Source organism: Fringilla coelebs (genome assembly GCF_963513975.1).
Source record: "Fringilla coelebs genome assembly, chromosome: 3".
Lineage (NCBI taxonomy): Eukaryota > Metazoa > Chordata > Aves > Passeriformes > Fringillidae > Fringilla > Fringilla coelebs.
In genome coordinates this window covers 90,229,295-90,460,381 of record NC_140030.1, presented here as the reverse complement: position 1 = coordinate 90,460,381, position 231,087 = coordinate 90,229,295, and the positions used below count along the sequence as shown (strand labels likewise).

The 231,087-nt window shown below is 38.6% G+C and overlaps 3 protein-coding genes across 5 annotated transcripts; 2 read left to right on the top strand and 1 right to left on the bottom strand.

The window, feature by feature from the left end:
- Positions 1-15,159: 15,159 nt before the first annotated feature.
- KCNG3 (potassium voltage-gated channel modifier subfamily G member 3) lies at positions 15,160-25,030 on the bottom strand (the record flags this gene model as incomplete). Its single annotated transcript, XM_084202763.1, has 2 exons — positions 15,160-15,805; positions 24,387-25,030. 2 exons carry the CDS (start codon positions 25,028-25,030, stop codon positions 15,160-15,162), a joined length of 1,290 nt encoding a protein of 429 aa, XP_084058889.1.
- A 19,621-nt stretch (positions 25,031-44,651) lies between these two features.
- LOC311151753 (metastasis-associated protein MTA3) lies at positions 44,652-122,501 on the top strand. 3 transcript variants are annotated; one of them, XM_084202387.1, is made up of 14 exons: positions 44,652-44,700; positions 46,809-46,876; positions 48,681-48,774; positions 67,386-67,512; positions 73,910-73,973; positions 74,980-75,097; positions 92,021-92,123; positions 102,130-102,229; positions 107,010-107,198; positions 112,379-112,453; positions 117,449-117,507; positions 120,059-120,183; positions 121,026-121,177; positions 122,181-122,501. In XM_084202387.1, exons 1-14 carry the CDS (start codon positions 44,673-44,675, stop codon positions 122,418-122,420), a joined length of 1,542 nt encoding a protein of 513 aa, XP_084058513.1. In that variant the 5' UTR covers positions 44,652-44,672; the 3' UTR covers positions 122,421-122,501. The 3 variants fall into 3 exon arrangements, 2 of the variants coding, with proteins under 2 accessions (XP_084058513.1, XP_084058512.1); XR_014616028.1 differs by lacking the exon at positions 44,652-44,700 and adding an exon at positions 45,462-45,589 and having other exon boundaries at positions 121,078-121,177; positions 122,181-122,319; XM_084202386.1 differs by lacking the exon at positions 44,652-44,700 and adding an exon at positions 45,462-45,589.
- Positions 122,502-125,405: 2,904 nt separating this feature from the next.
- LOC311151937 (metastasis-associated protein MTA1-like) lies at positions 125,406-171,415 on the top strand (the record flags this gene model as incomplete). The annotated part of the gene is made up of 6 exons (XM_084202649.1): positions 125,406-125,433; positions 129,949-130,035; positions 134,918-135,064; positions 146,544-146,575; positions 153,789-153,943; positions 171,226-171,415. 6 exons carry the CDS (start codon positions 125,406-125,408, stop codon positions 171,413-171,415), a joined length of 639 nt encoding a protein of 212 aa, XP_084058775.1.
- Positions 171,416-231,087: the final 59,672 nt, after the last annotated feature.

Here is a 231,087-nt window from a genome sequence, read left to right as displayed (position 1 = left end):
ATTTATTTCTTTTTGAGGATAAAATAAATAAAAAACAAGACCATAATCAGTTGCTTAATGAACAAAACCATCATATGCTGATCATTATTTCAGCACAGATGTCTGTAACTCAAATTCTGTCAATCTGCCCATGCAACTCTGTTCTTGAATTGCTGAGAACAACTGTGTGGGTGGATGTAGAACATAAAATTGCCATGTGCACTTATGTTTTGTTTATGCAGTACTCATTTTTAAGAGTACTAGATTGGATTTGCTTAATATTTGCTTTGTGTGTGCGTATACATAATATTTACAAGCCCCCAAAACTAGGAGATGATCACTAAGACAAGCTCTATTAATGCAAGAGGCTGATATTGCAAACACATTCCATTTGATTTATCAACTGAAAGAAATAAATTAAGTGTATACACGCACTAAGGTGGTAGTTACTTCTAAAACTTGTACCTGAATTTATTGGTGCTTTTTCACCCATATATACTCCATACAGCAGAGATGACTTAGAAATAGGCTTCTATTGACAACTGAGAGCTTTCTCTTTCATAGCTCTGTCATTAGTGAGAATTAATAAAAATTGTAGAGTATTTTAAAAGAGTAATAGATTTAAAATATTAATATAAATTTAGCCTAAGTTTTTAATTTGTAACTTTTGCATAAGAGAATTCTTGCCTTTTTTTTTGGAAGGAGATGGTATTAGGGAGGCAGCCATTTATATCTCTCTATAAATTTAGAAATAATTCTGTATTTCACTTCTGTTTTCTGGGTACTTTTTTGTCTTGAGATAAGGCTTCTACACGTGAAATACTTCATAGCAATAGTTACTTACTAGCAGTTTTGGCAATAAAGGCATTGTGTTCACTGTTGTATGATGGGGATCATGAATCATTTTTAAGGTGTTGAATCTTATCTGAGGGTATCTACCTCTTGTTACATATGTCTAGTATTATTTTCAGGTTCCCATGCAGAATTTGTCTGAGGAAGTAAATGAAGGACTTGAAAACTTTATGATGTCATTATTGTAAAGCCTAAAGAATGAATAACACTTCTGGGGCAATAGGTTATGGTTTTTATAGACTATTTCTTTGCAATTGTGTGTTACTTGAATAAAAGCAGAGTGGAAATTGTGAAAACAATGCTTTATTCCAGGTGAGAATTTCTTTTATTGTATATTCTTTTATGCTCCAGTTTCTAGATATGGAAAGCATTAGAGGAACCTATAGTAAATATTGCTTTCACTATTTTTCAGCTTTGTTGTCATTGCTTTTTTTTCCCCCTTGATTTTCAGAGTTGCAGAAGCAAAGTAATTTTTTCATCTGATTGAGACATCAGTGTTGGCTGTCATTAAAATAACAATCACATAAAAGCCCTGTTCATTCTAGTTTTGAGAGAGTAATTTCAAAATCTCCAGGCCCTATCGATGGCTTGTAACACTTCCCAATTTTGAAATGTTGCACTGTAAAGTTGGATATTTTGCCTCTGGCTACTGGCTTTGACACAGATAACCAGAGGTCAAAGTTGTGTGCATGCTTTCCATGCTTTCTGCTGCAACACAATTTCTTCTTTTATAACCAGAAGTGAAATCTTATGATTGCAGTACCTTACTGTTCCTGAACTTTTCCTTTTAAACACTGTATGTGTAGGGAAATAAGTTCCCAAATAAAATGAATGGTATCCTTGGACATTGAGAGGGAAAATGCATCTTCAAGGTTTTCTGTTTTCACAGAGCTACCAGTCTTCTTTCACCTCTTCCTTTTTCCTCCCGGGCTGTGAGCATTTCTCTCTCAAATAATCTCCAGCAAAAGTTGTTTCAGATATGTTGTAGATACCGGAGGAAGATTCATTGTCCTTGTATTTAATTCCTTCTTTTCAGCATTTTCATGTGTAAATTCACAGGTTGGAGTCCAGAGACAACCACATCCTGAGTGCAGTATTATAACAAAATTTCCTGAATAAGACAGTTTGTGTTATGAACAAAAAACCCAGGCCACCAAAAACCTCCCTTGCAGTTGTGTTAGAGGAAATGTTCTGTACAAATGTCTCATTTGAAAGAGATCAATAGTAGGGTGTTGTGATGGACTAGAGAAAGATGCCATGCAGTGTTTCTCAATATTAACAACTAAATTACAATTGTGTTGGAACCGAATAGGACAATTTATGCCAGGGGCTTGACTTGAATACCTAAGTCTTTTGCTTTCTTGGCCCAGTGCCCACTTGTCAGTCATGCATAATTTCAGTTGTTATGAGACACATTTCAGAACATTCTATACAGCTATATTTGGACTAAATCTATCCTTTGCCAACAATAACACTGCTCTGTATTTACTCTAGCAATTCCATGGAGAAGGCAATAATCAATGAACATGTAGGATTGTCAACACCAGCTGCTCAAAAATCATGAAATTTGGTTTAAAAAACTGTTAGTTTATTAATATTTTAGTACATGTCACATTTTACCACTTCTCTGTCATGCCTCAGGCTATAAGGAACATGCATAGATCGAAGTCTCCTTTCACTTGATGAGTTTTAGTAACAATCTTCCTAAGTAATAAATGCAAAAAGTTGGAAAATTCTGTGTTGCAATGTGCTGAAGATATAAACTCTTGGAGCTCCACCCTCATATTAGGGCAGAGTGATCTCTGGGTACATGTTGAGGCAATACTCTTTGATAGAATGCAATGAATTCATGCTGTTCAGGAAGAAGCAGGAATAACAGAAGTTTTTCCACCAGAGGATCCCTGTTTCCTACTAACTCACCAGCTGGTGCCTTCAAGTAGCAGTACTTTACACCTAAGCATCCTTGTGAGAGCACTAGACACATCTTGTAAAGTTTTTTGGTTGTGTTTTAGCTAAGGGTGTGTCTAAGATGCAGAGCCAAAGAGTCATCTCCTGGGTTGTTCCTAGACACAGTTTTCCATGGCAAGGAAAATCTTATAGCCTTTGGCTGAGTCTCTAGACTGAGTGAATAGGAAACCAGGATCTTGCAGTGTTTCTGCCATGGCCACTCAGACTGAGATACAGGCTAAGAAAACTCTGGACCTGCAACTCTGGTGAAATGTCTGCAGTTCTTTGGATCTATAAATGTAAAACAAAGTTGTCCAATGTGTTAGAGAAATTGAAATATAAGGAGCAAACCCAGACATTTTCTTATTCAGCAGAGAAGCTTTAATCAGGAATATGCTTTTGGAGTGAACCTCCAAGTCATGCCTGTGCTTAGGTTTGTATCCCTGAGCAGGCTTGGAGCTCACAAATGGGATAGCATTTTGGATGAATCTGGGCTTCATGGTTGATGAAGAGACGCACTTAAGTAACACTATATGCTTCAGATGGTGTGGGTATCAGATTCTCTGCATCATCTCTTTCATTCTGCACATCACTCCTCTTCTGTCCACTCCTTCCTGGAGTATTTTTGGAGTAGAGTTACTCCTATAAATACGGCCTAGTAAATTGTGGAAGTTGGGATGCGAGGATGGATTTTCTAGATCCTAATACGTGCCTAGAATCCCTTTCACAGCTACTACCTTCTTCCAAGGTAGAGCTACTAAGCTCTTCTTCCAAGTACTGCTGTGGGATAAAGCCATTCAGAGCTGGCTGAGCTCTCACTATACTCAGGCCAAAAGTCCTCAGATTGATCATCAGCAGGCTGTATTCTAAGGGTTTCTATTTGACTATTCACAACAACAACAACAAAAAAAGACATGCTTAAGTTGAGTAATACCAATGTCAGTTGTCTAGTTACTTGAGAAATCGTTCTGATAGAAAACATCCTTTATTTATGAATCATTTAGAATATCAGATATAACATAAAAATATATTTCTGCCATGAGATCAGTGTCTCCTGCATTGAAAATCGTGCACAGTTTTGATGACATTTATTTTTGAGGATTGTATTCTGCCAGCAGCAGGAACCTTGATATCTTTCAGCTGACAGTCTCCTAATTATCTTTCCTGCAGCATCCTGTAGTCTCAGTGACATTCTATAAGCATGTTCCATTTATGGATCAGTCTCTTCAGATGGTAGTGTAACTCCTGTTTCAGGAAGTCTTGAAGGTGTTTTGATGTATCTCCCCTTTGCCTTGCCACATGATCAGTGATGGCTTTCCTTTGTAAATACTGTCTGCTGTTGTATACCTGTCTGTGCTTTCTTACTGCCATCAGCAGGGGGATATTGTAAAACTGGGAGTACAAGCAGGTGAAAGAACTATCTAGCTCCTTATCACAGCATTTCCCTGCATAGGAGAAAGAAGTTCAGAAGATCAGGTTACAGCGTGGGAGAGCACTGGTGAAGTCCCTTGTGAGGGGAAGAGGGAAGCTCAGTAACAGCTCTGCTGGGAAGAGGACTGAAGTGTGCTGGAGTGAGTAGAGTAACAGCAGGGAAAGCTGAAAGGAACTGTTCCTGAGCCAAGTCCTTGCACACATTAAAGGGTTGAAGAAATAGGGAGCCCTCCAAGTAAATGCTGCTAGCAACATCTGCCTCTGCATTGTGCAGGAACTTTTCTTTGGCAGAACACACACAGCCTTACAGAGCCTATAGATAGATTGGGGTTCTTCATACTGTGTTTTGCATCTCTATTTATAGATTCCTCCCAAGGAAGGCATGACCTGTGTGAGTGCAGGTGTCTGTAGGTGGATGGAAGCGCTTGCTGACCACACAACATCTGAGTGAAAATTTTGTTGGAAATGTGTCTTTTGACAATATCCTCCTTCTTAAAGATTTTTCACAGTAAATTTTGCTGAACCATATCTGGCTCCCTTGTCTTGCGTAGGTTCTGTGATGGCAATTGCTCACAGAGAGTTTCATTTGGCTCAATATGTAGCAGCCTAGGCTTTTAAAATGGGAAAATCTGAGTTCTGTTTTCACAGGGAATATCAGAGCTTGCAGTATCATTGGTGGGGCAGGCATGTTCTTTTTAGAGTGCTGTATCCTATTCTACAGCCCGAGGGAGCTGAAAAGGAGTGGTGAGGAGGTGTAGAAATAGAGATTTGGCACCAGGATTTTACATGCTTTTTGCTTCACTTTGCTTTACATACTCTTGATTGTTTCCCCTTCTGACAGTTCTCTTTTGCAGATTTTGCAGTGTGGATCTGATGTGATTATGCTTTCCTGAAGGATTCCCCATCTCCTTTAGGCTACAGCTTGTTGCTCACTGTTCAAAGGCAGAAGGGAAACGCTTCTATGCATCCTCAGAATTGCTGGAGGCACCACTTTGACTCCATTAAACTGCTTGTCCCAGATCCAGTTGCCACCAAACAGACAGTGTGAGATTGTAATAAATTTGAACCTACAAGCTCAAGCTTCTTAGCACTTGCTAAACAACTTGCCTTGTAATGCAGAGATTACACTGACATAATAGGAACCCAATTGCTACAAATTCTCTCTTTGCTTTCACAGGTTATTAAATTAATAGAACCATGTTAGGAGAGCTTCAGGGAGAAATGAATTGAGATGAGCTCAGCTATTTGGAGCATGGTGCTAATAACCAAGATTGTGGGTTTGATCTCTGTGCAAGGCATTCACTTAGGAGTTGGACTTCATGATTGATGTGGGTCCCTTCCAACTCAGTATATTCTGTGATTTGGAGATCCCCATGCTTGGCTTACAGGAAAGTTTCCTGGGTAGAGACAAGGGAAACAGTCTCCAAATGCTATTTAAAAGCACTTTATTTAAGATCCCATATACTTTAAGTGTAATCTAAGAGCTGACATTGATTCATACATAAACCAGTTTGAACTACAGGACAATACATACGTTCCCTTTTGTTCATTTTTGGATGACTTCAGTCTTATAGTTTAAAAAACTTTCTTTAAATGAGTTAAAAAAAAAAAGAAGAAACCATAAAATATGATTTGCACATTTCATATATAAAGAGGAAACAAAAGACCTAGCCAAGTGTTTATGGATTACTAATGACTACTGGTAAACAAGAGCAGGTTTCTACAATGGACTTAATTTTTCCTCTGAACTGCAACATTCAAGCTGAATATCTTTTGATTCAGGAAAACTGTATCTCATTTGAGCAGAGAAAACTCCTGTGCTTATCTTCTTGCTTCAGTCTCCCAGAAAATTTACGTTGTTTTAGCTGAGCTTTTGTTTCATTCTCTTTTTGAAAAGCAAAATAGTCAGTATTGTTTGTAGTAAATTCTTCTTTAAAATAGTAGGAGAAAATTAATAAGGATGTCACTTAGGAAGCCAAACTAGAGATTTGAGCACAGGACCATTTGCTGCATATGTTACTGATAGCCTAGGAGCATGAGGAGTTGGCTGACATGGTGCTGGCCACAACTTCAGTCTATGTCAGCAGCAGAAGGTTGTGTTTAACTGTTACGATTAAAGGCAGTGTAGGGGCTCTCCATGCTGACATGGCACACTTTCATGGGAGTTTCCAGTGGCCATCTCTGAAAGGAAAGAATGTGATTTTTGGGGAGGTTTTAAGTCAAAGCTTTCTGTTGAATTTTGTGTGTATTTTGAATTGTTGCCTGCAGAATTCAGTCCCTGGGGCCCCTTAGTGTGGATGCCTCATGCTTTCTGGCAGTCATTAGCACTCCACAGAAACGGAAACAACTTCTGAGTGGCACGAGACAGTGCCAGAGTCTCTCTCATTGTCCTCATCTGAGAGACTTCATCTGCACAGAGACACATTCAGAAAACCTTTAGATGGAAATAATAAATTATAAATGTTGGTGATACAAGTTGTTGTCACAGTGTGTAATCCAAAGAAATAGGTGAAAGCTTTTTCCTTAGCAGAGAAGGTAGGTATTAGTTGGTTTATACTTGCCATGTGTGAGTGGTCTGGTGAACTGTTTTTTAGCATAGGTCCTTGAGGGGACAGGATGCTCAACTTAAATAAGAATATACTTACAGAAATGAAGGTAGGAGAGCAAAGAACAGTTAGGATGGGATGGCAGACATGTGGGCTGGCACTGTGCTTTACTAATACTTGGTGCCATCACAGAAGACTGCAAGTGTGACCAGCAGCAGAAAAACAATGGGGCAGCTAGGAAAAGGGTAAAAACCAACAGGTGAAGAAAAAGGGATGGAAAGTGAGTCACTTAGAAAGGACTTCATTGCATAGAGCCTTTTGCATTGTTTGGTTTAATATTTTTAACCTCTCTATCCACCTGCTTTATTTCCTTCTTATGTTAGTCTCCCACCAGCTCCCCATAATATTCCTGTAGTTGGCATGACAATCCTGAGCTCTTAATAAGGATAAGTCTCCAAACAGGGAACATAAATGTATTAGGTTGTCTTACCTATATTAAACTGGTTTCTTCAACACAGCAGTGAAAGCCTAGCTGTTTCCAAGGCTGATAGTTGCTTCGAGCATGACTATTACATGCTGGTGGAAGTGGATCAGCCACTGAAAGTGTTCTGTCCAAGCCTGGCCAGTTTTTTTATGGCTTCTTGCTAGAAACAGCAGTTCAGAGTAATCAACCAAAAAAAGCAAGGAAGTACAAATCTGCAGCTGCAACATCCCACTTGTAACGCAGCTCTCAAGTCCATCCTGTTTGCAGAAGCAGGTGGCCAAAGGCTCAGAGGTTATCATTACTGCAGTTGAGAAGGGATTTGAATGGCCTGTGGGATGTGAAGCAACAGGATAAGATTCTGGACCAAGGATGGAATGAGGATTATTTAGACTATTTTGTATTGCTTTGTAAAAGCCTTCCTTTACATGACTGTTTTTTCCTACTATACATGACATTTATTGTGGAGGAGGAGAGAGCTTTTTATCCTGCACTGAGACAGAGAAATGCATGGATATTTATTCTAAGCTATCTAATCTGAACTGCATTTCAAATGTGAATGGGACAGTCTGTATGAAGAGAAGGCAAAGGTAACAGCAGCCTTAGTCTCTGGATGTTAATGTTTAACCTTGATGCTTCTTGAGTGAGGATTAGGTGAAAGCAGAAAGAGAAAGGTATAAGAAATCAAGATAGAGATGCTGAAGATGAAGTCTGCCATAAAGAGGGGAGCAGATGTGTTCATGGTCCTTGGTCTTGTGTTGAGGGCAGCTTGGTATTTATATTCAAGACTTTGTCTTCCGTAACGCAGATGACAAATAGATTTTCTAAAATAAAACAAAATTCATCTTAACTAAATTTCATTCACTGCTGGTTACCTGGCTCCCTTGAAGAAGATTTTTCCTTTCAGACATACCTGGTTTTAAGCCTCTTGAGCCAATGGAGAACAAAAGGCTGCTGTGACCTATAGGCTGAGCTTCTATCAGAACCAAAGAGGTAGAGCTTAAAGACACTGCAGCCAAAGGCAGGGATACTCAAGGAATCTGTATAAGTTTGAGGGCTATAAGCAAGAATCTCTGGCAGGAGGCCAGATCTGTATTTATTTTAATTTAAGTAATTTTGTTAGTGATGCCTTTCTTTTCTGTTAGCCTCTGCATGACTGTACTTAGTGAATACACTGTTGGGATTGTTTTTCTCTTTTAATCTTTATTGGCATGTGTATAATAGAATCCTTTTATAGCATCGAGGATCCAAGATGCTATCTTAATAAATGGCCCCGATTTTACTAATTCATAACATCTCATCAAATGTCATCAAGTTCAAATATTAAACCCGAATGACAGAAACCCTCATTAGGCACTGTGCTGTCTTGGCACAGCCAGTGCAGCTGTCAAGGCCTTTAGCAACAGAGAGAGAGAAAACACTGTCTTCTAAGTGCTGCGTTCTCTGTGAGGCTCTCTAAATTGAGGAGAAAAAAATGTATGTCAACACTTAGTACTTAACAGTGTATCAGGCTCACTAGATAAGCTACACTTGTGCTACAGAGAAATGCCATCTCACTTGCTTGTGCTGTTACGTGCTTTGATTCGTGTTTCAGTATTGAATTGTAGGGGTTTTGGGAGCAGCACTGTAATTTCTGATCTGTAGCTGTCGAGATCTTAGTACAACTGGTCCTCTCTGTGGCTCCTACTTACTACAATATTGGTAAAAAAGCAGTGCAAAAATATAAAAGCAGAGTGCAGGATTTCTGGAGTGCATGGGTAAGAATTCCAATATTGAAGTTCTAGATTTCCTAGATTTTTATGATCTTCTTTAGTGTTTCCTTTTTTAAATTCTTATTGCAAAAAATGTATAAAATGTTCCCCAAGTCAGAAAGTATCAATCTTCTTTTGGAGGATTCTATGCATTTACAGTCGTATCACAAATTGATGGAAGGTGCAAGTTCTGAGCATATCTGCAAAACATAACTGTGTTTAAACATTTAAAAAATCCCTTCTGCTTCCAAATATTTTAGTAGTCCTTTTAGGAAAAACATTTCAAAACATAGTTCTATGAGTATGTGGACATCCGCTTTATTTCTTCTGTTTCTTCTCTGTCTGATTTTATGTAAAAAATTTAAAGCTAATAAATAACAGAACTAAAAATGCGCTTGATTTCCAAATGAAAAGTCTGTTAATTCTCATAATAATGCAGAGGATTGATACCAGAATAGTTTATAATTCAGTGATCTCTTAAAATATTCAATTTTTTTTTACAAGAACATTAGTTGTGAAATACTTTTTTTTAATTTTTGGAAGTACTTTTGAAATTAGTGCATTTAAAGCATCAACAGAGTATCTCAGATCCATTCACAATAATGCAAGGATTGCACTGCTGAAATTTCTGGTTGTGTTGACATTCCAGACTGAATACCATGTTGATGTTTGGGGTTGGTTTGGGGTTTTATTTTTTAATATTAAAAAAAAGCAGTGAACTTGAAGCCAAATTCAATCAATTTTTCCAGATTCATTTTTAAAAATAATCCCTGAGGAATAATATATGTGTTACATGGCTGCTTTTCATTTTGTTTTGACAGTCCATAATTATGATAGATCTTCAGTTGCTGAAAAATAATCCTGTGGATGTTTAACTTTAACTTTTTGCTTCAGACTTACTTCTGGATCAAATATTTAAATTTTATATTGATTAAAACTCCTGGGTTCTAAATGGCAAACTTCTCAATAGCCAAAAATTGTTAAAGAAAATGTTTTTGCAGAGGTACAGTACCAGTATGAATAGCCATAGAATTCACTTGTTTAGAAGAACACATTTTATAAACATTTGTGTTTTGACCACTAGTCCATTAAATATGGCAACAAGACCAGCAAATTTTATTACATTATTTTATCTAATTAATTCTGTATTCACATAAACCCTCCACATTCATTGTCTTTTCAAATTATAGAGTACATGTTTCTTTACAGATAATCAGACAATATATAAAATTAAGGATCTGTGAAATGATAAACCTTTGCATTTGTAAAGAATAAAGGACTCTAAAATGTGTAGTTGCAAACATTTGTATTTTATTAATTTGACCAAAGATTTATTTTTTTCTTCTGTGGCTCTTAACATTTGTTGTCAAGCAGATTGTCAGTCTTGATTGCTCACTGCAGCTTGTTGATGCTTAACCTGTCTGTTGTCTGAAACACACTCCCTAATTTGTGTTGCACTTTTTTACAGTGAAACAGTGTTTTGCTGTTCCTCCGTGTGGGCTGGGGCAGCTTTTCAGCTACTGGAAGCTGTTACAGCTCTAGCAAAGCTGGAAGACTTTTCATACTAAGTCTCTGTATTTTAAATAGGTATCTGTTTTATGTAGCAATTTTAATTATCATCACATATCCTGACCTGTGTATTTGCTTTTACAAACAAAGAACAAAAAAAAGAGTCAGTTTCCTTTTTTTAAAATCAGTGAAAACTGTTTTTATAAAGCAGTATCTTTTTTTTGCTATGCATAACTTATTTAACTTTCCAGCAAGTGTCTCCTTAGTAGCTCATCTGAAATAATAACTCTAAAAACTTCAAGTGATCCTGAACCTCTTAGGTGAGATAAAATTCAGAGTACAGCAGACCTTGTTCATTGTGCTGGTTCCCAGGAAACTGACAGGGTCTGGCTGCTGAATTGAGCTGGCTGGTGTGTGCATATGTCCACTTCCTGGAAGGGGTTCAGATCTGATAAGATTTTTATAGTTGTTACCCATAAGGGAAGGGACAAGTGTTTTGAATCCATGAGGACTTCAGTTTTACTTTGGAATAAGAACATAAATTTCTTTACAGGTATGGATGCATACGTTATATGAAAAAGCTGTGCCTTTTCTTTTAAATACATGGATATCAAAGATAGGAACCTTATATCACCAGGATTTTAATCTTTCTCAAACTTGCTGCTATGTACACCAGTATAAGCCGCTGTACAATAAGAATTAATATCACATTTTTATATGGCTCATCCCTATGCTGATAAGACTGTTTAATATCATCAGTCAACCAAACTAATTTTTTTTTTTTAGTGGGTACTCATCAAGACAATATTGTTTTCAAGCTTTACATCAAGGGAAAAGATAATCTTCCATTCATTGTGATATTTGGGATGATGGTTCATATACAACTTTAGAAGGAAAATACCCTAGAGAGCTTTCCATTTCAAGAACTTCATTAATGATCAGGTACTTTTAGGTGACACACAGTACCTTGAAGGATTACAGCCAATATATAGTTTCCAATAAATCAGTCCTAGGCTTTGAACCTAGTACATAATGTATGATTTACCTTGGCAGTTCAAAATTCATTGACAGTGGTTTCCATTTTAAATGAACCAAAATGCTGGATCACAATTATACACGCTGTCTTCATTTTTCTCCAGTTTTATTATATTTGTGTTTCATCTAATTTGTTGCAGATGTGAATGTTTCCAAGAGAAAACTGCCCATCAAGTCTTTTGTTGTATAGGGTTCAAACACAGAGAGATTAGAGATGAGCCAGCTTGCCTCCACTTGGCTTTTGGCTTTGAAATGCTGCACTTTGAAATAGAGTGCTGCACCCCATGTCTGCATAAACACAGTTTCCAGAAAATTTTATAAACCAGTTTCAACTGTTTTAAAATATGCTTATTTTTGATTACACATATAATTCATGTTTTGTAAAGTTTCACTAAAAAAAACACTGGTCTGTTGTAAATAAGATGACATACATTACTAGAAGTCAGGCATCCTAATTACCCTATAAAATTCTGATTTAAGGCTACCATGAAGATGACTTTATTTCAACTTGGTTTGTAAGGAAAATAAAGTCTACACACTGATAACCATACAACAATAAAAAGAGAAAAAAAACCTAACCCAAAAAACCCACAAACAAACACCAAAAAACCCACTGCAGGATCTCTCCTTTGTGGGCTAATATACAGCAGTTTGAAAATATTTTATTATAACTCAAATTAAAAAAGAACATTAGGTCATTCTGTTCACATTTTGCCATATAAAAATTGAACACAAACTGTTCAAAAAACATAGTGTGACTTAAGATAATCTCCACATACTTATTCCTTTACACAGTTATTTTCATTAGATTTATGTTTTTACACTGGGAAAGGATTCTTCATCTAAAAAACACTTCATAAAGGATGAAACATTTTGTTTGTATACCATATATAGCCTGGATCGTTGAAAACTTCCTGTCCTTAATTGCTTATGCAAAAATGATTCATGGTGCAAATTGGTATTCACAAGTTATTATGTGCATTAATTTGTGTTTTTCCTTTGCACAGGCATCTAAAGATTAGATTTATAGGTTGTGCTGAAACACATTTTATTTTGTCTTGAAATCAAGATTGCAACATACTTTATATTCACATTCTGTATGGATTTTAGGCTATTGTCATCATGATGATGGTTTGGGTGTTTTGTGGAGGAGGGTTGTATCTTAGAGTATTGGTTTGATTAAATACAATACATGGAAAAAAGACAAAGTAAGTTTTAAGGAATTTTGTGACAAACAGTATTTTTCCCAAGCATTCAAACAGCACACGAAAATCTGTAGGGCTAAGTTCTTAGGTGGGGTCTTTAACCTATTTTAGCTAAAAAAATAAATTTAAAAAAATTTTAAATTGGAGCAAAATAGGAAAAAAAAGGCATTTTTATACTTATAAATGGTTTTGATATTGTCAAAATAACTTTTCATTAGAAGATGAAAATGTCATTTTCTTCAATGTCTGTGTTTGGATTAAAGTCTGTAATTTTAATTTTGTCAAGGAAATTTTTTGCAAGGAATAAAAAACCCCCAAACATTTCAACTGACTATAATATATAATATATGCAGGATATATATAGGTACACATGCAGGAATACAGAGCCAGCAGCTCCACGGCTGTAAAACATCTAAGTGTCTCTGAAGTCACAACTTGCCTAACTAACATCAGCTGTGAATCTCACCTAAGAAAGAAATTTTGCTGATCTCATATTCACCTCTCTGTGGAATGCTGGAGCAGGTTTCTGAGCAACATGATTTTGATAGAAAAGGCATAAATATATAATAGTGTAGGGAACTACAGAGCTAACCTTTGAACACACTAGTGGCAAGAAACAGAGGTTGATGGCTGTAGCAGCACTCAACAATGGAGTCTTGAAGGGAAAGTCAAGCTTGTCTGTAAGAAGGCTACTAAAATTCTTTCAGAATTCTTCAGAAAAAGATTGCAATGTATTTCTTTAAGACTACTTAAGACTAAGACTACTTAAAATAATAATGACTCTTTGAGGTCTCAGGGAAGAACCTTCAGTATACTGGTTACTGATGTGAAAGGTTTATTTGAGTGAGCAATTCCAGGGATGTGTTTTCTAGGTGGTACTCATTTCACTTCTAAAGCCTTTCACAGTTACATATATAAAAGATAAAAGATGCCTCTACAGCACAGTAAGAGTAAACACAGTATTTTCAGGCAAGCACACAAATTCCAGCTGTGCTGATGACTCTGAACTTTCATGTTAGCATGAAAGCTCCCTGTTGATGTTTATTGGTACCCAAATTTATAAAGCTGTACCTTGATGTGTTTTAGTATCTAAATGCACATTTCTATATAGCAGCCTTTCAGAATTATACTGAACAATGCTATTAAGCAGTACTACACAAGAAATGTAGTGAACTATATTTCAGAACCTAACTTGATTCATTTTCATTTTCTAGTAACATTGGAGAATACACCATTTTGTCAAGTGCAACTCACACTTCTATATTTTACTTTCTTTGGTATGCTCTGGGCTTTTTACAGTTGTTTTTAAAACTTCCATTGAGGTATATCCTTCAGTAAGGATTGCAGAATTTAAGATGATGAAGAGTCCCATCTGACAGGGAGCAGGTACTCTTGTTTTCCAGCGCTTGCTCCAGGCCATTTCAAATGATGGAATCTTACAATTTGTCTTAAGAGAACTCTCACTATGATATCTGTGTTTAAGATATGTGGGGCAGGGAGGAGTTCAGGGAGCGAAAATCTGTGCTTATGAGAATGTAACTTCAGGTGGATGGAGTTGAGCTGAATGTATATCAAATTTGGAGAGCTCCCCCACTAACCTACCAGGAAATATATATGATATGTATCAATCCCTGATTTCTTATGCTGATCTTTGTAAAATACAATACTTGCTTCCACTTACAGTTTGGTTCCAGAGAAGAAATTAATTGTGACCTAAAGAAGTCTTGCTTACAACATTCAGAGGTTCACTTCTTGCACTTCTTTGTGAACTCTCAAATTCAGAGAAATGCCACTGACTTCACTGGGTTTACAGAAGATTTGTGTGCTTCCTCAAAGATCAGAATCAGGCCTCAAGGTTCTTTTTGTCCTACAGACCTATATTCTTCATCTTTCCTGAGTCACAGAACCAGCTCTACTTTGTTGCAAAGCGCAAAAGTAGCAGTGATTCTCCTTCAGCATATAATTTGATTATCTGAGTTAAAAGTGGACGTACTTCAGGCAAGAAGCTATCAATGCCTCTGTGAAGCATTTAGATTTTGGAATATTTGAAAAACTTCTGCTACACATTGCTTAGAACGGTTTAGGATATAATTACAGGAATGACAGATCTCAGTGTTACGCCCATTTTTTGTTCTGCTTTTTTTGTGGGAAGGCAAACTGAACACCAAACTGGTCTGGTTGAGGACTTCTGAATCCTCTTTGGTTAATTTTGTTCTCTCAAATTTGAAACGTCACTCCCTTTCCTTGCAAGGTGCTCAAGGCAGATGGACATCCTTCCTGTCTGAATGGTGACGGGCTTTCTCCGGGCTGGTGAGAATGTTGTTCCACAGGACCATCCAGTCAAGGAGGACACGCAAAGGGACCTTCCACCGTTCTCTTCTAAGACAAAGCTTAGCAAGTAAGTACAACAAATGCAAGTTGGGTCAATTTAAGAATTCAGCAGAGAGGCTTCTACTGTACCTAGCAGATCGGAACTTGAGCTCATGGTAGCATTGCACAAAGCTGTGATAAATGAAAGTGATTGGCAGGGCTAATAAAACGATGCCACTAACCACACAAATTCCTCCAAGAATCCTTCCTGGGACAGTGATGGGACACATGTCACCGTAACCAACTGTGGTCATCGAGATGATCACCCACCAACAAGCAGCAGGAATGCTGGCATAATCCTTATTCTTTGTTCCCAAGTCCAGCCCATTTTCAAGAAGCTGTGAAAGTGCACTGAAAATTGCCATAGCAACACAGATAAAGACAAGTAGCATCACCATCTCTCTGTAACAACGTTTCAGAGTCAGACCAAGTGTTTGAAGGCCAATGAAATGACGGGCCAGTTTAATCACCCAAAAGATTCTCATCATTCTTAAGACCCTCAAGGTGACTCCGGCCCTCTGAAGCTGTGAATTTTCCCCTGTGAAAACTGTCATTAGCACAGAGATGTAGTAAGGAGTAATTGCCAGCAAATCAATGATGTTGAGAGGTCTTCTGACAAACTCACACTTGTTTTTGGAGACGATGAACCTCACAATGCATTCTGCAGTGAACCAGCCTATGCAGATAGCTTCAATTATCCTGCCAAAAGAAACAAAGGACAGCATTTATGCTCCGTGCAAAGTCTTCAGGGGATGTTTGGTTTGTTCACAGATATTACCAGAGTGACACTTAGACTTTCACAAACAACAAACAGAAAGCCATGCCATCCTTATCCTGCAGTTGCACTGGATTTCAGCAATTACCCTGAGGATCTAGTGAAAGTTTAAACTGATAATTGCTAAGAACTCACTCACTGATCATTTTCTTTGAATTACGAATTGCTACTAGACATAGTATTGGGCAATTATGCCCACAAAAACTGGAATCCTACAGGAAATTATAGGATATCAATGCCAATGTGTAACCTGCCTGGGTTTGGATTTTTTTTTTTTGGTTGTTGTTGTTTTGGGGGATTTTTTTTTTTTAATTTTTCTAAGTCTGTGAGGCCTGATCCACTTGGGAATTCCAAGGGTTGTATTGTAGATCAGTGAACTGTCTGGTTATGAACAGTAATGTACAGAACCAGACTGCTAAACTAAAATGGAAGTGCAGATGGAACAGGCAGATATAAGTATTTGCATTGGATGATCCATGCATATTAGTTCTTTAGGAACCAACCTAAACCAGTCTATGTGATCTGCATCCCAAACAGGGGCTTACCTACATTCAGACTAAAATAGGTATTGCCATGATACAGATATTTTATTTTTCAGTATTGTATCCATAAACTACTAAGCTTGTGTTCTCCCATTTACCACTATGGTCTGCATTACTGAATTTTCTCTTTTGCTGTAAATGTAAGCCCACCTAAACTACATTGCAGCAAAAATGTCAAGGTAAACAGATGTTAAGGTAATAGGCAAGATCCTCTTCTTGCCAAATGGAGAAGAAATTCTGGGAGAGGATTTCAGTATGTTCTTAAATATTTTCAAGTCCCCCTGCATAGAATGAGACTTGAGAATATCTCAAACTGAAACCAGTGGAAGGTAGAAACAGAAGGTAAAAATGTCGCTCAAATATTATTTATTAACTGCTGTGCACATGGTCACAAATCTCCTTAAGACTTCAGACTGTGCTCACTTTTTTAATATCTGAGGGCATGGAAGCTAACCTTCCCCTCATTTCTCCATTTATCTTTTTAACCAACAGTTTAAGCAAAGAAAAAGCTCATCACTGATGCCTTCTCTTATCAACAGCTCTGAAACCAAACTGGTGTGAGATCAGAGATTCAAAAATACTGCCAGGAAAATACAACAGAGGTTTTAGCTACTGCAAGGACACTAACAAGATAGTGTCTGTCGAAACATTTCGATTTGCAAGTGAAAATCCAACTGTCATTTCAAACCTAAACTTTTTCTTCCCTAACACATCTGCATAATTTCTTACCAGTTCTGAAATATATTGTTATTAATAAGATAGTGGCCTGTTAGAAAGATTCTTCTCTAACTGATGTAATTATAGACTGTTTAAACTAACTTTTTCACAGATGTTTTACACACTAAAATTTTATTTATTTTTCATTAATTTTTAATTAATTCTTTTTAGTTTTAAGCTAAAATTGGAAGAAACAGTAACAGTCACATGGTGTAAAGCCATAAGGTACATTCTTATTTTAGCCACAGTAAATTTAAATGAACATAAATTAATTACTTATATATTTAGTCAGATAAAATTGGACCATATATTTATTTTTTTCTCACAAATAATAATGGAAGTTCTGAAAGCAAGTAGTCTTTCTTCATAAAGGGCTTTGAGAACACTAGCTCATGTTAGCACCTTTTGATGGAAAGACTTTTGAAATTCAAAATCAGTTTGCTCTTAAGAATTAGGTGTTCTCTTAAAAATTAAGCTTTTTGAAACTTCCTTTATGTTAGAAAAAAAAATCAAGGCAAAAAGCTTAATGGGTAAGTTCTCTTAAATCCTTTTTTAATTATGGTGAGGAAATCCCTAAGATTTCCCCAGTATAATCAAATAGCAAGATCATGGTAATGGACAAATTGATGATGTCTGAAAGTACTTATATGTTGTCTAGTTGAAATCTCATGTAACCATTAGCAGAGAATAGAAAGTTGCAGTCAGGAATAGTCAACAATTCCAACAGATTATTTCTTTGCATTTTATGAGATTTCTCTGGTAGTGTTGCCTGTCTCTTATGACATGAAACATCTAAATGAAAAAGAAATTTGTAATTATACAATTTAAAGCTTTATCACTTGTTATTTCCTCCTGATGCCCTGATACTGTCAGAAACGTGACTCTTCCATTTTGTCACCCCTTAGACAGGTTATCTCTGGGTTGAGATTTAAGGAAGGTAGGTCCTGATTGTTGTGATACAGTAGAAATTTTCTTCATGAATCAATATCAATTCAGTGGTCATGTAACTGTGGGGAATAGTTGTACAAGTAAAAGTCCATGAAATATGATCAATTCATTGCTTTACTCTGGCAGTCCCTGGGACAAGAAATACTGTAAATCAGATCTACTTCAGTAGGAAGGACTGAAGAAGTATTTTCTAGTAGAACAGATTTGAAGTGAGGTAAGGAACATCACTGGTGCAAAAATGACAAAGCAAGATCAAGGCAGTAGGGGATACATTAATGCCATTCCATTTTAGCTTGCACTTCCACTTCTCCATTTTGCATCCATCCTTCTTTCCCCTGGCTGGGGAGGAGATAATGTAAAGGGTGTCCTTTATTTTTTTCCTTCCTCTACTTACTTTTCAGCCATCAGTGAAACATTTTTCATTTTTCCTCTCTTGTCACTCCTTTTTTGCCTGTGTAGATGGATTTTGGCAGTACTGGTGAATCATACAAAAATGAGTGCTTTGGTGAGAAAAACTAGAAACCTCTGGCATGTTGGGAAATCTGGAGTGCTATATTCTACATTTCCACTTTCAGATCAAGTCTCCCTCTCTTTGCAGTGACTTATCTTTATAGTTAACCTTATCAGTGGATAAGGATAAATAACATCTAATAAGGAAAGCAATTTTAACAGTTAGTCCTTAAGAGAACTTAACAGAGTATGAAGTCAAAGCCAAATGAAAGGCATATACTCAGAAGGCCAAAGTACCTGTATTTTTCATAATGAGTTCCTAAAATATTTTCTGCATATTCACAGGATTTATTGCCTATGTTTGGAATAATGCTGTATTAAAATCTATAACTATATAATTAAATAGTGCCTTTATTTGGTAAAAATGTAGTACCTACTTTATAAACTACCATCCCAGTTTTTGGTTGGTTGGGTTTTTTCAGTTTTAAAATAGCTGATATCCAAAAAGGAGAGGGGGAATAAAAAACCAAGTCATGAAGTATTTCCTTGAAGATTCCCCACAAATTTTATGAATAATCACAGAAAATAATTTTTATTCAGTTACAGGCTATTCATGCTCAAATTTACTGTTCATTGTCCCAGACCAAAGCACATGAAAGAGTTTTTCTCACAAAATTTTAAGCTGCTTGGTACTTAGCAGTCTTTCAAGATTGCTCTAATGAATGTTTTGTCCATAAACAGAAAATCAAGCCTTTGTAAGCCTCATTCCTACTGTAATCCCATCACTTTTCAGTTTTCTGTTCCATATGATAACTTTCTCTCAGAATAAGCTACTTTATGTACAATGAGTTAAACCATTTCAGAAATCATCTTTTTCAATCACTAACAAGTTTAGTTTGTTTTTACTAAAAAAGAAAACTATGTTGTAACTATCTAAGAATTTCAACTTAGCAATATTCTTTGCCTCAGCTTACCAATTCAAATACTTTCAATATCCCCTGGTGAGTTGGTTGAAATCGAGCCAAAATATTCCTTAGTGGCATTATTATCTATTAAGCTTGTAAATAAAACATACACAGCAACAGGACACACGAGGAAAACAGATGATATGATTAAAGACAGTATATGACAGGTTTAAAGACTGTCAGCACTGATTTGTTAAATTGTTGCTAAAGCCTACTTCCATGTAAAGCACATTAAACCGGAAAAATGTCCAAGCAGTAGCTAGAATGATCAAATTCCTGCTCAGGAAGATTCCTAAGTGATTTCAGCAAATGTTCGGAGCTTTTTAATCCTTTTGAAATCAAGGGCTTCCTTCTCACTACAAACTGTGGAGTAAAGGCCACAGAACAGTTAGCTCCCCTGAACTGAAAACACTGCTGGCTTTTTTTTTTTCCCCATTCTGTCCCTGCTTTGGTAGAAATTATATGTTGTCATGCATTAAACTCTAGTGCTTTGTGTGGGAGGCTGTAATGACCTATCACTCCCCAGGGAAGGGGCAAATCCCTTTCACAGCTTGAAGAGGAGACCTGGATACAAACATCTTGAGCCCAGAGATCCTCAGCATCTTTATCCTCTATGTTGAACATGACTGGCACCTAGCCCTGGTCAGTTGAAGGCTTGGCTGTGCCCAGGCAGTGATATATATCTGTTCTTTGTTTCACCTCTAGTTTTCAAAGAACTGGTAAATTCAATAGAAGAATCCATGCCTGTGTTTTTAACCTTTAAACTTTAGGTTCCATTCTTTACCTTCAGCCCACTGTTTTAACCTAACCTAAAACCAGCAAAAATGTGATATTCAAGTTAGATCTTGTCCAGGAAAGGAGTTCTGTTTTTTGAAGAAGTGTTAAACATGGACATTCAGATGTTCTGAAATTCCACTACTATAAAGAAATAATATTTTTTGTATGTCTAAAATTCAGATACAGTTTTTTAGGCTGATATTTTGCAAAGATTAAAAAAAGCCCACAGGCTCTTGATGAGAGATGCTGTTTGGAGAAACTACCATGTTTATTTGCTTTTGCTTAAGAACACAGAAATCATGTAGGCTTGATAAGTCAGTGATTATTTCAGTACAAACCAAATCATGATTATCAAGTGGAAAGGGGACAACCATCTCTTCTTAGTGCTAACAAGCTGCTTGTATTCAGCACTAGAAAAATAGTTTTAAGGCAGGTAGATAGAACTGTGCTGGCAGTAAGTCAAGCAGCTTCAAATGATTTCCTATTACAGGCTTGAGAAGCTCTCCCTAAAAGATTACGCTCCCAATCAGTGTATGGACAGGTCCCTGAGCAGAGACTCACAGTATGCATCTGTTGGCACAGTTCAGAGGACGGCAAAGATGGCTTGAAATTGCCAGAAGCAACAGAAGGCTTTCCTGCTGTCTGCTCCTAAACTCTGCAAATCTAATGCAAATCTTTAGCTCTGATAAGTGGAACTTGCCAAGACAGGGAATGGAGCAAAAATCTTAGAATGAAATAAATTTAATAACTCATCCCTCATCCTGAGAACAGGCCTGGAAAAGGCAATTCCTCTGCAATCAGGGAATTGTATTTCAGCGTCTGTAATATCTGTGAAATTCTGAGGTCAGATTTCCCATCCCTCTCTCCTTGAATAAAGCTTACTCCTGGAGTTCTCTGTTGTCTTCTAAAGCATGTTATCCCAAAGGATCAGAAATAGCCATGGGCTGTTCATCCTTTGACAGTGTGGTCACCATGAAAAGGCATAACATCGTAGTGGTTTGTGAAAAAAAGTTTGGTGGATTTAACTCCTCTTCTGCTGAAAGGGTGTTCATACATGGAAAACAAATACATCTGGTGTCAGCTGGCAGCCCAGTAGCCCTCACTGCAAACCTCATTTTTTGTAGATGCCAGAATTAGTGACCCCTCACTTGCTGAGATGATGTCCAGGTAAGCTGAAAGCACACTGCTGGTCAGCTGCTTTTGGTACAGCTGTCCAGTTCAGTTCTGGGAATGGTTACCATGGGAGTCAGCCACAGAAAATGTCCATGTGGCACCTTTCTGACATAATGCACTGAGGGGCAAGGGCAGGGGGGCTTATTGTGAGAGACTGAAAAGATCAGAGTTGCTGAGTTTCCTGAGGTGTTCTCACCTCACCTCCGTGGCTTGTGCTGAGCTGAATAACCGACTACATTTAAGTCTACAGACTAAGGATTTCTAAATTAGCCCATTCAATTTTCACTGCTAAAACTTTTCAAAATATGTTTTTAGAATAACGTACAATTTTCGTACTAGTAATTACAGTGCCAGGTGAGCCAAAACTCACTTGTGTATGGCAGTAAGGTAACAATTTCTCTTGGGAAAAATATTTAAATTTTTGTATTACTATGTTAGAATTTCTTTATTTTGATGAGGAACACTGCTTAATAAACAAATGACAGAATTTGGTTTCAAACTTCTAAATGTGTCAGAAACAAGTGGATAGATTTTTAAAAACCTTCTCACCTAAGAGGGATTGCATTGCCAGAGTATGCAGTCCCAGAAACTTCCATAGGATTTCCGTGGTCAGGCTTTCAAATAAACCACTTAGCTACTTAAGTTTTGCAAACCAAACTATTTTTAAATGAAATAACTACAAAGTAATCGTAAACATATAAGGGCAAATAAAGTCAGATGACAGCTGGGCTTGTTAGGTCAAATCCTATGGCACATGTCAGTAGTGGTAACTAAACTGGACTGCTCCCTTTAAAGCAGCTGTAGCTAACACACTCTTTTCCAGCTATAACAGACTTCTTGGCAATGAAGCACCATGTGCAAAAGAGAGGAGTGGCTCCACCTTGGTGGTCACCTGTGGACAGAGAGGCACACATTTGTGTCTGTTTTCCAGGTGTTTGCCATCAGATTGGGACAGGCTCCTGTGCAGTCAGTGCATGGGTTAGATGACCCAGTCTGTAGTGATGTGACAGACTTTTGTGACATGGGTAGAAACTTTTCAGCTGGTAGAAACTTTTCTATTTTTTTGTTGCAATAACATGGAGTACTACAGCTGGTACAGAAGAAACTCAGCCCATCATTGGTAGTCGTCCTTCTGGTCTTAAAAGGAGCCTTCACTGCCCTGAGAACTGCTTGGCTATACTGCACCTTACAAGTACTCAGGACGTTATCCTTCTAAGACCTGGTATACAAGAGGCAATTGTTCAGAAGAGTAAATTAGGATCTTGAAGACAAAAGCACTATGAAAGAAAAATTACACATCCTATGCCATGTTCCTCTGCAAGTTGAACTCTTTCTTGCAAGAGAAAACTTGTGGTTGCTTCCCACATCGTGAAGACATGGACAAAGACATGACCGATGTGGTTAATGCTGTTGTAGTGTTGCATCTATTTTCCCATGCCTCTTGGGAGTTTCTCAGCAATTTGCTGCTGTACAGAGGTCACCCACGGCAGCTCCTCTTTGAAATAACCTTGCTAAGCTTTTTAACTGGAAGAACCTTTAGGACCCCCTTTTTACATATCTGAATCAAAGCAGGAATCAACAGCTTCTCACACTTCATCTGCTTTCTTTTTGTTCATACAATTAATTCTTTGGCTCAACTACAATGAGAAATACAGGTGCAGTTTTCCATTAAGCTAATGGAAACCATGAAAATACTTTCCAAGGAATTAATCTGGCTACTAAGATATAATATATCACATTCCAATTAACTCTATGGTAAAAGATGATGATTTCAGAATGACAAGGCTGCAATTTCACAGTAGTGCCCTTTTAGAAGAGCAGAAGCTGAAAACTTTTTGTTGAATATCCTGTCTGTTTTTAAAAAAGGGAGAAACTAGCAAATACCAGAAATGTTTACTTCTTTCTTTATATGTCAGTCTTATTTATGGGAGAAATTCTACCAGACTGGTCTCAATTTTGTTCTCTAGGGAACACGGAAGAGGAAGGAGAGAGAGAGGGAACAGAAGAGTGCAAGAGTTGCATCAAGGTAACTCTAATCTGAGGTCACAAGAAGATAGAAAAAGGTTTGTTCTTACTAGTAAGGCTCAGGATTGAGCCTTATACCCCGTGCCCTGTTTTCTGCACACTGTTTTGCAGTGTTTATTATGCTTAAAGGAAATGTAAACATCTGTTACATTTATACACTGAGGTGCATTTGCAAGAGCTTGAGGTACAGTTTGATCATCTCCTGTGTTCCCCACTTAGAGAATCTGAGATGTAAAGGGAGGAGCGGGGGTAAGGCTGTTCCCACATCCAGGATTTTCAGGACCACAATCCTAACAGGCACTGCATCTGCTCTAGCAGGCAGACCTGTATGAACACATGCAGAGTACTTACAGGATTTATCTTTTCTCAAAGGAAAAGACAAGGGAATTAAGGGAATTGCATTCTTTTGGGGGATTATTTTCCTTTTTTTTTTTTTCCCCACAATCGTAAGGCATAAATTGATTTCCGGAGTGTCTGAAGTTCTACGTGTGGTCCCGCGTCTCCTTTAAGGGGGCAATAAGAGCTCCAAGATCCTTCACGGAGGGAGGCACCCTCCCTGCGAATAGGAGCCGTATCCCGATGGCCCCGCTCCGCTGCCAGCCTGCCCAGAGCCGAGCTTGCCGCCGGCCCCAGCCCGCCTGCAGCGCGGCCGCTCCGGGCGTCCCCCGCCCGTCCCCTGCGCCCGGGGCCGCGGGTGCGCGGCAGAGCCCGGGGAGCCGGAGCTGCGGAGCAGCGCCACTCCCCCGACACCCCGACATCCCTCCCCGGGCCCCGGCTCAGCGCCGGGGTTTCAGACGATCTCCGCCGGTGGAGGCTACAGCCACGGACCGTCAAGACAAGGGGCAGGAAGGACACACTGGACGGGACACACGGGGACCGGACAGCGGGAAAATAAAGGATCCTCCTACCCTGAGGGCTCCCTCACTGACTCTGCTGTGTACCTGCTCTGCTCCTCCACGCTGCGATTCTCCGGCGCCCGCCACTCGGGCAGGGTGCTGGCGCACAGCACCACCATGGACACAATGACGAAGAGGATGGAGACGGTGGCCAGGACCTGGGCGGCCACGGAAGACGTGGGCTCCTCAAAAGTCCTCCTCATCCTCTCGAGCCACTTCCTGCCCTCGGGTCCCGGTGGCCGCCGGCCCTTGCCCTCGGGGCCGCCATTCGGCTCCTCGGCCGCGTAGTAGGTGCACGTCTCGGACATGCGGTCGTCGAGGCGGCGCTGGCAGCAGTAGTCGAGGTGGGAGCCCTCCAGCCCCCAGTAGATCATCTCGTTGTAGAAGGAGAGCTCGCACATGTGCGGCACGAAGCGCAGGTGGCCGTGCCGGACGTACAGCATGATGAAGCCGAAGGCCTCCGAGTGCCTGTCGAAAAAGTACTCGTTCCGCTCCCGGTCGTAGTCGTCGCACACCTCCAGAACGTCCTGCTCCGAGAGACAGCCGTGCAGGCGGCTCACCCGGCGCAGCGGAAAATCCTTCAGCACCTCCCGGGAGAAGGAGTACCGGGTGCCCCCGACGTTCAACACCACCGAGGGACCGCGGCCAAAGTTCATGGCTTGGGCGGGACGGAGGAGGGGAGCGGCGGGCAGGGCAGGGCGGCGAGGCGGGGGGCAGCGCGGGCGGCAGCGGCTGCCCCGGCTCCGGCTCTGCGCGCACCGCTGGCGGCTCCCGCTCGGCGACGGGGCGGGCAGCGGGCGGGGAGGGAGGCAGGGGGGGAGGGACAGCGGGAAAGACGCGGCCGCGGGCGCCCCAGCGGCCGCGCAGGAGCGGAGCGGGGCGATGCCGCTCGCAGGTGCGGGCGCGGCTCAGCGCCGGCGGGCGGACGCCTCCGCGGGGCCCCGCCGGGGCGGGAGCGGGGGCGCGGACGCGGGCATAGCGGGGCCGCGGAGCTCCGTGCCCGGCGCCGCTCCGCCGCGCTCCGCCGGTGCCGGCTGGCGGGCGAGCGAGCGAGGGGCGGTGCGGCGACGGCGGGGTGGGGACACGCCTCCTCCCCGCCCGCGCACACGGAGCGGAGCGGGACTCCCGCTGCCCCCCGCCCTCCGGGCACCCCTCCCGGCACTGGGGTTGGGCAGTGCGGGGGCCCGCCAGCCCCGCTGTCCGCCCCGCCAAGCGGCGCTGGCTCGAAGTCGTCCACTAAACGCAAGTAACACTTCGTGGGCGTTTTCCCCCCCTCAAGAAAAGCTCGAAGTGAAGTGTGTGAGCACGATGCAGCTCGCTCCTTGCTCGCGGCAGCCGACGGCCAGCTCCTGTCTTTCCCAGCTCGCTTGTTTGCCCGCCGGGGCGCCGGGCGGTCCCGATGCCCGGCAAGGCCAGAGCGGCGGCGGGCAGCGCTGGCCGCAGCGCCGGGCTTCCCTGCAACACTCATGGTTCTTGGCACAGCCCATCCGCCCCGGCCCTCCGCCGTGCACATCTGGAGAGCCAGACTCTTCTCTTTTTCCGCCTCAGATAGTGCACGGACACCAGGAAGAGCCAGGTGCGATAGGCAGTCCTCTTCCCTGCTTCTGCCCATCCTGGTCTCAGGTCTCTGCTCCCGCAGCTTCCTGTGTTCCAGTGTCCTGCACCTGTTCTCAAGATTAAATCAATTATGAGCTGCTCCGACCCTGTCTGCACTCTAAAGCTTCAATTTCATTTGGGCTGCGACAAATACAGGGAGTTAATTTCCCCTACTGACAGTTTTTTAAATTCATTTTTTTTATTCGAATATGACAGTTCTCCAAAGTGAGGCATTTTCTAGGCTCATTAACATCTGGAATATCTTGGGCTAAAAGCAGGCAAGACACAGCTCTCCCTTTCAATCAGATGCTTTCAAGTTATCAGGAGAAAGGGCAGGTAAGTGCGTCTTTTCCAAACCAATGCCAAAGATTTGTCACTCAGGTGTTGTGTTTAAAAGGGCATCCAGGTTAAACCAGTGTTTTCCTATCCCCGTTCTTTGTCGCTCTAGACATATGCACTTTATGGATTGTTCTTGCTGCCGAGTTACTTTATTAGCTGAAATTTCTAAGGCACGTTTAGGTGTATCAAAATAAATGAATAGTCGTCTAATTGTGTAGTAAAAATTGTTTGTTTGTTTTTTTAAATGAGAATGATATTAAGCGCTACTATTTTTAAGCCTATTTCTCATCTTCTAAAGTATACTTCTGGAGAGACGGTAATACAAGTCCCCGTTCCCAGCGGGAGAATCCCGCGATCTCCGGCTGTCCCGCAGTGTGACCACCAGAGGGCGCGGTTAGTCACTGTTCCCGGTTTGTTTCCCGGTTTTCACGGGAAACCCACCCAAACTCCGAAATGCTGTCAAGTACGCGCACCAGCGTGTTCTGGCACCGTAAGGTCTTTTATGATGTCTGCTTAGTCATGCTGATGTCTGTTTTCATAGAGCTGGAAAGGTTTTTCCTTCCAGCAGCTGCGTTCAATAGAACCATCAAATCATTTCACTTGGAAAAGACCTTTAAGACATCGAGTCCAACCATTAACCCCGCGCTGCCGAGTCCACCACTAAACCACGTCCCTAAGCACCACATCTACACATATTTTAAATGCCTCCAGGGATGGTGACTCAGCCACTTCCCCGGTACAGTTATAGTGTATTTTTCTATTTGTTAATTTTATAAGCAGCAAACACTAAACTTCTTCTCCCTTCTTTGATGTATACCTTCTGTATTTCGTTCTTTCAGGAACAATCACTAGAAAATTTGCTTAAAAAATTAAATAGCAAAACCTGACTAGAAGTCTGACAGTGCTAATGAGTTACCCAGGTGCTTTTGACTTTGCAATTTGTCAGGCTTCCTGCTCCATATGTTCTAACCATCCCTCACAGGGAGCTTGCAGAGGAAGAGAGCAGAGTACAAATAACACAGCTTGAAGACACATATTACTAACTCTATTGAAATATTGTGAGTGTATGTGCGAGAAATTATTTCAAGAGGGACAAAGCTTTGTGTGCTGTGTCTGGCAGAACAGGTAAAATGCTGGCCTGACAAGACTTTGTTTTTAAAGTGCATTGCTTGATGAGGCATTGTGAGTTGATTAATGGCTATTCCTATTTCTGGTTTTCAGTTTATTTTAAATATAGAATATATTTATTTCCTCCTTCAGAATTATGCCATCAAATATTCAATATAAGCAAAGCTAACCTGGAAAGAGTGATATTTTCTTTTCCTCCGTAGTTTGACATGTTCACTAGTTATTTTAGTTATAACTGCTGACTTCCAATTGAGATTTGTCCTGGTGGGCTGGTGCCAACAACTGTAAAGTACATCTTCTCAGAGCAGGAGCAGCAATTTATCAGGAACAAAACTCAGATTTTAGGCAGAATTTGCAGGTTTTGAGTAAAAAAAAATTGAGTTCCTGTTTCTTGACCTTGAGATTGGTTAGTCCTTTGGAGATTTGTTGTTGTACTAGAGCTGCCTAATTTTTGAGGAGACTTCACTGAATGTAAACTCTTTTCTTTTTTTTAGTGGTGGTGGTGTTTAATTTTGCAACTGAATGTCTGAAGAAATTTGAAGCAATAGGATGGAGACTCAAAACACTGGAGACTTTGTGTGACCATAAGCAAAACATTTAGTAATGTATTAAGAGAAAGATATTTTTTTAAGGCAATTCTGGTAATGAAATTTCAAATCCATCTGATTTGAAAAATGGTACATAATTGGTGGAGAAAAACTCAGGTGAGCAAATAAATTCATTGAGGTCAGCATAGAAATTAGTAAAGAGTATTCACCCTATATGCTAAAAAAGTATGAGGCATAGAGGCAAACTTTAGAAGGACTTAGCAGGCTAATGATCTAAAATATAATAAAGACCTCTTTCAAGTAGTTGTGTTCAGGTGGTTGTAGCGTTGGTTTGTTTTCGGTTTGGTTTGAATTTTTAGGTTCTGGATATACTGCTGGGATGCTGAATCAAAGCAATTAAGTTTTTCCTGGTGTTATAGTTGTTATCCTTTGCTGCCCAGGAGGAACTTCACAATTAATAGTAATTATGTAAAACTAGCTTTCTTTGTGTCAACATTTATTTTCATGGCTTGCACTGTGCTATTGCATCCTAGGGGTATTTAATGAACTTGAAATATTTTCTACAGATTCTAAATCCTTCTGGCTCCGTGCTGAGACCATTGCTCTGTGTTCTGAGTGCAGCTCAAAGCTTGCATTTAGAGAAGAGAGTCTTTACTTGCATTTTTTAATGTGAACAAAGTGGTATATTTTGATGGAAGGCATTTTTCATAACTTGGGATGAGATTCTGTTCCTACTGAGGTAGCTACTGAATGCTGTTGCCTTCAATGCAAGCAAAATTGGCTTTTAGTGGGCTGTCTTGTCAGGAATCTTGATTATTTTTATGACTACAACATGTAGCAACTCTAGTTGTGGAGCAGGTTGCCATGATGATAGACTTGTAAACACAGAACAAAAAATCTTCCTGGCTAGGGAGTGTATAGTACATATCATGTAAAATTGTGGGGGGAAAACCCCAATCTTTTTGGTAATAAACATATTGCCACATTTAGCCATCTCTCTTAATTATTTGGAAAAGCAATATATAAAGAACAGAACAAGTGCTTCAAAAGGTTCTGCATGCACAGATGGACTACGGTTTGCATTTATCTTTCATTTAGGGCTTGGGAAAAAATGGTTTCAAACAGATATTTTTTGGAATTTTTTTTTTTTTTTTAAATCTTGCCTCTCTGCACCAAAGCCCCTCTACTTCAGTCTGGTTTGTGGGCTCTGTAGAAAACCTTTCAGGAGATGAGCCTACTGCCACATATAATTACCAAACAAACCATCTAATGACAAGTGCAGGATTGTCAGTGGCACCTGACATAAGAGTACAAGTTCCCTTGTCACTGAGGTACTTATAAAAATCTGAATAATTTTGAATATAAGTGTTTCTAAAAATGGATGAATGACATTTAGTAGGGAACTGGGTATTCACATATATATACATGTGCTCAGAATACAATCTGGAGTTGACATTTATAATGAGACTAACTTACTTTGTGAAACGTGAGAACTGTTTGGGAAATTTGGCTATGAACAATTAAGATTTCATCCTAGAGACTTGATGTATTTGTGGGTCAGACTGTGAAATGTTTTTATGTGAGAGACAGCTGCCTTCTTTGCTTTCCTTTACCTCCATATTGAGACACTCCCAGCAAAACTTCTTGTCCCTGATCCTGGGCTAATTATGAAGACTTACATTTTCTATGATCATTGAATCAAACTTAGCCCTTTTGGGCAGAGATGGTTACTAACTGGGAGAATAAACCAGTTTGTTACATCTGAACTTCAGGCAGGCAGATACAAAGCCCAGAGAGGACATTTCTCGCCTGAGGAAGGTGATTAGAAGGAGACTTGCTAATGGATAATTCAAAGGCATGAACATATCTTCCCAGGAGAGTACAACATGGGAATGTGTTTTCACACCAGAGAGATTCTTTCCTGAATTTCTACCAAGGAGAAGGGAAACAGCCTGAAGAGAAGATGGAGAGAAATAACAGGATTTGGAGAAGCCATGTGGGTGAATCCTGAGTGTGCTTTCAGAATATGAAGAATAGGTCCAGCTAAATGTATATGAGCATTATTTTGTCAAAATCTTACCCCAACCCCTTTTTTTTTTTTTTTGGCACTAGCTAACATAAAAAGCTATTGTTGTGCTTTTTTATTTGTTTGTTTGGGGTTTTTTTGGGATTTTTTTTTTGGTGGTTGGGGAGGTTTTTTCCCACTTGCATCCTCAGCAAAGGCCATGAGTTCAGTTCAGTTACCTAAATGTACCACTTGAGGTGCCCTCCATTTTCTCCAGAGTAACTAGCTATAGGGCAAGAGAAAATGCCCCCAGCATTGCCCCCTAAAACCAGGGAAGGTTTAGGTTGGATATTAGGATACATTTATTCACCAGGAGGCATGCTAACTATTGGAAAGACTTTTTGGGGAAGTGGTTGAATCACCATCCATGGAGGAACTGAAAAGAGGAGTAGGTGTGGCACTTAGGGACATGGTTTAGTGATGGACTTGGCAGTGCTGGGGTAATGGTTGTGCTCAATCACCTGGGAGGTCTTTTCAAACCCAAGTGATTCCATGATTCTGTGGTTTACCCTATTCTCCATGGGCTGCTCCAGTAGTGCATGAGCCTTTTGAGTCCTGTCCAGCAGCCGCTGTGGATGTCCAGGATGCCACAGAGGGGACACTTCATGCTGCAGGTAGGGAACTGAAAGGAGCCCTCAGCATCTGTTAAGCTTCTTTGAATCACAGGATCAGAAGCTTGGAAGTTTTGTTGGTTGTGCCTCAGCTCAGGTGCCCTGGTGAGTCACTCATGGCCTTTGAGAAGGGAATTCAGGCAGCTGGGACACCAAAATCCCATTGCTGGAGATTTCTGCGGAGCCACTGAAAACAGCACACATTGCTCTGACTGCTTATTTAAAGGAGGTGATAAGCCTGGAGGTCTAATTAGGTGAGATGTAATCACAGTGAGTTAGTGTCTCACAAGTAGGGTTTTATTGGATCTGTGGAAAAAATATTCTAAAGTGGTTTCTGGAAATGCTGGTTAATTTCTTTTCTTCTTTGGTGAGAAATGCTGTAATTCTTCATTTTAGGTATCGAAAGTTCTAGGGGAAGGAGAGGAGAGTTAGAAACTCTGTCTTGCTATTATTCTCTCTAAACTTCACACTTCAGAGGAAATAAAGTTAAGCATTTTTTTATTTTTAAAACAGTTTTTTTTTTTCATTATGAATAGGGGAAATATTTCCTTCTCCTGCTCTTCACAAATGCAGCATTGTTAATTACTGTCCACTTGATTGTACCAGACTACGATAAGTGATGCACAGTTAGGTCTTACCTGATACTCAGGCATACAAAATTCAGTATTTCTAGCTGTGCAATGGAGATAATGGTGTGATCACTATAACTTCCAACTCTGGGACATAACCCAGTCTCTTGTATTATTTAGCAAAGATTTTACCCCTTACATGAAGACATTTATTTCTAAAAAGAATTATTCAGCTGTTTTTATCATACATGTTCTTTCAGAGGTCCCAGAAACTCTTCCTGTTGACTGTAGTAATTTATGAAAGTGATCAAGCTTGATAACTTAGATAAATATTTGGGTTACTATTTAGAACTCAAAGAGGATACTCAGGTTCTTAAAATACTAAATCTGCAGTCAAATACTCATCCACTTAAAATTAATAAACTCTTAGTGTAAATCTTTTGCTTCTTAGAGAAAATGAGATCAGATGTCTTTACAAAATACCTTTTTTTTCCTGAGCCTCTTGGAGCATTAGAGGGAGTGCAGGGGGCTGTTACCCTTTCTCAGGCCACAGGCAGACCGGGCTCTGCAGTGCAACGAGGTGTTAAAACCTTCCTGTTATCAGAGCTTGGGGAACAAGTGGAGCATGGCTCGATTACAGTTCCAGGAGAGCCAATAAAGCCGCTCTGTCCTGAGCTCGAAGCACAGGACATTAAATGGCAGCTTGCTCCTGGCGGCTGGGCAGGAATAGGCTTAAGATCCCTCGCTGCTTTCTGTGACTTCTCTGCAAAATATTGGAGAGGACTCTGGCCTCCAGCAAATAGGTTACCAAACTGGGTAATCGCAGGTAGGCAATTGTAGACAGGTCTCCCCGGGCGCTGACATAATCACCACCACCATCTGAGCAAATTACAGAGATGCTGCCCAAGTTCACTGGTGCGAGTTAGTGTCTGCTTTCAGGAGCAGTAACTTCCCAGCATTTGCATCGAGTGACTCTTTCCTAAATGATGCGAGAGACTGGGTTGTGTCCCGGAGTTGGGAGTTAAAGTGAGCACACCATTATCTCTGGTACACAGCTGGAAATGTCTCATAGCCAGAATGAGTCTGTTTTTCTCTGCCTTCATTGTAAGAAGAAATAGTGTCCCTCATAAGGGTGCTTTTCAATTATGACTTCAAGATGTAACCACTGATGGTCTGGACCAAGTACAAATCCTTGTGACAAAATCCTCCAGAATGATCTGGTACACTGAGCAACGCTTAGACAGAAGAGTTAGTGAAATACCTGAGAATCTGACTCTCAAGATTAAAACAACTGCATGAGAGGATATTTTTATTTATTTCACACTGTGAAAATATTCATTTGTGTACAGTTTTTATGCTGTATTGTTCTCTGGTATAAGTTACTGCAGCTTCATTTTTGGCAAGTACTGATTTCATGATTTTTTTTTAAAACATGTATTTTTGCCTGTTTCAGCACACTTTCATTTCTCTGCCGGGAACTTTAGATCGTATCTGCATGCAGACCTGCCTCCACATTTTAAGTGAAGTGTCACTAAAGTCACAGATTCTTAGTCGTTTTCTGGAAAGCTGCAACATGTTGACCAATTGTTCTTTTCCTGCTAATTACAGGAGAGGAAGGTAAATTCCACACCCTCTCTTTGGGGGTGGGATTTGGAGAAGGAGCAGTTTGCCTGCGGTATCCCTCTATAATATGTGCCAAATTTATAATGAAATTGCAGCTGGAAAAGAACTGTCCCACGGTGTGTTGGGAAGTGCTGCTGTTGGACTCTGCAGCGCTCGAAAGTGAGCAGCAAGCGGGCCACCTGCATTGCTCTGATGGCCACTACCTCTGACTCAGCTGCCGATGTACCTGCAGGATGTAAAGCTAATCAACCGGCATTAGCGATTTAGTCAGCCCCTAATTTCCCTGCTTCCCACGGCGATAAACCGAGAAACTGGGCTGCTGAGGCTGGAGGGACCTTGGCACATCTTTGCCATCTAGTTAGGGCTGACTCCAGCCTCGAGAGAGGGGAAACAAACATCACAACAGCGATGACAAAACAGATCTTTTCTGGAAATGATGGCTAGGAAACAAATTGGTCATACTGTCTGCAGAGCCATGCAAACTTATTCTGATAAAATTTTTTGGTAAATTTGGGTTTTTTCATGTTAAGCTGCCCAGGCAGGTTTATAGGCGTGCCTTTGCAGGAGCCAGAATAAAACAGATTGCTCATTGCAGATTATGAATTGTGGTTTCCTTTGATCCATGTGAGCTTGTTTTGTGTTTCTTCTTTTTTTTTTATTTATAGTTATTTGTGCAATAACTATTGCACAAACAAGGCAGGAGACATCATTAGTCTTATAATCATAGCAAGGAAAACTTTGTAGACGTCTCTAGAAAAACTTAGCAAGATTTAATGAGATGCACTACTCTGTGTTGCACTTCAGTGAATATGATATTGGCCTGACTCTCAAAAGTGGGAAATTATAGTAAAAAGCACAGAAACTTGTTTCAGAAGACTCCAACCCCTTTTCTGCAAGTCTCTGACCTGAAACTGCAGCATTCAGCTGTAGGAACTTCTTTCTTATTGGAGTTTTGGAGTTCTTATTTATTTATTTTTTTATTATGTTGTATTGTGGTATTATGCTGAATACTTCAAAACATGGCCTTAAGACCACGTTTCCTTATTTTTCTGAAGAGTATTGTTATCAAATCATTAACACATTTTTCCCTCACATTTAAATGTGACTCTTTCTCTCTTTTTTAGAAATTTCATCTGTTTAAACATTTGTGCTGCAAAGCAGACTTCAGACTGGGAACCAACATCTCATGTTTGCACTGAAGTTTGTTTGATTGCTTTCCTTCTATAGTTATATCTTTAATTTGGAGATCTGTCTTCACCAATTTATATCTCTGATTTTCTGTGTTTTCTTCCTAACTCATTTTGTAATTCATATATTAAAAACTATTTTTTTCTTCCAAAGAGAAGAATAGGGAAAATAAGCTTTTAAAAAAACCAAAACACAAAATAGAACTAAAAGTAAAAAAAAAACCAAAAAACCCCACGAATTAAAACCCCCAAACACTGATAAAAACACTGGACTGAAATCCTGTGCTTCTGTCTTCCAGAAGCTGTACTAGGAGCTATTTGTGAGTGTCCCTTTCATTAAGTCATACATTCAACCTCTCTTGTTCTCTCTTCTTAGCACCAAGCATCTTTTTCTAAAAAGAGGATGGTGAGGAGCTCCCCACTCAGCATGGGCTGTGGTCACCCATTCTAAGATGTGTGCAGAAATTGCTCTGGCAGAAATTAAGGATGTGCCAGAGCCTGGTGCTCTCATTATTTGCATAGATTATTTGGAAAATATTCCTTAAAACCTCCTCATCTGTCAAATTCGGCATTTCAGTGGCTTCATAGAACATGAAAAATATTCAGACAAATGTGTAGTTGGACTGTCTGCTCACACAGCTGATCTTTGCAGTCTCTTACAGTTCTGTTATTTCCTGAAGAGCAAACCTTGACAGCTGTGAGGAAGAGAAGCCTGTGGAGCTGTGATTCCTAGCCCTGCACCTCTCAGTGGCTTTGTGGGAGGGAGCAGGTTGAAGTGTCCCTGCATTCCTCATCCTCATCCCAGTGTGCCAGAGAGGCCTGGCAGACCAGTTCCCAATCTGAAGCTTGTGGTTTCCTATCCCATACGAGGGCAGAACAGAGATGCACAGTCCTCCTTTCGTGGGGCTGGGTCTTAAAGGACTCAACCTATTGCTGAATTTTGTAATTATGTAACCGAGTGCTTTTGCCTTCCCCAGGAGTGTGATTCCAGGGAATGAACTCAAGCGTACCAATAGAGTTATTCTGAACTTCCAGAGGTGTGACAGAGTTAATAATGGGTCCGTATTTCTGAGTCTCTGCAGGCAAATAAAGTAATACAGTTGCATTGCTAATAATGATGGTCTGTCTAGTATGCCAGTATTTGGTGTATTTAATGAATTTGGGAGATAAATTCCGTTGGAAGAAATCCATGTTGCAGAAATTGTGACCGTTTAGGTCAACTGGCCCAAGAGACAGATGTTGTGAGTAACAGAATAATTATTTCTCATGGACAAATTGCTTGATGCAAGTGCAGGCATTAGGTTCCCTGAGTATTTTCCTGATGTAAAAGCAATCCTCTCTGTCTCCTACAACAGAGAAGTGATTCTGTAGTAAACAATAAAATAGCTCTTGGGTTCCTTAAACCTCACAGGACAAATTTCAGCCTTGCGTGAACTTTTACTGCTGAGTTGTAGACCTTGGAACAGGGGCTGGTAATGGAAATAGCAATGGAGAATATTTTACAGTTGTGAATGGTGATGTGATGGATTCTCTGTGCCTTGAAATTTTGCACATGTGGGGAATTGCAAGATTGGTGTATCTGAAAAAGCAGCATTGCCTTTTGCTATTTAGAACAGCAGACTCCAACAGACAGTGAATACACAATTCCAGAAAGATCATAGAGAGCTATAGTTACTTTTGTCCTCTTTGCTGGGGAAATAATTTTGGTGCAAGAGTAACAGTGTTTCCAAATGTTTGTAGGGAATGGCTCATCCCTGAACAGCAAAGTTCTTGAACTGTGCACTCCATTCATAAAAGTTTTTGAATTTTTTAAGGATGAATACAGCAGCAAATATTGCTTTCAGTCCTTGTGATGCTTTCGTCAGAGAAATCTGTAGGTGAATAATAATGATACTCAGCAGCAGAGTTTGTTCTGTAAAGAAAAAGAGGGACTTAAACTACAAGTTGATACTTTGATTTTTACATTTTGATGTATGGGGAAATGTATAAAAGTACTTTCAAAAAGACTGGTCCCTTTTAAGTCATGATTACTATGGTAATCCTCTTGTGGCGTGCCTCTTCAAATTTTAAAGATAGAACTAACATGATTTTAATATATTCAGCGCTTTATAGATTACGTCAGGCTTGCTAAAGAGCTAGGTAAGAGCTCAGGTAAAACATCACATTAAGTAGTGCAAGGCCCATGGATTCCATCCTACACAAGGCAACACTCTGCCCCTGCCCAGACACCTTCTCCTCCTGCTTCCCCCACCATAACAGATCATTACACTCTGTTCAGTCATTTATTATTTTCTTTTCTAAACAGAAAGCAATCACAGCAAAACATGCAGTGACTCATGTTCAGAAGAAGATGGTCCTCAAACAATCATAAATAACCTTTCTCATCCCAAAATGTTGGGCAGCTGCTGAAGAGGACTCCAATCACAACATGAAATCTTCTTAAAATATTCATTTAAAATGTTATATCCAGAAAGGCTTGACAGCCACTGTGGCTGGGACGTCTGTATTGCAACTTTCCCCATCCCTGTCATCATGGTGTACTATTTTCAACTGGTTTAAGGGAGCAGTCCCTATGGAATTGATGTTATGGATAATTATTAGGAGAGCTTACACAGTGTGAGTACTTCCTGTATGACTGCTCTCCAGCATGGAAAAGTTGGAGGGCCTTCTGCCTGTATTGTGTGTTCTGTATCATCTGATTGATGTCCATGAAAGCAGATGGCATTCAGCATAGCTTAGAACTGCGCTCTCCAGGCATGGGCTTGGGTGTTGACCATGGTTTATTTATTCACCCAGCCAGGCCTCAAAGGGATGTGAGTATCCATTTGGGAAGATGTCCAGAACTCCTGAAAGCAGATCTGAGAAACATGGGTGAACAGGCTGCTTCTGTCCCAGTGTGTTTGTGATTTAGCAGTATGAGCTGTGTTTATTTTCTCTGTGATGTCTTCTGGGATTTCACATACCCATATGTTTGTACTTTTATTTGGTTGCTGGGGGTTGTTCTGGTGAAATTTAGGAACTGGTTTCAGTGAAAATATTCCTGGATATCTTGCTGACTAATTTTGGGGTGGGTTTTTTTGGTTGTGGTTTTTTTTTGGGTGGGATGGGTTGGTTGGTTGGTTGGTTGGTTGGTTGGTTGGTTGGTTGGTTGGTTTGTTTTTCAGGGGTTCTGGTGGTTTTGTTTTTGTTATTGCTGCACATATTCATTAGTTTAACAACTTTTACAGATCCCTAAAATGGAAGTAGCTGTAACAGTATAAAAAGGGGTTATTATAGTATAAATAATTCTGTTTAGAAGAAAAGGAAACCAAGCATACTGTATGCATGGGAGTCCATGACTTCTTCCTGCTATCACATGTCTCTTTTTGGGAAATTTTGAATTTTGTCCCAAAGCAGAACTTGCAGGATGGATCTTAAAATATTTTCACAGTTGTATGGCAGAACCACTGCCATGAAGGAATTTAATTTTTTCAAAGGGCATACTAAAAAAGATGCTTCTTTAGTCATATTCATCTTGAAGAGCAGGAATTTGTCTTTTCCTCTAACAGTTCTCTCCATTACTGATTCCCTATATCAGAGTGGTTCCTTGGATAGCTTTGAGGAAGACAGGGGAATGAAAACATGAACTTTTGGATCTGTGTTTGTTAGTCTCAGCTGTGTGTTATACCCTTGCATCCCAAAGACCCTTCATAAGGAGAAGAGAGCTGATGTGCCCTGTTTTTTGTTCATATTGAAATATGAACAATTTTCTTGCAAGGGTGTAAAGTATTCTTTTGTGTTATAGAAAATGTTGTAGAATATTAAAACTCAGGTACTTTCAGACTGTTAATCTTGGATGTCCAGATTTTGCAAGTTTTCATTTCTAGCTGTAACTGCAGAAGGGCTTAGTTGCAGAGGTTAAAAAATAGCAAAAGTTTCATCTGATAAATGGGTGTAAGGACTGTAGAGTCAAAAATCCTCAGTCTGCCAGAGAGAAGGTAAAACTTGTCAGACTGAGCATGGAAATGACAGATCTTCAGATAGCAGAGTTGGCATTTGCCTTTCTGACAAAAAAGAGACTCAATTGCAATAGTGGGGGGATTTTTACTGAACATGGATATTTCAGAAGCAGGTGATATGTTTAGGGTTCTTTTTTTTTGTTTGTGCCTATTTGGTACAATCAATCAAATTTGGCTCAAACAGCCATTATCAAAGAACATACTTGCAGGACATATCAGTTAGGCTTATTGCTATAGGAAATATGTAAAATCTCCTGTTCTCTTTCTGGAGCATTCTGAGTGCACAAGTATGCACTTCGCCCATTGTGTACTGTGGGGAAGGGGGTTTTCAAGCTGTTTGTTTCTTCTAGCCAAGCAAAACATAGTCGATTTAAAACAAACAAAATAATTCCAAGCAACAATAAAAACCATGCCAGCTTTGCAACTAGGAATCCTCTAGTTCTTGCAGTATTTCTTGTGTTAGCACCTATTGCCTGGTATACTAACTCAAATCTACCCATCTAAAGGTATGTTCCTTGTTCTTTCCACTCATCCTGAGAAAATACTTCATGAACTTCACTGGCTTGAGACGGGTATTTGATTGTCTCTAGGTAAAAGACTTAAATGCAATGCCAATACTTTTTGAAATACCAGCAGTGCTGCCGTGGTGCTGAGTGCTGCTGCTCTTTGTCACCATTCCCCAGAGTGGTTTTTGAAAGTAAGTCATCTAGTCAGACACCTGTTGATCATGCAGACAAGCTGACCTCCTCTGTCATACCACCTGTTGTTAGAAATAAAGGTCACCTGAACACAAAGTTAAATTCACCTAAAGCAGGAACGATGCCCTTGATTTAAGAGGAAGGGGTGTGCATTACAGCTCTGATGAATGTGTCCCTGAGAGTCACCCAGCCTGAATTCAGAAGTGAAGTTCCTCCTACCAACAGAACATCGAGTGATCATCTTCTCACTGTGCTGAGCTGGAGACCTGCATAAGGAAATTGTTCTGGTTTTCAAAACTAGAGGTAGAACTGATACCTGAAAATTTCAGGTCAAATGCATCTGTAATGGAAACACCAGGCAGTCTTTAGAGACACAGGAAGGCACTGAGGGTACATTTCAATAAGTCACACTTCGGTGTTGCTCGTCTGAGATCATTCAAGCTCCAGAAAAACTGAACTGAACAGATGCTGAGTCCTTGACTTAAATTAATTCTGCTCAGATGAATGTACTGTACTCTACTTAAATAGGTGTCATTAAGCACCTTTCACAGCTTTTTAGCAGGTGTTAAGCACAAAAAATAGATCAGTTGAAAGAAAGGGAGAGATAAAGAGTAAATTTGCTGTGGAGTGTTTAATATCTATCCAGTATTGTGTTGAAGCCCAAAATGGCTTCACTTCAGAGTGCTGCAGATGTCTGCAATGCTCCAGTGTGCTTCCAACTGCTCTCATTTGCAACCTTGCTTGTGTCAAAGATAAAGAAGTTATATAATGGTATTGCTTTAGCTCCACTGGAGTCAACCACAAAATTTGCATGGACTTGAACAGAAACTACACATAAACCTAAGGGTTGTCTAAAACTGGCAAACAGAATGGGGTACAAAACTGAATCCTAGAGCTGCAGGCTTTTTCTCCATGAAGATGGGGACTGGAAAGTAAATTGGTAGCTCTAACAAAAGCTCAAGATTCGTAAATCTTATTTTTTCTTTTTTTAATCTGATTAGAAATATAAGATTTTTACTTTGCTATTGAGATTATCATCAAAAAACTTCCACTCCAGAGTCATCAGTTATGACTCTGGAGTGGAAGAAATACATCTAGCCTCTAGTAGAAGATTAATAATAAACCCTACTTTACCATTCCTCCCTGAAACCTAAAGAATTTTTCCATTGCAATGGACTGGTTTTCATTAAAGCAAATTCAGTCATAACAAAAACACAGGTACATATAGATCCGGATCTGACTTATTTTGCACAAAAAACCCCACTCCAACCTCCCCCCCCCCTCCCCCCCCCCAAAAAAAAAAAAAGAAAACCTTGATTCAATTGTATGATTTATAGGAAATGAAATTATGTGTGTTGTCAAAGAAGTGCCATTTGGTAGGCTGTAGCACCAATCTGTATAACACTATGATACTTATTAAAATTACATTTTCTGAGATCTGTTTTTAACTATCCTCTCAATTAATAACTTGTTGCTAACCAAAAGCACCATTTTTATCTGAACATTGATTTAGCAGAATTCTTATGAGTTTAAGATTTGGATTCAACATCTAAATCTGCAGACTCCTAGTAATTCAGCAATTATCTTTAAGCTATTGTTTAAATCATATTTAATGAAAATAGTGACAAATTTAACTAAGAGCCTCTTGAGAGATCTGACTCAGAGTCAATAAAAAGACAACATTATTTCTGATGCCAAGAGCAGATGATTTTCTCTTGTGAGAGATTTGTGGGGTTTTTTCTGATTTATGGAAGTTGGTGTGAAAGCATCTCTTACAGATTGCACCTAGTTTCTGTTTTGTAGAGGCAGCTAAAAGTTTCTATTGCTTGTAATAACAAACACTGAATTTTTTATTTCTGTAAACAAAAAAAAAACCAACCCCACCTTATATAATGTTTGTTGCAAAATGGCAGTTATATAAGTTTTTTTATAAATATAATCATGAATATTGGTGTGGAAAAATATTTTTGGTTTGTGACTAATTAAAGTGACACCGATATGAATTCTGTCTCTGCTATAATTTCATTAATGAGGTTTTGCAAACTATGTTGCATATTTGTGTTGTTAAGAAAAAACAAAAGTGCCTGTATTGTTAGTTGCCTGTCAGTCACTCTGATCAATGTGTGACTGTGTTAGCTGGCATGTTTGTTCACACGTGAGCAAAGTGACTTTGTACAGACTACATTTTATTTTTGAGCTACAGGACAAGTCCATAAACTACCCAAGTCCTCGGTGGTGGTGATTTAAAAAGATAGCAGTTTAAGCTGATAAGAAATGATCATTTGTGAGGTCCTTAGTAATTTGTTTAACTCTTTGCATGGATAATGTACATGCAGCCAGTTTATTTGTTGTAGGAAACTTTTACTAGCAAGGGAGCTGGATTTCCTTTGTGTAAGCTCATACACTTGAATAGTTGAATGCTTCCTGTCCTTCAAAATTACCTGTGCAAATAAAACAAACCAACAAACCCTCTAGGGTCCCCATGGGTAAGGGCAAGGATGGAAAAGGTCTTTTCCTTTCTATTGCATTAGCACAAGGGTGAGTCTCTACGAAAGCTCTACAGGAAGATGAACATTTTTTATGAAGGTTCAAGCAACTCCTTCTTCAATGCTTTTGTCAATTTCACTAAGATGTTCCTACCTGTAAGATTCTGAAGTATTTCAATCTGAAATACACCCCTCAGTCAATATATCTTACTTTAGTCCTCTTGACTGTCAGTATAACCATTAACAATCAAATAATTTATGAACATTTGTATTCAGTTCTGGTATCTTTTGTGAGGAAGCTTATAAGTTGGATGTGTTTTGATGGTGAAGTTGGTATTGTTTAGATTCGGGCTTTTTGTAATTAAGAAACTTCTGAAATTGGGAAACCTTGGAATTTCATTCTATGGACACAAAATAGGATGCTGTATGACAGCTGCAATGGAAGTTCTCTTATTCTATGACTTCATGCAAGGATGAAATTGTCAGAACTTTTTAAAACTTTCATCTTGGCTCTGCAATAGTGGAAAATGAGAAAATTCAATTTGAAAAGTGAAAATTCAGGAATAAAATTCTCTGATAGCAGATTCCCATTACCTTTGTTCACATGTAACAAAGAAGCCTCGAATTGCCAATGAAGAAAAGGTGAAACTTTTTGTGCTATCTCTAATGGAAAAAAATTATTTCATAATAGCATTCTTTTAAATGCATTAAGAAAATTGTACAGCTCCAGTGAACCTAATAGGTATATAATAGGCATGATTTAGGTGCATCTGATGAGGCTAAAGAAAAAAAGCCAAGAAAGAGGGTGCAGCCTGGATAAGTCCATAGATACTGTGTTGGGAATACTGTGAAAGGTCCTCAGCCATCTCTTCTCTCAGTGCCTGATGTCCATCTCTTTCAGGACTGCTGATCTAGCTCACCATGGGGGCAGCTGGCCAGCCTGGACCATGGAACTAGGCTTTAAAATTATCCTTTTAACACTCCATTCTTTCTCTCTTGGCTTTTCTTTGGAGCACCAGAAGGAGGAATGATGGACTGCTCGGGGTGGCACAACAAAGAAAATTGTAAAATGAAGCTCTCAGGTAACCCGTGTCTCTAACAGGAATAATCTGTCCTGCATCTTAATTTAAGTTGCTTACAGAAATGTGGTTTCTTTCAACAGCACAAGTTATCTCAGTCTATAGCTAAACACAGTTCATATATCAGGTTAAGACAAGGCTCTTATCTGTTTTGGGATTTTTTTTCTTAACAGTCTTATGGTTGAAGCGAGAGTTTTCCATTCTATTAAATCTAGAAAAATGAAGGTGTTTTTACGTAACTTCAATTTTTCCCATTCGGTACACTGAGAGAGGACCGAAAATAAACTGTATCCAGGCTTCTGTAGATGTTACACCGAAGTAAAATGTTCTGCCAGTGCTGCAACTCTGTATCCACTAGCTGGCTGTGCCCACTCCCAGAGCAGCGACCTTGAGCTGCGGATGTACTGAGCCCCTCGGGCTGTGCCGGGGCTGGCTGTGCGAGCTGTGTCACTGTGAACAAGAGGGCCCCGTGATTCGGTACTGAGCTATAGAAATGTCTCTGTTTCTCTGTTTATCTGCTCTGTGATGCGGCCTCAGTCTGACAGCTGGAGGTAAGGGTGGTTTTCTAACTATTTTCAGGCTGTCCACCTGAAAGGACAGGCTGGGACCGTGGGCTTGCCTGGGCTGCTCTCTCACCCTCTGCATCTTCAGGAGCTGCCTTCCTCTTCCACAGGCCATGCCTTCAGCAAAAACCTGTTTCTGTCCCATTCCACTCCTTGTGGGATGAGAGGACATTGTAAACTTCCTAGTGAGGGCAATCCCCCTAATGTCCCAAGTGCAGACTTCAAATGAGGAAAAGAGCTCGGAGGCATTTTATTTAATTTGTAATGGCTGTGACAAACAAGCTGTTTGAATTAATTGTTCTCTTGCCTCGACGGTTTTACCTGTTTCATTTACCCAAGCAGTGGAACAGGAGAGTAAAAGTAACACCTCAGGTCTCTGCTAAGGTCATGTTATTGTGCCTCTGGAAATACCCAGCTGGACAGAGTTGGTATTTCCCAAGGATTTTCTGCTGACTTGTTTTCAGCTCCCACAGATGTTTAACAGAGGAAAATTCCCCATTTTTCCTTTCAAAGCTTGTGTTTAAAAGAAAAATAAATTACTGTATCATATACCTGTTACACGTCTTTCAGAAATTCGCTTCTCAGTTGCCGTTTTGACACAAAGTTGTAGTCACTTGAGAAATTAAAAGCGTCCTAGAAGTGGACAAAAACTTAATTTGATAGTCCCAGATTTGCTGAGAGGAGAAAGGAAAAACAGGATATAATAGTTTGAAACACCAGGGAAGATCATCCTCCTTCTAATCAACACATTTTCCTGTAGCTGAGGGTGAAGTGAAATTTTAAGTCGGTAACGCACGCATAAATATCCAGGACATAAAACAAATAATAAACCATCCCCTTCGTTGCAGGAAGATGATAACAAGCATTTCTTTTCCAAGGCAGCATGCCACAGCAGGATCAATTTGTTTGTAAAGTGTATGGATTGTTTCTTACGGTGTGAACTTTGTATAAACAGGGGGAAATGGCTTCATGTTACATCATATTGATGTTTTTGAAGCATCTCTCTCATCGGGTGATTTGGAAGCGTCTCTTTCGACGCTTCCTGCCTCCGAGACGAGCTGCTAGATTTATCTTTATTCTGTCGTAGCTGTTTTGTGCTGCCTGTTGCGAGCAAGCTGCGTCCTGCGGACGGCGGAGAGCTCGGAGAGGCACCGTGCCCGGGGCGGGCTGGGGGCGCCGGAGCCTCCCGTGGGACCGCGCTCCGGAGGCGAACAAAGGGGCCGCCAAACCCATCACCAACAGGTGCTGCACAAGAGACGAACTTTTTCTGGGATACTACTCAGAGTTGCCAAAGGGGAGCGATCCTTCGGCCGCTCCGGGGAAGAGGCAAACATCAAAAAATCCCCAGGTCCGCTGAGGGTCGGAGAGGAGCGGGACAAAGCGGCGGGAGCCCGCAAAACGTGGCGCGCTTCGGGCAGGGCGGGGAGCGTGGCCGCGCACCCGCAGCTTCCCCGGCACCGCCCGGCCGGGCCGCCCCACCCCACCTGCGGCCGGGCCCTGCCCGCGACCCGCCCCGGGGCCGGTGCGCGGGGGGAGCGCCGGGGGCGCCCGTTTAACCCCTTCCCCGCCGGCGGCTCCGGAAGCGGCGGCGGCGGCGGCCCCGTGGGGCGCTGTGTCCTGCGCCCGGGCGGGGAGGGGTGGCGGCGCGGGGTGGGGGCGAGCGCGGCGCGGGGGGGCGGCGGCGGGAGCCGCTCCCTCCTTGCCCAGCCCGGCCCGGCAGAGGCGGCAGGAGGAGGAGGAGGAGGAGGAGGAGGAGGAGGAGGAGGAGGAGGAGGAGGAGGAGGAGGAGGGCGGCGCAGAGCGCAGACATGGCGGCCAACATGTACCGAGTGGGAGGTATGTGGGGACGCGGCGGCGCCCGCCCGGAGCCCCCCGCGCACGGCCGGGGGCCCCGCCGGGCCGCGGGCCGTGCGCGCCGCGCCGGGGCCAAGAGCGGCGCCCCGGCCCCTCGGGCCGGCGCCGTCCCGAGCGGGGCGGCCGGGCCCGGGCGGGCGGCGAGAGGAGGCAGCCGGTCCGGCAAAGGGTCGCCGGGCCCTCGGCGGGGCGGAGGACGCAGGTTCCTCCCCCGCCAGCCCCGTGCGCCGGGTGGGAGCCCGGCCCCCGCCGCCGAGGAGGAGAAGGGCAGCGCCGCCCTCCGCGGGGAAGGGGGGAGCGGCGCCGCCGGCTTCCAGCCCCCGCACCGCACCGCAACGCGGGCCGGGCACGGCCGCCCTTTGCGCCTCGCCTCCTTCCCCGGAGAGCGGCGGAGGGGCCCCGCGGGGCGAGCGAGGGGCCGCCCGCCCGGCCGTGCGCCCCGGGGCCGGGCCGGCCCCGCCGCGGCCTGGCGGGCCCTGGCGGCGCGGAGCGGTGCGGGGCGGCGCGCACGGGCGGCCCGAGCCCACCCCGGGCTGCGCTCCCCTCCGCGCCGCTCCCCTGACCCCGCGCCCTCCCTCGCTCCCACGGCGGAGTTTCTCCGCGCCTTCCTCGGTCTGCCGGGGATAAATAATTAATCCGGCTGTGTAACCGGGGGATTTCTGTCAGCTTCCCTTGCTTGCCGCCGTGACCCCTGAGGAGCGCCCTGATACGTGACTGCTTGGCGAAGGGCGGGGGGGAGAGGGCATTTAGGCGGTGAAAAACACGGCAAACGTTTGTCTTCCCACCCCGAGCCTGTCGAAAATGACACGGATAACTTTCGCCCGCTCACGCAGGGAACGAACGTGGCAGCGTGCCCAGTGCTGTGGCTCAGGTGCGCAGCTCAAGTTAGGTGTGCAGTACTGGGTGCTCAAAAATCGCTCCGTCCTCCTGCTCTCTTAACAGCCAGAGCTGAGAGGGAGGATGCGGGGAAATGAGGGGTGATAATAGTTTGAATCGCTTTCTGCTAATGTTTTGAGATTTGCTGATAGAGCCACAAATCTTCCGTCTGCATGCTCCCTCATTAGGACATTTAGATTGTTGTCCCATCAGCCTTTACTCATGAAAGTAATCTATATCTGAGCAGGTAGCGGGTAGGGTTTACCTCTTAGGTCACCAATTTTCTTTTTTTTTGTTGTAATCTTAATGAGCAATCGTGAACACTACCCAGAGATCATATTCTTTCATTAGAACTACCTGAAGTTCCTTTTCATTGTATTGTAGAGTCAAAGCGTTGCAGAAGACTTTTATACATTGTTACAGTTTCTCATCCGATTTTTAAGAATAAAGTTGGCACGGTGCAGAAGTCCAACATCAAATTTAAAGTGTGATTGACATTTGATGGCTACTTTTTCATTGGACAAAACAAGTTTTCAGAAAACTATTGAAGGAAATGCGCTGCTTGTCAATTCTTTGTATGTTGCATGGGAGTAGCTTTCAGGATATGAGTAAATTTCCATTCACTCTATGAAAATATTTTTATATTAATGATGCTGAAAGACACATTGTCCTCCAAGATCCTCGCTAATTTCATGACAATTCCTGCTTAATATTGTTTGCATCTTACTGGACAGAGATAACAACAAGAGCAAGTATCATAAAACATACATTACTCGTTGGAACATTGCTCATTGCCACAGCACCTGATAATAAATATGACGTGTCATCTCTTACAGAAATGTTAATCTCCATAATATAGAAACTCACTGAAGTGCTCAGGTCTTAAATCTTCCCTAATTGATTGTGAGAAGTTGCTCCTTCCCTGCCAAGATTTATGAAATGTGTGGATTACTGGATTACAGCATGAGCTTCAACACAAACCATTTAACTTTTTTCCAGCATGGTTGTTAAAGCAGGTGTAGTGCAGTTAAAACCAGAATTTAGGAACAAATTATATTAAATCTCAGTGTAGAAATACTTCACAATCCCAACGTTTATGAAGAAATCTCAGCCCTTTGAAAACTTCTAGGTTTAGAGGAAAATTTTCACATTAATAATGATAGGTCTTTACATAACTTGTGGTATTTCAGTGACTTTTCCTTTTTTCCTTGCAGATTATGTTTATTTTGAAAATTCTTCCAGCAATCCATATCTCATTAGGAGAATTGAAGAACTTAACAAGGTACAAAGATTCTTTCTTAACCTTTGGCAACAATCAGTGTGCTTGTTAAAACCTGAGAATTATTTCTATCCCTTAAGATTTTTACTGTAGTAGGGGTTTCTGGTGGTTACTGAAAGCTTGCAATGTGATATCCTCTAATTCTGCCCTCTTACCTAAGGAAACACCCAATTCCTGGTGAACAGGATTACTCTGCTGCAAAAATTTTCTAACAAATTCTGTGAATTCTTGGAGAAATGAATGAATTTAATTCTCTGGCTGACGATGACGCTGGCAATCCATCTGGAATGACAGCCATCATGTAATGTGTCTGCTTTTAGATAGACATCTGAAGAGCTGGAAGGTACCAGCCAGACTTTGCAGTGATCAAATGACAGAATATGTGACTTGTGTGGCTGTTTATTGCTCTGCCTATTGGCAGCTGTGAATGAAGAATGGGCTTTTGAATAAAGTACAGACTCCGTTCTCTGTCTTTATCCTGAGTGTATTTTCCAAAAAAATGGAGGCTCTATCGACTGTCATTTTGGGGAAGGCATGATGATTTTTCTTCACTCTGACGCTCCTAAGAATAATGTGGATTTTCTATGGCTTTTTATTATTTTTAATTTTTTTTTTTTTACTTTTCCCTCAAGCAGTATTAAAATTGATTGATGCAATACATCAAAAGTTAATTGTTAAAATGCCTATTATGATGTAAGTAATGATAAAGATATTTTTTCCCCAGTGGTTAGAAAGTAAATGAAAAAATTGGTGACCTGCAAGTAGTTTTCTTATTAATGAAACACAACACTATGCCATAGCAGACATCAACCACATTAACTGTTAGTGCTGTCCAGCACAACATCCACTGAACTTGTGCATGGCAAATAAATTTTGACTTTTATTGGAGAAGAAAATTTTTTATTCACGGTAATTGACATGATTCCAATCATGTATTGAATGTAATGTTTATTATCTTTAAACTGCACTGCTATAATTTAATCTTGCTCGTGCAGGGTAAAACAGAGTCATGTATTGATTTTTTTTTTTCTTAAAGAGAGGTTGGAGGTTGTAGTCCAGACATCTTGAATGTGAATGGTTTGCTTTCATGTGTTAAAGGTATGGAGCAAATGTGGAGATGTTATATAAATATGTAATGACATGCTTTGATTATTGTTCCACCAGGGACAATATTTCTTTTTTGTAAGAAACTTTATCAAAACATTATACTTTTTAGTATTAAGTAAGTCACTCAAGGTAAAAAAGTACTTTTGTACCCTTCAAGGAGGAGGATGCAGTTCTTCAAATATTAGTAAATTCTTTATAGAACATTATGGTCCCCATAATGAGTCATGGAAACAACACTGAACTAAACAGATTTTTATTTTAGGAGCAGTTGTTACTTTTTCAAATAAACCTTTCAAAAAGACTTTTTCAATTAATGTTATATTAAATGAGAGTCTGAAAAAATGCTAAAGTACTTTGAAATATACATTTCTGTCTAAAGCTGAATTATAAAGAAATGCTCACAAGATTCTAACATTTCTGAAGGATTCTTATGTTAGCATGATGTCATTGCCCCTGTGAACACCTGAAAAAAATACAAATTCTGACTCAATGATTGTAGTTAATCCTCTTGTCTGGTCTGAAATTGGTACTGGCCTCTCTCTAGAAGATTTTATTTATTGGAGCAATTCTGTTGATTTCAGCTTGACTGATCATGTGAGAACTACTGACATGAGGGAGCACTCCAAGCAGAGACTGTTTAATTTGTAATACTCAGCTGGGAAGGGATACATCCTGACTTGATTTTCTCTTTCCTTTGTAGACTGCCAATGGGAACGTGGAAGCCAAAGTGGTGTGTTTTTACAGGCGAAGAGATATTTCTAACAGCCTCATAATGCTTGCAGACAAGCATGCTAGTAAGTAGATGGGGTAGGGCATTTTTCCTTACTAACACAGCCTGCTCAGTTTCTGCAACTGCTTAAAATTGCAGGGTTTTTGCCATGTGAAATATATATTTATGTTAAGCATTTATTAATATCCAGTTAGTTGCTTAGTATTGTCTGATACTCTCCTGCTCCTATCAGTTGCTTCAGGGAATTAAGTTAAGCTGTATCCATGTGATAGAGACTGTGCATCTGGAAAAAAAAAGAAGAATGTATCTTTTCATCTGGAAAATACAGCTGCATTTCTTTTTTTTATGTCAAAAGTAATTCTTAGTTGTAAGTCAATCTAAGCTTAAGAGCACTTGTGATTATTTGATATGACTTTTTTGAGTTAGACATAAACATGTATTGCTTAATGTAAAGAATGAAATGTATGTATCATTGGGGACTGAAAATCACTGGAGATTGTAAAAGGGCTGGTTTGTGCATTTATGCTCAATGTAGCTATTAGTAAAAAAATGGGGGGGTTGTTTTTTTTTTTTCTATTTTTTCCCTTTTTTTTCAGAAAAACAGCAAGTGGTAATAGGTGAAAAAAGCCCCATTTTTCAACATTTTTTTGGTATCTGCCATTTGGTATACAAGTGAAACATCATAATGTTCCATAATTTTTTGATGAGAAATATAATTCTCAAGAGACAAAATGCAATTCTGAAAATGTAATTCAGAACCTAAAAATCTGAGAGGAAGACGGTAATTTGCAAAATACTCCAGTCATATTTGTAAATAACTGAAATGTGAAGTGTGTCAGCATCCCATAAATTTCTTGCCATATGCTATTAAATACCATTTTGATTGTGTATGATGCTTGAGTTTTCAAAATGAATCTGTGAATAAGATATGTCGGGGTTATAAATCTCTAATTTATTGGGATGAATCTCTTGAAAGACATTAGATAATGCCAACTTTTTAATGCAGATATATGATGGTGTAATTAGGTGCTTTAAAAATACCCTGCAATTTGTTCAATGTCCAACTCTGGTAATTTTGCTCATCCAGGTATGGTGAGTGAAGAGAAACAGCCAGCCTTTGGCTTTTGTTTTATTGTTTTATTGGTCTTAGAGAAGTGGGGGTGATTTAAGCACATAGTATGAAGTACTAGCTTGGTTTTTATGGGAAGACAATACATCTTGCTTATGTACCAAGACAATGATTTAATGTTTTGTTACATAGTTGGGTACCCTCTATAGTTATTTGTGACCTATTTATGATCATGATCATCAGCCCCCACAATAATTAGTCTTTTGAGTTCTTCCAGATGAAATGTATAGAAACATAGAACTTTAGGTGAGCTTCACTAAACTTTCCAGCACTTTTTTTTGTTTTTCTTTTCTAATGGAGGGGCAAGAAAGTAATAAAATGATGACTTTACTCGAAATAGGTTTTTTTTATTATTTTTTAATTTGATTTTTAAAACATGAAGCTTGTAAATTATTTTTTTTTTAGTTGGCTTATTTTTTAGAAAAGGGTATGTTAGTCCTGTGGGTATCATTCAGTCTGGAAAAGTGAGTAAGATTTTTCTGTTTCCTTTTTGAGTTTTAGATTGCCATTTTGTCAGCACTTTGATAGAAAGGGTTTGTTGATGGTCTGTTGCTTTTCTCCTATAGCATACTAGGGGTTTGTTGGTGTCACTAGGAGTGCCATGGAGTCTTCCATCTTTTTTTGTCTTGGGATTCTCTTGTGGTTTTGTAGTGAGGAAACAGAAATGTGATTTCCAGCTGGTTCAACAAACATCTTTAGAATGCCTGTGTCTCACAGGTTATGAGCCTTCTAACCCAGTGCTCTTATGAGTTATGTTTCTCTATGAACATTTTCTCTGGACACAATGTCTCTGTTCTGACCAATCTGTGGAATCTGTAGTGCCAAGTTCTCTTAGGAGATGTTTGTTACACTTACAGGGGACAGCACATAGCAAAGGATTGCTCGCCTAGAGCTTCCTATAGCTCATAGAGCAGATGCAGTTAAATGTCAATTCAATTTAAAGGCTTTCATTCTGGGATAACACAGTGTTCTGTTTAAAAATATGGTGTGTATAAACAAAATATTTGTATATTTATGAATGGAATGTTTTGGAAATGTTTTACATAGCTAAACATGTTGACTCATCAACACATCTACCTGGTTTGGTATAAAATAAATGTTAAAAGATACAAATTTCTTAAGGAATGGAAGCTCCAGTTCAGCCGCTGATTTCTCCTGTGTGCCTGTTTGGAGAAGTCTTTTAAGTATAAGATCTGCTTGGTCTTTCCCAATGATATTTTGTATGCTAGCATTTTTTTTTTCTTTATGATTGAGAAAGCTGGTCTGAGTTATGAATTTCTCAGGATTTTGGTGGTTGGTTGGGGGTTTTTTGACTGAGACGTCAATTTCTGAAGGTTGCGTTTTGAGATGTAGATATGGTCCCATTTACTAAAAGAAGAAAAGAGCTTTGTCAGATGATATTTTGGAACTTCAAAAAGAAAATTTCAGCAACTTGAAAAAGTTTCAGAATTATTCTAAGGAATGTTTGGGAAACATGGAATAAAGTTGATCTGTGCCTTTGTCACTGGTAAGGAATTGGTATATTGTTTTCCTAGGGTGTTTTTTGTTGTTGCTGTTGGTTTTTTTTTTTTTTGGGTTGTTTTTTGTTTGCTTGTTTGTTTGTTGTTGTTTGTTTTTATTTTTAACTCTGGTTGGGATTTGTTTGTTTGCTTTTGTTTTGTCTTCCAAAATGTTTCAAGATATATGGGGGGGGGGGAAATCAAATTTTCCTTAGGCCATTCCAAAATACTCAGGTACAGAGTAGTTAGTTCCCTTGTTTTCAAAGAATGTCACTAATCTCTGAAGAAATTGTATTGCCAGCTTTCTTTCCCTGGTGTTTCAGGTGCAATTTAATCAAGGAAATTTTTGTCTACCAGCATCATGTATGACATCAGCTTAGGTCTGGGAATAGTTCTAGAAGCTGACTGTAGCCACTTAAATCCAGGGATTTGGAATGTTTTAGGGGCACTTGAGAACTTTCTATTTTTTCACTGTTGGTTTTTGTTACTATAAAATAGAGTTTGTGGTAAGGTCAGCTTGAAATACAAACCAAAATACAGTCCAGGATCATCTTTTTGGTCCTGTGCAGCCTCCTGAGCTTAGTAAGAGAGTTCTTTTGGGGTGTTAGCACTCACCAGGTTGTTGTTGTTGGGGTGTTAACTCACTTGGGTTGTAGTCATCACCACAGGGTCACTGTGAGGGGGCTGTTCCTTTCTTGGCATGAAAGAATTGACCAGCAGCAGAGTAGGCTTACTGTGAAGAGAGAAGAAGGAGGGCAGATGAGTGGAGGATGGCAGGCAGTACAAGAGACAGATATTGCAACAGATACGGAGAGTGAACTTGGAGAGGTGGGACAGAAGCACTCAGCTCATTAAAATGGGCGAAGCAAACATGAAGGGGTGGCATAGAGATGTTTCCTAACTAAATGGTGTGATTGAGAAATGGCCAGCTGAATCTATAAAATGTAGATGATTCTTTATCTTCAGTAGAATTAATGTAGGTATTTTAGGGCAAGGTTTTAATAGCTGTGGAGAGGAGACTGTGTCAGCACTTGTTTTGGGTTACAGCAAAGGGCTCAAGTTCTTATTTCCTTCTTTTGCAATAGATTGCAAAGAATCATAGAATATCCTGTTTCACAAGGGACACATGAAGATAGTTGTGTCCAACTCCTGGCCCTGCCCAGGGACCATTCCACGAACCATACCATATTTGAGGTTTATTCACTACTACTTTCTAGTGAGCTGAGTGGGGTGACCTGAGTGCATGATGCCATTTTTTGCAGTTCTTTGCACTTTAAATTCCTTATCTGATCATGTGTTATCATGTAATACTATGTCTGAAGTCATTCTCTTATTGCAACTCCTCAGCCAGCTTTTGCTTAGTCAACCATCTGGTGAGGATATAAAAAAAAATTACTGTTGTTGTAGTCCTTCATCTTCTGATTTATTAAAGAGGGTTTGCTTCATTTAGGTGTGCTGAGATGCTGACTAAATGCCAAGAATATTTCTGGGCTGTGATAAAGCCCATGCAGAACGTATTTTTTCTCATTAACAGAATTGATATTCTTTGTGAATGAGACAGTACTCAATTAAAAAAAACTCAGAGATATTTGTTTCATTGACTGAGATGAAAGGTAAAATGAAATTTTTCTAGATTACAGAAGCTAACAAAAAGTCATGTTCAATCTCAGTTGTTCTTTTAAGAGATCACTTACTGGCTTTACTTGTTGCGCATTTTTAAAACTTTTATTCTTTTGCTCTTATCAGTCATGTTTTATGTCACGTTGCTTTGTAAAATGGTGTTTCTGCTACAGAATTTTTGTATATGATAGATATCTAGGAGGAGAAGAGTCCTGCTAGGCATTTCTGGTTTGACAATCCAAGTTCCAGTCTTTAACTGAGTACTGAGTCATGCCCATTGAACTTTATAATCAGATGTTGGAGTCTGTACTCAGTTCTTATTTTTGCATGACTTTGATGTGTTGCAATCAGAAACAAATCCAGGATTCTCTCTGTACTTCAGTTTTTTCCTGTAAAGCAATGCTCCTATTAAAAGTTCTTATAAAAGTTGGTGAAAAATATTTAATATGCCAATATGTTTTTGTAGTTGCCATTAAAAGATCTCAAAGTGCCTTACAAGCACTTGTAGTTTATTTTCTATAGAATATCAAGAATGTTCCAGCATGGAAATGGCTTGATCTTGCAGAGCAGTTTAGCTGCTGCTGAGTCTTCTTACCTTCACTTAAAGGTGATTTGTATGTGAGGGGAGGAATATTTTGCATATTGTCTATGTTAACTGCCAACATTCCAGATGCATCCGGGAGAATGAAGCTGTTAATATTCCATCTGATTTTTGAGAAGCATTTTATTTCAGTAGAGCTGCAGGCTAGCAGGTATCATTGAAGATGTTAAGAAAATGAGCTTAACTTGAGCAGTGGTGTTTAGCAGATTACTCACTGATGTTCCCAAAGATACTCAAAACTGAAATGTGAATTCCTTTTTGTGTGTCATCAGGTTTTTCAACATATGGTTGCTGTTGCATAGCAATATTTTTAATACTCCAGGAAAAACACAAGAACTTTTCCTGCCCTCTACAACAATTAAAAAAAAAAATCAATTTAGAAAGTTGTATGAAAAAAGTTATGGGTGTGAGACCCTTGGGGTTGAGGAAAGAGCTCCAGAGTAAAATGTCTAAAGCACCTTGTGTTTTTCAGTGTTCTGTTATCTCAGTCACATATTTGACTCAGTAGAATTCAAAACATGTATAAAATAATATAGCTGGACTATTTTTGTCCAATCAGATTGTAACACAACCAGAAACTTGGTGGATTTTTTTTTTCTTTGGTTCTGGTTCTTTTTCATTGTAGTAGTTCTTGTACATCAAACTAAACAGGTTCTCATAAAGGATACAGCGTTTCTTTAACCACAATCCCTTTTCTGCAAAATCACTTTAAGATGACTTTTCCTGTTATCTGATTCAAGTCACATAATGTCTTAGCATAAAAAGTATGTTTTGACTAGAGATTTTATTTGAAATCCTAAATTGTCTTTTTTTTTTTTGGCTTCACTGCTTCCCTTGATACTTGTTGTCTTTGTAGCCTGTGTTCAGTTAGAATCATCCTTGGTGGAATAAACCCAAGAGACAAATATTAATTCTTCTACTGCATACAATCAATTTTCTCTGTCTTGATAATTTTAAATGTTGAAATAATTCATAGTTTCTCAAAAAAAAAAAATTCCAAACAACAGAAATCAGCTCCATGGTGAATACTTTTTTAGTCTTGCTTATGGTCATGTTGGTGAAAAAAACCAAAACAAAATAAGTCTTTAGAGCTTAAGAGCTCAATGTGTCTCTTACAATAGTGTAACAGTTCCATGGAATTTTGTGGCTTTTGGGAAGTTTTCTGTTAGGTTACAGTTGAGTTTTTCAACTGCCCTTGGGGAGCAGACCTCTCTTGCTTGCTGTTAAGAAAGGAGATGTGTTGATATCAGCCTGTGATGAAAGATAGCATTTTTCCGGTTGGATAGGAGAACAAGGAGCTAAGGCCTGGAAAGACAGGGCTGGGAATGAGAGGTAGGAGAGTCTCTTGAATTGTATATAAGGAGGAAGGCTTGGCTGCTAGATATGCCTGAGGAGTGGGTGAGCAGACTGGTGTAACTGGTTCAGTGAGATGCTGCCTTGTTCATCTCAAGGCTTCTGTAAATATAAACTAGTGTTTGTTTGCAGCTCAGTGTCCCTGGCTCTGTCTTCTCTGTCCACACACACACACACACACCCCAAGAATCAGGAGAAAATTAGTTTTGATCTCACATAATTGCCCTCTTCTCTTTGAGGACAAGGCATTTTTCAGAAGTCCCTGTCTGTGAGCAACTCCTCAGAAGGCTCTTGGGTTGGTGAATGGAGACAAAACCAAATATAATAAGCCAGGAAATTTGGGTGTATAGGTTCCAAAGTTGCTTTTGTTGGAATTTTACACGTTAATATTATTTACAGTCATCTGATAGAGACATGTAAATGAAGCAGTAGCGAATTCAGTTTTGTTGTGTTGCTTCTGGAAATCCTGGAGTCTGTGATGTGGGAGAGACACGCCCTAGGAGGGCCATTTAAGGATGGTACAGATAACAAATTCTTTAATCAGGGGCAGAGTAGCTTTTATGCTAAGGCACTTATATTAGTCTAACTATCATTTTCACTGAAAATGAGTTTGGGTTTTTTTGTGGGGAAGACATGATCTCTTTGATCTCCTGAGACAAGGGAATGTCAAGTTTTCCTTCATTTACCCAAGAGAATGCCATCAGTTGTAATTTATTTGAAAAGAGGGGAGAAAATTCAGAACTTGGTGAAATACAGAAAGCCCCGTTGAAAACTACTTCCTTGTCACCAAGGAAAAACTTGTCTCAAGGCTCCCAATGATTCTTTTCAAGGGTGCTTTGGGTAATGTCATAAATTATGTGTTTTCTTCATTTGATTTTTGTTCAAAAACTTGTGAATGTTTTCTCTCCTCAACAGGGAAAGCAATAAAGAAGCAGTAATGAGGAGTGTTTTTCTTCTGACAATATCTGAGTATTCTTTTTGTGACTGACATTTAGAATTAGTAGTTATATTGTCTCATTAACAAGTTTACTGTCAGCCCCAAGTATCTTGTAGAGTTATTAACTTCTGTGTCTGGTCAGGCTCCTCCTTTGCTGCAGAATGACTTGTTAGATTGTGAATGTTAATGATCTTCTCCTAATGGATGAATGGATTTACAACTAAGTTCATAATTTTAGGAGTTTCTAGCTCTTATGGAGAACTTGCATAAACACATTTTTTTTCACCTGTGTATGTGTGATCTGTGTTTGGATCATGCGTGGCTTCTTGGCATGTAAAAAATTGTCTGCTCTGTACAATTTGTACAACTACATCTGAATTTTTGCATGGACTGAATTTTTTGCTAGCTAGTAACTGCTAGCTTCATCTTTAGACCTCCGAAGTATAAACTTTTGGGCAAGCATGTGTGAGTTAATTTTCTTTCAAATTCAACAATCTTCTGAACACAGAATTTAAGAGGCTTGAATACATTGCTGGTAATTTCTCTGTAAAAACAAACTAAACCTAAAATCTGGATTAATTCTGTGAATTTGCTGTGAAGAGTGGAAAGCTATAAAATATCATTTCATGTTTATGCTTAAAACTGTTTATAAGATATATGAAGCTCAGTTTTTATTTTTATTACTTAAATACCAGAAGTATTTATTTAGTAAGTTTCCTTGGTAAAGAACCTAGTAGGGTACCAAAGGTGTCACTTTTTTGAGCTCTACTCCCAAAATAAATTCTTCACATTTGAGTCTGTAGAAGGAGAGAGAATTCACAGAAAATTGCCAAAGCGTTGTGCATTCCCCTATTTCCCTGTGTTCCTTAGGATTCATTTCCTCATGTCAAGTTTAAATACACATGCCGTTGTTACTGTACTTGTTCAGGGTTTCTTTTGGTTTGTGGAGAACATGTAACTGTTTTCTTTCAGTTTCCTGCCTCTTTCATGTTTCTTAATTGTGCGTGCGAGTGATGCTACACTGTTTTCTTGGTACCCTTAAAATACTTACGGTATTTAAATTCATATAATTGATCATAACTTTTTGTCTCATGAAGATAAGTAGATTTCCTTAATCTCAAATTGTTCTACTTCTTTTTGTTTTCCCTTGGCTCCTAATTTTAAGTGACTTTTCCCACTTTCTTCCCAGTGCACTCACACTGTACCAAAGCACCTGAGGCATACATTTTAGACTACAAAAATATTGCTAGGTTATTTCTATCTGTAAAGCTCCAATAAGAGATGCATTTCACATCTTCAAAGAGTTCTCTGATAGTCTAATTGAATCAGCAGTTTATATAATTTATAAATTTGAATGATGTAAACTCACTATTAATATAGAAAGACTTTCCCATCATGCAGTGGCAATTAAATGTGTGATGTGGGAATCAGGTCTGATGATTTAAAGGCTTACCAGCAGTAATTCCTGAATGTCTGTATTCTGCAGCGGAATGAAGTGTGCAATAGTTGCCCTTGGTAATACTCATGCATGCCTGTAGCTGCACACATGCTGGTGGAGGTGGAGCTTTTCAGCTTGGGCAAGGCTCTGTGTGAGAACGAGTGTAGTGCTTCCTACCCAAGCTGATTCATGCAGTGCTCTGTGTGTGTATATATATATATTTATATATTTGTGGTGCGAGGTATTGTGGACTAGGTAGAAGCAGCAGATATGATGAATGTGTCAAGTAGCCGTGTGATTTGTCTGTAAACTCTCTTTCTGTTAAAGGTAGTCTGCACAAGTAACAGGACTCAAAGTTAGCAAATATGTTGAGTTTGTCATGCCCCAAACCACATGGAGTGGGTGGCCAGAGTGGCTGTGCTATTTCACAGTGCAGTTTGTCTGTTTGATCAGTATTTTGGTTTTTACCTCGGGTACTGTTTGTAACCCTCTCTGAACAAGTGAAGATTTGTATTGTGAATTTGCTTTGCTTCTGGTTTTGATATGCAGCAAATGATTCTGTGATCCTTGCAGAGAGATTGTTTCGTACTGATGTAGAATATGTCACTCCCGTAAGCAAAAAAAGTTTGAGTGGTAAAAAGTGCAATGTTTTTTCAGTAAAAGCCTGTTCTACATTATCAAATTCCTAAAAGACTTCAGGAATCTGGGTAGTTCATTTTGACTGTCACCTACTGCCTGAATCCAAACCCTGTTTGAGGATTTATCAGAGTACATGGGATGTCTCTGTGCAGGTTGCAGAGTTGCTGGGCTATGCATAGAACACTATATATGCATATACCCAGGGGTTATGTGAGTGCATGTGCCTTTTCTACTTGTACAACAGGTTAAACATCTATCCAAAACCAGCACAACTAAATTAGCTATCTTCCCTTTTTTGATATGCTGAATGATAGAATTAATTTTTAATTTGTTTTTGTGTAGGATTGTGACAGTGATAAGCAATGATGAAGCGAGTCGGGTTTCAGTTTCCTGTATTAAAAGTGCAGCCTTGTTTTGGCTTAAACCAGAGCAGGAACAGTGTTGGCAGAGTTGGTGGCCTGTAACCCAGACCCTAAAGGGTGCTGTGTGGCAGTGCCTTTAGGCAGAGCCTTTGACTGATGCTGCTGTCAGGAGGGAAATCCTGATGCAGTTATTCTCAGTAGGCCCTCAAGAGGCCAAGGACTCATTTGCCAAGTATTATACAAGAAGAGAGGTTTTGATATATGGACAGCTTTTATATTTACATTTGCACTTAAATGGGGGCTAGCTTCTACTACCTTCATAATTTTCTTTCTTTTAATTTTTAATTTTTTTTTTTAATAAGAGGAAAAAAAGCCAGAATCAGAATACTAAACATGTACCATGTATGCAATGAATAAGTGAAGATTTTTGATATTTTACTTGCTGCAACAAAAATGGTATTTGGACATGTTGTCTTCAAAGCAAAGTACTGAGAGTAGAAGAAAAACTTTGTTGGTTTACTTGGGAATGGCATATGTATTAAAATTTGAATAGTGAATGATGATGTTATTCCTACACTTTTTTGTTTGTTTGTTTTTTTTTTCCTTCTGGCTTTAGAATGAATAAATCAAAGTAATATATGTATTCATATCTCTTTACACTTTTGTCAGTTCATATGTACAATTCCTGTAATTTATGATCTCATTATCTCTGTACAGGCATTAAGGAAATAATGTATCCTGGAAGGTAAATCTCTAACATAGTTGTTGGAAAAAAAAAAAGGGGAAAAAAATCATCCTTTAAATCTTGCACAGACCATCAGAGTGAATGAACTCTTCTTCCTGGTTGTCTTGTCAGGTCTACAGACAGAAAAGCTTTCTTACCATGTTGGCATGGAGCAGGCTTTCTCTTGGATAATATTCTTCTCATTTCCTGATCCCACACCTAGAGCCTTAATGTATCTTCACTGAGTTTATCCAAGAACAGGATATACAAATCTTTTTATTTTATTTCTCTTTTTTTGCCCCTTTTCTTTCCTTTTATTTTCTCCCTACTTTTCTTCCTGCAAAAAGTCCAACAAAATTCAGCCCTTCTGTAAGGAGATGCTGTAGAAGATAAATAATTTGTGTTTTATAAGCAGAATCATATGCCATTCTGAGTAGGGGTAGGAGAGTTCTTGTACAATCTGTGCCTTTTCATCTCTGCCAACAAATTTTGAAAAGTTGTTTATCAGCTTTTGAGGATGTGAACTGAATGTTAGAAAAGCAGTTTAGATCTCTGAAACTCTGTGGTAATTGTCACACAGTGCAAGAAAATGCCAGTGTAGATCTTAAACATGGACTTTGGATTCTTACAGAAAACATAAGAGCACATTTTTTGTGTGCTTTGTTCTTCTCAAGCTACATTTATTATTTTTTATATATTAACATTATATTTTCTGAAGGAGAGACAACCATGCAGCTTGTTAACCAACTAGATCAAACAGACCTGTTGCCTATGCTAAAGGAAAGACTATTCTGTTAGAACAAGATATGAGCAGGAGTTTAACATAAAAATGGTGGAAATCTTAGTGATGGAAAAAATTATTAATAGCAGCTGTCTCAGGAAAATGGAATATACAAATGTCTCTTTTCCTAAAATCAGGTGTTGCAGTTATTCATGCAGGTTACATGGCAGTGTTGCAGGTAGCCTTTGTATTTCTTGAGGCAGATGATGGGTTTAAAAATGATTTCTTGGGTGCTGTCAGATTAACCACGTACCCTTTTGCTCATGGTGGTCTGCCAGCCTGGATTTGAGGGTAGAACTGAAATTTCCTTTCTTTCCCACACAGCTCCAAACATATGTACACTTTGGAAAAACCACTAATTGACTTCTGATTCAGCTGATGAGCTGGATGTAACCAGTAATTGGATGTTCATCATGCTGCAAATACCAGGGTCCATGGCACAGTTTTGGCTCTGCTGCTTGCTGTTCCTAATGAGCTGCTCAAAGAGGCACCACCCAGGACTGTTGCTTCTCACATCCTGCAGCAGCTTGCTGTAGTTGATACAGAGGTACACGACCAAACACAGCCTGAGCCCTCTAACAGGATATTTTTCTCATTTGCTAGAGTTTGCATTTCAATAGGTGATACAGAAATCAAGAAAAAGGGAGAAAATCTAGTTGAAGTTTATGATACATAAACCAGGTTTTTCACCACTGCCAGCATGTTATTGATCTCAGGCTTCTGTAGGACCTTCTGTTCTGTAGTGTTGTTACAAACTAGCTTGCAGTGCTGAGAAATGGTTAAGGAACTATTGTGCTTGCTTTTGCATATATTCATGTTATATTTAATTTATTAGGATCTATTTATTAATGTAGCACATCATGATTCATAGTGCTTATGAAGGTAATCCTTCCTTGCTTTCTACCCACAAGCTCCTAACTCTCAAAAATCTCCAGAACCAATTATCAAATAACCCCCATCCATCGAGTTTGGAAAGGTGAACTTATGTGCTAATGAAAGGGGTGATGTTTTCCATAAAATATTTTCTCTACAGGCCTGTGATAAATGTGATATGGTTGTGCAATTGCTTATGACTGACTATTGTCCTGGAAATTATTATCATAACATGCTACTTGGAAGTATCCAAAAAACCATTTTGCATTCTTTTGGAAATAATTTTTATTATTGGAAAGTAGGTGTGGCATATTAGTTCTTAATGACTACACAGTGGTTATTTCTTTGTTTTGTGACCTTCTTTAGAAAAATAATGATGAGGTAGTGTGGGAAGATCACCTGGATAATCACCAGAAAAACTGGATAATCCCTTAGAGGCCATATGTATTTCCATGCTATCCAGCAGGAATTAAAAGTAGACCTGTTCCTTGTAAACACAGGTGATCACTTCTTTTTTTCCTACCTGCAAAATTGCTCAGATTCATGCTTTAGATAGCAATATGCTATTTACATGACTTGTAATGCATACAAACTGTTCTTTGGATTTCTTATCCTAGCTGAAAGAAACAGCAAATATCAAATTGATGTTAGACATTCTAAGTCATCTGAACACTGCAACAGACGTGATATATGTAAAGCTAATTAATTCAGCTTTGGGAAACGCTTCCTCACTCAAATTGAAAGTGTAACCATGCATAGTCTAGCTCACAAAGTTGATTAAACGGCCTTACTACAGCTTTAGGGGATTAAATATCACAACTAAGTTAGTACAATGAAACGTGGCAAGAAGCCTCATGCAGATGAGCAAATTGGCCTACTGCTAACCTAAGAGAGCTCTTCATTCACAGTCTGAATAAAGCTGTTCAGATGGTTAGACTTACTGTTTTTCTTTTGTATGAAATTTGGCAGTAATTAGATTTACTCTCTCTTCCCCAAAATCTATATTTATAATTGTTACTGCTGTAGCATCTAACTACCAAATGTGCTTTTGAAGTTTTTGCTACAACCATCTAAGCTTAAAGAGACTTATGCACAGCCACCTTTCCTTTGATGTGTGGTAAACTTGCTGCTCTTCAGCATTCCCAGCTTTTTTATCTGTAGGTTTGAAAATATGTTGTTGATACCAGCAATGTACATATGTTGTAGTCTGAGCATTGAAGAAAAAGGTATACAGGAAAGGAAGAAAGTTTGGAAAGTTTTCTGAAAGCGAGACTTTCTTTGAACATGAAATTCTGATCTCATGCTGATCTAATACAACTTCAAAAGTACTTTAACAAACAGCAAAATGGCTGTAACTCTGCAAAATTCCACAAATATTGTTGGTGGTGATTTGAATGCTCGCATAAACTGGGTACAGCTAAGCTGAGGTATGGGTTCAAGCAGTTAAGGTAGGAAGTTAATGCACTGTAGCTTTGGGTACTCTGCTGTTTTCATCTGTGCTACTGTTGAAAAGAGTCTTGTGTTTTCCCATTATGCCTTCCCAGTCTCCTATTTCTGTTTTTTTCTCCTTCCCTTTTTCTTTTTCTTCTTTTTCTTCTTTTTTTTTCCTTTTTTTTTCTTTTTTCTTTTTTTTTTTTTTTCTTTTTTTTTTTTTTGTAGCAGGCCAAGCAGTTGGAATTGACCTGGATTAAGGGACAACTAGGTGAATAAACTCAGGCATGGTCTGAGTCAGAGGGTGGTGGTGAAGTGTCCACACTGTGTGTGGAGTCTCATGGGAATCTCCATGGGGACCTTCTTTAGCAGCGACTGGAGCAGGCAATATGCTGCACTCTTATCATCTTTGCAGGTGACACAAGCATGAAGGGGGTGACTAGCTGATGGCTTGAGGGAAGGGCTGGTGTGCAGGGATTCCTAGAAAGCAGGAGGAGTGCTATGTCAAGAACATGAAGATGTTCAGTAGGGACAAATGCACCTAGGAGGGAAGAGCTCCTGGCAGGAGCATAAGCTGAGAACAGGGGGGCTTGGGGGAGCAGCTCTGCAGGAAAGGCCCTGGGGCTGCCCACAGACAACTCCCTGACAAGGAAGAGGGTTGGTCAAGAGCATCCTGGGCTGTATCACCAGGCACATAGCCAGTAGATCAAGGCAAGAGATTATTCTCCCTGAATATTCAGCACCCATTGCATTACATTGAATTATATTGCATCCAGTTTTAGGTTCCTGATAAAAGGAAAGTTGCTGATAAATTGGAATGCATTCAGCAAAAACCATCGTGATAGGCACTTGCCCTTCTAGGAGAGTCATCTGGAATTGACCTTTCTCAATTTGGAGAAGAGGTGGGCTCCCAGTGCCTATGGGGGTTATAGACCAGGAGATGGAGTTGAACTCTCGGCAGTGACTAGATTGAAACAGGAGTGATTCAGATTAATTAAATTCGTGTAGAAGCTTTTCTTCATTACTGGGGGATGGGGAGCTTATGTGGTCTTTTGTCTTCAGAGATTTTCAATTACTGAGTACCAGCCACTGACCTCACAGCTGAGCCTATTTTGAAGCATAGTTTTTGCAAGGGACCTCTTCCAGGCTGAGTTACTCTGTTTTCATGATTTTTGGTAGAATTTCCAGATTCCAACTCTATCTGGAAAGAATGCTGCCAGCATTTTGGTGGCAATAGAGGGATAACTTCCTCCTGTCTTTTAATACTGAAGATTTACTTCTCCTCCCTGAAGATAGTCTTCAATGTTTAAACTAATCTCTCTTACTCTCTTGCAGTACACAAGTAGAGCACATGGGGGATAATTTGATAAGGGAGAGTAGTATGTCCAAGGAATTGACCTTGCTTTGCTAGCTGATGGTTAACTATACAGTTGTTGGAGCTGCATTTAGACCTTTAAATAAATGTCTTTCAGGACCTTAAAAAAGTTATTTAAAAAGAAATCTTTATTAAATGGGAGTATTGTATTTCTAGAGACTTGCCCTCAGTTTCTTTGCCTTTTAGTTGCAGAAACAAGCAATTCTTCCTCATAGCAAGCTTGACTCATTACATAACTATAAACAGATACTGTATACTAAGTTTAGGTGGCATGGACAGTTTTCTCTTCTTCTCAGGCTCTCTAACACCACTATTTTCTAACAGCAAATCCCACAAATTAAATGGAAGGTGGAAAAAAAAGTGTTCATCATGTTTAAAAGTGGTGATGCATATGTAAAATGAGTGAGGGTTACAGTTTCTTTCTGGTATCCATTGCTTAAGTGAGTCACTTAAGTCTCATTTATATCAGATGGGAAAGCGAAAGTTGTAGTGCTGTCCTTGAAAGAATCACCACCAGATCACTCTGATTTTCAGGATCACAGTAATTATTTACCATTGATGATTAGAAAGCCCACATATAATAAATAGACCACAAGTTTTAAAAGCTGACTGGAGATGCCTGCTTTTTCTCACTAGGATTTTTCCTTTAAATAATGAATTATTTCTTCTAAGCCGGGAGAAGTGCCACAAAACAGCATTATCTTATATTTCGCCCAAGGCCTAAAGGAAAGTGTGTAATTTTCAAAACATAATTGTATGAAGTATTAATCTTTGGAGTCATACCTTAGAGCTTAAAAATTACATTTAGCTGAGCAGTTTTAAATTGATTTTTTGTCTCTCTAATCATGGAACAACGAGGTCCGTGTATGTCATCACCATATTGCTGCATAAAAATATTTGCTCACTCGGAGCTATTGCTTTCCTTCCCTGCCTGAGTGCTGAAATGTGCTTAACTTGGTGCTACTTTATGATTTCCTGTAGGTACCTTCTGTTTCACTCCTTTTGATAGAAATAATCTCTCCTTGGATAGCAAATGAAATTCACATGTGCTGTAAATCAAGTCAAAGATGTGAAGAGATCTCTAAAAGTTCTGCAAGGCTGTTACCACTTTCCTTCTAATGGGTATTAAGGCTTGGTAATTGCAAAAACCTGCTTCAAAAGCAGCACTCTGGAGGTTTCTTCAGATGCAGAATTCTTTGTATTGCCATCATGCAAGCTTAGCTTCCTCCCTTCTTTCTATCCAGTTTCCTTTCTTGGTACAGGTTTGTATAATTGCTGGGACAAATTATTGCTTGTTTTACTAAATCCTACTGTGAACATTGGTTTTATATTTTAATGCTGAAGCAGGAAATGGTAACATTTTCCCAATGGTAAATTGGATGGAAATGTTCTGTGTCTGGTCATGGTTTGTTCTACTTATTACCCAGCTTGTCAGATCATCCTGTGTAAAACATCTGTTTTATTTCTAAAAATACAACAGAAAAATTTACATTGTTTCATATTTAGGTTCAGAGTGTTTTAAGAGTTGCGTCTAAGAGACATTTGGTTTCAGCTTCAGGCTATTGGATCAGCATTTTCATGGCTTATATAAGATGAGGGAAATAAATTTGCTTAAAGGCGGTGGGTTTTCTTCGTAATTTTTTAAATTTAAATTCTTACTTGAGGAAGATATTGAGATGGCATAGGTGTCTAAAGCCGTTTTAAAGTCTGGAATATTATCTCTGGCTTCCTACAACTTTAAAATGGCCCATATTGTGCCTTATCTATAGTCAGATGTTTTTGATATGTTGACCAAACTTGTGTTTGGACGCCTAAATTACTCAGGAAAAAAGCCCCAAACCCAAGGTAACTGGAAGAAATATTAGTGCTTGAACCTGACAATCAAAATGTAGCTTGTAATGGTCACTTAATGTAATAAACAGTTGTAGAAATTAATTGCTGGAAACATTGGTGTGGTATAACCCCAACTAGCAACAAAACAACACACAGCTCACTACCCCAGGCGGGATAAGAATTGGAATTAACAAAACAAGGAATTAATTCACTGCTTCCCTTGGGTAGGCAGGTGTTCATCCATCCCCAGGACAGCCAGGGTCTGTTACACACAGTAACAGTGACTTGGGAAGGCAAAACATCATCACTCCAAATGTCCCCACGTCCCTCTTCTGTCCCCAGCTCTATATGGTGATCACGATGCCATGTGGCATCCCCTGGGTCAGTTGGGGTCAGCTGTCCTGGCTGTGTCCCTTCCCAGCTCCTTGTGCCTCCCCAGCCACCTCGTTGATGGGTGAGGAGCAGAAATGGCCTTGGCTCTGGGTAAGCTCTGCTCAACACCAACAAAAACATCCCTGTGTTATCAACAAATCCAAAACACAGCCCTATGCTAGCCACTGTGAAGAAAATGAACACTATCCCAGCCAAAACCAGCACAAACATAAACCTTTTACTATGAATTTCTATTTTTTAATTAACTATTCGCGTATTTTAAAAAATGCTTCACTTGGCATAGATTTCTTTTAAGGTTTATTTACTGTCAGTATTACAGATGTCAAAATAATTCTGAATTGAGTTATAGTTTGACTTGAACCTGTACATATGCCTGGTGACGCTGTGGGTTGTCAAGTGAGATGGGTGAAATTCTTGTTTTCTTGCTCTCTTTCTCCACAAAACATGCCAAAACAGGGAAGGGGATGGGGGTGTCTACAGCAAGATGACTTAAAGTGGAATTGGGTTTGAAGAAGTTGGTTATACCAGGGTATGTTGTTATATCACTTTTGTGAAAAGAACTATTAGAAGTGGAATGAACTACACACAGGCATGATAAAAAAAAGTAGTAGTGTTGCATTTGGAGACAACTGTGGTTGCTAAGAGGATGCAGGCAGGCTTCAATTTGAAATAGTCTTTGTAGGTTGGTTGTAAAAATGGTTATTATTAGTAGAGCGGGTGAGGTCCTCTGTTGTAGGTAGTTACATGAAATACTATCTCGTGCTGAGGTTCTGTTGTTGAGTTTCTGAGAAACATTTTGTAAACTACACTTTGTTTTGCAGATGATGGATAATTTACCAGGTAGAAAGTTGCCAAATTTTAAAGAAGTTTTTAAAGGGTCTGTATTTCTGCATCCATTATTCAGAGGGGCTTTTTGCCCTTTTTGGGAAGCTCGAGGAAGTACAGATTCAAGCTCAACATGTCCCAAAAATCCACAAGAAGTTCAGTCCTCAAGATGCCAGGGTAGCTCATTTGGAGAGCCCGCCATTGTGTGACATGTTAGCAAGCACTGGGAACGTTCCCCTTCAATTCTTTACATGACGCTTTCCAGGGTCTGCTTTTATTTTATCCTGTCTTGCTTAAAATAGAAACAACTTTGAATCTTATTTAAATATGCAAATTCACTGTGTTTGTTGTCAGTATGGAAGAAGGTTAACATAGTGGAAGACATAAGCCTTTTTCAGTTTTCTTAGACTGATTTTGAGGTCTTGAACTTCAATTATGTTTTGTAAATTTCAGTTCTTGGAAAGTGTGCTTTTCTCCAGGACTTCTGTAAAAGTTTTAGTACTAGTAATATTGGCAAGAGAAAGTCAAACCCAAAACTGGTCAGCAATCAAGAGAAAAAAACAGAGGAAAGAAGATGAAAAAAGAATGAGTAATGTTGACAGGATTGTTCTTAAACTGTGTGAAAGACATCAATGCGTAGTGCAGAGGAGAGGAGCATGATTTTTAAAGGGTTGAAGTAGAAGTGTATAATTCAAAATACTTAACATTCTGTCAAGTTACATAAACTGTAGTCTTGTTAAACTCATCTTTTCTTTGAAATACTAAAGGAGGTTGCTAAGGGGTGGGGGGGATGTCAAATGAAATGGCTGCAATGATGTTATGCAACACAGTTAATTTCGACCTACGCTCTGCTTCTCTGCAGAAGAAGTTGAAGAAGAGTCTGAAACTACAATTGAGGTTGATTTGACTGATAAACAGAAACATCAGTTGAAGCACAGAGAGCTTTTCCTTTCTCGCCAGTATGAGTCCCTACCAGCAACGCATATCAGGTAAGAAGTAGTAAATGCAATTTATCTGTGTGTTGTGCTGGGTGGATTGCCTGCCCGTAGCCCATCTGCTGGACTGCTACAGCCCTGCAAAAGGGTATCACTGATCTTAGCTCAGTTGGGCCAGGTTATCCCATCAACTGCTTTGGAAGCAACTTTGTTTTTGCCTTCTGTTACTTGATGTTTGAGCCTTAGAAGGGACAAGAGTCTCAGAGCTCTAGCTTGCCAATTGATAGCACCAGTTGATAACTCGGTGCAAAGTCAGTCTGGAAGGGCTAATTTTTTTTAGTTATTCTGCTGGCCAAAGGAAGCTTGACCATTTTGTCTGGCCTGGAAAACAGCAGATGGGTTTGGAAAGGAGGCAGTGGCTCATTGGTCAGATTTGCAGTTTAGGGCTGCATGCATCTAAAATTCAAATTACCCCAGCTTCACTAAATGTGAAGAAGTCATGACTGAGTTTGGTTAAACGTTGCAGAAGCATTTCAAGTATTCAAGTTTTAAATTGCCTTTAATGCTAATGTAGGAAGAGGCTTGCTAAAGCTCAAAGTGTTTGTCAACTTCTTTCTGTAAGTAATGTAGGTTCTCATGTCATCTTCTATTTAGCAGTCAGGAAAACTTTTTTTTTGTGTTGGAATGAGGGGATGATGAATCTAGAAATGGAAAAGAAATAGCACAGTGACGGAGGGAGTCTAATTTAGTGTGAAAAAAATGCATTCTTACATTGCGTTCTTAAAGAGTTTTCATTTTCCTATTACATCTAGCTGCCCCAAGCTATTTTAGACCACAAGTGTCTAGAAGTTGCCAAAAAAAAGGGTACATATTATCCAACAGGAGAAGCACATTTTATGTGTGTATTTATTTTCTCTCTTATTGGCAAATCACAAAATCATGGAATATTCTGTGTTGGAATGGACCCACAGACATCACTGAGTCCAGCTCCTGGCCCTGCACTGCACCATCTCCAAGAAGCACGCCATGTGCACGAGAGCATTGTCCAAACACTTCTTGAACCCTGTCAGGTTTGGTGCTGCGAGCACTACCCTGGGGAGCCTGTTCCAGTGCCCAAACACCCTCTGGGTAAAAAACCTTTTTCTAATATCCATCCTAAACCTCTCTTGACACAATTCAGGCCATTCCTTTGGGTCCTGTCACTGGGCACAACAGAGATGAGAGGTTGCTTATCTCTCTTGCTGACAACACAAAACCTGGAAGTTGGAAATTTTTGTATTAATTTCTTGTGCTTTATTCAGCTCCTTCTTCTGACTTTGAGAAAGTCATTTAACTGTCAATTTTCTGCTGCTCCAACTATAGCATGGAGATAATAATCCTGTGCAGTTTCTTTTACTTACTTTGACATTTAGATATTGAAATAAGGTATTCTCCTTGCAGAGGGAAGATTACATAGAAGAAGTATTGTAAATGTCTTCTCACCTCACAATTCAGGGAGCAAATACAATAGAGGTTCTCCAGTACATAGTTCACAAAGAAGGCAGAAAAACACGTGAATTCATAGTACATGCCACACAGCACAGCAGGCAAAAGCAGAGTGATGACTTGCATCTACTTTTCAGAGCAGATGAATGTTGTAGGACTGTACTGTCACATGTTACTAAGACCTTTAGCAGACAAATTCTGGAACAAGCTTGATGTTTCAACATTTTGAAACTGTTTTAAAAAGAAACAAGAAAGCAAATGCACTATAAAGTATTCCTGATGTTCCTTACTTAGGTCTTTAACTAACTTGTGTTCACATTCTGTGATTCTCAGTGGTTTTCTTAACTTTTAATAATTAGCTTGTCCTCTGAAGAGGATAGAAATATTGAGGAGGTGGCACTCCTCTAGGTTTCTTCCATGAGTACTCCAGAATACTCAAGGATGCAGATATCACAGCTTCTCTGGGTGTCTGTTTTGGTGTTTGATGTTTGTTACAGTGATTTTTTTCCTTGTCATCTGTTTGGGATTTTACTTATCGAAACTTTGTGTACTACTTTGTGTCCTATTGCTGCTTCTCTGAAAGGAGCCCGGTGCCATCTTAGTTATCTATCTTTTCATTAGCTAATTGAACAAAGAAGTAGAATTTCTCCCTTTAGTTGTCATACCTTAAGAGCGAACAAATCCAGTTAATATCATTTTCTGCATACATGTTGAAAGCGTATTTTTTCCCAGGGTCAGCAACTGAGGGACACCCCCAGTAACCAGCTGCCTGCTGGACTTTGTGTCACTCACCACAGCCTTTCCAGTCTGGTGGTTTTTTCCAGGCTTCTTGTCTACTTGTCCAGACCCTGTGTTTCCAGTCTGCTTGAAGGACACTGGACACTGCAGGCCTTGCTGAAGTCAGGTTCTGTGATGGTGTTTGCAGGGGTCCCAGGATGAGGGAAGAGATGAGAATGTTCACTCCATGTTTCAGAAGGCTTGATTTATTATTTTATGATATATATTATATTAAAACTGTACTAAAAGAATAGAAGAAAGGATTTCATCAGACAGCTTGCAAGAATAAAAAAGGAATGATAACAAAGGCTCAGACTGACCGAGACAATCCAGACAGGTGGACTGTGATTGACCATTAATTAGAAACAAGCACATGAGACCAATCACAGATCCACCTGTTGCATTCCACAGCAGCAGGTAAGAATACTTTACATTTTGTTCCTGAGGCCTCTCAGCTTCTCAGGAGGAAAAATCCTAAGGAAAGGAAAATATCATGGTTACAAGGTTCAATGACATTCTCTGCTGTCACTGGTCTGCCCAGTCAGTTGCCTCCATATAGAAAGCTGGGGGATATTTGTGCAATAAAAGCCAGGGTAGCTCCACCATGTTGGCCTTTGCTCTAGACACTTACAGTTTTAGCCCTTAGGAAAAACTGGATTTACAGGGGTAAATGGTTCAATGGTATAGAGTGGAGATCGGATGTTGGAAATCAGTTCTCTCCAGAGTAAGAACACAAAAACTCAACCCCTCTGTAAGGAAGAGGAGAAAGTTCAAGTTGATTTTAAGAGAATGGAGGAGATTTTTGACAGCTACAGATCTTGACCTTTTCCTGACATCTTCAGCCTAGAAAAGTATCTGAGACTAACTACATTTTTGTTGAAACTGAAGGAGTAAAAGAATTTTAGCTAGTATGTTTTTATTTAGTTTTTACTTGTGAGGTTTTACTGCTTTTGTTTTGTCTTTCTTCTTTTCTTAACTTTACCCTTTTTATGTTTTTCACACTGAATGGTAGAGGAAAGTACACCTCTCTCCCTCCAAAAAAACCCTATCACTAAGGTTACTTTTGTTGTAGCTCACAATTCCAAATACAGTGATGTCTCATTTATACACCTGTTGCCGTTACCTCATAGTTGAAGCTCCAGAGTAACTACCTTGCAGTAATTTATTGGGTTAGATTTCTTTGATGTGCATGTCTAATTCTGGAGCTTTTTGATCTGCAGCTCTGGGCTTTGAATAATTCTGTTGTAATCTGTTTGCTTTTGTATTAGTGAAATACAGTTTCATCCCTCATTCTGATATTTTTTGTAATTTCTACCTGAGTTCAGTTTAATGATGCATTTCAGGCAGGAGACTCCAACAGAACAATGAACGTATGACATTGTATGCCGCTAATCTAAGTAACACTTAAAATGTAAAACAGTAGGATTTCTGAAAGAAGAGAGTATAATTTTATTTTGGTGTGTAACTGATTTTATAATCTGCTAAATGCAGCATACACTCTCATTTGTTTTTGTAGGTAGCTAGCTCCCCCTTTCTTTTCTTTGTCTAGTTTGGAAGTGTCAGACTGTATGATGTTATGTTAATTTTTTTATTTGATATAGCTCTATCTTTCACAATTATCTTAAATAATTTAAAAACATTAAGAAATAAAGCTTCAGAATGCTCTAAGGAGGAAAATATTATTTTTAAATCCCGGGAAGCTATGGGTTCTCAGATACATCCCTTAAAAAACTAACTCCCAAGTTGTGTTGTAATGTGGTTTAAATTACATTAACTTTTTCTCTCGGGCATTTGATTTTCAGTATTGAAGAACGGGTGAAAAGTGCAGCGGTGGTTGGACAATATTAAGGGGCATATTATTGCAAATCAATATTCACTTAAGTTCTTACCTTAGCATCCATGATTGAGGGGTGCTCAGTGTTCATGCTGCAATGAACTAGATGCTCAGTTCAGTCCAGCAGAGCTCTTGCAACTATACAGAGAAGCTTTTCCTCTGATGGGAGAGGAAAGGAGGAGTTATATAAACAGTAGGCTTTATGAATTTGGTTAAGATTCTAAATCACTTATATTAAATATTGCAGGTTTCTAGATTACAGAAATGGGTAACTGTAATATAGAGAATCAAAAGTAGAAAGACTTCTGTAATTTACCTGTTTTCAGATTTTACCTGTTGTTTTTTTGTTGTTGTTGTTTTTATTTTAGTGTCTGCTGTAGCTCTAGTGCTGTTTACACTGAGACACAAGTCCATGCAAGAGGTCGTATATGCATACAAAATGTTACCTCTGTGTGGCTCCAGCCATTAGATGGTTAAAGTGCTGTACAAAGAAATCTAGCATCAAATGGAAATTCAGTCACTTAGAAGACATGCTGCAGGGACTAATCTTGTATCTTAATGAAACAAAATGAATTTTTTAGCGGACCAGCTCTAAAAGATGAGGTTGGTCAATAAAATACTTTTGCAGTCACAGTGGCAGTGGAGCAATGAATGCCTCTGTGGTAATTGAAGATAAATAAGGCCTGGGTCTAGTGGAGAGAGAGGGCACACTTGAGCTCTACGAAATAGAACCAGACTGGAAAGGTGAACTCCTGGTTAGCTTTTTACACTAAAAAAACCCAATAAAATATTAAAATAAAGTTGGAAAAGTGACTTCATGCTACAACACAATTAATTTTTAGAAGTGAATGCTCTGGAATTATCAAGGCCAAAAGCTTAAAGAAAACCTTCAAAGAAAGACATGATGGGGTGTCCAGAAGATTTCCTACTTCTCTACTGCAGGAGGATTTTCCTCAGCTCTTGTGTATTGTGGTCAGACTTTTCTTCCCCTTCTTCCCTTTTTTCTTGGGTGGTGTGGTTCCCCTGACAAGTATGACAATGAAGAGAAATTCAGGACAGTAATTGAAGAGAAATTCAGGACAGTAATGTGTGGCTTACCCCCTCTTTCCCAGGATGTGCAGTGGCAATGAATAAGACATTAGCTGGGTATGTTCACTTAATGATCGGCCATTAGCAATTGGCTTCTAATGCCTCTGGTTGAGCTTAGAGCCAGCACTCCCTGACAGAATAACGCTACAAAACCCATTTTGGTGTTATCTTAAAATCAAGAAGGTCTCTGCAAACAAGTACTCTTTCTCTGTTTGTGTTCTGTCTGATCCATGAGGGTAGGTGGGAGATGGGCATATTTCCTGTAGCTGGATGTATAAGGCCACAGGAACCTCCTGGCAAATACCAACTAAACTGAGTAAAACTTTGGTGCATGAAACACAAGGTGCTGTGTGTAAGGGATAATAAATATACCTTCATATATCTACACAAGCATTATATATATATGTAAAATGGTAGTTCAGTTGTAGATTATAATATAAAATGAGGGTTGCTAGCAAGGTGATTCAGCACACTTAATATTTTTTATCCACATCCATGAGTGCTTCTTTAAAATACCATTTGTTGAAAATAATTCTGCAGGTTACTTGCAGAGAAGTTGGAGACAGAGAAATTTGAGGCAAGACAATGCTGGGGGAGATGGGATGAAAAGGGGAGGAAGGTGGTGGGGTCCAAGTCCCATTGCATTGACTACTTATGCTACAGTGGGCAGGTCTGTACCACTACTGGGCAGCATGAGCCTGCACAGAAGTGTGGTCATCAGCATTTTAATGTGGGCATAGAAGAAACTGACAGAATTCCATGATTCATTATTAAAAATGCTTCCATTCAAAAGAGAAAAGTGCTTTGTTTTCACAGCCTTAAAAGTAAAGCCTTATATTTCCAGTTTGGGCTATCAGTTTTCAAATTATACACTGAATTTACTGGAGATAAGTTACTTGGAGGTGATGTTGCTATAATCCAGGCCTTTTTGTTAATTGTGTGTGTATTTATTGTTTGCCATTGTACCTCTTCTCTTTTTTTGACTTCCCATTACTGAAATTCTTTCCCAGTTTGATGGAATTCCAATGTATTCGAATGCTTAGAATAGTTGTACTTGAATGCTTGAATACTGCCATTTGTTTTGTTGCTTTTATGTTAATTTTGGTATTATTAAAGTATGGCAATGTTCATTTTTATATATTTTAATGTTTTTTATACTTTAAGTGTGGAAATTTAAAGTATATATAGATTGTTCTCTGGTAAGCAACACTTTACTTGAAATCTGAACTTTTTACAAAGTAACTATTCTTTCTTACGTTTGTGTAGGGGAAAATGCAGCGTTGCACTTCTCAACGAGACAGAATCTGTGCTGTCATACCTGGAGAAAGAGGTAATTGTGATTTCTCTTCTAGTAAATATTAGGATAAGTTTATTTTTCTTTCTGTATTTTTAACAAATGGGCAGACAATACTTTGAAAATCATATCTTGATGATAGGTTAGAAAAATTATGTTGTTCACAACATTGATTTGAACAATATTATTGGATAAAAATTTAATCGGCATACTCGTAGGTTTATTATGAATCTGTTTGTATTTAGAAAATAATTAATTTGAAGTAATTAATATGACATCTTACAGATGAAAATATAAAGATATTTTCCTGTAGCAGATACTGAAGGAGGAATTCACAGGGTGCTTTTTTTTTCCTCCTTATTTTTTCCTTTTATCGTATGGAAAGTAACTCCTCATCTTCCTCTGGAATGTACTTAGGATGCTTAGCTTTACCAGAGAATTTGAAAGATTGCAAAATACCTTTAAAATAAACATATTTTTCTTTGGAGTGTCTTAACAATACATCAGGAAGGCAATGTTTTCTAACTGAACTTAGCATGTCTTTATTTTTAAATTTCTATACCAAACCACTGATAACCATTAAAAATATTTTTGAAAGCAGGACTTGGCCTATACTTATGTGACAAATGTGATACCACATTTACCAATGCTGTTTTAGTGCCTGAGAAGGGTTTACACAGACAGTGTTTTATTTTTTTTGAGATTAATTTATAATGGAAAGTCAGTATGGTTGAGATACTTATGAGTGCAAACTTGTTAAATTCAGTAGGCATTTAACATCAATTATCTTCAAATCCATTGATATATATTTTTGTGTATGGATCTTTTCATTATTGCTCTGTTCTGACGTCCTAACAATGAGAGAAGTCTCAATTAGCCTTTTAAAAGCACTCATGAAACATCTGTATTATATAAAATAAAGATTCATGTACCAAACCTGTGTTCTGTGAAGTATGCAAATTTCCAAATGGAAGGTGTTACAAATTTGCAAACCTAATTTTAAAAATTATTATGCTGTTGCAAATATGTCTCTTTTTTTTAGGATACATTTTTTTATTCACTGGTGTATGATCCATCATTGAAAACACTTTTAGCAGACAAGGGAGAAATCAGAGTGGGGCCTAGATATCAAGCAGATGTGCCAGACATGCTTGTGGAAGGTAAATACTTGATCTCTGAGTAGTGAAAAAAATAAAAGTTCTCATATTGCTTTATTGCTTATGCTGACTTTCTGAACTAAGCTAATACATAGAGGCAGACAAAGTAAAATGGTAGGTCTAAGAAAATTTATGAACACCAGTAGATCTGATGGAAAAAGAAAGGATACTTGAATAGCTGTTGAAAATATGTTCATTTCCAGTCTGTGCATAGGCATTTAATATTTGTTTATTTAATTATATGCTCTGGTTAGTTATTTAATAGACGCTGCATGGAGAAAAGATGTTGAGGACCAACCCATTTGTAAAATATTGGCACTGTAGTAAAACAAGTGGAAAAGATATTTCTTCTTTCCCTTTCAAAGCAAACAATGCATAGAGAATTCAGGTCTTTGTGTCTTATTTCAAAATATTGCCTTTTTTAAAGCATCTTGTCTGTTTTGTAGCAGGGTTGAAACAACTCTTTCTAGCCTTGGCATATCTTTAAAATCACTGATGTTTTTAAAATTTTATTTATTTATTTATAACCTAGCACAACTACCTATGCCTCTTTTGCTACATAAAACTATTATTTTAAATAAAAATTCAAGTAAATGAGAATTATTTAATACTTGGATCATATTTAAGAAGCACAAGTAACTGTGTCTTGTCATGTTTACAACCGTATTTGCTAATTAAATTTAAAAAAAATAAAAATGTTTCTTTGGAAGTATCTAGATTTAGATACAGTTTTCAAGAGTCATGGTATTTGTTCTTGAAAAAGAAAGGATTATGTAAGAAGAGCATCTCTTGCAGTAAGTCCAAGGAGTTCTGAATGCCTCCAATATATGTATTTGTAACCTTAAATGTTGTATTTTCTAATCATCATGATCTACTTTTTTTTTTTTTTGCTGCTATACTTTTACTTGAACAAAACCCCCTATTATTTCTAATTTCTACAGACCTTATTAAATAAATGTATGAAACAAGAATAATTTGATTTCTGGCAAGCGGCAGATTTTTTACAGTGGATGCTATTTAATAGATCACCTGCATTATTATTCTGACTTTTCATTTAATAACCAGAAATAGACTATAGGAAGTCACTTCAGGTTTGTTTATAAAATGTACAGACTTGTTTCAGAACAGGTTTATGAATAGATTATGGTCTATTGCTATTCTTGCTGTAAAATGTACCTGCCATAGGGAAAAAATAGTCCTGTAGATGTTCATATGCTCAGGAGGAAAGCTTGCCAGAGGGCTCATGTGAAAATGGCTGTCTCCATGTGTGTGAGAGGCAACTGGGAAGTTCTGATCTGATGCCCAAGTACCTGGTTGAGCTGTAGGGTTTTTAGGATAAGCTGGGGTTGTTGTCTGCCAGGCAGGAGGTATTTTTCTACTAAATTCTTCTTTCTTAAATTTCTAAGGACAGAGGTTAGTTATGAAATAGTGAATATTAAATACAAAGGAATTTTTTTCCTGTTCAAGTTTTACTTATTGATTTTTTCTGAAGTTAAAATCCATATTAATTTAAACTAAAGTTACCAAGTTCTTCTGGAGCTTAATGTTGTAAGTCCTTGGTTTAGTTAAAATGAGTAGATCATCTCTCTTGTACATCTTGTACATCATGAAGATAGGATTTCACTGTGTGTTACTGTCTTTTCCTCACACCCCACTAACCCCCAAAATGCAATAAGTGGTGCAGTCTTCTTGCTGCCTTCAGTAGGAAATGATAATCCATCAGAGAGAGAAGCACGAGGCTGCCCAGCCAGGGATCTGTTAGTAGTGGAGCACTTGGGCAGCTTGGTTGGATTAATCTGCACCTATTTCAAGTGGCTGGTGGAAATAAGAGCTCGGTTTTGGGAGGATAAAAATATCTAAATTATGGTAGTTTGGACTGATTTTTTTCTAAGTGTTTCCATACCCCTCTGACCTCCGAGGAAAAACAAAAGATGATTCAGGTGTTGCTGTGTCTTTATGTAAGCTGACAGCCTGGAAGTTAATCCATTCACTGTCAAGCCTTTTCTTTCATAAAAACAAATCTAAACAGTGTTTAAAATTAATAGATTAGTAAAGTTATATTTGGAAACTATGGGATTCTGTAAAGATTTTTTTTATCTTTATGTACATTTTTCAGCCTGTTATATTAAAAGTGGATCTGTATCTCCAAATTGTTATGCTCTAACAGGTAACTCTTTAAAAGTGTAGAGCTGTCCCCTGAAGTTAATAAGAGAGAATTTAGTCAACATCTTTTCAGTTCAGGAAAATCAGAGTTTGTATCATCTAATAATAGTATTATTAGATGATATCAAATAAAAAGCATTCCTGAATTTGTTCACACATAAAACTTGTTCAGTAATCTAAAGAAAGAATGCCTTTCTGAAGGTGGTTGGTAGGCATATTTATATTTACAGAAAATCCCCAAAACAAGCAAAAAAAAATAAACACGTCAAAGATTCACACACCACCAGTTGTTTTATTTTCAAAGTTACTGGCAAATAAATCCAATTCAAATGACTAAAGACAGTTTAGATTAGCTTTCAGAAGGCCAGTTACAACAGGGCTGAAAAGTAAAAAGAAGTTTGACAAATATGAAATTAATTTGTTGTAAATACAGTGATGAATTCTAGCAGATTAAAAATTCAAATTGCTTGCACTTTCTCCATACTAGGATAACTTATGCTTTAGCTGAATAGACTATGGTGTTTTTGTTTTGAATTTTTTTTTTTTTGGTGGAAATTGGACAACTACGTGTGATTTTTGAAGGAATAGATTTTTTTTTTCCTTGCATTGCTATTGCCATTTTTGGATCCTTGACTAAAACATGCTGCCAGCCCAGGTGATTAGGTCAAACTTTGGATAATGCAGCATACCTGCTTCTCCCTGCCCACAGGTGTATTGGATAAATTTATATTGCTCTTTAGTTTTTGAAATAAAAAGAGCATCTATTTTCAAAAGGCTAAAAGGTTTATTAAAATCAAGATGCTTGATAAAATTTTCCAGATTCAGCTGTTCTTTTTTTTTCCACTTTAGGATATGTTGAATCATAAATCCTTTATACAATTGCAGTAAACAAATGTAAGCAAAGTGTAAATTTGGTTGAAAATGCATAAGCCTTGTAAATCCATGCCACTTTTGTTTGTAATGGTGTAGCTAAATCACTTAGATCACACATTTAGTGAAGACTGTAACTTTGGAGAAAGACCAGAGCAGATTTCTTTCCACAGTCTCTTCTGACTTTTGTTGACACCATTCTTGGGAGTAAAAGTTGTAAGATTTGAATGATTTTATGGTTGTGTGAAGTCTTTCGTCCCCCCAGTGCCAAGTGTTACAGTCTGTCTATACTCTAGTTTGGAGATTTTTAGAGTCTTTTTAGTTGTTTTAGATATGCTGATAGAGAGGAGACTGTTCTACAGCATTGACTGAAATTCTGGCTAGCAGGATACCGAAGAACCTCCTTTCTTTGTTTTAACAACACATTCTCCAGTGGCTTTTTCCGTGGATGTGGCAGTTTGTTTCTGCATCTGTTTCCAGCATGGGGTAACATTCTTCTCCTCTGTGCAGAGCAAGGGTTAAAAGGTTTATCTCTGAGAATCAAGAGCATGAATTTGGGCAAGGAGTGTCTTGTTTCTGTGGAGCATCCCTGCTACTCAGTACAGGAGCAAGGTGTCTGGTTCTCTGCCTGTGATGGCCAGAAGCTGCTGTGTGGTGCACTCACCTACAGTATTTGATCAACAACATGTAAAACCTGTGACTAGCAAATAAACAAAGCTAAAAGCCATAAAAAAAGCAAGAACAAAACCCTATACAGTGTTGCTTTAGGCAAGTCATTATTATTATTGTTACTTGGTTACAAGGCATACTTTTATAAATTGTTCTGAATATGATCAAATTGTTGTCACCTTTAACTAGCAGATCTTATTTAGTCATGTTTTGAGATTGCACCCAGGCAAACTAGTTTAGATTCTTGGTAGACTTTTATATAACATTGATTCTTTCTTGTCTCACAGCTTTAAAATCCAAATGTTTTTAAAATTCTGGCATTTCAACCAATGTCTCATGCAGTGGAATAACTGATGCAGTGGCAGGTTGTTTTACATGGTTGGCTAAAAAAGCAGAGAACGAGAGAGAAAAAGTGCTAGCATGGCATTAGGGATATAGTTTATAAAGTAGGATAATGTTTAAGAATGGGAGAAAAGGGAAGTTTTTTTGCTCTGTAGGAGTTCTTCTAATGCATTGTTTTTCCTGACACATGCCTGTGCTGCTCTTTCTGCCTCATGCATGCCATCATAGGCCTAACTGCAGCTGTCACACAATTTAAATGCATTTGCACAAAATAAAATGCATGACGGCTTAGTTAAACAAACACAATTGAAGTCATGTTGCAAATAAGGAAGCCAATTGTTTATAGCAACCTCGTTGGCCAAATCAGTAATTTCTTAAGTAATGCTTACTTTCATTCATTCATGGTGTTGTGAATCAAGTGGAAAGGCTGCACCCAAGTCAAAAAAAGGTCTCCTGTCTGTCAAATCTCTATTAAAACTTCCAAAGCAAAGGGTATTTTCTAAACAAATAATTTTATCATGACTGCATTATAGGCATGATATGTAAATCTAGTGAAACAGTCTGCAGTAATTCTCTGGCAAAAAAAATCCCACCAAACAATTGTATTTTTGAGAAAATTATTGCAATTTGGAATAACAGTTTCCTATGATTTTTTAAAAAAGTAATTTATCAAAATAAATTTTATGACATGGCATTTGATTTTGTATACCAGGATGTGGTAGAACAGTGTGGTGCTAGGCAATGTAAGATGTTTAAGTATTGAAAGCAGGATTTTCAAAAAACCAGCCCAGCAGTGAGGAAGGACCATGCTGAATCAGACCATCAGCTGTTTATCCCTGCAGGAAATCTTGTCACTTGGGGTTTGCTAGTTTTCTTAAAATTTGTTTGAAGCCTGTTAGAAATCCAGTAGGCTGTCACCTTGAGCTTCCTTGTGAACTTCTATGATCCTTTCTCAGTACTTCAGGATTTTTCTTTATAAAAATCCTGTTGACCACTGTGTCTTGGTTGCAATTTGGATTAATTTGGCTAGCATGGCTGTGAGCCTTGACTGTGCTTAGTTGCCCACATTTTTTCTTTAGCTCACATTCCCTCCTTCACACCCTAGGTATAACACAACTTGGTTTGAGCTCATGTATCTCGATTAGTACCTGTTGTATTCCTGAGATCCTGTAGAAATCTGGAGAGGATTCTTGTCCAAACTCAAGTAGCTCGTTAGTGTTCACAGTATAATTGTTCTCTAACCTCTCCTATAGATGCATCATTTGAAGGTGTATCTTTTAGATCTCTCATTATGCATGTGAACCCCTCCACGTCTGTCCAGTCATCACAAATGCAGAAAAGTAATTTGATTTCTCTTCCAACAATTAATTTGAATTTCTCTCGTTTGCTTCCTTTTTTAAATAGATTACATTGTCAATGTCTTGGACTCTTTATAGACCTTTTGACTCTATTGATGGTCTGAGAAGACTTTAGTCATTTTAATGCCCTCTGAAATGTGGACAATGTTGTAGCAAATAGAAGGATAAAAGAAAAGTGACAAGAAAAAATTAACCCCACATCTAGTAATGTGCCTCAATGACAAGGACAGTTTTTTCCCTCTGTGATGTGAGATGTCCCTAATTTTTTTTCTAGCTGAAGTGAAAATTACAGCATATGAAAGTACCTCCTTCATATCTTTGGTAAGTGGAGGAAATTTATTTGGGACTGAAGGGGCTGAGAGGAACAGCTCTGTGGGACAGCCCTGCCGTGCTGGCAGCCAGGGAGGGGATGTCAGCCAGCACCGCAGTCTTGCATTCCCCCAGGCAGCATCCCCAGCCAGCCCTGTGCACAGTTATCTGAGCAGGGAAAGTGTTTATTTTTAAAAGTTTTTTTTAATGATAGTGTGAGATTTAGTTAACTAAACAGATTATTTAACTATCTGTTTTTTTTTTTTGAGTTTGTTTATATTTTTTGTAATTGTTGTATGTCAATCTGCCACTAAATGTGATTTTTTTTTTTTTGTTAAGGTTGGGATTAAATGTGTGAGATGGTATTTTTGTTTGGACTTAGATGTTTATTAGTCTTTATTTATATTATAGTCTTAGAAGTTGTGAGTTCTGTACTATTCTATTAATTATAAAATGGAGTTGTATTTCTCTTTTTATAATGTTTTTAAGGATAAATTGTTTAATTAAGAAGGTATACTTAAATTATTTTAATTTTTAACTTAAACTATTTGTGACTTGTAATGTGGATTTTTAAATTTAATTATACAATATTACTTAAACTCATGAAAAAGAAGGCGAAGAAAGTGAAAAAGAAGGATTAGCTTCTGCTTTAAAATTTCTATCTTGTTTTATACATATTACTATATATCTTAAATTTTTAAACTCCAAGTTTTTTACTGTGATATTGCACACTTCTATTCAAACTACACTGTGACCGTGATTGCAGAGGTCTTAGGATGAGGGAAGAGATGAGAAAGTTGACTCCATGCTCAGAAGGCTTGGTTTTTTATTTTATGATATATATATATTATTAAAAACTATACTAAAAGAATAGAAGAAGGATTTTATCAGAAGGTTCAGCTAAGAATAGAAAAGGAATCAATAACAAAGGTTTGTCTCTGACTGAGACAGTCTGGACGGCTGGACTGGGATTGGCCATTAATTAGGAACAACCACATGAGACCTATCCCAGATCCACCTGTTGCATTCCACAGCAGCGCATAATCATTGTTTGCATTTTGTTCCTGAGGCCTCTCAGCTTCTCAGGAGGAAAAATCCTAAGGAAAGGATTTTTCAGAAAATATCATGGCTACATTGCACACTCATAATCTCAGTTTTATCATTCAATTTTGGAAGTTTTCTCTATGGCTTCAGGTTTTCTTGGGTTTTCTATCTAGTGTTTTCTTGGGTGTCAGTGTCTGTTAGCAGAGAAAGTTTACAATTCTCAGCAGCTACGGCTCCAAAGGTGAAGCATCTGCTGTGAATGATTCCTGAACTCGTGGCCTGGGAGCAGCAGCTCCTTTGGGGGCTCACGGTGCCTGCTCCGAGTGCACAGCGAGTCAGGCAGAGCCAGGCTGCCTGGGCAGGGTGGAGCCGTGCCAGAGAGGGACATGGGGTGATGGATGGATGCAGGAAGGGTCAGCGTGGATGTGGGAAATGAGTTTTCAGTTTCCCTGCGGAGGTGTGTGGCAGGAGCCAAGCGGCAAGGCATTGACAGGGATGATGTGGAATGATTCCCTTTAAAGGCTTATCTGGAGAACTGGCTGCTGGTTCTCATAGAGTGCCCAGTGCAGGGCTGTCTTCGTGTTCCTGTTTTAATAGCCTGGAGGGTGATCTTAGACTCACATGCTAATGCTCCCCTCCCAGCTGCAGTCCTGCTCCCAACCCCTGCTGCTTATCTCTTGCGTCTGGGTTTGAATGGAGACCGTAGGGAATTATTTATGGAGTGGGGATCCGACACAATTGGGTTATCTCTGGCCATTTAAAACAATACAAAGAGTGGGGAGTGGGCAAGGAAGAGGAGTACCCCCTGCTAAGACATACAGAAGAGGAATTAGAGTCTCTGAAATGGAGGAAGAAGCACCCTGTAGCAAAGTTGTTCTGTTCAAAGCATTTTTTTTTTTCTTCTAGTAAATAAAATTGTAAACTAAATGCTGGAGTCCCTCTTGCACACCTGAAAATACCCGCTGGGTGCCCAGAAATAGCGCTGGCTGTGCAGCTGATTTAATCTTTGAAGCCAAAGCATTTTAGAATTAAAGCAGTTCAATTAACTGAGTGCTTAATAGGAAGAAGGGGAGCAGTTAGACCAATTTAAGCAGCAAATTTTGGATGACACACAGAGAAACTTAAAAGTTTTTAAAATGCTTCTGTTTCAAAAAAGAATAAATTAATTTCTTTAAGGGTGGTTTCTAAAGTTTTCACTGTTTTTGTGCTTTTTACCAAAACTCCATTGTATGAATATGTTGTTTTTAATAGACCAGACCTACCAAAGGGAAACTATTTAACTCAAAGTTCAAGCCTTTCAATGTTTGGGAATATCGGAATTGCTGGATTTTAAGTTTAAACATGATTACAAGTAAAGAGGCAGATGAGAAACTCATTTACAATCTGTTTGGATTTTTAATATAATGAAAGTTCAGGGTTGCTTAGACTTGGAGTGTTGTGTTTTCCGCTTCTATAAATGCTTCCCATATAACGATTTTTTTTTTCTTTTATTTAATTGATAAAAATATACCTTAGAATAGTGAAACTCGACTGTAATCTCATGGGGAGGGATCTGTTCTGTTACTTTGTGGTACATAATTCTCCCATTTATTATTTGAACCATTGCTGAATTTGAAAGTCACTCATACAGCCAGAGACCTGCAGCAGTCATTTGAATGGTGCATCTGATTCTCTTGTCAAAAGTCTGTGTGCTGGCTTATTTCTGTTAGTGTTGATGTAGTTGCAATGCTTTCATGTTGTTGTGAGAAGATAATCAGTCCTTTTTAAAAAAAAATGTTGATATGAAATATTTTTAAAAAGTTCTTTATTCAGATATTTCAGTCAAAAATTGGACAGCCAGATACTCTGAGGACAGACTAATGTGTGTTTGTGAGGAATATCTGACAGGATAAGCAAATATTGTGTCTTCATGTCCTAGTGATTTCCAGAAAATATGGTCTGTAATTTGTGCTAAGTGATCACTTTTTTGACAGTTGCTGGATATTAACTGGACACATTACTACAGTAAGTAGTTCTTAAAAATAAAGTTCAGAAAATATTACCTTTTTATTCCTGAGTTCAGTGTTTCACAAATATATCTGTCTAACCTTTTGTATTTAACTGCCCATTAAAAAATCATGGGGCCTCATCATTTTGAGGCCATGTTAGAGTTTCCTTTGTGAGTGAAACAAAGTGCTGTTACAAGAATAAGTAAGTGGAATTAAGTAAACCCAGCTGCCTAGGTGTGATCAAAGGAAGAGCTGCTTCTCTTGTGCACCCACAGAAGGTGACAACAGCAGCACCTTTAGGCTCTTCCATCAGCAGTATGTGAGGGAATGGTTTTTGTGGAAAAAGCTGTCAACCATAAAGTTATTTTTGGATGGGGTTGAGGAACTAGTGAGTCTACTGGCTTGCATACCTCCCTTGTTCTACATACAGCAAACTGGGAGTTCACAGTCAGTGTCTGAAACCAGGGTTCTTGTCAATTCAAGATGACTTTATGGGATCCACAGAGCAGAAAGCTAAGCTCAAAGTCTGGAATAAAAAAATACCTTTAGGGCAAGTACAAAAGGAGATGGTTATGCCTAACTCAGGTTTGCTTCTAGATGCCTAGGAACCTGGTAGAAATTGATTTCACCAAGTTCGGTGTGAAATGCATTGGATTTTTATATTTGACTGAAAATCTGGTAAATCAGCAGCAAAATAAATGATAACTTCAAAATATTGGTTAGAATCTTGGTTCAACTATAAGATGATGGTTTTCTATTTCAATGCATTTTCAGAAGGAATGCACAGAACAAAAGATATAACAAGTAGATTTAGGAGTTCCTGTTTGGGGAAGCTGCAGTAGAACACGAAGCATAGCAGGTGTGATGGTGCTAACCCAGTAAGACTCACCTTTATGGTCAGAATAGAAAAAAAATGTTGCTGAGACTTATTAATCTGAGCTGAAAATGGATATTTAAAATTGATCAGATATTTAGGTGAGATTAATCTCAACAAACAATAAAATTCCTTGTTATATATGCTTAAATATATTTTGTTCTCAAATGGGATTTTTGTTGGTTGCGCTTTTGACTTTGAGTTAACATGAGCTTTTTTTCTATAGTACCTTTTAAAAGTAGGAGCTGTTTCTTGAGGGTTAGCCAATTTAAGTGTGGTAGTCCCTTGTCAGATTTGAAGAGTTTCTTTTAAGTTTGTACAGTAAATTTTTCATAATTAACTGTCAAATGCTTGATTATCACAATCAGTAAAATACACTTTACAATGTTGTTCATGTCAGATTTTAATAGGATTATAATATCCTTTACATCACTTCTGCCAATCTCACTTCTAGAAAGCTGAGTTATTGATTTTTGTGCTGGACAATTAAAAGCACGTTGATATAATTTTATCAATTTTATTAGAAATTAAACAAAACACATGTAAATGGCCTCTTGATTCCTGTTTTCAGGAAGGAATTTGCTTCAGCCCAATCATGCATTTGCAAGGAAAATCTGTAGTTTAGGGCTGCAGCCACATATACTACAGAAGCTCAATTAGGTGTTTGAAGCTTAGCATTATAAACCGTAGTGTTTTATGAAGTGTTTTCAGTAATGTTATTTAAAAATACTTGTTGCCTTCTGGTCCAATTTGTTGAGGTATTAAGTGCATGTATAATTTTGATCAAACAGAACAATGTGGTCATGGAAATTTCTGAGCTTCAGTTCTCAGGTCATTCACAACTCCTATGTTAGCAGTCGAGGATGAGATAGAAGAGTTGGAAATTGTGCTGTTTATCAATTGGGTTTTACAGAAGCTGCTCAAAAGTTGAGATGAGTTCTGTGGGTTGTCCTGTTTGGAATACTTGGAGTGGGTTTTTTCTGGTGTTGTTGGTTTCTTGTTCATTGGTTGCTTCGAATTGTAAAAGCAGGTCTGCCTTTCTCAACTTTGATTTATGCTTGAGGTCAGCCAAGTTTTTGGTCTTTGGAAAAAAAGAGCCATGGTGCCCTGCTGTCTGTAGCTCCTTGAGGAACCTTAGGCTTCTGTTACTGGTGTTCTGTTTGTTATGAAGCTCCTATTTCTCTACAGCTTGAAGGAAATGGTTCAAGTGGCCCTGTGGTTGCAGCGCAGCGTGAATGGTCTGTGCTGCCTGTTGGTGTGGCAGGTTGGGCATGATTGCTGTCAGAAAGATTTTGTTGCTAATAATAGCTGTAGAGCCTTGGCTGTGATTGTTCAAACACTAAATGAGTTCTGCCAGGTAGTCAGCCTTATGAAGGGTACAGTTATTTATTGTGTGCTGTGTATGTGCTTATTATCCCCATGGGCGCTCCAATCACTTTTCAGGCAGCAACATCTTAGTGTTTAATTGACTTTGCTGGTGTTTTCTACCCCAGTAACTTCACCTAAAAGGACTCACTGTAAGTTCAGATGTTTGTTTCTTTGCTGTTTTTACTGCAAGTCTGATTTTTCTTCTAAGTTTATTCTGTAGAAGATGAAAAAACAAATAGCAGATGCAGATGAAATGTGGTTTTTTTACATTTTAATAAGTCAAAATACATTTAATCATAAAAAAAAAGTTCTTGTCTAAATTGTTTTGTTTACATTTATTCACACAAAGTTGGGTTTTTTTTTTCTCTTTAGAATGCTTAAGTAACAGGGAATTTGCATATTTTTAACGTTAGGGTTTAAAAAAAAACAAAATCCACAACCCAAAACTGCAGGACCACAGATTTAATTTTAATTTAGTCAGGGTTTTGGTGTTGGGGTTTTTTTTTGATTGTTTGTTGGGATTTTTTTGTTTGGTATGTTTTTGGGGTTTTTTTTGGGTGTTTGTTGAGAATAATGTCTCTGCATTATAGTATCCCTTTTTCAAAAGCAAGTATTTTAAGTACTATTAATATTCATATGTAGTATTCTACTGTTATTTTATTTACACTCAGAATCATTTTTACCATGCTTTCCTGAAAACTATTGCCTCATCTGTTGTTGTTTCAGGAATTTCAGGAAAACTGAAAACTGTTCTGTAGGGTTTTGAGACAGAGGCAGCCTCATTTGTTCCTTCCTTCCAGCACTGGGCACTTCCATAAGCCAGGCATCCTTGATGCTGCATTATATAGAAGTTGGTCATTAATGTGTGTTTGCAGTTCAGTTTATTCTGAGCTCAAGTGCAATTCTTGCTGTTAATTTCTAGGAGTTTAGAACATGATGAATTTAAGCTCTGAGCATTTTGTGAGTGCTTGTCTTTTGATCATCAGTGATTAAATTACAAGTACTGTAAAAATGAGAGGGCTTTAAGGTCATAGGAGGCAGTTCTATTTCAAAAGGGATTTTTCAAGAGCAGAATGATGAAATGTTTTTATACATTCAAGCTCTAGAGGATAAGTAGTAACTGGACTGTGCATGTTTTATTGGCTTTAAAAATGCCCAATAGCAGTTTAAATGCTTGTAGACAAGTAACAGGCCTTTATCACATGATGTATTTAATTTATAGTCTCTATGCATAGCCTGCTTTTCATTTCTAGTCCTTATACATGTCTCACATTCATGAGTTTTTACCATGAGATTTGTGCAAACATAGAACTCCTTACCTGAATAATTGAAATCTGAATATACCTTTGTCAGGCAAGCTAAGGCAGAGGGGAGATTGGTTTGAAATTGAAAGGTAAACAAATTATTTTTCTTTTGCCTGCACTTATCATCTAAGCTTTCTCATGTTATTTTGATCAGAGGAGTTATTTGCACATAACTGCTTTATATTTTCTGAAGAATTAAGTGTAAATTTTTGAATTTTTCTTCTGATTTTTTTTTAATCTGCACTGGTGAGAATTTCAAATGATAAAAAAATTAAATAAAAATGAGTAATAAGAATTTTATGCAGGACGAATATGCTGACTCTTTTAGTGAGGAACTAATGTACTTTTCATCCAAGGAGAAAGCTAAGATTTTGCATTAGACAGGCTTAATGTCTGGAACTTTCTTCATATACAGTACAAGAAAATTCAATGTGATTCTACTTTCCTCCTCTGCAAGTTAGAGAAAATGTTTGCAGACTGTCTAAATAGCAGCCTGAGAATGTGATTCATGAACTGAAATTTCATTTTCACTGATTTGTTGCCTATTTTTACAACAATGGTGCACAAACAGCGCATGAAACTATGTTCAAAAAACCATTTAGGATTACCTGCAGGTAGTATACTCCCAAAGACTTCTGGCAACAACCTGCTAAATGCTTGATCTGCTAAATCCGTATTTCAGTGAAAAAAATTTCGTCGTGTTGCATGCTAAACTCATCTAGGAGAGGATAACAACCAACAAGTACCTCTCTTCCTCATCCTTGCAATGTTAACTGAGAGATATTCCTGTTCCACAAGTACAAAACTAAAGCACAGAGGTGAAGACTTCTCATACATGTGCTGAGCATTAAGAATATGAGCCTTCACAAATGCCTTCACATTTATCTGCTTAAGTGTCTGGTGAGTCTGAGGAATTGACGCACACATCAAAACTGGCTGATTTCAGGAGGTTGGATGGATAAATGAATTTGCTTACTAGGAGGAACTCTGTGGTTGGAACTCTTGGTCTGGCATCCAGTTCTGTCCATGGATAGATTTACTGCCTTACAATGACCTAAACCCCACAGCCACAGATTTTCTGTCCCGTGGAATTGAGGATCCGGCAGCTGGCACCTCTTGCTTTGCGTATCCTGAAAGCTGGACTCATTCAGCAAACTGGGCACTGCAGGTGTTTAGTATGCCTGTTTGAATTGAATTCACAGCTGAATTACTTTTTGAGAAGAAAAATAAAAAGGTTTTTTTTTGAAAAATAGTGCAAATCGTGCAAGATACAAAAATTAAACTTTATATATCAGAGGTGTCTTTAAAATCAGATACCTCATCAACTGTTTTTAATTAAAAACTAAATTTGTATTGTTTCATTGTCAATCATTTTTAAAATAAAACCTAACGTATAGATTCATATTTCAGTCAGTTACTTAATAATATATTAGATTGCATTATTGTTATGTTTAAATTCAAAGAATTTCACTCTAAGAAGCTGTTTATATTGAAAGTTATTTTCTTTTGGTTGGACAGAAGAAGAACATAGAGAATCATGCTGAATCTGATGTGCTAGTTGTCTTTGGGGTATTTATCTGCAGGAAGTGAAATCTAAAAGACTAGGTAGATCTTTAATTTCTTGAACTTCATTTTAAATACAATTGGTTTGCTTTTGTTTTGTAAATTTTTTCTTCCCTTTTTTTTTAGAGCGGCACATCATGCTCTCATTTGTCTAAAATGACTAACTGAAATACAAGACTTTTAAACTTTTTTTTCAAAAGAAAAATCTTACTTTTTACTAGAAGAGACCCATGAGAAATAAGGAATTGAATGATTGATGGAGAGTAAACAAGATGTATTTTTGACCATCTACTAAAGTTTTCCAATAAAACTAGTCATCAGGGTTAGGCTGTAATAAAATTATAAGCAGTGACTTGAATAAGTTGGATATACTGGTTTGTTATATCAGTTATTAAAAAAGTTTGCCTTCTCAGTACTTCTCAGAAGCTGTAATTGATATGCTGCTGGTGGTAAGGGAAGGTGACACCTTTAAAACTGAATTTCTCAGATGCCCTGAAAATAGTGAAAGGAAAACTCCCCTATTCCTTTGTGAGCTGGGTTTTGCAATATAACAAATTAATGTTATGACAAGCTTATAATCTGTTCAGTTTGAATGTCTTATGCTTTGGTGTCAAATTCAACAATGTATAAGATAAATGTTGATGTGCTAACAGAGAAATTGCATCTGAAAGTGGTTTGCTAAGTTAAAAATCCTATGGGATGTGGTACAGGCATGATCAGCTAAGGATTGACGGCTCAAGTAAAACACAGAGGGTTGATAATCATTATTTTGAAAGACCTGTTTATCTTATGTGATCCTCCCATACTAACACTTTCAGCACAGGCAAAGGAAGTCACCAAAATACTTACTCCTGAAATGAACCTTTCTAAGGTTTTTACAGCACTGCTTGACTGCCTCCATGGTGTGGTCTGTTTAAGTGACTTTCCTTGTTTAAGTGATTATATCCTGCCATGTAAGTGAAAAATCAGGAATGACGTAGCTGTTTAAAGTACAGCTGTTTAAAGCTGTTTAAAGTACACCTATTCTCTGGAAACCTCTGTCTACCATTGTTGCAGTGATATTTAATGTTGCAATCATTATATATGTTTAAATTATTTTGATATAGATATTCCATTGCTTGTATCCTATTTATGCCTACAAAATGCCTATGCATTAGAAAATGCTGCTTGGCAATATTTGAGATTCACCTTTATCAAGAGTTATAACCCTTTACAGTAGCACTTGTTTAATTTCATCTAATTGAAGTAAGAACTGTAGTATTGCAATTTTTTTATTCTTTTTGCAAACTTGATCCAGAAGACCATGCTTTGTTTGAATACTGGTGCTGTATTTGTGTGATGTTTTCTCTTTATGAGAAGTATAAACTACCTGAGTAATGTTTGATCCCCAGACTATGATGTCCTGAAATGGTTAACTAACATTAAAGGTACTTAAAAACGAAATATTAACAGATTGGAATGAAATGCTCAGAGAATATTTATAAAATGTAGAACATCACCCACAATGCGTCTGTCACAGATGGAAGAAATGAATGTATTGACAGGTGTGCAATCGATAGAATAAGTTTATAGATCTAAAATCCTTTCCAAGATGCCAGAAATTAACAGTTTGTCTTCAGTATTGGATGTGAATTAGCTTGAACAGAAGCTGAAGTCCCATTAGGCAGCCAATGCTTTATTGCCTGTGTATTGGAAAAAGTCATTTACTGTGTTTTTCTGAGAATGTGACTGTGAAATTTGTTCCTGAAACATTAGCCAGACAGCATGGTGCAGTTCTAACTTGTGTGTTTGCTAGGGATAAATATATACCACATTTTAATTTCTTTCCAGAATCAATGTGCTAGAAGTCATCATATATAATGTGATTTCAGAAGAGCCAGTGCTTGGTTTGCAGTCTGCTTCCAGTCTCTTAAGTGTACAGGTTATTTCATGTCTTGTCAAACTGTGCATGTTTAGGCTGGCTGTTTTCATCAAATCATAAGAAATAGCACAGGCTAAAGTGATCTTTTGTGTGATCAGAGAGGGACCTACACAGCCTAGATTTTCAAAGGGAGTGGAATGGCTGGGTCTGACAACAGGCTCTCATTCTTGCAGTAGATTGTAAAAGTCACTGGCAACCAGCTAAACATTAATGGTTTTCACATGTTGGCTTGGGGAAGAACACACTTCTATTCTAACACAGCAGGGAAAGGCAGTGATTCTGACTTGACTGTTATCTCTGGTGGCCACAAATGTGTTGGCTACATCCCACAGGAAAATCTCCTCATACTGGTAGCATAGGTGGTGCTTCCTCCATCAGCCTCTGAAATTTCTTATTTTACAGGAGAGGCTATTGGTGTAGTAGGCATGACAAGATCAAGACTTTCTTATGCATGTGAATCATTGTACCAAATTCACACTTCACTGTTGTTCCATGCAGTACAAATCGTATTCTTGTAACAATGTATATAGGGCAAAATAAATTTTGGAAACCACCCCCACTGTTTCAGCCATGTGCATATACACAAATTGTTTTGTTCACATAAATGAAGTTGGGAGATGATGATGCAGTATATAGTAACTGTCTTGTTTTTAACAATGCAGATAATGTAGTGGCTGAAGAGGTAAAAAATGCTTAAATACAGTAGACAGCATTTTTGCATAATGATTTATTTTTTCGGGGCATAGAATACAAATTGGATAGAATTTAATTGCTAAAGTTGATTAAGTGTAAAATTAAATTTAGTATGGCTTAAGTGCAACAGTAACTTTGATATACTAGACAAGCAATATAAAGAAGCCAATGGTTGGTTACTTAGGGTATGGTTTCAACTTTATAATAACATTTTATTAAGGTTCATTGGTATTTCACCTCCTAAGAATGTCTCCTTAGATTGAAATGCTGATGTTAAGGGAAGATATTTATTTTGGTGATGCTGCATTATGGAATTTAACTGGATAACTGCTGATAATTGTTAATCGTGTGTGTGTTTATGTTTACAAATGTACAATGTCTCTTTTAAACATGGTGCAAGAACTACACAAAGGAAAACATTGTGAGTAATGAGTGTTTTGTCCCATCTACCTTTTGACAGGAGAATTAGATGACAGAGAACAGGCAAAGCTGGAAGTAAAAGTATGGGATCCAGATAGCCCCCTTACTGACCGTCAGATTGACCAGTTTTTAGTTGTAGCACGGTAAGATTAAAATGCTCTCATAAAAAATCCTTTTCCTTTTTCTACTGACTATTTATTCCCCTGTATCGTGTTTGCCATCCTGTTTGCCATTTTGTGAGCCCTTCTCTTTCCCACAGTCAGCTCAAAGAGAAAATCAGACCATGACCCTTTGTATATTTATTGAAGCTACCAGCACAGGAGACAGAAAAAGAAAGTGATTTTTGGAATAATGATACACTCCCTGTATTTCAGGTTAAAGTAGAATTTGATACTTTGAATGTAGATATCAGTTTGCTTTCCCCTCAGAGTAAATTATTTCAGTGCTAATAATAATAATAATACAGTCTTGTGCTTTACAGTACTTGGAATTTCATGGTGTAAAATAGAGGTTAAGAGTAGAAATAAGGAAAATTTTAACAAATTAAATGGGTGCAGAACTTGGCACTTACGCATGTAAGCTGAATAATTATTTTGGATGAATATTGAAATCAAGTTCTGAAGTCATGCATTTCATTAGCAAAAAAAATCAAGTCAGCTAATTTTATAAATTAACATGATTATGCAGATTTATGAAGACAATATCAAAGTGCTTTGAATTAATAAATATCTTTAGAAATTATTTATCTACTTTTAAAAAAACCTTCCAAAATTTCTAGGTTTCTTACTGAAGGACAATTCTACATTCATAGGATACAGCAGGTTTTGCCTTTCCTCTAATTCCTAGTTACAAAGGTACTGTTCTAATGATAGCAGAGAACACAGTTCACATACAGATTTTATCCTGAAAAAAATCCATCTCCTCTATTTTCTGTAACTCTGCTTGCTGAGTATAATCTCAAATTTTTTTAGGCAAATAATCCTTTTGCATGAGTTCTAGGTTTTGGGATTTTTTTTCTCTCTCCCTTTTAAAAATAAATTTCAGGAAGAAAAAAAGAAAAGAAAGTTGCTCTATATTTTCCACCTTATGTGTATAGTGATATGGGACGCTGATTTACTCATTTACAGTTCATGTGCTGATTCACTTGATTTTGTTTTTCCTTACTCTTCCACTTGGAGTGTTGTATCCTTCCTATAAAGTACTAAAACTTTTTTTAACCCGCCCTTGTTGAATTTTCAAGCAAGACAGAAGCGTTTAGGTGTTAACAGGTGTTCAGAAAGTTACAAGGTCTGGTAGATGTTCCATGGAAACCAGGAATCTGAACTACTTTTTCACCAGCAATATAATACCTGGAGATGTATGGCCAGTTTATTATGGTGTGTCCTAAAGAAACACCTGTATGAAGACTGGGAATTTTGGAAGAGTTCATTCATTGCTTTAGAATTCCTCTACTTGCTGTTTCTCAGCCACTCTGGGGAGCTGAAGTAGTATTCTGTAGAGCCAAAAATGTTCCCAGAGGGATGTAGCTGTAAGCAGCCTACAGGGAAGTAACAGAGAATAATTAAATACATAAAGGAGAATATCCTTCTCTTCTCCTGTTTTTTAAGACATTCTTTGCAATGCTGTGCCCGGACCAGGACTGCATTTATTTTAAAGTTAACACATTTCTGTAAAGATGGTTTCTGTCAAAGTGGATCATGGCTGATTAATTGTTACTTTCCAAGGTCTTGGGGTACTTGGATACCACAAGAGTAGTACCTGATGTGTAGTCAGGTATTACTCAGGTGCAGCTTTGTGGATGCTGTTGCACAGAACTCCATTCATCTTTAGAAGCTGCATTTCAACTGACAGAAATGGTTTTCCAAGCTCCTATAATCTTGTATTCACAGGATGCTCTAAGTGGCTTCTGAGACAGATTTTTTTATGAATTTCTGGAGAAAGAGTTCTGTGATGATTTGGTGGCAGCTTTCAATTCAGGGTGTTGTGTGGTTACAGGATTTATACTGGGCCATTATACAGGACTGTTAAAAGCTGCTTGAGAAACAGTGGAGAGCTGGTATTATGATGTGGTGAACAGTGCTTACAGACACCTCTGCTAACTGCCAACCTCAGCCTAACTGTGGCTCACTGGGCATTGGCTGTGCCTGCTGGATTTCCAGTTGGAACAATCTTTCTCTGGTTATGTTTAGTTCTGCAAATTTGAAAATATGACACAAACAATTTTTTCTTAAGTACCTTCCCAGGTGTAGTTTTTGTTAAGTATGTTGTGGGAACTCAGCGCACTTCTCCTGAAGGCCAGAGCTACCGAGAGAACCCTTGAGGAGCTCAGGAGCCTTGAGATGTTGCAAAAAATACCTAGTAGCTCAACTTTGACCCTGCAAGAGATGTTCCACCTATATGTGAGGACATAAGAATCACTAGCGTGTAAAAGATATAGAAATAGAACATTTATAAGCTTAAGCACAGTTTTTAAGATTTAGTACAGAAAGGTTAGAAAAGAACAAGATGGAGGGAGTTAAGCCTGCCACATGGTTCTTCCTCCTTCTTCTTGTCTTCCATTTTCCAGGTGACGTAGGTATTTTTGATAAGTTTATAGTAAAAGTACACTTAGTAATAAAAATTATAAGTATTGGAGACAAAAGATAAATATAGTTTACGTAGACTTTGTTATAAAAAGATGTGACCGCCCTGTAGGCAGTCAGAGTGCCTTTGGCTGCCTTGCTGGTCAGACCCCGGCTAGGCAGAAAGAAAATTTTTGTAGATAAGAAATAATAAACAACCTTGAAGACCGAACCTGAGAGTCCAGCCTTGTTTTTTGGAGCCCGAAAAGCGAGCCCATCTCACCCTTGTCTAAGCAGAGACAAATAACAGCCCGAACCCGGACAGTATGTGTATGCTATTGTGCTTGACATTTTAAAAGTATTTTCAAGTGATCCTTTTTAGATGCTGATTCAAAGGAATTGAGTATTTCTTCTCATTTTTTTTCCAAGTCTGATCTGGTTGAAAGGAGAGTTGCTTTTGTCCTTAAATGCTTTAGCTTTTTCAATCTCACAGGCAGCTTTGTTGTTTTTTCAGAACGTGTTTAAATACTCTTTTTATTTGTGTTGCCCATTTACAAGTATATTTATATTTTTACCTTGGACAGGTAGCTTTCCCCGTCTTACAGGGTTTGTTGACTGCCTCAGGAAGGAGAGGCCTTTTTCTCTAGATCAGTCTGGGCTTCTCACTAACCTCTACTATTTAATTATTTCCTGGGTAGAAAGGAAGAATATGCCTATCCTGTGCAGAAATTAGAGGTAACAGTGCCCAAAAATGGTGGAGATTTGGAAAAAAGTGGAAGGATCCACAAACTTGGCCTCCCCAAGTAGTCTTGCCTGACACACAAATCTTGAAAGTACCTTATTGCTGTTACTGAAGCATAATTTGGGTAAAGACTCTTGCTTGAACTAGCAAAAGCATCTGCTAGGAGAAGCTTGAGGCCTCAGACTAATGTATTCTGGGTTTGAGTTGGCTTTTGGGCAATGTTTGTGCTGTGACAACGAAAAGTCCAACAGCACTTTCTACTGCATTCCAATAAGATACACCTGCACCAACCAGTTTGCCCTCTGTACTGCACATTGGCCATGTTGTGTGTCTGCCAGCTTCAGAGGACAGGAGTTTGAGAAGCTGAAACAGCCACTGAGGTCTGCTCACATCACCAAATAGTTCAGTGTACTAAAAATGGGTTTGTTGAATTGAAGTGTTTGGTGCTGAGGGCCTAGTGTCCCCACTGCACATTTTGAGAAGATTTTTTTTTAGTCATAACTCTAACCAAGTCCTGTGGACTAAATATCTGTGAGTGTGTGGAACTACTCCTGACAGGAACCCAGTTGGTACACTATGACATACTTCTTGTGGTGTTGGCTAAAATGAAGTAGGAGCTGATTTAGATACCCTCTGTTTCCTCCAGTCATCAGTCTCTTATAATTTCTAATATACAAGGAGTACTTAATTTCATTTCATTGCCAGATTTTCTGTTCTTTTTCTAATTCTGTCTCAAGCTGCACAGTGTTAGGAAATAGAAGCGTTCCTATTGTCTATAACGTAATAGTCCTGTCTTTTTTTGGTTTCTCAGAGTAAAAAAAATATCCTTCCCAGTCTCAAATGCAATAGGAGGTATGGACAGATGCTGATAGCTGAAGAAATTACCCCCTTTTTTGTTTTTTTGTTTTTTTTAAATTTTTTTTCTATCTGCTAATTTGGTCTACAATTCATTGCATGATACATTTTTGGTACATTCTGGTTCCATTTATGTGCTTTATGATTCAGTGAAACCATTAAGAATGTACTTCTTTTATTCTGCTTCATCTAACAACATTACCAACATAGTCTTCTGGAAGGAATATATTTCTAAATGAAGCTATTTAACAGACATTATTCCCAACAGCTTATTCCCAACTAAACCAGAGTTTTGAAATCTAATTAAAATAGCCTCGAAGCATTGCATCTCTACCTTAAAATTTTGTACTTCGATTTCTATGACATTAAAATGGCATTACATACCTCTATCTGACATATTTCTCTTCATTTGAATGCCTGCTTATTTTTTGATGTAAAACCATAGAAGAATGGAAAATTACTTGTTAGTCATGTTAAATTAGAGCTTGATCCTTCCTGTGTTGTTCCCACTTTTCCATTTGCTCTAGGACATTGATTATATTCATTTTCTGTTGGCTACTATGTTATAAGTGCTCACAGTATGTTGGTGTACTTGGAGATGCTCTATAATTGTTAATTTATCTTACAGTGGGAAGGGACCACAATGCAGCTTCAGCTGGCAAGGTGTCTTTCATTATACAGAGGAAAATAATGCATTCATTAACTGAGAACCATGAGTAAAAACATTTACAGGTGTGAACAAAAAGTAGTGCTCTGTTCTTGTGAAATAATGCATTGTAGTCAGTGGCAGTAGGCCAGATTCCCAAAGCTCATAAAAGAAAATAAATACATAAAAGATATTGGTTTGCAGTCTTCAGTGTTACAATGCTTCTGGATTCTCTGGAGGTGCTGAGAAGTAAAAGGAATTGAAGTTTATTAAAGAGGTAATTAAATTTAATGGCAGAATTGCAACATAAAATTATGCAGCAAAAATGGTGAAAAATCTTGATGCCAGTGCTGTGCTCACAAAACTGGATGTTTGCTAGCAAGGTGAATTACAGCCTATCTAATGGTAGGCAGATGGTTTGGCAGTAAAAAGGAAAAATATGTTCACATCAAGTTTATCAGGCATATCAAAAATTCTATGTTTCTGCCTATCTGTCATGCCTGGCAAATATATGTTTATTCCTTTGTGAGTTTTGTATTACTGCACTTCTTGACCCAAATTCACTTGAAAAAAATCTAATTCAGACCTGGAGCTGAATTTCTTTTTGTAGTTTTTTTTCATGACCTTTGATCTATTTCAGTATAAAGCATAAATTTCCATAGCAGACTTTTCATAGACCTGCTTTTAGGGGGCTGTACATCTCCTCCTCTGTGACTGTGAAATTGCAGGATGGCATAGAGATGATGCCTTAAATAACATCCTGTGAATTAAACTACTTTTATCTATTGGATTCTGTTTCTGTTGAATGAGAAAGATTTCACATATGTTTCATTTCTATTCATATAGCAATGAAATGTATGGTCGTACCATACATCTATAAATCATGCCATGCTTACTCTAACTTTGTGAGTCTTTCAACACAAGAACAGTGGCAGGTGACTTTTCATGTTTATAATGCCATCTCCTTTTGTGCTGTAAATATCTGAAGTGATAATAATGAAGCATAGCACTGTACAGGTAGTTGCTTAGAAATGCAAAGAAAACACCTTTTATAACAGCATCATTTTACTTTGAATATATTCTGTAGGTCAGACGTTGCAGAACTGAGTAGTAAAAATCTCATGTGTATTTTCAGTTTTAAATAACTCTTTTGTTGCTTGCATGTGTCTTCACTGAAGATGGGTTTTTTTTTTCTTCTTTCCAATACTTTAAGTATCACAATATTCTCTTAAAGAGCACTCAGATATGAATTTGTTGGTTTTTAAGTTCAGAGCCGTCTAAGATGTCATTTTTTTAGGACTGTTTCCAATTTAGTATGAAAAGGAACAGTGGAGTAAAGATGAGGAATACAAAAGATTTCCTTTCTCTATATGTAGAAAACCACCAAAGGTCACTTAATTTTTTTCCTCAAAAATATTAGCTCAGAGGTGAGGCATAGGTCTCACTGAATAGTTTGCAAGGATCTGTGGAGAATTGTGGATTTGCAGATTTCTGTATGCACAGATGTGGCTCACTTGCAACAGCTTTGTCCAGAGTACACCCACTACTTGTGAAACAGACAAGCAGTGTTAAAAAGTGGACAGTTTGGAAATAAACATCCTCAGATTGAGAAGGATGTATGTCTCGGCTGGATTTTCAAGAATACAAGGTAGAAGGAAATTGAGAGTTACTTGCCTGCATCCAGAACTTTCTGGATCTGATTTCATGCTGGACAACTGTTGCTATTGGAAGAAGCAGAGGGTTTTTTATCCTGATGTAGAATTGCAGTGGTTCCAGATTTTCTTTGGTAAATAATAACCCTTTTCAGAAACAGTTACTGATGAGCCACCACATCTTTGGAAGCTTGTTAGGACAGTGTCTTATGTTTGCTGCTTCTTAATTTCTTTGACAACTACTATTTAATCTTATGCAAAAATTTGAACAAATTCCTTTAAAGTCTTAGACTTGAGCTACAAGTAATTTGGAGCAATGTATTTTCTGTGTTCAAAATCTAATCTGAAAATTTGCCTAAATGTAGGGCACACAGGATAGCAACTGCAGCGATCTCTCAAGTGTTTTGGACATAGACCTTGTTGAGTTTTGCTGATTTTGTGGATTTATTCTAAAATCTCAGATCGTGGCACTAGACTATATCCATTTGTTTTGCTTGTATGGTTGTCATCTGCAATCTGTTATAAATCTTCTCGGTTCTTTTCTTTAAGATAATTAAGCCATGGAAAACCTAATTAAAGTAACACTGGATCATTTAACCCCTTAAAGCTCTTACAGCTGCTTGCTGATGCAGGCTGTGCAGAGAGGGATCTCCCTGCTGATTATACCAATTGTTTGTCTTGTCTATCTCTCTGCCACCTGTGTAAATCACTGTCTGTGTGACTTTTGGCTTTAGCTTAATTTGGAAAATGTGGGGAGTGTTGGTTTCTGTTTGAAGTTCGAGTATTTTAATTACACATTGAATAATTCATAAGTAGCTTGCTGAGCACAGTTTTTTGGGTTGTCAGTTTATTATTGTTATTATTGAATTAAATATAATTTCAGTTAACTATTTACAATTATTCTTTGAATTGTTCAAGCTTAACAAGGTATTAATATTGAAAGTTTGTTGAGAAAAGTGAGTGGTTAGGGTGTGACTATTTAGCTTGTATTGACTTAATACTGAGTTTTATTTTAGATGAAGACAATACTGTGTCTTCTGGAAATGGCATTGTCTAGTTATTTTGTTCCTTTTCTAAAACAATTGAATGGAGGAATTAAAAAAAATCATGCAAGGAAAAGTGTCAAATGTAGATTTTGATCTTTGCATCAATATATACCTCATATCTGTATTTTTAATTGAAAAACAAAAAATAAGGTATTTTAGTGATTTCTAAAATTAATATTGAATTTGGATGTGAATTGCATCACTAGATTATATAAAACACTGTATATATCACTATTTAGTTTTGAACCTAGTTACTATTTAACAGCCAATTGCTCTAGAATTTCTACACTTAGTTGGCAATTCACTGTTTTTCACAAGTTTCTGTGGAAAGGAGAACTAGAAGTTAGTTTGATTTCAAGACAGCCACAGACATGCACACACCTCACACCTTCAGACCCCCCAGTTTGTGTCCTGTACCATCCCCACTCCCTGTCACTACTGACACCCCAAATGGTGCACTGCCTGCATTTTTTAATGTAGTATTTATTTGTTTTGTTCTTATTATTATTATCATATTTGTTCTGTTATGTTTGATGCTGTATTTATTATTTTAGTCTATTGTTTTCATTATTTTATCTTGTCTTTGTGTGTTTTATTTATTATTAATTTGTTTTGCACTCACATACTCCAAAATCCCACACAGCATTCTTCTGACAATTGCAGTCTTCTACTCAGTGCAGCACTGGAAGCAATGTCCACTGATGCACCAGTTCTTACCTCTCTATCACTTATTCAGAATTATTATTATTAATAATAATAATATAAGTATATTATTATTTATATTGTCTCTTAATTTTGACTTTACATTCTGAGCAACAAACTAATATTGGTCTCTGAAGTCAGCCAGAGAGTGACTGTGACATTTTTTGTAGTGTTCATAGCATACTCAGACTTATTTTCTTTTGACCATATTTCTAAAATTAATTATGCAAAAGGAAGATAAGCTAGCAGGTAGCAGAAGAAGGGAAATGCAGTCATGCCACATTCACTGGTTTGAGCTGTAGGGACAGAAGGATCACAGGAAAGACTGCTTAGCTACAGCCCTTATCAATGCCAGCATGTTGAAAGGGGCTGACAGACTATTAGGAAATGTGTTCATAATAGAGCCTTATTCTTGGGAGTGATTTGTCCACAAATACTGTTTTATGTACTGCCAAACTTTGAGGGAAGAAAAAAAAAAGAAAGTAGAATATGTGTGTGTGTTCTTGTCTCATATTTGCCATCTCCACAAAGAGGGAGCAAAGGTTGTGGAAACACATTTGAATTTATTTATTTCACTGCCTTATTTATTTCACTGCCTTTAGAAAAGCAGTTAATATCAGGGTCTGAATCACTGCTGTTAAATCTTAACTTGTCAGACTGTGGCAGCAAGTACTGAAACATGCATTCACTAATAAATTTTTTGAGATTCAAGATAAAATTGCGGTAACGTACTTTACTGTCTGTTTCTCCATGATCATTTATAACTTCAGTGAGTTAAAGTCTTGGTGCACATTGCTTTACTGTTGAATATCAGATTTATAGGATACAACAAAGTGTGTTTATTTGTCAGTGACACTCACCATTGGTACAATTCTGCACTTGTAAGTGTGTGGGGCATAATTGCTGAGTGAGGCTTGAGTCCCTACGCCAGAGGATTGCCCTGTGTTACATCTGCAGCTGGGTCTTTGCATTTGGAAGGGCTTATGTCATAACTGCAATAAATAGTTTTTTTCTGAATGCACCTCAAGAGGCATTATACAAATCCAGGTACTGGAGAAACTTCTGATCTGTTTATTGATAAAATTTTGTGCTACTGCATCTTTGCTCATTTCCTGTATGATAGGCTGGGCCCAGTCAAATTCTCTACGCACTTTTTCCTTCACTGTGCATGATACATAGATTTACTTCCAGGAAACGTTTACCACTCTCCAAGAAATGTTTACAGTTTAGAACAGCCTAAATATAATAGATGCCATATGCAATTCATCAACCAAAGTGGAAAAGAAAGTAAAGTTTTGGAAAAAATATTTCCATTTCAATAATAGAATGCTTTAATTAAGTAGGTTGAGAGATCCATTTATTTCATTATTGCTTGAAGCCTTTGACACTACCAGGAATTTTCGGGGTACCTTAGATGAAGCTAATATGCTTTTTTTGGCTCACTGGCATGAAAAATAGAAGATGGGAGTAGAAGACATGTACTACTGAAGTGAATCAAATGTTTTTAATTTCCTCACAGGGACATGGTGAACCCTCTCTTTAATCTGAATTATAATTTTAAAGCATGGTTATAGCATTGGAATTTTAGAAATAATAGTCCTGACTGTAAACCTTAAACTATGGAGAACCTTTGACTTCATAATCAATTGAAAATTCTATACATTAAGAGGTTGGTACATGAGAATTCTCTGAGTGTCTTTTATTTCTCAGCTGCTGTTCTTATATGTATGTCGTTACTTTTGGGGGCAGAAGGTCAGAGTTTTGGCTTCAGTGTTTAGTGATTTGTCTTTATCAAGTTGTTCTTTGTTAGCAGAGATCTAAAAACTTAACAGTAACACTATGTGACTTCCATGTGGGAAAGGACATTTTATAGCTATGGCACAGTCTGATACTTGAGATGCCATCTTTCTGTGTATTTACTGTTGCTCCCGCTCCTCTGTTGCAGTGCGGTTGGCACGTTTGCTCGAGCCTTGGACTGCAGCAGTTCTGTCAGGCAACCCAGTTTACACATGAGTGCAGCTGCTGCTTCCCGAGACATCACACTGGTAGGTGGCTTCTTAAACATCCTACAACTTGTATATCCATGAATTCAGCTCTATCTGGTATGCCAAAGTCCCCATTTTGCACCTGTTGTCTTTAGATACCTGCAAGCAAGATGTGTGTGTGTATGTCTGTGTTAGAAAATCCTGTGGGTTTTCTTTAAGCTTCTCAGTGCTGCCCTTCTAATCACACTGTGCAACACTTGGCTTTACTTGTGGATCACCCACAGCTGTGGACACCCACAGCAGAATGGATAATACACATTGTATAGGGATTCATTTGGGGCAAGGTCATTTATGCGGTAATCAAGCTGACTGAAAATTGTGTGGATAATGCTTTGTACTTACTGGATGTATATGTCATCATATTTTCTAAAGGATCAGCAATCTGACTTTGTAAGCATATTTTTTAAGAACATTTCAATTAGCATATTTCTACTATGTTTCCTTAGTATGCTGTTCACTGTTAATGTAAGCACCTGCATCTTTTAGAGAAAGTGAAAAATATATTGATTGCAGGTTTGTTTCTCATACTAGCTGAGTTGAGAAGGTGTGCTGCAGTAAATAAAGTATGTCAGGAGCACTATGTGAGACCAAAAATATTACTGTTTCAGTGAATCAAGTTTGACTTAGATTTCCAAAGAAATCAACTGTTGTTTTATTATTTTAGGCTTTTTGTACCTAAACGCCATCACATAGTTTAGGCAAAAGAAGACCTGCAATTTACCAGATACTAGAGTATTAGAATTAGAGGAAACTCAATAAAACTAACAGATTAGTTCAAAATAGCTAAGGCACTGCCTTATAAAGGGAATAGAGAGCCCCTAAAATTCAGTTGCACAAAATTTTGTGGGAATGGGCAGTTACCAGCAGGTTAAAAAAGGGTTAGAAAAATTATGTAGCCATATAGGCCTACATAAATTCTCAAAATTCTCAAAATGAATTCTCCTTTCCATAAATGAGGAGAATAGGGAAAGGTGTACCTTCTAAATGTCCTCATTCTGAAGCTTTGTAGAAGCTGGTCAATGAAATGGGAATTGACTTCACACTGTAATTAGACTTACCTGAATATTTTAGCTAATATTCCTTGGTGCTACTGTAAGAGACTCAGTGCTTAGTTAAATGAGTGATTGGTCTGATTGAGTGGGACAATTCTTGTATTTCAGATAAAATAACTTTTTATTATAATGAGAAAAATTTTGGGTTGTAATGTTTTCAGTAATGCTCAAAATAAATTTTCTGTTTCACAGTTGCTAATATGACTTTTACCAGCACAATTCTGCTCACATTAAATACTTAATTTTGTTCATCAAAATAGTTCTTAACATTTTTCATTTTGTTAATATTTTGTTGGATTAAGAATTTCTAATAAATTTTACACATTGCATATCCCTTCTTTATTTGCATCCTGTATTCAGTATTTAATAGAGTGGATTTATCCTTATGGCAATTTCTCATTTGAAAGTACATGTGCAATGCTGCTAATAAAGGGGTACTTTGTTTGAGTGCCATGTTAATGTTTCTCCATTGCAAATGATCCATTAAGTTCCATTACACGTAATGAAAGGCATATCTTATAATGAGGCATCAAAGGAGCCACCCTAGGCTTAATTATTGTGTCTGTCTCTTCTCATTTTCCTACCCCCTCAGCTTTTTAAAACCCGACATTTTTAGCTTTTTGGCAACGTACTTCCTTCTAAATTAAGAAAAGACATATTTGTCATTATAATAGTTACTTTTTCAGATGTTTCCATGTTAATTGGGAGCGTATTTTCAGCAGCAGTTAAAGTTAGTAGAGACATTTGCAGAACTTGTGGTGCATCTCATTTATACTTTGCATATAGGTGCATAACACTAAGAAAATTATGCCATCTATCTTGTTAATGCAAGGCAGATAACCCTTGCACCTGGGGTGATATTAATGGGATTTCTGTATGCCACACCTGTGGCTTTCCAGTGTTCCTAATTAAGTTTTAATCCTATTTAGTTTTAATCAGAGATAACTGTAAACAGACTGATATTAAAAAATAAAAAAACCAAACCTGGATGATGAACATAGATAAGTTCAGAGCTGATATACACATTTCTTGCAGATGAATAACAACTGAGAGGCCACTTTCAGGCTCCTTTATTTTGAAAACATAGGGGAGGTAATGAGACACGATAGGAAACCCCCTGGTTTTAGAAAACTCTACAGAAGACATGAAACAATGTGTGGTTACCTTCTTAGAGGATAAGGTGAGAAGGTGCTTCTCTTACAATGGTAAAGAATTGTGAGACTAAACTAAAACTTGCATTTCTAGCCTTCTCAAAGGCAGTGTTTTATTTCATAATGAAAATTGATCTCTAAGAAGAGAAAGAGACTTGGAAGACCTTCTGTTTCATATTCCTAAATACTTTATAGTGCACATACTGACCATGAAAGCCATTTAATGCAAAGCAGGCTGATGGCATCACCTGCTCCTTGTGCTGGGTTTGTTCAGAAGAGCTTAAGTGACCTTACTGTAGGGACCTAAATCTGATATTGGATGTCTCTTGAAAATAAAAAGTATGAGCAGACTTTGCATTTTGGATAGTGTCTTTTTAATGATTTTTATTAGACTTCCGTATATGTGGCACCTAAGGTAAACATACTTAAAGTATGATTGAATTGGAGAATCCACACTCAGTTTCCAGTTTGAGTGCTTTGTTGGAGGCAGCTCACTCTGGAATGGCAGCTGCTTTGGGCGCTGTGTTGTGTGGCTGGCTGCAGGATTCCCTCTCATGCCCTTTCTTCCAGCTCCATGCAGCCCTTCCTTAGCTTTTGGTGGAAAGTTTCTTCCTCTGCCTGCTTATATTCGGACTTGAAGTTGCCTCTTGGCTGCATGGCTAACACTTTTCCTCTGATGTGCCCCCGTGGCTGTGCTGGACAGCATGCTCTGGGCAAGAGTTCTCTGGGAAGGGTGGCTCTTTCTCTGTCCTTCAGGCTTCTGTTTGGGAGAGGCAATGCCAGGTCTCCCAGCCTCCTGCTTCTTTAGGTGAAATAGATAAAAACAAGATATTCCTGGACTTTTTCTCTCAGCCTGTACTAATGCCTTCAGGCTTCTCATGCTTTTGCCACCACAATTTGCATTGCAGTTTGGAAATTTGATGCAGGTCAGGGCTGACAAGCCTGTAGAAGGCAGAGTTGTTATCCAAGAACTTGTCAGTGGTCTTCTGTCACAGGACAGCTCAGCAAACGCAACACTTATCCGCAGAGTTCAGTATAAATCTTTCCTTTAGTAATATCAAAAAGAGCATTCTGGAGTCAGATGAAAAATGTACATAAAGCAAGAGCAAGATTCTGATGTATTAACTTCTGTTGTCATTTTTATGAAAGTTGGTATCAGTGAATAGATCTGGATTCAGCAGCTGCTTGGAAAACACCATGTGTGTATTGCTGTTCTATGAGGGCTGCAATTTAAACAAAGATTTAAACCTCAGTAGCACATCTACTATAAGAGATCAATCTTTAGACCTGGCTTACTCATTGCCTGAATGGTAAACAATAAATCAGTGATTTCAATGTACATTCTCTAATATGAAGCTGATGGATTTTAGGCATTATGTTACATACTTTCCTATTAGAATATTTGATTTTAACAATGGCTTTTCTCCAGGCTGGTGAATTTGATTGAACCATAAATAAAATGATGTGTGGCAGGATAATAGTGACATTGCTTCTTGCAGACAAAACAGTTCCAGAATCTCATGCTTGATAGCACTCAAAGGCTTATAGTGAGCATTGGAGAAAGACAATAATCATTGATAGAAGATGGCAAAAAACAAGAAAAATCCATTATTTGCACTGGATTTATATGCAGAAGCTCAGCTGGAATTGCTGTAGTGGCACATAATGCAGTGCTCCTTCCTTGCAAGGTTTTCTCATAGCTGGGTTTGTGGCCTTGTGAGAGTTTGCATGCTACATGTGGAGCTCAGCACTGTGGTGAGACACATTGGGAGGGGACTGATAGAGAGTCACAGACATTATCACACTTATAGCTCTGATACCTCCTTCAGCACAGCCAGTTGGATTGTGCTGATGGGGTCTTTTGGGACCCTGAGTCAGAAATGCTTCTTGTGTGCTGCTCATTTTCCCCACAGGCAGATTTGTTTACTTTTTATATTCCCCATCATTGATTAGCAATGGGAGCATTCAGTGTTACCTACAGTGGGAAGATTGTTCTAATTTGTTTGTTTTCTGTTTTTCCCTTTTATAACAGAAAGGAAATCAACCAAAGAAATCTTATTTACCGGTCTGTGATAACAGTGTTTAGCAAGGGACAAAATCTTGCTGCTCTTGCAGCATGGTGATAATGAAAACAATAAATGTCTTCCTTCTCCAGCAATGAGAATATTGAGCTCAGAGATGTCTGAGCAGCTGTTTAGTTATTATTTAGAGCTTCTGTTAATTGAAAATGGCCCCACAGTCAATACATGCCACTGTCTTTATTGGGTTTCTTGGAACCAATTTCTGCCAACAAGAGATTCTTTAGAAATGTTTGCTAGTAATTCTCAGGAACTAATAAACTAATGTCATTTTTGGTAAACATTTTATCGAGGTATTTCCTTTCCCAGATGAAGTAATAAACCATTTATTTTCCTCATATTCCACAGCAGAAAAAGACGATATCAAGATAGATTCTAAATTTAGCATTAATTGAGGCTCCTTGCTTGGTTTATCGAGAGTAATGCATTGAATTTGCATTAACTGAGACGGACTAGTGTCTATTTAAACACGTCTTTATCGTCTCCTTGTCCCTGCCAGTTTCACGCGATGGACACACTGCACAAACACAACTATGATCTGAGCAGTGCCATCGGCGTCCTGGTGCCGCTGGGGGGGCCTGTCCTGTGCAGAGATGAAATGGAGGAGTGGTCAGCATCAGAAGCTAGCTTATTTGAAGAGGCTTTGGAAAAGTATGGCAAGGACTTCAATGACATTCGACAAGACTTTGTAAGTATGAAAGCGGCGCCCTTTCCTGTAGCTGTGTTTTGCCGTGGTTGAGCATAGCTGCTTTCTGTAGGTTTGGGAGGTTTAGCTAGGGGAGAAATCTGTGTAGCTGATACATGTGATTAACATATCTATACATTTTATCTGGCTGAAAGTCAATATGCTTTCTTGTTCAAAGGTGTTGTTTGGAAAGACGGTGACAGAAGACCATCTTTTTAGTGGTTTAATATCAGGTAGGATGTCTCACGCTGAGACACTCCAATAAGGATTTTTGCAAGGATCTTACAAGCATCTGAAAAAGGTCCAGGAACTTTGCAGAGTGTTTCCACAATTTCCAGTGAAATTCATTAGCAGCTACATGGCTGACTCCCCTGGGTGTTTTTAGAAAGCTGGGGTTTCCTACTATGATTAGCAGAGAGAAATTTGTATTCAGATAGGTTTTAAAATGTACCACAGGGAGTTATTTTGACATATTAGATGTTTTGGCAGTTCCGAAAAGTAAAAGAAATGTTTTCCAATATGTTCTAACTACAATCATTTTTGTACTGAAGTATCAGACTATAGGGCAGTAAACCTTTAATTTGCTAATTCTAACGCAGAGTAATGAAATTAAATGGATTCTAACACTGATTGCTAGAATTGCTAGTAATTTGCTGCATTTTTTTTCACATTTTATGGAGAGCCTTTTTCTTTCAAGGAAAAATATTTCCTCTGTTCTACCATGTTCAAGTCAGGCTTCCTGAACAAGTTGAGATTTGAACCAAAGGAATTCCATTATTTAAGACTGAAGTTGATTGAAACATTTTCACGTTCATCTCATGCTGCATGACTCTGAGAACTCAGATTTTTAAATTTTCTTTGCAGAAGTTTATTAATAGTCTTTGTGAGGGGGGATAAAAAGGTACTGTGTGGCAAATGCAGAAGTCCTTACAAGACAGAAGTCCTTACAGGACAGTGGGAGGAGGCTTGGCAATGAGCTGTCTTTCCTTCATTTTCGCGTTTTGAAATGGAACAGGTAATTGAATGAAGGTGGGAAGTGAAGGCTATTGTTTTTCTAAGGAACTGACATTTTAATAGGTGTATTACATCTGCATGTTTAATTTTGAGATTCCTAAGGGAGAAAATGTTCATTACATTGATGACATAAGGATGAACGTTGCATCATGGCTGAAACAGTTCTTTTAAGTTCAAGAAAATATTATTGAAAACCAATATTTATAGATATTTTTGAACAGAAATCTTAAGGTAAACTGCATTCCTTATTATCTCTTATACAGACAAATGAGTCTCATTTGTAAGGGTACAATGGTTCAGGAGCTATGTCTTCTAATTCAATGGTTCCTAATATATAATATTTGGCTTTTGAAAATTCCTTAAGCATATAACATGCTTTATTGGCTGTTTACAAGTTGTGTCCTAACACAATTTGTGATCAAGCATGCAGAAGTCTTGTCTCTGGTATTTACATGGCATTTTTATTTTCTGTATAATTTCTGTGTTACCCACTACTGCATTAAAGTGGTGCAGTGTAGAAACGTTTTGCAAGAATTGCTTCTGCATTTGTAATATTCAAATGCTAGATATTTGAATGACTTTACTAGAAGCTGTTTAGAATGTTAAAATTTTATTTTGGATACTCTGATAAAATTTTGTCCCAAAACCAACCCTCTTTCACTAAATCTTCCTTCCCAAAATGCAGCTATTTTGCCCTGGTCGCCTCCCAAAGCAGGAGACACACAGAGATCTGGTGACAACATTGCATAGTCTACTGAGGGCACCTTAGCCATGAGTCAGAGTGCAGCACAAATGGATGTGGGGCACTAATTAATTAGAGCTTATTTTCGTTAGAACAGGGATATTATCTGTTCTTAGTCCCTTTTTTTTTTCTTTTAATCTTTGGAAAAATGTCATTTTAAAAACATCCTTAGAAGAACATCTATTTTATATCTCAGTTTATATGGTACTAAGAACAGTGCACAGTCTTTATTTAATTCTGTGTAATTTGAAATCTTTCAATTATGTTAGCCATTGTCAGTCTTGGGATTTCTTAATTTCTCTAGTGTAAAATTTATGTGTTCTCACTTCCTATGTAGCAATCTAAAAGTGCAGGGATTTGAAAACACACATTTGCTTTTTAAGTAATCATCGAAAATAGTCCTTGGAGAGTTAGATCACGGATGTGTGAAAAGTTTCTGCAAGGTGAGGTAGGTATAACTATGTAGCATGTAAGCAGTGATTTTCCACGATAGTACTTTCATCTGTTATCCTCCCTCTCTTCAGTGGCAAACCATTGATAAGTTTACTTCTGATAAGTATCTTAAGTACCCTCAGATGTGTTGTAAGAGCAATGGCAAAGCAGATAATGGGCTGATAGCGTAGGTGTGAACTTGCTTGGGTCTCCAGGTAGGATCTATGATAAAATTAAATCTGCAGTGCCTGAGATTAAACTCCAACCTCAGCAGTCAGGCAGTGGTGCCACAGGACAGACAAGAAAGCCATGTTGCATGGCAGAAAGGGGCTGGTAGCAGTCTGCTGAAGCAGAAGGGTGATGCAGTACCTGCCTGAGTCATTACATCCCACAGGAGTTGCCTTTTCTGTGTTGGCCCAGATTTGCAAGGCACAGCTGCTGCAATTGCAGCCCTTACATGACAGTTCTGTAAAGGGCAGATTCATTTACTTTTCCAGGAGTTACTGGGAACTGTCACTGTTTGATGTGCAATGTGCAGCTCAAGTGTTAAGCTGCAAACACTAAATGTTAGTAAGCAAGATTGTTATAAATTAAATGGTGTAAAGGTCTTTACGGTTTTTTTCATAGGTAGGAGATGCTCAGTTGTAATCAAGTTACCAATCTAGCTTTTGAATAATAATTTTCATCAACTGTTGACTCATTGACTTTTGTAGGAGAGGTTCTTCTATCTTTAAGACTCTGTGTGAATCCTATTCAAGCTAAACCTTATAAGCTAATTCAATTTACTTATGTGCTTGAATTATTTCACATCCCAGAGTAGTAGAATGGAAAAAGAATGGATATTCTATGTACTCCAAATGTAACTATTTTCCTAACAGTAAGACAAAGATGTTATACCTGTTTATTCTTAGTTTTTCATTATCAACAGTTTTCACAAATTTATAACTATTGCATCTCAGATATGGCAGGAAAGGCCTTGGTAATCAAGAATAGGGACTGTTTATAGAAAGCAGGAACAACTGCTTTCCAGCTTTAGAAAATTTGTAAAAACATGCCTTAAAATTGCCATGTTCATTGTAGGATGCTTTATAATCCTAAATTTTTCTTGCTGATCTGATTTGATTGGTCTATTTTTAGCCTGGAGAAACTAAAGAAACTTAAAACTCTCCTCTCTCTGTTTTTGTAGAGCTGATAGCTTTTGCTAATTTTCTCCTTCAAAAGTGTTGTGCAGATGAGCATAATTACTTCTTTCAAGAACAGGATTTGGTAATGACAATGTATTAATCTATGGTGTTCACAGCTTCACTGGCAGTTCAGAGCATTAAGTGCATAGGTAAATGGAATACAGGTTATCCATACTCAGTTTGCCAAACAGCTTTTCCAAGTTTTGAATCAAAGTATAGAAGGATAACAGTTATTTGGTCCAAGCATCTTAATTAACTTCCCTTAATTGTAGATGCCTACTGAGTGAATGAACATAGTGGTGTCACAGCCATAGTTAAAACAGATTAAAGTATTTTCTAGAGAAATGGCAAACATTTGTAGCATGAACATGCTAATAAATATTCAGAAAGGAAAATAAATATGGATATGCTAAAATGTACTAACTGTCAATGGCAGGTAGTTGTGGTGACAGCATTTCACCTGGATGCCAGGGGGAATGTGGACCTGAAGACTCAGAATGATTTTATCTGTCACCTCACACCAAACACATCTTGTCACTGGCCTTTTTGAGGGAAGATTTCTCTCAAGGCATAATTTACCGGAGAAAGCAAAAGGGTTTTAGGAACCTGAATTGTGTTACCATTGAGACATCAGCATAAGCATTTCATACACTACTGCTTTTGGATCAAATGTAAATGTTCAGGGATTCACACTCTGTGGAACACTTCTGACCCTGAACCTGGATCAAGCAGCTTGACAAACTAGTGAGCTGTTGCATGCAGGGAGAGGCATTTTGAGAAGGTGCTCCTCTGGTGTTTCAGGAATTTAACTAAAGGCTCAGGAAACTATTTTTGGCTTAAAAGATGCAGAAAGCTGCCTAGTGGGGTCATTAAGGTTGGAAGGATCAGCTTCCACACCTGTATTTTCTGGAACCTCCTAAACATCATCCTCGTTTCTAGAAAGCAGACAATATTTGCATTAATGCATGCCTCTAGAAAATATAACACACAAATTAGTAACATTTCCAAGTTACAAAGAAAAATTGCATAAATTTTGGATGAGACATCCTAATTCAAATTATAGAAAGACCTTGTGGAGTTAAATAGATTATTTGGTGATAATTAAAAATGATTGCCTAATTTTCTCCCCTACACTGAGGTTAACACATTTTTATTTTACTGATGAACGTGGGCACCCAAAATAATTGTCATTATCAAAGGTACCTTGTTTGTACAGAGATTTGTGAAATATTTATTGTCAGTATCACTCGTGTTGCTCAGGGTAACATTTGTCCCTCGCATCCTTTTGTTTCTTGATAATAGTTGAGAGCATGTGGGAGTTTATGCAAAACTAGTGGTAATGTATGAGCAGCTGAGTTGTTATGGGACATGAAAAATCTGAGCTATGTATGGTATCCTTTGTATTTTTTAAGAGTAAAATTATCATGAGACTCGAGCGCAGTCTTGTCATGATGATTTCTTTTAGTCCTAACGTTTGTCTCCAATGGACACACTTTATAAAAGAGATATTACCTCTGTTTCCTGATGGAAATGTGCATTCTGTTTTGATCATTTTGTTTAGCTATATGGCTTAAACAGAATAAATTACATTTAGATTTGGATGTGTGACACCATAATTGTGCATACTTGTAAACGGTTGTGTATTATTAATTGCAATATGTGTTTTTTTGCATATGGATTCTAATGCAGTTATTTAACACATTCAGGTTTTAGTATTTGTCTCAACTGTACTTGATTTTAACATGTGTTTAATTAGAAGTGGACATTGCAATTTCTTGGAACCACTTTAACTTGTAACAAATGTCTTTCAGCTCCCTTGGAAGTCGCTGACTAGCATCATTGAGTATTACTACATGTGGAAAACCACTGACAGATATGTGCAGCAGGTAATTCAATGACTATTCCAGAATCAACCACTCTGAGACATTCTTTAAAAAAGTGATCTTGTTAAGCCATAAAAATCTGTTTGTGTTCTTGAAAAATTACATGATGGGAGGCCTAAGGTGATATTTTGGGGTATGGAGCAGTGGTGTTACAGGCTGCATTGTCACATCCTCTGCTGCCTGCTGTACACCCCATAGCTGTGAAGAGCTTTTTAACCTATTTGTATTCTATGCTGGTTTGAAGCAAAGGCATTCCTGGCTCCTCCTTCAGTAGGGGATCAGACAGAAATGGGCTGCAGAGCAAATGCTTTAGGCTGTGAAGCTCTGCCATGGGACTGAAGGAAGCACAAAAATCCATTGTGTTAGAGTGGCTGCTGGTGTTATGAACCCTTGATTGGTACTTCTGGACAAAGCATTACTTTGGCATTACCAGCATTTCAAAATTGAGACCATTCTGCACACAGTGGGTTTGTTCTTCCTTCTGATTGAATGGTCAACTGTTTGGGTTGCTCTGGAGCAAAAGCATGTTAAGATTTTGTTGGGTACCAATACTGGGATATTTTTAGCAGGTTTAGGCAAAATGTCAGTGTTGATGTTTTTTATATACTGTACTCTTTATATATTTACTCCTTGGTTTAGACCATAAAATACTTTAAAAGGCTCCATTTTAATTGCTGACTTAATGTTTAAGCTAGTACCTCCTTTATTTGACACAATTGATGGTGATGTTATGGACATTATATTGAAAATAATTTTCATGCTGTAATAACTACAGTTGTACTATTAGATGGATCTTTGGATTTGTTTCAAATTAAATGCAGCAGAGCAATGGTTACTTGTATATTTGAAATTGTTTCTACATCATCTTGTTAGGCCATGGAAAGTAAGGGAAAGGTGTTTTACTGCATGGTAGAGTCTTGGAGTATCACTAGGACATTTTAGTTCTATGGATAGTACAAATAGAATATAATATGTTCCATATAAAGGCATGTTTTTCTAGGTTTGTCACCATTCCTTTCACTTTAAACTCCTTTTTTTTCACTGTTGATTTTTATCTTAGAAAGGTGCTGTCAACAGAGATTTGGTGTTCATCTTGTCAGCTCTTAATGGCTGGGCAACAGATTATCTTTAAGAATCAGATAAAAATGGGGCTTTTTTTTTTCTGAAATACTTGCTCTGGAGTAGTTGGTGAAAGACTAAGATTCCTTTTGTAGTCCTCTAGAGCTCTTAATGTTTCTATTGCAACAATGATCAAGGTGTATGTGTTAGGATTGCATATCCTTTCACAGGATTAGGGTTTTTACAGTAAAATCACATAGGCTTTATGGTTATCTGCAACTCTAATGCTCTGGTAAATGCCCGTGTTTTACTTGTTACTAAATAAACTTCCAACATCCTACTCAGACCATGGCAATACTCTCAGGATGGAATCGTTTAAACGTGCTCTTTCAGGGTCATGTATGTGAGCATCAGTAATAAAACCAGTGTAGGACAAATGCTTAATTTTTATCCTGTTTAACATTTCTATAATCCTTCCTAAGAAGGGATCAGAACTTCATCATGCCCTTGTTTAGTTTTTTTTTTTTTTGAATGGTAAAAATTGATACAGTTCAGTCAAAACAATATCTGTTGGGTTTTTTTCCCAAAAAGAACAAGCCCTGATAATTGAATGTAGTTCAGGGAGAAAATGTATTCAGTAATAAAGTGGAAATTTCAGTCATTCTTCTCTAAATCTCATGCTTGAGAGGCAGGGGGACTTGTGGGAATGGGAAGATGAAGAAGGTCAGTGCACATACTTGAATCTTAAAATACAATCTCTGAGTTCTAGATTGGTGTGATTTAATATGAAAAGTTGGTTTTAATTATCTTTATTTCTTTGTGTGAATTGGATGTGTTGCATCAGGCATAAGAGGTTTCTTTATCATAATTTTTACTAAATGTTATTCTTGCTAGGTTGTAAATGTGGTGATTTAATGGCAGTGGAGGTATTGCTGCCACCTTGCTTTGAGAACATCTTCCCTTCAAATCAAAGCGGAGGCAAGATATGTGAAAGTTCTCTGAATTTGTCTAGCAAAACTAATTCAGCTTTGGGTAATCATTCCTGGTGATAGGGTACTTCTCATGACCACTCTGTTATATACAGTCTTTGAGGAAGGCCAGGTTTGACTGATTGATTCTACTGAATGAAAACTTATTTGTGTTGTTCTCCTTGAAAGTCTGATTCAATGGGAAAAGGCTTTATTGAGACTTCATAAGAGGAAAAGAATGAACATTAAATGGTAGCTAAATTGCTTCTGCTACAATATATTACATTTGCCTCTCATTTGTTTATTTCCACTGTTGAAAACAGTACTAATTTAGGGAAGTGGTCAGTTCTTGGGATATTTGTAAGTTGATATTTTTAACAGAAGTTCTTAAAACCCACTAACATTCATTTTCAATGCTAGCATTAGACCCCATGAAAAACTGGGTTAGTATAGTCTGTTCTCCCCTGCAATGCAATCTGTAAGACCTGTTTGAACTACTGTTTAAGATGCAAATTTTTTTTCCAGGTAAAGCATCAGCTCTCTTTGTTACATGGTTCCAGTTATTTATTACATTGCTCCGGGGATTTGTTACAAACTGGTGCTTTGTTTCTTGTCTAAATATTTTCAGTTTCAGCCTCCAGCTTTTACCAGTTCTGTCTCTAGATTTCAACAGACAGAGGTTTAATCTCAGAAACTGTAGCTATTGGTAGTTTTCTTTCTGCATCCTTTCCTCTCTCTCAGTATTTAGAAGTTGGTGTGTTAGTGAGAATTCAAGATGTTCTGCTGCTTTTAGAGACCAATGTTAGCCATGCTTTTATTGTATAAAAATATAGCTTTTACTGAAATGCTATTGCATGATTTGTTTTTTTAGAAGGCAGTATATCATTCCCTTTAGTAAATAAAGGAGAAAGGCAATTGTTAAATTGCATTCCTTACAACCCCCATGCCAGTACTAAAAGTATGCTAAAATTTAATCAATATCTATATAGTCACTTCTCATTGACACTGCCATCAGGGCTTAATACAGCTTCCTACTCCTGCCTTTACATTCTGACAGTGTTCAGGGCTACTTTCATCCTTTTTTGCCCATTATTGTATTTTCTCTTTTGCTCATGGTAGGTGTGCAGTGAGATTTACTCATTTTTGTAGAATGGACCGGTTTGTTAGGAAGCTCTGAGGAATGTGTGGTAACCCATTGCCTGGCAGTGTCACATGCTTCTGTCAGGCTGCAAACAAGTTCTATATTGTTGGATCTAATAAGAAAAGGAATGAGAGGCAGTTGTGGAAAACCTCTGTCGTGCTGTTTAGCAGAGGGAGCTCACCATTGGGAGCTCCTCTGCCGGAGCTGTGAATTGTTCTCAGATTAAAAACTACCAGTTTATGAGACTTGGAGCATGGTGCTGCTGCTGTTCTTTCTCCTTGCTCTTGTAAAAACTGACCCAAGCAGGCAGAACAGACCTGTTTGCATTTTTCTATGGGCCTGCTGAGGGTAGAGCAGCGTTGCCAAGTCTGGCACTAGGGAAAGATTGCAACTGTACCAGCAGAGTCAATGGGATTCACTTCTGTAACTGCAAACAACTGGGTATCTGTGAACAGCAAAATGCTGTAAGGAAAAAAACCCCAAATCTGTTTTGGAGATAAATGGAAAAGAGCTCTCATTGCACAGGAATTAATTAATGGTGGCATGGACTGATTACAAGTCTATTTGTTACACATTACTCCTTAAAGAGTAAGAGTTTTATAAATGGACAACACAGAGGCAACTTAATGAAATGGAGAAGAACAGCAATTTACACCAGGAGGTTTAGTCAGACTGCTGGGCCAGTAAATCTGAATAACCCTGTAACTCACCTCATGGCTCAGGCAAGGGACTCTCAGAGCAGAGTCATCCATCTCATGATAGTTTTCTCAAGGTGGGAAGTATTTTCCTGGATTATAAACCTTGCAAAAGTTGGATATCAAAAAATGAGAGTACAGCAGAGAGGAGAAGTGGCTATTGCAGGTGAAATGAAGGACTGAATTTTAATCACCTGATAAGGACAGGTGCTACTGATTTATTATTGCTGCCTCCTCCTATAAATGTGCCCCCTCCTTTTTTTTATCCTCTGTAATGAAATTGACCATGATTCAAATCCATTTCTCTCTTGCTTTTTCTGTTTTTCTCTCAAGTGAACAGAAGTAATGTCTTGAGTACAGGAAGTGCAGGGAAATAATGCTTGTTCTTCATCTTTTACATACAAATATTTTGGAAAACTTGTGGGCACCTGAACTCTGTATTTCTTGTGCCACTGCTGAAAAAACTGTTGTCTTAGTTATTGTATAATATATGGCAATTACTAACACTTCTCAACATTGTAGAAATGCAAAATGGTTTGAGTTTGTTGCAAGTAGGAAGAAAGTAATGATTTAACAAATTCACAGACTATCTTTATAGTAGTATAGCTGTGCTGTTACTGTGATGTTCCTGAGCCACAATTTTGATGGGATTTAATGCCAATAAGTGGTTTGTTATTGCTAAGACTCGGTGGGCTTTATTCTTACTAGTACTGTGTTATAAAAGCTCAGCCTCAGTCTGGACAGAGCAGCCAAGAAATTTTGTTACATGACTGATGGGGAACACAATTTCATTCATTTAGTTTCTACTTAATTCTGCAATGAGGTGTAGCCACAGTGTCATACATGTTTATATAGATGTGATTTATGTAAGCTGGCATTGTCATTTTTACAGTTTTGTTGTCATATGTAAGGCCTGTGAGTTTTACTGGCAAGGACAGCATATTATGATTTCAAACTAATACTAAAAATCAAGAGGTTGCTTTTCATGATTTTCATTGTGTAGATTTCTACACTTCTTTTGGAAGCTCTTCTGAAATTGCAAACCAGAAATAATTTGAAGATTTATTGTATGCAGTTTATGAAATGTCATACCTTAATGTAATAAAATATTTTAATGTGTTAATTTTTCAACTAGAAACGTCTGAAAGCAGCTGAAGCAGAAAGTAAATTGAAACAAGTGTACATCCCCACCTAGTGAGTATAACAACAAACTCATTTTTTGAATAATATGCAGGTAAAATTGAAACAGTAACATGCAGTTACATGCATGGTATTTTCCTAGTCATCTCTCTAATGGTTACTTTCACAGGATTTGTTATATGGAGAGCTATGATCCAAAAAATGCCAGAAACTCTTGTTTTAAGTGAAACCTTCTTAATTTACTGATCTTTGTTTTTGACCTGCAATCTTTTTGTCTGGAATAAGAAGTTTTACAAAGGCTCATCAAGTGCTACCTGTGGTCTGTTCACATGCAAGAAGAGCCTATTAATTCAAAAAAGCAGTTTTTCTAAAGCAATCTCTTCCAAATCCCTGTAGCACAACATTTTATATTTGTGTAAATGCAATATTTCAAAGTAGAAGCAGTTGTTAATGTAGTTACATAAAATAAAGTCAGATAATTTCCCATTACAGTATTATCTGGCTGATAAAATCTGTTCTTCATCTAGAGACAAGAGATGTTCTGGTTCTAATTTAAAGGTAGCACACAGCCCCAGATCTTCTATCTTTGACCACGTGCTGTTAATGCCATCTTGTTTTCTTCTGAGGGTTTTTTGATCTGTATTTCGTTTACATTTAAACTGGATGCTGTATCTGCTTCTGTTAACATGTGGTTTGTAGGAAAAAGATAAAATCCCTCCTACATATTCACAATTTCCTCAATATTATGACAAGAGAAAGGATTCCAAATCACTTTTTTCTAAGCTTTCTGTGGGTATATTCAGTTTACTTATATAGGAACTTCCCATTGTTGCGAGTGTTTGTATAACAGAAGAATGTAATAACAAAGGAAGTACTTCACAAAGATTTTTGATGGCTTGTATAAATTACACACAATAGAGTTTCATTTCCATATTTCATACTGGCTTTTCTCTCTTAAACAGATGTGACAATGAAAGCAGCAGACTGTTAAATTTATTTTAATCTTATCTCAGAACAAATTTTGTGAGTTTTGAAGCTCACATCTCTAATAAGTCACACTGTTTTAAGAAAGCTAAAAACTCTAGTATGAGTGTTCCCTAACCTTCTCAGGTGAGTGGCTGCTTTAGGAAAACCATAAGGTGCTCAGTCTTTACATTATGCTTTTTCAATTTAATTTCCTTGGTCCATGTGGACAATTATGGATTTTCAATAAGTTCACAGTAGGGACCAGCTGTATTGGATGACAAAATATGTTTCAAAAGGTGGGATTTTTGCATTTTTATCTTTCTGCCTGTCTTTTGCCTCCATTTCAAGACAAAATCCCTAGTCAACAGTAGGAGGATGGTAGGACTTCTCAAGTATCCGTGGTGGTCATGGGATTGCTAAATGCTCTGCTTCAAGACTCATTTATTACATTTGAAATCTGAGAAGAATTGATTCTCAGAGCTGAGTACCTTTTTGAACTTGATCATTAGGTGTTTCCTGTAATTGCAAGGTTCTGTCCTTAATTCCAGAGAGTCCCTTTCAATTCATGGCATTTCTGAAAGGTAACTAAGCAACAGATCATAATGTGGAAGTCTTAATTGTCTTTCAAGCTCTTCTCCTGTACCTTGAGCCCAGGATAAAGAATATGTGGAAATTGTAAAATTGTCTCTTGCTGATACAGTGAAAAAGGAAAAGGCACTAGACAGACTTATTGGTATTTGAAATAGAGACTTGATGCAGCAAAGGTTTCTTCAATTGTCATTTTAACTTTTCTTGAATATATTTTATGCCACATAAAATGACAAATAATTATCTTAGGAATCAATGTATCCAGCCTTGCATTGTATTGAGGGTAATTAAGACTCACAAAATTGAAACTCGGGAAATATTGCACCTAATCTAGTAAGGAGCTATATTCATGCTCTCTGAATTAATTGACCTGTAAAGTCCTACTTCACTGAAGTATTAAAAGTTAGAATAATTATTAGAATGATATAGTACAATAATACTAAAAAGCCAAACAGAAGTATCCAAAAAACAATTAGCCTTCTCAGAGAGGAAGTAATTTAGAAGAGAACTGAGACAGAACAACCTGATATATGGGTGAGTTTAGCCATGGTTATTAGACATGTGTATTACTGCGTGTACTTCTTTTTCAGACAGGAGGCTGTTTGACCCTGTCCTGGGATCCAAAACCTTGTAGTGTTACAGGCACTGTTGCTCCTCTTGTTATACTTCACTCTAAGTCCCTCCTCAACTCGTAAACCTTATCTGTTGACTAGAACCACCTTCTTAAATTCCGTGCTGTGTCAGACTTTTGTTAATGCTTTGACCCCCGAGAGTTGGTCTTTTATGAGCTTTCCAAGTAACTTAGACCATGTGAGCACAGTAAAAGCTGCAAATTGGAGTGTCAGAGCAGCTCCTAACATAGCAAGTGTCTGACAATGCTGAAAATAATAGGGGAGTACAAAAATTACTCTTGCTGTTTAGAGAAGATTTTATAGATGTTGTCAGCACACATGAGAATTACAGAGTTAGATTGTTTGTCTTCATGTTGACTAACCAGTTAATAAAACCACTTTTTTTTTTCTTTTCAACTTTTTAAAAAATTTATTTAAAGCAATAAACCAAATCCCAATCAAATATCCAGCAACAATGGGAAACCTGCTGCAGTCAACGGAGCCATGGGAGCTTCTTACCAGGCACAAGCCACAGTAATAGGTCGGGCTTGTGAAAGCTGCTACAGTAAGTAAATATTTTTTTTAATGACTCAAGTGTTTGGGTGAATCTTAATATGTGCTGTTAGAAAAAAAAGGTATGTACTTTAGTTAGGATGGGGCAGAGGATAATTTGCAACTGCTTTTATGGCAGAAATATCTTTAAAGTTAGAGCTGCCTTCAGTATATTAATTAAAGTAGTTAAATTTCTCTATGATTTATTTTTAAACAATTAATAAAACACAGAAAATTTAAGCAGTCTAGTATGGTGACATTGATCTATTATTCCTTTACCTTCACAAAGCTCGGTTCAAATTTATTTTTGGTTTTTCTTTAAGGCTGCAGGGTTTTTGAGTTTTTGGGTTTTTTTCTTTGAATGGTTTTGGAGTGTTTTTCCCCCTCTGTTGTTGTTGGGGAACATGGGGAGGACTATTCTTTTTTTATAGTATTTTGTGTGTTTCTGTTAATTTTTTTGTTGGACTTCTTGAAATAGCAGCCCTCAACAGAGGTTATATGAGAGCAGATATAACATACAACTTAATTAGCCTGTCTTCTAGGGTGAGATTAGAAATACAGGGTTTGTTGGTTTTTTTTCTGGTAGTCCTCTGGGAGAAAATCTCAGCAATACAAAGTCCCTGGTTTGAAATTAATTTTAGATGCATTTCCAAATGCTAGCGCTTTTGTAAAAAAATGAAGCAATAAACAATTCAAGTTCTTACTTTCAGTGTCAAATATATTAAATATTTATCCATGCAATGCTCTGCTATTGCCATGTGTTCTGGCTGTCTAGAGTCATCTATTACAGCCTTTGGATTGATTGTAGTGAATGTAGCATGCCCCAGTTCACCTGTGCTGCTTTCTCCTCCTTAGCTCCGCAGTCTCACCAATGGTATTCTTGGGGCCCTCCTAATATGCAATGTAGGTTGTGTGCATCTTGCTGGATTTATTGGAAGAAATATGGTGGCCTGAAAATGCCCACACAGACAGATGAAGATAAGCTGTCTTCCAGCCAACCTACAGAGGTAAGGTTGTGTAGACAAACTTTTCTAAACCAAAACATGGTGCTTTCACACGACTGCTGTGACTGGATTATTTAATGGAATGATTTTTATGTATGTATTCAACTTTGGTACTACAAAACTCAGTTTATTAATCCTTTTTCTGTGTTAAGTAGAACTGTACAGTGCTCAGGCCTTGCTATATCCTTATTTGACTACTTCTTGTATAAACAAGGATGTGCTTCCTGCATTTTTGGTGTACAAATGTCATTTTGTCTGTCAAATGGTGTGTTATCTCTGAAATGTTTAATCTACTATACAATATCTCATTTAGGATGGCATTATATATCCGTTCTCAATAGAGTTGTCTGCTCTGTGGCTTCCTGCACAGACCTGTTTTTTGTAAAGTGCTTAGACATGTTATTCACATATTCCTGTGAGTTCTACATCAGATTAACAGCAAGAGTAGAAAGACTTTTCTTTTTTTCCCCCTGTAGTGTCTGTCTTTTACAGACACTACATTCTTTTTGGTTAAGCAAATTTTGGACCTTGTGATTTTGTCTCTGAATTCTGATGCTTCCTGATTAGACCTCACATAGGATGAATAAAAAAAAAAGTCACAATTGTTAATGGTTTTGAGCATAGCATTAAAATAATGTTCTAGCAGTAGAAATGTAATTATACCTCAACTATTTTAAGTCACATTTCTTCGTATACATGCACATACCTGAAATCCTTGTTCTGTCTCTGGCAGTCTCTGTGCAATCATTACAGTGATCTTACCTGCATTGTCATTGTCATATTCTTGCTCTCGTAAAGGCAAAAAAGAAAAAGAATGTTAGTATTTTTTCATGTACTATCATCTGGTGACTTGATCTCAGTGCACTCTGTAGATGTTAATGTTATAACTAAGTGGTCTTTCTTTTCCTGCCAATGTCCTGAATCCCTTTCTGAGGCTGCGGTGATTTTGGGGCTGTCTGGGCGCTGCCCCAGCTGTGTGTCACGCTCTCTGTGTTCCGTCCCGCAGGAGCCGCACGTCCGGACCCACCTGTCGCGACAGGCCACGCAGGGCACCCCGGTGCGTAACACGGGCAGTCCCAAGTCGGCGGTGAAAACGCGGCAGGCTTTCTTTCTGCACACCACCTGTTGGACAAAACTGGCCCGGCAGGTCTGCAAAAACACCCTCCGGCTGCGGCAGGCAGCGCGACGTCCCTTTGTCCCTATTAACTGTGCTGCCATTAAGGCAGAATGTAAGATGTTTTTTTAATTCTTAGTTCTGTGTGCTGTGCTTCCCACCCATTTTTGTCTTTTAATTTTATTTTCTTTTTCAATAAACATTTCTTGTCTATGCGCTTTTGCTTTTCATTTTTTTATTTTTTTTTCATTTGTCCGGCATATACAGACACATTGGTTGCTTTGAACAGATCTTAAACTGTGGGAACATTTCAAATTAATTAAAAATTATTGCCTCATTCACTTTCAAAAATTGACATTAACAAAAACGGGGGGCAGGAAGGGAAAATCAGTGCCACAACATACATTGTTCCTACTAGGCAGCATGAAAGAAGTGTGCTTTTCTGTTGTTGGTTTTTTAGTTTGCTGAGCAGAACCTATAGATCTGTACATGTTGTACTTTTTTTTCACTGGGATTGGTCAAAGAATCAGGAGCTGGGGTTTCATAATAATTTAAATGTGGTGTGCAATACAGTCCTTTGTCACTGTGACAATCAGATGGTGGTGATAGCCACATTTATTCATCATAGTTGCATCATTTTGGTTTTTTTCTGTTCCAGTTTTAAATTTTAATTCTCAATAAAATTCTGTATTATGCTTGTTCTTTTTATAGCCAAAATATATAAAGACCTGATGAATTTCTAGTAATATGACAAAAGGCTATTAGTTTTGTAGGTAGCAACAGTAAGTCTCTCATGTGCATATGTGTGTAAATTCTGCTGCAAAGTCACTGAATATCTCAACAGCTTTTGTATCTGCACCGGGCACATTGTTTTACTGCTCACACTGTCTGGCTGTGATTCCCAGTCTTCCATAAATGCAGTTCTTGGAGCAGATGCTTGGTGCTCCAGGTTGAGGCACGCTGGTTCATTGTACTGTCAATTGTATTAGAATTGAAGAGAACTTTTAAGATCATTAGATGTAGGGTTTATAAGCATGTTCATTAGATTAACACTGAATGTTTTCCCAGCATACTTCTCTGGGATGCAGATGATGTCTGCACTGTTTATAAGAAATTTACTCCATGGAGGCTTAAAATCTGAATTTGAGTAATTATTTTCCCTTTATGTACTTCAAGACCAGCCGTTATGCATATGCAAACTTTTCACCTGCTTCTGCAGTACTCCAAAATTTCCTGAATATTCCTGTTCATTGTCCTTGTCTAATATTTTAGTTCTTTTGGCCATTTTCTTTCTTCTTTTAAATCTATGCAAGTCAGAAAGAACTTTCAGATTTCAGGAAACCATGTGTCAACTGTGAGAATAAAATGAGTTGTTCTTCATGGAAGAAGTATGTCTAAAGATGGGTTGAGATTATGTTTTTAATCCTCAATCCAAAATAAAGGTTACTTTCTGAGAGAAAGGTATGGTACCTTTAAATTTAATGTTTTTGCTGAATCATGGAGGAAAATTTAGAAGTTCACTTGAACCTCATACCTTTATATCCATATCTGTGTTTTTTATCACTCAGTGCAGTAAAAAATATTCAAAAGATGAAACTTTTGTTTAAGGAGAAGAAAAAACAGAAGAAAAAAATTCATCCAACAGTTGTTATACTAGAACATGTCTACAGCCTTTAAAGAGAGGAGTGAAAAGCTGAGCTTTTCAGCAGGAAATAGTCATTCTTGCTTCAACTGGGAGTGCTGGGGGTGTTTTCTCTTTGCTTTGAGTGAAAGAGTTCTACATCAGATTACCAGCAAGAGTAGAATGACTTTTTTTTTTTTCCCTGTAGTGTCTGTCTTTCATGATTCCTTTTGCTTAAGCAAATTTTGGACCTTGTGATTTTGTCTCTGAATTCTGATGCTTCCTGATTAGACCTCACATAGGATGAATAAAAAAAAAAATCACAATTGTTAATGGTTTTTGAATACAGCATTAAAATAATGGTCTAACAGTTGAAACCTAATTATACCTCAACTCATTTAAGTCACATTTCTTCATATATACACACATATCCACAATCCATATTCTGTTTCTGGCAGTCTCTCTTTCTGTGGAATCATTACAGTGCTCTTACCCGCATTGTCATGCTCTTGCTCTAGTAAAGGCAAAAAAGTAAAGAAAAAAACGTTTTCCATTTTTTTTCATGTACTATCATCTGGTGACCTGTTCTCAGTGCATGCTGTAGATTTTAACATTATAACTAAACAGTCTCTCTTTTTCTATGAGTGTTCTGCATCCTTTTCTAAGGTTATCTTGAATTTTTGGATTTTTGAATTTTTAAACATGATCCTTAATTAGCAGTAATGATTTCCTATGCTGGATCCACTGAGTAATTGCAGTATTGAATGGATATCTGTGTTAGTGTTAGAAATATTACAGTCATGCTTAACTAATAACCTGGCCAGAGTACCAAGTCACCCATGATGTGATATGGCATGAGATGGTTGCAATGCCCAAGAACTGATTTGGAATTTGTTTTCCATGTTGGTTTGCTGAAACTTGAATGTAATGGCTGCTTAGATGCTTTGTCAGACTCAGCTGACTCTGTGTGTGCCAAACCAGTTATGGAAAATGTAGCTGCATTTCCCAACTATAGTGCATTAGGCACCGTAACAGCACTCAGAAACCATAAAATCTGAAGACAGAGGATTGGTGGGGCACTAATCCCAGCTGCCTACCAGGTCTGATGCCTGCTTAGTCTTGTGCAATTTGTTGATGTGCCAGGTTGTAAATGAAACTGATTCCCAGATCTGAGAAGGATTGTCTGAACAAGCATGTCACAGCTCAGTCATAAAATAAATTGTTTTTTGCATTCCACCTGTGTACCTGAATGCATCTGCAGGTACTGCTCATGTCTTGGAGGAGGATGGAAGCTTCTGGGAATGATAACCTAAGGCCCAAGCATTTTTTAGCTGAAAACCAGGTTTTGACAGAATATTTTCTCTTATTGAAATCCACCCACATCCTCTCCCTCAGGCCATTATATCCACTGGCAGAAAACAAAGTCCTATTCTCTGTTCTTTATTCCTACAGATAGTGCAGAGAATTAGACTTGCCTCATTAATGAAGCCTGTAGCATGACCCCTGCTCAGATGCCAGCAGGAGGTAGCGGAGAGGATGCTTTTACATCCCAGTTCAATCTCAGGATGGCCACCAGGAGGTTGAGAAGGCACAGCACCTCCTGCTAGGAGCACAGCCCATCATGGAAAGCTCAAAGTTTGTTCTGTCTGAACTTAATAGACTCACTGTGGTTGGTGACAATAAACTTGTCTGATGGTTATTCCAGGACTAATTAGAATTGGTGAACTGCTTTGGTAAGATGAAATTGTTGTGGTCTAAATCTCATGCACTACCTCCTTTTTAGTTTGAATGTATTGCATGTTTTTTTAAAGAAAGTTAAGCTAGACCATCCTGTCTGGGGAAGGTCTCTTAATTAGAGAAAACAGCAAAGTGAGCATTCTTCTCAGCAGTCACTGACGAGACTGGATCTGTTTGCAGCTACAGGCAGGTTGATAAATGCCTGGCAGGGAGCCATGTGTCTGTAAACATTATTGCTTCAGTGCAGGGAGAATTTTGAGGGATTTTTTTTTTTCCCCCATTGCTTGGATATAGTTTTATCACTCTAACTATATGGATTAATTATAGTAATTTAGATCTGGATAACTACATGCTGTGTGTGTAGGCATGATTGTCAGAATGTTTTCAGTGCATGGTAATATATTACCTGTATAATATATGTATAGTTATCTGGAAATGAGTTTACTGATCATGATGAAACTTTGTTATACATTTAAATCCTCAGATTTATTAACAAATATGGTACATAGTACTTGCTAGTGATCTAGTTTGGTGCAACAAAGACAAGTGAAAATGGTAGAATATGCTAAATGTTACTGATTTGTCTTTGTAAGCATAAAGTTTGTATTTTATTGACATAAAGCTACCCATTCTTCTGAATTGAGTAACATTTATGGGTATTGATTCACAAACTGTTTTGCATCCTTGATTTTGATAGCGATGGAAGAGCTTTAAGCTGTATCTAGGATGGAAATATTTTCTCTGTTGTTATCTTTGAATACAATTTGTGCCAGATTTTAATAGCCAGCAAAATAATTGGCAGAGCATATTATTTTTTTTCCAAAGTTTGTAAGAATACAATTCAGGGAATACAGTACATTCATTAGATGATCTGCATTTTCACAGAGATATGATGGGATGTCAAAGAGAAATAACTTGCTAATGAGAGTCTCTCTAAGCTTAAGAGACCTACAAATGTAGTTTTTTAAAAAAGGAAATAATTAGAAAATACTTTAGAAGCACAGCCTCATTTGTTATCATCTTCTTGGCATTACTGATTTCATTCACCACTGTAATGCCCACATCAGTCATCATGCTTGGCAGCTTTAAAGCTTCATAAAAATATGTTTAACACTCTGGTTTGTAATATTATTTCCTAGAATTTTTCTGGTTGTACTGTATCCTCTTTAGGGTTATGGTGCCCCCATATTATGTGCACTTCCCATAATTTTAGAAAGTTGTGTTTTGTATTTTCCCATCATCATGTTTTCTAACATACTGATTTTGATTTCTTTTTAGTATTGCCTAGATATTTTTAGAAAGCTGTTGATGCTGACTCCGTGAATACTCTTCTGCTTTGTGATGGTGTAGGAGCTATCATTATATCTATATATTATTGTGATTTTACCCCTTCAGAATTCATTTACATGCATTGCTTGATGCTTCTCCTGCCCTTGCTATCAGTTTTAGCTTCGATTATGCTTAGAAATTTCTTATCAGGAAATTTTAACTCTCTAATCACGTCTTTTGCTGTCCTTTTATATGTTGAACAGCACAGATCAGTTGGGGATTACATAGGCAATTAATAAGGTTTTAATTCCTGAAAAAGCCTCTTTTACCGTGTAACAGCTGGACAGCAGTGCTCTTTGGTGACACAGTTTGGTAAAAGCTCTCTGAAATGCCAAATTGGATGCCACATCAGCTGCATAGGGGCAGGTCATGGTCCCCTCAGAGGATCCTGGTGGGTTTATGAGACTGGCACTTACTGGTTTATAGGACATGTAAGTAGGAAGGGACCCTGGAGGTCTCTAATCCCTGGAGGTCTCTAATCCCACCTCTTGCAGAAGGTTCACGTGCTCATGGGCCTTTTGGGCCAGATAAGCCTTTTGTGTCTCCACAGATGGAGACTGCATGACTTCTCTGGGCACCTGCTCCAGTGTTTGATCAGCCTCAGAGGAAATAATCTTATCCTTGTGTCCAACAATCCCCTGTCTCCTGTGTTCCTCTGAGAAGGGTCTGGCTCAGTGTCTCTGTGCTCTGTGCTGCCGGTGCAGGTGCCAGCCAGGCATCCCCTTGTCCTTCCCCTCCCAAGGCTGCCCAGACCAGTTTCCCCTGGCCCTGGAAGTGCTACACTCAAACACCCAATCCATCAGCTGGCCCTGCTCCTTGTGCCTGTATCTCTTCCCTGGTGGGGATCCCACGGGCTCTGGCTGTGTTTGCCATGGACTGAGGGGAGAGATGACCTCCCTGCCCTGCCCTGCCCTGCCCTGCCCTGCTGGGTGGTGTGCTGGTGGTGCCCAGCACGCCATCGTCCTCCCGCTGCAAGGACACACCGCGGCACCGGTCACGAGAGCGCGCTCAACTTGCTTTCCTTCCGAGGTCCTTGTTGGCTCCCTTGGTGTTTCCAAATTTAACCATGTGCCTCTATTAATAATGCAGCCTTCTGCCACTCTGTAGACCTACTTACTGGAGAATGTCATCACATTTGCCCTGGTTTTGTTCTCTTCAACCAGGAACATTTAAATTCGTTAAACACCAGCAGCGTGTCTGCTCAGCAGTTTGGATGAATTCCACCCATGGTCCTGGTAACTTGGTTCTACTGATTGACCAGTTTGTTTTGAAATATTTCCTATGGGCACTTCAGTGGGACACAGTTCTCATACTTTCCTCATAACAGTATTTTGAAGTGCTTCTGCAATGAACAGTGAATACAAGGAATGCATTCAGCTTTTCTGCAGTGCCTTTATCTTGTGTATTTTCCTCACACCTTCATAATCTATGCTACAGACACCAGCACACTTTCTGCTTTTGCTATGTTTGAAAAATATATTAAAAATATCAGATTCCTTCTTGTTATAAATGTATTTTTCTCCTCGCTTCCACTATTTCACTGGTCTTACTAGGATTTTCATTGCTCGTATAAAAGACCGCATTTGATTTTAGGACCTGCTTTAAATTTTGGGAGTTTTGGTAACTTCCTACCCAAATTTTATTCTCTGGTTTTACATTTGAGAATGATTCACAATACAACTTCTATGTTCTTCTCTGTTTTCTGCATAAAGATCATAAACTTTATTATACTTTTTATGGGAGCACCTTATTGTGGATCAAAGTTTGCCGCTGTTAAGCATACTTTACTGCTTCAGTAGATAGGTATGCTTTGGAATCCTCACCTTTGATGAACATGCTTTATCTCAAGCATGAAAATTGTGCTCTCCTTGCAGTATGTATTCCCAGTCAGCATATAAATACCATGACATGATTCAATATCTTTTTTTTGCAGTGAAGACACATAGAGGGAAAATTTTCTTGCTAATTACTTCTTAGGTTATGCTTTGCTGTTCTCAAAGTAGCTATAAAATACTGTATAGCCTCTGCTTATTTTACTGAGGGAGTCAGTGGAGACACATCATTCTGCTCCACCACTTAAATAATTCACTGTGTGAATGCAATTTTGTCCAGACCAGAATACCTGTATTCTAGGGATACTGGAAGCTCCCTATAGAGGTTTTTATGTGCTCTTGGGAGACAGGTAACCAAATCATTCTGAATAATTAAAAATAAAAAAAGAGATGGTCTATTTCCAGTCATCTTGAAATTATTTACTGAAACCTTGTGAATTTTGGCCTTAAGTTGACCGACTTCATTGTCTAAGCATGAACCTCTTTATGTTAACACTTTGTGTTTGGGACATGTGGATGGAGTCTCTGCTTGTGTATTCACAGTAGCAGCAGGAAATTTAAGGCAAGTGCTGCTCTGCTAGTTTTCATGTACTTAGCAGAAAATTCCAATCTTTGAGACCTTTGAGCTCTGTAGTACTTGGTTAAAACTGGGCATTTTGTTGAAAAGTTTACAGTGAAGAGTTGCATGACAACAAAGAGTAGTCTCAGCTTTAAATCCTTAACTCTGTATTGCCCCATTTAGAGACAGAGAAGTGTGTAGAAAACAAAAAAGAAGTCAATGTAAATCATTTTTAATAGCAAAACCTGCATTTTTTAGTGTTCATATTTTCATCTGTTTTCCATTTGCCTCGCTGACCATCTCCAGAAAGACTTTGCAAGCAAAGACTACAATCTAACTGGTGTTAAAACTTACATTAACTTAAAAAAATAATCATAAGATCACTGGCATGAAAGAAGACATGTCCTGCCTTTAAATATTCATGATTAGAAGTATTGATGATAAAAAGGAGAATCTAAAAGGTGGGCTAAAAAAAAAAAGAAATTTGTGTTAAAAATGCAAGTCAGAGACTGGTTGGTATGTCCTAAATCTGTTTGTAATAGTAAAATATTTAAACTGAGTTTTATTCTTTAAAATTCTCAGATGCAGATCGACATTGTGAACTTGCTGGGAATCCTCTGAAGATAAAAAGCACCAGGAAACCCCTGTCATGTATCATTGGGTATTTAGGTGCGTATCTGCCTCCGGAGAATAACAAACCAAACAAACACTCAGTGTGTACTGAAGCTTCATAACCTGGCATGCACAGAAAGAGAGATTTATGCTTTTAGTAATGTGAAAAAATTCTGAAGTTAAAAAGTTCTAAATTAATTCTGAAGTTTAAAATTCTGAAGTTAGTTAATAAATTAATAATAATGGTTGTCCACTATGAGTTGCAAAACTGCATGGTTGAACTTTCAGGACACAGGCAGAAGTCCTGATACTGGTTTAAAGGGTCAGAGTGAAACCTGGTGTAAGTTAGAATGTGAAAAATAGTCTGGCTCTCTAAATAAAAAGAAGAACTGCTCAAAGGAGAGATTCTCACTATGCTCAGGGCTGCTCTACTCTGGCCTTTGTATCCATTTGCAATACTACTTTTTACTTAAGAGCAGGGACCTCAGCCACACTAAGACACAGACCTTGTAATTTGATGACCTAAGTCTAAAAGGTGCAATGAAATGTGTACCGAGTTCACAACCAAGAGGACATGAACCATAAGTAAATGGGGAGAGGAAAAATTCTGGTAATAGTGACTCCTTGCAATGAGCCATCAGTGACTGTTAAATATTTGCACAGTCATATAAATACTGTGGTAACCCTGAGGCTGTTAATCATCAAATGAGGATAGAAATCGATCAGTTGATCAGAGATGCAGTGAATAATTCTGCTGTGTATTAATCCTGTTCTAGAGAAGTGAACTCTACAGCTGAGTGTAGAGCTTAGTCTAGAAGTTTTGCTCATAATTTCAGCCACCAGCAGGGTTTTTTTTTGTACTAGATCAAAGTAAACAGTAAGTCTCTTGGTTTATGAAATAGAAATCAGCTATTAATGCAGTTACAACTGTTCTTCCAGGACATCAATTTTGTCAAAATACTAACTTCAAGAATGTGGGCAATGAGGAATAATGCCATTGTCACTGAATTTTGATTCCTCCTGCCCTGGAGTTTAAGAATAAAGCCAGGGATAATTCCTTACAGGCATCCCAGCTGTGTGTGTGATGTGTCTTGAAGGGACTATTTTGGTTGACTTGGTGGAGTTGTGGTTGTGAGGGGGGAAGCTGGGCAGGGGATGGTTCATCCAGCTGACCTGTCTGTGCATCTAAAGAGGAAATGGTAACGTGGGCAAACTTAGAAGACACCACATGTTTTTAATGCCATGTTATATAGCCTTTGAGGAGTTGTCTTGACCCCTCTGGCAGTTGAAATCTGTAGGTTTAATGTGAGTAAATGGATGAATAGTGTCAGCCAGCATTTTGTGAACTTACATGAAGGTCTGGTAGAAGAGTAACAGTGCTAAAATATCTGTAGAGTCTGCTTAGAATTTGAGAAGTAAGTGTCTCACTACATCTGAGGAAAATAATGTATATTATGAGGATATGAAGTGAACCCAGTGCAGTTGATTACATTGATCTGAATTAGCTTTATTGGGATAGCTAGAAAATGGCTTTTTGTTTGCTGTGTAGCTTGGTGGAGTTTTTTTAGTTTAGTTTGTTTGTGATCTTTTTCTTTTATTTGGGATTTTTGCAGTTTCAGTAAATAAGTAAATCTTGCATTATTTTTGTCATAAAAGAATTCTTATTATATATCAATTCATAACTTATATAGGAGGCACTTGTTTTCTTTTTAAGATTCATGCTATGCCATTCTCACAGAAATTTTTGGGCATATGATTAACAATGTGTCAGGGCCCTACTGTTTTCAACCTTTCTGGTAAGGCAGGGAGGATTTCAGTGCCCTGCACATCCTGGGTCAGCACTTCCCTTTGCCCTTGTTCTGCATCTTGGCTGCAGGTTCCACAGGTGAGGTAGGACAAGCATGAAAATCAGGCCTTGTCCTCTCAAGAGCTGGGGCCAATCCCCTCAATCTCATCAGTCATCACTGCTTCCTAAAACAGAGCTGCTGTGGTGAACCCGTGGCTAATTAAATGTCCTATATTATCTCTTAGTTATGAGGAAACCAGGCTAACACTCCAGCTGGGATACATGTTGAGGAGATGAGGTGAGAGAAAGGTGCAGCTGCCTAAGCCCTTCTGGAATCCAGGATGTTTGTTGAGGTGATTTGATAAAAGACTTCAGCTTCTCTTTGTTTACTTTGGGTTTTTATTTTTGTGCCCTTCTGACGTAGTGGAAAAAGAGAAATTTTTAATGTTGTTATTGTTATTTACTTGTTTGAGGCTGAAATCTGGTCCTAAAAAATGGGTTCCTAATATGTTTTTGAAACATTATCTCTTATTCCTATTTATTTTTATTTCAGAATGTGGCTGACTGGTTATTTGCTACTGGTCATGAGATAATTTGAATGCTATAGTCAATTCTCTGAGTTAGAACAAGGTGCAGCTGGCTAAAAGATTTTCAGTGACGTGCTATGCAATAGAAAAAGCACAAGAGCAGCATGAATTAAAAGGTTTTGATTACTATTATTCCATAATACGATTATATGAACGGACAATAGACAAAACCCTTGAAATGCCTTGTTACTCTGCTTGGGTGTGATGAGGCAGCTGCTTATAAAGTGCTGAACTAAAGCATGAAAATACTTGAAGCAAGTCTATGTGTAGAGGAGGAGTGAAGTAAGATGTAAAGGGCTGCACAGGAAGGACTCAGTCCATTGGGAAGTGGTCCTGGCTGTTTAACTGAGTTCCTTTCCAGAACTTAGAATGTAGAGCTTGGTCTTGCTACTTTCCTCTACCACAGAAAGAGAAAAGACAGCCTTTGTGGTAAACTAATGGAGCATTAGTGACTCTGAACTGAATAGAAGTTGAAGGAAGGAAATGCTTCCTTCCTCAACTGTTTGCTCACCCTGAAAATATGAAATGGCCTCTCCTATAGGTTGCAGATGAAAGGAGATGAAGTTCTTATATGTTGATGCAACTGCTGGGATTACTGTGGTTGCTGCTGGAGCTCTTTGGCAAATAAAATATTTTAGTGTTGTTAGCCCTTGAAATCTACCATTCCCTTCAGAAAATTGGAAAAGATTGCTAAATGAACATTTTAGAATGCAAATTCCAATTACCTTCAGCAAACAGTGCAAGTGTATCTGTTTCAGTTTAGAGTTTTGCCTTAGCAATCAGTCGTGTTCATAACATTAAGCATGCCTCTGTTCCCATTTTAGTAAAAAAGCAAAGTATGAGATGCTTGTTCCCCACAGCAAGAAAAAAGGGACGTGCCATGAAATCTTTTCTGTGTGAAAAGCAGATGAATTCTGCAGTGAATGGCTGTAAAAAGCTTTTGTCTAATTAAGTGGTGGGCAATTTGGTGCCATCAAATCTTCAGCTCTGCCCTGAAGTGACTGGTTACCTGTGCCTCCCTTCTCTGCTGTTCTCTGTGTATTTCTCTGCCCTACTGTTTCATACCTGTCCCTCTTGAGGCTTCTCATGGGAGTGTGTTCATGCTTGGAGAGTGTGATTGCGAGCCCCAACCAAAGCAGTGGTGAACAATTAAGCAAAGCCTTTTCCAGTGTGAAAATTGTTGGCTGTTGTCTCCTTCTGGCACAGCCTGGCCAAGGCCATGAGAGTTCCAGGTAGAGCAGGTGAGCACTTGGGTGTCAGACTTTGGGCATTCCTGAAGGAGGAAAAACATGCTATTGCAGTGGGCTTTGACTTCATGCAGCGACTCCTCTTTCTCCTGAATGATAACCATGGATGGCAGAGGCTGGAGAGGCTCCTCCTTGGATACCTGGCCTTACTCGATTTTGCATCTTCCCAGCTTCTGCGCTCCATTTTAAAAACAGAAAAGCAGAAAGAAGCACTTTTCAGGAGGTGGGAGCTTGGGCTGCAAATGGGAAAGTACTCAATTTTGGTGTTCTGATCTCACCTGCCTGGGGCAGCTGACTCTGCTGATCTGACTCCCAGCCCCTCTGCCCTCACCTTCTCAGCCTCCTCTGCTGCAGGGGGTCATTGATCAGAGGGCTGCTGTAACTGGGCAGCTGGTGCCTCATCACCTGCACTGTGCTGGCAGCTGGTGCCCTGTGGCTGTGTCACAGGGACAGGACCTGCCCCTGGCTGCTGACTTCCCAGGGTGGTGGCATTTTGAACCCAAATATGTGATGGGAATCAGTTAATTGGTTCAGTAAATTCCTGGTGAGGGACCAGCAGACTCAGCCAAGGCTTCCTTTTGCCACTTTTATCTGGCAGAATTCAGAAATTTCCATGCAGCTGTGTCAGCTCCTGGCAAACATAGCAGGTGCCACCCTGAAATGTGCTGGCCAGATGTGCTTTGCTGCCTCTTACCCTCTTTATTCCTTTTTGTCCAAAATAATCTTGCTCCATGAAACAATACTCGAGGATGTTTGAAGCTCCCCAGTAAGGGGAAGTATGGGAGTGTTCCCACTGCAGTTTTGGGGTGGTTTTAGCTGCAGAGCCCTACAGTGTCTGGCCCTCTTACTCCTGCACCTTGTGACTTGTGTGTGGGAAGACTTGTGTGTGGAAACCTGTTATTGTGACAAAATACTGAATAGCTTGAGGTGTTGAGGTAGTTTCACTACAGTAAAATGCTTTTATTTGCTTGCTGAAACCTGTGGGTGTGTAGCTTCAATACAAATCTCAAAAGGGTATAAAAATATAAACACACCCATTTCAGACTGTTTTGTGTTTATTAGCTCCTCAACCTGAAATCCTTACATATCTGCACTGTGGAATTGAACTTGGGTAACCTAAAGTGAAATAGATCTTTCCTACTTGGAGGACCTGTGGGTAGGAGGACTCGTGTTGTTCCAAGTCTTGTAAACACACAAGTGCAGAAGGAACTTTCTTCATTCATTGAAAATCAAAAGTAAATTTCATATGTGGAATGGATTGTTTTATTTATCTTAAAATCAAGTCGATTTCATTTCTCTCTCTCTTTTGTCTCAAACAGAGATACATCCTGCTGTGAAACCCAGTGTAATCAGGTCAACACCAAGCCTTCAAAGTCCAAGTGCAAAACGACTGCTTGCACCCTCCAACCACTCTTCATTAAGTATTTTGGGGAAAAGAAACTACAGCCATCATAATGGGCTTGATGGTATGTGAAGGAATATAAATGAAATATTCTTTAACTCTCTGGATTGAAAAACCTGAGGGAACATTAAATGAGAGGGTGCAGGCTTAGAAAAATGTAAGATATGGATGGCATGTTTATGGCATCTGTGCAATGAATAGTGGTGCCTATTCATTGGATAAAGGTATATTAATACCATCTCTTACAAAAACTCCGTTTATTCCATTTATTTTTCTTACTGATCTTGATTTACCAGAAAAGGACAAGAAAAGAATAAAACAAATTTGGTGAAGGCAGAGATGCAGCATCTTTTATTTTAGCTTTTTGCATTGCACCTTAGAAAGCCACTGTCCCTGCAGAGGAGGAAGCAAAAGGTGTGTCACAGAGGTGCAGGAGAGGCTTCTTCTGTTCACTGTGCAGTGCCAGAGGTGACTTTTAGGCCTGATGTATCCAGGCACTTCATTACACCTCAGTGCAAACTGAGAGCAGGAATGAAGATGTGTGGAAAAACCAAAAAAAAACCACCAAAAAAAGCAAACAAAAAAAAAAAGATGGAAATTTTTGAGTAAGACTAACTTTTCTCAAATAATCTTTATTTTTCATCATGAAAAGTGACTGTACATTATTGATGATTTTTTTTTTCTTACTGAACAGAAAGATTTTTCAACTCTAACCACAAACAATTTTACCTTATCCAAATAAGAGGAGAATCCAGCAGAATATAAGGTTTACACTAAAAGAAAATCCATGCATGCCTTCCTGATATCTCTTTGTGAGATATAACTTCTGTAAACCATTACCTTATTTGTTCTGTAATTGAATAAGGTTATTGAGGGTAGGAATCTGTCAGACATTGGGCTCTCAAATAGACTGTTAAGGAGATGATGTTCACAAAAGGAGAAATTGTTCACAAAAATGTTCACAAAAGAGGTGACTGTCTGCTTTCATGCTTAACAGAATAGGTTGAGATAGAAAGGAGAGGAATTGTCTTTCAGACAAGCTCATAGAAATAGTATTCCAAATAAAAGGAGAAAAACTTGATTCATTATCCATCATCCTTCCCCATAATCTTTTTTTCTGCCACTGCAAACACTACTTGTATACTGCAGTGAAAACACCTACTGTACATTTAATAACACCTAGATTGGAATCATGACATCCTTTGAAGAAGGATGGTTACTGAGAAGTGGTTACTGAGAACACACAGAAGAGAGGATTGCTTGCTCTTCTGCTCAGCATGCAGCTATTACACCACAGACAAACAACGTTCATGGCAACACGGGCTCTTCGGAGGACCAAGGGAGAAATATTGCAGCTGGAAGAAAATATGGGATCTGCATGAGTAGGCAGAGCCATGAATGCTGCCTTTCCACTGCACCTTTGAAGGTGGAGTTCTGCATGGATGGTTTAGTAGTTGCTGCATGGGAATGTGAACAAAGGCCTCCCCCTCCACCAGTGCTGGCCCTTAGGCTGGGCTCTCCGTGAGAGCTTTGAGTGATGAATTAGCTTCCCTTGGATGTAAAGATGATCATTGAACACTTTCAGTTGGAAAAGACATCAAAGATGAAGTCCAGCCCTCAATGCAGCGCTGCTAAGCCCTAAACCCAACATGCCCCAAGTGTTAAATCCCTCCAGGGATGGTGGTGACTGAACCACTTTCCCTGAGCAGCCTGTTCCACTGCTCATCAATGCTTTCAGTGAAGTGGTTTTCCCCAATATCCAACCCAAACCTTCCCTGGCGTCACTTGAAGCTGTTTCCTCTTGTCCTGTCACTTCTCATCTGTGAGAAGACACTGACCCCCATCTTGCTGCAGCCTGCCCATTTCTCCAGCAGAGAAGGCTGTAGCAGCAAGTTCAAGGTAATTATTATGATTAAACTCCTCCTTATGTCTCTGTAAGGAGGCATGCTTGGAAATCTGTAAAATTTTTCTTCTACTTAGTATAGATGTTCTTCTAAAGTAAAGACTGTGTAAAACCAGTTAGTGTGGATCAGTCAGCTGCCTTAAAACAATTTGCACAAAATAACATCTAATTTGAAAAAGTAGTATTGAGAACTGCAAGCCATTGCTTTAGGAGCTATTTCTGCTTATGTCTTTCCTGTGAAAACAACGTACTGGAAAGCATATATCCTAAATAAGTGAAATCTGTATGTTTTTAGTGCAAAAATTACTATCTTAGTACAAAACAATGGCTATTTTTCTTATTATTCTTGCCACACTCTTTGGTAAAAGTATGGAGACGTGTAAATAAAATGCAATTAAAAAGTAACAAACAATACTCAACAGCACAGATTCCATTTCTTCTGCCTTAAAAGTGATTACCTTCAATATTCACCATTTACCTCCTCCCCAGGTTATTGGTAAATATAAAATATATCTTTCTTTTTGCTTGTGTTTTATCCAGCTTCTCTTCAATACCAGATCAGCTTGGGAAGTGGTGGTTTCTGTCATTTCCCTGACCACAGTGTGCTATTTGTGCAGTGAAAGGTTTTGCCAGCCTCCGGAGTTTTTGTGTTTCTATAAATACACTAAAAAGCTTTTTTGATTCCAAAATACTATTGTTTGCTGCAGGTTTGATTGTGTTGTATCAATTAACAGTATCCAGAAGGCCTGATATGGAGATGATGACAGATTCTGCCTTTCAGTGCTTGCTTTGGTGAAACGAGCAAACAAAAAGGAGCACAGGGAATTTACATTAAATCTCATTTGCTATTTTCATAATCTTAATATTATTGACATGTAAATGTCTGCATTTTCAAGTTTCCCTTTTTTCCAACAGCATTAGATATTTGTTGTGAGAAAGGCAAATAAATATATTTACTTAAGATATACAGTATTTCACAGCATTCAAATAAATGTTGCTTAGGCTTGTGCAAATATATATTTAGATTAGCATAATTTAAGTCAATCTTTCTGCCTAGATGAGTGCCTTATTTTGGCAGAATTTCTTTTTAAGCAAATTAATAATTATTTGCTTTGAATATAGCAGTACATTATGGAAATGGCACATTTTTATGCCTGTTTGGGGAAGTGGGGGAAGATTATGAGAAACGTCATTAATATTTAGTTAAATGCTTTTAAGAATAATAAACGAGAATACGATTAGCATTTCTTATACAAGTCTTACATTGTCTTGAGTTCTGCTTTGCCAATGCAGCACAACATTCCCTTTCAGTTTTCCATGGGTGCAGCTCCAGAAAGGTTTTGGTGCAATTGATAAATGAGCTCCCTCATTTATCTTTTCTTAATGGGGATGTTGTGCCCTGATATCTTGTTATTGTCAGTCGTGGACATGAGTGAAATTGCTTTGCTTAAGTGCTGTGTGTTGTAGCTAGAGAGAGGATCCTCTAGGTTTTTGTATCCCTTTTTGGGAGGAAGAGTTTTGCTGGATGGTCTTAGAAAAGTGTTTTTCATTTTATTTTCAAACAACAGCAGATTTTGCATTCTGTGAGATGTAATAAAAAATGCCAGTGAACTGGCAAAGTACTGTTCTGGAAAACTCACAGTACTTAGAGAAGTTTTTGTGTAATATACAAGCTGGAGCTTTTAACTACTCTGAGATGCAGCATTTCAATTGCTGCTGAAATTAAAGTCAGCATAAGATATTTAAGTGGTTCTCTGCCATGAAGATAGCCTCTTTCAAGTGGGAAAATTCCATCTTCAGAAAATCACGATGTTGCAGAGGGTTACATGTATCCAATTTTGTTACTGGAGTTGATGATGGGAAGATTTAGGTGTGACTGTAAAGTGCTTTAGATATTTTGAATCTGATCTTTAAATTACAGTGTCTGAAATTATTCCAAGCAATTTACTTTCTCCCACAAGCTGCTTAACTGTGAGCAACAGCGCATCCAAGTAGTCAAATTTTACGTCAGCCTATTGTTTTGGCAGGGTGAGTAATGATAATTTTGCTTATAGTATTTGGAAACATCAGGTTAGAGGTATTTTACACAAGAATAATTTCTGTCATCTGGCATGCATTTCCGTACCTTTCATGCATGAGAACCAGAATATCCGCAGGATGTCCAAGGAAGGCATCAGCGTCACTAATGAGGTACAGAAATCTCTCTGTGCCTGTTGATACCATTTTCATATTGTGGACAAAAAGAAAAGAACCAGCTTTTCATAGCTGAAGAGACTCAGATCAACAGCCCTGATCCTCCTTTCTTCCCTGCCATACCTTTAGTGCTGTATTTCAGTCAGAGATGTCCTGCTGCCTTCAAGAGGACGCTTTCCACAGTCACATTTCTGTTCTGGAATGTACTGAAGTGTGCAGCAGATACATGCAGTATCTGGGAATGAGGCAACAATTTTGGGGTCTGTTTTCCTAGGAACCCACACATCTCTGGCCTGGCAGGATGAGAAGGTGACATGAGAAATTGGCAAATGGAGAAACACCTCAGGAAGATGTTCCTTCTCTCTTAGATACTGTTTTGGTCTATCCTTCTCTATGTGCTTATGACTGATGCTATTGACTATTCAGGAGATGAGCAAGGTAGAAAGGCTTAGGTTTCACTCCTAGTTTTCCATGGGGAATTTATGACAAACAGATGAAAACATAAGCAGCCTGACAGACATACAGGGAGACTAAAACCTTTCCTGTCCCAAATTTTTTTGAAACAGAGAAAATAATAATAATATTATTATAATAAGGTTCATTATAATTAAGTTCACATAACATTATGTGAAAGTACATTAAAGGAAAGGAGGTTTGCTCTAGAATTTTTTTGCAGTGAGTGAGTTGTTTTTTCTTAAAGGTATCTGATTGTTTTTATTATAGTACTGTGTTTTGGTAGAGACAGAGATGTTCTGGTATGGTGGCACAGGAGCAGCATGGATTGCACATCAAAAAACATCTGGTGCTCAGTTACTTTGAAAAAGAAAACCATAAATTTTCTCTTACACATTAATAAACTGTAAACCTACCAAAATTGTTATAAACCTCCTTTAACATACTAGTGATTTCTGACTGAAAGAGTAGAAATGATTTGTGGCAAACAAGCTGCTATGTGAAAATTTGCCATTTCTTCCGTGCTAAAACACAAGGTATGATTAATGCTGGATTGTGTATACTCACTCTTCCCAAAAGTGAGAGACAAAAGCTATATATTGCTCCACAGGCAGTTTTCCCTCTGAAGTTTGCTTAGGACATGCGTGTTCTAGCTTTGGTCTTTGGTATAGCCAGAAAATGCTTTAAAATATTCAACTGCAGATTTCTCAGTCAAATGTGTGCACTGGTATTGATGGAAATGTGAACATGGAAAATAGATCTCTCAGGAAAAAATGATGCTGTGTTGCTGTCCTTTACTGAGGAAAGGGATATGAAAAGGTGTTTATGGCTCTTGGTTATTTCCTGAAATATATTGCTTTTATGCTTATATCATTATAGGAAATACTTAAGAGCTTAGTCCTGCCTTTCTATATAGAGTCATTAAAACCATCTCTGACCCTCAAGAGATTGACCTAAGAACCTTTTTACATTTAAATTTTGCAACTTGCACAAGAGTGGCCAATTTCTCTCTATTTTCACTGTGCAGTTGGAAGCAATAATTTTAAATATTTATAAGGAAACTAAAATGCTCTAAAGCTTACATTTCTGTGGTTAGTAAATTCACTTGTTTTTGCAGAGGTACAAATGATGATACTGAAGATGATGAACTACTGACAACTTCCAAAGCCCAAATAATGGGCCTGGAAAGTGACACAGGCCTTAATTACCCCGGGATGTTATTGCTGACATTGTCAATCATCTGTAGAACTAAGCCTCTGCATCTCATGTTTGCAAATATCAAGTAAATTTTTTTCCCTATTTAAATTTCTGTGTTATAAAACAGTGAGTTGATGATTCCCCACTTCCCTCTTCAGTCTTTACTTCTCCAAACCCAGTGATGCAAATGATATGGAGACTAAACATGACCAATAACCAAGTATGAGGAAAATACTTTTGTCCAAAAAAATAGAGGAGAAATATCTTTTCTCCCTAGAATTTCTTAAAATTGAGAAAGTTATTATTGTCTCACAATGTACGTTATCGCACATGCACATTGAATTTACATTACAGTTATCTTCCGATATTTGAGCTCCTTTGAGTACAAATAAAAGGACAGTCTTCCATTCTCTGATGACTGCTTAAACTGCAGGGTATTTTTCCTTGAGAAAAGGTAAGCAGTGTAATTTGCCCACAGGAGTGCTTGGGAGGAGCAAAAGCATTTCTGCAAACCCAGGTTGCCTTGGATTTCCTCTGAGGAAGAGCTGTTCCTAAGCACATTGTGTATTTTTTAAAATACAGACAGCGGTTACTTTTGTTATGCCAAAGTCAAAATACAATATCCATTCAACTGAAATGCTCAGGTTTATTGTGTCTTGAGAAATGTGAATTATTTCCCAGGGTGAAAGTACATTAGAAATTGAATAAGGCACTATTATTGATTCCTTTGGCATTTATTCCTTTCTTTCAAAAATCTATCTCTGGTTTTGTAAGGCTTCTTTACCTACAATTGATTCACAAGAAAAGCAAAACTCTGGAGTCACATTCATGCTTTAAAGCACTGCTTTGAGTCTGCCATAGATCGCTTTGCTTTTGCTGTGCCAAGGAAATGAATGCTTATGAAAGATTGGTGTGTTGCATCCCTGAACTCACCAGTGCAGCACGTTTCTGGTACCACTGGTGGCAGCAGGGATCAGAAGGAGCAAGGCATGTGGGATCCCAGGTGGAGGGAAGGGCACTTCATGGAAAAGTGCCCCATTTCTGCTGTTGAGTCAGTGTTTTGTGTTTTAATATACAGGTATTGTGCAGACATGAAACTGCAGTAACCTTGGCTTTTCTAATTGGCAGAATGAATCAGATCTTCAAACAGGAAACAACACTGTAATTAAGTTAACATTTAAACCACAATGCAAATAGCCAGAGCTTAATTCCTAGAATCACTACTTTCCCCTGGTATTATTTTAAAGAATTACAGTTGCAGAAAGAGAATCCTGTTTGTTTGATAACAGGATTAGCAGCATATTACCTCCTGAATTATGGGTTCTGGATTCAAGATCTGGAGTTCATACTCAGAGTGCTTCTGTGCATGATTACTGGCAAGTAGGTTGATTATTTTTTGGAAGCTGTGATTGCAGAGCAATAGTTCCTAACAATTTTAGTACATAATGCAATAGGGAAGGCATCTTTACAAAGTGCTTAGGCAGTGGAACTGGAAAGATCCTGTGTCTGGTCTGTGATATTTTGTGGGGGTTTTTTGGGGTTTTTTTGGTGGGGTTTTTTGTTTGGTTGGTTGTGGTTTTTTTCTTTTTTCTTTTTTTTTTTGTTTTTGATTGGTTTTTGTTGTTGTTGTTGTTGTTTTGTGTTTTGGGGTTTTTTCCAACTGTGTGTTCTTTCTCCAGGGTTTAAAATTTCTGTCTTGGGACAATAATGGTCTTCCTCAAAAATCATTCGTACTATCAGACATACATATGTATTTATATATTTTAGTAATACTTTTGAATTAAAAATGTCACTTGTTCAGTTGCTGCAAACTGGGAGGAAAAAAAACAATTATGTTTGGTTACTCAAAACATTCATAACCCAAATGGAGGAGAAATAATGAAGCAGTCTTCCTTTCTCAGTTTTTTTCATAAAGTGGTCCATCCTGAGTGAAATTAACGTTTAAAGTCTTACGCTGAGATGTTGCTAGGATTGAACAGTTCTGATATTGCCAGTCTGCCTTTATTTTCCACCTGTCAAAATCACATTATCTTCAAGCATATTTATTCTGGAAGTTTTAGAAATAGGACTAATATGTTTCACCTATTAGTATTGTCAATGATCTTCTTACACAAAAAAGAGAAATACCAGGAAACTCTGTTTTCTATCAGCAGAAATAAAGAATATCACGTATACAAGTAACACATGAACAGCTGGAAAAGGGTTCTAATATGTAATAAAATATTACATGTTGCTGGGAAATAATATGTGTACTTGAAATAATTATGTGGCTGACACCATCCCTAAGCAGTACATTGTTTCTGATTTGGCCTTAAATGGTTTTACACTGGGAAGTCTTATGGTGTCCTACTGCCTGGAAACTGGGAGAAACACTTGATTGATCAATATGGTTGGTTGGTGAAGCACATTCTAATGTGAGGAAATGTCTTCTGCAGCTTACTCATTTCTATTTGAGTTCAAATAAATATCTTGTAGAAAGGTCACAGGGGCATCTTAGGCAGTTTCTGTTGATGGTGCATCAATTTCTGCACAATAATGAACACATGAACATCTTGGCAGCGCTGAAGCTGCATTTACTGAAACTCCCCCACATCACAGCACTACAAATCCTTGTTAGTGGTGATGATGTCTGGTCACTTCTGCTTAAAATGGAGCAATCCACTTCCCTGGCACTCACTGGCCTCAAGGGGAGAACCAGCCTCCATCCTGGAGTTCCCTTCCTACTGCAGGGGTGCAAACACACATCACTGTCTCGCACAAAATCCCTTGCTGTAAGAACTCACTTATAAACCAAGTGTCCACTGGTGCCAGTTTCACTAAAATTCAAGGCAGATTATATAAATTCTCTAAGGCATTGTAGAACCTGGCAGATAAAAATGCAAATCCAAAGTTCTGTTTTCTGTTCTGTTCAACACCAAGAATGTTGTGGTTTTTAAATAACATCCGATGCCCTTAAGCTGCACTGGAGTTTGCATTGGTGTGCAGACCTTTTGTAAAGGTTTCTAATGCTGTGTGTCTGCCTTTTTAAGCAAGGGCTTTCTTCCTTAGTTGCCTTAGTTGAAAGTTTACCACAAAACTGGCTGGTGTGTCCATGCACAAGTGTTTTTCAAAGCCTGCCAAGTCAGGGTGTAATTATTTTCTGGAAGAAATCGGTGTCTGCTCACTTCTGAAGTCTGAATATTTGTGTGTCAGAGTATATAAGAGTTTAAATCTTGTAACAATGGCACCTTAATTAGTATTCTTTGCTAATCCTAGAATCTTTTGACTATATCTGCTTATTAAACAGTTCTTTTCCTACCTTTGTATTTATGGATATACTCAGGTCTGGTGTTTGGCAACTTAGATGATATTTCAGTACCTACAGCAAGAAAAATACGTGCAAAAAAAGAGAATGATTCTATTGCATGATATAACAGGGATATTTACAAATATAACATCTCTTTTCACTCCTTGGCTGGGTTTTATTATTAGGTTATCAATATGGTAATATCCTGGAGTTAACAGCTGCTGGCACTGCATTAACAGCATTTGTCAGGTTCTTTTCAGAAATACATTGTTTAACAATTTCCAGGAAAATTCAGTTGTTCCTCAGCTCATTTTAGGGAGCTCTTCTCAGTTTCACAGACAACTGAGTGAGAGCATGTCTGTGTATTTTGGGACAATCATGGCTAAGCACAGTTTTTATAGATTTGGCATATAGAGCTATGCCAAAAGCACAGCACCTCTGAGTAAGAGGGAAGGTTTCAAGTATCTCTGTATAAAAAAAGTGGATTTTTGTTTGTGGGCTTTGATCATTTTGGGAGTGACTGAAAACACTCTGTAATGTATCTCTTCTGGATTTCAAGAGACAAGAAGCCCCATTCTTTGTGTTTAACTTTGTGGATAATTCTGCCGACGTTCAGGATTCTTCAGGAAATATTGTGCTCTTGGAGATAAGGTGGTTGGGCATTTTTTCTGGATATTTATGCTTATAAATGGAATGAATATTCCTCTCAATTATATTTATTGTTCCATTAATGCAGTCTGTGTTTTCCCAGGAATATTCAGGTCCTGAAATGTTATTTTACTGGGATGCCAAAAAAAAAAAAAGTTTTAAAAACAAAAATTACTGTGAAGATAAAAATGTAACAGATTACAGAGTTCTTCACTCTGCTGTGATTTTCTCTTACTCTGTAAGAGTGCCAAATTTGTTCAAGTATCAGGAAGCAGTATACTATCACAGTATTTAGTTCTCATACTACCCATTTAAAAATTGCCTGGAGGACTGGTGACTTCAATATATATTTATATATAATGACTTTTGCATGAAAAAAGAGGGGGAAAGAGGGCTGGTAGAGGAGCTCACAACTAAGATATTGCTGGCTTCAGGTAATTATTCACATTACAGTACAGTCCATGTGACCTTAGTGGTATAAATATTTCTCATTTAAAACTGATTAAGGATGAAGACTTGTACAAATGTAAATGTAAGCTAGATACTGGAATTTCTGTTGAATGTTGGAGTTTAAAAATAGTTTGAGATGTTTAAAATGCCTTGCCTTTTTTCTATCAGCAATTGAACTGTACCTTCAGACTAAGGTGACTCCTCAAAATGAAAGGGAAATGCCATTTTAAGAGTGTAATTTTTTTTTTTTTTTGGAGATAGGCAGGTTTTGTTTTTTGAGATATGCTCATGTCCTTTTATTCTCTTTAATACAATTTTTAACATTAATAAAATCCCTCAAGAATTCTTTGTGTAAGTGATACTAGTCGGAAACCCTGTAAGTTGCAATTTGGAACCAAGGGAAGAATAAAAAAAAGTAATTATTTAGCATTTATCTTGCTTGCAGAACTGAGACTCTGCTGATTCAATTCATTCAGACTTGTGTGCATTTTATAAAAACATGTGGTTTTGATAAATATCCCTTCCTTAAGAACTCTCTATAGCCAACAAGGTGTCCTATCCAAATTTTTGAGCAAGTCTGTGAGACTGTTGGTAGTATCATCTTTCATCTTATAGACCAGCAGTGAGTTTTCCTGCAGGTTTTTTAACCATTTATGTTTTATTACTGAAGTTGCACTGCTTTGAAAAAGAACAAGGTCTCTAATATGTGAACTGTAACATTTTAAAGCCAAAGAGAATGTGATTTCTGTTCTTGGGGAAGCTAAAAAGCAAAAGTAATCTGAGTTAAACAGCAAGGTGAAATCTATGTTAATTATTGGCCTAGTAGTGATTGCTTTGCAATTTATATAAATATAACCATGAGCTCTGTTGATTGACTCCTGATTAATCATATAGGAGAGAATAGTTAACTTATGTGCATGTTGCATTTCACAAAAAACTTTGTCAGTTTCAAACTGAGCATCCACCTCAAAATTCTCAGGAAAAGGGTTGTCTAGTTTTATAAACCTTTTTTTTGAAATGGGAATAGTAATGGAATTATGTTGATACTATCTGTATTTTTGTCTGCAGAGCTAACCCTTCACGATACCATATGTTGAAAGCAAAATGAAAAAACCCTCACTTCTTCAAACATGAATTATGAATTAGTTCCATGTATATTTTCTTGCAGAAGAGGATAATTAAGCAAAGAGAACGAGTGCAGTTAAGAGCACATTATAGCATGCCATATATATTCAGGACCAATGATGAATCTCACGCTCATTTCATGAGAAATCTTTGCAGTCTCTGCATTTTTGATGTGTTCATTGGTGTAGCTGAGCAGTAGCATCTTAGCCTTCAGGGTGAGCATCAGAACACAGGGCTTTTGTGGATAAAGAAAACATTCTAATGTGCTATGGTTCTTTTATTTTCCAGAATCATCCAGCCATACAACAAGAACAATCATGGTAAGTATAGAGGAGATTATAGGTATTGATCTGCCTATAGCTATGATTTTTTCCTTTAAAACAAAGTGATACAGTAGTATCCTAAGCCATTGGCTTTTTTTTAATTTTAAATTCCAATATCATTGTAGACATAAAATGAGTCTGTCTTTATTTAATGAGAAATCTTGGGGAAAAATCAGAGATTAAAGAGCTTAAGAGGTAACAGTGCTGTCAGTTTGAATAGTTGAAAAATTCAACTACAATTCTATGTTCTATGTTTAAGTAATTTTTCATTATGTCAAATTAATGTCGATAAAATTTCTTGCATTCTATCTATATCACATGGGGCAGAGCACATTTAAATTTCAGAAGAATAGCTAAGTAATTTTTTGCATAACATTCCTCAGAGGCTGGTTTCTGACTTTGCCTTGAGTTTGATAATTTGAGTTCCAGAAATGGGAAATGTTTAAGAGGACAGATACACCTTCAAAAATGAGATTAGGAAGCTTTGTGTGAAAAAATGTCATGCACTTAGTGTCAATCTTGCATTTTTATAGGGTGAGAAATGTTGGTCTCTTTCAAACTCATAATAAAGTTAGGTAAGGGCTGAACAACAATTCACACAGAGAAAACCTTAATCTGACAGGGAATGATTGATGCCTGTCCTGTGGGTGTTTGAGGAGAGGGCTTTGTGCTTTTGGAAAATACCAGTTTTTGGGGTGAGTGTTGAAATTTTAGAGAAAGCCCCAGCAAATCATGACATGAGCTTGTTTATTTCCATTCCTACAGTTTTTAGGATGTCCCTTCAAGTTTACATCTTCCTTATGTATGGCATTTATGGGACAGGTAAATTCCCCCATGGATTTCATCATTCCACAGGGGATAAAGGGTTAATATAGTTCATTGCCTTTATCATCAATGGCCATTAATAATCCAGTGCAAATGAATTATAAATAGGTAAGGACTACAGAGCACAGCAGATTTCAAAATAGTAGAGATGTCTGGAAAAGTGATGTTTCTGTTTCCTGCTGGATGTGATGTAATCCTTCTTGGTCATGAATTTGTTTTAAGTACACCCATTTCCAGAGAAGCTGCTTAGTTATTCAAGTGTATTCCTCTGTTATAAAATTTTGGAAGGGATTGAAAAACTTTTCAATGTTTTTTCCATACTACATTGGTTTTGGGAAAAGAGCAGGGCAATTGTGTTGAAGCTGGTGAACCCTTTGCTCTCCTTTACCTTCACTCTTTTTTTGTCCTATTAATTGTACTCTGAAGATGCTCAGTCTCTCTTTTCCATTAATGTATCAGAACAGTTCTAAAAACTGAGCCAAAAGAGTGAGGGTTTTTCCTGCATAGATTTTTTTTCTCACACCAAAACATGTCCTAACTTTTAAAGAGAGAAGGAAAAGGCTTTCAAATAGCTTGAGTTCTTGAGGTTCCTGGGTTTTGAACCTCTCCAGACCACTCTGCTGATAGCTCAGATGGCTCAGACCTCAAGTGAATATTCTGCAGGAATATTGTTAAGTGAATAAGTGAATATTGTGCAGGAATTATTCATGGCACTTAAATAAAGATAGAAATAAAAGTATTCTTCTTAGTGAGAAATTCTTACAGCAATGTCTGCTCTACTCTGCATCTAAAGCATAACTGAATGTGTCAAAGAAAATTTCTTACTCCCCAGTGAGTAAGTAGAAACTGTCAGTAAAACCAGGAAATGTGGTATTCCTTGCATTAGGAACTGTATGAGATGATACATTCGATGCAGATGTAGTAAAGCAATGCTGCTGAGAGCCAATGTAAAATGCTACTGCAATAAATAATTACTCTGAAATGAAGTCCCCTTTTTCTGACTGATTACAGTTATATTGTAACATAACATGTGAAAGCATGACCTGTAGTCAGCAGAATGTGAGAGGTACCACAGCAAATTTGTATTAGTGCCTTGGCTGCTTTGATGTAAAAGAACTTTTGTCTTACCAAGGTGAAGTTTTTGCACTTCTTTAAAGTTGCATTTATAGGTGTTGAAATAATGTAAGGCATTAAATCTGATCCTGTCTCTGAAAATTCAGATTTATGTTGAAGTCAAAGCCAGCATGGTATAGTGTGCTCTGCTAAAAAAACAAAGTCTGTTTTTTCTGAGGACATTGCAAGAATTTTTCTTCTGTATTTAAATGCAGTGATAGCTGCCATTTTTTGTTTCAGATTCTTATTCATAAAAATAAAAACCCAGAAAATATTTTAAGCATCGGTGTGATGAGGGGAGAAGGAGAGCATGCTCTCTTTTAACTATAAAATAAATTTCCTTTTATTCTGTGCATAGTTGCCTAGCTTAATCTTCCATTATTAATTTACTGATTTCCATAAATAACAGTTTACTTCAAAATTATACCTTCTAAGACATGATTTATTCAGAGCTTATATAGCTTGTGTGTGCCATATATGACAAGCAGGGACTATAAACATTGCAGTATTTTGGCCCAGAGGCTTTGGCAAGTCAGCTGTCATCTTTTAGGAGGGTTGTTTCTTTTGGGGTTATTTGGTGGGCTTGTTTCCCTTGCACAGAAAAGTGATTGCAGCATTACATTTTCAGCATTTTCACACAAAACACGAAATTTTCAGCATTGCAACTATTGTAGGTGTTTGTGAAAGGTTTGGTAGCAAATCCAGAGGTTCCAAAGTTATACCTGTGTTGAGTACTTGATTATTTTCTTGTATATGATCTGTTGTTTGAACATCTTTCATTTTTAATAGCCTTTGGGTCTTTAAATTAAATTCTGTACCCAAAGTGGTTGTGTGCCTGCTTACTATTATCAACATTTGCAACTTCATGCTGTGTAGAGATTTTGAGTATTAATTTTTGCATTCATCTCACATTTCTATGAATAAGTAGACCAGCCCCAAGCCTTGATGCTTCCTGAAGGTATAATGCTAGTCCCTTTAGAAATAGGAATACTTCAGGCGTGGCAAAAGAGAATCAATACCTGATTTAAACTTAAGGTAATTCTAAACTTGTTTTAAATGATGTATTGTATAATTAGGTCAATGCAAAATATATGGAACCAATTAATATGGGTTATTGCCAGTCATCTGAGCATAGCTGATTTCTTCTAGTTATTTCTTTCTCCTTGTAGAGAGCTTCTTTTTCTCTGCTTGCTTTCAATTGATTTTTTTGTTGTTGTTGTTTTTGTTTAAAGATACAACAAAAAACCCCTAAAAATGTTAATTTAAGGCAAAAGGAATGTTTTCCTTTGAGAAACAATGGGGGAAAAAATAAGAAATCATAAATTGAAATCTGCTTAGGAATTTACGGTGGTCTAGTTAAACATTCCTTCAGCCATCGTACAAATGCTCACTGTTAATTTTTACACTTTGAATGACTCTGAGTGTTATGTATTTTATTTCAAAGCTGAATGTCTTTTCAGATCTGGGTGTCTTTTCAGAATTTTTAGTGGCTCTCAATGAATGAATGTTTGACCACTTATATAGCAGTACTGAGCAACTTATAGGCAGGAACCTTAGCTGGAATTTAGGATCTGGGTCCCATTTCTGAATTTGTAAGGATTCCTCTCTTGTCTTACCATCACACATCTCAGCGTCCTTGTGCTTCTCTGGGAGCCAGTGAGGACAGGATATGTACTCTTGATAATAAAAATGCTGTATTAATTTGCCACTTTAATTTAAGGTGCTTTTGGGATGGTATCCAGACTTCATTGGACTCATATCTGCCACTAGAGCAGATATCATGTGTGTAGTGGTCCCATACAGTCATTTCCTTAGTTTCCCTGCTGCAGCAAAGCCTTATGCCAGGTGTACCTTGTTTTGAAAGACCTGATTCAGAGTTGTAACTCAGTGCTGCTGCTCCCAGAAGATTTGACAGAGACAAAGACATGTAGCTTCTTTGTGAAGGGATCAGCTGCATTCCTTGGAAGTTGGAGGTGTCTCAGTTGTCCACTGTGAAATGAATGCAGATGGGAAATTCATGCCCCTGCCAGGTGAGTTTTGATGAGCAGCACTTGCAAGCAGCAGAGAAATGGATCAACAAGGGGCAGGTGAAGCTGCACAACAACCAGTCTTTATGTAAAGTCCTCCTTGTTGAAACCCTTGGAAGGATTGCCTTTGGTCTCTGAGGGTGCATTCACTCTGCACACACCACCTGTCTGACAGGTGAGGCTCTTCCCAGAGATTACCCCATGGTGACTGAAATATTTGTGCTCTTTAAGGGATGTAAGTTTGCCTGAATCAGAACTCCCTTTGTCTCGAGAAGTTTTTCTTCCAAGTGCACTCAAAGTTTTTGGTCCTGATGTCTTTTGAGCATGGAACAGTTTTGTCACAGAGGAACAAGAGATCTCAGTGAATGTGCTCAGACTGAGGTGAAGAACTAGGGGGAAAGGAGTCACTCATCACAGAGGAAGATTTGTCCACAATGCAAACTCCTGATGCTCAGGTGCTGCTGTGATGTGCCCCTGGCATGCAGACCCTTAACACCTGTGGCTGTGTTGCAAACTCAGAGCACAGCTCATCAGTGATGTACAGAGTCCAAATCAAAGCAGCAGCAGCTGATTGCACATGGTGGTGTTGTAAGGAAATTACTGAAGCTTTTTGCAAGAAGAGTTTTAAATGAGAAGGACTTGTGTGGTAGCAGAGAGAGTATTCTTGAGGCTTTCATAAACTTTCTGGCATAACTGTGTTCTAGGAGGGAAAATTTGACTTCATCATCATCATAAAAGAAAAGCATTTTACGAGCACTTTGTATGAAAGTTCATTTTGCTCTTGGTGTTGATATTAGTGTGACAGTGGCATTGAATGCTCATTTTCATATGCATTGGTGAATATATTTTTTTGAGAGGAACTAATGAGCTGATTTCCTGGTCAAGAGCTTCAATTGTTTTTATTAACATGAAATTAATGTGGTCCCTAGCACAGACTGGAGAACAATGGTCTTATTTTCTCTTGTCCTTCTGTGAAATGTAATTAATTTCTTCAAATAGCTTGAAAGGGCTGGGGTAGAAGGGAATAAAAGGGAAAATTCTAACCAATATGACGCAACAGAAATGAGATGGTATTGTAAGCCTTGTGTCATTTTCTATAACGTTATCTCTTGCCTGGAATGAGGGTTAGGGGCTAATAAAAGTAGAAAAAACAGAAGTTCAGAATTAGTTGCAATATCTGGCTCTGCCAGGGGAAAATGTGTCATGAAAAGACAGGTACTTTTTCCATCAGGCTTTATGGTTTTTCAGAGTTTATGCCACAGGAAAGACACCTTTTGTACCTTGAACCTTTTCTGAATTTTTTTGCCTGCACATCTTACCTTGACTAATACAGTGGTGTATTAGAAAGGAGCTTGGGGAGAGATCTGAATCATTACATGAGATATCTGAAAACCATTATAGAGCAGGGAAGCACAACAAAAATATAACATTGGAGCCCTTGAATGTTCCTCTGTAGTATGGCACAGGAAATTGCCAGATACAAATATTGAATGGGAAATCTGATGTGTGGCAATGTTTTCCATGCATGACTCCTTACTCTCTTTTTGAGCACCACCCACTGTGTACAAGAAGAGATCAGCTGTTAAAAACTTCCATGAATTTCTAATTTCATAGCACCTATGTACTTTTTCCTGAATTTATTCTAAATAACAGCTGAATTACTTCTAGTAATACGTATTTTATGTCTTTTTCCCCACCAGAGCCAATATGAAAAAATATGTGAAACCCGAACTGCAGTCTAGACACTGATTGAAAAAATGGAAAAAAATTAAGTAAATATTTTTAAAGGGCTACAAAGATAGATTAATGATCCTATGTGCAACAATTAAATTCACCCTAAATCTTCTTTGTTTTTAAGACAAAGGAAAATAGTTTAGCTCTAAGAAAGATTTATATGTGACTCACTCAAATATGATGTCTTGTTTCTCCTCTTCTTGTTTGGTTTTGTTACATGAGATCTAAGGAATCACAGAGGAGATGGCTCAGTTACTCACAGCAGCATAATGGATGGATGGAAATTTTCTGTCCAATGCATAAAATTTGTCCTACTTGTTTATATTTTCTGGCTTTTATGTTTTTATGACGTGATTTAAGAGATCAGTTCTGTGCTCTGTTCTGCTGGTTTTGTGGGTGCTAGTGGTCCCTCCTTACTCATGACTGTGATGCTGATCCCCTAATTAGGGGCTATTCCCATGAATGTGCAGCACTGGGTGCATTTGAGGAGTGTTACAAAAATGCTGTCAGTAATGTGGAATACTGGTGTTATTTCACCAAGAAAATAGTACTTCTTCCTAAGAAAACGTGATGTTGAATCCATGTGAGATAAAGTAAGCAAATTTTCATCTTTGTATAATGTCTTCTATAATAACTGGTTCTGTCCAATTGTTGTTAGTCCTGCTGCTAATCGATTACATGGGAAACAAGATTAAGATTTCCAAGATTAACGTTTTTGTCACGGTGTATTCCTCCACAACATTAGCTACAGATGACACAGAAAACATTTTTACTCTCTCCTCATGTGTAAGAAGACAGCTTCTCTTGTTAGATCTGAGTACTTGCTCACATTGCACAATTACTCCGGGTAAAGGTTGAGTGGAAAATCAATGTATCATTTTCAGTTTGATGTTATCAGCTGTGAAATGAATGCAGATGTATTGCAGGTAGCTCTAACTAGATAAAGACCAGTGAGTAAGCCTAAGAACTATGGCATCAACATGGTGATACAAACTTTTGTTTTCCTGCTTCCGTTCAGGTTAGCAGCAGGACCAAACCACTTATCTTATTCAGCGACTTCTATTTCAAAACAAAATCAGGCAGAGTAAGGACCTGCAAAGTGAGAAGTATGCATTTTTGAAATTAGTTTAATGCCATAGTTGGAGGAAAAAATAGGTCTTGTGTCTAATTGCTTGGGATGTTAGTTTTTTTGCTCAGAAAATATTAATTCTCTCCTAAAATCAATGGGTTTCTGTTTCTGAATTGCTTAGTTCATAGCATTGACTCATGCCTCAATATGTTTTTTGTATAAAATGGCATTAGCAATAGTTAATTTAGTTTTTAAAGAGCTTTTAAACCTATGCATAAAACATGTCAATGGGCACAGGCTGGTTGTTATCTTACCCCAGGTACTGATGGAGGCAGACGAGCCAGCTTTTGAGATGTGTGTAGGCTGCCCTTTGCAGCAGAATTTGTAAATGGAATTATGCTTATTCTCAGACAAACACCTTTCCCTTTTAATATGATTTCAGCATGCTGCTCCCCACATCCATATGACTAATGGGAAGGCCTTGCAAGCCAGTGCAAGTGCCATTAAGACAAGCACCATTCCAGTGATCAAGAGACAGAGGCAAAATTGGCTTGATGCTTCAGATGATGGTTTCTTTATAGCTACAGAAGAGACCAGGTAAGAAAAAATGAAATCTTAGAGGGAATGAGGCTTCACTGCATACGTGTTACTGATCCACTATTTCGATAACAGTTTTTGACATTATTATCTGAGGTTGCATTACAGCAAAGAGCCATGCTTGGCACATGCCAAACTTTTCATTTTCTATCTACTAATATTATCAGCATTTCATTAATAACACTTAGTGCTACTTCTCTGTGGCAAAGATTAGAACTTTTAAATTTCACTTGTTTTAGTTCGTATACAAGTTTAGGACACCTCTGATCATCCAGCAAAATATAAATGCATCTACAGTGTAGGTTATCCTCTGAAATTTTCAGAACTTGAAAAATAATGTACAGCAGAGAAATATACAGCTGATAGCATCTTTTCCAGGCTAGAAGTTGATTTCCTTTAAAAGAAACTGAGATGATAATCTCCTTCAACCTTTCATTTACAGATTAATTGATAAAATTTAATGAGCTTTTGCTTTCCCCAAAAGTTCTTGATAGCATGGAAGAGTTATTATTTTTCTGGAGGTTCCTCTATTCTGTGCTTGTCTTTCCCTGTCTGGCCCTTTCTTGATTTAATTCAGACTAAGTCAAGAAGTTACAGTTTGTTTTTTAAAAAAAAGGGCCTGTTATTTAAAAACCTTTAATATCTTGCTTAATTACAGCAAGTAACATCAGACTGTTCCTCACTTCTGTGATTATTTCACAAGCCTAGAAAATCTGGTAGTTGAAGAAAAATGTAAATAATAAAAAGAGGGAAGAGAAAGAACATATGCAAACATAGAGATAAGCATGGAAAATGTGCACATTTAATCCCATTAATGGCAGATTCAGCTAGGAAAGTTAACATACTAGCACATGATAATCTGGTGGTTATTTCAGCATAATTCATTATGGAATTTCTTGGGGTTTTTTTATGAGGCATGCAGCAATTCAGAGAGAGTGGTTAGAGGCTGCTGGGCTGATGAGCTCTTAGGCTGCTGATTCCAGCCCAGATTGATGGCATTTTGAGAGTTGTTTGATACAAAGATTTCAGTAATAGCAGACTAATCCCTAGCAATTGGATCCTGAAAGTGAGACTGACTACCTTTTGAAGTTTTAGAATTTTCAATTTAATTTTTCCCGGTGTTATAGAGAAATGCCTGTCAAAGGATGAGAAGTCTTACACGGGCAGTGATCTCTCCACTGATCTGGGAGGCAGCCCAGACAACTTACCTGGACTAGATGTTTAAATTGCAGGTGGTTGACATGTAGTGGGATGAGTCCTGGCTTTGCAAATCACTCATCTGTGATAGCTCTGCTTGTTCTCATCCTAGGAAATCCCCTCCCCACTCCCAGGGCTGCAGACCCCATACCCAGGCCAGGGAGAAAGCAGAGCTGTTCCTGGCTCTGCAGGCAGGGTGGGGCACAAACAAGGGTCTTTGTGCTCAGGGGTCTGTGTCTGCTCCTCTCCTCCAAGTAATGAACAGTTTAAAGTACCTGGTATGGGAACAGAGGGAAGCTGGACCTCACTGACATTCCTCAAACAAGGAGGTGCCTGAACACGTCCTGGAGCAGCACAGCAGGGAATGCTTTTTGTCCTTTGAAACTCTATTTCACATGAGATCTGTTCCTTGTCTTTCACAGAGGTTTTCAATTTTTTCTTTTATTTTTTGGTACTTTCCTGTCCTCATACCATCTCCATTGACTCCTTCCCTCACATGTGTCTCCTTTCTAATTTTTCCCTTGATTCCTTTCACCTTTACTCCGAGATTATTTAGAGCTGGGCTAGCTTGCTCTCCTCTGGGCTCTGCAAGTCTCCAGCCTTTAGAGCTCCAAGTGGAAAGCACTGCCTGGTTCTGCTGCTAGGAATGCCCTAATGTCCAAGAGAACAATGAAATGCTCTGTTCTTTGGGGGCAGCTGGAGACAGACAGCAGTCCCTGACAGACAGCCTGTCCTGTGATAGAGGATCACGCAGCTCAGCGCTGCCAGGACAAAGCTGAAAAGCCAAGTTGAATGCAATATAATTGCAATGGGAAGAGATGACTAGGGAGGAGATGGTTGAAAAAGCAGCACAAAATTTACCCAGTCCTGACACAGAATGGAAAAAAAAAACCCAAAAAAATCAACAAATAAGAATGAGCTGCCAGGGATCAGCCATTAGGTTCTGAACATATTCTGAACTCTCAGGTCAGAAATAATCACCCCATCTAAGGTCCCAACTGGTCCTTTAGGGAGCTTTTTTGTGCTCCATCAGGATCCAATCTGTTTTATCGTGTGAATTTGTTCATTAAAAATATGTATGAGAGAGACACATGCGAATTATAGCAAAAGGAAAAATATTTCTCAGTGTAATTGAAGCCTTCAAAAAAGGAAATATTTTTCAGTATCGTTTGCAACAGTCCACAAAAATTTTCATTTCTCTGTCCTAAAAGATTTTTTTGTCTAGTGAATTAATGCTTAAGATGCACATTTCTGTAAAATATCAAGTAGGGAGTCTAGAGGGTAAATTTTCGCAAAAATTTAGCTTTAAAAGCCAATAATAGATTGTTATATTTTTGGATATTTTTGGAGGAAAAAAAAAGTAATAATAGTGCTCCTAGACTAAAAAAGGAGGTACCAGTCTATTTTATGCTAATCAAACCTAAGATGCACATGAGAATTCTCAATTTTATTATCTATCAATAGATAAGGTAAATATCTATTATCTATAAATATTATTATTATAAGATTATTATCTATAAATATCTATATAAGATAAATACCTCTTATTTATGTCTATATATATTTTTTACCTATTTATAAATATCTATCTATTAAATATTTATGTATCACTCCATTTTGGAAGAAATTTTAGTAATATTAATTTTTAATAATCACCCTTTCCTCTTTTAATTTAAACAGCAGTATTATTTCTGTAAAGTTAACTCTTCTGTATCTAATTGCGCACATATTTGAGATATTTGTAGCAATGGATGTGAAATATTAAGAGCAGTGAAAATAAGTGGGCATTATATATCATCTGAGCTTTCCATGGTAACCCTTGGAGTTACTCTAGAATTTTAGGGCAGTGCCCTTCTCTCTGCACTCAGGCCACAGTTCAACAACGCCTGTAGGTATTCTTAAAAATTAGTGTGAATTTGTGTATTATGGAAACACAAGGACTGGAGTTTACATCTGAAATTGAACATATTTTTGGGTGCTAATCTGCCCCTCTGAGTAGAACAGGAGTGTATTTTATGTCAGTTGTAATGCACATTCTCATACAATTCAGCTTTGTTTTTAAGCTGTAGCTATTTGGAAGCCATTTCCTCCCCTGTTGTTTTCCAGTTTCTGCACATCTGGGGAAAAATGGCAGCGGAGCTCCTTTTTGTGTTTCCCTCCTTCCAGCCCGATTCCCTCTGCAGAGCTGGCTGCACCCAAACCCGGCGCTGAGCCCCAGTCCTTGCAGCCCACCCCCACTTTGGGGGACAGACAGAGTTATTCCATCTGTCTGCGTGTTAGAGCCTTGAAGGGATCACCCTCATGAGTTTTGTTCTGTCTACATGTGGTTGTCCTTCTGAATACTGTCAGCGTGCTCAGTGAATTTTGCCAATGAATCCAGAGGTCCCCAGTTCTGCTATTTCATCTCGAGGGGCAACCTGCACTCTTCATTCCAAAGCCTCCCTGAGGCCTGTGTGAGACCAGCTCCCGTGGGATTTCCCTGCCCCTGACCAGGCACAGGCTCACACCAGGGATTAATCAAGGCAGAAAACCCCATGTCAGTTTGAGAACACTTACCTTTTGACATTACATCGTAATTTTATTGACCTTTACTGGATTCAGTATTTTTGTATTTTTCTTTATTCATATCCTTTTCAAATGAAAAAGAAATTCTTGTCCCCTACTGTAAAATAACTTGCCCAAGATTTTACTCTGAAGTGCCAATCTGTTTACACAATTCATTGAAAAAAATTACTCTTTAAAGAGTCTCATGTTTATCACTGCTCACCAGAAGAGTATCCTTACTTTTTTTAAATATCCTTAGATATTACTTTCTGGGATTCTCCTAGCACTACGTGCATGCTTGAGAATAAGCCAGAAGTCTCCTAATTATAAAGTATTTTATTCATTTCTTTGTACTTAGTCAGCTTTGCTATAATGAAGTCTTTTGGATGATGTGGATTCTATTGTAGGCCCAATAGAGGTCAACAGAGAAAATTACCATATGCGAGGAACTAAATTCTGTATACAGAATTGCTGTTCTGGGAGTTAATAATTGAAAATTATCATCATGGTCTTCAGAGCCTTAGTAAAATGTAATATATTGGCTGAATATATCTTGAGTTATATATGATATAAACATAACCTTTGAGTAAAATTAATAATATTACTGTTGAACCATTCAATGTCAAGGGGAACATATCTGTTGACAAAAACTTTTCTCACCAATTCTAGGTATGCAGTGTGCCTCTATTTCCTATACACACGCTCTGTCCCTAACAGAGTGCATGTGCATGCCAATGATCACACTTGTGTAGGGACAGCTAAAACACTGGTTGGTAAATGAATTATTTTTTTTTCCAGCATTTGCATTATAAGAAATGTGTGGAAATGTTTGGCTGACTGCGCTATAGCAGCGGATTCTATGTGCTTTCCCTTCATGGGCCAAAAAGCATATTTGCATATAGATCTGCAGTTGAATGACTCAATGCTTGTTTCCTTTCAGTGCTGAAGCAGTTAGAAACCTTCTCACGGTAAGTGCAACTCCATTGGGAATGAGTTAACTGCAACTGCTAAAATTAGAACGTGATCTTTAGCTGTTACCAGCAGACATGGCTTCCTTCTTTTGCTGATAAAATGATTTGAGAGGCATCCCTGTGGCAGCATTATGTAGGCAATTTTCTAATCCCTCACTTCATGTTCTGTCTCCAAAAGGCAAAATCTTCCCTTGATTTGTTGAGGTGCTATGTAAGGATATCACAACTGCTGTGATAATTACCTGGTACCACTCATTTTTATTTATGCATGTCTCATAGCACACACAAAAAAAGCTTAAAATCCAAAGTTGCATGTCGAGAAAGAAGAGAATGTGAGGCTGACGACCAGCTTCTGCAGAATGTCGAGTCTTGCTGTGCTGTCAGTGGTCTGCTTCTCCTGCAGAAGTGGGGGAGAGCCATGCTGGTGCTGATCACCCTTCGTGCTCCTGCACGTGCTGCTGGCCCTCTCTGCAGTGCAGCTTTGTCTGTGGAAAGCCCAGCCTGTACCTGGAAACACAAACTGAAACCCTGCTGGAACCAAAGCCCCAGTTAAGAGTTGTGGGTGACCTGCCCCTGCCCCCTCTCTCTCCCACATGTGTTTTAATCCAGGCTTAGGCGAGGTCATGCGCAGTGCTTGAGTTGCAGCACGATGCCAGGAGAAAAGGGAAAACTGGAGGAGTAAGGCTTTGGTGCCTGGGGTCTGATACACAGTGCAGAGCTGCAGGTCTGCATCCCAGCCAGAGTCCCAGTGCTAGCTGTTCTGCTCCTTCTTCCTCTTCACATGTACAATTCCTATCACACAAATGTCCATGGGTATGTTTACTCTTTCTTTTCCAGTTGGCCCCAACTGTGCAAAGAAATTTGTGTGCAAAACAAAAAAAGGTATTTTTGGCTTTTGCTTTTTGTAAAGATGAGGCACTTTGATTTGATCCTTTTTTTGAACTACACCACCCTTGGATCCTGGGCATAGTGTATTTTCATTTTTTACCTGCATGGCACCATGGCCTTTAGACCCCAGTCCTGTGACCAGCTGCAAGAAGATGCCTGGCTGCACTCTTGGAGCATCAGCTGCAAGCCTGACAATGTGATGCACCAGCTCTCTAACAAAAAGCCATATCAGCCTCTAAGGATGTAATTTTCCATTTCCTTTACTTCTGTTGCATTATATAGTTGTCATGCATCTTGAAAAGCAGGGATTACAGAATATATCCCTTAGAATTCTGTTTAATCCCTGCTGATAGGATTGCAAATATCTTATTGATTGGCCACGTCTGAGTCCAGGTGAACTGACAGCTCTCTCCAGTCACTGTGACAATACTGTGTAAAGAATATGGGGAGGAATTGTCCTTGCTACAGCTTAGGAGCCATCCCACTTGGTTAACTTCCATTCAAAGCTGTTATATGCTCATGAGAGAGCGTATTAGTTTCTGTGAGATGTTATTTTGATCTTATTTCGTGCGGTCTATTCATGAATGCACTGTTCACATCTTATAGACCATACTTTTCTGAGTCCCAGCTGAGGTACTGTGATATGGAATCACAAGCAACAGCATAGAAACTAGATCATAATCTCTTACCATTCATTTCTCATTGAGCAGCTTTCACAGGTCTAAAGATATTTTTTTCTTTCAGTATTTACCTACTTGAATTTTTCCTGTTGGACCCTTTATAGTACTTCTAAATCAAAATAGCACTATTGTGATAATGCAAATGTTTGTTTTTAAAAGCAGGTTCATTCCATGGAACTAAAACAACTCATTTGAAGAATGTGAATATTTTTTAAACTTAGGGAAGCATGGCTATATACTAAGAAAGCATGTTCACAAAAACCCCTCAGAGCTCAGTGTAAGTTGTGCCATTGGATAGAGCTGGGAGGTTTGAAAAACACATAGTGTCACGGGCTTTGTTTTATCAGTCTTCAGAGTAAATGGAATACAATCCAATTCTGGTTTTTAGCCATGGATTTCTTTTCTCACCGTTTAAATGGAATTTCAGCGGCACTGCAGTAAGCTGCTTGCCCTGTTTGAAGCCACATGGCAGTGGAAGGATGTTGCAGTGTTGGGAGCGCTTGCCTAGGACCTGGAAAACCATGATCCAGTTCCCTGCTTCTTCACAGACCTCCCATAACACGGCAGTCAGGTCTTTTAAGTCTATATCTCCAAGCATTTATATGCCTAACTCAGACACAAAATTAAGAAGGTGCTTAAGTGCTTGCTTGAAGATTTGGAGGCCAAGAACAGATAACACCTGTTCTGAAGAATCAGGTGAAGCCTTCTTGTTCTTCCAGAGCACTGCTCCACACGGAGCAGGTCAGAAGCCTTAGAGGGGATCTTCTTTCAAAGAAAATTCTTTACCTTTATTGGTAATGAAGTCTCATGGAAATGCCACCCACAGGAATCCAGAAGCTGTTGACTGAAACTGGATGATTTGTTGGTTTCAGAGCTGTCTGCACTGATTAGCAGGTGAAAATTAATTAGCACACAGCTTTGGTGATGACGGCAGGGAGGCTGAGGCTAGGAACAGATGGCTGTAAATGACCTAGTTACTGCTGCCTGAAAAGTCACACCTTTGGCTCTTGTGAAATGATCCTGCCCTGTTGTGAGCAGAAATTCAAATATGCTGCCTCTCCAGGGGGACTTAGATACCAAAGTTTGCTTTGTAATTGCATCTTAGGTCAGAGCTTGCATGTGGCTAACTCACATGGCTCAGCTAAAAAACAAAGGCACATTTATGAGGGTCATTCGGCCACTTGTCATCTTCTCCACTTCTTTTGACAAATGTTCTCTCACATTCACACAGTAGGTGCAGAAATAGCCAAAAAAAAATTATATTTGGGAAGGGAAATACAATTTCCAAAATGAGTCTTTTTGTAAAATTTTGTTGTCTTGGGAAACTTGGGAGGGAAAGAAAACCTCAACAATTTATATGAAATACAGGGATGATAAATGCATTAAGGATTGCCTTAAACATAGATGTTGCTGGAGAAGCTCCTATATAAGCACCTGACTTTTCCAAAAACCTTGTTTTCTTTGCTGGACCTTCCAGACCCAGTTCAGCAAAGCCCTTAAATCCATTCCTGAGCTCAGTCCATCAGATAGAGTACATCACATAGTCCCCAATATGCCCTGTATGTCTGAGGTTAGATTGGGATGCCATGCATCTTTAACCTGCTCTTTTAACCTGTTTTCTTATGGTTCTTGACAAATTTAGAGTTTCCTGCAGTGTGGTTGGCAATTTCAAAAGGTTTTTTTTCAGAAGCTGGTTTTTGTGTTTGCACAGAGGATTTGGTGTAGCTGAACCCAATCCTCTTTATCAACGTTTTAACTGAAAGTCTTAGGGCTTAGCTTTTTGTTAGCTTGCTGCTTAGCTTTTTCCTAAATCCACACACCCAGTGGGAATGTGTCATCTTGTACTATTTGGCTGCCTTCTATTGTGGGAGTTAAAACCAATTTGGTTTTGAACAAGAAGAAATTTTTCTATAAATAAGCATTTTTGTATGGGAAGCCAATTTCTCCGGCAAAACTCTGGGCAACAATCGAAGCAAAATAAAAATGCAAACTTGTCACACCAACATGCTTAATATCAAAGAAAAGATAGAGACAACATTAATTATACAATTGTTACCTATAGTGAAGCTAGAGTAACATCAGTTTCAGGCTAAAATTAGTCCACTCTCACCATTCCTAAGCACAAACCCTGTTAGTTTCTCACATTAGATCTTAGATACTGATGATTATAATCCTCAGATACTGCTCAATACCTTGTTCAGATATATTTTTCACTTTTTATGATTCCTGTGCTATGTGAGCAACAACTCATAGAAGCTGGACACAGAGTTAAGAATGATTTCATCTAAAGGCAGAGAAATAGACAGCAATAATGTACACGGAGGCAGGGGAACTATGTAAGTCCTGTAGTGAACACATTGTTGCTAAAGTTAAATAGCAAAAAAGGTTATAAAATTGTACTGGGGTGTGTTCAAAAATATGGTGTCAGTGATCCTCACAGTCTCAAAATTCACACAGAACTGCCCACTAAATTTAATTTCTAAATAGTCCTTTATCAGGGTCTTCATTTCAAATAACAGATAGAGGATTTAATTCTGAATTAGTCCATATTTCATTGTATGTATTTAATCATTCATTCTCAATGCTTACCCTGACAATTTGGGGTTTTTTTAAAACTCATGACCCTCTGGCATAAATGTAGGTAAGGCTGTGGAAAAACAAGTGTTAGTTGGTCTCTTTTTGTGAAAAAAGCTTGCATGAGTAACTACATAGGCATTTTAAATATAAAACACCATGGAGAACATATTGACTGTGACTGTGAAAGTCAATCACAGAGATAACTAACAGCTCTTGTCAAACATCTAAGGAGATTTGACTGTCTGTTTTTGTAACTTGTGCTATGAGTAGAGGCTAAAACATTTACTTGACAAAATACTATTCAAGTGTTTTTCTTGCGAAGAAAATACAGATCCAAACTTTAAAATTCCGAGGTTGCCTCTTGTTGTGAGACACCAGACAAATAATTTAATTCAGCCTTTCTCCAGCTCCACCATTTTGTCTGTAAGCTTGAGTGTACACCTACTCTTTAGGATGCTGTGTGGTTTTTAATTAGCCAGTCCAACAAGAACTATGAGATACTGGTGTGAAAAGTGCTGGCCATAAATGTGGAGAGCAGGATGACTGGCAGAAAATGAACTTGAATAGACCTTTGGTCACATAAATTTTTTAAAAAAATTTAAAAAATCTTCAACCTTTGACATCAAAATGACCTTAGAAATCAGCATCAAATCATTCTGTGGCAAAGCTTTCCTCTGTTGATGCCACACTACAGATTTCTAATCCTTATTCTGCCCTGGAGATTCTGTGTGTAGAGAAATGCTGATTATGCAAGAGGTTGATGGTGTGTAGCAATGCCCCAGGGGATGGGCTTGTGAGGGAACTTTGGCTCTCCAACTGTTTCTGGTAAGACTGAATAATTTTTATTTTTCAGCCCTTGCTTAATAGCAAGTGTCCAGGATGCCAAGAACCTCCTCCAAATATACCCTATTGGTACACATGTTATTCCAGGAAAAGTGTATGCATAATTGATAAAATGGAAGCATATTGTCAATCTTTTTGAGCCTCAGGTAATAGTATAAGCTGCAATATTGTAAATCACAGTGTTCAGGCCAAAAACTTCATTAAATAAGCAAGGTAAGAAAAGAAAGACAGAAAAATACTAATGATATCGTAGAAGAATAGTACCTCTCTTTTTTTTCCCCCTATGAAAAATATAATAGGGAGTTTTCTGTTATCTTGGACTTAAGTATATTTAGTTGACACAATATTTTTGAAAGTTTTCAATGCAGTATTTAATGTTGCTGGAGAAATGACACTTAATTCTTGTAGCTCAAGGCCAGAAACAGAAGTTGTATGTTCTATACCTTTTTGTCATCTTAGAGTCTGGGATAATGCTGAAATTCTGAATTAATATGCAAGGTATTTGGGGAGTAGTTGAAAACAACATTGTGTTCCACTGTTAGCTAGCTTGCTCTGATGCACCTTCTCTTTAGGTTCTTGCTTGTCTCAGGAAAAATAATATGCTTCCAGCTGGTAAATTTTTCATGTCATAGCAGGTGATGTTTAATCAATATACAGAACAGCCGTCCTGCTGCAGAATAAATAGATGGTTTTGAAAATTCCTTTTGGTAGATTAGGAATTCATCTTCACCCTGCTGATATAGTTAGGAAAAATAAAGGAGTTGCCTTGAAATCTGCTGGTGTTTGTGCCTGTGAGCTGTGGAAGGATTTCAGGCTCCCTGGATTCCCAGAGTGCTGGTGTATTGACACATCTGCAGTGATCTTGTGTGTCCTTCCCAGGGAGGAGAAGTTAAGCAGCCCTTTATTGGATAAAGCAGACTTCCTGCCTTGCATGCTCTGCAGGGAAAGGTAACTAAGAGGAGGCTAATGAATTTCAGATACAGTGCAGAGCAGCTGTCCCATAGCTCAGGTTACAAGCCTGAGCCATTGTTTTGTTTGAAGGAGTGTGAATAATTTACTTTTTTACCCACTCCATCAAGCTTCCTTTGCCAGGACTTAGTAGTTCTATTCCACTCTACAAAGTTGGATACCGGTGAAATGCCATGAATTCAAAGACAGGCTTTTCTCCCTTCCTTGAGGGAAGGACTGTGTGAGGAACACTGCTCTGCCATCATCACTGCTGTGTGTGAGTTGCTGTCCCTGCTGAGCTCACAAAGCCCCACCCAAAACACAGCAAGTCCATGTTCACTCTGTGGTGTCCATCGTTCCCACCAACTAGATCACAGGGTTTTCTAGCTCTTTCTGCCCCTGGGAGGGCCTCTGTGCTTCTGGCTTTTGTGAGAAGTCAGCCTTGCCCCCAAACTGATGTGTCACCCTTGTTGTCTCAGCAGTAGGTAACCTTAGCCTCTTGGTGCTAAACACCCAGCTCACAGATGAGCTGTGAGGATAATCTCACTGCTGATTGTTGGGATTGAGATTTATTCATCAGGGGATGACCAGTGTATGACAGCATCTCTTCATAATGTTCCTTAGGGGTTAGAAGTTTTTTCAGTTCCAGCATTCAACTGAAAAATGAGTAGTGGTGCTGAGAGTAGGACTTTGTTTCTTTAATTCCTTCTCTACTAAACCACTTTAGAATATTAATGAAATATTTTCAGGGGAAACAAAAATATGGAAAAATCTATTGAACTAGTTAATTATTCCAAAAGCCATGACAGTTGTTTGCAATTAAACTGTATAGAAATGATTTCAGCAGTAGATATTTCAATAGTTGATTGACCTGTTGCTCTAGGCACTCTAGAAATCCACATAAAGAGATGGTTTCTGCTCCAAGGTGATTTTAATTTAAATCAGCAGCAGGTAGAAAGAGACAGAGGTGGCTTGTGTCATACTGTAGGTCAGGCATGATACAGTCATAGGAGTCTGTGCTTTAAATCCTTGACCTGGGATTTTTCCTCCCAGTAAAGAAAATGCTTTTACCCCATTATTAATGGCCTTCTATATATATGTAGTAGCTATAGGCTGTTGCTTTGAAACACAAAACATCAGAGAAGCCCTCAAGGTGATGCAGTACTTGAAAAAATACCTTATCTTAAGCTTCTTAGGAAGATCTGATGCTGTAATTTGTAATTGATGTGTCTAAAAGTTATTGTTCATAGAGAACAGTCTTGCTCCATAAATATTGATGAAATATTGGAAGATAAACACTAGCAAAAGAAAACATTTCCTTGCTAGGAGGAGAAAAATGAGATAAGCTCTTAAAACACTTAAATAATGTTGGCATGTCTACAGCAGCACCTCTTTAATCTCATAAAGGTTATATCACTCTATCTGCCATCTGCATGGGTTTTATAATGCAGCTATGTGGCTCATGGCAACAGCCTTCCAATAGTCCCATGCTTATTAAAGTCTTCCATTTTGTTTTTATAAATTAACATTTCCTAAGGCCCTTATTTTTAAAAGGTGTATCAGTGTCAACCCACTTCTGCCTTCCAAAACTATTTTTAACTAGTTTCTGTCATTTTGAGGTTCAATTAAAATTTTAATGCAATATGGGAAAGCTTCATCCTGAAAGTGTTGAGGGGGAAAACAAAGTCTAAACCAGCGAGCCAAAGAGTTAAATGAAATACTTCTCATTTGCACACAGGTAGAAGTGTAGGAAGTGCTTTGAGTCCTTCAGTCAGTAACATATTAGGTTTCTAAGGATCTGTGCCTACAGCTTCATCCCAGTTAAATTCTCTTTCAGCAAGCAGCACTGCACACATTTTGGCATTTCACTATGTTTGAAACCTGTTGAAATCAATAAAAAGCCTGTCAGCTTTCTAAGATAGTACCCCCTCCTGTAATTTAATTCACTGAATAGTTAAAATATACCTCTGGATAAAAGAAGCCCTCAGAGAAATAAATGAGTATTTAATCTAATAACCACCAAGGAATTACGGTTATGCTTTTATATAGTTGCTTTTTTCTAAGTGGCTTTGAATTTGCACTTTGAAAATGAAAATTTACGTTGCACAAAATTTATATTGCCCTAGAGCACAAGCAACTTCACAAACATTTCTCTAGAATACGTTTTCTTCTTATTTTTTAGCCTTCTTTTCTTTCTGAATGGCTCTCTGGTTAGACTGATTGCAAGTTTCACACATAATTTGTGCCAGAACACAAAATTCTGCCAGCGTTGGCAGTATTTATGCATCTAGCACATTTATGTTGCTGTTTACACTTGGAAAGTCATAGCAGAATACTTCACCCCAATGGGGAGATTACATGGGATTTCAGCTATGATTGTGCAGCAAATCAGTTTTCTTGTGCCTCCTGCTGACCTGGGGGTGTTCCTTGTGCTACCAGCAACTGGATAATAATACATTTCCACAGCACCAGTTCTTACATATGAGGATGTTGCTCAAATGGCATCAGTCTAAGAAAGACTCAGGCAGAAATATCAAACTAATTTAGGGAGAGTGAGGAAAACAAAGCAGTGTCCTTGAGCTTCAGACTCTGTAGCCAGGTTTGTATTAGGTCCTTAGTGTATTTTTAGTGGAAACAGAGCATCAAAGGCAATCCTGGACCTTGGTATTTAAGAAGAGTTATGGGCATCTCACAAGTGCATGTATGTTGAAGGCAATTCCTCTTCCTAGGACAAGGTTTCTTTCAAAACAAGGTTTGTCATCTGCTGAAATATCAGCAGGCATTTGCATGCAATTAATTTCTTTCACTGTATAACTTCTTGCATGACTTGTATTTATTTAATATTGCTCCTTAAGTCCTGTTGGTACAGTTGATAAAGACCAAAGTCAGTGTAGTCATCACAACTCTGAGTCCAATGCAGAGGAGGCAACATGGATGCACAGCAGTTTATATATAGCACAGTGACAGTCTATATCAACAAACTTAAAGCAGCAATGCCTTCCAGTCCTACTAGAAAAGGCTTGAAAACACATTCTTGACTAATGCCAGTTGGAGGCCTCTCTTCATTCGATTCAAGTTTAAAAATTGATGCTGTTTTAGTGTGTAGCAGAATTAGATAAGGGAACTTTGAGTCAGCTTTTGCAAATGTGAAATTTTGCTCCCAGTTATCCTATTCCTGAGAAATCTGGACAGAATAGATTATATAGGATTGTGCTTCACTTCAGCAGATGGTGAGTTACATGGAACACACTTGGATCCTGAGAAAGGGTTGGTTAATTATAATGACTAGCCCAATTAAATTTAAGCATAGCATAAATGCCCTGTACAGCCTAACTATTATTTCTACCCATGAGGTTCCAGTCTGTGTATGAAACTTGAACAGTCATTAGGTTTTCATCTGGACCTTTAGTAAGACTTATGTACATTTCCATACTTCCCTGACTATGTGCCAAGGGTCTTGTGTACCTTTATCTGCAGTTACTAATTGAAGTGTCATGCAGACATCAAAAATGTGTATTATTCCTACATTACACCAGAGCATCACATTTTACCTAAAAATGAGCACTGTGGGGTTATATACTGATTCCCTTTTAAATATTTAGCTCATTCTCATACCTTTGGTCTCAAGAAGACTAGAAATTCAAAGTAAAGGCTTTAAAATACTTTTGAATTAGCATTTCAAGCCTGTAATGCCTTATGCTTCAAGAACTAGTACAAAAGTCAAAGAAAAAAACCAGGGAAAATGGCAATTAATCTGTCCTAACAACTGCAAAGGATGTTACCAACGATACAGATATTAAAGCCATTGCTAGATAAAAGCTTTATGTAATTAAAACATATGGCTGGTATTAACTGAAAGAGGGACAGGAAATTGAGCATTAAAATTGACTCTGCCCTTAGTTCAGTGTATCTTTGGGGGAGGGCAAAGTGCTATGAGTGAAAGGGTGACAACAATTTTATCTTTGAATGTCCTGGGTTTTGTCAGCTATTATTGCAACCTGCATGTTTAAGTGTTAAAAAGACTCTGAAGAATTATGAAACCTGATGAATGCCTCTCAAAAAGCTAGACTGTATCTAGATGCTAAATTCTTCAGTGTAAAGATTCCACCTTCTATAATTTTTGCAGTAAAAAGAACAGTTTTGGCTTTTAGAGAAATGATTGTTTAAATATAACATGTAATGGTAGTCAGTGGAAATTTCCATTCTTTCAGTTTTATTTTTGAAAGGCTGTATCCCAGAAAGCTAATTTCTGGAAGCATTTTCACAATCCTGTTTAAGCAGAAGTGCTGGGTTGCCTTTTAAGAGTGCCTAGCAGATTAGTTTTTTCTGACAGAGTATATAGAACTAGTTTCTTTTATACTCAGTGAGGAGTTTACTCTGTTTGTGGCTTGCTTGATATAATAATGTGATGACCTTTTTCTTCTGCCTTTATTTGTGTTGGTTTTTAACCAGTGTTTAATGGGAATAACTGTATCTTTTACTTTACTGTCCATACAAAATAATGACAAATTGTAATCTCAAATCCTTTACTGTCCTTACATGTAGTGTGAGCTGCAAATTACTTTTATAAGTAGGAACCTCTAGGCAGTTTATAAAGTTGCCTTATTAAAAATTCAGAAGGGTAAACAATGATCTGATATTATTTGAACCTTTGGCTTCTCAAATGATTAATGACCACATTCCTTCTGTAAATAAATACAAAGGTTTGCAAACAAATGCATCAAAAAGGATCCAGTTCTGTAAGGTTTTGCAGAGGTGGTCCCCCTTAGTGATCAGTGTGGGTAGTAGCTATTGTCTATTCACATGAATTCATAAAGCCTGGCTATCTCATTATTTTAGATAGACACATTTCTGCCAGTCTGAGATTGCATTTCTATGGTCTTACCATTCTGGAAAGTATGCAATATCTTTGCAATCAATTTAATATCTTTTTTGGCCTAATTTAAGATGACCATATAAAGTGAACACTCAAGCAATGAGGTTTTTTTTCTCAGTGGGATTGTGTGAAAAGCTGAAACCGAACTTTCTGGTGATTCCTTTTCTTCTGTTTTGCTTATTGCTGAATGGTGCTAAACCCTAATTTGGTATTCCAGGACATGAAGGCATCCTTCTTTCAAAAGGGAATACGTCTCTGAACCTTGAAAGTATATTAACCAAAATAGATGTATTTTTCAGGCTTCCTTTAACCTCTGATAGCAGAGTATATTCTCCTGCTTTTTGCATGTTTGGTTTTTTTTTTCCCCTTATGTTCTCTTCTGTGGCCCAGTTAACATGGAAGCTTACATCCCTGGGGAGCAGTCAACCTGTAACTAACTAGTAACAAAGTAGTGTTTGAAATTTAATAAGCAAATTGCTATTTTAGAATTCAATAGAATTTATTTACAGCTGATCATGTATGTTCAATGTCATGTGCCACCATTTTTCAGTTTCAGAGGTAACAGCCCACTTAGATGAAAGGGAAAAACCACTCCTTGAGTAACCATCTCAGAACCTTGATGCAGGTAGGCACCTCATCCCCCTGTAGTTTGTAGGTCACATTTTCAAGTCAAGCAGTCTGAATTAGAAAGCCCGGTCTCATTAAGTATTAGAGGCCCAGTATGCTCATTTCCATAAGCTCAAAATCCCTAAAATTTGTAAAACTACCTGAACGAAGGCTGGGATTCTTGAGTAAATTCAGAAAATAGGTCATTTTCCAACAGCATCTAATGTTCAGGTCTCTGCCAATGAAGATGGTTCTTGGCATACTCTGTGTGTACCTTTTCTGATACCATACCCTGGATACCCTCAGCATTGTGGTTATTGACTTATAATAGTAAAGAGACAGAGCAGTTGAAACAAAGCAAGTATTTATGCTTCAAAATTAACTATCCTTGGATATTTAGGATTACAGTACAAACAACATGGCCACCTGGATTTAATATGTTTCATTTATCAGCTGAAATTCAAAAATGAAAGTGAATTTACTGCACCTGAATGGCCCCAGTAAAAATGCCCAGAGCTCTGGGTGATGTCTGCGGAAGTGGCACAGTGTAAATAACAACAATTGCTCCCACTTTTACAGAGGTAGCACATCCATTGGGTGCTAACACGGTCCTTTCTTCTGGGTCCTTCATTCCTGTATCGATATCACGTGGGAGGATTCGCTACCTGGGCGTTCTGGCCCAAGATTTCATGTAATTAAATATTATTATTCAAGTGTTGTCTAACACCAATTCCCGTTTTGATTAACCGTTATCAGACAAGTCTGAATCATCATTTGCTGGACAGGGCTGACTCTTGTTGACTGCAAGTCTCTTTTCCATGAACTAGCCTTCCTGCTCTGGTAAGAGTATTTGTTATGTTTGTTATTGGCTCTTGTGCAGTCTTCTGTTAAAGACTGAGATTTATCTCTGCTGTTGTCTCTCTCTTCCTTCCCTCCTTTCCTCCTTCCCTCCTTACAGAAAAATCCGTAAGAAGTTCACCAGGTCACAGCTGAAAAGAGCTTCCAGAACACCTTGTTCTCCGATCATTGCAAAGACAAAGTCCCTCATGAACAATAGGCAGGCCCGAGCAGAGCCAGGACCCATCATACACTGAAGATATAACAGCATCAGCACCATAATAATGTCAAAATCATGTTTAATTGTGAATGCAGACATAACAGGACTTCCCACATCTCTGAGACAGAAACGCTGTGTGGACATATTGTGGCCGGGTTCTGTGTTCTGGGCAGGATCCAACAGCAGCCCTTGTTTTCCCTCGTCTCTGCAAGGGCTCCTCCTGGTTCCCTGTACAGGCCTGCCCCGGATTCCCTCCGTTCCCAGACAACAGTGCTGGCTGGTTAGGGAGGGGCTGCTTGCACTGGTCCCACTGAATGGATGCAGAGTCCACCCATCGCATTTGTCTATGCCTTCTTGTGGCACAACAAAAAATATGCAGCTTTCAAAACCATTGCAGTGTCTTCAAAATGGGATTTAGCCTTGAGGTGTTGCATTTTCAAACAGAACTGCGAACTTAGAGTGTTCGTATTTTTCAGTATTGGCTTGAGTCACCTTGGGTTTGATTTTCTATACTGAATGTCCACAAGGACAAGTTATTGTTCAGCAGTTCTGAAACTTAGACTGAATTAGGAAATGTCCATAATTAGTGTCCAATTTTGAAAATGTTGGCCATATTAGCTTTGTTTAAAATCCTGGAAAGTATTATTCGTGACAGTAAATATCCAGCCGGACTAGGTGCATGTGTAGGAACTGGTCCCATTGTCTCTGTATTTGAAAGCATCTGCCTATTTCTTTGGGTATTTTTTGCATTTCTTGAAGCCTATTCTGAATAGTGAAAACCAGCAGAACACCATTCCCAGAAGACATGAAGAAACAGATTATTTCCTATTAGTAATGTCTCTCCACAAATTAATTTCTACATTTTTATATGTCTGGATAAAGAGGTCTTGCAGAATGCTTTGAATTCATAAATGTAAGGCTACAGATGGATACTTACCATGGAGAGATGATGTGCCTTGTGAAACTTCTTGTAGGAAACTGTCAGTCTCCCTGAAGGTGGGAATGGCAACAGAGGCAGGTCTTTTATTTCTACTCAGGTACTTACAGGTGAACAATCTCTGCCCTACTTTGAAATCCAGAGAAATCCAGTGTGGAGCACTGCTGTGTGAACCTAGTTGGGATATATCAATCATCTGAGGCAAGTTGTCCTTCAATAGGTTTGGATTCCATATGGCTTTTAAAGATGTGGTCAGACACTGAACCCGTCATAGCAAACTGAGATGAGCTTCAAGACTTTTTTTTTTTCCTCTCCGTTTACTAGATAGCTCCAACAGCATAGTACAGATGTGAGGTTTTCATCCAGTTGTGGGCATGCACCCAGCTTTGTGGTTGGAAAGACAAGGATGTAAGTGACATCTCATACTTCTGGGTGATCCCCCCAAAATTATTTCCCCCCATGCATTTTATTGTTTTGGTCTGAAAGAGCATCCGTGATCTCAGCCTAAAACTAGCCATACTCTCCATGTAGAATTTTGAGCTCCCAAGACAGTGACCCAGATGCTTCCTCAAAGAAGAGAGCACTCTGACCTCTTGAAGGGACTTGCTGATGATTTTCCATAACGATGGATCCAGGTCTTGTCCACTTGTCCTTCACCAGCAAGAAAAGGGTGGATATGAAGAGAAGCTGATGACAGTGCTTGCTCCCAGTGCCCTGAACATTTTAGTGAATGTCATTGATTCAGACTCAGTTGGAGAAGACCTGGTACTCATCTACCTACAGTGCTTTCCAGTAGCCACTGAGATGTGCAGCTCTAGGAGTCTTCTAGGCGCCGGATCTGCATTTTCCTCTAAACAGGAGGGCTTTTTATCAGATAGCTGAGTGGAGACAACCTACTCTTATTAGTAAGAATTGCCTTTATTAACTGCAACATATGGAAACACCCTCTGTATAATAGCTTCCTCATCCATTAGAGTAAAGGGAACATGATTATTCAGCAATCTGTTTGACTGAAAGTATGAAAAACATGAACATAACGAGCTTTGTCTCCCTCAGACATCACTGAAATCACACACAGCAGACTCATTTTCAAAGTGTTGTTAGCTGTAAGGTGGTAGATTTTTTTACCCTGCCTTATTAAGCTTGTACTCAAATGATTTCTTTTAGTCAGTGTGCTCCAGTGTCTAGACAGTATTTTGTAGAATCTCTGTGTGTTCCTGCTTTTGACAAAAGTGTTAGTATCTGTAATAGTCTGATGTGAAGTCATTTTTTCTTCTTTCCCTCTGAGGAGAGAGAGACTGGTAACACAGCTCCCTGTCAGCAGCCAGCTGCCTGATACCGTTATCTTTTGCATCAAATAGCCAAGGTAAGGAAGAATCCTTTGCAGCTCCAAGCTGAGGTGCTTCCTCTGGATACACTGGGTATAATGTTCCACCTCTGCCCAGCAGAGCATTCCCTAGGCTGCAACAGCCCAGCCTTGGGGTGGGTAAGGCATGGAGGAGACTGCTACCTGGAACAACTTCTGCTCTGTCCCTCATCTGTCCTGCATGCAGCTGCAGGGAGACATCCTCTCTCCTACACTGCACACAGTGCACAGAGAAACTGCACACCTGGTGCTGCACCTTAGTTTTTACCTGCTCTCTCCTCATCTTCATCTGTCCCTCAAGATGTTCTCCAGAGATGGATGCAGGATTTACCTGTGAATTTTGACTGAGAGCGTGGATGGAAGATGTGCTCAAGTTGTGTTCCTCCTGCTGGGTTTGGGCGTAACGATTTAAAATTTGTAGGAATTGCGAAACTCCTCATCACGATATCATGCAATGCCATGCTTTCTGTTGAGTTAAAATATTTTTCACTGGCTGTGAGCGAAGATGACACATTCCTCTGTAAGCTGAAACAGTATATCCACAACAAATCAGAGCTCTGTACTTCTTTATCAATCTTTCCAAGTTACTTATTTTAAAACCAGCCAACATATATCAGTCATCAACAATGACACTGAGTATAAACATGAACCTTGTAAGCAAGGACAAGAAGTTTGGTACTTGCCATGATATGAGAGAATCAAGGCAGCAACAGCGCTGCATTTACAATGTGATTTATTTTTCTCTTAGCTAAATAAGAAATCCTTCTGAAAATTTGCCTCTCCGCTTACAAATATGGGGCTAAAAAAACATGTAAAATGCACAATCTCCAGAGGCCTCATACAGAAAGTAGGAGGATTGGTTTAATGTTTAAAATGTCTATGTTGCCATTTTCAACTATATAGCTGCTCTGCTTCCTTGAAATATTGTGTATACTGTTTTCAGATTATTTTGTAAAGGCCCCGACTTAGTGGTGGAGGTTTTGATTCTGTAGGATGGCAAAGAATGTTTTAAAGTACTTGAGATTGCCTGAAATGTGTTGGTCCTATGAAAACATCTTTGAAACCAGTGTTTTGATTAAAGGCAAAAATAGCCTTCGTTTCTGCAGTCCAAGCCTTGCAGCATATTATGAAAAACTGGGAATTGGAAGTGAAATGTAGAACAAACAAGGAGTAGAAATGGTGAAATGGAGCCTGCACTTACATAATGTGCACTTTTTTAGTAATCTAAAGTAAGATTTATTTTTTTTAATAAATATAATTTCAACAGAGATACTTTCGTAATTATGAAGGCTTAAATAAAATGGAATGGCTGCACAGTAGTTTCTGATATAGTCACAATATAACACGCCACAGCCTTTTGCAGAGAACAATTATAGTCCTTCAGAAATACTATATTACTGGACACAGCGTCTGTATGTATATGTACTGCTATGGTAATGGAATTGTTAGAGTCCTTTGGAAATTTCAGCAAAGTAATATTCATTTTTCATTTTCTTTTGAAGCTTCTTTATATAAACCTGTGTCTTCACAAGCCAGAGGGGTTGTCAAAAGATCTGAGTTTATATAACTGCATAGTGGATTTTTTTGGAGTAAGTCAGGACTTTTTTATTCAAATGTTGCTTGTTGAGGGAGGAAACCTAATTTTGGAATACATGGGGTTTGGATAAGAGTTTTGAGGTTGTACTATATAGTGATCAACAAATTTGCAGAATATGCTCCTGTTGCTCATAAAGATTTAACAGTTGGTATTGAAACACTGTATTGATTAAATAAAAAAAGTAAAAATTAAAGAGTTGTCTTTTAAAATTTCTGCTCTTTAGACTAAAAGTGAATTTCTCAATGGAATGGTAAAACTGGGAAGCTCAGTGTTGGGTGTTTGAGAATGTGGAGCACCTTAGAATGAAACAGTACTATTGGATTTGCATTAAAGTGTCTTTGTGTACAAACTCTGTGGCTCTTGGCCCTTTTTGCAGGAAACTAAATTTCCACATCTACAGTAGGCTATTGAATGGTCAAAAAACTGAAGATTGGTGAACTACATGAGAGCTTAAAAGAGAAGTAGGTAACAAGGGGATGAGGAGAGAAGACTCAGAAGTTGGGGAAAGTGAGACATGAGGTATTGGTCCTTACACTGGAACACCAGAGGGCTGCTTGGGATTGAACTGAAATCTAGGCAAGAGGACTCCTAGTCCACAAAAGCAATACTAGAAGCTACAGCACATTCAGTCTCCAGTGAACTGGCCCATCTAAACTTCTCAGGTTGGTATTAGTGTCAAAAATCTTTGTATCTTCATTTGGTAGCACCTGGAACTGGTGGCTTCTATGTAAATATGGAACATTATCTGAGTCCTCTTCTTTAATGGCATCTAAGCTAATTTCTGCAAATTAATGGAATTTTTTTTCCAGAGGAGAATCATATAAAGGTCTTCTGAACAGAAGTAAGGACTGCTGCTTCACAGGTTTGTTCAAGGCAACTGTTTCCATCCCCTAATTCCCCAGTCTGTCCTGAGGATTGCAGGATGCTTGGTCCACAGGCTAAATATTGTTTCAGATGTTTGTTTTAGAATGGATTATCTTTTCCTCCTTCCCTTCCCTCCACCTCCTCCCCCAAAAACATCTTTGTAGATCCTAGTAGAAGAGCTCAAGTTCTTCTGTGGTGTTTGGATTTAATAGGCAAGATGAGTTGTATTTACTGGTCCTTCTGGGTGTGAAGCATTGGTATTGTGGAGGGGATCATCTCTGGAAGCAGTCCTTTGCTGAGGAACTGGGAACCTCTTCAGGCAGGCTTGGACAGGCTCATAAGGAATCTCAGTAAATAGGAGGAGGTCCAAGGGACTAATTGCTTTCAAAGTATGGCTGGACAGCCTCTCCCATGCCTGGTTGAAATAGGTACCTAAGGGATAGCTTTGGTCTCCCAGTTCTTTGGTGCACTGCGAGGTTATTGATCACACATACAAAGCCTCAGCAATAAAAGGACATAAAATGTTTTTTCTTTCCTTTGCACTAGCAGTCAGAAAAAAAGAAAAAATATATCTTAAAAACCACCCCTGCAATAAAAACCAACCAAACAAACAAAACACAAAAGAATAACACCACCAAAAAATCCATGGCTCTGCTGTCTACTTGAAAGCAGAAATTATTGGAGAGGGCATTTTGCTAAGAGCTGAGTTTTGTTTTGGTCCTTGATATATGCAGAACTTTCGTAAACCACTGTAAATAGAGAAAGCTTTTCTGTGAGGCTGGTCTGACATGGTGACACTTTTCCACTGTTTCAGATACATCCTGGTTGCTTTACAAAAAAAGGTAAAATGCAGTTGATGCATGAGTGTTACCAAAGTAGCATAAAAATCCTGCGTGAGCTTTAGGGCACTGTTCTATTACAGCCACTCGTTACTGCTGTGGCAAGGCCAAAGGTTCTTCAAATATACATTATTTGTGTACACATTAAAGTGTGCTCCTTATAAGCTAAGCAGGGGGATCTTTATGGAAATTAAAATTCATTATTACTCATTTAAATGATGATGAAACCTAGATGCCAGGCCAAAGAACTCTCTGTGGCCAATAATATCTAAGATACACACTCAAATCAAAGTCTACTTTGTATAGCTGGGATGCTCCTTAAGGATTAAAATTGGCACTGATATTGTAAGAACATTTGTTTTTTGATGGCTTAATGGAGTTTTTTAAGGAAGAGAATCACCTTCAGGAAATAGATCTTGATCTGTACTGCTTTGGGTAATATAATTGGAAGCAAAGGTTCAGAGCCAGATTTTGATGTTGATTCTCTTCTTTACCAAGTTGTCAGTTCATGACTGCAGAATTTCCTCACCAAAACTAAGTCCCAGTGAGTCTGGAGGAACATGGCAACTCTCTAATTTATTTGCAGGGATTTTTTTCCCCTGCTGGCTAGCTATATTATTACTTTGGATTTTTTCTCCTCGGTAATCTGGATCAATACTTTTATTAGTGTGGAGGAGGCAGTTCATATCACCTTTGGGGTAAAAAAAAGTGGCTCTTTTTGTAGTTTATGTTGCTTAGGCACATAAAAATCCATTTTGTATAATAATAGCAAAAAAAAAAAAATCACAGGCATTTGTGGGAAGCTAAGAAGTGAGTAAAGAGTATACAACATTAAACTAGCAGGATATAGCAGACTAGGACACTGAATGTGATTTTCTTTTGTTACATGGGTACAACTGTTCATGACAGAAGGATCATCCATTCAATGTGTCCTTTCTGTTACTGTTCTGTTACTGACACTGCACTTGCTTTTCTTGTATTCATCAAACTCCTCCATTGTGCTGTCTGCTCTGCCCAGTCATCACTGGCAAAATGAACTCCAACTTTTCAACAAGATAAGTTACTGGGGCAGATGCAATGAAGTTTTAAAGACTATAATATTGATGAAGGGCTCTATATGTTTTTACTTTCCTTCAGTCTTGATTTCCTTTGGAATTTTAATCTTTTTATCAGGCAGTGAATCTAAGAAGAGTTACACTGAATGCCTTTGATCCTTAGGATATGCATTTATTCTATAGTAAGATAGTTATGTGGCACAGTCTGCTTGCAGGAGCCTGACTCAATCCCAGCTGTTAGATAATCCTGCCACATTGTTTATTTTCTGTATTAGTGACAGTAAGCCCAGTATTGATTGGCTTTTCCAAGCAGACCAGGCTCCATCCTGTCCTTTGTACATGCACAGTTCAGGCATGGTTAAGGATTTTCTCCTTTTTTTTATGGTCTCTGCTTGCTTTCCTGTTTCTTGTACATGTTCAGAAGAAAGGAAAGCCTGATGATGCTCCCCTTCCCAGGTGTGTGGGTTTGGCTCAGTTGCTGCTGAGTTCCTGGGAGAAGGAAAGGTTGGATCACTGCTAGTTGTCCCTTAGCACACAGACTATCCTGGGCGCTACAGACCACTCTGATTCTTCTTCCTCTGGAGTTCTAAGTGTGGGGACAGCCTGGCAGGCTGGTGCTGCTGTCACACATAGCAGGAGAGTGTCTTACTCTGTGGCTAAAGAAAGCTCCCTGGCACTGCTGCTCTTTGGAGTATAACAAGTGGCCCAGAGTGGCTGAACCCCCTAGAGATGCTCCCATTCCACTGCTGCATAAGTGGAACACACTGCCAGCCCTCTTATTTAATAGTATATTTGGATCCCAATGGTGTATTTGGATCCACTCCCCTTCTAAGTTGCTTCATTGATGCTCAGGCACCCTAAGCCTGCCATATTATGTTTTCTTTGCTTTGTTGAACCCTAATCTCTATGGATTTTAACTCATGTTTCAGAATGATGTCAAGGAATATTATAATCAAGATGCTATAAACATCTAGAAATATTTGCTCCCTCACCTCTTCGTTTTTCAATTTAAGACCATTTTTTTTCCATTATGGTTTCCTTTTCACCTTTCTTTCTGTTGGTCTTTCATTTACTGATAATCAGACCTTATTTTAAATTTCATAGTCTTCAAAATAAAATATTTATACCTATTGGGGTGAATGCAGCAAACATCTGATGTGGGTTTACAGCTCAATAAGCCTAGACGGTGTACTGGCCAAATTGTCAGAACTCAAATCCAGATAAATATTTTAAACCTGCTGAGTTTCTTGGCTATTTGGGTCTAGTGGTTTTGTATTTTCCCCTTCCAAAAATGGAGGCTTGCTTCAGATTTGCAATGTCAAGATGTCTGGCTTTTTTTTAGAGGAGCTCTGCTCTAGGGTTTGGCTCAACTGCACCTATTGCACATTCCTTGGCAGCCTGTAATTACACTGACTGCTTAAATGCTGAGTAGCTTTCTTCTGTTTACTGCTCATATGGATTAAATGTGCAAGATTTCAATAGAAGAATATAAATGAAGTGACTGCCTAGCTCTGGATTTTCTCCATCTTCCCTTGATGCACTAACAAGAATCAATTGCAGTTGCTTATTATTTTTAAATAGCAGTTAATTTGAGAAAATCTGATTCACTAGCTCTTTTCATTTTGCTGATTTGATTTCAGCCTTCTGCCCATCTGGGCCAACCTACGTGTACTCTTCAAAATCCAGTGCTTAAACTCACTGGTGCACATAACCAAAGGCAGACATTCAGCCTAACAACCCAGTGTCTGCAGCAGTGTACTCCAACCCTCTGCTTTCTTATTGCTGAAATCCTAAAATGAGAGAGGAGGCTTTACTTTGCAATTAATTCTCTGTTGTGCCTGAAAGAGAATCAGAGTGATTATAGAAAAATAACTCCTCCTTATCCATTCAGTTCTCTGCGTGTTCAGATGTGGTGATGGTATCTCAGACTGTGGAGTTGCATAGTCACAGAAATGGTTTCCTGAGCAGATGAGTTTTTTCTGCCTGGGGATGCTCTGGGGCAACCCCATGCTCACCATAGGAACTGTAGAATTAATCTCTGTGAAGTCATGAGGATTTCTAGAAATGGCCTTCTGCTGCATCTGTGCAAATCCCCTTGACAGCAATAAAGAATCCTGAAGAAGAATTGTAGGCTAAGCTGTAAGCTCTTTAGGTTAGGGCTAATATCCTCCTGTAATTGTTTAAAAATGCTGTTTAGATTTATAGCCTCATGGCAATGTCTGGGATGAAAAAAAAAAGATTATTCAGGAGCTGGTAGTGTATACAGGGTCTGTATTTAGACAGATGCAGCAGTGGATGTCACTGGTTTCTACAGAGGATGTGTGCTGTTATCTGATGTGAGGAAGAAAAAGATGTATTCTTTTTCTCTGAATAAAGGGCTGGGTTTCTAGTTCCTAATGGTCTCCCCACGTTGAAATCCATGGTGATTTCTGTTCACAATTTTTTAAATGCTTTTTGTTTCATGGCAAAAAAAGATGGGCTAATACACTGTAAATACAGGGTGGTTGTGTGTGATGAAACATTGCTTTTTTCATTATATACACACAGGGAAGTTGAAATGTTATTTGTAGAGGATAAAGGTGAACTTTGCTCATGATTTTATGAACTTCTTTATTGCACAGTCCTCTTTGTGCAAACAGCACTTGACACTCTCTTACCTTTTGTTATTTCCAGCAGATTGAAGTCATTTGTTTTTTAATGTTGATCTGTGACAGAGCAGCAGGTGTTGGATAAAAGGAATCAAAATCACTTTTGGCTTTTGTGATCAAATATTTAGGGGGATTTGAAAAGTACTGTAAAATTCAATTAGTTTTGCTTCCTACGTCCTTTTCTCCTAGACAACTGATCAGCAATTCTGGAATAATTTGTCATGATTTTTCCAAAAGTGGAGCTGGTATCTGGTCTGGGCTAAGCCTTTTAGCCCAGTTGGTTTTGCTGGGCTTGGTGTTCACTTTGCAAACTGCCATGCTGGCTGAAGATGTCACCCTGAAACAGCTGCTTGCTACTAATTCACTGCTGAAAATTTCTGCCCTCTCTCAGCAGAGAGAATAGATGCACTGCTGTTTGCTTCAAAGTTAGATTGAAAATTAGGCTTAACTCTGTGGTTTTGAAATGAGAGAACAAGGATTCAAGTAAATCCACTACCAACAAGAGAGGGGAGTAGGGAAAACCTCTGATGGCCATGGAAGAAAAATAGCCTAGGTCAGAAGCATCTGCAGCTGCACAGCCAGATCTGCAAGTGGCCATCTGTCTGCAGCCCAAGTCAGCCTCTGGGTTTGCCCAAGGAGTTACCAACCCTGCAGAAATAAATAACATTCCATGAAAAGCTATTAAGGTATTGAAAAAGTAGAAAATATCTCAAATTAATCAATGCAATGTCATCAGCCAGGTACAAGCACCTGGATATTTCTGGTTAGTTCATGGTCTGCATGCCTGTGGCCAGTTCAGCACTGCTGTCAGTGTCTGCTCCTCACCAGTTTTGCGTTCTCACCTGTGTCTGTGACCACTTTTGTTCCAGCATTGCCAGTTCAGGAGGGTCTGTCAGGACTGGACACCTATTGAACAGTGTCAGAGTCTGAATTGCTGAGTCCTTTCTCTCTGCACTACTTGAAAAGAGCCTGATTTTCTCAAAACTCAGACTGTGGTTAGGATAAAGGTCAGTGACTTGGTACACTTGGTACAGCTTGCTTGAAATGTCAAGAAGTATGATAATTTTTCCACAAACTAATAGGATAATCCAATATGATCACTGAGGAAGAAATAATTCTGTTTTCAAATGTTTCCACAAACTCAGTATTGTCATGAACACAGCTACTGAATTTCTGATGGCTGGTGAAGTGCATTTCCATGGTGTTTGGAGCTGTGTACACATATTCAGGTAATTCATTCCCTTCTCAGTAATGTAGGATGCTATAAATCACAGCAAAATTTTCATAAATATGCAAGTAAAACTCAGGAGTGATTGTGAACAGAGTCAGCAAAAAGACAGTTTTAGTAAAATGATCAGCAGTCAGGAAGAGGCTCAGGTGAGTAGTCAGTTTTCCCTGATTTCTGGATATAAGTATGTTAATGTATTTTGCTAATCTCATGAAAAGTCTGTTGAAGTTGCCATTCATTTTTTAACTTGAGCACCATCTAGTGTGCATGATAAAAATAATTTAAAAAGTAAATTTAAGGCCAGATCATTATGGCACTTAGGAGTGGAAGTGCTGGCATATTTTTAATGTCAAGAGGAAGAAAAGCACATCAGAGCTTACATCCTGCTAAATTTCAGTAAATCAAGCTTCAGGTGACATTCTTGGGAGCCCACTCTGCCTTTTAACTTGTGCTTCACTTAATCACTTGCTTGCACTTAAAATAAATGCAAGAAATGAAACACACAAAAATAAGTTTATTTATTGGCAAGCAGGTTAAAAATAAAAAACCTCAGACAACAACTGTTTATTTTCTAAATACAAACATATATTTCTATAGTCATGCAAATATAAATGCTGAAAGCTGATACTGCCTGCTCCACCAAACCCCTGGCTTTCAGCTAAATAGGTCTTGGCAGATATTCTCTAGATCTATCAGGCTTTGAAGACGGTCAGAGATGAGTCTCTCCTGCATGCCTGGATCAGTGTGAGTGCATTTAAGAAAAGTTCAGTGTGCTTCAGGTTTTCCTGCTAGCATTCTTGGTGCAGCCCGTGCCCATGGTGTGTTTTGGGAGCAGCCCAGCTGCCAGTGCCATTGCTAAGGAAGATCATTCTGCTCTTTGCAGTACATTTGGTTTGCACCTATACATGGAGATCCCTCTGACAGCAACTTCTGCTCTTGTTCTGATCACCTCACATTCCCCCATATAACAAGATTAAGAGCTGCTGCTGGAGGAGCATTACTCACCCATCAGTCTTTACTCCATCACCAGTCACAGCTCTGCCCTTGCTACAGGAGTTCCTGTGATGAGGGAAAGATTTCTGGCTCTCATGAGTTCTTCTGGCTTCTGAGTAGTTTTAAAATTAGAGGAGATCAAAACTTACCGTTAGATTTTTCTTTAAAAAGCTTATGATTTGTGCATCAAGTGAGAGATTCTTTTGGAAAATGGGAGGCAAAGGAATGGGATGTTACCAAGATTTTTTAAAATTTTGAGCATCTACTGATTTTTTGCTGCCATTATTTTGTGAAAAAAAAGGCTGCTTAGGCATGCAAGCTAGTATTTTAATCCCAGGAATGACAGCCAAAGCTGGTAGAACAATACCTAGAGAATCAAGTTTTCTTGTTAAGACTAAGACAAGGAAAAAAACTCATTTGGGGCATTTCTCTTTCTCAGTTGAAACAAGTCTCTGGGAATATACATCCCTGGCCAGCTGTGCTCTGGCAAATTTAAGAGCTCCTTGCTCCTATAATGTTTCTATGAGACTTGTCTCTAAGCTGACATAATTCAGATCAATAGTTTCAAATTTTAAAGCTTAATAGCTGTATCTGGATGAAGCTTTTGAACTTGACCCATCATTTGCTGACTTGCAACCCAGACACAGGGTCTCTAGTGCAGCACAGACTGCAAATTTTCACCAAAGCCACACATCAAATGAATTCTCAGAATAAATTGTTCATATAATAAGTGATAACAGCTGCATTGTGGTGAGTCACCCCACTGCACACTGGGGTTGTAAACTGCTCATCACCTTGTGTGTGTGAGGGAGTTGTGAGCCCTACGATCTAGAGAACACATTAGTAAACTCAACAATTTTTCTTTGAATTATGCTAAGACTCTGAAGTGTTGGGAAACCTCTTAAGGCAGAGAGAGTTTTCCCTTTCTAGCCAGTTGTTGCATTCCAAGAGTGAAATGCCAAATGGAAAATAAACTGAGCTAGGAAGAAAGGAGTGCCTCAGTGTATGATAAAAAATTTTTGAAGTTAGATCCCCTTCTGTCATTAGTGTTTACTGTTGGGTAATTTTATGACATTTATTTCTGCTTGGATTGTAATATCAATATTGTTGAATGATTCATAATAGACTAATTCAGTTTTTCTTTTGGAAAGGGTAATCTTGCCACAAACCAGATGTTGTGTCTGATCTGATTTTTTAAATTGATGACAAAAGCACACACAAATGTGTACTTTGTCAGGCTCTTAAAAAGGGACAGGAAATGCTTATTTTCCCTTAAGTGGAACTGTGTGGAAGAGAGCAGCAGTAAATTGATTAATAAGGACTGTGAAATGATAAGTCTTCCTCTCCCCTCCTGCCCCCCAACAAATCAAAGGACTTGCAGTCTCCTCTATCACTAAGATATGATTCCTATTCCAATCTTATCAAAGTTAAGGTGGAGCTGTTGCTCTCTGGCATGCAGCATGGAAAATACCACCAAGCTAAGAATGAAGCACATGGTTCTAGCACTACTGGAATTGGTTTGCTCACCTGAACCACACAACACAGAGCATTTGGTGGTTCTGTCTCTTAGAAAGCTCTGCTTCAGTGGTTCTCCATTTCTTTGTGTCATTTCTGGAAAGTTTACTTTAGGTGTTTTAATGCTCCTTGCACAGCCAGCTGTCAAAGTTTTTAGCATGGAAAAAACTTCTTCCCATTAGTGCTTTACTGTCCATGCAGGATTTCACTATTTCACAGAGGATTTGGCTTTATCATTTAAACATGGTTCAAGAGGCTTGCCATTCTGCCTTTTCATCAAAATTGTAATTTTGGATAGGATTGTTCAAGGGAGTATTTGCAAGCAGAGATGCCTATTTTTTATTTTTCTTAAACAACATGGTTTTAAAAGCACTTTGATTTGGCTTAAGTCCTTTCTTCTTCAACAGTAATTCTGCAGTACTTGAAGGCTGATAAGTTTACTACAAACATGCTTTGAGCCCTATTCCCTCCAGGAGATGCTTAAAAAAAATGGAATTCCATGGATGGGTGAAGAAGATGGGGCAGTGGTGTCATGTGGGACGAGAAAGGGACACCAGAGGAGCCAGCACGAGTTGCAGTCTGAGGGCAGCTAGAATTAACACCACAGAGCTCACAGTCTAAGAGGGGCTGTGCTTTGCACAGTCTCAGGGTTGAAGAATTAGCTGTTGACATTTAAGACACGAATGAAGAGGAGAGCTGCTGGTGTGATGCCAGTGAAGTCTGAACACCAGCACGCCGAGTTCCCACCAGAACAACGGGAATGGCTTTGGAACACGTATCCAGAGAGGTACAGTGTAATTCTCTCAAAATGCTGCTGCTTTCCTGTCATTTCATTCTGGGGAAAAAGCAGCAACTGGTCCCATTCCCTGAGCCAGTCACCTGTCTGTGTGCTAGTGGAACACCACTTGTGAATGAGTAGGGTGAGCTCAGTGATTCCCATTTTTCCAGATGTTCATTATTTGTTGACATCTCGTGAAAGAAGATGGAATGTCTGACTGAACAAGTGGATTATCTGCATTTTTGGGTGGTGTTTTGTTTTATTTATTATTTTCTTTGCAAAGCCAGGGATCTCAAATCTTCAACTCTTTCTTTTTGTTCATAAGTGAATACTTTTTCGTCTGAGTCTGAAGGCCACACACCTCATGTTCCCATTTCCTCACCCTATAACTAACTCCTGTAAACAGGACAGTACAGGACATGGGCAGTAAATTTTAAGTATTCCCAGGAATATTTAAAATCTTGTTGATCTTATAAAAATGAAACAGCCAGTTTTAGGAGAAATGCTTAGTTTAACAGGCAGGGTTTATAAAATTGCTCTGAATGGAGAAATTAGGACCAAATGAGAAGTAGACTAATATTTGGTTGAGGTTATGTTGAAGAGCATCCTTTATGGAAAATTTTAACTGCTATTTTTTTTCAATGGAGATTTATTGTATATTCTGCTTTCAGGAGCAAGTGGATTAGATTTTAATCATATCCCTCTTTGGTTCTGGGCATTACTGTGACCTGTACATTTTTTAGTCTGTATCTGTTATTCCTGTGGGTAATGACCTTACATATCAGTGAGATAACAGAAAATAGAAATAGACAGCCAAACATCTTTAAATATATGTATTGCTCATTTTTCTGTTTAGAGGCTTTGCCATCAGCTATTGTGTAACTCGGTGGAATTGTGCCTTATAGCAACTTCCCTGCCAGCAAGCTTATCAGGACATTTCAGACTAGAGCAGCCTTATCTAGAGATCTTCAGTGCATGCTTTAAGATCCTTCTCCTTTATCAGACACAACTGTAGCCTGGGATGACCTAAGCAGTTTGTTTCAGAGAGCATATTTACTGTCTGAATACTTCTGCTGAACCACCACAATTTAAAACCCAGCATATGAAAGTAATTTGACTGTAGTGCCCATTCCCCTAAATATTTTGGACTAAAAGTGATGATTCAGTATCTGCTGCATCAACAGTTGAGCTGTTCCTGCAGCAGAAGCCACCATGATGTAGTGACTGTTTTGCGTGAACTTTGCATTGCTTCAGTTGGCAGCAGGGGAACTAGAAATTGTCCTTATGCCAGGACACATTTCCTCATGTGATCTTTCTTTCTATTAATTTGACCAGGAGCTAGATTTCACAACCCCTTACGGAGCCCTTCCTACTCAATACATTCTCTGATTTTTTGACTCACTCTGGGCTATTACCTGGGAATGGGGCTTCTCTAGAATCCACAGGAATATATCCATACTCGTGAAATTCTACTAAGAATACATCTCCTTGAAAGAATATATCTATAAACAAAATTTTCAAAAAGAGGCAGGTCTAAATTGCTACCATGTTTCAGTAGATGGAAGTCCTGGTCCAGTTTTAAATGATCCAAGCCTTAGGTCTTTTGTCATGGACTAGGTACAATCAGTCTGGGTTTTGCTGCTTAAAACAACTCCTGTCTCTGCAGATTTGTCACCACTGAGCTCTGACTCAATTTTACACCATCAGACTTATCTATCATGTCAGATCCACAGCTGACTTTCAGTAGCTGTAAATCAATAAATCTTTTTTTTATTTCCATGTTGTTTCCTATTCATCAGCTGATGATCAGACCAAGGATTCATTAAGGGACTTTCCCATCTGGGTTGTGATCTGTATTCCTAGTTAATTATAGTGAGGGCAGTTTTTCTCCTGGGTTTAACTTTTGCTCTGGGTTTATTTGCTTTATTAGAGCTGTATTTTATTACACTCCTATTCTGGCAAGTTACCTTGAAGTAGCTTATTGAATTCAAACAAAGTACATTTTTAAACAATTAACAAAAGGAAGTGGAATCTCCATTATAAGGTGTCCTGTCTTCAGAATTATTACCTGTAAGTAGGTGACTCCTTTCTAGGTTTTGATTTTTTTAATCCATCATTTCCAGACCATAGCAGACATGAGGCTGTTTACCTTTGTGTCTTAGGTTTATATAGATTTATTATATAATTCATTAAATTTAATGTTTAAATGGACATTTGTCAATGACATCTCAGTAGCAAAAAAAGACATTAGGGTGAGTATAAAAAGTTGGATAATTATGCTTAAGACTGTGTGCTACATTTGTCACTGCCATTGAATTTGCTGCAAGTGATTTGGCTTGCTATTTTAAAATTAAATTTGGAGTTTATTGACTGTTTTTTAGAAAATAATGCAACAAAAGTCTGAGAAGAAAGAAACAAAGATGTTAATAGGCTATGTACAACCCTCATCAGAAAAAATAAATTAAAAACTCTTTCATTGTCAATACCTGAGGTAGTACAGAAACTGATTAATTAGTAGGCACTTTGGAAATCACCTTCAGCAAGAAGCTATCTTTGTTTCAGATCTATAGGGACTGTGTAACTTCAAGGGTGCAACACACAGTAATTGTAAAGCTGTTTGGCATCTCCTTCTCCACTTCCTTCACCTTGCAAGGGAAAATTGAAGGAAAGGGTAGGGATTAGGCTAAGATCTCCAAGAGGTATTCAGCCATTTTCCCTGTTATGCACAACCAACCCCAATTATTTCTTGATTTCAGAGGACTTCTGTGTCACAAATATGAAAGAATCAGCTTCCAAAACCAAACCCAGCTACAGGGAGAAAAGAAAGGAAAATGGCAAAAATCTTGTTTTAAAATTCAAACTAAGAAATGTTTTTAATGTGAGTAACTTGTGCCAAACACTAAGATTCTGTTTAGATATTTTTATGGCACAAATTTTTTTTTTCAGGAGATTACAAGCTTGATCTCAAGAAGTTCCTTGGAAACATACATGTCACAATATGCAGCATCTCATAATCTCTGATTCCTATTTTGCCTCAAAACATAAAAGCAGACAAAAAACTAAGCGAGAAAAATACCAAATTAAATAATCCCATCAAATTTTCTGCATTTCTAAATTTTTAATCCAGTGATTTTATCTGGTCATAAACAGTCTCTGAAAATGCTGCACATCTCAAAGTGGATGGAAGTACCTAATTTCATATGCTTAGATTCTTATACTTGAACATCTAATCCCCTGCCCATCTTTAGCTATAAAAGGAATATAATTAAGTTGGTTGATTAAGACTACAAGGTCCTTGAGGCAAAGTTTTGTTGCAAAAATTGCTTTTTAAAGCCTTCTTTAAAGACCCATGGTAGTATTAAATGCATATAACAACAATCCACACATTTTTTGCAGACTTTTTAATAAGTAACAATTATGTGAATTAGGTAACAAACTCCTTGTTTCCTCTAGTGTTTGCTACAGTAAAATTGTTTAGCACTTTTAAGAAACAGTTTAAATCCCTGAGAACAAATATTCATTAAGTACTTTGAAGGTAAAAAATGTACTTTTAAGGAAAAATATTTGAAGCCAGGCTGATAATGTTTATTATTAAGGTAATTAGCAATAAATATTTCCATTTTAACCACTGGGAACAGTCTCCCACCAGTAAGGTGGATGCCTGAGTAACTGCTGCTAGTCTGAGGCAAAGATTTTCTTTCTTCTGTGTTGGGGATCTTCTCCCCCAACACCACGTGTTTGTACCTGTCCAAATAAATGATTTCATGTCGCGACAGTGAAGGCAAGGCAATGGTTCTGCCACAGTTGGACCTTTCCCCCTTTGAAAATGAATGCCTTGTGTTTGCCATGTTTGTAGACAATGTGAGGGAGACCATTTGTAATTGGATAGCATAGCATTATCTCTTTGCTAAATTCCAGGAACCTTATTTAAAGGCAACTTTTGTTCAGCAGAATTAATTTGCCAAGCAAGGAATGGCTTGTCCTGGCAAAAGGCTGGCTTGCACACACAGGCTTCTCTCCCACGTAGTGCATTACTTTTTGTAAGCTTCTATATATGTCTCCTACCTTATTTCAAGCAAACAAAAATTTTAGAGACACAGACTAGGAAAAATAAAACTTTTTTTTAATATTCTCTGCAGTTGCAAACAGAAATTTAAATCCCTGAGCCGGTCATTATATTTTTGTCTGAGGTGCTTTTCAACCTGATTTATCCTGTGGTATCTCTTTATTTTCAAGTTACTCAAAGTCATGTATATAGAAAAGTAGAATAAAGCTCCCTTCCACTCAAAGTTTACTTTATTGTGAGATATAGTTATAGCTGCTTTATTGGTGAAATGGTGTTGATTTTCAGCAGTGTATTCTGCCCTGGCTCCTGGATGGAGCCTTGGGGCTTGAGCAGCCTGGTCCAGTGAAAGGTGTCCTGCCCAGGGAAGGCAGGGCTGGCATTATGATGATCTTTAAGGGCCCTTCCAACCCAAATCATTCAGTGTTTTTATGATCTGCAGACATTTATGCAAATCAGTTCCTGTATCCTGAAATAATCAACCTTAGCTTCAGGTGTGCAATCTAAAGGTATTGATCGTGGAAAAATTGAAAGCATCTCTTGCTGGAAGAAATGCAGAGTTTGGTAAGAGCTGGGCCATGCTGAGCTCTTCATGTGCTGAGGAGCCTGTGAGCACTCAGAGCTGATAACCTGGGTGCAGGCTGCCACATCCCCTGGAACATGTTGGGCGTGCCAGTTCACCAAAATGGGAAGGGAAGGTGTCCGGGCCGGCTGGTGTCTGTCTGTGCCCAGACACGCGTAAGATGGTTCGTTCAGATCGGGCTCCAAAGGACAAGACTGGACTCTCAGGTTTGGTCTTCAAGGCTGTTTATTATTTCTTATCTACAAATTTTTCTCTGCCCAGCTGGGATCTGACCAGCAAGGCAGCCAAAGGCACTCTGACCGCCCACGAGGCAGTCGTGTCTTTTTATAACAAAACCTACGTAAATCTTATTTACTTTTTGTCCCCAAAACTTATCATTCTTATTACCAAGTGTACCTTCACCAAGAACCTATCAAAAAGTATCTGCATCACACAGAAAATGGATGATATGAAGAAGGAAGAAGAACCACGAGGCAGGCCCAATTTCCTCCATCTTGTCTCCATAACCCCCCTGTACCAAAATCTTAAAACCTGTGTTCTGGCCTGTAATTATACTATTTCTATACCCTTTAAACCCCAGTGATTCTCATATCCTCATATGCAGGTGGCACATCCCTAGAGGGATCAAAGTCAAGCCACCAGGTGCTTTTGGCAACATTCCAAGACCTCCGAGCCCCCCAAGGGTTCTCTCGGTAGCTCTGGACATCCGGAGCGATGTGCTGAGTTCCCACAGGAAGGGAACAGGAAACGTGGATACTTAGCACTGTGTCAGGCCCTGGCTTCCAGCTGGGAGTAGCTGTGAGAGCAGGGAGCCCTGAGCAGCCCAGGGGAGCTGCTGTGGAGGAGAGTGGCCCAGGTGGGTCACTGAGGATGGGTCACTGAGGATGGGTCACTGAGGATGGGTCCCTCAGGATGGGTCTCTCAGGATGGGTCCCTCAGGATGGGTCCCTCAGGATGGGTCCCTCAGGATGGGTCACTGAGGATGGGTCACTGAGGATGGGTCACTGAGGATGGGTCCCTCAGGATGGGTCCCTCAGGATGGGTCACTGAGGATGGGTCATTCAGGATGGGTCCCTCGGGATGGGTCCCTCAGGATGGGTCCCTCAGGATGGGTCCCTCAGGATGGGTCCCTCAGGATGGGTCACTGAGGATGGGTCCCTCAGGATGGGTCCCTCAGGATGGGTCACTCAGGATGGGTCCCTCAGGATGGCTGCTGTGGTGCTGCAGCCGCTGGCTCTAACGCTGCCCAGGGAGCAGCACTGCAGCAACCCCCCGAGCTGGTGGGGGCTGGTTCCGGGTGTGCTGCAGCACTCAGGATTTACAGGGGGCTTTTCAATTCTCAGAGAGCCCTTCCTGGCCTCCTGCTTCCTAAGGCCTCTAAAAAGCTGATGCACTTTCCATCACTGGAGGAGTTTTGTTCCGGCTGCTCCTGCCCAAGGTAGCTCTCACAGACCCCTCGGGCTGCTAATGGAAGTGGGCAGCACTTTATGCCTGCCCTGCGTCCTGGCCCAAGACAAATCACCCTCCAAAGCCCATTACAAAGCAGTCAAGGAGAGGCTGTTGCTTCAGCAGAATGTTCTGTAATGCAGAGAATTTCATTCCTTTGTCTGGAATGGAAAAAGTGCCTTTCCAGGACATAATGCCATGAGAGCTGGGCTCTGAACTGCATTAGAGACCCACCCTAAATAGCTGACTGCTCTTTTGTGAAGAGCTGCTAATCAAACTCTTGTAATAAAAAAACTGTCAGAATGGACTTACACTTCTAAAAAGCCCTCCAGGGTCAGTAAAAATCATTAATTCTTTTTCAAAAAGCATTCAGCTCTCTGAAACATGAGGAAATGTGCAAGGCTTATTCTCAAGCCTCTCCACTCCCTCCATTTATCTCAAAAAGTTTGTTAATTTTTAATATAATCTCAGGACTCTGGGAACTTGGGCATCAAAAATTCACTCACTGTAGTACTCAAGATATGAGAATTGACACTGAGCAGATATTTTCTTCTAGCATAGGAATGCCATAATTTTGAATCACCTCTGGACAATACAGTTAAGAGATATGAGGTGAGGAAATCATGTAAAAGAAGCAAGAAAAACTATTTTTTTTCTAGTTACTTTTTCTCCCTACTCCTCTGCAAAATGCATTATTTATGGAACATCTTGTTTTCTGTGGCTGACTTATGAAAAAGCTTCGAATCAATAATTTGGTAAACCCATTGTAAGGATAATTTTATAACTAGTAAGAACAGCGTTGTTCAGAGACATTTCAAATGCAATGAACATTCAGAAGAAACAATAATAATTATGGCAGATGGCAAGCAGAGACATAACTTGCTTTAAATGCAACACTGCAGTTCAGACAGCTATTTTGGTTTTTTTCAACTCATAGGTTGTCTGCCAGAGGTCCTTACAAACCAGACGTACACAGTTAATCCCAGAAAAATCAATGAAATTGCATGCAGAAGTGTGAAGCTGAAAGGTATTTCTCAAGAAGGTAACTTCCATTTAATAAAGTTCCCTGCTTTATCTTGGTTCTGTATTGCAAAGGCTGCTCAGCAATATTTACCTTAAAGGTCACAGTTTGTGTCACTCACTCTGCCTGCACAGTGTCAGAGGAAGGTGTAGCCCAGCTTTTCTCTGCCATTGTGCTGCTGCCATGAAACCCAGCCTTGACAAGAGAAATAGAATAGTTGAGGGCCACAAAAGCAAAGTTAAATATGTAAATAATTTCCCTAACCAATATACCTATTTGTATTTACTTCCATTTGCTCCAAATAGTCTGAGTGTGCGGGTTTTTTATAGTGAATATTGCTATTTTGTAGAAAAAATATTGGGTTTTGACAAAAATTGTTTTCACAAGTATCTCACTTGGATTTATTATTTTCCTTCAAAAATAGAAATGGTTGAATAGGCCAGTATTTGAACTCATAATAAGACATTTAATTAAAAAGTTCTGCTACAGTGCATAATGGGAATCATGGTTTGATGGTAAGACTGAGATTTCAAGCTCCACTGAATTGCTCTTGATGTGTTCTGAGCAGAGAATTCCATGGCACACCTGACTCCTTCATGATGCAAAAGATTATGTAGCAACAGTGACACAATGTGCAACATAAGAGACAAATCTGTGAGGGAAATGAGTAATAAGAAATATTAGAAGGATACTTCCTCTTGGTCTCCTATTTGGCAATGTTTCTGAAGTGAAATATTTTGTTCTGAAGTAATTTTTCACTCTTTAAAAATTTTTATGTAGTTTTTCTGGCAAAAGTCCTTTCTTTTCTACTGGTTTCTTTAGTCAGATATTTAGCATTAGTTACTAAAAATGAAGCTGTGTGACAGGCTATATTATGAATGTACATTACTGGTTTTTACTTGACAAATGAAGCTTTAAAAACGCCTTACACTTGAAACAAAAAAAAATAAATTATATCTCCTTATGTATCTAAGCCATGGACCCAGAATTAATTTCTGTTAATTTTTGTTCATATTCTTATTAACAAAATGTCAAACATATGGATGTTTTAAAAAGGAAACAAAAAAGGGTGGTAAACCATTAAATCATATTTCTAATTAGAAGCTAATTGAATATATTTGGTGATGTTAATGTTCTCACACTGTTGCATTGGCAACTCTTGGCAAATATTTATTTTTCTACTGTTAACTAGCCTATGGTTGTTCCAGTTCCAATGGACTGGAAATTGCATTTAATGCTGGTAAAGAGGATATGACTCTGAATTGGAGTTGTGAACATGAACTTCAGCTTCAGATGAGTATGCTGGACATTTTCCTTGGTCCTTTCTTCCATAGGTGAAGGAAACCTAGTAATGAGAGATGGAAAGGTGCTGTGGTTTAGCTCACCAAGCTGAATGCCCCATGGAAAATGTTTGGGGTTTACTGAGAAAGGTGTGTGAATTAGATCCTGTGGAAGCTGCCCTGCTGCAATAAGCATAAACAGGGAATGCTCAGTGAAATGATATGAAAAAAGCAGGGAATCTCTGGTCTGATTTATCCTAGAAGTAATTTTTTTCATATCTCAAAAAGTAGCAAGTTAGTAGTCAATAGAGAACCTGCATGGAGATCATTTGCATGAAGGGAAAATTGTTAAGTGCTTCAATCAATGTAACATCTCACTGGTATTGATGAGGAGCACCAGCAGTCAGATGAAAGGCAGACTGTTGAAATCATTAGATACTGGTTTCTTATCCCAGCAGGATTTCCAGCTCTGACTTGATGGTCTCTTTAGGTCATGCTGGTTTTATCCTGCTGGCTGGTCCTTGAGGAGAATATTTTTTTTCTTCTGTCTGGTGCAGTTCATGAGAACTGTGGATAATAACAAATGTGTGAGCTATGCGCTGTAAGTAGCTCATGGGTCTCATGTTCCCCTGTAAAGGAGATGTTACAATAACACATGGAAGCAGAAAGCTGGAAATATGTACCAGTGGGAAAGAAAAAACTCCAAAACCTAAGGCTGCACAATAAGGACCCTCTGTAGAATAGCAATACCATGATTTAGCAAAATATGGAACAGCCACAATTTCCAGATTAAAGAAGAAAAGTTATTTGTTGGGTGTCAGGATGATGAATAGATTGTTTTTGCATTGCATCAACACTGCTTTTATTTTCAGCATGCTGCAGCATTGAATCAACATGTTACAGTTTCTGAATGCACCTCCACAGATAAAAAGGGTTGTTAGGCCAGCAGCAAGAACAGTAACTCATTATCAGTGACACTTTCAATTATTACAATGAATAGGTGCCCTGAAAACATATTTTCCAAAAGCTTGTTTCTACCCTGTACCTTGAAGAGATGTTGAAAACTCTCCTGATGACTGTTCCAGCTGTGGAATTGTCTGTCTTGGTACCTGCAAATTGCCTCAGGCCTGCTTCAGGGTTTCACTACTGAAAGAATATAAGCAGCAAAGTCAACAGCAAACAGCTTGTGCAGAAGAGAGATCGTATCAGAAGATTATAGCAGAACAGTTTGGGAAGGACCTAATAAAATGGAAAGGACCTCAGGAGGACATCTGGTCAAACTCCCGCTCCAAGCAGGGACAAATGAGAAAACTTTCTTGGGACATTGTCTGGCGGGGTTCATGCAGAACTTGCTTTAGGTAGATCATCTGCCTTTTGGTTGTTTGCAGTTCTGAGTCTGGGTGTTCAGAGGTGCATCTGGGCAAGACAAACTGGCTTGTGTCTGGAGCGTGTTGCAGGAACATCTTTGTTCTGATTTTCTGGTTTGCTTCTATGAATGATTCTGCAGAAGAGGGACAGTTAAAGGGAAGACCAAGAGGAAAAAGGGACAAAGCTGGTTGTCACTGTGCCTTCACGACAGTGCTTAGTTTCACAGGTGGGTACAGCGAGTAATAGCTGACAAGGAAGTGCAAACAGGAACAGGGTGTATTGAGCCCTGGCACAGGACATGGACCAACATGTTATACAAGTGCATTGTTTGAAACTGCTGGGAAGATGGACAGGGATATTGCTGGGTACTGACTGGCAGCCTGTGCCAAATAGTGGCTACAAAACCCTCAGGTGAGATAAGGAAGCATTGCCATGCAGACATCCACCACGGGATGAGGACTGGATGAGAAGGAGGAGGACACAGTGAAACTGTTGGTTCTGAGCCACCAAACAGAGCCTGACCCTCTGGATGCAGTGGGGTGTTGTGCTGCCTCCAGGCAAGACTGAGCCAACCTGCTTAGGTGGTAACTGGGGTGAGTCTTGGTTTGTGTGTGCACGAGTGAAGGGCTTTTTTAGCCAAAGCTCATCCCTTGCTTGGTTCCCTCAATAAGTTGATTTTAGCTCTGTGGTATTGCCTGGTGTTCCCTTTCCTGCAACTCAAATACATCTGAATCTCAGGATGACAAGGAGTCCAGATGCCACTGGCTCACATGCAGTCAGGCTCAGGAGCTAGAAAGTGCTATTTGGCTCTAAATCTATCATCTCAGATGCTGAGACTGTTTCTCCCTGGAGGTTTGCCTTTGCTGCAAATACTGGTCCCTCTTAACAGTTTAAAACACCTGAAATGTCAGAGGATTCTGTGTCATCAGTTTTGCTTTAGTTAGCTTTATGCAGCTGTTAGCATAGAAAATAACAGCAAATGAAAACAGTGCTCGATTCTCTCTGTTCAGTGTCTGGCTACAAAAAATACCACAAGAGGGAATTTCATATTGCAGTGCTACTGCTTTATACAGAAAGGAAGGGGCTCATTCCACATAAAAATGAAGAGCTTAAGGAGCTCAGGTGTGGCTCTGAATAAGTGCAGGGAATGAAATTCACCATAAAACCCTAATGGGCTTTAATAATGATATTTAAAAAGCTTCTCCCTTTAAAGCATTGGGCCTGACTCTAATGTCAGGATACCAGCCTAACACAGATTTTATTCAGTTGAAAGAAGACCAGATTAGCCTTTTGTAGCAATATGGAATAACCTTTCCTTCTGGAATTCTTAAATTAAAATTGAAGCTGTATGATACTTTTGAATATATCCACAATAAGGCTCTCTGGTAACAATTACTGGTGATCTGCTACCATTTTTGAAGCCTATCAAGGTACTAATTTTACAGCAGCCCCTCAAGGCAGAAATCCTTATTTAAAAAGGGGAAAAAAAAAAAAGCAGAGTTATATTATTTTTCCATGACTGCTTGAAGAAGAACACATTGAAATTTCAAGCTCTTCTTACCATTCTCAGCCATTAAGTGCATTTATTTAGATCCAGAATAAGCAGGTGAAGTTAATTATTTTTCCCCTATTGCTGGTGGTTTTTATGGCGGTGCTTTCAGCTGCACAATTATTGCCTGCTCTATGACAGCTTGGAAATTTTAAATTACTCTTACCCTTGGCCAAATTCATAATTGAAATAATTGGACATTGCTCCATTGAATTTGCAATGTTGACTGTCACTAAAGCAAGAGATGACACATGATTTCTAATGTTTAAGAAGGCAAGAAGAGTTCGGCCATACAAAAAAATTAGATGATGTGATCTTTAAATGAAGCATGTGAGAATTCTCATTTAATGACTGGTAAATACTGAGTTAATACCAGGTTAATCAATGCTAATGGAACTGAAGTGCTGCTATAGGAAAATCCTGTGAAACCCGAGCTGGATCTGCTGGTGATACCAATAAAAATGTACTCCCACATCTTTTCTGCATGATTCAAAGATGAGAACACACAATGTGATATATGCTTCCTTAGAGAAACTGGTCTTGCTCTTTAGCTGTTTTCTAGAGATTAGGTAATAATGGAAGCAATGGAATCAGTCCTGACTTCTCACAATCTGTCATTCAACAAGCAGTTTGTGCACTGTTCATTCTACACTGGATATAAAGCGTGGTATATTTGGATTAAGAAGCTTGGCTTGATTCTAGATTGTGATAATCAAGTTGTGGAAGCCTGAATATTTTTTTCTGGTTACCAAGGCAAAATAAGAAGGCAGTTTCTGATCTTATAATTTGAGTGTCAGTCTGGAGTGATCCTTGACTTCAAACCACTCCTCCTCTTTTTTTCTGCCATATCTGTTCACATATGCTCTTGCTTGATCATTCTGTCTTCTGCTTCATACCTCAGTGCCTGTTTTAATGCATGTTCTCTGCCTCAACCACCCTTTCATTTTGTTTGTCAAGCATGGAACCATAGAATGGTTTGATTGAAGGGATCTCAAAGACCATCCAGTTCCAACCCCCCTTAACTAGACCAGGTTGCTTAAAGCCCTGCTCAACACTGCTTCTTTGCTGAAAGCGTTTCTCAAAACCTACTTATTATACCTTGGTTTTCATCTCATACTTTGGTTTCCTAAATGGAATTCTGAATTAATTGATGATAATTGCAACACTTCTGTTGGCTTTATGAGAGACAGATTTTGTTTTCTGCATCTGGATTTGTCAAAGAAAGAATGAATAGTGTTTGGGACAGAGACAATTGGATGGACTTCCTGTACTTACAGTGGTGCACTGGCCAGATTTTTGTTTTTTTTTCTAGTGCTTCTCTCTTCTAAAAAGATTTTCCCACTCCTGTTAAATGAAACCTGACTCCCTCTGAGATTGGGACTTCAGAGGCAATGACATTTCCACTCCTGTTCACCCTGCCTACCATCAGCAATTTAGCTGAGGTCTCTGTGTCAGGAATTGAGTCATACTGGATCTCCTCTGCAATCATAAGGTGGAGAGAAGCAGTCCAAGGAGACAGGTCCACTTCTCCATGGTATGTACCATCCTCTGGATGTGCTGCTGGCTCTTCTTAGTGACCACAGTGTTGTTTGTGCTGACTAGACTCCAAGTTTGGGCAACTCAGGTTTCATCTGAGACATTACTGTCACAGAAAATCAAAGAAAGCATTAACTGAACACATATCAAATTAAGTGGAGCTAATTCAACATTCTGACATCACTTGACTTGCCAAAAGTTTTATCTGCTGGGAGGGGACTATAAATGCTAAGCAAGGATTCCCTAATTCTCCTTTTTTTCTGAACAGCCGGGTCATGATGCCGTATTGCACAGAAATGACACATGTATCCATGAGGCCATATCATATTCAAAACCCCAAAGCACCTTTTTAATTTAGTAAATTAAAAATCAGGAATAATTTTTGCATCTGGGATGCAAGCACAATTCTGAAGTGGTTTTACTGCCATAATATTAATACATTGAGAGACTGCAGGATTCATTTTACATTTTTACATTTCTTGCTGAACCCACATTTTCATCTCTTACAGGGGGCTCTCTAAATAGGTGTATAGCTTTATTTTCCTTTTTTTTTTTTTTTTTTGTGTCCATTTATGAAAGCTTTAAAAGTAATGCATAATGATCAGACACATTATTTAGGTATGTAAAGGCAATTGAAGCATGGAAGAAATGATGACAATACCAAGTTTTTGTCATGCTTTCCTCGGTGCCAATCAGAATGAAAGAAGAATAGGAAAGAAGCAGGAAATGTGTGTAACAGTGAACAAAGAACAATGCCCATTAGCACTTAATATTTCTTTGGATTGTGTTCCTTTCAGCAAGCAGCTTCAGTTTGAAGGTGATGCAGAAAATACTCAAGAAAACACTTTAAAAGCAGAAAAGAACCCCAGAACGAAGTTTTATGCCACATATCATCTTACATTGCCTAGGCATGTGATTTTGACAAGATTTATCATAATGAAAAGCTTTCATGGCAGTGGCATGGAGGTTCAGAGTATTGATATTTCATTCAACTGCTGGTGCAGATAAACTGCTATAAATAACCAATGAAATGTGATGACAGCAGGAAACACGAAACTCCCAGTTCTGTTCAGAGGCAGTAGGAAGATTAAAACTACAGAGAAGTTCTTTGGGACTCCAAAGTTCTCTTTCCTGGTTGTACTGCACATGAAACGACAGACTAACCATCAGTGAGAAATCAGCAGCAATTCTGCAGAAGGGGTGTGTGGTGCTTGATCTCTAGCTGTTCCTATAAAAGCACAAGAGATGCTCAAAGCAATCCCACAGCCAAGCACAAGGTCAAAAATTCCCAAAACTCCATCATGTCCACTTGTTTATCCAATTGTTCCTGCCATTCTGGAGATTTTCCTGCATTCGTCATCACTGTCCTTGCTGTCCGTGCTACCAATCAATTAGTAAATTCAGCTGTTTTCTAGCCAAGAGTCTGTGAAGTGAGCTGTAGAGGAAGTGCAGTGAAATTTCAAGATGTGATTTGTTTATATGCAAATTATGAGTCACAGTGAGTATGACACACCTCTTCAAACTGTTAAGAGAAGTGACTAATGATTAATTGGTTCAATAAAGCATTGCCACGGGATGTGGAACCTGGCTGTACTGCTTTTAGGTCTCCAACAAAGCCACAGGTGCAATCAAACAATAAATCTTGTTCTTATTTTCCTTCAGCCTCATCCAGTGAGACATGGCCCAACATCAAGTGGTTCCCTTTATCTGAGGTACTACATCTGTAGCTCAGTGTTTGTTGTCAGCAAGGACAGGGCAGTCTTTTGAGAGTCCAGGAGAGCCATCTGGCAAAGCATTCAGGCATATGGCTTGTTTTGGAATACACTAAACCCCACAGGTTTCTGTTCAGTTCTGTTCTTTCTACAAATGACACCAACAGCTGCATCACAGGGAGGAACTCTGTAGCTAAGAAGCCAGGTAAGAGAGAGAGACTCCTTGCACTCCCTCACCAGGTGTACCAGGCCGTTCCCTGAGACAAAATGTTTAGTGCTGCAACGTATTTTTTTAATTTTTGCTGATTAAACCTATTTTGTTTCCCCATTTAAATATTTTCTCCCCTGGGAACCTTTCTGAACTGCTCACTTTTTTCTTTGTTTCTCATGGTAGCAGACTACTTTTGCATGGATATGTTCTTATCTCCAAGTGGTTCAGTGTCACTATGGACAGAGACAAGAACTCAAGTTCCAGAGGAAGTCTAGCTCTGTCTAGAAGCTGAAGCTATCTAGGAGAAATGAGTTTTACAGCATGTCTATCCCTTATAAAATAATATGTTCTTGCATATTGATTTCAAGTACGTTGCCTCCTGGAATATCCCTTTTTTCTTCAATTACAGACAAAATAAGAAAAAATATTCTTCATTTTCAAAGTGCTTAATCATGGAATTTCTCTTAACTTCATCTGTGATGTGAAGAACTCTGTTTTTTATGATTATATATCACACCTGTTGGAAAGCCAGAAGAAATTCTTGAATAGAAACAGATGACTTGGAAACAGAAAAAAAATTTTGACATACTGATTTTTGTCATGTAATGTGAATTAAAACCTCTGTTTTGAAGAAGGGAGTAAGAAAATTATTATTTCACCTTTACAAAACTTTTCTGTGGTTCTCTGGGTTTGGAACCTCCAAACCTTGTTAGGTTTGTAGTTTAGCAGCTGTGAAAGGCAGGGTCAGAGTTTCCTGGGCTTCTGCACCATGGGGAGTGGTCTTTGTTTTGAAATGCCCTGAAGCCAGCTGGAGGTCAGTGTTCCTGTATGGATTTAATTCTTGAGACATTTTTGCATTTTGAGCAAAAGGAAATTGCAGTAAATTTGAGCTAGCAGCAGTACATTTGACATAGCAGCAACAGAAGGGTTAGACTGGATGGTTTCTTAGCATGTCCAAAATATAGAGCAGCATATGCCTTTCACAGCAAGTTTCAGAACTGTTGCAAAAGTTGTCTGCTAATCATCCAGCTTTGGATCATCCTGTAAAGGTTTATGAAGTTCAAGAAGATGGTTTCACCTGCACCAGTTCTGACTTTGATCTGGTTTTGTCTCATTTTATTTTAGGTACAGTAATAATTACCATAGCACTTTATAAATTTCATGCATGCAGGAAAGTTACAGCTTACACAAGATTTCTTAAACATGTAAAAAAAATAACTTTTTTCAATTTACTCACAGCTCTCTTTGGATAACATCAGGCTGGATTAAGCACATTTACAATCCAGCTGAAATGTGTGATTGGCAAGCCACAATCTCGGATGTAAAAATGCAACAGAAACTTCAGAATTAGGCTCAGCTGATATTTATCTTTACTGCTCAACCATCTTGGGAGTGGTTAATCTTGGGAAAAGTTTAGACACAAAATTAAATCCTTAATGGTTTTGGTCAGTCATTGCAGAAGCATGCATAGGTGTGTTTATGGAATATTGAAATACATTTATGGGATAGCACTCAGAGTATTTAGTAGCATTGTTGCCCTAAGATATTCTTAATATTCTTTTTTCTTCTTCCAGTATTGCTGACTTACAAGGAGTGGTGAAGAAATATATTACTCTAGAGTGTTGGGAAGAGCAAGTGTTAAGCCATGCAAAAACCAGCTAATTTTGTAAAAGAGTGACCCTAATCAACACAGGAAGTTACAAAATGGCCCACGTGGCACCATCAATAAGATTAATTTGTGCACATAAATCCCAGTGAGAGTTCTTGAATGTCAAATTCTTCTTAATTGAAATGTGTTTGGCTGGGAGAGAGAGATGGGGTGGCACTGACCCAAGTGGCTTCTCTTAAGGTTTAAGTTTTAACACACGTGTTGCAAACTTGCAACGCATACAGGGATTAAATAGTAAAAATATAAATATCACACAAAGCACATGATAATCCAGCGGGTTTGGGCTCTTTCTTAGGCTTTCTTCATCTCAGCATGTGCCTGGATGTGGGGGAAGACACAGAGATGATCTTTCCTTTCCTAGGCTGAGAACCCTCTGAAGCCAGAAGCCCCACGCCTGGTCTGCAGCAAGGCCCTAAGGAAGCTGTCCTGCCTTCCCGGGCTCTGGAAAGGCTGCCACTGCCAAGCAGTATGAAATTCATCCTGATTTTCTCCAAAAACTGCCTGCAGGATTGCCAGCCAAGGTACTGGGGAGACAGCTTCATGAGCCTGCTTGGTTGCTAAATGAAAAAAATGAATTTACGCTCCAATTTCGTTTATGTGTTTTTGAAAGATACTGAAACTGGCAGTTTTTTGTTTGTTTGGTTGGTTTTGTTTGTTTTTTTCTTAAAGGACCTAATGAATTGGGGCAGAAGCCATAGTGAGATGTAAAAATAATACTTATGCCTTACACTTTCATGGCATGCCTGATTTCTGATCATGTTTTCTATTGAATATTTCATTTGGGGCAGCACACAAATTGAGTGGTGCTGTTCCCAGTTGTGTGAGCTTTATGATTTGATACACACTCTTAATTACAATTTTTTTTTCCTTTGATCATGCCAGCATAAGCCCATGTGAACTTAACTCCAAACCACATTGGGGGTGAATATTGAATATTGTCTCTGTTTTACTTGTGCATTTTAATTAATTCCCTGCCTTGAATTAATTTGTTTAGTTGATGAATTGGAAAGATAAACCTTTTTTTGGATAACTAGGCTTTGCAACCAACAGCTAATATTTATATTTTTGAGGAAAAAGAACCTCACAAAAACCCCCCAACATGTTATGGATTGTTTGAAATTGTCACATATTTTTATTTTGATCACCTTCTTCTGCTGGACAGCACAATACGGCAGATGTGTGATGTGTCCAGTTGGTTAGGTGGGTTTTGTCCTCCTGTGCTGATGAGTAAAGTTAGGTTAGGTCTCAAATAATTTGTTTGCATGTATTTTGTGGAGATGGCAGAGAGAAGCTTCTGTTTTCCTTGGAGCTTTAGACATTGGAGGGTTTTTCATCCCAAGTTCTTTAGCCTGTGACATGGTTTCCTCTGTGACATTTACGCCTTCCCTGACATCCTGTTTCAGAGCTCTATTTGCAGGAGACCACAAAGGAAGAGCTTATTGCAGGAAGAACTTTCTCAGCTGACTATCTCCAGAGAAGGAGAGAAATTCAGAAATGTGAATTAATGTGGAGCGGCATGGCTTGCCTCTTCTGCTTAGGACCTGCCAGAAGAGTTTGTGCCTTTGCTGCAGTTTGGGACATCTGTACCAAAATGCACCGAACAGTCATGGCAGGGAGATACCATGGGAGCACAGGACACACAGCTGTGTCCAGCTGCATTTCAGCAGCAAATTGCCTCAGAGTGAGAGGGGGCTTTTTGGCCAAGTGTGTGATTTAGGACTGCACATGGGTTTGGAGCCTGTGTGCTCCTGATGCAGGGACTGACCACCTGCCACACCCTCAGCCCCTCCTTTCCCAGCAGACTGCTGTTTTTATTAGGCTTTTGCTTGAGAAAGGAAACAGGATTATTGGACTGCGTACTGGCTGTACAGAACCATTTTTCAGTTTTTGTTCCATTATTACAGCTGTTTACATTAATTGAAGTTTTAATAAAAGCCCAAGCAATTCACACAGCAGGTGCTCTCTGAGGCTAGGCACAGTCTGAGATCATCACGGCTTTCACTGGCAATTCTGCAGCTTTTTTATTTTTTCCCTGCTGCTCTGTTTTGCTTTGTTTCCTACAGGCGCTCAGATAGAAATAATTGTGTGTTTTCTTTCTCATTTACCTTGTTGGTGAAGGGACTGTACCACCTTCTGATCATTCCAGCACTTCTGTGGTCGGTCCCTCCTCAGATCATTGTGGTGAGAGTAGTGTAATGTGCTTTTCTAACTGCTGGCTCACTGATTGCTTGTTGGAGTCTACTTTCTCTTTCCTGCTGTTCATTCCACCCATAATTCCATCCATTTTTCCAGCTCCCCTTTATAAATTAGATGCTGACTGATGCAGACTTCTCAAACCCTTTTTTCTTCTGCCCTGTGAGACTTTGAGCACTAATCAGTGTAAAACATTTGACAAGTGTTTTCTTTTTAAGTGCTTCTTTCTACCAGAGTATCACACAATGGCCATTAGACAAAGTGTCATATTCCAGTTCCCCCCTTTTTGGGGGGAGGGAGAAACAAAAGTGAGGCAAGGGCAGGTATTTGGAATTCTCAGAAAACAGAGTGGTCCCTAGGGCTCATGACTTTTGCCAGCACTTGGCCACAAGGGTCTGCATCCTATTGAGCTGTAAATTTCTTTCTTTCTCTGCACCAAGGCTTTCTGAGGATCTCTGAAGGATCTGGATCTGTGTGTGAGATTCCTGACCCTGTATATTGCAGCAAACTGTAGGGTGTCCCTGAGTCTGCATTCCCATCACTTAGCAGAGATACCAGTCACTTTTTAGTTACCCCTACATCAGTCTCAGGAAGCTCAGTGCCACCATTTCAGTGTCCTCAATGATTTATTTATGTATTTAGCTGTGCTACCTTGTCCCTGGGGATATCAGCAGGCTCACAGGATGTGCTTCAGCACTGAAGCTGACAAATACTGGGAGATGGTAGGCAGGCACAGTCTTGTAACAGTCCTGATACTGACAGCATATGAAATAATACAACCTAATGAAAGTAATTATCTTCCTTTAATAGTATCTTCATACAGCAGGGAGACCTGAAGATGGCTTTCTCAAAGATGAGGGTGACTCTTAGGACCAAAATCTTCATTCATGTGCATTTACTTCCATTAATTTTTCTAAAAGAAAAAAAAAGTGCAATGAGCACTAATGAGACTTTATAAGTCCCATGTACCAAAGGTTTGGTCTGCACACAGTTTTTCTCCTGGCACAGAAGGTTTTCCAGGGTATGATCTTTCAATCTCCTCCTCCACCTCAGTTACTCCTGGTGAAATGTTATTTGAATGAAATTGCACTAGTATAATTCAATTTGCTTCTCATCTTGTAATTAGTCTACAATAGTGCTGTGATTGCATCAATACTCAGAGGTGTGAAGAAAGCAATTTTTCTATGCACAGGCAGGCTCTAAAACATATATTACCCCTAACATTTAATATCATTGAAGACCCTGTTGGTGCTTTGAGAATATTAAAGGAAGCTAGATTAATTATTTTGCCTTTAACGTAGTCCTACTCTCTTTCCTTGTATGCCATGAAAAAGGGCAGCTGATGTTAATAAAATCCTTCTATCTCAGCTTTTAAATTACTTATATTTTCTTTTTCACTTCAAGTCCTGAATATGTGAGAAACTTTTAGGTCCTCCAAACCAAATTCCAGTTAATGCCACTCTAAAGGAGCTGAGCTTCTTCAGTGCTATAAAATAAAAAAAATACTATTGCAGCGGTAAAAGTGAGTGAAATCACCTGAATTTTACAAGTATACCCTGAACTCTCTATTTCCTGGTAAAAAATGATTTTTTTTAATCATGTTTTTACTTAGTGGGTTGTATGCAGGCAGAAGGGCTCATGAGAAATGAATTTTCTGCACATCAAGGTTATGCCTGAATGATGTATTTTGCATTCAGGGAGTATTTGAAAGCTGAGGTTATCTGAATTGTGACCTTGGTGTAAGGCTTTGAGAGCAGCAGGTTTTTTTAACAGAACTGACCATGGACTTAATTTATTCTTTTTTAAAGAATAATTGAGACTCTTTTTGAACAAGCTGATTTGCATTCCTATCTCTTCCCCCAGGATTTATGCGCCATGAAACTTTTGCTTAATAGTTATCCAATATTGTCTTCACAGAGCAAGGTTTAGCATGTTCGGATGCAGTACTGGAGATTTGAATATTTGTATTATGTATAACCATCCTCGTGGCAAATCTGTGCAGAGTTTTGGAATAAAAGAAATACATTCTGATATACAACAGAGTAAGCTAGTGGATAAGTTGTGTGGTTTCATGCAGGTTCTTTCAAATGTTTTTTAGGGTGATTTTTAATGATCTGGGGGCTTTATTTCCTTTTCTTCTCTTTTCTGATTGACACTGGTATGGTTTCAGCTGCTGCTTGAGGCAGCATATGGATCTGTAGGTCTTTGCTCTCTGTAGGTCAAAGCTGCAGCCTTGCTTTCCATTTCTGTTGAATAAAACACTTTAAGCGGCCCAAGGTTCAGAGAAAGAGTGCACAGCTACAGTGCAGGCTAGCTTTTGTTTGCTTGTTTGTTTGTTCTTTGTTAGATTGCTTCGTTTTTTTCCTTTTTCAAACACAGTTTTTGGTTGTGTGCCCAAGCTGTGTCCTCACCCTGCACCTTGTGAGCTGATAACTCACCCCTGCACCAGCTCCTCTCCCACACACCTTTGCACTCCAGCTCCTCTGCTGCTCCACCTGGCAGCGTTCCCTGCAATGAAAATGGATAACTATCTAACACAAAGGAGAAGGGAATATTGTATTTCACTGAAGGTGGATTATTGAATATATCGTGGTGTCACGAACTTTCCATCTCTGATGCTGCATTTTTGGAGCATATGGGAAAAGCAGCATAGCAACATAGCTGCTACTCCTAATTATATAGTATAAATGTCAAGCTTGTTCAAAATTCAAGGATTACACACTGCCAGAAGAAACTCTTATCTGTAGACTGAAGCTTTTTGGCAAGAAGGGTCTGAAGGAAGAAACACTAACTGTGATCTCATCAGCCTATTTCTCAAACAGCAGGGAGATGGACAGAAAAATGCATTTTTACAATGCCAAGGGACAAGATAATTTCTTGCTTTCAGCACTGAAAAAATTCCAAGATATGCAATATTTCAACTACATTCAAATTTAAATTTTAAGTTTAGAAAAGTTAACAAATAGTGATTGCATGTTTGAGCATTAAAAATGTTATTAAGCACATTCAGATTCACATATGGGTGTAACCAGCTGACATTTTGGTTGCTGTAATGTAAAAAAAAAAAAAAGAGACATAAATTATTCTCTGAGCATTTATCAAATAGTTCTAAATTGCTACTGGAAAGATTTAATAAGTATTATTCTTTAAATTTTACTATCATTCCATATCAAACAATATACAATACCTATAGTAAAAAGCTATCCAAGGATCTTATTAGACACAAACTAATGTGTTAGAAAGGAAACAGTGTCACCTCTATTGCACAGCAAGGAATTGAAAGTGATGTCTATGCCAGTTATTTGGTAAATGTTTGGCAAAGCTGATCATCTGTTAAGTGAGGTCTCAGACCTCTTCTTGCTTCTTGTACAATAGGTAATAAATGAAAAGACAGGTAAGTGTTTGTGTTGATCCATATTGATTCTGAACAGCTTTGAAGTTATTCATAATCAGCCTCGTAATTTCCAAAGTGACTGTTTTATAGTGACAAGTCATATGGATGCACTAAGAAACCTGTTTGGCTTTTTTTCATTTAAATACTTCAGATCATAACATTATAAGATATTTTAAAAGATGCTTTCAGGCAGTTGTACCTAAAAAAAATTACTTACAAAAGCATTTTACAGAAAACCCTCCAGAATTTTAAGGGACTTAAATAATATTTTTCATTATATATAAATGGTTAAGGAAATTCCCACAGGACCTTTTAAATTTATTACCTAATATGGCTTGATTTAAAACCTGCAAAGCATATAAGTCAAATTTCTGAATTGGCCAAGTGGCAGAGAACACACATATGATGTATGTAGAATTGGCAAAGGCTCATCTTGATGAAGAGTGCTGTAAATTACTTTTGATAAAAAAATCAGCAGAGGAAGTGAAAAATCATTACTAGCAGAACAAGAACAATAAAACATTAATGCTCTGTGTAAAGATTGATGGATAGTTGAGAAGTTGATTTGTTAAAATCACTGGCACCACAGGGCATGAGTTTATTAACACTATGAAAGAGGCAGAGTAAAAAATGAGATCATACTTTAATTAACAGAAATGAAAAATAAACAGTACAATACTTGTAGGGTTTTTAATGAAATTTTAGTTGGAGAGTAGATGTGTGTGAAAAAATCCTAAGAATTTGACCACTTGAAAACCAACCTTCCCACTGATTTGTCTGAGGAGCTGAAGACACTTAATAATGGGTGGATATTTATGGTAATTTAAATGTATTTCTGCTGGGTTTGACTGGGAGAGAATTAATTTTGTTCACGGTGGCCAGTATGCAGCTGTGTTTTGGGTTTGTGCTGAAGACAGTGTTGAAAACACAGGGATGTTTCCATTACTCACAGAGCAAAGGCCTTTCCTGCTCCTCACCCCATAACCAGGAGGTTGGGAGGGCACAAGGAGCTGGGAGGGGACACAGCCAGGACAGCTGATCCCAGCTGATCCAAGGGACATTCCACGAGACATCAGCTCAGCACATAAAGCTGGGGCAAGAAGAAGGAAAGGGGGGTGTTCAGAGTGGTGGCATTTTGTCTTCCCAAGTAGCCACTGTACTGATGGAGCCCTGCTTTCCTGGAGATGGCTGAACAGCTGCCTGCCCAGGGGAAAGGGGTGGGTTAATTCCTCATTTTGCTTTGCTTGCGCATGGGGCTTTTGCTTTACCTGTTAAACTGTCTTTATCTCTATTACCTATTAAATTATCTTTATCACAACCTGTAATTTCCTCACCTTTCCAATTCTCCTCCCCATTCCACCAGGAGTAAGTGAGCAAGCAACTGAGTGGTGCTTAATTGCTGAGTGGTGTTAAACCATGACAAGAAGGAAATGGGTAGAAAAATCAATGCATTTTCTTGCAACCATTTTTTTTCCTATAAGATTTGTCATTTTCATATACTAACGTGCATTACATGTTGTACCTTACAGGGATAAATAAACTGCCAGCTCCAGAGGGATGAGCTGTGACTGGTGCAAAGATAGAGAGGAAAATTAGGCCCCCAGATCTGGAAATTGTTGGTTGCTATGCTCATGCCTTCACATCTATTTCTACACAGGCACTCTATAAATTGTGCTACCTCATTGAGGGTCCTGACCACCCCTTTGTTACACAAATTGGCAATAGCTTTATCTGCTCAGGAAAGATGTAAAAGGCCCAACAATTCCAGTAAAAAAAATTGTCTAAAAGTTAGGGATCAGTTGACTGGACCTTCATGGTCTCAGAAACAGCCATCATATGTTTGACACTAATTGTATTTGACATCCAAGCTGAAAATTCAGAGTAGAAAGCCCAAGGATCTCAGAGGCATAAAATATCTTCTATTTTGAGAGATGAGTCACACAGATAAGAAAGTACAGAGATGCTGGAGACTACATGTATTTCTGTGTACTGTTTCCACTGTTGATCTAGGATAGGAAACTTTCTTGATAAAAGTTCATGTACAAAATTATACCCTTGGAAGCTGCCAAACTGACAGTCTTCATTCCACTGGCAGAGGTAACATGCATTTCTTATTCTATCTAGCCAATATGCCTATATTTAGCTGTTCTAAAAGCACTGAAATACAGTGTAAGGAAGATATTTTATCCTCTTGCTCATTTATGGTTTACTGCAAGATCCTGAGCTTTTCTGGAAGCTGAAGGGAGTCTTTAACTCCCACTAATTTTGATCAAAATTTGGTGTAAATAGTTCACAAGAATGCCTGCCATTCTGTGGAGACAAAATGACTCCTTTGTTTCCCCTTGTATTTCATGAAATAGTTCAGGATTATAAATAACTTGAGGTGTCTATCAAACAGAGGCTTCCAGGTATCCAATTGTTTAGTTAACTTCCCTCTCAGTAGGCTTAGTTTGTGTTTGTTGGATTGGATTTCTTCAAGAAGTAAGGCTACATCTAAAAAAGAATTTCAGTGCCTGGTAGGGGAAAAATTAAATCCCTTAGCCTTGGAAACACATCGTATCCAGAAGCCAGTTCCCTCTTTGGCCCAAGAAGGAGTAGAAATTCTCTCTCTTTTCTAAGAATGACAAGACTGTTTCTGCCTGTCATATCTGTGATTACATTTGACTAATTCAGTTCATACTTCAATATAATTTACAGCTCTTATTATTTGGGGAGGTGTATGTGTGGGGGGGGGGGTGTATATGTTTATACCGAGGGATATTCATTATTGTAATTTATCACCCAAAAGTCTTTATGTTCAGTATACAACCAGCTTTTACAGCTTGTGGATTACAGGCTTCTCTTTCTAAAATGATAAGTATTTTAAAAATGTAAGGGTGTGATAAATGTCTTTCAGGTTTATCAGACAGTAAACCAAACTAAATGAGACTTGGGGGAGACAGATATAGTGTTTTCCTAGAGAAGGAGTCCTCTTATCAACTCTAAATGGTAGAAATATAAGAAACAAATTTGTGGTGCTAACTCTCTGTAAATTAGCTTTTTCCATGTGCTGTAAATGAAACTTTGGTATAGTAGTGAAAACAACAATCACATGGGCATAAAGTTTTCAATCTCCTTACTCAGTAGGGAAAATATAGAAAAAGTTAATCTGGGTCAGTGCAGTGCTCTTGTGCAGTTAAAATGTTAATACACAACTCTTTTTTTTTTGCTTCTAACAGTACTGTAAGGCAGAGACAGCTGCATTGCTGTTGTAAACATGATTATCTGAAGATCCAGGGCAGAGAAAGCTTGTAGGGAAGGTGTTTTTGGACCTTTCTTCTTGGACCCATACATCAGATGGACAGGTAACAAAACTGCTCAAGGGCCCAGGCTGTTTCGATTATACACTGAAATCTTGCCAGATTTAATGAAATAATGTGAATTCTAGATGGGATTAATAATTTTTTCTTCACAGGCTTGCTCACCAGATTTCCAGTTACAACACAATGAGAACTCATGGAACTTGCTTGATGGTTCCTCATTCTTCAGCTCCCACCATGCTTGGGCTCACAATTTTTACTGGGTATTTTGCTTCCAATTTGCAAAATCAGTCAACAGAAGAGTTAAAATGCTCTTCTCACGCAAGGAGCTAAGTAAAACTGGTTTTCCTACTTGTGACTTTTTTTTCCTAAGAAATCCCACACCTTTAATGCTTTGCTCGTCCTTCACTGCTTATCACTTAGAATCATGGCATCAGGTTTGAAAAGACGGAGTCCGACAATTAACCCAACGCTGCCAACTTCACCACTCAAGGATGGTCTCTAAGTTCCAAATCTCCCTAGCTTTTAAAAACTGCCACAGATGCTGGCTCAACAACTTCCCTGGGCAGCTAGTTCTAGCGTTGCCAATCCTTACAGAGAAGAAATTTCTCATAACATCCAACCTAAAGCTTCCCTGGCACACCTTGAGGTCATATCCCCATGTCCTATTGCTTGTTGCTTGTGCCTTTGTATCCCATTCATAGCAATCAGAGATCTGACTAAATTTTTATATCTCTTTTATTCGGGTAGGAGGGGTTGATAGGAAAGAAGACTGTAGTACAGCATCTGTTCTTTTAAGCAAATGGTGTTACCTTGGTGTTACTAACAGCTATAAGTTTCTATTTCCTTACAGGACTGGTGGATATCGTTGCAAAAAGAGATGACGAAGGGTCTGTCTCTGCTGTCATATAACACAGCTTCCTGACCTGGTTGCTGGTTCTCTGATTGTGCATGCATGTGGATATGTTAATTCACTCTCCAGCTCTCTTCTGGAGGGAACTAATTAGTTCCCTTGGGCTCTGCCTGCTTTTGTAATTCAGCACACAAGAGTGGAACAGTCGGTCAAAACAGATGGCGCTGAGGATCTTCCTCTCTCTGTCATTTGTGTGATATCAGCGTTGTGAAGGATGTCACAGGCTGCTGCCCTCCTGTGATCAGCTAGCTGGGGTTTCCTCTGACAGCAAAGCTTGCCTCTGTATTCTCTTGCGTGGGGAGAGCACTGTTATGGCGTGCTCTGCTCTGACATGCCATGGGGAGCAATGGAATGCCACCACAGCCCCCACTGTGGATCCCAAGAGAATGGTTCTGGGTCACAGGCTTACCGATGGACATCAGGCAGAAGCTGTGCCTGGCACACCTGGGAGTTTGTGTGCACCACTAATCCAAGAGAATGGGGACAGAAGGAACTGAGAGATGGACCCTGTCTGAGGACAGGAAATCATTACCTTGAGTTGAGACTTTCAAGAGTTTGCAGAGTTTATCTGTACTGCCCTAATAAAAGATATGCTCTCTTCCTATAAACTTCTCATTGAAAGGAAGAACATCTTTTATGGGATACTGTAAAACTCATGCATCATAGGTGAGTCTGAAGGTTGATTAAAAAAATTCTATTCTCAAGGTCGGTCCCTGGGTTCTTCTGGTATCTCTCTTCTTGCAAGTTTTGCCATCTTATCTGCAGAGTAATCTTATTTCCTCTCAGCTGCTTTTGCTCACTTAGGAGGGAAGTCTTTGCCCATTCAGGAAGGACAGTGCTTCTTTAAAGAGCAGTATAGGAAATCCCTTGCAGCATGTTGTATGGCAAGATAAAGATCTTTGGTAGTAGGTCTGGCTGAAGGAACAGCTTCTGTGTGCTTGGAATCCAGAACAGTAACTTCCACCACCTACAAACATGCCCCCCAGTTTGAGACAATTTGCAGTCCATGATTCTGGGAGTGGAAGGAGTGTGGTGGTAACAGTATTAATATTCAAGATTGGAAGGCTGGCTAAGCAGCAACTTTGACTTAAAAGACATTCATTTCAACTAAAAGCTAAAAGTTCATGATGGTTTGCAACTCCTTGCTTCTGAGCTAAGCTCATACTGGGTGTGCCACTCCTAGAGGCTCCACTAAGAGCCTTCTTTCCATTTGCTCATGTTATTTACTGCTTGAGTCCTCAGAAACATCAGAGTTAGCAAATTAATTACAGGGATCATCCCTCCCAGGGATGGATACCTGGCTTTCCTAACACTGAAGTAATTGCTTTTTCTCACCTCTTTTATTTTTTTTTGAAAGAATGCGCTTGTGCATCCCCCTCCCCACCCCCACCAGGTCACATTATGATCTGAGAGTTCTTTAAACTACCTTAAAACAGCCATTTGTGGCCAACAGTACGTAGGTTGGGTCTCTACAAACACTTGGGAGAGAACTGGAGAGCAGAGAATATGCTGTCCCACAGTTCGTAGTTAATCAAGCTTCTGTCAGACCTGGCCTAAATTGTGCCTGCATATTCCACCTTTGGAGTCCCCAGATTGTCCAGTGGAAGTTAAATGTCACCTTCTGAGGCAGCAAAACTTGAGCTGATCAGAGGCAGTCACCTTGAGCTGACACGGGGTCAAGGCTATACACACAATCATGCAGCACATGCTAACAAGTGCTGCAAACACACAGCTCTTTCAGGCAGAAGCATTTTCAGAAATGATGTGGTCAGATACTCACAACCTTAATTTAATTTCTTTCCAGACATAAGCAGGAAGAAAAAGGCTGGCAGGATCTCAGGGAAGGCATTTGTAGAGCAGATAGAGATTCTTTTGGGGCCATGCTATTTTTCAAGGAGACACTTGGATGCTACACGAGTCCAGCACACCTGCCATGCCCTGAGCATTAGCAATAATGAATGTCTTGCTATGAGAGCTAAAGAACGCAGTGTCAGGTAGGATAACAGTACAAAATGTGAGTCCATCTGTCTGTGTGATTAATGGCATGAGCCCCTTCCAGAGAATGAATGGAGGCAAGGAGCCATTTCCAGAGTTTGTGCTCAGTTTAGCTTAGAAAGGCTAAGAATTCATGTAGCTGTTGATGTTACCTGGGAAATGCCAACAGAATGTGCTGGGTGATTGAACAGGAGAGCTGATCCCTGTACCTTTTTCCATGAACTGAACTAAAAGGCAAAAGATCCACCAAGTCCAGCCATGTTAAACCCTTTGAAAGGGAATGGGAGGGAAAAATATTAACAGCAAACAATATAATAAAATTTTCTGTAGAAAGTATGAGTCACTCAGTTTTCAGTTCACCAATTTAATTTCAGAGAGTAAAATAAAACAATAATTTGCCTGGTCATCCATGAGGAGGCAGATGAGTAATTTTTGCAACTGGCCTATGTCTCAAATTATATTTACAAATTAATTGCACTCTGAAACCAGAAGACCCAGACCCACCAACCTGCCATGACAGTTCAATAATGGCTTACCCTAAAAACTGCTCCCACTTAAAAGTACAGGAAAATTCTCAGTCCTGATCTTTTTTTCAATTTTACTTAGATACTTTCCCCAAAGACCTCAATGGCAATAAAGTACCTAGATTTTTCTGGCCCTTTTCAAAAATGGTTTTATTTTGTTCATTGTGATAGAGACCACCAGCAAGATGAAATCAGTGAGTTGTGTCCAGTGGCAATATTGATAGGCCTTGTATCTGATGCTCTCTTTCATACTCTAGGGACAAAATACACCCCAGTGCCCTGAAGGCTGAGTCACAAACTCTCTTGCTTTACCATTCCTTGCTGAACACAAAACACACTATCGAAACCAAAGTTCCCCAACAACCAAATCTGTGATCCTGAGTCACAGGTGAAATTCTGAATTTGTTAGCATGTTTCTCTGGCACATGTTGTTGAACAACTATTTCTATGGCTTTAAGCAGACTCTTTAGTCTTCAACTATTTTAAGCCAGTCTATCTTTTTTTTTTAAATAAGATACATTTGGCTTCATTTTGGTATCATGTTGTCATCTGTCTCTGAAACTTCCCTAGAAGCCTGTACAGGAAATGTGTTCTCCATGGTGCTGTTAATTTGGGTACATGCTGAAGATGGTTTCCAGAATAGCACTGACACTTACCTGCTGGGATGGCACTGGGGCCTCCCACGCTGCTGTCTGGGGCTTGGAAACTTGCATCTCTCTTAAACATCTAGCTGCACTTTTCCAGTTCCTGGAGAAGGAACATCTATTCATAGTTGTGGCAGCATGACATTCTCCCACATTTACCAGTAATAATTGCTCTCTTCAATGTTGTGCCTTTTGGCCCTGTAGGAACCAACAGCAAAGCCTCTTTTTATGTAGCCTGCAGTTTTAATTGTCTGCAGTGCATTATTTTGGTCCCTCTTTCTTCATCGCTTTTACCTTTTTTAATTCCCTCCTTCACACGTTATTTTTGGTCTGTGCTTTTGTTTTCCTTCTGCCCAGCCTTGAATATCATGAGCTGTTTCTGGTCTCCTCTCACAAATAAGTGACAAGCATGAAGACAGGACTGTTGGGTGCACTCCATTGTCTCCAACAGCCCCCTGAAAGGCAGCCCTTGCCTCCCAATGACCTCAGTGATCTCTTTGCCTAAGAGTGGGTGCATCTCTTGAAGAAGCAGGTCTGCCAAGGGAACACAGAGTTGTTGTATTTAATTGGGAAGAGGCAGGGTGTGGATGGCAGAAATGGGAGAGTTTTGCCTAAATTTAGAGGTGTTCTCGATTTCTTTCCTCGTTACAAATTTCTTATTTTCTTCCTTCCAGAGACTGCAGTGTTTTCCTGCCTGAAAACAAAAGCTAGTTTGTGAAAGATAGGAGTAAAGTTGGCTCGGAAAGCCTAACTCATTAATGGCAGAAAAGTTGCTTTAAGATCAGGACAACAGTGCTAGATATCTGTTGGTTCTCTGATAGTTCATCATGACAGTACAGGAAAATTTTGATCCAGCCTTGAAGCATGCCTACTCACTATTAAGCTGTCTTTTATCTCTGTGGTAAGAAAAATATAGTTCATTCTCTTTTTTTTTTTTTTCTGAAGGAGAGAGGGAAAAAAAATGTCCCTCTAGAAACCCTGCAGAAGGTGTATGTCATTTAAATGTCTTTTAAGCTTTGGTTTGAAAACTTCTGGAGCTCTACACAGTAATTACTTCCATTGAGGAAGTGCACACATTCTGCTACTCATGCTAATTACTGATAAGGAAAAGGCAGGAGGGCTCAACCATGAAATGTCTTTCTTTTACTGAGCCAATTCCTGCAAAGCTGGCAGCAGCTAGAAAGAGTGCCTTCTGCAATCATCCCTCCTCAGTGTAATTTTAAAGTTTCTTCTCTTCTTTCCATCAAAAAAGCCAAGCTCATGTCAAAATGGGCTTCGCATGCTTCGTGTACTGAGCAGCAGGCAGTTCAGCAAGAGGCCATGCAGATGAGTGGGAAAAGGGAAAACGACCTCATTTCTTCATCTTTGCTGCCCAATATGAGGGAATAAATCCTGCTATAAACATGGGGAAAGGGTAGGAGCAACAGCTTAGCTAAATAATGGGTTTGAACCCCAGAACTCAGTTTGTCATCTTAATTCTGATAGTTAGGATTGCCAGCTTCTCTTCAGTCTGTAATACTTGACAGGGAAGAAGGGAAGAATAAATTCCAGCATATTTCCTGCTTCCTAGATGTCTCTAGCTTTTGTGATAACTCTGTACATTTTGTAAATGGGATGGATTAAACTTTAGAGCAGATGAGTAAAATTGGAATTCAATTTTAATTTTTTCAAAATAGAATTTTAAAATTTTGGTTTTGTCATTAGGATTTTTAGTATCTGAAAGCAGAAATATTGTCTGTAAAGGGTCAAACAAATTTTTGCAGAAGGCAAGGGGTTCTATTTGAGATTTTAGCCATTGTATCCTACTAGCCACATTTACAGTATTTTGTTTTATACTGTTTTTATCACAATATAAACCAAAATATTGCAAATGTTTCCTTTGTTTAGGAAATGTATTCTGATGCAACTTCCTGCTATTGAAATTAGTTAAATTTCCCTCACTTTACCTGACATTACTTTAGATTTAATTAACAAAAAGCTGGGCCAAATAGTCAGGCCGAAATTAGTCAATTTACATCTTGCTGTAGGCTAAATTGACATGCCTAAAATATTTTAGAATCTAGGCACCCTTAATATTTGCAAAGCAGGGGCCAAATGTGGAGAGTCTTGAGTAGATTTTACAAGGTTTTAGAATTCATTTAAAAAGAAGGCTAAATGTCCCTCTGGGAACGAAACAGTAATTTATGTCCTCTTGAGCTGCAGTACCAGAAGTACAAAACATTTACAGAGATTTTATTAGAATTCAGCATTAACACTGATAGTGCTTTGGATACTTTGAGGTAATTTTAATTTATGGTTCTTGATTTTTGCTTGGAAGTGCTGGGTAGAAAGAGCTCTCTTCTTGTCTGTTATGAGTTCCTCGGTAACTGTATCAGGGGATGAGAAGGTCAAACCTTTCTAATTTGAATTTTCATTTGAAGAACGACAAAAAGAATAAGCACCTGGTACAGAGAGACTGCTTGACTTATCACAGACCTTCAGATTTTGACAGTATTTAAGATCAACGTTCATGTTTAACATTTAGCCCATATTTAATTAATTTTTTTCTCCCAAAGCTGACTGACAAGTTTATAAAATCTAAAACTGAAATTTTAAGTTTAAAAAAAAGAAGCATAGTGGGAATCTTTCTGAGGTGCTTTGCTTTATATGAAGACTCACAGATTCTGAACCAGAATCTCTTCCAACTTTGTGAAAAAAGTATTCAGATGCTGCATTTAAATATAAAAATCTGTACTGGCTGGGTGGCTGTTTGGCTGGGGTGAGGAGCTGGAACTGTGTATTGCCTCCCTCCCTCCTCAGATGTGGTACATACAGCTGGAAGCAAGTATTTACCTGCAGCCTTGTGAGTCCCTCCTGGACTGAGAGGAATTCCTTCAGGATTTTGTTTGTGCATCTCTGTACAGTCTGTTCTTTCCTTTCTAATGTGCTGGGGATCCATTTTCATCTTGTGATCTACAATAACCTCCAGGTGTTCTCCAGCAGAATGTTTGCAGAGCAAGTTGTTGCCTGTGCTTTTATGCAGTGGATGTGTTTGTGCCTAAGTGTGTTCCTTGCTGTCCAGCTGTCCCCACTGAATTTCACTCCAGTCTTTTGAGCTTTCTACAAACTAAGAAAGTCTTGAACTCTAAACCTGACTTCTGGGATACTGGAATTCGACCTGGTTTGGGAGTGTGTCTGTTTAGCCTTTCTTAAAGGAGGGAGATGAGGGGAGAGAAGTACTCTTGCCCTTGTCATTGTTGGGAAAAAATGAAATGTAGCCTGACTTCAGAGCGAGGCCTGAGAACACAGGATATTAAAATGAAACCAAGAAATTTTCATAAAATGCAAGATGGTGCTTGACCTGCTAATCTCTGATGTATAGGGAGTTAGAACACTGAAATGTACTGTGAAACCTAAACCTATCGTGCTAGGTTAGCAGTGCAAAGGAAGGCCAGACCATGGAGAGACATATAGCAAACAGATGAAATGTATAGAATGACTAAAAGGAGGTAATGTGGTATTGATCTTTAAAAGCATTGTCCAACAAATCTAACTCAATCTCTGCTAAAGAAAAGCAATAAATATTAAGGAGAGTAAAAAGATGGTGTATAATGGTAACAGACCAAGAAGCAATAAGGATCATGAGCTGATGATGGAGGAAAAATCATGTCAGATAAACTTGATTAATATTTTGCAGATTGAATTACAGATGGTTGCAGTGGAACAGATGTAATTTGTATGGCTGTCAGATCCTGCTCCTATTTTTACAGATGAAAATTGTGACTGACTGTTGACATCCATGGAGGAGATTTCGCTGACTGAACTCAGAGAGCAGGGAATAACACATTCCCCATGTTCCCTGAAGCAATATTTTCTTTGTAAATATGCATTCAAACACTGCTATGCATATTTGCACAGTGAGGTACATTTATACACCATAGAAAGTGGATAAATGCATAGATCTGTGGTTCTGGGGGAAGCAGGAAATGAGCTGTGCATAATATTGCAAGCTTGTTTTGAATTGAAAACGAGATTGTCTAAATGGGAAGTTCCAGAAAGAAGGTGTTTTCCTGAGAGGACACTGCCCTTGAGGAGCTTTACCACATGTTTTATTGTCTGAAATGTGGTGTGTGAGGAGAATGCCAGGAGTGGTGGAGAATGTAATCCATGGTGGGTAAAGCCAGAGGATTGCAAAGGCTGGAGGGAGACAAAACTTCATGCATCCTGCAAGAACTGGTCCTTAGGAATGGTCTCCCCTCAAAGCACTCCCTAACCCCAATTTTAAGTGCAATTGCTGGAACACCTCAGGACAGAGGTATGGGATGAGACTGGAAACTGCTCTCATTGTCACTTCCAGCACTGCCTGTTCAGCAGCAGAGACACATCTGGAATCACAGAGTAATCCAAGACAATTTGCTGAATGAACTTGTGCCATGCTCACAGTTCTGAAGTGCAAGAGGTTTCCTCTTTGCAGTGGGGATTAAGATCCCCAGACAATGTCTAAACTGCTGATAATGTACTTGGATTATGAAGAATAATGTGCCAAGTAGTGACAAGACAGCAATATTGCAGAAACAGATCTGATTAAAGTAGAAATACTGGTACAAAACCAAAATTGTTTTATCTAAAAGTGTTTTTTTTAATGCTTAGAAAAACCAGGATTATTCTGAACTTGGTTTGGATAATGCTGGACTTCAACTGCAGATTTCAGTGGAATATGGAAGAGCCATCAGTGTATAAACACAGGCCTTGAAGTATCATTTTGGCTTGCTAAATCCCCATGTTGCTGCTGACAGCCCTGGCAAAGGATTTTCTCTACAAAATGGAAACAGAAATGCTGATAAGCTTCAAAGTTCTGATGTTAGTACAAAGGGATAGGATAACTGGGATTTAATAGAGTCTGCAGCACAGGGGTAGTTTTAAGTATACTCAATGTGCAGTGTGACAAATATTGAGAAAAATGTAGTAGGACAGGAGAGCACAGAGTTGTTGTCATATGGCTGGAAGGAGTTGCTTGATTGCTACATTACTGCTTGCCCTGAGAATATTGCTAATTTGATGTTTACACATCAAGAGGTAATATTTTGGCACAAATGCAATTAAGTGGCAGGACTCTTTTTCTTAGTCATCCCTGTTCTTCTCTTGATGTCTTTTTCTCAGTCAGGCACCTGAATTTTCACATCATCGTGATTAGAAAAGCCAAGTTTTAACACAATAACTCTTTAACTCAAAGGACTACGCAGCCTTTGTTTCTCACTGCTGGATACTTAGCATAAGTACTGAGCATACAGACCTGCAGAAGTGCTACTAGGAGGAGAAACAAACATATGCTGTGGGTGAAGGAAATGGAAGGCTAATGAGGCTTTTGTCAGATGCCTTTCCCTGCTTTTTGTGCAGCTCTCTTTCTCTAGCTTGTTGTTTAGCCTACAAGCCTGAGCCAAACAGATTGTCACAATCCAAGTTTTTACAGTGCCTTCCTGATCACGGGAGCCTTACATTACAGAGTATTTGCTTTACTGATGACTCAACTATAGTGGGATTTGCCTTGTGTGCAGCTTTTTCCTCCTGGTCTCCAGCACCAGCATAAGCCTAAGAAGACAGAGGGTTGGATTTTACCCAAAGAACAGGGAATCCTAAAGAAAACCTCCTCTGAGGATGCAGCAGTAGCACTGTCTCTCCAAGCCACAAGGGACCCCATAATGTCCTATCCACGTGCCATGTGGCAGTGAATGTAAAAAGCCCTACACAGAGCATTTTAGGGAACTCAGTATTTTCACCCCTCAGGAAAAGCACTCATTGAACTCAGCTGGAACAAAGACTAGGCAAATGTGCCATTCTCCACTGCCCAGGTTGAGAGGCAGTGATGGATGAAGGGGACAGTGAGAATAAACATCCATTCCTCACTCAGCTCTGGCCATGGAGTTGTTTTCATGCCCAGTCTCTGCTTGCAGGATACTGGCTGATCAGCGGGCATAGGAATTTCTGCATTAATTCTGCTTTTGTTCTTCTCTAGCTCAGCTCATCCTTTTCTTCATCCCATTTGGAGGGCACCCCTAGCAAAGGTTTTGCTGCCTATTGCTGTAATCCCAAGACAGTTTAGTTCAAGTCCCTTTAAACTTTGCCATCTGCCTTTCACCCAAGAGAGCAAGAGTTCAAGTATTTTTCAGTGCTAAAAATAGGCAGAGTAGAATTGTAAGGGGAGTTCATGTGGAGCCTGGTTCTAAGTGGCTTCTTCCAGCTGATGTAGCTGCTGAGAGTCTGAGTCACTGCTCTTCCTTGATACATCTCTCCACCACTATTATGTCTTTCATGAATGAGTCCTTAAATGTCCTTTAAAATGAACAATACAGTTTTGTCATTGTTTCGCCAGTCAGAAGACAAAAAGGTGAGATGCTGTATCTCAGGGAACATTTATTTCAAGGCATTTTTATTGTAAGAAACTGCCCCTGTGAGAACAGCTTTGAATAATATCCCTGATAGGAAAAAAAGGACATCTGTTCAGGCCTTGCACAAAGTGACATTAATATCAAGTTAATGGACAAAACTTCCAACAGGAGACTATTAAGCTTTCCTGATAAATTAATGTTATGCAGTTTTAATGGAGATCTGAAATAGATGAGAATTAAAGAGAATATAAAAACTAGGTGTTCTGTGGAGTTTTGCTTGATATAAAATCCTCTACTTCAGATGATCACATAAAGTGAAGTTTTCAAGCTGTCTTTAGTGCTTTATGTCAACTTCACTGGACTGAAGAAGGAGAGCTTTTAAGTTATGACCTTAAGTGATGAATAAAAGTATCTACCATCACCTCTGTGAGATGTATACATTCAGCTGGATCAAGCAATCACCATAAAGACCACAGCTGAGAAGACTTAGTTGGGACTAAGTGGTTTGAGGACTTGTTCCCTATTAGCCCCATCCCATTATAAATTAACTTTGGATTGCATCTGTGCTTTCTGGTTGTGATCTCCAATGGGTCTGCGGGTTGGGATGGGATGCAGGTGCTTAATTCCTTGATTTGTGCCTGGTAAAATCAAGACTGCACCTGGAGGGCAGGGTATACAGGTGTACAGGCTGCTCCAGTTCTCTGCTCAAGGTAGGTGTTGCTTGTTTTTTTTTCTTCTTCGCTTTGGAGCAAGCTTATTAATTTAGGTTCTCCTTTTTTCTGCTGTATTGCACCAAAGTTTCAATTTGTTGTTGTAGCTTTATTGTACTGGTGAGTACTTTTAAATCTTTTAGTGACCGTCGAGTGCTTGTCATCTCTTTGGAATTTCTTTGCAAATGAATCTCAATAGACTTGGAAATGTTCTGCAAAATCTGGTTTTGTGTCTCTTTGGGGTGATACTGTATAATCCTCATGAACACTTTTTATGGACTGCCTACTCTATTGTACATTACATAATTTAGGGAAGTAATTATTTCAGCTTTGTGTGCATATGTAAATGCATTATTGTTTCTTGTAAAAAATTTGAGAGAAGACATAAGTATTTTCTTTAGGCTTGTTTTGGTTTGGTGTTACTGTTTTTGGTTAATTTAGGAAAGCGGTTCTCACACAGGAAAAGAGAAGTGACTTGGCCCTGAACAAAAGATCTCTGTTTAGGTTGGTGTATGTGGTATTATTACTGTAGCTAATCATGTCCCTGGGCTTTCAGTTTCAAAAATGAGCACTTATGTCTCTTTAAGTAGTTGCCATGGAAATCCTCACAGCATGAACCTCTTCAGTGAACACCTTATGGCAGATAAATTATGTCTTTTGTTTCCATAAACACATCAGAAACTGGAGTGAAAGGGGTTTGTGTGTCTTCAAAGCACAGGCACAAGGACTGATACTTGTTTGTTCTAGCATATGTTTCCTAACCTCACTTAAATCAGATAATTCAATGTCAGATTCTAATAGTATTTTTCTGTTATTTGAGAAAGCAATACAGTGAATTGAAGAAATCTCTTTTCAGCTCCTAAGATTTTAATTTTTTTTATTTTTAATACAAAGACTTCTGTATATAAGGCTTTTAGGGATAAAAATATAGGAGATATTCCTGGCATTCGAATGCTTTCCTTTTCTCTCCTGTAGAGTCTTCCTTAAGCAGGTGTGATCTTTGTGAGAACAGGGTGAAATAGTAGAAAATATGAACCAATAACTTTGGTGATTTTTATTTTTAGATGATTGACAGGCTAATTTTTAGTTGAATTTCAAAATAATGGAAAGAAAAAGAGATTTGTCCACGGACTTTTTTTTTTCTTTTTTGGTTTTTCTCATTGTTTTCCACTGCTGTCTTTTCCAAGTATCTAGATGTTGAACATCAACATTTGAAAGCTGTTCCTTTGTATCAGAATATGTCCAATAATTTCTGGGGGTTTAACATTTCTGTAAAGACTAACTCAGCTGTAATAAGGGTATTTAAAGCCCCCAAAATTTTCTTCTATTATCTCGAATAAGACACATGATTAGAGTGAAGTTGTGACCTGCAGGTTAGCAGTGTCATATTGGAGTGTACTGTGTGTTGAGCAACCTTCATGTGCTGATGCAGTCCCACCCTCGTGTCACTCTTTAGCCAGAATTCCTGTGCACACAGAGCCAAAGTGCCCTCTGTTGCAGTGCTGTGAGATCAGGATGATTCCATCAGCTACATATTTACCCAAGTACTGCTGAGAATAAAATTTGTGCCAGTATAGACACATAAGGAAATTAATAAAATGGGTTCACTGCAAAATGTTAAGATATAAAAATGGAAAAAAACATTTTAACGACAAAATGTACAGGCTGTAGAGTATCATTAGTAACACGTGTTTTAAAAAATGTTTTCTACTGTTTCTACTGCTTCTTTGCCTTGTTTTTAAGCAAGGTGAGTATTAGTATCTTTCACAGAGAGTACTTTTATTAGTCCTGAAGGACAAGGAACTTGTAGACAACTGTTCATGTGTTCAATACAAGCTGTATTTATCTCTGTCCAGTTCCCATCACTCTGGTGTTGATGCCGTGGAAGCAGCATCTGTGACTAGTTTGGTGCCAGCTGCAGCAAAAGCCAGTCTCAAATACAGATGGGCATGGCACTCGTGGTGGGTTAAAGCACACAGCTGAGCAAGAACTGAAAAGAAGTTGGCTTTGCCACAGAACAGCTCCCCCCACAGTAGATTAAAGGAGCACTTCATTCTCCTGAGCTTTCAGTCTGTCTCTCCATTCACTATGTTCCCTTTTGAAATTGAGTCTGTTTAGCTTCCCCTGCCAGACACTCTGGCACAGTTCCTCAGGCACTTAAATATCATTGCGGATTTGGGCTTCTGAGCCTACATCTTATTTCCCTCTGAGGGGGAGGAAGCTTTGCAAGTAGAGTTAATTTTGCTATAGAGGAAATAAATGCCATGAACCCTTTCTATTAGATTAAAACTGATAATAAAGAGCAGCCTTTGTCCCTCCATGAAGAACGTCTGTGAGCTGCACAGCCCCATTGCCTGGGATGCTGTGAAAAGCCTGGGTTTTGTGGAGCATTTAGTGAGATTGGCTCCCAGTGAAGCCCAGGATAGCACTTCCCTCTTGTCTGATCTGCTTTTTCTGTCCTCCAGCAGTATGCATGGAGTGGATCCAACCCACAGAGAGCACAGATGTAGCTGCTTCATAAAAGCTTCTGAAACATCCTGCGTCTGACATAAACAAAAATGACCTTTAGTATCGCTCTCTCTCACTGCCAGTAATGGGCTAGTCGTGTTACAAACCTCCAAGCACACGCGCTATGCTTGGCACAAACCTCACCAGTATGGGCAAGATACAACTAATTAGGACATAAAAATACTCAGAAGACAGATATATATATGTGTGTTGTGTGTGTGTGTTTGTATAATATGTGTGTATATGCAGTATGTAAATTATGCAGCTATGCAATGGCATTTAGGGCAACGCAGCACACAGCAAGGCAACATTTGCATTATTGTAGTGTAGCTGCCTGATTCTGTTAACACACTGGCATAAATCAGGGCAGCTGCAGCTCTAATGGCAAAGATGGAAGTAGTGACAAATAGCTTTCAGTGAAGAACTGGGTGTAAATTGCCTCTTTTATATCCAAAAAATGGAAGAAATGGCTTTAGACAGCTGAACGTTGTCATCCATATTGGAAACAGAAGCCAGAGTTGGTTCATTTTCATTTTAAACTCAAATTCTGATGGCATATGGCAATCTCATTCCAGTGCTCAAATACATTTTTCTATCTTAGTTTAAAAGTAAGCTAAACTAAGCTAATCTTTTGGTAGATAAATAATTAAACAAAGTCTCATCCTTTTTTGTGAAGGTTTTACTTGGTTTCATTCAGTATTTGCCATTTGCCTCTTGGAAACAATAATGAGCCCTTGTCTGATGAGTGGATCTGCCCACTGCATGTTGATTTGCCACTCAATATTAAAGCACACGAGGTCTGAATCAGTGGCTTGTTAGTCAGTAGTGTCAGGAAACAATTAGGAACTGTTAACATTTTTCTCAGGTTGTCATAAATAAAGCTGATCTATTTGTGTTTCAGCAATTTGGTGGTGATTATTTCTCTAGGCAAAATGTGGTGTGCACATTCTTTCTGTAATGTATGCCAAGATGCTGTAGACAGCTCAGGTCACAAATGTGTTCAGGCAAATAACTGCTGCTGGAACAATGGCTTTGTAATGATATGTTCTTTCTGTCAGTATTTCTGTTTTATAGAGTAATATCATCTGTAACTGCATTTGGGGAGTAGGAATTATCTTCTGGCTCACCAGCAATGCTGTGGTGCTTCCTGCATGGCTCAGTTGAGCTGTATCAAGTGGGGATGGAAATGCCTCTGACAGCAGACCCTGTGACTGGAGTGGTCCTGCAGGACAGCAAAGATTTGGTTCGACTTCCTCCTCCTGTGCAGAGGTGGGAGCTGTTCCTGGGGCTTCTGGTGCTTGTGGTAATGTGCTTTTGGGTCAACAAGGTTATAGATGTCTAGCAGTGATTTGCATGAAGAGGATGAGCTTTGCTTGGCTCTTGGAAAAAGAGCCTTGTGACTCCTCAGTGAAGATGGCTTTGGAGCACCCTGAGAGCAGAGTGTGTGTCAGAGTGACATATAAATAACCCCCCAGGAATTTCCTTGTGGTTCAGCTGTGGACAGCTGCATTGCCAGTGCAGTTCTCTGCTCAGCCCAGCAGTTAATGTGGAGCCATTTGAAGGTGTCCAAGTTTGCGTTCCGCATGGAATTCAGATGCTGCCCTGGGGTCTCCTTGGAGGAGGAGACAGTTAACAAAAAGCTAGGTAAGGTGCAATGGCTGCATTTCCATGCCAAAACCCTGTGGTATTTGGGAATTGCATAGTGAAACTTTCATGCTTCAGTTCTACAAATTGGCATATGTTGAGTTGCTTTACACAATTGGATTGTGAAGTTTATCTTCAAACTGTAAAGTGTATAGTTTGAACGCATGGGCAGCTCCTTGTCTAGAAAAGCTTGTCTGTGCTGACAGTTTGTAAAGTAGAACCTTTACAAACTCCATCATCTGTGAGCTTTGGCTTTGCATTCTAAGCACTCTAGGTTTTTTTTTCTTCAAGAGGAAAAACATTAAAACATGCTAAAATGATATTTTTGCTGCAGTTGTATAGCACTTCAGAAGTCCTATTTTTCTCTGATGTACTAAAGATGTACTCAAATTCCTCGCTGAATCTTCAAAAGTGCTTATGCTTAGTTTACTTTGTCATCGTCATGATATCTTCCTTTGGAGCTTATGAGATTGTATAATGAAGTGTTTTTAGAACCCAAATAGTTTTGCTTCAATTTCAGTGTAATTTATCTCCAAAACCATGGACAGAACTTTTTATTTAGCACTATAATGGCCATGTACATGTACCTAATTAACAACTCTAAAAATACAAAGCAGTGTTCAAATCTTGGAATATGTGGGTCTCATGCAATCCCTACTGAATTACCAGGCCAAAGATCTTGGAGATATGTTTAACCTAGAGCAACAATGATTTAGAAAGAATTGTTTTATCATTTGCAGACCTCAAAAAGGGGAGATGATTTCCCTAATGATATCACAATTCAAGGGCTTATTTTTGGAATACAAACTGTCTGACTCTGTGTGTGTGTGTAAACATCACTCTAGATTTCAAACTTCCATCAAAATTCCAGTGAAAAAGAAAGAGTTTTTCTTCACTTCCACAATTTTTGGACAGTGACTGAAATATCATTGACTGGATCCAGCATAAGATCTTTCTCTACCAGACAGTGCTAATAAGACCTATAGATCAGGTACTTTGAGCTGAGGGGTGGATATTAAATCCTTCTCCATTATTACTTTAAAAATCAACAATTTTACTATGGGTCCAATCAGGTGTTATTCTGCATCCTTTGATACTGAAGAGTAGCTCTACAATACTTGTGTATTGAAAAAGAAACACACCAGGAGGTGATGACCTTTATGAGCCTGAAGTGTTCATTCAGGTGCATCTGGGTTATTAACTGAAAATAAACTAAATAAAAACACTCCAAAGCCTTGAAATGTCTCCAATATGAACAACAAGCTGGTTATGTAGGAACTTTTTAAATAGCTTAAGTAATTTTTTTTCCTTTACTTATGTGCAGTGATGGTGGGAGGATTGCTTTCTCTACATCTGTTCTATTAGCTGTGGCTGGAGAGCTGAAATCAGTGTACAATTAATGTTTTTAACAACAGAATGAAAACATTTGTTATCTTCATGTAGTAAGATGAGATTGATTTACAGGTGTAAGTAAATACTGTGTGGGTCTGAGAAAAAACTTTACTACAACACTCCTGATTTTACCAGTTTCCTCATCCACCTAGTCAGTTTATGCCTCTGGTAGGGTTTGCTACTTCAAATAAACAAGCAACATCTAAAAGTAGAGCATGGAGGAAGAAGGGTTCCTCTATTGACTTTTACAAGCTGTCAGTTTATGTACTGCAAGCTCAAATGTAGCTAGCATTAGATCATTATCTTGTCTTAACTCTTCTGTGGGGTTTTTTTTGGTTTTGTGTTTTTTAATTGGACAATCTTGTGCTCTTCTGTTGACCTTGGATATGTTCACTACATGATCTGTGTGGGTCATTATTTTCTCTTGTAGTTCTCTCATAACCATAAACATACATGTTTTTCATGAACTTGCTTTTTGTAGTTTTTTTTTTTTTTTTCAAGATTATAGAAAGGGCTGGTGAAGGCTGAAGCTTTATTTGCTGTGCTAGGATTATTTAATTTTTAAGTTACTTCAAGCAATACTATTTATTATGAATGGGTGATGATGGTAATCACAACTCATTAATTGTGTAACCTTGCTAATCAACTATTTTAAAGTGTTGGAATATGAGATCATAGTTAGGAGGAATGCAGTGAGACATACCAATTTATTTCCATCATTCATATAAGTTAGCAGAGCTCAAAATAAGAGTGTAAGTACCCCATGACATCCAGCCTGCCTAGCCTAGGAGCAATAGTAAACATTAATTACTTCAAATATTTTGATCTAATTTACATGGAAGACTGACTGTAAGTTCCTTGCTCAATATGAAGTACTATAATAATGCCTATATCACTCTTTCTATGATTTCAATGCTATAAATAGAAATCAAAATACATCTATAGCTAAAAACAAGTGGTTTAGCTTTCTCTTTACAAAGTTGACCTGTGATGATCTTGGAATTAAACTTTCTGGAGGCACTGAAAAAGCCCAGGGAAAGCCTTGCTGCTTTAATCAATAGCTGGCAGGATAAGGCTGCATCACTTTTTCCCACATGAGGCGAAAGGGAGAACTCCTGCTGACCCCTAGGATAGGTGAGATTCTGCCTTGGAATAACTGTGGATGCTTGTAGGCAGATTCAAACTTCTTTGTGTGTATTTTTAAGCTTTCAAATCACCTCAAGCTTGTGATTTTGGACAATGCTGCATGTGTTTAAAGGTAAGAATTTACTAAGAAGAGTGCAGGTATAGCTTTATATCTGCGTAGGTTTTATTGTAATACTGCTTAGAATATTTGTTTCTATGAAGGTTTTATTTTGAGTCTTGCAGAAGCATCAAACAGCAGATGGTCTGTCTGTGCAATACTGTGCTAATAAGGTTAGCACAATCCTGTCAAAATGCACCAAGTTTGCTAAGTATCAGGTGTCCCAATACCTGTCTGATTCAGATAGAAAATGAGCATCCAAATCAGGGTGCAGGTGTACCAGGTATAAAAAGAGCTGTAAAGACAGGCTGTCATGTGTATGTAAATCATATGAAGTGTGTCTTGTCTAAGGCATGTGGAGAGTGCCTGGGGGTTCTTTAACTTGGAGAAAAGGCCAGGGAGACCTTATTGTTCTCCACCATTGCCTGAAAGGAGGGTCTGGTGAGGGGAGGGTGGGCCTCTTCTCCCAGGCAACCAGTATGAGAGGAAATGGCCTCAAGGTGTTCTAGGGGAGAATCAGGTTGGACATAAGGAAGAATTTCTCCACAGAAAGCCTTGTTAAGCATTGGAACGCATGGAAGAGCGAGGTGGTGTGTCACCCTGATTTTTTAAGATTTTCTAAGCCTTCTGATGTTGACATTCTTTTAGAGAACTTTCTCACACGCTTTCTGTAAATAGCACATTGTTTTGCATTCTTTTATGGAGGAGGAGAACTTTGATGGACTGTTGGTTTGTCCAGTGTCATTGGAGAGGGGGCACTGTCACCCTCCAATCCACTGTCACTTTTGGAAAACTATAAATGTTGGGGTCAGAAAATAAACTTTCCCTTTTCTTCGCCTTGAGAGCAGCAGTGTGCGCCTGTGTTCTTGCGTGTTCCATAGAGACAGGGGTGGAGTCGCCATCCTCAGGGGTGTTCAAGAAATGACTGGATGTGGCACTTAGTGCTGGTGTTCCAGCTGGTGTTCCATCAAAGGTTGGATCTGATGATCTTGGAGGCTTCTTGAACCTCAGTGATTCTGTAGGACATGGTCTTCCAGGTGTGTTTCATGGGCAAGCACAATGTCAGGAGCGGTGCATTAGGGTACTCTGCAAACATGCCTAAATAAGCCTTTGCCACTGACCTCAGCCTGAAATCCTTCTCTGAGGCAAGACCAGCACTGGAGTCTCCAGACCCTGATCCCAAGATCTTTGGTGCTGAAGTATCTGCTGAGCTGAGTGCACATACATAAAAAGAACAGCTAAGAGGGCTCCAGGAACCAGATTTGCATGTGGCCAACTTCCTGGTGAGCAGAGTAGCATGGGTGCATCTAAATACAAATGTGCCATTGTTGGGGCAGTTTAGAACAGATATATTGTGGAGGAAGAGGAAAGCACTTGAAAATTATTCACTGCCTGCCCAGAAGCCCTCTGGAACTATTTGAAAACCTGGGAAAAGGGAAGTTGCAGGTTTCTGAATCACAGTGGTTAAGCACCATGGAAGGACTAAATGACAAGTACTCTCTGTGCTCTCATTTGTACTCTAGCCATAAATAACTATTGAATTGAAAGAGAGGGAGTGGGAGGGAAAGGAAATTTGACACCAAAACAACAGAAATAATTCTCAAAAGAGAATAGATCTAGAAAACAAATTTCTTTTATCTTGGTACTTGGCATTTCACTGTTTTCATAAATCCTCTCCTGCTGTTTTGATCCTGATTCTTTTCCATACTTATGGGCCTTAGCACTTCTTACCTAGTTCTTAGAAGACAGAAGCTCCTCAATAGAAATTACTTACTAAGTCCTGGTTTCTGACTGTGGGCTGTGGCAAAACTGAGGATGATGAAGCTCTGGCTCAGCACTCCTGGTCTGGCACCTAGTGTGTGACTTGGACAGAATTGAGGTCATCAAGCACAAGTTGTGCATCACAAGTATAGTTTGAGTGGATATCACAGGAGGTATCTAATCTGGAGATGCCTTAACTTTTATTCTGAAAATTCCATGGTTTTCAGTGTCTCTGGGTGGATGAAGAGCTGCTGGTTAATCTGGATGGTGTTCTACACGTTGCCGCGTTTTACTCACTTATCATTCAGTGTGAAATATGGAAATATTTCTGTGATTACCCTGTAACTGCTGGACTGAAAATATAACACTTTGGTGCCCTAGATCCCTCAATCATAGATGTTCACTCAAGTAGTCAATTCTGCAGACACATAAACACACCAGTACCAATGGTAATCAGAAAAAATTACTCCTTTGTTCAAAGGGAATGATACAGCTCCTTTTTTTGTGTGACAGCTCACACCTATAACAGCCTTAAAGACTGGATTCAGTTTTTCAAATTAGGCCCCCTGTTATCAGGAGGATGAAGCAGAGTTTTACTGTATGCTTTGCTAGAAAAGCTGCTGATGTTAAAAACCAGTCATAGATTAAAGCCAAGGCATCTGTGTCTTTCTCATGAGAAGAATGAACGCTTCAATAAAACACACATGACATCTCATTTAACTGAGCTTTGTAGGTGATAGATGAAACAAATATTTTTCTGAACTTAATTAGAATTTTAAAAAAAATCAGGAATCAGTAACTTTTTCTTTCTTAAATATTTAATTGATAATGCCTGCAGGTATCTAAGCAATTTGTTTTCTGATGACAATCTGAAGAACAATTAAATAAAACCAAAACCCAAACAAAAACTCTTCTGCAAAGTTCTTGGAATAAAAGAAGCAAAATATAATTTGATATTTATTATTTCTTCAAGAAACTTCATTGTTCAAAAATAAGCAGCCATTAATAGAAACTGATTACAACAATTTTTCTGCTCTCTTATTCCCTAACATACCTCTAAAGGCGAATTTGACTTGAGAATTCTGCTGCACAGGAGCGCACCCATAACCCAGGT

What these genes read in the sequence shown, in the direction of transcription:
- LOC311151753 (XM_084202386.1), top strand. Translation starts at nt 45,520, where the DNA reads ATGACACGGATAACTTTCGCCCGCTCACGCAGGGAACGAACGTGGCAG. An exon ending in GCCAGACATGCTTGTGGAAG is followed by an intron (nt 75,098 to 92,020) that starts GTAAATACTTGA and finishes ACCTTTTGACAG; the next exon opens with GAGAATTAGATGACAGAGAA. An exon ending in CTTCCCGAGACATCACACTG is followed by an intron (nt 102,230 to 107,009) that starts GTAGGTGGCTTC and finishes TGTCCCTGCCAG; the next exon opens with TTTCACGCGATGGACACACT.